At 46.1% G+C, this 242,950-nt stretch overlaps 6 protein-coding genes across 11 annotated transcripts; 3 read left to right on the forward strand and 3 right to left on the reverse strand.

Moving 5' to 3' along the window:
• Positions 1-77,841: 77,841 nt before the first annotated feature.
• On the reverse strand, positions 77,842-124,694 carry CHMP4B (charged multivesicular body protein 4B). Its single transcript, XM_017666863.3, has 5 exons — positions 124,319-124,694; positions 82,742-82,919; positions 80,996-81,110; positions 79,873-79,999; positions 77,842-78,700 (listed from the first exon to the last, which is right to left on the reverse strand). The coding sequence occupies exons 1-5, from the start codon at positions 124,506-124,508 to the stop codon at positions 78,636-78,638; spliced, it is 675 nt and encodes a 224-aa protein (XP_017522352.1). The 5' UTR covers positions 124,509-124,694; the 3' UTR covers positions 77,842-78,635.
• A 66-nt stretch (positions 124,695-124,760) lies between these two features.
• Positions 124,761-176,101, reverse strand: ZNF341 (zinc finger protein 341). 3 transcript variants are annotated; one of them, XR_012131382.1, is made up of 16 exons: positions 175,638-176,101; positions 170,991-171,101; positions 169,811-170,007; positions 167,098-167,247; positions 164,190-164,441; positions 160,273-160,468; positions 158,804-158,894; positions 150,160-150,353; positions 148,600-148,790; positions 147,251-147,459; positions 141,708-141,804; positions 140,056-140,188; positions 137,215-137,326; positions 136,885-136,955; positions 133,965-135,065; positions 124,761-124,881 (listed from the first exon to the last, which is right to left on the reverse strand). XR_012131382.1 is itself a non-coding variant. In XM_037012882.2 (15 exons), exons 1-15 carry the CDS (start codon positions 175,774-175,776, stop codon positions 134,539-134,541), a joined length of 2,670 nt encoding a protein of 889 aa, XP_036868777.2. In that variant the 5' UTR covers positions 175,777-176,101; the 3' UTR covers positions 133,797-134,538. The 3 variants fall into 3 exon arrangements, 2 of the variants coding, with proteins under 2 accessions (XP_036868777.2, XP_073092809.1); XM_037012882.2 differs by lacking the exon at positions 124,761-124,881 and having other exon boundaries at positions 133,797-135,065; XM_073236708.1 differs by lacking the exons at positions 124,761-124,881; positions 175,638-176,101 and adding an exon at positions 174,950-175,621 and having other exon boundaries at positions 133,797-135,065.
• A 10,499-nt stretch (positions 176,102-186,600) lies between these two features.
• PXMP4 (peroxisomal membrane protein 4) lies at positions 186,601-207,255 on the forward strand. Of its 3 annotated transcripts, XR_001854079.3 has the most exons (5): positions 186,604-186,851; positions 191,403-191,465; positions 193,931-194,129; positions 198,832-199,453; positions 203,020-207,255. XR_001854079.3 is itself a non-coding variant. In XM_017666861.3 (4 exons), the coding sequence occupies exons 1-4, from the start codon at positions 186,613-186,615 to the stop codon at positions 199,093-199,095; spliced, it is 765 nt and encodes a 254-aa protein (XP_017522350.2). In that variant the 5' UTR covers positions 186,604-186,612; the 3' UTR covers positions 199,096-199,669. The 3 variants fall into 3 exon arrangements, 2 of the variants coding, with proteins under 2 accessions (XP_073092810.1, XP_017522350.2); XM_017666861.3 differs by lacking the exon at positions 203,020-207,255 and having other exon boundaries at positions 198,832-199,669; XM_073236709.1 differs by lacking the exons at positions 193,931-194,129; positions 203,020-207,255 and having other exon boundaries at positions 186,601-186,851; positions 198,832-199,669.
• Positions 207,256-210,539: 3,284 nt separating this feature from the next.
• Positions 210,540-219,718, forward strand: E2F1 (E2F transcription factor 1). Its single transcript, XM_037012959.2, has 7 exons — positions 210,540-210,953; positions 215,533-215,623; positions 215,976-216,195; positions 216,998-217,150; positions 217,837-217,951; positions 218,046-218,268; positions 218,395-219,718. The coding sequence occupies exons 1-7, from the start codon at positions 210,693-210,695 to the stop codon at positions 218,640-218,642; spliced, it is 1,311 nt and encodes a 436-aa protein (XP_036868854.1). The 5' UTR covers positions 210,540-210,692; the 3' UTR covers positions 218,643-219,718.
• Positions 219,719-220,387: 669 nt separating this feature from the next.
• On the forward strand, positions 220,388-237,040 carry NECAB3 (N-terminal EF-hand calcium binding protein 3). Of its 2 annotated transcripts, none has more exons than XM_073236714.1 (14): positions 220,388-220,597; positions 220,905-221,183; positions 223,155-223,179; positions 224,745-224,853; positions 225,848-225,873; positions 226,064-226,161; positions 233,741-233,877; positions 234,168-234,286; positions 234,447-234,526; positions 234,620-234,673; positions 235,140-235,276; positions 235,449-235,526; positions 236,015-236,106; positions 236,202-237,040. In XM_073236714.1, the coding sequence occupies exons 1-14, from the start codon at positions 220,550-220,552 to the stop codon at positions 236,228-236,230; spliced, it is 1,311 nt and encodes a 436-aa protein (XP_073092815.1). In that variant the 5' UTR covers positions 220,388-220,549; the 3' UTR covers positions 236,231-237,040. The 2 variants fall into 2 exon arrangements, with proteins under 2 accessions (XP_073092815.1, XP_073092816.1); XM_073236715.1 differs by having other exon boundaries at positions 220,392-220,597; positions 235,164-235,276.
• ACTL10 (actin like 10) lies at positions 227,283-228,035 on the reverse strand. Its single transcript, XM_017666862.3, is given in 3 exon segments — positions 227,283-227,698; positions 227,700-227,963; positions 227,965-228,035. Coding segments are annotated over 3 exon segments (699 nt in total). The 3' UTR covers positions 227,283-227,334.
• Positions 237,041-242,950: the final 5,910 nt, after the last annotated feature.

Genomic DNA, 242,950 nt, shown 5'->3' on the forward strand with positions numbered 1-242,950 from the left:
CCACGTTTCCATAACTATATCCACTCCCACAGCCCCCAGTACTCCCTTTCTGATGGCCCTCATAGCTGACGACCCCCCCCTACCCAATGAAAGCTCCGGTTCTGCCCTCATACACCCTGTAAATCCCAAAGTTTGGGACATTACAAGCCCCTCCGTGGCCCTATGTCCCCCTGCCTCTATCAAATTATGTGACTCCTCTCAGTATATCTATCAGGCCCAATACCCCCTAACCACTTCAGCCCTCATAGGCCTCCAACCCATCATTCAAGCAGACCCACTCACTCCCCATTTAATACCCCCATATTAGCTGTTAAAAAAACCAACGGATCTTTCCGCCTTGTCCAAGACCTTCGCCTCATCAACATAGCCATTGTCCCTATCCATCCCTTAGTTCCAAATCCATACAGCCTCAGCATCCCACTTCTCAGTCCTAGATCTCAAGGACCCATTTTTCTATCCCTCTAGACCCCTGCTCCCATGATTTTTTCATCTTCACCTGGACGGACCCATACACAAGACATTCTAAACAACTCACTTGGACAGTTTTGCCACAAAGCTTCCGACATAGTCCACATATTTTTAGACAGGTCCTAGCTCAGGACCTCAAACAGTTTAATCATGATCACTCCAAGTCCACCTTATAATACATAGACAATCTTCTACTCTGCAGTCTCTCATGAGAACAGTCTCAACTTGACACTGCCCTCCTACTTAACCTTCTAGCTTCCAGAAGTTACCGAGTATCCCCTGTCAAAGCTCAAATCTCTTCCCCTTCTGTCACTTACCTCAGATTCCTTCTATCTCAACAAAGAAAGTCCATTACCTTAGACAGAAAATAGCTCCTCTCTGACCTGCCCATTCCCAAAACCAAGACAGAAATCCTTTCCTTTCTAAGCCTGGCTAGGTATTTTAGAACGTAGATCCCTAACTTCTCCCTGCTCCCTGTTGGCAAGACCCCTATACGACCTCAGCAAGAGCCCCCCTAAAAAACCATTATCCTCCTCACCCCGACACTCCTTCATTAAGCTCCGTCAAGCCCTTGTAGAAGCCCCAGCTCTCCATCTTCCTGATTTGTCGAAGCCCCTCTCATTATACATTCATGAGAGGTCCAGTCAAGCTCTAAGAGTCCTAGGCCAATATTATGGCCCATCCTTTGCCCCAGTAGCTTATCTCTCCAAGCAATTAGACCCCACAGTTCGGAGATGGGCCCCCTGCCTATGAGCATTAGCCGCTAGACAGCTCTTGCAGAAAGAAGCTCATAAACTGACATTCAGGGCGCCCCTTACCATTCTGTCCCCACATCACCTAAAAGATCTCTTAACCTACAAAAGTTTACAGACTCTCCCTCCCTCCAGACTCCTCACCTTACTGTCCTCTTTCCTCCAAAATCCCATTCACCCCCTTTGCCATCCATACCCGAATCATGACTTTTTCCTCCTTTACTGCTCTCTTGCTTTTTTCCTCATTCCTATTGTCTTCCCCACCACCCCAGCCTCCTTTGTATGGTGATTCAAAGTCAGAGAGACTTACACACAGCATCAAACAAAAGTTACTGCCCTCATTGCCACACCAGACTGCCCTCTGAAAAGCTGCTCTGAGCCTTTATACCTCCACTTTCCTCCCTCCACCGAAGTGTTCACTAGCAGCTACCCTTATTCTCCCTACCTATGCTTCCTCTATGACCAAAAACAAGCCTATTGCAGGCGATGGCCAGACACCTATAAGAGATGTCCCTACTGGTCTTGCGCCATTCACTACACGAGTAACTTCCAGTACCCACAGTATTACTCCTCCAACCATTTCATGAAATATCCCAACGGCTCGTTCTCCTTATCAATCCCAGATCCCTGGGACTCTCGATGGGCCGCCAGAGTCACAGCCTCAGTTTACTATGGGGGTCCTCAACCCCCCACGGTACCCTTCATATCTCTTGAAAGTATGTTCCCTCTCATTCCCAGATCTCTCAAGTTGCATCAGATAGCAGACATTCCGAAAAAGTCATTATCCAAACTCTTGATAGCACCTCTTCATCTTCTTATCCCCACCCCTCTTCCCATTTCTCCTACTCTTCATTACAGCTCATTCAGGACACCACCATCTTTCTCAACCACACCCTTAACACAGCCAATTGTTTCTTGTGCGCATCACTACAGCACCCACTGCTGGCCGCCGTGCCCCTTAATATTTCCAACTACTCCTTCCATGCAGAAAGACAACCCCTCTGCCCCCTGGCAGACATACCCCTATGGGAACCAGAATACGCAGATAATCTCACCATCCACCACTGTGTAAGCCCAACTCCACCCCCCTCCAGCGCACTTCACTGCCTCTCTATCTACACCCCTACCTCCGGCTCTAAGACTTTTACGCAACCAGGACACTTCTTTTAGTGTAATAGCAGTCTTTTCAACTCACTGCCTCTCAACTCCGATACACCCTGCATTCTCGTCACCCTAATCCCACAGTTAATACTTTACAGCATGGCAGAATTCCTTGAGCTCCAACCTCCCTTGCCCTCGCGCACAAAAAGAGCTGCTTTCCTTCCCATCATGGTCAGTAGCTCTTTGATCACCTCAGCCATTGGGGCAGGGTTTTCGGGAGAAGCCTTGGGTCACTCTCTATAGGCAGTTAGAGATCTCAACGCCAAACTTGAGGGAGCCCTGACATCCACTGCCTATTCCCTAGCCTCTCTCCAAAGACAGGTCACTTCGCTAGCTAAAGTCACCCTTCAAAACCGGCGGGCCCTAGATCTGCTTACAGCCGAGAAGGGCGGCACCTGCGTCTTCCTCCAGGAAGAGTGCTGCTATTACATCAACCAATCCGGCATTGTAGAAACTGACATCACCAAACTCACTGACCTTGCCTCCAGCCTCCACTCTGCTTCCAATTCCAACCCATTCTCTTCAATACTAACAAACCCCCTCCTCACCTGGCTCTGGCCCATTGCAGGCCCCATAATAGTCATTCTTCTAGTCTGTCTCTTCTTACCCTGTATAATAAAGTTCATCAAATCCCAAGTCGGAAAAATCTCTAATCAAGCTTTCAACCAGCTTTTACTCAGGAACTACCAGCTTCTGGCCACGGAAGACCCCTCACCCTCACGTGACCTCCTCACCACATGCTGAGATGGACCCCTCTCTCCGCTGGAAACTGTTCCTGGAAACAATGGCCGCAGACGCCTGGCTCCTGACACCCATATCCTCTTGGCACCATTGGAATCAACAGGTCCTCAACCTATGGTTACAGGGAACCTTCATTGATTTCCAACCTGAAGAAGTCCACATCTACTCATCCTTACTGTGGGGAGTCCTATCAACCCTTTCCTCCCAATCCTCAAACCCTCACTCCCTTCTCCGCCCCTGTTCAGCAGGAAGCAGTCAGAGAGAAAGCAACGTCCACAAACCCATAGAGGAGAAAGGGGGGAATGAAGGGTCCCCACCAGTAAGATGGCAAACTTCCGGCTTCTTTTCGGGGTCCTCGGTTCCCGCCAGCGCCACCTGAAGCCCAATCACCTCTCGCCCCCCTCCCAATCCCAGCACCTAGCCAACAGCCACCAGCCCCGTAGAAGTAACACCACAATCACCCTATGCCCCATCCTATATAACCCAGTACCTTTCCCTAATAAAGCAGAACTCTCCGGTGAATTGCTGTTGTGTGTCGCTCCTTTCCTTTCAGTAAGGACTTTAAGACAAGTAGTAGGTGTTTAGGATTGCAGGGGAGACAGAGAGAAAGCTTGGTTCAGAGGTAGGAGAAAGCCTGGATATATGGGATCTCTTTCCATTTGCCTGTGCGCTCACAGAAGTTGTATAAGTCATGGAGAATTTTAGGATCTAAAGAGCCATTTAGGGTCCATTTAGACTGATTGTCCAAGAGATATTGTGGCTACATCTCATTACAGTAGTGAACAGGTTTGAGGTCTGGAGTGAGGTGGAGGGGCTTTAGATGATTGAGTAAGCACCCTAGCGGTGAATCTGTGGGAACAGAGGGGCCAGATCCCATGGTAAGAACAAGACCGTTCAGAAGTCACTGAGGCGTCCCTGAGTGATTGAGAAGGTTGCGGAGAAGACCAGGCACAGTTAGGGGATCGTTGTAAGGTTGAAGGCACTGGGGGAAAGGGGGAGCACATTGGACACTGACGACATGCCAGTCTCTGGCTGCTGCCCCCTCCTAACCTGAAAAATGTGCCTTGGGATAGCCAATCCTCACGCCACTGTAAATCTAAGCTCTGCCTCCCCCTACCTTCTTTAAAAACTCACTGCCTGCCCTGCTGAGTGTGACTTCCCTGGCCTGTGTTTCAGACTGAGGAGTATCACCCAGGAATTGTGCTCAAATAAACTGCCTGACCCTTTGTTGCCTCTTGCTGCCTGCTTATTTCAGCTAGAATTTATCTTACATTTGGTGCCGAAACCGAGGAGGGAGTGTGAGCGTGGGGCCCCGACTGGCCACCGGTGGCCCTGCCCCCTTCTTCCCCGACCCAGGCCCTCAGTCTGTTCTCTGCTGCATGGACTATTTTCCAGTGAGTCCCTCAGTTTCCCCTGGTCTGTTTCCCTTCCTAACTCCGTTTCACCTGGTCCGGCCAAAATCATAGCTATGTCCAGGTTGGGGCATCCAGCCCATCTGCTGTGGGCATCCGGGATACTCGTCCCTGGCCCTGTGGCGGGGAGACGTCCCTCACCCAGGCTTCCAGGACATCTCCCCTGACTTGGTGTGCTTGGGACGCTGGGCGCTCCTCTCAGTAGGATTACTTGGGAAGTGGCACAGACATGGGGAACCAGCCCTTGAAAGCAGAGACTCAGACCCCGCTGCAGTGTCTCATTTCTAATTTGGCTACTCTATATTTGTCCTGGGAAGTTCACAAATAGAAGCTAGTCTTTCTTTGCTCTGAGGCCAGGCCTCAGTATCCCTTGGACAATCAATCTCGCTGGCCCCCTGAGGGAATGTTCGATTTTAGCCTCCTCACCAACTTAACTAATTATTGCCACCGGAGCAGAGAGTAGAGTGAAATCCCATATGTGCAGGCTTTTTGGACCTTGCACTCCTGTCCAGACCTTTATGTTGTGTTCAATGACTCAGGTTCTCCTGTCCCAATCTCCAATTAAAGATTGTCAGCCTCTTACTCTGCTCAGTCCTTCTTCCTTTTCAGATCCGCCAGAAGACCTCAGTCGCCCACCTCCCTCAGCTCGCAATCCCCTCCTCCTCTCTCCACCACCATCTTTAAGTCCTTTGTCTTCACACATGTCACCGCCATCTTAAAGTCCTGCATTCTCAACCATGCCGTTGTCCTGCTCTCCTCTTCCAGTGGCTGCACCACCCCTCCCCCTCTCCTTCCACCTTCACCGCCCTCTTCCCCCACCAGAACACTCTCCTACCACCCTCTGGTTCTAGAAGCCACGACAGGAAGCTGAGGAGAGGGAAGGCAATTGGATATCAGTGACTCAAGTCTTTAAATCGGTTTGTCTGTCTGTGTATATGTTTTTGTGGGGGGGGGGCTGTTGCTGACTGTAGTCATTGTGTCTCAGTTTGTATGTTTGTGTGTCTAGGTGTGTGGATGAAAAATATTTTCCTACCTCTGGATAGTATTAATAAAAATTGATTAAAAAACAAGTGCTTGTGAAAATTAGGCATTCTAAAACTTCCAGAAAATCTGATAAAAAATGTTAAGCATTAGTGCTAATCTGAGTTTGGCTGAAGCGGGCATGTCCTTGTAGTTATCAGCTGCCTAAGTTTACCTAAGGTCATTTAAATTGATGTTATCTGCTAAATATTTTAAGAATAAAATGCTTAAAAGCTTGACTTTGTCTAATATTCAGTAAAGGTTTTGTAAGTAATCTAGCATAGTTGTTACGAAGAGTGAACTAAATAAGTGTAGCAAATAAACATTGTAATAATAATACTGTACTAATGTATAACAGTGTATATATATTCAAACAGCCTGAGAATTTTTGTAGTAACCAAAATTCTTAAAGTTTGCCAAGTTATATAGACACATTTTGTCTCTAATGAGAAATTGTGCTGTAAAGCACATTTCCAAAACTGATAATATACATTCATAGATGTATCAATCTGAAGAATGCTAGCATAACAGTTTACAGTAGCTTATTTTTCAGTGTTCACTTAAAGTTAAAGTAATGGTTTTAAGTTCTAATTAAAACTACTTAATATAATAAGGAAAATATTCTTGTATGCTAAAGATGTGTGTTTTAATAAGAGAAAGTATAAAAAATAGAAATTCGTTTTATTGAGGGCAAAAGAAAGTAATTGTTCTAAAGTACAGCTATTTATTTAAAAGGGGAGAACACTGAATGTAAAGAGAAAGTTGTAGAAAGCTTGTAGAAAAATTGATATAGTCATGCTATGTGAAATTAAAGCAAGTGAGTCTCAGTATCAAGTACACAGCAAAATAAGAATTTTGTTTTCAGTTAAAAAAGACAAAGTTTTCTTAACTATTAGTCTGCTCTTAATATTAAAAGATTACAATAAGTTCTCTAATTGTTTTATCAAAGCAGTTTCTCATGCTTAAAGTCTCAATGAGTTGTTGGAGTATTTAAGAAAATGAGATCTTAATATTAAAAGGACTAAAAGCTAAAGTTTGCTAACAACTGTGTAACCTTCTTTATTTGCCTTTGAGGTATTTTGTTGTCATTCTGGTTAAATAGATAAGTATTGCTTCATAGCAACCTATAATCCTATTTAAGCAACTGCCTTAAAATTTTTAACAGCTTCCCAAAAATCAAATTCAAAAAGGTGCTTTTACCTCGAGTTAACTCTGATATTTTCCAGAGGGCCCCTGGAACATGTCAGAAGAATTTTTTTCTCTTTTAGCCTATTTATCTGATATATAATTACCTGCTTAATTACCTAGAAAGCACTGTCAAAGGGAATGATGCTCAACTTTGTTACTGAATGTTTTATGCTACAGAAATATCCAAATTTCCTTATATCAACTGTCTTACAATAAGCTCTCATCAGATCTTTAACCATTGTCATTTGTAAGTCTTTTGTCATCTATACTCACTGTTTATTACTCCTAAATTAGTAAAAAACTAGATTTCAGCAGAACAGGTATTAGTTACATAGGATTAAGTAAACTAAAGAAGATGATTTTGTGGCTTTTTGTTTCAAATGTTGTTGATAAAGTGTTTTAAGCTTTTTCTCTTAAGCAGACAACAGTTTAGTAAGTGACTGCCTTTATAAGCAGAATTGAAACTTTATCTTTCTACCTGATCCCTCCAGAATTTTAAAACTCTCAGTGACTATTTTTATATTTCATGGCAGTATATTTATTTGCACAAGTTCAATAAGAATCTGCTTTCCTTGTAAGAGGACCAATTAAAAACACTAGTTATGTTACCAAGGCTTTGACTGGAACGTCATATCTGAGAGACACGTGTGTAAACTCAGATATGAACAGACACCTTTAAGAAACTAAGATTGACTTTAGCCAACAAAGCCCCTTAGAAGAACTGTCCTGGTACCTTGCTTACAGAGTTCCCAGCAGCCTTACCAGGTGAGTAAAGAAGGTCACCTCCTGGCAGGTGCAGGAACCTCAGTATGTCTTGGGAACCTCAAGAAGAGAAGAATTCACCCAAATGTACACATACTGCAGGCACAACCTGATGGCAAGTCTGGCTTAGCTTTCAGGCCTCAAGAGGCCTTTAAAAGTTCAATCTGAAATTCCTTACAAAAAGTTCCAGCAACGTATATTTAAAAAAGCCTATGTAATCAATTGCTCTTCTTGCTACACTTATGCAAATAATCAAGCCAACTGTTAATTATTTTCTTAATCTGGCTACTTCTAATAAAAATGAGAGTGATTTTAGAGAAAAGTATTATTTCAATAATGCAGTCTTATCTATACTAAATACTAATACTAGTCATTGAAATGTAAACTCAATCCAGAATTCTAGTTTCCCCATAATACCTGGCTATGATTCTCAATTAGACTCTTCATATTTCTAGTATTCAGCCATGCATTCTTAATCTCATCAAGTTTATTCTTCCAGAATAGAAGCACCAACCTTCTACTTTGATAGTGACCAGTGATAGAAACATAGCTGCACCCTTTACTGCACCCCTTCTCAGCATGAAGCAGCTGGAGCGGTCATCGCCCCTTTTCCCTGGCAGCAGCTAGAGTCTCTATCTGTAGAGAAGAAAATGAGACAGAGACCATAGCTTAGACAGAATAAGGTGAAACCCTCTGGAGAAAGCAAGGCAGGATATTTGCAGTCAGAGCAATGTAACTACACGCTACAAACCCCCCCACCCCCATGATGCCCCTTGTCAGCCAGAAGTAGCCAGATCAAGTCGTCACCCATTATGACCAAAAGGCTGGAATGTAAGGTTGAAGGCACTGGGGGGAGGGGGGAGCACCTCGGATACTGATGACGTGCCAAAGTCCCTGGCTGCTGCCCCCTCCCAACCTGAAAAATGTGCCTTAGGCTAGCCAATCCTTGCACCACTGTAAATCTAAGCTCTGCCTCCCCCTACCTTCTTTAAAAACTTTCTGCTTGCCCTGCTGAGTGTGACTTCCCCAGCCTGTGTTTCAGACTGAGGAATATCACCCGAGAATTGTGCTCAAATAAACTGCCTGGCCCTTTGTTGCCTCTCGTCACCTGCTTATTTCGGCTAGAATTTATCTTACAGTCGTCACCAGCTCTAACTGCGGGATCGAGGTGAAAATGCCGAGGAGGCTCGGTACCTGGTACCAGGAGTTTACGAGTAGAGTAGATACGTAGATAAAGGGAGACCAGGCCTCAGTGGATGAGGATTCTCACCATGGGGAGGCAGAGAGGGGTCGACAATGGGGATCAACCGTGACGCTGAAAGTCGTTGTTGGGGGTGCCCCTGTCCCAGAGGAGCCCTTGGGGGTGCCAGAAACTCAACGGTCACTTCCCAGGTTCCAAAGGGACATTTAAGTAAACCATGAAGGCAAGACTCACCAAATAAAGGCCGATGTTGGGTGAGAAGACAAGTAACTGGGGAAATGGACTGTGAGCCCATGGAGGAGGATCAGGCAGTGAGGGTTCCCAGAGCAGCTCAGGTTCCCGGAGGAAGAGCAAAGTCAATGGGAGAGCCTCATCCGAGTCACGGCACCAATGAAAGGGTATCTCACCGCGACCCTCCTTACCCAGGACGACTCAGGAGACACAGGCCCAAGCAAGAGATTTTATTATCTGAGAGTGGCTGCCCCAGAGGGAGGGGGAGAGAGAGAGAGAGAGAGAGAGAGAGAGAGAGAGAGAGAGAGAGAGAGAGAGAAAGAGCAGGGAGAGCAGGGGGACAGAGAGACAGAGACAAAGAGAGAGGGGGCAGCAGTGTGGTGCAGAGCGTTGTGCCTTTTATTGTGGCAGATCCGCTTGGCCTGTTGCCTTGGGGGAGGGTCAGGATGTTTAGAGATAAGGTGGGGTAAGCCCAGGCAAGCCCAGGAATAATTCTCACCGGCTTATGTGCTTGGGACCATGGGGCAAATGGAGGATAAATGACTATATTCTTACAGACACCCCTCAGGTTTCCTGTGAATCTGCTCAGGCAAGGAACTTGGACTTCCCTGGCTCCTTGTTTAGGAAGGGATTTTGCAGAAACCAGGAGAGTTCTCAGTCCAGGGAACATTCAGTTAGGCTGAGCTCATTCTTGTCTTCTCTCTAAGTCTTCAAGCAAAAGTTCCAAACAGACAAACAACCCTAGCTTATTTATGTCTGTTATTTTTGAGTGTAGGGTATGTGGGGAAGAGACATTTCCCTCTCTGGGCTCAATTTTTCTGTCCCTAAGCATGATGTTGTGATTTAGAATAAGAAATATGCATTTGTTGTCTGGCACTGAGCTCCTAAAACCCTGGGAATTTGCTAAGTGAGGAGAACGACAAAGGTGAAGGAAGCATCTTTTGTTATTCGGAAGAAGCCCCTTCCAACCGCTGCAGAGTTTATGTTAATTTGACTTGGAAAGCCGGGGGAGGATGGGGGCTGGTTGCCCTGGGAACCAACCTGAGAGGACTGGAACTTTCAGCCACACCCCTTGAAGCCAGAGGGGAGAGGAGCTGGAAACTGAGTTCCATAACCAGTGGCCAAATATTTAATCAGCCATGCCCAAGTAATGAAGCCTCCATAAAAACCCAAAAGGATGGGGTTGAACTACCCTCCTGGTTGGTGAATACACAGAGGTGCCGGGAGAGTGGCAGGCTCAGAGAGCATATGCAGCTCTGCATCCTTCCCCAAGTACCTTGCCCTGTGAATCTCTTTCATCTGGATGTTCATTCATATCCTTTAATATCCTTTTTGATAAATCTATAATCTAATAAGTAAACTGATTTCCTGAGTTCTTAAGCAAATTAATTGAACCAGAGGAGGAATCTCCAGTTTATAACCCATCGGTCAGCAGTACAGAAGACAACCGAGGCTTCCAATTGTGTGAAGGTGGGGACAGATTTGTAGGACTGAGCCCTTGTGGGATGGGACACTACCTCCAGGGAGTGCCAGAATGGAGCTAAACTTGTAAGATGCTGAGACAGGGACCGTGGGTGTAGACAGTGTAGGGTGGTGGCTGGGATGTTGCCTGATTCATGAATCATTAAATAAAGCCAATTGGATTTTAAATTCACTCTGTTGAATTTTGTTTCCTAACGATTTTTACCCTCCATGGAGTGCCCACTAGAGTGGGAGGACATGAGGCGATTCTCTTTGTAAAGCAGGAGAGAAGGTGACGAGCACTCGGGGGAGAAATCAGGCAGAACGGGGGCTGCAGTGTCTAAAGGGCGATCAGGCAAGGCTCTGATGAGCGAGAGCATTTGAGGCAGCCTTGAGGGAAGTGAGAAGTGAGCCCGGAGGGGTCTCCGGGCAGCAGATACTGCTTGCGCTCCTCCTCAGGCCCCCCTCCATACAGCTTAGTCCCAGCTGCCCTGTGGCCAGCTCTGCGTGGGCTCTGATTAACGTCATGCCTGGGCCACCTACCTCTTGTCTCCTGTCCTTCAGATTCTCTGTTGACACTGAGGTGGGAGGTGACACGGGACCTGCTGGGTGCCCGGGGTTAACCTACCAGGAAGGATAGAGGTGTTCACCACAGGATGAACACTTGCCCAGTGGAAAGAGAGGCCAACGGATACGTTCTTCCTGTTCCTTTTCCCGGGTGGATTGTCCTGAGTTGCCTTCATTCCTGTGGACTCTGTGAAGATGTTACACTGAGATCAAGGAACCAGCCATGCTTGATACCAAGTAGTGACTTGCTCTGTGGTATACCCTTGTATGGCTCTCCCCTCCTCCCTGGGATTGAACCCGTGAGTAAACACACATAATAACATAAGCATTGCCTCCAGCTCTGCTTTTTGGGGAACTCAAGCTATGGAACTTTTGTCAGTGTTCTAGGCAAAGAAGCACACAAGCCTTGAAGTAGAAGGCAACCTAGATGAGAAGCTGCAAGGGGCCAGGCAGCTAGAGCAGAGGGAGAGGGGGAGTGGCTGGAGATGAGAGGTGGCCATGTGGGTGGTGGCGCTTCAGTGCATCCTCACCTGCTCCTTTCCTCCCAGCCCCAGAGCCCGACGCAGAATAAAGAGGCACCCAGTAGCAAAACCTCAGCTTCCGTGAGGGCCTGGGGTATGGAGGTTTGCACTGGTTATTTGGGGAGAGTAACAATGCCCATGAATCAAATTCTTAATTTGTTATTTTCTGCTTTTTAATTAATACTTAATTATATCAGTTCTAACTAAACCATCACCTTTTTCTTTTAATAGAACATTATAAATAAAGCACAAGTTTTCCTTGCCCACCTCCCACAATCCTGGTCCCTGGCCCCTTCCCACTATTGAATTTGGCAGGTACCTTCTAGAACTTTTAAAAATACACTTACATAGTTTATAGAAAACCATAGAAAATATGTATTGCTTTATAAGTTTTTGGTGAATAATTGGTTTGTTTACTGTGTATATTATCATGGAACTTTTTAAATGCAATAACATGTTTACAAGACGCACCCATGTTGTTACATATAGCTGAGTTCATTCCTTTTAGCTCCTCTACAATGTTCCACTGTAGGAATATACCTTAATTTATGTAACTAGTTTCCTATTGATAGTTAAATCATTTCCAACTTCTTAACATCACAAAGCTGCCAAGAACATTCTTGCCCTGACCTTCACGCACTCCTGTGTATTTTTCACCTTTAGAACCACTCTTCATTCGCCCAGCAATGGAGTGAACACTGAATTGGGAGTCAGCGGACTCGGGGCTTGTTGACTGGCACCTCTGAATCCCAGGCTCTCCAGCCTGGGCTCTGCCCCTGCGCCCTTTCCTCCATGACTCTCACATTAACCACTTCATCTGCCTCATCACTGAGCTCCAGTCTCTGGGTAGGTCTCTCATTCTTCCCGATCCACATCAGCCATAATGTCATCTTCCGACTTAAAATTCTCTGTTTACTGTAGAGCCCAGCCCTGGCGATGGCAGAGCCTGCAGGGGTGAGATAGGGGGCGCCCAGGGGTGGTGGAACAGGCAGTGGCATCGAGAAGGGCCACAGGGACAGCACAGAATGGCAGCGACCTGAGAAAGGCCTGCCTGAGAACTCCCCGCTGCTCAAATACTCCCCTGGGAAGTCTGCCTGGGCAGGACCTCTCCCCTCACCTCTCACGGCATTCACAGTACTGATTCTGCTATTGCACACTTAATTTTAACATGTTATCTTCCTGCTTGTCTCCTCTTTGGCCTGTGAACTTCTTGGAGGCTGGGAGAGTGTCTCTAAATCCTCAGTGGCCAAATAGGGTATGGTTCAAGTAACAGGTATGAGTTAGTGTTTGTTACAAAACCAGTGCGCCTAGGCTTGGTGTTTGATAGGCAGAGCAACAGAGCAGCCCTGGCAGGTGGCCACTATCAGGAGATCCAACACATGAACCAATTAGGGGTCCTGAAGTTGACAAAGTATAGTTTGCATCATCCAAAATGGCAGGGGAAAGCCAGACTCCAGGCCCAGAAGGGTTGGTATCTCAGTTATCTATCACTATTTAATAAGCCACTCCAAATCTTAGTAGCTTAAAACAACAGCTTATTCTTTCTTACCATTGCAAGGGATGGCCAGATGCAGCTGGTCAGTTCTTCCACGGGATGTTTGCTGGGGTCACTCATGCATTCCGCTGGGGTTGTGACATTGAACCTGGCACCTGGAGCTGCCAGAACAGCCCTTTCCTGGAGCCAGTCCCACCCCAATCTGGCTTCTGACACATTCAAAGCATTCAAACCTTGGTCCCGAACAGTCATCCTGACCCAAACAGGACTCAGTTTCCTAGTCTGTTCCCTATCATCCTATCTTCTGTCCATTGAACCATATTTTTTTAGGGTCTGACTTTACTCCTTGGACCTGTGTGATATAATGAATTATAAGAAATACATATTTGGTCATTCAGATAACCAAACGCATATTTCCCAAGTATATTTGGTCTCACCCACAGTCCTGAAATCAGTTCAGAGCCTTAGAGGTGAAAGGGTAGGGCTGGAGGCTGAATCAGCCAATAGCCAATGATTTAGTCAATCATGACTATGCAATGAAGCCCTCACAAAAACCCATGAAAAGAGGTATCTTCCTCTTTTGCATCCTCATTCTCATTTGGACGGGTCTTACATGCTTGGGGAGCCAGAGCACCTCCATGTGCCCCAAGCCACGCCCCAAGGTCCAAGAGGATGTCAACTCCTTTATTTGGGACCTTGCTCTCTGTATCTCTTTATCTGCCTGTTAACTGTGTCCTTTACAGTATCTTTTATTAGATTGGTAAATGTAAGTGTTTTCCTGAGTTCTGTGAGCCACTCTAGCAAATTAATCAAACCCAAGAGGGAGGACATGGGAACTTCTAATCTGTAGCTGGTTGGTCAGAAGCACGGGTAACAGCCTGGGGCTTGCAACCAGCATCTGGAGTCAGGGGTGGAGGGCAGTATTGTAGGTCAGACTGGGGAATCTGGTGCTGTCTCCGGGCAGATAGCATCAGAATTGAGTTCTCAGACAGCCTGCTGGTGTTGTGCATGGGAAGATTCCCCACCCCCAGCTACATGCATTGGAATTGGGTCAGGGACTTGAAAGGAGTTGTACAATTATTGCTGTATGTAGGAAAAAAAACAAGAACCTGACACTCAGCCCCACTAAGAGTAGTGAATTTTTCTGTAAATAGGAGATGTTACGACAGTTATGTTCTCCATCATTATCACTGTAAATATCAGGGTATACTTGACCCAAGGGCTGCACCCTGCTTTTGAGGTTTCCCCATCACCGAGGGCACACCTCATGGGTGACTGTGGCACCCTATGTTGAGAATCCCTCTAGCCCAGAAGCCTATTGCCCCATCCACTCTTTCTCTCTGAGCCCGGACCCTGCTCTCCTGACTATTCCTCCCTCTTTTTCCTACAGGGAATTTGGTACATACCTCCTACATATCCATGCCCACCAAATGCTGTTTTGGGTCTGAGAAGTCTAAGGAATTTCCATAGAAAGTATTAAAGAGCTGGGTGTTTGGATTATAGAAGTGCAGTTTCTGATCACACTCTTATTTTCCTAAAAGATTTCAGACTCCCAGGTCTCACTTTTTAGGATCTGGATCTTAATCTTCCAGTTTGGCATACAGCTCTGCCGGACATAGCAAAATAACATGCACAAGATCATGGGCAAAAGGGAAGAAAGAATAAAAGTTCTAACAAGACTATATTCCTTCACAAAAAGGATCTCATGCCTCCATGGTTAGCTATCCTTCCTAGCATTAGTTACCAAAATTGCTGGGAAAACTCCCCCAGAAAATAAGACTTGGTGCTGAATGCTGGTCACCAGTAGATTCCCTCTACATTTATGGTCAATTTCCCTGTGGGTCTTTGTATTCTTTCCTTCAGAGGCCTTGATTGGGCTCATCCTAATCAACCAGGAAGTTGTGATCACATTTTATCTCAAAAGAAAAGGGCATGCAGCCTCAATTCCTGACCTCCCAGGAAGCTCCTGGCCCATATGCAAATTTGCCCCAATTGTCTCCAGCTTCAGCTCTGCAAACCAAGGGTTTACTTCAAGGGGCATATTTATGAAGCCACAGAATGTCCTTTGTGATGGCACAACTCCCCAGAATAAGAGGAACCAACTCACCTTATAACTGCATAGTTCAGAGGGAAGGTTCTAGAAGAGTCCAAGAGAATATGTTGCACCTGGATAGGGAAGTGGCTAAATTATTTTATGTTCCAGAACACCTAAGATCCCACTTTATGACTACATGGAAAGCCAAGTGGGAGAAACACAGGGCAGTGCTTATGGGTGTAACGGAGTGCAGAGAGCATCAAGTCAGGAAAAAGAACTAATGACACTTAACCTGACTGCCTAGAGCAAGAGCCACCCAGTCTTTTCTTGTGTAAATTACCCGAGGCGTCTGAGAAATGTGCCTACCCTAAGTTAGATAACTAGAAGTGGGCAACAGCCAGGGAACGCCTGGGGATGTAACCAGTGACAAGTCACATAGACATGCTTGGGTAAGCAAGAGATAACAATTGAAGCGGGCAGGCAACTGGCGCGTTCCCTAAAAAGGTTACAATGTTTCCCATTGGTTACAATATAGAGTGTGTTTTAAACCTATTAGTTGTAGAACTGCGCGGGCTTTGATGTAACTGCTGTGAAGATCCTATATAATCAATATCCAAAGTTGCTTCGGGGTCGGCAGCTCGGACTCGGCCTGCGTGTCAGGGGAGGTGCTGTCGACCCCAGCTTGCTGGCTGAATAAAGACTTTGCTTGGATTTTCATCTCCGTGTCCGTGTGTCTTGTTCTCTGGGAAACCCCAGAGTCCTAGACCCTAACATTTGGGGGCTCGTCCAGGATCTGTGCGGCTTCCCTGAGAACAAAGGACGGCTGGAGGCAAGGTCTAATTGTCCGGACGGGGCAGTGTAATTCGAGGGTCGCCCCCTCGTGTCTGCATAAATCCATTATAAAACTGGAGTCGCCATCCTGTGTATGGTCTCGGGTTAGTGACCCCCAGTGAGAGAGTCCGGGTTGGTAGTCCCGGCCCCCGGGTTAGTGACCCTGGGTGAAGTCCAGGTGACTAATCCTGGCCCTAGGGTCTGAGTGACTCGGCCTTAGGAAAGCAAGTCCAATCGGCAGGAACCTGGCGCCCGAGGAGGAAAGGATCGAGCTCATCACCCTGTGGCAGTCTGAGTGGATGCCTTTCGGGAGAATCACGAGAGTTTTTGAGGATTCTGAAAGTGGTGAGGGTGGTGCACACCAGAGTGAAAGAAGGACCGGTCCGAACGAGTGCTATCAGATGTGGTGTGTGTGCTTGGTGTTATCATTGATTGTTTTATTGTGTTTTGGTTTCAGTCTATATTTTTTTTTGCGCTTCTCATTTTAAGTTTCCTTGTTCTAAGGTTCTCCTGCTCTCTCCGTTCCTCCTTTCTGCCACTACATCATTCCCCGCGGGCACGGGTCGGGCAATTAAGAGCCATTAGGGCGCCCACCGCTAGAAGACTCCCATGACAGGATAAGGGGGTCACAGCCGTGAATCCCAGATAAATTCGTGTCCCCCGCAGAAGAAAAACTGTGCAATGACAGGCACCCGTTCACAAGCACATACAACAGTCATCTTGTTTGAAGTGGCATCTTCATCCTTTGCCTTTGTCTCCCTCATATTCTTTTTCTTCTTCTTTTTCACTATGGGTCAGACTCAGGCTACTCCTAAGAGTCTGATCCTTTCCCATTTCCCGGAGGTCAAGGAACAGGCCTTAAATATGAGCCTTGGCATCAAGAAGGGTCAGCTCGACACCTTTTGCTCAGTCGAGTGGCCTTCCTTTGGAGTAGGCTGGCCGACCCAGGGGTCTCTTTCCCTGGACCTTATTGGCAAAGTCAAAACCATTATCTCCCGACCAGACCCTGAGGGCCACCCTGACCAACTCCCCTATATCTTGGTCTGGGAAAATCTAGCCGAGAATCCTCCATCCTGGCTGAGGCCCTTTTTGGTGGGGAAACCTCATACCGACCCACTAAAGACCTCCGTCCTAGTTGCTCAGGAAAAATTAAAGCCCTCTGATCGCAGGGCCAGAAATCCTGTGTGCCCGAGTGAGCCTCCTGTCCTACCCAATAGTTCTCCTCTCTACCCCCTTCTGCCAATTGAGCAGCCACCCCCGTATGTGGAGGAGAGGGGTGAAGCTGCCGGGAGGGTAGAAAACGAGGCTGGGGAACCCAGCGGGAACCAGACGGCCGCAGCTTCCCCAGACTCTTCAGCAGAGGGAGGCAGGAGGCCAGAAAGAGCTTCCCCACACTCCCCCACCCTGGCCCCACACTGGGGGCCAGGTAGAACAGGAGGAATGCAGTTAAGGCCTCGGGGGGCCAGGGAACAAGAAGGGGAGGCTCCCTCCTCCACCTCAGAAGGAGCAGTGCCGGTTCTGCCTGTGCGCGCCATCGGTACAGGCATCGCTCAACAATATCAATACTGGCTCTTTTCATCTAGTGACCTCTATAATTGGAGGACTCAGAACCCTCCCTTCTCAGAGAACCCCAAGTGTCTTATAGGTCTAGTGGAGTCCATTATGTTTACCCATCGTCCCACATGGGACGACTGCCAGCAATTGCTCTGCACTCTCTTCACGACGGAAGAGCGAGAGCGTATCCTCAATGAGGCCAAAATGTCCTCGGAGAGAATGGAAGACCCACTACCCTCCAGCCCATCATCGATGAGGCGTTCCCATTTATGCGCCCGGATTGGGACTTCGGGACTGCAGAAGGTAGGGAGCGTCTCCGGGTCTACCGCCAGACTCTGATGACCAGTCTCCGGGCGGCCGCCAGATGGCCCACTAACCTGGCTAAGGTAAAAACTATTGTTCAGGGGGAAATGGAAAGCCCAGCTGCGTATCTGGAAAGGCTGTTTGATGCTTACAGGCAGTATACCCCCATAAACCCGGAAGCAGAGGAACATAGGTCAGCTGTAGTCCTCTCATTCATCAACCAGGCAGCCCCCGATATCCGGAGAAAACTCCACAAGCGGGAGGACCTGGGGGAGATCTCTATTAGGGAACTGCTGCAGCAGGCGGAGAAGGTCTTCAATGCTAGGGAAACTCCGGAGGATAGAGAAGAAAGGCTGAGGAAAGAGAAATGGGTAATGCAGGAGAAAAATAGGAAGGAAGACAGAGAATTTCAGAAGAGAGAGAACAAGAAGCAGAGGGAGGAGATGGCCAGGATATTCCTGGCTGGGGTGAAGGAGGGCCCTAGGCCACTTCGAGGAACAGGATCTCGCCAATCCTGACTAGGACGAGATCAATGCACCCTGTGTAAGAGATATGGACATTGGAAGAGGGAGTGCCCCCAAAGGAGGGAACAAGGAAGAGGGAACCCTGTTAAGACCCTGCACCTAGGAGAGGAGGATTGACGGGGATGGGGCTTGGCACCCCTCCCGAAGTCCTGGGTAACCCTGTGCGTGGAGGGGACTCCCATTGGGTTCATGGTAGATACTGGGGCACAATATTCAGTTCTTAACCAGGCCCACGGACCCCTGAACCCAGGACGCACAAGTATAGTCCAGGGAGTGACAGGGTCCAAGAAATGTGCCTGGACCACTGGCAGAAAAGTGGACCTAGGAAGGCATCAGGTCTCTCACTCATTTCTGGTCGTACCTGAGAGCCCCGCACCGTTGTTAGGTAGAGACTTACTAACCAAGGTTGGGGCGCGCATTCATTTTGAACCCGAAGGGATAAAAATCATGGACAAAGAAGGGCAGCCCCTACAACCGGCGCATGTGTTAACTCTGTCCCTGGCCGACGAACATCGTCTGTTTCAGGCGGATCAAGAAAAGGGGGGCTGGGGAGAAATGGACTCTTGGTTACAGAGGTTCCCTTCCGCATGGGCTGAGACCGGAGGAATTGGTCTCGCTAAACACCTATCCCCGGTCGTTGTTCAACTCAAAGCTGCGGCTCTACCCATCCGGGTCCGGCAATATCCAATGCCGGAAGAGGCTAGGAAAGGGATAGCACCCCATATCCATAGACTGTTGGAGACAGGAATCCTTAAAACCTGCCAATCTGCATGGAATACGCCCCTGCTTCCAGTGAGGAAGCCTGGCAGTAGAGATTACAGACCAGTGCAGGACTTGCGGAAAGTCAATGAGAGGGTAGAAGACATCCATCCTACAGTGCCCAACCCTTACACCCTACTCAGCCACCTGCCACCCACTCATGTGTGGTATACTACTCTGGACCTGAAAGACGCCTTCTTTAGTATCCCACTCTGTGAAGTTAGTCAGCCTTTGTTTGCCTTTGAGTGGCAAGAGCCAGCGGGGGTGGGGGGGAAGAAAAGGACAGCTTACCTGGACTAGACTACCACAGGGCTTCAAGAACTCTCCCACCTTATTCAATGAAGCCTTAAGCCAGGACCTGGAGCCCTTTCGCAGGAGCCACCCCCGTGTGACACTGCTGCAGTATGTAGATGATCTGTTGCTGGCCACGGAAACCCGTGAAGAGTGCGAAGAAGCCACGGGGAACTTGCTGGCTGAACTGGGCGAACTGGGATATCGAGCCAGCACCAAGAAAGCCCACATCTGTCAGAGGTCAGTAGTCTACTTGGGGTACAATATATCTAATGGGGCCAGGTGGCTAACGCAGGCTATGAAACAAACTATCCTGACTATCCTCGTCCCTTCCTCACCCTGGGGAGTGAGAGAATTTCTTGGCTCAGCTGGGTTTTGCAGGCTCTGGATTCCAGGGTATGCAGAAATAGCCCGACCGCTATATGAAGCGACCAAAGAAGGGCTGGGCTGGCAATGGACTCAGGAACAACAAGAGGCTTTTGACAGACTAAAAGAAGCTCTCCTCTGGGCCCCCGCCCTATCTCTGCCAGACCCAGAAAAACCCTTTATCCTGTTTATAGATGAAAAGAAGGGAGTGGCTAAAGGAGTCCTGGCTCAGCAGCTGGGCCCATGGAAAAGACCTGTGGCCTATTTGTCCAAGCGGCTAGACCCAGTGGCCTCCAGGTGGCCACCTTGTCTGCGTATCCTAGCAGCTATCGCTCTACTAGTAAAGGAGGCAGACAAGCTGACTTTGGCCAGAACCTGAGAGTAACAGCCCCACATACTGTAGAGGGGATCCTCAAGCATCCTCCAGGAAAATGGATGATGAACGCAAGACTCACCCACTACCAAGGGCTCCTACTAGATTCTCCACGAATCACCTTCTCTGACCCGGTAACCCTAAATCCTGCCACCCTTCTGCCAGACCCAGATCTGACGACCCCCATCCATGACTGTAGAGACATCCTTTCTGAAATTATCCAGGTGCGAGCAGACCTGAAAGACACACCGTTACCAAACTGTGAGCTAAATTGGTATACAGATGGGAGCAGCTTTGTGCAGGAGGGGGTCAGGAGAGCAGGGGCAGCAGTAGTAACCCATGAAGGGGAAGTTGTCTGGAGTGCAGCTCTGCCCCCTGGCACCTCAGCACAGAAGGCGGAACTTATTGCTCTCGCTGAGGCCCTGGAAAGAGCAGAAGGCAAGCAGGCCAACATTTACACCGATAGCAGATATGCCTTTGGCACTGTCCATGTCCACGGTGCCATCTACCGAGAAAGAGGATTCCGTTCCGTGGAAGGGAAGGGACTGAGGAATCTGCAAGAAGTCCAAAGACTAGCTGCTGTCGAAAAACCCAAAGCGGTAGCAGTTATACATGTACCGGGCCACCAATCAAAGAAGACACCTGAGGCCATTGGCAACAGCCATGCTGATGCGGAAGCTAAGAGGGCAGCCCTCTCGGACTCCCTTGTACTTGCAGCCCTCGAAATACCCATACCTGAACTGCCCGCCTTGCCACCCAAACCTGAGTATTCCCCCCAGGATCTTGAGTGGATTAAGAAACAAGTCTCGGGGAAAGTGTTTGAAGAGGGAAATTGGAGTAGGGACCAAGAAGGTAGGTTGATCCTGCCAGAAGCATTGGGGCAGTACATGCTTGCTAATCTGCATAAGTCCACCCATCTAGGCTGGAAAAAGCTGCTTAGCCTTTTCCAGTCCACGCAGTTGGTGTTTCCCCACCAGAATGAGGCAGCTCGTCAGATCACGAAAGAATGCAGTAGCTGTGCAATGCTAAGACCAGCCCCAAGAGGGCTGCACCGAGCAGGTACCCGGGAAACGGGGAGAGCTCCAGGGAGGAATTGGGAAATAGACTTCACCAACATAAAACCAGGGAAGTATGGATACAAGTATTTGCTGGTTATGGTAGATACTTTCTCTGGGTGGGTGGAGGCCTTTCCAACCAAGCATGAGACTAGCCAGGTAGTAGCAAAAAGATTAATTGAGGAAATCATCCCCAGATATGGGGTCCCTGAAGCAATAGGTTCCGATAATGGCCCGGCTTTCGTTAGCAAAATCCTGCAAGGACTAGCCCTAGCTTTGGGAGTAGATTGGAAGTTACATTGTGCTTATAACCCACAAAGCTCTGGGCAGGTAGAAAGAATGAATCGGACCCTGAAGGAGACTCTTTCTAAATTGGTATTGGAGACTGGCGGGGACTGGGTGATCCTCCTTCCCTTAGCCATCTTCCGCGCTCGGAACTCCCCCTATGTACATAGTTTAACTCCATTTGAGATAATGTACGGGACCCCTCCACCCATAACCCGGCGAGTGCAGCTTCCCGGTGCAGAGGACCCATCCCCTGACTATTTGAATGTGTTGCAAGCTCTTGCTAAAGTGCAGCAGGAAATCTGGCCCCTGATCAGAGCATATTATGAGGGCTGAAAAATTCCGAGCCCAGAACATGGCATAGTCCCAGGGGATATGGTGTGGGTCAAAAGACACCAAGTGAGGACTCTCGAGCCCAGGTGGAAAGGACCTTACATTGTATTGTTTACTACCCCCACTGCTCTCAAGGTTGATGGTATCGCTCCATGGGTGCACCACACCCACGTTCAGATCCTACCTCGTAACGATCCAAGGAACCGAAAAGAAGAGTGGAAGGTGCAGCAGCATCCTGCCAATCCCCTAAAACTACACTTAAGCCGAAGATGAAAGAGATCCTGCTAATAAGCTCCTTAGTATGGATCTTCACGGGAGCCACATCTGTGGGGATCAGAGGCACCAACCCCCATCAACCAAGGAACCTGACCTGGATGCTGATTGATAGCGACAATGGGGAAGTCATCAACTCCACACAACACAGTGCGCCAATCGGAACCTGGTGGCCTGACCTGTATTTCTGCTTTCGGCAGATCAACCCCGTTTACCAATCCATCCCTCCAAATTTGGCTCGCTCCCATGGGTTTTATGCTTGCCCAGGAACAGGTAAAGGAAGGCACTGTGGGGTGGGGGCATGACTTCTTTTGTGCCAGCTGGACTGTGTAACCTCGAACGATGGGGATTGGAGATGGACAGTTACAAAAATCGATTCTGTCAAATTTACTTATGTCAACAAGGACATCCCTCATCACCAGCCTATGACCCTTTACAAAACCAAGGCTTGTGACAAAACGGACCAGGATTGGGTAAGAGTTCAATTCACCAAGACAGGCAAAAACACTGAGGTATCACGCTGGATAAACGGACTAGCATGGGGAATGGTGTATTATAAATATGGGGGGCATGCCGGCTCGACGCTCATCATTAAATTAACCGTGTCAACTCCCACGGCCGCCATAGGTCCCAACCCGGTTATAAATCCCCAGAAACCTTCAATCCAGGACAAGGGCCTGAGCAAAAAGGATGAGAAAATGCCGACCAGAACGCTTGCTCCAGAGCCCACGAGAGGACCGGGTCCATTGACCTCTAGGTTATGGGCCCAGCACACTCCCTCTGGGTTAGATAATCCCATGTGGGAAATGGTGCAGGCAGTAGTAGAAACTCTTAACCACACCACTTCCTCCCTCACCGATCCCTGTTGGCTATGCTACCCAGGTTCACCCCCCTTCTATGAGGCAATCGGGATAAATGGCTCCTACACTATCAACAACTCCCATCCCACTTACTGGGACTGGAGACCGTGGGGACTTACAATCGCTCAAGTCTCAGTCGTTGGTACGTGTGTAGGCACAGTCCCGACGACCCAGAGCCAGTTATGCTCCTCCTATAATAACACTAAGTGGGAGCAGGGAAAGTGGATTATACCCTCCTCGAGCTGGTGGCCTCGAGCTGCTCAAAGACAGGCCTCACTCCGGCCCTATCCACCTCTGTGTTCAATGCTAACAGTGAGTTTTGTGTGCTAGTGGCCATTCTACCTCGCCTAATGTATCATTCTCATGAATCTCTCCTTTCTTATTGGGAAGAAAGGCTGAGCCCCCCACCGGAGCAAGAGGGAGGTTGTTACCGCCCTGACCATTGGGACCCTCTTCTCCCTAGGGATAGCAGGGGCAGGCACTGGGGTCGCAGCACTTGTGACGCGGGAAAAAGGGCTCACAGCCCTGAGGCTGGCAGTCGACAGGGACCTAGAACAGCTCCGACAGTCAATATCAGACCTGGAGCAATCCCTCACCTCCTTGTCAGAGGTGGTCCTACAGAACCGAAGAGGCCTGGACCTCTTGTTCTTAAAAGAAGGTGGGCTATGCGCAGCCCTAAAAGAAGAATGCTGTTTCTATGTAGATAAGACAGGTGCAGTCAGAGATTCCTTAGCCAAACTAAAAGAAGATCTTGACAGGCGGCGTAAAGAATATGAAAGCAGCAGCAGCGAAGGCTGGTTTGAGTCTTAGTTCAAGCACAAGCCATGGTTTGCTACCCTCCTCTCGGCCGTTGCAGGGCCACTGGTCATCCTGCTGTTTTTGCTTACCATCGGCCCATGTATAATAAACAGGCTGCTTAAGTTTGTGCAGGAGAGGTTTGACACCGTCCAACTCCTGGTCCTTCGCCAAAAATATCAGGCCCTAGACACCGCTGCGGAAGATTCCTTAGTCTGATCAAGAAAAGGGGGGAAATGTAACGGAGTGCAGAGAGCATCAAGTCAGGAAAAAGAACTAATGACACTTAACCTGACTGCCTAGAGCAAGAGCCACCCAGTCTTTTCTTGTGTAAATTACCCGAGGCGTCTGAGAAATGCGCCTACCCTAAGTTAGATAACTAGAAGTGGGCAACAGCCAGGGAACGCCTGGGGATGTAACCAGTGATAAGTCACATAGACATGCTTGGGTAAGCAAGAGATAACAATTGAAGCGGGCAGGCAACTGGCGCGTTCCCTAAAAAGGTTACAATGTTTCCCATTGGTTACAATATAGAGTGTGTTTTAAACCTATTAGTTGTAGAACTGCGCGGGCTTTGATATAACTGCTGTGAAGATCCTATATAATCAATATCCAAAGTTGCTTCGGGGTTGGCAGCTCGGAATCGGCCTGCGTGTCAGGGGAGGTGCTGTCGACCCCAGCTTGCTGGCTGAATAAAGACTTTGCTTGGATTTTCATCTCCGTGTCCGTGTGTCTTGTTCTCTGGGAAACCCCGGAGTCCTAGACCCTAACAATGGGGACCATAACTAGAGCCTCGGGAACACAAGAACCTTTCTTCTCTCTTGGGGTCTGATATTTCTCTCTCCCCTTCCCTTCAGCCACCTTCCCTGCTCCTATTTCTGTATAATGTCCACATGCCACCTAACTTTTTTGAGTTCCCCCAGGAGTGGACCTTGAGGCAAGGATGCAAGTGCAAGTATTTTACTTGGGGGATGCCCCCAGGAAATGCTGGTTGGGGAGAGGAAAGTGAGACAGGGAACAGAAGGAAGGGTGCACAACCAGCCAGTTACCATGTGCAGTGGAATTTCCACCCACCAGAGAGCTCTGGAGATGGTGTAGAACATGGATCAGAGTTAATCATCCTCCACCTGCCGTCAGTCATTGTGGAGGGCTATTCCCTGGGCATTAATCCTCTTGCACTCTGGCTTGTCCTGCATGCAGATAACTGTGCCTTCACCATTAAATAGTCAAATAAAAGCCCTTAGGCCAAAGTGGCAGGTCCCAAGTGTTTTGGGTAAACACTATTCAGGGTGTAGAGCAGGGGCCTCATGGCTATGTAAATTTACATCACTAGTACTTGGCCTTTGTTATGGGCTGAAGTATGTCTTCCCAAAATTTATCTTTTAAAGTCCTAACCCCCAAGTTCCTTAGAAAGTAACAGTATTTCAATAAAGGGTCTTGGAAGAGATGATTAAGGTGAAACCATTAGGGTGGGCTTTAATCAAATTTGACTGATGTCCTTATAAGAAGAATAACTTTGGACACACAGAGAGACCCCAGGGATATGCACACACAGATAAAAGACCATATGAGGACACATTTGCAAGCCAAGCAGAGAGGCCTCAGTAGAAACCAACCCTGCCAGCACCTTAATCTTGGACTTTTAACCTCCAGAACTGTCAGAAATAAATTTCTGTTGTTTAAGCCATTTAGTCTATGGTATTTTGTGATGGCAGCCCTAGCAAACTAATTCACACTTCTCTAGTTCTCTTTCTTCATCCCCAAAGTTTTCTCTGGTTGGTCCAGCTCATCTTTTCTAGCCAGGTCACAAGTCAGAAGTGACTGAGCCATTTTTGGGTCAGGTGTTCATCTCAGTCCAATCAGCTGAAGAGGGGGAAGGAGGGTCACATGACCAGGACTGTGAAGGAGGACAGATCTCTGCAAAAGGAGCATCATGGGGAAAGAATCCCAAATTAATTTGTACCTTGGCCTTCTGGGATGGTCCTAAGCTGAGGTGGCCAGTCATCCATGTGCTTGCTTTAATGTGAGGCATCTCCAAACCACAGTGCCTTTGTCCTAGAGAGAGAGATCACCCAGGGAAGTAAGTCAGCACAACGCTGAGCATAAGACACTGCTTCAGACAACCCCACCCAGCCTGTTGGCCGGCTTCTGACTTGGAGATGTGACCATGAAAGACACAGCCCTGTCCACTGGGGCTGAACTAGAAGCTGAGAGGCACAGCTCACCTTGTCTGGAAACCAGCAGGATTTGAGGCTGACAGTTAATTAGATTAATTAGGAAAGCATGCCCTAAAATGTAATGTTGTTTTCATGAGCTTTTAAAGCCTATCAAAATGTTTGCTGAGCTTTATGGCTGGTAATTAACAACTTTGTAAAAATATACAAAGAAACAAGGAGATGTCAGGGAGCTAATGAATGTGACAGCTGCCAGACACACAGGCCTTTACATCAGTTGGATTCGAATCCCAGTTCAGCTTCAACTCGCTGTGGCTTCAGACAAGTTCCTCACTCTCTCTGGTCTCTTAACCTGTCCAGTGTGAAGGCTGGATGACCTCTAAGCTCTGGACCAGCTACACGTCTTGGCCTCTCCCTTTCTTGTGCCTCAGAGGTCAGTCCTCCAGTAGGCTCCACTGCTCAGAGGGCTTTTCAGTCATCAAGGCCTCAGTGTCCCCACAGTAGGTAGGATTCTAGTATTTCAGGGAGACCCTCAGCATCCCACTCCATGGAAGTGGACATACAAAACTTTTGTGGCCATACGTCAATTCAACATTCTTCAGCGACAAGTTTTTCCTTTGGGGGAGCTCTCACTCCTGGATCTATCTCAGTCCTTGAGCTTTAGACAGAGTTGGTTCCACCCTGGGTGATAGCGGTGGGCCTATGTCTGAGCTCTAGCAATCATAGCATCTCAATTCACACTGACAACAGTGATTTGACCACAGGGACTCATTCCAAACCAATGAGACACAATGGAGAGAGAGGCTTCCAATCCAATTCCACTGGGTGATTGACGCCGTGGGTTGTTGGCAGCCATGTTGGCACATGTGGTATGTGAATGCTAATCCAACAAAGAGCAAGGCTGAGCCAGATGATGGAGAAAGAACAAATTACAGTACTATTCTTTGGGCCCCTGAGTTTGGCCATGTCTTAAATTTACCCTTGGACTTTTCAATTACATGATCCAAAAAGTTTCCTTTATTTGCTTAAGCCATTTTGAGGAGAGTCTTCTATCATTTGCACACAAAAATTCTAACAGTTATATGATGTGTTTGTAGATATAGGGGTGAGGCAGAGAAGCAAAGTCATAAAAACAGGAAAAGAAATAATTTTTAGTGAAAGTACATGCTAGAATTTACACATGCTGTTTCCTGTGTGTAAAATCTCACACGTCCGCTTCTTGCCTTTGAAAATTCCTACTTCTCAAAGCCCATCTTAATGGCTTTTCCTCTTTCTCAGCTCCCAAGGCAGAGTCAGTCAGTCCTTCCCTCTTGCACCTGTAGTGGGTTGATAGGTGACATCCCTCCATATACTTTTAACTCTGGAACTCTCCATAATTGAACTGGGATTGAGACATAGGGCTGCTATTTGTGCCTGGGTCAAATTGTCAGAATGGACAGAGAAAAAAACCTTCAACTGTTGTTGACAAGATTCATTATGTTACCCAATGCTCTCTTTGTAAGAACTCATATGATAAATTCCCAGAAAACATTGGGGTGTCTTGAACAATTGGTTGATTTATTTCTGGAAGATACTGATAGTTATGGAATCTGCTGGACTTCCTTTTTTCTTCTCACAACCAGGGAACCCAAAGCTAAATCAAATGCTCTTGTCAAGGTCACCAGCGACCTTCACATTGCTAAATTCAAAGGTTAGTCCTCAATTCTTGCCTTATTCATCTTAGCAGCAGTACTGGACATAGATGACCACTCTCTCTCCCTTAAAACCCTTCCTTCATTTGACTCCCCAGATCTTTTATTCTCTTGTTGTCCTGTCTCACTGGCCACTTCTCAGTCTTTGTTGATTCTGTTGCGTCTTCCCAACGTCTGTACATAGGAAGGGTCCCAAGGTCTGTTCCTTTGTCATAATCTCATCTCTGTCACACTGACTCCACTGGTGATCTCATCTAGCCTCACTACTTTAAATACCATCTCTCTGATGGTGATGCCCAAATTTATATCTCTCACTTGGGACTTTCTCCTGAATTTCAGATCCATGTGTCTGTCAATTTGACATATCTTAGACATCTGTATTAGTCAGCTTGGGCTGCCATAACTAATACCACAGACTGGGTTGCTTAAGCAACAGACATTTATTTTCTTACAATTCTGGAGGCTAGAAGGCCAAGATCAAGGTGCCAACAGGGCTGGTTTCTGATGAGACTTCTCTTTGTGGCTTGTAGACCATCACCTTCTTGCTGCCTTCTCTCATGGCCTTTCCTCTTTACATGAAAGAGGAGAGGTCTCTGGGTGCCTCTTCCTCTCATAAGGACACCAGTCTATTGGATTAGAGCCCCATCCTCTTGACCTCATTTAACCTTAATCACCGTCTTAAAGTCCCCAACTCCAATACAGTCACACGATGGGGGTTAGGGCTTCAACATATGGATTTTAAGGGGACACAGTTCAATCTGTAACATTTTATCAACAAGCATTTCAAATGAAACACATCCAAGACTAAATTCCTTATCACCTGCCCTACCCTTACCCTTCCTCATCTCAGAAAATGAACACTCCCATCTTTTATTTGCTCAGACCAAAAACCTTAGGGACACCCTTGACTTTTTTTCATATCTCCTTCTAATACATCAGCAAATCCTATCACCCTTACCTTTAAAACATATCGTATACCCAGACACTTCTCACCACCTCATTGCTTCCATTCTATCTAAACTACTGTCATCTCTTGCCTAGATTATCACAGTATTCTCCTAAATGGTTTTCCCACTTTTGCCCTTATTACCCTTCAGTCCATTTTAGTCACAGCCTCCAAACATCTTTCTTTCAAGCCATAGGTCATATGGTGCCTTCCTCTGCTAGCACCATCATGCTTGGAGTAAAAGCCCAAGTACTTCCATGGCCTACGAGGTCCCACATGGTCTACCCTCCTGTTACCTCTTGAACTTTCTCACCCACTAAGTGACTTCCCTTCATGCAAAGATGATGACTAGTGGCCATCGGAGTAGGTAAGGTCATTCAGGATAAGGGAGTTAAGAGAGAAGAGAGGAGAGGAAGGGAGAGGAGGGAAATCAAGGACCCCAAGGAATAGGTTGGGAAAAAAGTGGGCCTGAGAAGAGGCAGCCAAAGGAGTAGGATAGGAGCCTGCAGAGGTGGGTCCTCCAAAGCCCAGGAGAGAGAGGCTCTAGAAGGAACCATCTCTTACAGAGGGCCCTAGGCTGGACATCTCGCCTTTAATTTCCCTTTTGTGTTGTTAAAATTTTTAAACCCTTTTAAATGATGAGCAATTTGTCATAGAAGCAGTTGGTAGCCAAGCTGAGTAAAGAGAATATATATTAGCATCTTTCAACTGGTCATTTTTTCCCCCTTTTCGGCATAAGCAGGCCAGAACCAGTATCCATTATTAATAGATGCATGTTTTATTAAAGGTATAAAGATCAAAGATTTGTAACTTTAATAATCCAGATTCTTATTTTAAATTCTCCAACATTATTATTTATTGATTGGCTGAGGATGTTTCTTTTGTGATCGCCAGTCCACCAATTCCTGGAGGGGAAACAGAAGTGGTGAAACTGGGGGTTCTGGCCTTGACATTGACTCAAGGGCATGCATCAAAACTCCCACGAAATGAGCAACCCCTCTGTGCCAGCCCTGGCCAAACATGATGCATAGGCAGGATGACAGAGGCACTACTCTTCCCTAATTGGGGACATAAAAAATAAGCAATATATGGACAATGCAATATTTTGTGTTTGTTGGGGAAGCATAGTTGAGGGCTAAAGGCTTTTCTCTGGAATTAGGAAGGTTTCAGTCTCAGTGCCACAACTTACTAGCTGTGTGATCTTGGGCATGATACTTTTCCTCTATGAGCCTCAATTTTCTCATCTGTAAAATGGAGACGATATAGGGTTATCATAGAGATTAACTGAGATATTGATGCATATAGTTTGCTTGGCATGGTGCTCAGCACATAGTAAGCTCTAGTTAAAGGGTAGCTAAGGTGCTGGTGGTAGTGATGTTAAAAGTTCCAGGGATATACGCTCTGGGCATTAATTCTTCCTAGAAGAGAGGTTAAGAGAAGTTTTCACCAAGGGGGATACATTTGAGCTGGTTCTTGCAGAAATATTAAAATTTCAAAAGGCTGACTGGCAGAGGGGAAGGCTATTCCAGGCAGAAGAAAACAGCTAAAGAACAGCCAGTTGGTGAGGGAGTGTGATCTGTGTTTGGGGAAAGCTTGGTGGGGCTGGAGAATATGGTAGCTGGAGGAGGCTGGTGGGGGCAGGTATGTTGGCACAGAGCACCTCCATGCCCAGGCAAAAGGGTCCAGTTTTGCTGTAAAGGCTATAAAGAACCTTGAAGTGTTTTTTTTCATTGCGCCAAAACAAGAAAACACATTACATAAAATTTACCATCTTAACCGTTTTTAAGTGTACAGTTCAGTGGTATTAACTATATTCATATTGTTGTGCAAAAGAACTCTAAAACTTTCTCATCTTGCGTAAGCAAAACCATACCTGTCAAATAGCAACTCCATTAGTGCTGCTGCAAACGATGATGGTGGCTGCGGTGGTGGTCGTGGTAGGCAACTCTTCTTGAGGGCTGACTTTCTGCTAGGCACTCTTCTAAGTGCTTCATAAGTATTTGTGCATTAGTGCATTGTATTCGCCTATATACCAACAATTATCCCCAATCCACAGATGAGGAAATTAAGACAAGTCATTTGCCTGAGGTCACAGTGCTAACAGGCAGAACTGGAATTCAAATGCTGGCTGTCTGGCTCCAGACCATTCCCTGTCAAGCACTTAGGGAGCTTGGAGATAGCAGATTCCTGGGTCCAATCCAGATCTGCTGGTTTAGAGCCTCCAATGTGGTCCCAAGCACTAATTGCCACGATGCTCCTGGGGCTAAAGGAAGGGGTTGAATCTGAAAGTAGTGGAACCTGACTCTATCCCACCTTCCCTGAGCACTGATTTTCCTTGGTTCTGGGGGCGAGTGGCTCCTGTGGGGAGAACCTGGAAAGGGTATACAGATCATTCCCACCCCCTCATACATAACCCGTAGGGAGCAGCCTCCAATATTCCAGCTCCCCTAGTGCTCCAGAGAGGGTCTCTGCAGTGTGTAAGGGAGCATAAATGACAAATGATTCTAAGAAAAGACACTTAACCTTGCTAGTAACCCAGGAAGTGGGAAATAAAGCAACAAGATGCCCTGGAAGGTTCTCAAGAGGGGAGGGATGTGGTCACACACCTTCCTAATCAAACTCATCCCTGCTCCACTTGGAACTTGAATGCACCAGAGTACTCTCAAGAGGTAAATTATTCTTTTTTGGGGTAGTGAGGGTGCATACTATCACGACAGTATTAGGGCCACAAATATCTTAGCATTTGGTTATTTTTAAAAAGGGTAGCATACTGTCAAACCAGATACTAAAAACCAGTAATCTTTTAAAAAGTTTTTTATCTAAGGAAGTTCAAAAACACTGCTGTGTGCACCAAGGATGACTCTCAGACACAGCAAGATGAGCAAAAGAAGCCAGTCACAAAAAACCAGATACCCGGTGGTTGCATTTATATGAAATTCAAGAATGGACAAAAAGGGTCTATGGTGACAGAAGTCAAGATAATGGTTATCCACCTTACTATGCTGATGGACAGTGACTGTTGTGGGGTATGTGATAGGGACTTGATGATAGGGGGGAATGTAGTAACCACAATGTTGTTCATGTGAAACCTCAGCATAAGATTATATATCAATGAGACCTTCATAAAATTGAAAAAAAAGATAATGGTTATCTTTGAGGGGTATTGACTGGGAGGGAACCTTCTGGAGGTCTGGAAATATCCTGTCTTGACCCAGGTGGAGGTACACAGAGTGGGTGTACAGAGAGTAAAGATTCACTGGGTTGTGTGTTGATAATGTATGCACTTTATTAGGTACAACTGATACCTTAATACAAATATTTTGAAGAGTTACTGTTTGAAGATTATTCTTTCTTTCTGGTTACCCATGTCTTTTACTAGACAGTTCAGATGGTGACTCAGCACTGAGTGAGTACCTACGGTGTACACAGCCACTAATGTGAATCAAGTGGCAAAGGAAGGTTAGGGCTTCGCTTTCTACCCACAAGCTGCTAGCATATGGCTCTGGACTTAGAACAAGGATCAGAGCTAGAGGGAATACCCAGGGCCAAACGCGCTTGATGCCACTAAGACCCCCATTCTCACATGTACCCCAAAAGATCCAAGGCCTGGGCAGCCTGCTCCATCAGGTGCCTGGACCAATCAGAAGGCTGCCAGATGCAAGAGGCCAGGATGGGCAGGGTCACTTTGAGATGGGAATAGGGGAATTACTAGTCAAGAGATGCCCTGGCCACAGGGACCTGTCTGGATCAAAGATAAGAATGGGTTAGGTCCACCAGGCAAGGGTGAGGCCAGAGCCAGTAGGAAGGAGAGTTAGGAAGGACATCAGGTCAGGTTGGACAGTAGCTCAGAAATAATAGAATTCTCACCTCCTGCTGGAACCCATACCAGAAGGCCTGTCTCATAGTGGAGGCAGACAGCCAGATGAAAGATGTTCAACTAGCCCAGATAGAGACCAGAGATGTCCAATTCCTGCCCAAGGTCACACAGCAAATCAGGGACTGACCTGGGCAAGGGTGAGACCCCACACATTATGTACCCTTTGGACTTCTCCCCACCACCCTAGCAATATCCCAAGATCATTTCTATTTCGCTTCTGAATGTTCCACCTTCTACAAACCCTGTGTGTTTAGCTTAAGAAAAAAAAGACTTACTTCTTGATTCTTCGACAACTTACATCATCTTGAAAGTAGAGGAAAAACCATCCCACACCACCCACTTTTAATACAGATCTTTGTCATATTGGGATGTATGAACAAACCAAAAGAGCGATAATTAGTTCTAAATTCAGGCAAGGTTTATGGAACGTGAACCGTTTGGCTAATTGGCTGGGGTGGTGCTATAAAGTGGTAATTAATTCGTTTTTTTCCTTAAAATGTTTTACTTAATTAAGGGAGATGCTGATTTATGTATATCCATTCCCTGGGGAGGGTTTGTAAGGCAAGAGAAAATTCCAACTGCCTTCTTGCTATGTTTCTCATCGAATTATTTCATTACATTCAGATACACTTTTGCAACACTGATTGTGACAGATCCTGGAGTTATGAGCTCATAAATACTGGGGGGGAGAGCTGGAGACATACACTTAATGGGAAATGTTCTCATTATCAAAAGAATATTTCAAGCTGTGACAATGCAGGCCAAGGAGGGAGAGGGAGTCACTTTTTCTTCAAAGAATAACGGGATGCGGAAACCAGCCCAGCATCTGCAGCTTGGTCTCCTTCTGAGTCAGCAGGGCTCCTGAATCTCAGCTTACAGAGGGTACAAGTCAGGAGGACTGAGAGCTAGGCCTGGATCCACCATATTTGAGCTGACAGTAACTTCAGTTTGTTCCTTCATTTATTCAACAAATATTTGTTGAGCAGCTACTGTGTGCCAGGCATGCTGGGAATATAGGAGTGAACAAGTCAGGCTTGTTTCCTACCTTCATGGAACTTGGAGACTAATGGGAGAAAAATAATATAAACAAATATAGAATAAACAGATGATAAGCATATGCCTACACTACAATTTAGCAATTGGACTCTCAGGCATATACCCAAGGGAAATGAGCACATATTTGCCAAAAGATATGCATAAAAATATTTACAGCAGTGTTATTTAATAGCTCCATATCAGGAACCACCATTGTGTCCATCATCAGAAGAAAGGATAAATAAGTTGTGGTATATTTAACTAATGGAATATTATATAGCAATAGAAAAGATCAAACTGCTGTTGCAAGCATCCACATGCAGGACATGAACCTGACAGACAGTGATGAATGAAAGAACTTGGACAGAAAGTGTGAGATCCATATGATCCCATTCATATAAAGTTCAAAAGCAGGCAAAACAAATCTATGATAAATATGATAGAAATCAGACTAATAGTTACCTTTAGTGGGAAGAGGCAGAAGGAGCTTTCTGGAATGTTGGAAACATTCTGTATCCTGATATGGGAAGTAGCTTTATGTAAACATACATAAAAATTCATTGAGCTGTATACTTAAGATGTGTGCACCTCACCATATGCATATTACACTTCAACTAAAACAAAGTTTTAAAGGAGAGAATGAGATAAGAGAAAAATATTAAATAATAGTTAAAATAATTTCACATATTGATAAACCAGGTAACACAGAGAGTTACTTGAAGGTGGGAGTGGCAGTGTGGGCAATATTAGGTGGAGGAGCCAGAAAAGGGCCTTCTACAGAGGTGGCTTAGATCTGACACTGGAATGTCAGAAGGAGGCTGCCCACATGAAAATCTGAGGAAAGACATTCCAGAGAGGGGAACCAGTAAGGGCAAAGGCCCTGAGGTGGGGCATCTTGGTACATCTCAGGAACAGCATGGGGACCAGAATGGCTGGAGAGGGAGAGCAGTGGGAGAAGAAGCTGGGGGCTGGTCAAGAAGGACCCTATGGGTCATACAAGAGCTGGAATTTTATTCTAGGTGTGATGTGAGCCCTTGGAGGTTTTAAGTAGAGGAATGACATGACCCAGTTGACCTGCTTTTAAAAATCAAGGCCACCCAAAATATATAAAGAGCTCATGCACCTCAACAAACAAAAAGCAAATAATCCAATTAAAAAATGGGCACAGGAGCTGAACAGACATTTCTCCAAAGAAGAAATTCAGATGGCCAACAGACACATGAAAAGATGCTGCACATCGCTTGTCATCAGATAAATGCAAATTAAAACCACAATGAGATATCACCTCACACCAGTAATGATCACCACCATCCAAAAGACAAACAACAACAAAGGTTGGCGAGGTTGTGGAGAAAGGGGAACCCTCCTACACTGCTGGTGGGAATGCAAATTAGTTCAACCATTGTGGAAAGCAGTATGGAGGTTCCTCAAAAAGCTCAAAATAGAAATACCATTTGACCCAGGAATTCCACTTCTAGGAATTTACCCTAAGAATGCAGGAGCCCAGTTTGAAAAAGACAGGTGCACGCCTATGTTTATCGCAGCACTATTTACAATAGCCAAGAAATGGAAGCAACCTAAGTGTCCATCAGTAGATGAATGGATAAAGAAGAGGTGGTACATATACACAATGGAATATTACTCAGCCATAAGAAAGAAACAGATCCTACCATTTGCTACAACATGGATGGAGCTAGAGGGTATTATGCTCAGTGAAATAAGCCAGGTGGAGAAAGACAAGTACCAAATGATTTCACTCATATGTGGAGTATAAGAACAAAGAAAAACTGAAGGAACGAAAAGCGGCAGAATCACAGAACCCAAGAATGGACTAACAGTTACCAAAGGGAAAGGTACCGAAGAGGATGGGTGGGAAGGGAGGGATAAGGGTGGGGAAAAAGAAAGGGGGCATTACAATTAGCATGTATAATGTGGGGGGGGCATAGGGAGGGATGTGCAACACAGAGAAGACAAGTAGTGATTCTACAACATCTTGCTATGCTGATGGACAGTGACTGTAATGGGGTTTGTGGGGGGGTACTTGGTGAAGGGGGGAGTATAGTAACCATAATGTTCTTCATGTAATTGTAGATTAATGATAAAAAACAAAAACCAAGGCCACACACCTATTAGAGTGAGAAAGGAAAAAAACAAAAATGCTGATAATACCAAACTGGGGCATGTCAAGCAACAGGAATGCACACAGTGCTGGTATAGCCACTCTGGAAAACACTTAGCTTCTTACAAAGTTAAACTTACACTTACCAAATGTTTAACTTTCTGGATGTTACACTTCAACTGAAACAAAGTTTTATCCAGAAATCCCTTGGTATTTACCCAAGTGAAATGAAAGTCTACTTAAACCAAAAACCCATATATGCAAACGTTTATATCAGCCTTATTTATAATCTTGAAAAATTGGAAACAATCCCAATGTCCCTCAGTTGAGGAATGATCAACAAACTGTGATATATATCCATACAAAGGACTACTGTTCAGCAATGAGGAGGAACAAATGATTCATACCCACAACAGCTTGGATGAATCTCAAATGCATGGTGTTAAGTAAAAGAAGCCAGACACTAGAGGTTATCTATCCTGTGACCCCGGTTATAAGACATTCTGGAAAAGGCAAAACTATGGTGATGAAGAACACATGCCTGGTTGCCAGAGGTCCAGGGTGAGGGGAAGGCTTGACTGCAGGGGGCAGCATGAGGGAATGGATGAGGATAATGGGACTGACTTGTGTCTTGATTGTTGTGGTGGTTCCTGACTCTGCATTTTTCAAAACTCTTAGAACTCTACACCAAAAAGAAGGAATCTAACTGTATGCAAAATTTTAAATAATTTTTAAAGTAGGAAAATAGATAAAGTGGGCTATACTTTCCTATTGAAACATAAAGACTATCTGAAAAGTTGAAGTTGAATTGATTTAGGGCGTCCAAGGGCAGGAGTCCAGGCCCTCCCAAGCATGAGCTAGGGAAGTGTCACACACTCATACCTAGATTTGCAGCTGGACATTAAATTTTGCTAGAGTCACTGATCCCTTTCATAGGAGGACCATCTTAGAAGCAGACCCAAAGACATGGATTTTCACGGAAGTGGGTTGTTAAGGAAGTGCTCCTCAGAGAAGCTGGATGGAGGGTGCGGAAGGAAGCCAGGAAGGAGAAAAGGGCAAGTGCTGGGAGCCATGCTACTCAAGCTGTGTAGCAAAGCTCAGGCTGGAGGAAGACCCCCACAAATCAGGGGCCTTCGCAGCTGGCTCCCTCTATTACCCACCTTGATTTTGTTATTTTCCATTATACTATTGACTTTGTTTCTATTTGCATTGTTGCCAAAGACTAAGCTAACCTTTGCTAAGCAGCACGGAAAAGATGAGAACATAAACTTCCCAAAAGCTTTTCAGGACAGTGCTCTTGAAGAATAGAACACGCAGGGGCCAAATGGTGATCTTAGCATAAAGTACCCAAACCTGCTGTTAGTCAAACATTGACCACCCCATTTCCACTGAGAATGCCCCCCTTGTTTATGCTAGTGAAACTAGTGATGGAAAGTTTTCTAGAAATCAAGTTATGAGAGAATATTGAATAGAATAACCCTGTTGACACTTAATCATCTCATGTTTTCTTCCCTCTACTACTTCTATAGTTTGTTTTTCTTCTTTCCTAATCACAGCCCTTTACTAGAATATGTGCCTCATACGTGAAATTACCAAGTACCATAATTTTCCAGGAAGTAAAGATACCTCAAAATAAGTGCTGGGCATAGAAGCCATGGAGCATAAATCTGCAAAGAAGTGAAAAACTAACCTTTTCAAAGAATATTACTTCTCTCTCACTTACCAACTTTACATTTCCCTGTATGGCCCTGTAAGATGGCTGGTTAGCCAGAGACGGGTAAGATTCCTCAAGGGAGGAACAACCTAAGACAGGCACAGTTGCAGGGGGGCCATCAGGTGAGAAAAAGGGGGCCAACAGAGGTGAGGCTTAGAACCTCACCCCCCCAGTTTTGAGAGAAATCTTCTACACCTGTGGATGTTTTGTTGCCCTTGTTCAGCTTGGATTAAGACCTGGTCCATAAGCACAAACCTGATCATCTACACCTGCTTTCTTACCGTTCTAAATCATGCTTTCTATCTATATCTTGCATTTACCTACTACATTAACATTTTATTAGATTCACATATAAAGTATAAAAATCAAATGAATAATTATACATCATATTTGACTTGTTTATAGTTTAAGGTTTGTAGTTAAAACAGAAACAGTTTCTATGATATGAATGCCCTTGCATTGTTCACCACGTAAGAACTTGTTTAGTCCCTGCAGTAGTGGGGTCTTGGAGACCTGTGTAGCATATGTCAAGGAGGTTTTGGTATCCACATAGAAGAAAGAGAAATGTAGATAAAAAGGGGAAATTTAGTTTGCTGCCTACTGTGCCCTATAAAGGGGTATAAAGTGAAGATATGAGTTTATGATTTTAGATTGATTATAAATTTATTAAAGCCTCTAAGAAAATTTTTGTGGGAAAGAATCCTAGCTAACTGTGGCACTAGGTGACCTATATTTCACCCTGAGCTGATAGACTCCATAGTCGCTGCTACATACTGCACGCTCCTACAGTCACATGCACTACTTAGAAACTGCATTGCATAGAAACGTACAACACAATAGAGTACATGTTACAAGAAAAGTTTCAGTCAAAGAACAGAAAAACAATCACCTAACGCTTGACCAACCATGAATAGATTAGAAAGTAAAAGAAAAAAAGCTTGCCTATACTTATTAACCAACTGCCTATACTAATTAATCATCAGAATAATAAAAAATAATCATATCCTTGTGCAAAATAGTATAAATAAAGCTGTCATCAACACTTTGTCGACAGACCACCTCCATCTGACTCCGTGTCCTGTCTCTCCATACTCCGACTCTGTCCTGCGCCTTCGGGCACCCCACCCCTAGGCTGGAGCTGGTCTCTGGCAGGCAAACAAGAATGCAACTTCAGGTAGAGTCTCAGCCTCAGACTGCCCCCACCTGGAGCTGAGGAATGTAAGTCATACCTCAGGGTTGGTGCCTGGAGTCACCAGAACTGAGCTTTCATACTCCTGCAGCAGTTGGCCTAAGGCCAAGGGCCATGCTGGGAGAGGAACTCCCAGATAATTCTGCATCCCTGCTTGTGCAGGTGAATGGTTCCAGTAACCCAAGAGCAATCCTCTGAGGAAAGCCTCACATGTGCACTGTCAAAAGAAAAGCACCCAGAAGCTGGAGATGGACATGTAGAAATGGGAAAAGGATGTGAGGGGGTCTGGGTGGGACACCAAGAATGTCCACTTGACAAGCTGTGCAGCTTCCACCAGATATTTGATCTCAAGGCTAAAAAGGGTTAAACTAATAGGATGATGCTGAGATATAGTAGCCAAACAATCTGGGTTCTAATCCTGGACCAAACGAGTTGTGTCACCTTAGGTAAGTTACTTTCTGAGCCTCAGTTTTCTCATCTGTAAAATGGGGATGACAATCTCCTTCTCAGGGTTGTTATAAGAAAGCCTGAAAAGAGTCTAGCTTGGACTTCAATTCTGTTTTTTCAAAAGTTTTTGTTCCTGGTACCGTACTTTCAGAGGAACAAGAAATAAACTTGCTCCGTGGGTAATGAAGCTGGTGAAAGCACCCCAAACCATTTCATGTGTAATTTGGTTTAAAATAAAATTCACTTAGATTCTCCTCTCAAAATGTACACAAAAATAAACTCCAGGTAGACTACAACTAATCAGCAATCAAACATCTAAAACATAAAAGAAAATAGACATCAATATTTATCCAGTGGGGAAAGACTTCCTAAATTCAAAAGCAGTAAGGGAAAAAAATCACAAAGATAAAGACAGATAGATGACTCATGAAAGTTAATCCACCTCTACAGAAACAATTCACAAATGAAACATAAACAACAAACTGCTGTAATATTTGTCCACAGAAACATCCTTAATATATAGAGAGTCCTAACAAATCAACAAGTAAAACAGCAAGCTCCCAAAAGATAAATGGACAAAGAGCACTGACAGTTTACACCAGATGAAATACAAATGGCCAATAAACATGAAATGAAAAATGTTCAGTCCTACTAAAACCTTGGAGATATGAGGAAAATGAAAAATGTCATTTTCATTTTTACCCACCAAGTTAGCAAATATTTAAAATAACAATGTTGGAAAGGGTACAGGTAATGGACACTTTCATACAATGTTTGCGTAAGTAAAAACTGGTTTTTAAAAAATGGATTGCTCTTACAAGTGTCTGCTCAGCAAATTTTTCTGCCTTTGCCTCTGTCTTCCTTTGGGTAACTCGGTCCTAGATGCTACCCCTGGGATTTTTCCGCTGTTATGTGAATGACAGGATAGAGGCAAACATTAAGGTAAGAATTCTTTGTAAAAAATTGAAAACAATCATGAAACCTTAAAAAAGGACATTGCATACATTTTTATAGTCTGGCTATTGGCTTGATTTAATGAGGTCAAAATGTTTCTCAATCTGCATTTATCATTTCATCAAAAATATTAATGTCAAAATGGGGCTATCATCTCTAAAATGACGATAACCCAGTAATTACACTTCTAGGATGTGATTCAAAGTAAATCATTTGATCATTTCAAATACAGTAAAAAGACTTTATATACAAAGTTTATTTTAATCTCAGCTTTGTAATATAATAATAAAAAATTTAAAACAAACCAAATGTCTAACAGTTGGGAATGATTAGTAAATTTCTCATACAGTGGTATATTACACAATCATTAAAAGTAAAAATCACCTTTGCAAACAGTTTAAATCATGGGTGCATCGCTAATCACCAGAGAAATGCAAATTAAAACCACATGAGATACCACCTCACACCGGTTAGGATGGCCACCATCCAAAAGACAAACAACAACAAATGTTGGTGAAGATGTGGAGAAAGGGGAACCCTCCTACACTGCTGGTGGGAATGTAAATTAGTTCAACCATTATGGAAAGCAGTACAGAGGTTCCTCAAAAACTCAAAATAGAAATACCATTTGACCTGGGAATTCCACTCCTAGGAATTTACCCTAAGAATGCAGGAGCCCAGTTTCAAAAAAACATATGCACCCCTATGTTTATTGCAGCACTATTTACAATAGCCAAGAAATGGAAGCAACCTAAGTGTCCATCAGTAGATGAATGGATAAATAAGATGTGGTACATATACACAATGGAATATTATTCAGCCATAAGAAGAAAACAAATCCTACCATTTGCAACAACATGGATGGAGCAAGAGGGTATTATGCTCAGTGAAATAAGCCAGGTGGAGAAAGACAAGTACCAAATGATTTCACTCATATGTGGCGTATAAGAACAAAGAAAAAACTGAAGGAACAAAACAGCAGCAGAATCACAGAACCCAAGAATGGACTAACAGTTACCAAAGGGAAAGGGACTGGGGAGGACGGGTGGGAAGGGAGGGATAAGGGGAAAAAGGGGCATTACGATCAGCACACATAATGTGAGGCTGGGGGGCATGGGGAAAGCAGTATAGCAGAGAGAAGACAAGTGACTCTCTAGCATCTTACTATGCTGATGGACAGTGACTGTAATGGGGTATGTGGTGGGGACTTGATAATGGGGAAAATCTAGTAACCACAATGTTGCTCATGTAATTGTATATTAATGATACCAAATTTAAAAAATCACATGGGGAAATATTCCTGTAATAATGTTAAGTGGGAAAAAAAGGCAGGGCACCAAACTGTATGTTTACTATACACTCAATTATGGGGAAAAATGAGTAGGAAAGACAGAAGTAAAAGTTAATGGTTGCTGTTTCTAAGAGGTGAGATTATGGGTAATTTTTATCTTCTTTCTACTTTGCTATAAATTTCCTAAATTATCCACAGCACAAATGGATTATTTTTCTACTTTAAAAAGAGCACATTTTAAAAAGAGAATTTTAAAAAAGAAATGACATAAATACCTTCTCCTATATGGAACAATTTATCCTGGTGATGCTGGAGACATGGGAGGAGTAGATCACTTCTGGATGTTTCCAGGGGCAGACCCAGGACTGAGGGTGGGAGCCTCGGAGGGAAAGATGATAGCTGAGCATCAGGAAGAACTTCAGTGTGAACAGAGCTGTCCTCTGGTGGTGCGGACTGTCTCAGGAGGGAGGGAGCTCCTTATGGCTAAGAGTACCGGGGCGAAGATCGGATGATTCCTTGTTAATGGTGTCTCATGATGACAATAGCATTGGGTCTATGACAATGGTGTCCTAGAAGAGATTCAAGTGTCTGAAGGAGGATTAGAATAGTTGAATGCTCCAGCCTGAGAAGCTAGAGAAGTGTGAGTAGTAGAATCAATCCATGGGGCAAGGTGATTGAGGAACAGTTTTTGCTTAGAGAGGGAAACTTGGTTAGAGGAGCAGGGTCCTTCCAGACTGGGTGCAGGAATGACCTGGCATGCCCATGGTGTGTTAGGCTTCCAATCCTGGAGTCCCAGCTGGCTAAGGAGGGGCTCTGCATTTTGAGGTATACAGTTCAGTGACATTAAGTACATTCACATTGTTGTGCAACCATCACCACCATCCACCTCCAGACCTTTTTTATCAGGCAAAAGGGAAACTGTACTCATTAAACAATTACTTCCATTCTTTCTTTCTTATAGATCATTTGTACTTTCTCTTAAGAGCTAGTTTCACCAGGCCTGGACATTAGACAGTCCCAGGTTGAAATTCTGGCTGCACCACCTACTAGTTTTGTAGCTTGGTCAAGTCATTTAACCTCCTTAACCTTGATTTTTCTCCTCTGCAAAGGTTGAAAACAAGCAGGGGTGGAAAGCTCCTGGCACAGAAGCTGTATACAGTAGGTGCTTAGTAGTAAGCTGACAGCCTCTTTCTTCTCCCTCTATCTCTGCCCCAAGGCAAAGTTCAGATAGTAAAACATCCACCTGTCTGGCAATTTCTGCTGGAATGACTTCCAACAACATTCTCACCCAGAGCTGAAGTGTCTTGTCAATGGGTTCCAGCCCTGGGCAAGTGCACTATGGATTCAGTGTTACCAAAGAAATGATAGTAAAACGTTCTTGGGGTGAAAGGGTTATAACCAACTTTATTTCCATGGTGGCAGGTCAATCACTAGAATCTCATCCACTCAGAGTGAGTCTGCACGCAGTAAGCTGGTCTCTGCCCCTGGGCTTCTCTGCCTGCACAGCCATCCTCTGGACCTCTCCACCCGCACAGCTGTCCCAGTCTCTGTCTTTGGTGCTGCGACTGCTCCAGTCTCTACTGTGCTGGAGCCCTACAGCTGTGCACCATATCGCACAGGGCACTGGGCAGGGCTCTTAACATAGAGCCAATAACGATGCATTGCCCACATGTGTGTGTAGTGAACTAGCCAACCGGGGCCAGGTGAGAATCCTTGCCACAGGAACTTTCACTTTATTCACATGAAGCCTCTTAATTTTAATGAATTCTAACTGCTAACCTGTTCAGCTTCCCTGTTCCCAGATCCCCAGGCCCTGCTGCTCTTGTGGGCTTTGGGAGCCAGCAAAACCTTGTGCTTAATGAGGCTCCCCAGTCATCCATCACACAAAGCCAGGGCACTGTGATGGAGGAAAACCCAGCAGCCAAGAAGATCCAGGCCAGGATCCCTGAGTTAGGGAAGGGTGAGGGTAGTAAGGCAGATTGTCCAAAAATCCCCATACCTCTCTGAGTTGCAATTACCTCACCTAAATGAAGATAACATTCTGTGTGACAAGGTACCAGTTGCATATCCACTTAGTCTAATAAAACACTGCAGTGTTTTATGAGGGGAAGGAAGGGTACAACTAAAAAATTCACCCCTCTAGCTTCCATTGCAGCCACCATGTCATCTGGTTCTGGACAATGAGGTAAGACAGAAGTCATGGGGGAATTTCAAAAATGCGATGCCTATAAGTGCAGCAAGAGGGTGAGTGCCATATTGTGAGGGTGATAGAGTGGAAAAAACAAAAGTGTCCCAGCCTTCACACCAGCCTAGAACTGCTATCTCTGAACTTCTGTTTGGAAAGAGTTTGGGTTTTAATGCCTCTGTAAAGATGGAAAATAAGGCTCTAGACCCTGTGAGAGACTGGGGGCTGGAACTAGGCTTCCTAAATAAAGCAGAAGTTGGGAATGAACTGTTTCTTCCTTGAATGACAACTGGATAAAAATGTGTAATAACCCCTGATAGCAACCTAGAAATGAATTTCCTACTCAGGATCATGGAAGGAAAAAAGTCATCCAAGATAAATTGAAATTAAAATAAACTCAATAAATGGGTTTGACAGTAGTCTGGACATAGCTGTTACCTAAGAAGATCTAGGTATTCTGACACTGACACCCAGAATATAACACACGAAAGATAAAGAGATGTGAAATATAAAAGAGAAGTTAGAAGTTAAAATGGTGGATGAAATGAAATTGTCCATCATACATCTAATAGGAATACATGGGAAAGACAAATATGAAAATACATAAGAATTTTCCAGAATTGAAGAAAAATTTGAGTCCTCAAGGGTTCAAAGTGAGATAAATAAAAACAAATCCACACTTTATTGCAGTGGACAATATTTAAGAATAAAGAGGAAATCTTAAAGCTACCAGGGGTGGGGAAGACAGATTTCCTCTAAAGAAATAATAATTAAACAATTGAACAAGCAGTCAAGAGCCAGAAAAGAGTAGAACAAAATCTCCAAACCGAGTGCAAAAATGGTTGCCAGCCTAGAATTCTATACTTAACTAAACTGTCATTAATGAGTCAAAAGTAAAGAAACTCACAGACATGAAAGATTAACAGAGTTTGCTACTCACAGGTCCTTAATAAAAGAATTATTAAAGGATGCATTTTAACAAGAATGAAAATGAACTCACAGGGAGAAATGGAATGCAAAATGCAATGATAAGCAAAGCATTTGGTGAAATATGACAGAAAATTTAAATGTTTTTATTGTAAACAGTAATAAAAAATAAAGTTTTATAAATAAGATGGAACTAAAATACTAAACAACAATGACAAAGGAGGTTGGAAGAGGACATTCAGAAGGAAAGCAATGAATTCTGAGTCTTTTTTAAAACCAGTTTTAGATTTTGTTAGAAATCTATGAAGTTAAATACAAGTATGATAGTCAAGTGCAGCCTCTGTAATAATGTTTAGCTTGATCAAAATTAAAGATGGCCACAAAGTCTTTGTCAGTCCCCCCATTGCAAGATGAGTCTATTTTCCTACCTCTTGGCTCTGGGCTGGCCTTACAATCTGTTTTGTCCAAAAGAATATAGAAGTGATGTATAATTTTCAAGTCTGTGCCTTAAAATATCTATAGCTTATGATTTCATCTATTGGAATGTTCCTTCCTGAAATCCAGCCACCACACAGTGTGGATGTTCAAGCAGCTTGAACTGTAGAAAGGCCCAAGTAGAGGAGAACCAAGGCCCCCTACCAGCAGCCCCAACTAATATCCCATTCAACAGCCAGGACAAATTGTCAGTTGTGTTAGCCTAGCTTTTGTGGGCCCTTAAGCTGTCTCAATGGCCCTGTCATGTGAAACAGAAGAATTGATAACAAATTGTTGTTTTAAGCCACTCAGGTGGGATGGTGTGTTATGCTGCAAAAGATACCTGAAACAGAATAAAATATTCATAACTTCCAAATGAACAGATGAAATTAGCTAAATAAAGAAAATGTGATCAATCTAAAAGGAAGCTTTAAAGCAGAGAAGAGAAATTTGTCATAGTCCCATGCAACCTCTCACAGGCCGTTTCTGGAAAAGCCTAGAGGTTTACTATGATTTGGGCCAGACCTCAGCATTCCCAATTCTCAAAAAGGTGAGGCCTGGCTGTGGGGATGGCATTTGAGAAGTGAGAGTGTTTGTGCCCTTTCTCTGCTATTTCATGGGCTCCCAGCTGCTGGCCACAGCGCTGAAAGCAGAGACGCCGAAATCCTCTGACCTAATTAAAAATTAAAATCAAAGAAAGAAAGGAAACTTTTTATTACACTTTCCTAATAGTGGAAAATAGTTTCAGGCATAAAAAAGCATTCAGCTGGCTACTTCCCAGGCGTCAAAAATTAACAGCCACTACATTTTATTCTGAAGAATTAATGGAAAATTTTACGTGGTGGTGTAAAATGTAGGGGACAAGATGAAGGACATGATTCTTCATTGGAGAGCTCACTTGCTCACTTTCAACAAAGACACTGGTTTGGACACTTGCTCTGAGCAAAAGCTGCAGGCTCACAGGAGACCAAGTGGGTTATGCGGGGCCTGGAGAGGCAGATGGGGAACTCAGGTGCAGCCTCAGTGGGGAGGTTACACACCTTTGCAAGCCCGCATTGCACACACATTTGAACCCTGGCTCCTTTAAGCTGGCAGTTTTCCTGTCGTCTTGCCACCACTTCAGTGCTATTCAATCCTCCCTTTCCCCTGAGTGATGGCTGATGGGGCAGTAGGCTCTTCATTCTGCCATGGATTTACTGGGTGGCTTCTCTCCAGGCCTGAGTCTCTCCATCTGTGAAATGGCCACAAGGCCTCTGTGGTCACTCTCGATGATGTAAAATAAAACAAACTTGCTCTTTGTTTTCACCTATAAATATGGGTAAGCTTTGGAGCCAGGCCGAGTTGGCTTTGAGTCCTAGCTTAGTCACTTACTGGCTTCATGGCCTTGGGTGAGTCACCTCTCTGAGACTCAGTCTCCACCTCTGTAAGTTGGGAGGAACAGCACTGTCAGAGGGATTGTGTCACCTAGAGGTCAGCTTGTTCCATCTTCTCTGGCTCCGGGGCCTCCTAGGTAAACTCCCAGCAACACAGGCCCAAGCTCCTCCTGTTTCCACAAAAGATGATCCCTGTGCAGCACGGCAGTGAGCAGCAAGATTTTACCGGAACCTCGATGGGGCTTTCACTCCACGCAAACCACTGAAAAATCCCCTTTGGAGCGAGCACCAGTTTCTCTCTGGGGAGTGGGATGGAGATGGCAGGGGGAGCCAGCACAGGGAGGGTTTTTTAACTAGGTAGTTTAAATATATTTGGGGAAGAGCAGCACATAATTGACTGCTATTTTATGTTTGTTCTTGTTTTTTATTTGAAATGTTTCTGAATCCAAATTTTAAATTTTTGATTTTTTATACTTAAAATAAGTATTTATATTTTTAATAGTATTGACAATTAATTTATCAGAGGAGCAGTAAGGCTGTAGGAAAGCCACACTCCTGGGGTTTCTGTCCAGTTCAGTAGCCTTAGTGGTCCCACCTGACTAGTCACATTCTCCCTCTTTTCAAGCCCAGACCTTTATCTAGACCACAGGTGCTACGGCCTCCTGAACATCTTCCCCAATGTCCCACAGCTGCTCCCCACTCCCACCCTGAAATCCCAGCTGCGTGGGCCAGGAACCTGGGTGCCCTCCTGCCCTCCCCTCCTACTCCAGCATCTAACAGCATTGACCATACCTCTGGAAATTTGCTCAAGTCTGTCCCCTGCTCTCCAGGCCTGATGCCCCCATGCCAGTTCAAGCCCCTGTCCCTGCTTACCTCCTCCCTGGTCATTGCACAACTGAATTGAGCTTTCTAAACACAGTATCTGATCCTGTCCCTCCTACTGTTTCAACCCTCCACTGGCTCAAAGGGCTTCAGGACAACCCCACACTCCTCACCTGGCATCAACACCCTCCAGGGCCCAGCTCCTGGGTCTCTCCAGACTCATCGTTCACTACTCCAAGCCTGGAGCTTTACACTCTGGTAGCAACCAAATTGCACAAGAGCTCTGCATGTCCCGCTATTTCCTGACACCAGGCCTTTGCCCATGCTGTGCCCTTTCCCTGGTTCACTCTTCCCTTTCTCCATTTCTCTACCTTGTGTCCCCATCCCCAACATCCACACCTACCACATCTCTAGACTCTGCACATCACCTCTGTCACACCTTCCAGCCTGGTTTGACCAATTAGCAACTCTGTTCAAAAACATGGAATGAGCACTCAGTGTGGGCTGGGGACATGGCACCGAGTCAGACTGGGTTTCTGCCCTCAGGGAGTACCCAGTTTAGTGAAAAAGGCAGACATAGACACAGAATTAAAATCTCCTGTTTTGATGATGCTGATATGAACGGTGCTTGCAGGTTTGGATTCCTGAAGAAACCCTAACACAGCCAGAGAGACCAAGGAAGGCTTCCTGGGGGAGGCAACCTTTTATCCAAGCCTAGAAGAGAAGGTGTTCAGCCAGCAAAGAAGGAAGGGATGGCACCAGAGGCAGAGAGCACAACATTGTCAAAGGCTGGAGGTGCCCTTCCCAACAGGTGCCTGATCTAGCCTCAAGAAATCTCCTCCCAGTGGTTCCTTTGCTGTAAAACTAGGCTGGGAGTATTTTCAGTTCTTCAGAGCACTGCCTAAAGGAAAGCTCTCTATAAGAATGAGGATTTATTTATTTGGTTGTAAAGTGAAAGCCAGGCTGGAGTTTAGCATAAAAAGGAGAGAAAGTATAACAGACCCTGGCAGATGATGGGACCCTCCAGTCCCAGAGACCCTGAGCCAGCAGCTACCCTCAGCTCAATGCTCCTCCAACAGAGGGTCCTCCTACAAATACACAGTGAGCACCTGCTGTTTATCTGCTGTTCCAAGTCTGGGATACCGGGGCAAATAAGATGATAAAAGGCCTGTGTCAGCCACAGACAGACAAGTCCCAGACAGGGATAGGCCAGAGAGGCTGGTACTGGAGTGGTAGGAACCCTGGGGAAGTTCCCTAGAGGTTCCCTCCAGAGCAGACCCCTGACCCAGCCTGGCAGATGTGGTGGAGAGCAAAAGAGGACAGGTAGAGACAGCTTCTCGGCCAGGAGGAGGAAATAGTGTGTGTAGATTTGTTCCCCGGTTACACTCTGTGGCCCTGAGGTTTGTGGTCTTTGCAGGCCCTGACATGGAACAAGCTCTGTGGCTCGGCCCCTTCCACTGTTCAGCTTCTACCTCTGGCAGCCCACCCCAGACCTCCTATTATCCCTTGAGTCCTTGTCCCAGCAGAAAGCTCCTGCCAGCCTCCTTCTCTGGGGTCCATCTTACCACAGCCTTCTCTGTGCAGCCCCTCCCTGCCAACCTATCTATATCTTGTCCAGGACAGAGAGGCCAGGTGACTGCCTAACTAAACCCCCATTGGGGCATGAGATGCCCATTTACCTTTCTAGTGGACCCCATCTCTGCAAGTGTTCCCTTTGGTGATCTCCTCTCCCCTTCCACAGGGAGGGGACAATAACTTCCTACCCTATCCCTTGGGCTGACAGTTTACAATCTAATAATTTCCTCTTCTCTGTCTCTCACTGATTTTCTGCTTATGAAGACAGAACAAGGATTTGGGGCTGGGACAAGAGAAGGGAGTCAGTTGGGATAACAGAACTTGCTGGACTGTTTGTTATAAGCCCTAAAGGGTATGTCTGGCCCCAATTTTAACTAAACTTTTTAGAATGTGGGGCAATAATGCCTTTGCCTATGGCTTTGGCCTCGGTCATCACTGTTGGGGCAACAGGAAACTATGTTGCATGCCCCACACTGGAATGATGACAAAAATGTTCACTGCACCATTATCTGCAATTGTGAAAAAATGGGAACAACCCCAATGCCTAACAGTAGGGGAGGGCTATAAACTCCACAAGAGCAGGGACATCTGCCTAATTCATTGTTATATCCCCAATGCCTAATGTGGTGCCTGGCACAGAGTAGGTGCTCAGAAAAGGGAAGGGGAAAAGGCAAGGAAAAAAGGAGGAAAGGAAAGAGGGAAGGAAGAGGTGGGGGGAAGAAAGAAGAAACTTGGAAAGGGTCTTTCATAAGCCCAGAAAGCAAACTCTTCTCCCCTTCAGCTTGGTGGAGAAGATAAACTTTCAGGTAGCTGTTACTGTTCATTTTTAAAACTTCCATCAAATGACTCCAAAATTCAATTCCTTCTTGAGTGTTTTTCCTTTTTCATTTTTATCATCCCCTGTCTTTTTAACACTCACTGCCAAATTCCCTGTTTGGAACAGTTGATTGAATTGTAGCTCTGGGGACTTGCAACAGTCATTTTAGACACTTAAAGAGTTCCAATCACGTCACCGCCATGCCAGCCCCACCTCTAGAACCATCTCTTATGAGAGTCAATTATATCTTTACAGCCTAGAATGTCACACTTTGAAACACGGGCTGTAAAAGTAAAAATTCTCTGTGACTAATGTATGTCCAATGAAAATATAAAAATATCTATTTAATGGGAGAACGCTGATTGGAAAAATCCACATGTTGGTCAAGTTCCATGGCTAACATCATAGGGGGCACAGGCCTGAAAAAGCCTGGGGGTTTACCTGTCCAGGGGCCAAACTGTCTAATCCCCCAGGGTTCAGTGAACTCCCTGATCCTCCCGCCACAGGGAGTAGCAACCTAGAGAGGCACTCACATCAGTTGAACACCTCTTGTATGCCAGGCACTGTGCTAGGCACAATGTCATGGAATCCTGAGAACAACTCCTGAGGCAAGATTTATTATCTTCTTTTTGTAGAGGAGGCTTCCTGTGGGGTCTCAAAGGATGAAGAGAAGTTTACTGGGGAAGAGGAGGGACCTGGAAATGAATTACATGAAGAGGGAACAGCAACTTCCAGAAAAAGATGGTGGAGTAGGAAGGCAAGGCAGAAACCTCCTCCCAAAAACACATAAAAGAGGAAAATATAGCAAATACAACTAAACTTGAAAATGACCAGAAGACTGCAGAACTGACCACCTGCACCTAAGGAAGAAGAGAGGACCACACAGGAAAGGGTAAAGTGTCAGAGCCGAGATCAAGCAGGACCCAAGCCCTCCCCCAACCCCAGCCTACAGTTGAGAGAAAGGAACAGAGCGGGGAGGGGGTAGGAGCCCAGGAGTGCTGCACACCTGGCCCTGGAGATTTGCTCTGGGAGCATGAGCCCACATTACACTGGGTTCTGGTATTAGCAGGGCTGGCCATTAGGGACAGGTAGAACACTTTGGGAGACTGAGATTCCAGCCAGTGTGGAGGGCAGGCATGCTCCACCAGTCCTGAGGCCCAAAGCAGAGGTGGCAGTTTGAAAGACTCGCCAGTAGTGGTGGGGTTCCAGAGGGGCAAGGGTTGGAAGGAACTCTCTCTTCAGGAGAAAGGACAGGTGGAGAATACCTCCCCAGCCCTTCCTTAGCCCAACAGATTGGGAACTCTCAGGAGCCCCAGATGCCCCATCCCCCTTGCTGGCAACACAGCCCCAAGGCTCCTCCCTGTACACACTGCTTAGAGCAAATCCACTCAGCCCAGCAGGAGTGTCAAACTATGTTGCATGGCAGACAGTGGGAGACTCTCCCAGCTTCCACAGCTCCATTTCAGCCCAACTGGAGAGGTGCCTGCAGGAGTCATCCCAAGAGCTCCTTCCTCCCTGCATGTGGCCAAGCCCAGGCCTGCACATCCAGCCCACCCACCCCATTGTTCCTGCAGTCCCACCATTGCTGAAGGTGAGCCAGAGGTCAGTCCTGCCCACAGGGAGCTCAGCAGAGACTCCTGAGCTGATCACAAAGGCAGCGGCTGAGCAAACTGCCATCACAGACAGAAAGATGCCCTGCCCACTATACACCAATAGCCGAGGCCCCCACAAAATAGATCCAGGCACTAGAGGGTGCAGAATCTTGAGCTTCTGGGTACCATAGGATGCCATCTTTATAAAGATATTATTCTATAGGCCAGGAAACATAGCAGAATCATTTAATGCAAAAGAAGAAACACAGAAACCCTGACAAAATGAGTAGGCAGAGGAATATGTTCCAAACAAAACTACAGGATGGGACCCAGAATGAGGGCTAAATGAAAATAGAGATCACCAATCTTCTTGATAAAGATTTCAAAATAAAAATCATAAACATTGGTCATGGATTTACAGAAAAGTATTCAAGATCTCCAGGAGAGCTTCAACAGAGATAGAACACCTTAAAAAGAACCACTCAAAGCTGAAGAATACAGTATCCAAAATGAAATATACAATGGAGGGATTTAAGAGTAGATCAGTGCAGGTAGAGGAGATGGTGCATGAAATGGAAATTAGAGAACAGGAAAACTATGTATCTGAGGAACAGAGAGAAAAAAGGATCTCTAGGAATGAAAGAATGATGAGAGTTTGTGACCGATCCAAACGAAACAATATTCACATAATTGTTTATGGTATCAGAAGGGGAAGAGAAAGACAAAGGGATATAAGTCTCATTAAGGAAATAATTGTTGAAAACTTTCCCAATCTGGGGAAGGAAATAGGTACTGAGGTCATGGAAGCACAGAGATCCCCTAACAAATGGAACCCCAGGAAGACAACACCAAGACATAATAATTAAAATGGCAAAGATCAAGGATAAGGAGAGAGTGATGAAAACAGCCAGAGAGAGAAAAAATATTACTTACAGAGGAAATAACATCAGACTATCAATAGACTTCTCAACAGAAACTCTACAGGCCAGAAAGGAGAGGCATGATATATTTAATGTACTGAAATAGAAGACATCCAGCCAAGAATCCACTACCCAGCAAGATTATTATTTAAATTTGAAACAGGTATTAAACAATTTCTAGATAAACAAAAGTTGAAGGAATTCACCACCACTAAGCCAGTGTAACAATATATGTTAAAGGGGCTGCTATAGATGGAAATGTCCATAAAGCTAAATAACTCATCAGTGAAAATAAATCCACAGTTGAAGGCAGTGGACCAACTAATTACCAAGCAAGTACAAAATTAAAACAAAATAAAAGAAGCAAAATCAACTGTACACAAAATCAGTAAAGGGATACATAAAAAGTGCAGATTACGACATCTAATAAGAAAAAAGTGGAGGAGGAACAAGAAGAAGGAAAAAATACCTTTATATTGTGTTTGAAATAGAGTAATCAGCAATTTAAGATAGACTATTGTATAGCAAGGAAGCTATCCTTGAACCTTTGGTAATCACAAAACTAAAGCCTGCAATAAATATACACACACATACACAAAAATGAAAATTTTAAATCAAATTACAACACTAAAGAAAATCATCAATAACAAGAGAAAAGTATAAGAGAGAAAGAAAGGAGCACAGAGGAGCTATAAATAACAGCCAGAAAACAATTAGTAAAATAGCAGTAAATACCTATCTATCAATAATCACCTTAAATATAAATGGACTGAATGCACCAATCAAAAGACATAGAGTAGTAGAATGGATAAATAAACAAGATCCATCTATATGCTGCCTACAGGAGACTCATTTCAGACCCAAAGACATGCACAGACTAAAAGTGAAGGCATGGAAAATGATATTCCATGAAAATAATAGGGAGAAAAGAGCAGGATTAGCAGTACTTATGTCAGACAAAATTGATTTCAAAACAGGGCAAGTATCAAGAGACAAAAAGGACATTACATAATGATGAAGGGGTCAGTCCAACAAGAGAATATAACCATATAAATATCTATGCACCAACATAGGAGCACCCAAATATGTAAAACAAATGCTAACAGAAGTAACAGGGGAAATAAATTGCAACACACATTCATTTTAGGAGACTTTAACATACCACTCATATCAATAGACAGATCAACCAGACAGAAAACAAACAAGGAAACAGAGGCACTGAACAATACATTAGATCAAATGGACTTAACAGATATTTACAGAACACTCTACACAAAAGCAGCAGGATACACATTTTTCTCAAGAGTGCATGGAACATTCTCCAGAATAGATCACATACTAGGTCACAAAAAGAGCCTCAATAAATTTAAAAAGACTGAAATTGTATCAATGCAGCTTCTCAGACCACAGTGGTAAGAAACTAGAAATAAATTACACAAAGAAACAAAAAAGCCTACAAACATATGGAGGCCAAACAACATGCTTTTAAATAATCAATAGATCAATGAACAAACTAAAACAGAAATCAAGCAATACATAGAGAGAAATGAAAACAAAAACACAACAGCCCAAAATCTGTGGGAGGTGGCAAAGGCAATTCTAAGAGGAAAACTGCATAGCAATATAGGCTTATCTCTAGAAGCAAGAACAATCCCAAATAAACAGTCTAAAATCACAATTAAAGAAACTAGAAGAAGAAAAAATGAAGCCCAAAATTAGTAGAAGGAGGGACATAATAAAGATCAGAGCAGGAATAAATAAAATAGAGAAGAAAGAAACAACAGAAAAAAAAATCAATGAAACCAGGAGCTGGTTCTTTGAGAAAATAAACTAGACAGACTTGTCAAGAAAAAAAGAGAATGTACACACATAAACAGAATCAGAAATGAAGAAGAAATAATCACAATGGATACCAAAGAAATACAAATACTTTTAGAGAATACTATGAAAAATTATATGCCAATAAATTGAGCAACCCAGAAGGAATGGACAACTTCCTAGAAAAATACAATCTTCCAAAACTGACCTAGGAAGAGTAAGAAAATCCAAACAGATCGATTACCAGCAATGAAATTGAATTGGTAATCAAAAAATTCCCAACAAATGGGAACCCAGGTCCCAATGGCTTCACAGCTGAAATCTACCAAACATTTAAAGAGTTAATTCCCATCCTTCTTAAAGTACTCCCAAAAGTAGAAGAGGAAGTAATATTTCCAAACTTATACTGTGAGGCCAGATTCACTTAATACCAAAACCAGACAAAGACACAACAAGAAAAGAAAATTACAGACCAGTGTCCCTGATGAACATAGATGTAAAAATCCTCAACAAAACATTAGCAAACTGAATCCAGAAATATATCAAAAAGATCATCCATCAAGACCAAGTGAGATTTATTCCAGGGATGCAAGGATGATACAATATTCATATATCAATATCATATACCACATTAACAAAAAGAAGTATAAAACCCACATGATCATCTCAATAGATGCTGAAAAAGCATTTGACCAAATTCAACATCCATTCATGATAAAGACTCTCAACAAAATGGATATAGGAGGTATGTACCTCAACATAATAAAGACCATATATGACAAACCCATAACCAACACTGTACTTAACAGCAAAAAGTTAAAGCTTTTATTATAAGATTGGGAATAAGACAAGGACATCCACTCTCCCCACTTTTATTCAACATAGTACTGGAGGTCCCAGCCATGGCAATCAGAAAAACAAAGAGATAAAAGGCATCCAAATTGGTAAGGAAGAAGTTAAACTGTCACTATTTGCAGACAACATGATATTATATATAGAAAACCCTAAAGATTCCACCCAAAAACTATTAGGAATAATAACTGAATTCAGCAAAGTTGCAGGATACAAAATCAATACACAGAAATCTGTTGCATTCCCATATACTAACAGTGAACTAGCAGAACGAGAATCAGGAAAACAACTCCATTTACAAATTGCATCAAAAATAATAAAATACCTAGGAATGAACCTAAACAAGGAGGTGAAAGATCTATACTCTGAAAACTACAAGACACTCATGAGAGAAATTAAAGAAGATGCCAATAAATGGAAATCTATCCCATGCTCACAGATAGGAAGAATTAATATTGTCAAAATGGCCATCCTTCCCAAAGCAATTTACAGATTCAATGCAATCCCTGTCAAAATACTGACAGCATTCTTCAATGAACTAGAATAAATAGTTCTAAAATTCATATGGAATCAAAAAAGACCCTGAATAGCCAAAGCAATCGTGAGAAATAACAAAACTGGAGGGATTATGCTTCCTGACTTCAAGCTCTACTACAAAGCTACAGTAATCAAAACTATTTGGTACTGGCATAAAAACAGACCCATAGACCAATGGAACAGAGAGCCAAGATATAAACCCACACATATATGGTCAATTCATATATGACAGAGGAGCCATGAATATACAATAGGGAAAAGATAGACTCTTCAAAAACCAGTGTTGGGATTAACTGGACAGCTACGTGTAAGAGAATGAAACTGGATTATTGTCTAACTCCATACACAAAAGTAAACTGGAAACGGATCAATGACCTGAATGTAAGTCATGAAACCATAAAACTCTTAGAAGAAAACATAGGCAAAAATCTCTTAAATATAAACATGAGCAATTTTTTCCTAGGCACATCTCCTCAGGCAAGGGAAACAAAATAAAAAATGAACAAGTGAGACTTCAGCAAATGAAAAAGCTTCTGTACAGCAAAGGACACCATCAGTAGAACAAAAATGCAACCTATACTATGGGAGAATATATTTGTAAATGACTCATCTGATAAGGGGTTAACACCCAAAATATATGAAGGACTCATATGTCTTAACACCAAAAAATAAATAAAGGAGGACCTGAACACACATTTCTCCAAAGAAGAAATACAAATGGTCAACAGGCATATGAAAGATGCTCCACATCACTAATCATCAGGGAAATGCAAATTTAAATCACAATGACATATCAGCTCACTCCAGTCACAATGGCCACTAACCAGAAGAAAAGAAATAACAAATGCTGGTGAGGGTGTGGAGAAATACAAACCCTTGTGCACTGTTGGTGGGAATGCAAATTGGTGCAGCTGCTGTGGAAAGCAGTATGGAGGTTCCTCAAAAAAATGAAAAATAGAAATACCATTTGACCCAGGAATTCCACTACTAGGAATATACCTGAAGTAAACAAAATCCCTGCTTGAAAAAGATGTACATACCCCTATGTTTATCACTGCACTATTTGCAATAGCCAAGATATGGAAGCAACCTAAGTGTTCATCAAAAGATGAATAGATAAAGAAGAAGTGGTACATATACACTACAGAATATTATTCAGCCATAAAAAGAAAAGAAATCCTGCTATTCGCAACAACATGGATGGATCTAGAGGGTATTATGTTTAGTGAAGTAAACCAAGAGGAGAAAGACAAATACTATATGATTTCACTTATTTGTGGAACATAAAAACAAAGCAAAACAGGAGATTCAAGATGGCAGCGGGAGAGGTGAGACGGAGAATTCCTCCCAAAGCCACAAATACTATGAAAATATAGTTAATTGCTACAACTAACCCTAAAATAGCAACAAGAAAGAAGGATGAACCAGACTGCATGCAGACCTCATGAACAGAGCAGACCTCACTAACACAGGGTAATGTACGAAAGTGTTTATCAGGTGGGACCCAAGCACTTCCTCTACCCCAGCTCACTGGCGAGAGGAAGAGAAATGGAGCAGGTGAGGGGGTGGAAGCCTAGAATTGCTGAAAACTGAGCTCTGGAGGTCTGCTTTGTGAGCAGAAACCTACACAGTGTGGTGCTCTGGACGTTGGGGAGCTTAGACAGGTGGAGTGCTTGAGAGACAGATTGCAGCCATTTGTGGAGAAGGGGATGCACACCCAGTCACTCTGGGACAAAGGAAAGGCAGGAGGTTTGAGAGGCTTCCTAGCAGTGAGAGGGATGCTGAAGGAGCAAGGTTTGCATGGAGATTGCTGCATGGGGAGGGGAGAGTTGGACAAGGTTGTCTGGGTGTGCTCTGCCCAGCTGGTTGGCAACTTTGAGGAGCTTCAGGTGCCCCATATCCCTGGCTGCCTACTCAGCTCCAAGGCCCCCCACTGTGACACAGAGCCTGCTGCGCCTTCCTCCTTGCCTGCCGGCACTGGTTCACAAACAGGCAATCACTGCGCTGGCATCAGGCCAGCCAGAAGAAGGCTCAGCCTACAACAGCTATAGACACAAAGCACAGAGGCTTATGCCTGTGTGCTTGGCCCACTGGCTCTGACACTGTAGACAGGCACTGCAGACGGGAATCAGGAAACAGATCTTTCCTCCCCCCAGGCACCAGCTCTGCTCCCCTACAATCCCCAACCTCACTCTAGGGGCTGAGCAGCTCCAGAGACTGGAGCTTCTGGGCACTAGTGGGCACCACACAGAATTATGAAACATCAAAAGAACATAGTTCAGACCAAACTCTCACAAACTCCAGAAAAAGGGCCTAATGAAACTAAACTCACCAATCTGCCTGAAAGAGAGCTCAAAATAAAAATCATAAACATGCTTATGGAGGTACAGAAAAATATTCAAGAATTCAAGAACGAATTTAAGTCAGAGATTCAATCATTAAGAAATCCCATAACTGAAATAAAACATACAATGGAGGGATTTAAAAGCAGATTAGATGTAGTAGAAGAGATGATAAATGGAATAGAAATTAGAGAAGAGGAATACAAAGAAGCTGAGGCACAGAGAGAAAAAAGAATCTCTAAGAATGAAAGAATATTGAGAGAACTGTGACCAATCCAAACAGAACAGTATTTGCATTATAGGGGTACCAGAAAAATAAGAGAGAGAAAAAGGGATAGAAAGTGTCATTGAGGAGGTAATTGCTGAAAACTTCCCAAATCTGGGGAAGGAAATGGTCTCTCAGGCCATGGAGGTGCACAGATCTCCCAACACAAGGGACCCAAGGAAGATAATATCAAGACATATAATATTTAAAATGGCAAAGATCAAGGGTAAAGACAGACTTTAAAAGCAGCTAGAGAGAGAAAAAAGATCACATACAAAGGAAAACCCATCAGGCTATCATCAGACTTCTCAACAGAAACTTTACAGGCCATAAGGGAGTGACATGATACATTTAATGCAATGAAGCAGAAGGGCCTTGAACCAAGTACTATACCCAGCAAGATTATCATTTAAATTTGAAGGAGGGATTAAACAATTTTCAGATAAGAAAAAGTTGAGAGAATTTACCTCCCACAAACCACCTCTACAGTGCATTTTGGAGGGACTCCTATAGATGGAAGTATTCCTAAGGCTAAACAGATGTCACCCAAGGGATACACAAGGAGCACAGAATATGATTCATAACATACAAAGAATGGAGGAGGAAGAAAAAGAAGGAAAAAAAAAGAAGAACCTTTAGGTTGTGTTTGTAATAGAACACAAAGTGAGTTAAATTAGATTGTTAGATAGTAAGGGAATTACTCTTGAACCTTAGGTAACCATGAATCTAAAGGCTGCAATGGCAATAAGTACACACCTGTTGATAACCACCCTAAATGTAAATGGTCTGAATGCACCAATCAAAAGACATAGAGTCACTGAATGGATTAAAAACAAGACCTGTCTATATGCTGCCTACAAGAGACTCACTTAAAACCCAAAGACATACACAGACTGAAAGTAAAGGGATGGAAAAAGATATTTCATGCAACTAACAGGGAGAAAAAAGCAGGAATTGCAGTACGTGTATCAGACAAAATAGACTTCAAAACAAAGAAAGTCACAAGAGACAAAGAAGGACATTAGTTAATGATAAAGGGGTCAGTCCAACAAGAGGGTATAACTATTATAAATATTTATGCACCCAACATAGGATCACCTACATATGTGAAACAAATAATAACAGAATTAAAGGGGGAAATAGAATACAATGCATTCATTTTAGGAGACCTCATCACACCACTCACTACAAGGGACAGATCAACCAGACAGAAAATAAGTAAAAAGACAGAGGCACTGAACAACATATTAGAAGAGACAGACCTAACAGACAATCTACAGAACACTCTATCCAAAAGCAGCAGGATATACATTCTTCTCAAGTACACATGGAACATTTTCAAAAATAGATCATATACTAGGCCACAAAAAGAACCTCAGTAAATTCAAAAAGATTGAAATTGTACCAACCAGCTTCTCAGAACACAAAGGTATGAAACTAGAAATAAATTACACAAAGAAAATGAAAAAGAGCCCACAAACACATAGAGACTTAATAACATGCTCCTAAATAATCAGTAGATCAATGACCAAATAAAAACAGACATCAAGCAATATATGGAGACAAATGACAACAATGATTCAACAACACAAAATCTGTGGGATGCAGCAAAGGCCATGAGAGGAGGGAAATATATTGCAATACAAGCCTATCTCAAGAAAGAAGAACAATCCCAAATGAACAGTCTAAACTCACAATTAATGAAACTAGAAAAGGAAGAAGAAATGAGGCCCAAAGTCAGTAGAAGGAGGGACATAATAAAGATTAAAGCAGAAGTAAATAAAATTGAGAAGAATAAAAGAATAGAAAGAATTCATGAAAGCAGAAGCTGGTTCTTCAAGAAAATAAATAAAATAGATAAACCCCTAGCCAGACTTATCAAGAAAAAAAGAGAGTCTACACACTTAAACAGAATCAGAAATGATAAAAGAAAAATCAGTATAGACACCACAGAAATACAAAGAATTATGAGAGAATACTATGAAAAATTATATGGTAACAAACTGGATAACCTAGAAGAAATGGACAGCTTTCTAGAAAAATACAACCTTCCAAAGCTGACCCAGAAAGAATCAGAAAATCTGAATAGACCAATTACCAGCAAAGAAATTGAACTGGTAATCAAAAAAACTACCTAGGAACAAAACCACCAGACCATATGGTTTCACTGCTGAATTTTATCAAACATTTAGTGAAGACCTAATACCCATCCTCCTTGAAGTTTTCCAAAAAGTAGAAGAGGAGGTAATACTCCCAAACTCATTCTACAAGGCCAACATCACTCTAATACCAAAACAAGGCAAAGACACCACAAAAAAAGAAAATTACAGACCAATATTCCTGATGAATGTAGATGCAAAAATACTCAACAAAATATTAGCAAACCAAATTCAAAAATACATCAAAAAGATCATCCATCATGATCAAGTGGGATTCATCCCAGGGATGCAAGGATGGTACAACATTGGAAAATCCATTAACATCATCCACTACATCAACAAAAAGAAGGACAAAAACCACTTGATCATCTCCAGAGATGCTGAAAAAGCATTTGACAAAATTCAACATCCATTCATGATAAAAACTCTCAACAAAATGGGTATAGAGGGCAAGTACCTCAACATAATAAAGGCCATATATGACAAACCCACAGCCAACATTATAATTAACTGCAAGAAGCTGAAAGCTATTCCTTTAAGATCGGGAACAAGACAAGGATGCTCACTCTCCCCACTTTTATTCAACATAGTTCTGGAGGTCCTAGCCATGGCAATCAGACAACACAAAGAAATAAAAAGCATCTAGATGGGCAAGGAAGAAGTCAAACTGTCTCTGTTTGCAAATGACATGATATTGTACATAAAACACCATAATGAATCCACTCCAAAACTAGTAGAGCTAATATCTGAATTCAGCAAAGTTGCGAGATACAAAATTGATACACAGAAATCTGTTGCATTCCTATACACTAATGATGAAGTAGCAGAAAGAGAAATCAGGAAAACAATTACATTCACAATTGCATCAAAAAGAATAAAATACCTAGGAATAAACCTAACCAAGGAAGTAAAAGACCTGTACCCTGATAACTATGGGACACTCTTAAAAGAAATTACAGAGAACACTAATAAATGGAAATTCATCCCATGCTCTTCGCTAAGAAGAATTAATATTGTCAAAATGGCCATCATGCCTAAAGCAATCTACACATTCAATGCAATCCCTATCAAAATACCTACAGCATTCTTCAATGAACTAGAGCAAATAGTTCTAAAATTCAAATGAACCAAAAAAGACCCTGAATAACCAAAGCAATCCTGAGAAGGAAGAATAAAGCAGGGAGAATTATGCTCCCTGACTTCAAGCTCTACTACAAAGCCACAGTAATCAAGACAATTTGGTACTGGCACAAGAACAGACCCATAGACCAGTGGAACAGAATAGAGACTCCAGACATAAACCCAAGCGTATATGGTCAATTAATATATGATAAAGGAGCCATGGATATACAATGGGGAAATGACAGCCTCTTCAACAGCTGGTGTTACAAAAACTGGACAGCTACATGTAAGAGAATGAAACTGGATTATTGTCTAACCCCATACACAAAAGTCAACTCAAAATGGATCCAAGATCTGAATGTAGGTCATGAAACCATAGAACTCTTAGATAAAAATATAGGCAAAAATCTCTTGGACATAAACATGAGCAACTTCCTTATGAATATATCTCCCTGGGCAAGGGAAACAAAATAAAAAATGAACAAGTGGGACTATACCAAACTAAAAAGCTATTCTATACAGTGAAGGATACCATCAGTAGAATAAAAAGACTTCCTAGAGTATGGGAGAATATATTCATAAATGACAGATCCGATAAAGGGTTGACATCCAAAATATATAAAGAGCTCACACACCTCAACAAACAAAAAGCAAATAATCCAATTAAAAAATGGGCACAGGATCTGAACAGACAGTTCTCCAAAGAAGAAATTCAGATGGCCAACAGACACATGAAAAGATGCTCCACATCGTTAGTCATCAGGGAAATGCAAATTAAAACCACAATGAGATATCACCTCACACCAGTAAGGATGGCCACCATCCAAAAGACAAACAACAACAAATGTTGGTGAGGTTGTGGAGAAAGGGGAACCCTCCTACACTGCTGGTGGGAAAGTAAACTAGTTCAACCATTGTAGAAAGCAGTATGGATGTTCCTCAAAAAAGTCTAAATAGAAATACCATTTGACCCAGGAATTCCACTCCTAGGAATTTACCCTAAGAATTCAGGAGCCCAGTTTCAAAAAGACATATGCACTCCTTTGTTTATCGCAGCACTATTTACAATAGCCAAGAAATGGAAGCAACCTAAGTGTCCATCAGTAGATGAATGGATATAGAAGATGTGGTACATATACACAATGGAATATTATTCAGCCATAAGAAGAAAACAAATCCTACCATTTGCAACAACGTGGATGGAACAAGAGGGTATTATGTTCAGTGAAATAAGCCAGGTGGAGAAAGACAAGTATCAAATGATTTCACTCATATGTGCAGTATAAGAACAAAGCAAAAACTGAAGGAACAAAAGAGCAACAGACTCACAGAACCCAAGAATGGACTAACAGTTACCAAAGGGAAAGGGAGTGGGGAGGATGGGTGGGAAGGGAGGGATAAGGGGGAAAATGGGGCATTATGATTAGCACACATAATGTAGAGGGGTGGGGATATGGGGAAGGCAGTATATACAGAGAAGACAAGTAATGATTCTATAGCATCTTACTACGTTGATGGACAGTGACTGTAATGGGGTATGTGTGGGGGACTTGATAATAGGGGGTGTCTAGTAACCACAATGTTGTTCAAGTAATTGTACATTAATGATATCAAAAGAAAATTTAAAAATTTAAAAATTAAAAAAAAAAGCAAAACAGAAGGAACAAAATAGCAATAGACTCATAGACACTGAGAAGTGACTAGTGGTTACCAAGGTTGTAGTGGGTATGGGGGGAAGGGGAAAGGGGATAAAGGGGCACAATAATTTGCAATCACAATATAAATTGATCACAGGGACTGCTGAATCACTGTGATGTATGTTTGAAACCAACATAAAATTGTATATTAAGGATACTTTAAATAAATAAATAAATAGAGGGAATAGCATGTGCAAAGGCAAAAGGCAATAGACAGAATAAAAGCAGTTTGGTATTGCCGAAACTTAAAGCGCTAGCAGCGAGAAGGGAAGAACAAGGCTAGAAGAGCAGGTAAAGGTCAAGTCACAGAAGAGCTTTCTGGACCTTGCTGGGTAGGGAAGGGACTAGAAGGCATGAACCAGAAGTTGGGACGTGGAGTTGGGAGGGACGTGTCATGGAGACAATGTTGGCAGGACTGGGTGACTGACTAGATGCCTGTGGAGGCTGAGGGAGGAGAGGACCCAGTGAAAACATCCAGATTCCAGTCTTCAGGGCTGATGGTGGCACTCCCTCTGACCTGGGGACCACAGGAAGCATAGATCAGGGGGAAGACAATAAATTGCCCTGTGGTCATGCTGGGTTCATGGTACTCCCAAGACATGAGCCTAGGATGAGAGAGAGTCTGGCTCAGTAGTGGGTCTGCATCCAGTTCATAAGCACCGTTGTTAGCTTGGTGATGATCCCTAAGGCCCGAGAGCAGAGGCACTCACCTAGGAGAGTGTGGTGGGAGGCTGCAACGAGCAGCCGTGGGCTTCATCTATCCCATACAACTTCAGCTGGCCTGCAAGTGCTTTAAATATCTGTGAGCCAACATTTAAAAATCAAGCATGCTCACCTAATAATACAAATCTCTGGTTTCACTTGGAATATCAGAAAATCTGGCAACATGGGTTAGAAAGCCTTGACAGCAACCATTGCTAAGAAGTAGCTAAGAAGTGGTTGCCTTTCAGATGGACACATGCACTCCTATTCACCACAGTCCCTACTCCTCCCTATTGTTCACAGAACCCAAGGCTAAGTAGGTCTGTTGTCAGTCACCACTGCAGTTGTATTTGATCCCACACAGCTATCAAATAAAGGGTAGTCTCCTAGATTCAGAGTTGCTCTTTTCAAGCAAAATAGGAAAGCATATGCAAAATGAGTCTGTGTTAAAAGCCCAGGCCAGGCCTTCTCTCAAATCCCTGGTCTAAAGAGAAAAAAGGAGAGTGAGGAGATCAGACATGGAGGGTGACACAGGGATAGACTTTTAAGGAGAGGGTGATCAGCAACATCTAAACTGAAGCTGAGTCAGAGAAGGCATGAAGGGCTTGTGACATGTGAGTGCGCACAGGCCACGCATTCATCCATATGCAAAGAGTGCACACAGACACATGCATATAGGCATGTGTGCGTGTACATACACAAGAACATGCATGCAGGCCCAGTTACAGTCATGTGTGTACATGCCTCTGCACACACAGACACTGCACACAGAGAATAATTTAACAAAGGGGTGTATACACATAAGCATGCTTGTGAACACAGACATGCAGGCATGTGGACATACGCACCCAGGCATTGCACAGACACAGGCACACAGGCACATGTGTTCACAGAGCCACTGGAACCTGTGCACCCCCCAGGGATCCATGCTCCCACCTAATGAAGCCCTGCCAATTCTGAACCAGCAGCTCGTAACTAAATAAATATGATAAACAACTCCCCTCCAGATGGCTCTGCACGTACACCCACTCCTCCCGCTCAGAGGGATGGCACATTCTATGCCAATAAATCCTCCTGTTTGAAAACATTTGCCTTCTTAATTGGCCCGTTTACGGGTAAAATATGTTTCTGGGTAGTGCTCTGCCAGGGTGGGATGGTGAGATGCCTGCTCGCCCAGAGCTCAGCCCAGAGACATCGCTCAGGACTGCTGGTACCACAGGAGTCCACTTGACCCACTCACAGAGACAAGACCCAAGGGGGAGGGTCTCAGTACTTTTTCTCCCTGTGCCTCGATTTCCTTTTTTGGGCTCACGTTGATGGAGCTAACTATATGTGACACCGTCTAAGGTCCTTAGAGGAACCCCCTGCCTCTCATTTTCATTTCTCTAGCAGTATGCCTGTGAGGTGTGATGACCATGATAATCCCTGTAGTGGGAAGGCCCCCCCCCAAAATATATCCACATCCACATCCCCAGAACCTTTGAATGTGAACTTTTGAGAAAAAGGGTCTTTGCAGATACAATTAAATTAAGGATTTAAAGATAGTATCAATCTGGATTACCTAGGTGGGCCCTAAATCCAATGGCAAGTGTCCTCATAAAAGACAGAAAAGACATTCACAGTGGGAAGGCAGAGCAGAGATTGGAGGCTGTAAGCCAAGGAATGCCAAGGTTAGCTGGCAAATTTGGTGAGGAGGGATTCTCCCCCAGAGGCCCTGCTGACATACTGATTTTTGGACATCTGGCCTGAACTTTGAGAGAATAAATTTCTATTGTTTTAAGCCACTCTGTTGTAATTTGTTGCAGCAGCCTCAGGAAACTAATACAGCCCTCTCCTCCACGTGCAGAGCAACTGCGCAGAGCTGGGGCGCAAACTCTCATTTGCTCTTTACTCTGCCATCTCGCGGTTCCCAAGGACACCCACAGTAGCAGACCCCAGGAAGGGGCAGGGTCTCACCTGGCAACCAGGCAGGGACTGGAACCCAGCAGTTCCCTCATCAGGAGCAGAGTAGGATGTGCAGCACAGGACAGCCCTGAGGGGAGGCTCTCCCTCAGGATCCCACTCTGGGTACCACTGAGGAAGGACCAGAAAGAGACCCCAAGGGGGTTCCATTCTCCTCCCCTCTGGGGTGGGCCAGGGTGAGCAAACCATGAAGATCCTTTAGAGCTGCTTTCTACTCGGCACTCAGGATCTGCCAAGCATCACAGCCACCTCTCCTTCCGCAGGCCCTCCCCCTACTCAGGGAGGCCCAGTTACAGTCATGTGTGTACATGCCTCTGCACATGTGTACATGTGTCTGTGCAATGCCTGGGTGCGTATGTCCACATGTCCCCTACTCATTTATTCTCCCCAGATCAGGTGGGAGAATGAGACCAGAGAGACAAAGCCACACAAAGGGTTACACAACTGCTCAGCAGCAGAAAGAACCCCCTTGGGGTCTCTTTCTGGTCCTTCCTCAGGATTTGAACTCAGGTCTGTCTACTTCAAATGCCACTTGGCCATGCTGCCTCCTAGGTAAGAGCCAGGGTGCTCCCCAGGGTCAGGGGAAGCAGCCAGGCTACCAGAAGCAGAGGGAGGCCCTGACTCCTTTCCTCTCTCATCCATAAAAAGCCAGTCTGCATTGTAGGTCAGAGTGGGTGGACAATTTGAATCACCCACTGTGTGACCTTGGCCAAGTTATTCCCCCTCTCTGAGCCTCCAGCATTTTCTCAACTGTAAAATGGGAAACATAATAGCCACCTCTAGGGGTTATTGTGAGGACTGATGGAAATAAAACCCAGAAGGCCCTTAGCAACTTGCTGAGCACTCAGTAAGTGCTTAGTAAATGCTGGCTGGGGGTAAAGTGAGCTAGAGGCCAGGGAAAGGTGGTCCATAGCCTCTGGTCACGGAAGGTCCCTTTATGACCCACAGGAGGCCAGGATGACAGCAGAGGAGGCCGAGGTGTGTTCACCATTAGCATTCCTCCCCAAAGGACACTAAGTCTTCTGCTCATGACTCAGCCCTGCTGCTGTTCTGAGAGTCTAGAGGTGGCCAAGAGGGATCTGCATGGCCAGGGATGGGGAGAAAGCAGAGCTGGGGAACGCTGGCAGAGCAAGGTCCCCCACCAACACTCAGCCTACCTTTCCAGCAGTACACAGTAGGCCCTCAGATAGGCGGCATCAGTGATCTCTCCCCTCCTCATGGGAAAATCGTCTGGATATAACCAGTGTGACAGGAGTTCAGAGCCTCGCTGATATGAACAGAGACCAGATAATTAACGTTGACTGCAAGAAGGGTTGGCTAAGGTTAAATGCAGGAATAAAAGAAATGGTGATATTGTCACCACACCTGGTCCACTGAAGTCTCTCACTGTTCTGCAGAGACATGAGCACGTGGGGTCTGATCTGGCAGGAGGGGCAGGAAGGCCCTATATAGTGGGCTCACAAACTTTACAAAAGGAGAAAAACAGTTTTGGGGGTTGGAAAAGGAAATTAGCCTAAGGTGGGGGGTGGCGGCTCACCAAGAGAGCAGAAGGGCAGCAGTTTAGGGTCTGTGCCCCTGGGGGCCCAGCTCCAGGTCAACAACTTAAGTCCCCAGACTGAGACCCACTCGCACCCTCCCAGGTGGAGACCAAGCTCAAGGGGGAGATGCGCTGCCCTCCTTTGCCAGACCCTGAGGTGGGGGCAGGGGCCTCCAGCAGACACCTCCTAGAAGATGAGGGAACAAAGAGCACCCCCAACGCCCCCCCCTACAGCTCCTGGCAGAGTGGACACTCAGTAAATAACGGCCATTATGATGATTGTTGTTGTTATAATGAGCCCATCTCCTGGCTGGCTTGTCCACCTTATCCTACACCCTCTCCTCTCACCTCCCAGGCCCTTGCAAGAGCTGGGACACATCACACATTCCTCCTCCCATCCTGTCAGGGGGTCCCCTGCAGTCTCTCGTGGCGTGGGGAGTCGGGGGAGAGGCGGATTCTAAGCAGACATCATCCCCATCACCGCACACACACACTCCTGCTGCCCAACCCCACCTCCTCCTGCCCCTCTCTCAAGGGGTGCAGGCCTCCAGGAATAGGCCATCTTCCCCTGGCTAATGGGCAGAGTGCGGGGTCTCACTCCTTGGAAGATGGCGCCACCTGCAGGCCCCCGGACGTGATGTGGAATCAGCCCTTAGATGAGGGAAGGGGGTGGGAAAGACCCCGCACTCTTCAGGGGCCTGGGCCAAGCTTCCCCACTGGACACAGCATCACACCGCCTCCTGCTGCCCCCTGATGTGAAAGGAACCGCGGCAGCATTTCCCAAAATGTGTTCTGCGGAAGCCACATTCTCATCGAGAAATTTGGAAAATGCCCTTTGGAGATTCTCCATCCACCTTTGACCCTGAAGTCTGACTGAGTTAACCAAGAACACTGAAGCCATGCGAAAGTTAGTCACTCTAGGCCTCAGTTTCTTCATCAACAGAATGGGGGTGAAGATGTTGCACTAGAAGAGATTATCTTAAAGGTTAGGTGGGATTCTCAGACATTAATGAGAAAGAGAATCAAGTGGAAGCATGTTTGAAATGCAAGCTATGGGCCCCATCCCCAAGAACTTCTGTTCTCTGCAGGAATCTGCATGTTGAATCAGTCCCCAGGACATTCTGATGCAGATGATCTGCCAACCCTAGGAAGAAAAACAACAAAGGAGAGGACTTTCAAGGAGGCTGGAGGTGCCAGATCATGACTGGAACGTGGAAGTTGTGCCTCTCTATCCAGAGGACAATAGAAGCCTTGGAAGTTTTTAAACGGGGAGTGACAGCTCTTTAAAAAGCTCATTTTGGCTCTGGCTACTACAAAGGATTGGTGGGAGTTAGGCAAGGTGGGTGGCAGAGAGACCAGGGAGGTAACTGCTATAGTTGCCAAGGTAAGATTTAATGCTGTCCTGGAGCAGATAGTGGCAATGGAGTGAAAGGAAGGGGGACAGATTTCAGAGGTAAATTGTTTAACTCCTTTGGAATACAGAAAGAAAACACTGAAATTTCTGATTATATTTATCTCTTATTCCAGCCCTTTAAAACCTCAAGGGGTTGTATATGTATTATAGACACAATATACTGGTACAGGGGTACACATATATATCTATAATTTATAAATAGATAAATAGATATATATGTCATATACTTAAAAAAAAATTCTTTGGATAGGGGTTCAGAAACCAGATTAGTTAATACCTGGCACATAAACCAAACATTGTGTTAGCTATCATGGCAGATAGGCATCCAAAGATGGGCCCCATGGTATCTCCTGTCCTCCATGGTCTTTTACAACTAGCCATGCCCTCATCAAGAGGTGGAATCTAATTCCCCTCCCCTTGAAACTGAGTGAGTTTGCAACTCACTTATAACTAGTAAAGTGCAGTGAAGTGACCTCACAGGACTTCCCAGGCTAGGTCATAAAAGTGATGCACCTTCCATGGGACAATCACTTTTAGAGCCCTGAGCTAGGACTACACTGAGGCCCCCATGCTGTGAGGAAGCCCACGCCACATGGAGAGGCCATGTTCTCCTGCTGACAGCCCTAGGGGAGGTCTCGGCCAATAACCGGCATTAACTACCACATACACTGCGTTAACTGAAGAAGTCTCCAGATGATTCCAGCTGTTGAAGTCATCATCAGCCTTCAGGTCTTTGCAGGTGAAGCCCCAGTGACCATGGAACAGAGACAAATGGTCCCCTCTGGAACTTTTCCAAACTTCTAACCACAGAATCTTTGAGCATAATGAAATAGTTGCTTTTCACAACTAAGTTCCAGGGTGGTTTATTATGCAACAGTAGATAAGCAGAACTGCTATCATTATGTACCATAGTATCTTTGTCCATACTTTCTTTGAGGAAACCAAGTGTCCCCCACGAGGCTGCCCAAGCTGAGGAGGGAGAGAAGGAGACAGGTATTATCACTGACATGGTCTAGGGGAATATAGGTAGGGCCTAAGGGGAAGAAAGACAAACCAGCCAGAGAGGGCTCCCAACTTCAAAAGGCCCTTGTGGAAGGAACTAGAAGCCTGACTCCTCTGCTCCATGGTTCTGACCCCACCACTTCGTTCCAGATCACACTAGATGATTCTACATCCTGTTGCCTGTGACCTTTTCACTCTCAGCAGGAAGATTTCTCAAGAGACTTGGCCTCCTCTTTGGACCCTGGCATTTTGATCACGTTCAGAGTTGGCACCTTCTGAGGGAGACAGGAAAACTGTAAACCTGCCCCTCCCCCACCACTACAGCAGGGATGGGCTTGGGGAGGGGACTAGATTCTTGTGGCTTTGCTGCTCCCCACCTCTGTCACCCTGGGCAAGTCACTTTATCCCTCTGAGCCTGGGTTTCCTCAGCTGTAAAACAGAGCAATGTGTGCTCTTGTCCTAAATTAGTTCTTGTGTGGATTAAATGACCCCTTAGTATTTGCTGTTCTTTTAGGGCTGTTGTTATTTGAAAACCAGAAAGTCCAGACAAGTAAAATCACTGTGAGCAGAACACATTTCTGCTCTGAAAAGTGAAATTTCCCTTTGCTTGAGCCCAGAGTTGTTTGATGGGAATTAGGGCTCAGTTTAGCCAGAGCCTTAAGGAAATCTAGCCTGGGATTGGTGCAGAGTTTGGGCGAAGGAAACCAAAGGTCTGTGCTTCTATCCCAGCTCCGCCTGACTCTTCCATTGACTGAACAAGGCCAGAAAGCAGCTTAACAGGAAGGACGGAAGGAAGCTGTTTCTGCAGGGTGTATACCCAGGGCAAACAGGAAGAGACCTAGATGGGGACTCAAGTTCATGTTTTAGCTATGCTAGCACTTGCTTTGGGACTTGGAGCACCTCAGTGCCTCAGTTTCCCCATCTGTAACTCATTTCATAAACTTACTGAAGGCCTACTGATTCTGTATCATTGTCTAGCTCAGGCCCACAAGAAAGCCCAGGGTGGCCTTCAAGCCTTTGTACATGCTGTTGAAAACTATCCTAATTTGCTTTCTTTCACATATTTTCCCTTGCTGAGTCCTCAGCACCCCTCAATCTTGGCTGAACAGTGCTTCCTTCCACAAGCCTTCCTCGGTCGGGAGCCCTCTTCTCAATGGGTTTTGCTACATTGATTACCCAGTCTGTGGGGGCAGCAATAATGAAAAGGAGGGTGATGATGGCCTAACTGTCCCACCAAACCATGCACTTTGTGTAGACAACTTTGGGCCCCAAATGGGGTTGTTGAATGAATGGCCTTCACAGGACAGGAAATCCATTTGCTTCTTTGTGTCACTTATTACCAGTGGTATCCAGAGTTCCCATAAGCTGTGCTTTTTCACATCTGGCAAATAGGGTTCGTAATACCTGTGCTTCCCACCTCTGCCTCACAGAGCTCTAAACTTTGCTGGGTGCTGCTATGGTCCATTACCTCCCAGGTGTATGAGGGGCATAGGGGGTTGAATAGTGCCCCCCCAAATTCATGTCCACCTGGAACCTCCCAATGTGACCTTATTGGGAAACAGGGTCTTTGCAGATGTAATTAATTAAGGTGGGGATGAAGATGAGATCATCTTGGATTATGGTGGGCCCTAAACAAGACAAGCATCCTCATGAGAGACAGAAAAGGACACACACACATGGGGCAGAAGGCCACGTGAGGATGAGGAGGAGACTGGAGTGATGCAGCTAAAAGTCAAGGAATGCCATGAGCTACTGAAGGCGGAAGAGGCAAGGAAGGATCCTCCCCAGGCCCTCTGGAGGGAGTGTGGTCCTGCAGATAGCTCAGTCTTGGACTTCTGACCTCGTGAACTGTGAGAGAATACATTTATGTTTTTTTTAGTTTTTTGTTTGTTTTTTTAATTTTTTAATTTTGATATCATTAATGTACAAATTCTTGAACATTATGGTTACTAGATTCCCTCTATTATCAAGTCCCCCCCACATACCCATTAGAGACACTGTCCATCAGTGTAGTAAGATGTTATAGAATCACTACTTGTCTTCTCCATATATACTGCCTTTCCCGTGTCCCCACCTCTACATTATGTGTCCTAATCGTAATGCTCCATTACCCCCTTATCCCTCCCTTCCCACGCACCCTCCCCAGTCCCTTTCCTCTTGGTAACTGTTAGTCCATTCTTGGGTTCTGTGAGTCTGCTGATGTTTTGTTCCTCCAGTTTTTCTTTGTTCTTATACTCCACAGATGAGTGAAATCATTTGGTACTTGTCTTTCTCTGCCTGGCTTATTTCACTGAGCATAATACCCTCTAGCTCCATCCATGTTGTTGCAAATGGCAGGATTTGTTTTCTTCTTATGGCTGAATAATATTCCATTGTGTATATGTACCACATCTTCTTTATCCATTCACCTACTGATGAACACTTAGGTTGCTTCCATTTCTTTTTTTTTTTTTAATTTTATTTTGGTATCATTAATCTACAATTACATGAAGGACATTATGTTTACTAGGCTCCCCCTTCACCAAGTCACCCCCACATCCCCGTTCACAGTCACTGTCCATCAACATAGTAAGATGCTGTAAAATCACTACTTGTCCTCTGTGTTGTACAGCCCTCCCCGTGCCCCCCCACACACTATACATTATAATCGTAATGCCCCCTTTCTTTTTTCCCCACCCTTATCCCCCCCTTCCCACCCATCCTCCCCAGTCCCTTTCCCTTTAGTAACTGTTAGTCCATTCTTGGGTTCTGTGCTTCTGCTGCTGTTTTGTTCCTTCAGTTTTCTTTTGTTCTTATACTCCACATATGAGTGAAATCATTTGGTACTTGTCTTTCTCTGCCTGGCTTATTTCACTGTGCATAATACCCTCTAGCTCTATCCATGTTGTTGTGAATGGTAGGATTTGTTTTCTTCTTATGGCTGAGTAATATTCCATTGTGTATATGTACCACATCTTCTTTATCCATTCATCTACTGATGGACATTTAGGTTGCTTCTGTATCTTGGCTATTGTAAATAGTGCTGCAATAAACATAGGGGTGCAAATGTCTTTTTCAAACTGGAGTGCTGCATTCTTAGGGTAAATTCCTGGGAGTGGAATTCCTGGGTCAAATGGTATTTCTACTTTTAGTTTTATGAGTAACCTCCATACTGCTTTCCACAATGGTTGAACTAGTTTACTTTCCCACCAGCAGTGTAGGAGGGTTCCCCTTTCTTCACAACCTCACCAAAATTTGCTGTTTGTCTTTTGGATGGTGACCGTCCTAACTGGTGTGAGGTAATATCTCATTGTGGTTTTAATTTGCATTTCCCTGATGATTAGCAATGTGGAGCATCTTTTCATGTGTCTGTTGGCCATCTGAATTTCTTCTTTGGAGAACTGTCTGTTCAGCAGCTCTGCCCATTTTTTAACTGGCTTATTTGCTTTTTCTTTGTTGAGGTGAGTGAGCTCTTTATATAATTTGGATGTCAACCCCTTATCAGATATGTCATTTATGAATATATTCTCCAATACTGTAGGATGTCTTCTTGTTCTACTGATGGTGTCCTTTGCTATACAGAAGCTTTTTAGTTTGATATAGTCCCACTTGTTCATTTTTGCTTTTGTTTCCTTTGCCTGGGGAGACATGTTCATAAAGAAGTTGCTCATGTTTATGTCCAAGAGATTTTTGCCCATGTTTTTTTCTAAGAGTTTTATAGTTTCATGACTTACATTCAGGTCTCAGTTCAAGGCCCTTCTGCTTCATTGCATTAAATATATCATGCCACTCCCTTCTGGCCTGTAAGGTTTCTGTTGAGAAGTCTGATGATAGCCTGATGGATTTTCCTTTGTATGTGATCTTTTTTCTCTCTCTAGCTGCTTTTAAAAGTCTGTCTTTATTCTTGATCTTTGCCATTTTAATTATTATATGTCTTGATGTTGTCTTCCTTGGGTCTCTTGTGTTGGGAGATCTGTGCACCTCCACAGCTTGAGAGACTATCTCCTTCCCCAGACTGGGGAAGTTTTCAGCAATTACCTCCTCAATGACACTTTCTATCCCTTTTTCTCTCTCTTCTTTTTCTGGTACCCCTATAATGCAAATATTGTTCCATTTGGATTGGTCACACAGTTCTCTCAATATTCTTTCATTCTTAGAGATTCTTTTTTCTCTTTGTGCCTCAGCTTCTTTGTATTTCTCTTCTCTAATTTCTATACCATTTACCATCTCTTCTACTACATCTAATCTGCTTTTAAATCCCTCCATTGTATGTTTCATTTCAGGTATGGAATTTAATGATTGAATCTCCAACTTAAATTCATTCCTGAGTTCTTGAATATTTTTCTGTACCTCTATAAGCATGTTTATGATTTTTATTTTGAACTCTCAGGCAGATTGGTGAGTTCAGTTTCATTTGACCCTTTTTCTGGGGTTTGTGAGATTTTGGTCTGAACCATGTTCTTTTGACATTTCATATTTCTGTGTGGTGCCCACTAGTGCCCAGAAACTCCAGTCTCTGGAGCTGCTCAGCCCATTGAATGAGGTTGGGGATCGTAGTGGAGTGGAGCTGGTGCGTGGGGGGAGGAAAGATCTGTTTCCCGTCTGCAGTGCCTGTCTCCAGTATCAGAGCCAGTGGGCCCAGCACACAGGTGTAAGCCTCTGTGCTTTGCATCTCTAGATGTTATATGTGGGGCCTCCCTCTTGCTGGCCTGATGCCAGCACAGTGACTGCAGGTTTGTGAACAGGTGTTGGCAGGCTAGGAGGAAGGTGCAGCAGGCTGCGTGTCACAGTGGGGGACCTCAGAGCTGAGCAGACAGTCAGGGGGATGTGGCACCTGAAGCTCTTCAAAGTTCCCAACCTGCTGGGTAGAGCGTGCCCAGACAACCTTGTCCAGCTCTCCCCTCCCCCGTGCAGCAAGCTCCATGCAAACCAAGCTCCTTCAGCAGCCCTCTTGCTGCCAGGAAGCCTCTCAGAGCACCTGCCTTTCCCTTGTCCCAGAGTGGCCAGGTGTGGATCACCTCCTTCACAAATGGCCAGAATCGGCCTCTCAAGCACTCCATCTGTCTGAGCTCCCCAACATCCAGAGCACCACACAGTGTAGATTTCTGCTCCCAAAGCAGACCTCCAGGGCTGGGTGTTCAGCAGTCCCAGGCTTCCACCCCCTCCCTGCTCCATTTCTCTTCCTCCTGCTGGTGAGCTGGGGTAGAGGAAGGGTTTGGGTCCCACCAGATTTAGGCTTTCATACGTTATCCTGTTTTGTGAGGTCTGCTCTGTTCATGAGGTCTGTGTGCAGTTTGGTTCAGCCTTCTTTCTTATTCTTGTTTTAGGGTTAGTTGTATCAATTAACTACATTTTCATACCACCTGTGGTTTTGGGAGGAATTCTCCATCTGACCTCTCATGCCTCCATCTTGAGTCCCCAAATTTCTGTTGTTTTAAGGCACCTAGTTTGTGATGATTTGTTAAAACAGCCCTAGGAAACTAATAAAGGCAGGCGTGTTATTACCTGCATTTTACAGATGAGAAAACTGAGGCTGAGGCAGGAAATCACCTCCCCAGTCTCTAGGCTGCAGAGGCAGATCAGAAATTGTGTTCTTGGCATCTCACTCTTGGCCTCCTGCTGCAGTGGCCTGCCCACACACCAGCCTTTTATCCAGTCTCGGCTTGAAGGAGGATTTTACTCCACAGTACTGCTGCTTCTAAAAATACCACTCCTGCTTCACTGAGGGAAATGGGAAGTAGCCTAAAAAGCTTTATCTCTACCTCTCCCCTGGTCCCCAAATTATTGCCTGAGCAACTAATGTTCGTTCCTTTTTCTCCTTCCCTCCTTCCCCTTCTTCCTTTCTCCTGTCCTTCTTCCCTTTCTTCCCTGATTCTTAATGACTATGTAGACTGCTTAGCCTCATGCTCAAAATCCCAGTCTAACTCCAACCCCCCTCTCCAGTTCCCTCTCATACCTCTTCCCAAGCAAGTCCTTCCCCACTCACACCCTTCTGAGGCAGCCCCTCACTTCCCTTTCTTCTTGTCACCCCTCAAAAGGTACCCTTTGTCTAGAATGTCCCATTCCTCAAAGACACACGTAAAAAATCCACCCCTTCAAGCCCAAGCTCAAATTCCATCTCCTCCTGGCAGAGCAGTTGAAAACACCTTTCCCTCTGATCACACACATGCATTCATGCAAACATCCTTGAGTACATGATCCAAGCAGCTCTATGGGCCAGGAAATGCAATGACCTCACTGTCTGCTAAGGGATTGGCAATCACTACAACAGTCTGGGGTGGTGGGAAGCAGAGGAGGAAGCAGCAAATCCCTGCAGGACAAGGAACGCCAAGGGACCAGAGCCCATGTGAAGGTTGGGAGGCACACATTCCAGGAGGCAGGGAATTCTGCATAGTAGTATGGGAGAGACATGGGGAAGGTGAAAATGGTGGCCAGGTCATGGAGGCTCCATGTAAGCCATTCTGAGGTCTTGATCCTGTCCACCTAACTCTCCCAAAGTAAAGCCCCAGTCCATCTCCAACCCAAGGAGTTTGTTAAAGTGTAAATTCTTGGATCCCCACCCAGGTCTGAGGATGCGGCCCAGGAGACTGAATTTTTAACAAGCTCCCTAGGTAATGTCAATGCATTTTGTCTTCCAACTGCAGAAAAGGAGAGAGTGGAGGCAGATTGAGGGTTTAAAAGGAACATCTCATGATTCTTTCAAAGAATTGGTAGCACTAATCTCCTGTCTGTTTTTTTTGTGTCTGCCTCCATGGTGGAATGGACACTTGGTGCCACCTACTCAGCAACCATCCCCTCTTCTTCCTTTCTAACAGAAACCCAAACTGGTCTAGTAATTGGCTCAGAGAAGGCAGGCCCTACCCCAAACCTCTCAGGGGAGAATCCTGATTGAACCTCTTTGTCCAATCCCCATTTTCCCAGACTCCTTTGCAGCAAGAAATGGCCATATGACAGTTATGGCCCATGAGACATAGGGATAGTTTGCAGAGTCTTCTGGGAAAGGTTTTGCCTCCTGTTAACATTCACAGAGGTACAAGAAAATCTGAGGCTGATCCTCCTGCTTCTAGACCCCAGGTGTGTGATTAAGGGCTATCTCATGACCTAGAGGCAGCAAGCCCAACAATGAATGACTGATGTGAAAAAGCTGGCAGAGCAGAAGGATGCAAAGAACCTGGTTCTTGAGGACATGGTTGAGCCACTGCCCCAAACGCAGATCCCTCCCCTTACCCCCAGCACTCCCGTCCAACCCAAGACTTCTTGTCCTGGAAATATTAGAATGTAAACACATTCTAACAATTGAGGGCAAGAACTTGGTTTGTTGCATGCACTCCCAGTACCTTTAACACTGCCTGACACACAGTAGGTGCTCAGTAAATATATGTTGTTTTGAATGGATATGTAGATAGCCTTACTATTTACACGAGTCAGTTGAGTCTTCTGTAGCTTGTAGCCAAGGAATCCTGACACAGTAACTTCTTTCCAACTGACTGAGAACCTCCTGAAAGCAGGAAAGGGACTGGACATTACTGAACACTGCATCCCATAGGCCTGGAACAAAGCCCACACCTAGTAGCAAAAAGCAGCTATTCCTCAGAGGAGCCTCAGATCCCACCCTGGACCTGGTTTCTGGGCTGCAAGAGCTGAATAGTCGGATCTGTGAGTTTTCCTCAGCCAGATCTCGGGTGAGAAGCCTGAGGTAGCTGATATGAGGATAGCTTAAAAATGTCCACTCAGGATCTCCCACACTAAATGATACCAGGGGCCACACCAGCTGCAGGCTGAGAAGGTGAAAGCTGGCAGCAAGCATTGCCACTAGATTGTTCCTGAGGTGGAAAGAAAACTGAGAATAGTCAGACCCAACCTCCACACAAGTCATTAATTTTCAAACCACATGGTCAAGTCCCAGTCCTAAGTGTGGCAGCCCTGGGAAGAGGAGAAGTGGGTGAAGAGAAGGGCATGAGCAGCTTCAGAGACAGGACTTCAAGAACAATCTGGTCCCACCCTAAAGTACTCAGTGAGTGATAGCAGTGTTAATTGTGAACTTGGGTTGCTTTTAATCTTGAGGTTTGGAGATGGGCATTGGAGGGAAGATCCTCTCAATTCTGCCAGTATGCACCCAGAATTAAGGATGAACATGTACAGATCCACTTCTCTGAGAGAGAAAGTTCATAGCATTTATCAGATTCTCTAGAGGGTAAAAAACTAAAGTAGAAAGAATAGAAGAGGCCAAGGCCAAAGTGATATGGTGAGTCACTGCAGACCACTTATGTCCTAGGTTCTCAGTCACATCCTGTGGGAAAGGCCATTTTCTTCAGTGAGTCAAGGTACCAGATTGGCTCCATGTACCAGTGCACCAGATGGGCCTAGTCAGTGGGAGAACTAAGTTTTCCAATCAATGGAGGCTCTGTTGTCTTGTTGGCATTGTCCATGGACACTAACAGAGAACTAGGGACAACCCTGGAGCTGCACAAGAACCCACTCACTCCTGAACTATGCCCAGAGGGGCTCCAATCAAGGTGAAGGTCACAAACCCATGGCCTCCAGAACCTAAACACATTTCTAGTAAGATATGATCTGTTATTTGGTTCAAATTGTTGATATACATCATGTTCAAGTCTTCCATGTTTCCATGGACGCCACTGGACACCATGCTCACCCGGAAAGGATCAACTCCCAAAGCAAATGGCAGACTGATTGAACACAACAGCAAAGTATGAAAATTAATTGAGATATTTAATAGACAGTGCAAACCATAATTTCATTTGGATATAAATGTATGCACATGTTTCCAATGAATTATCTATCAGTTATCACAAACAGCAACAAGGACCTTAGAGCTATGTTAGAAAAATGTGTAGCTAGAGTTTAACTCTAATAATCTCACTTGCTCTCAAGAGAACACCATCCATCTCAAATCAGTGTCACAAACTACAAAAGACCAGGGGAGTGGGAGTGAAGGGTGGGTCAGAGTGGTAAACACAGGGGCCAGTGCACAGATGATGGACAAAAATACAGCTCTTGAGGAAACCAAAATCAGGCGTATTATTACAGCTAAGGACAATGAAAAGCCTATGGCTTTTAAAAAACGACTTTTCTGCCAGTACAAGTCTTACAAAGAGATGTGCGACAAGTCAACTGACTTAAAAAGGACAGAGGCTACATTTTCAGATTATTTCAACTGCAAATGGTCGACCCTTTCCACTGAGGTTCAGCAGTGGAGTTAGCATAGTCCAGAAGCTCAATGTTGGATTTGCAAATACAGTTTATTTTACAGAAATTCAACATTATAAACAGCAGGCACCCCCCCTGCCCTCCCCCTCCCCCCGTCCCATTGGGTGCAGACCATGCTATGCAGAGTGAGCAGTGATGCAGCCCTACTGCTTTGGAGGAAGATTCAAGAGTGATGGAATCTGACTACACCACGTCCTGCCTGCCCTGCACACACACACATGGCTGCCTACTGTGCAGGCCACCAGAGTCTGTCTGGGCCCAGCTCACACTGGACCAGTTAAATGGATCCAGCCCAGTTCTCCAATTCCTTCATGTCCTCATCTTCCTCTTCCTTCTTCTTGGCTGTATAAAGACAGAAAAAACTGTTTAGGGGGGCCGGTTGCAGTGCTCCCACCCCATTCTGGTTGCGTGCCAAGGGCTGTGTTACATGGTGTCTACAGCCCTGCCCTCGCAGCCAACCTCATCAGGCTATCAGTAGACTGCTTTCTGTGCCTAAAAGCTGCAACATAAAACTCCAGATAACCAGTCACATGTCCCAGCACTTCCCTCCACCCCATGAGGGCCAGACAAAACAGGGATTCCATATTGACAGCCTGTCAGGATTCAGGCAAGGCCTCAGTTCCAGAGTATCCATAGTTGGGGAGAGGGGGAAGAACCCCAGGTGGGTTGCTGGACAGTGTTTGCCTCCCCTTTGCCAGAACATGCCCCAGCAGCTGACTCAACTCAAGGAGCCTCCTTGATATGTGGGACAGTGAGGTAACTATCGTCTGATCACACTCTGCTCCCTGGGCTCTTTCTCCCAGCCAAATCAAACTGTTTTACCTTTTCTAGAAGTTGTGTGTAGAATACTTCCACCCAAGGGTGAATAATGAAGGAGGGAAGGGGGAAAAGGAACAGGCAGAAGGAAATTAAAGTTTTAAAGAACAATGTTTCTAAAAAAGCCAAAGCTGTTTCCTTCCCACAGTGGCTGCGTCTGAGGTCTCAGGCTTTAGTAAGTGCGCACAGCACAGGATACTAGACAGGGAATAAAACCGCTTCTGTAATTAAATTCTCACACCTTCTCCCAGTGCCTAGAATTTTTTCTTGTTTGGTGACACAGAGAAAATCATTCTGGAATAGTGGTTCTCCACTGGGAGTAATCTTCCCTACCTCCTAGGGGACATATGGCAATATATGGAGACATTTTGGTTGTCAAAACTTGGTGGGGGGCTGTTAATGGCATCTAGTGGGTAGAGGTCCCAGGTGCTACTAAACATCCACAGTGCACAGGACATGCACCCCCACAACTCCCACCCAAAGAATTATTTGACTGTCCATAGTGTGGAGGTTAAAAAACATTGTTTTAGAGAGAAACTAGGAAAGAACAGGTAATAATGTTCCTGGCAGTCACAACAGATCCTACCTGGTTTTCAACCCCAGGCAAACTCAAGACCCAAACTTAGTCCCACCAACCACAAGATCACCCACCACATGGCATCATGGGTGTTTCATGACTCTAGATAAGAAGTACTCACTGGGTTTTGATGGTAGGGATATAGAGGGGACATTTGGTAGAGGGACTGTTTCAGGTCCACTGATTTCCAGCAAATTCTTGTCTAGTTCCTCCTGTTCTAGTTCTTCTAATTCGGCCATGAGTTCATCCTGGTAAAAGGAAACATACCCTGGAAATCCCAGCCTCTGAAGCAGTACCTCTTACCCCATGGCTCAGGGGACACACACACACCTTCTGGGAAGGTCAGAGGGGAGATGAACTCCAAATCCATACTCTGTGACTCAAACATCAACATATTAAACATGCTTTTACTCGTGAACATAACACACTATCAAGAAATTACTGATGTCTATGTCTGGTGTCCTGCAAGAGGCGTGAGCATCTTGAGAAAAAGGATTGTACCTTCTCATTCCTATTTCTTTATCTCAGAAATGGGCACACAGAGTAAAAGTTCAAGAATGTTTGCTGAATTGAAATTAACTTGCCTAGTCCATCGATCTCCAGCTTGAAAGAATGAAAGCCCCAGTGCTGGGAGCCAACAATAAGAGCTACAGGCTGTTTTCTGAGTTACATAGTAGGAATCAGATAGCACACAGAATTAGTTTCAGTGAAGAGTCTGACCTTCAGTGGACTCAAATCTAAGGCAGAATAAAGTACTTAACAGGGCCTCTTACTGTATTTTAAAAACCTAAGAGATTCAAGGTCACAACTGCTACAGCAGAAATTGTAGGTGGTCAAGTTCCAGATGGATTGCTCATGGGTCATATGTAAAAGCTCCTTCATTGACTTTACCTTTATTTTATATTGGAGTTGTCTATTCTGCAAACTTCTCCAGGGTCACCTCAGCTTCCCCAACTCTGAGCCCAGGGACCACCACAGAAAGATGCATGGTAACTACTTGTTTGAACCAATTACTGACCTGAAGCCTGCTGAAGTTAACTCCACCTGAGCTTCTACCCAAAAGAGTGAAAGCATCCCTCAAACTCTAGAATTAGGGAGGGTTAATACCATGCTCTGTGTCCAGGTGTCTGGGAGGTGAGAACCAGTAATCTGCAAACCACGTACCCCTGAGCCTTCAGCAATAAATCAAAGAACAGCCCAGGCATCAACTGTAAAGCCTGTGTAATCTGCAGGAAACCACTCACCTCATCAAACTCTTCTCCAAACCCTACAGGTTTTGAAATAGCTGTTGAAATCTCCTCTGCAAGTTCTTGCTGATCAGCAATATCCTGCATTAACTCATCAACTTTATCGATGTCCCTGTAAACAAAATGACAGTCTATGTATAAGTTCTTTGAGTCAGGAGCAGAAATCCTGCTCCACACAATGTGTTTCCCAACCCCATCCCCTACAACTACTCCCTGTGAGGAATTACTTTCTCTTTATTGTCTTCTTCCTCCCCTTTAAAATAGAGAATCACAGAATCCAGATGTTGGAAGTGTTCTTACACATGACATAGTCCAACACCCTAAGGAAATAAGGCTTAGCAAAGTTAGGTTGCCACAGTCATGGTCTCTCATGCAAGCTGGTAAATGTGTCAGATGAGACCATGGGACTTAAACTGAGGGGCCAGTAGCTCTTCTTCAAGCTCAACAGCAATTCTGCACAGGGGCAGATGAAATCACACATCATAAAATACAGCCATGCCACTTGACAGGCCCTTCCTATCTACTCAAAGCCACGCATGGCTCCTCTACTAGGCTACAAAGGAAAGCCAAACATGTAAAATTATTTTCTATACACTGTCAATCACATAAACATACAATTAATCAGTATAACAGATACACATATACTTCAAAGCATGCACAGCATTTACTAAGATGTGCTCTATGTTAAGCATCCTGGAGAACATAGAAGTGAAGCTGAGATGGACTTCATCCAGGAAGCTCAGTCCAATGTACATCCACCCTTGGATAATTCCTCACTTACTGAAAGGCTACTTTTACTGGAACCCCACATTTCTAGAGCAAGGATTGGCAAACTTTCTCTGTAAAGAGCCAAAAAGTAAATATTTTAGAATTAGTGGGCCATACCTATCGCTGTTGAAAATAGTCAACCCTGTTGTATAGCACAAAAGCAGCCATAAAAAATATGTAAGTTAATGGGTACAACTGTGTTTCAATAAAATTTTATTTACAACAATAGGCGGCAGGCCCACAGGCTGCATTTTGACAACCCGTTCTACAGCATAGCTAGTACCTAAAAGGAAGTAAAAAAGGAACTCCAAGCATCCTCAAATATATGCTGCCAAATCCAATCACTAAAATAGATGCAGAATTTTGCTCATTTGGAGCCTAGTGCTAACCCTGGCCTTTAATTACAACTGCAACAAGTCAGTTATCTAATTCCTTATGTCACTGTATATGAGAAGTAGCTACATAAAGGAAGGACTCTTGAGGTCAAGAACACTGTCAATACGACGGCCAAAGCTCTAGAGCAAGAAGGGAAGCAGAAAATTCCATCAAAAGCTCTAAGAACAGAGAGAAAGTCCTGGGATGTACAATGCTTTTCAGGGCCTCTGACAACATCAGACAGAAGTCATAGGCATTCATTCTAATCCTAGTTCTATCCAAGTTCATAATAAAACCCAGGACAAGTCACCTCTGCTCTCTGGGACAGCTTCCCCATCTTGATAATCAGAGGCATGGGTGAGGACTTTCTGAGGACCTTTCCAGCCTGAAAACTCTAGGCTCATCACAATAACCCTGAATTACTGAGAAAATACTGTTTGACTCCATGAGATCAGCTTCTGAAGGCAGCAGGGTACATAACCCATTTTAGAAGAATTTCCAAAAAGAATACAAATTAGACTCAGGTGTTTGAATGGATAAGTCAAGGCACCTGGGCAGCCTTGCCCAGGTGTCACCCTCCACCAGTGGGTGGTCACGTACATGTTGTCATGGGCAGCCTTCATGGCCTTGGCAGCATAGCCCATGTTCTTGAGCACCTCGGTGTTGGTGTTGGCATTCTCCAGGGCCTCTCGCTGGAACTCAATGGTTGATAATGTGCCATCGATTTGTGCCAGCTGCTTTTCATACCTCTTCTTGCGCTTCAGTGCCTGCAAGGCCGCTGCATGGGGAGAAAACAGGGCTTCAGAGAACTGGGTAATGTTCTAGAGTTCACTTGAGTTTTCTCTCTAATTGTAATGGATGCACCTTAGTTGTTACTTCTACTGTAACAGAGGGTTAACAATCTCTTCTACACGAGCACATTCAATTTCCTAAGAGAATGGTACAAAATTCACATACTTCAAAATGCAGTCAAGGACACAAAAAAAAAGCATGGAGAGACACCTTGACAAAGAATGTGCTTTGAGGTCAAACTACCTTAGGTTCAAACCCCAGCTCACAGACTTAGGTGAGCTACTTAGCTTTCCTAGGTCCATTATGAGAAATAAATGAATAATATATAATATATGTAAAGTAAACACCTAGCAAAACATTAAACAGTAGATGACCAAAACACAGCAGCTCTAATTATTATAAAGCAGTATTAAAGTATCATTTTACGCCAACTAAATTATCAAACTAATAGATGACTATACCAAATACTGGATCAGCTGGGGTTAAATTGCTATCTCACACACAGCAAACAACTACAGATTGTTATAATGCTACTGGAAAGTAACATGACAACACATAGCAACAGCTATAATGACATTCCTGCCCTCACCCAGTAATTTCCTTCTAGAAATGTATTCAACAAAACAAAAACCCCATGTCTGAAGATGGTTACTACAGAATTCTCTATCATAGAAAATATAACACAACTAAAATAAAGACAGAACTACCTGCGAGGGACAAACCTTGAGTCTGACCATTTGGCCAAGTCAATGTAATCACCTATCTCAGCCTCCTGGTGTGCTAAGGCTGTACAGATAGAGACCATCTTGTTTTCAGGGCCAGTCAGAGCAAGCAGTTACACCAAGGAGAATTTGTGGCAGAGTAGGGGCCAAAACCCCATCTCCTGACTTCAAAATCCAGGCTTCCCTCCCTTACTGTCTCAACTCTCCTCTTGATACCAATAAGTATCTTTAGCAACATCTTAGATGAGCAATAAAGCCAGGAAGGAGGCTCAGCACACACTCAAGCAGAAGGAACACATAGGTCAGGGAAGCTGCCCAGCCCTGGCCTTAGCCTGTAGAGTACAAGCTTGACAGACGAACATACACATATATGCACCCGTGAACACATGCTCCCCCATGTCCCTCAGCTCCAGACAAGAGCCACCTCCTGCAGACTGTAGGCCACAGTCAACCACCTCCCCCATCCGGCTGTGGTTTCTCCTTATGTCACGTGGAGAGGTCCTATGCTCTTTCCACTCACGCTCCCTGTTAGCCTAGGATTGCATCCTGAGAACCATTTGCAGAAAGGAAAATGGCCTTGGCCTGCACGTAAGCAGTCCATAGTTCCTCCAAAGCAGCAGATAAAACAACCAAGAAAATTCTTCCAGCCAAAGAACAAATCAGGCTAAGAAGAAACTGCAAAATTTCTGAAGAACAATGAATGTCACTCATTAAAAGCTGAAAAGCCATTCAACTTGCTATCTATCTCCTTGATTCAGGTGTGGCTAGCCAGAGTGGCTCTATGACTACAGGAAATCCAACCTGCAGTCACACCCAGGAGTTTCCAAAAACTTACTGAGCACTTTCACCTTCTACTAGCACCAAGTCATACATGCTACGTTAAGTATCTCACAACAGTAATCCTTTAAGGTACAGATGACTACCTTTTTTAGCACATGAGGAAAATGAGGTTCAGAACCTGAACCTGTAACATGACCTGAACATGTAACTCAGAACTCAGGTCACCAGGTGTAAGTGGCAGAGGGGATTAAGGATTAAGGCATGTGTGGAATTCCAAAGGTCATGCCCGGTCATTCTAACCGTTGTGCTTTTCACTTACTGTAAAAGGCAGGATCCTGCCTTGGAGGGGTAATCCAGTTCAGCAAGGAGTGTCAAGGGAACACAGAAGAGAGAGTGCAAATCCAACCAGGTCATTCCTTTGCTTAGAAGCCCTGAACAGCAACCTCTGCCCAGAGCACAAAGCCTCCACGTGGTTTCATGTGGCCTGCAGTCCTGAAAGAGCCAAGGGACTGGAATTCTCACCACCAGACAGGTTCCAGGAGCCCCTAGCATCAGGTCTGAATCCCTTAGCATTGACCATCATGACAGAGGGAAGACATGCTGGGAGAGTCCTGGTATATAAGCGCTAAATGCCTGGGGCTGCTTCCTCCTAACTACCTTGGTGCTGTGTTGCCAGACACACCCTAATTAGCAAGTGATTCTCAAGCCTTCTCAGGCCAGTGTCCCACAGATGCCCTTTGCCATTTCTACCTCAGCTGTCCCCATGACCCATGCCATTGCCCAGCCTATAACAACTGGTCTACCAGTCAAGATTCAGTGAGGCATTCTGAGCGCTTGCTGCTTGGTAAGCAAGCAAGGTGGCTGTGGGAGTCACATCCACATCTTCATTTAATCTTATTGTACCCAGTGGCAGGGATCCCAGATTTATAACAAGGACACTAGGGATCAGAAAGGTAAAGTGGCTCATCCAAGTCACCCTGTTACGTTGGGGAGGGGAGGGCTCAATCACTGCTCTGTGTAAACCCCCAGGCCTCTGCTCTTCTCACATAGGCTCAGAATGATGGCAAGTGACACTGGCACAGTTCTCAAGAATGAACAGTGAGATGACTCATCTGCCTTGCCTTTCAGTGTTCAGTGTATAGTGCAAACCTTGGCTTTATAGTCAGGTACATTCTGATTTTTTAAACCAAATTTATTATTTCCCTATTTACACCATAGATTCTAAACTTTTCCCCTAATACATTTTCAACTGGAAATGATTCATTGTATGCCAATCTTAAGAACTCTCTGATCTCTACTGTACTTCTAAAATCCTCCAAGCAATGAATGATCCAAATGCCAAATATGCCCGGGAGGTAAACAAGAGTGTCCCCATGAATGAAATAATGTTTATATTATTCATCTTTATAGACCAACTTCTAACACAATGATTGGTACACAGTAAGTGCTTAATATTAAACTGAATCTCCAATTTCGTCTGTTAAGTTTTTCATATATTCTATATATTCTATGCAGGGTTCTTCATGTGGGGTGTACCCGTATTTTATCTCCTGTGTACCTCTGACTCAAAAAAGAAATGATAATGTCTCATTGAAACACCAGCTAAAACAATCATTTGGCAGGATTCTTTCCTCCTGTACAAGCCTGCCTTAGCCATAAGGTATGCCCTCTCTGAGACTAGAAAAAGGTCCTAAGCAAACAGCCTGGCCCTGGAGGGCTCCCGGTCCTGCCTGCAGGGTTCACACAATCTCTTCCCCTCCATGCAGTGAGCTCTCTAGGATGGTGTCTGGCAAGGACACTTTGATTCGCTTACCTCAGTTTAACTACTGTGTGTATTTCTCAACTCCAAGGAAAGGGTATACAGTTAATTTACCTCCCCATACGTGGTTCATGAGTAAAGTAACCTTGAAATTAAACATGGGGGAGTATTTGGGCTGTAAGAATATGTGTAAACAGAAATACAGCACTTGAACCACTCTGTACCTTACAATAAGTGCTAAAGTATAACTTTAGTAAAGTGGTAAAGTTTACACAGTGTAAACACAGTGGTGAAGTATAACTTAGGGCAAACTAAATAAGTAGTGTCACTCTTCATGTATATTGTTACACTTAAATTAAAACATCCTCCATCCCAACCTTATTTCTGACCACAGAAATTTACTTCCATATGTAACTGAAGTCTAAAGGGCCATACCCAATGTTTTACATAAATACATGCCGGCTGTCAAAGTGTCTTGCTTTATCTATACTTCAAATTCCTGGTGGTTGGGTTAAAAAAACATGTACTGTGTTCTCATCACAAGGAAAAAAACTGTAATTATGTGAGGTGATAGATGTTAACTAAACTTACTGTGGTGATCATTTCACAATATACACATATATCAAATCATTATGTTATATACCTAAAACTAATACAAGGTTGTATGTTAATTGTACCTCAATAAAACTGGAAAAAATGCAAAAAAGAAAAGAAAAACAAGTCCTGGGTTAACAAGGAGTTCATCTAAACTAAGTAAATATTCCAAGAAGAGGTGTCCAAAGAAACTTACTTTCTGCCAAAGACCCCCCAGTATCATTCATAAACACAATGACTTCAACAACTGAAATCTAACCCAGGCCAAAAGAAGTTAAAGAGGTTGCTTTCCAATGGAAAAAAAGAAATAGTCCTTCGAATCTCCATATTTAATTATGCCTTTGCTAGTCCCAACAGAGTAATTAGAGCAGCAATTACAGAATCTAATAACCCGCTTTATTGGCCCTGAAAGCTGAAGCAAAAACAACTCCAACCATGTTGAAATAAACATTGGTCTCCAGACAGTTGCTTCATTAGATACTCTCAACAGCTATTTGAGGAGGAAAAATACAGAAGAGATACCCCAGGAGGCAGAAAGACTAGTCAAAAAGACAATTCACCTGGAACTGGAATCTCCTTCTACAAGGCATCTGTTAGTGATGGTACAGAAAGCATTTTCAGAGAACACATAAATTCAGTACAATTAGATAGGACATTCCTTTCTCCTAGACAAAGGCAGAATTGATTCTTTTTGAAGAGTTGCTGAGGGGGGAAAGTTTGGCAGCCTTGATCTGGGGGCATTCAGCAAAGAGGTCATTAGCCCAGGACATCTCAACAGATGCTAAGAAGTCATAACTGTACACTAATGATGAGTACAGAGAGATTCAGGCATTGGGAGGAGGGTCCAGTAATATCCTCTCAAAGAATGATGGTGTACAGAGTCCTTTTGAAAACTCAAGATTCTATAACTAAATTCATCTAGCAGAAGGTACAGGGCTGTGAGGATAGGGGGAGAGTACTGCTTCTTTCCCACTCTCAGCATGAACTACATACATAGCAAACACAAACACACTCCAGAGGACACTTAAACACAAATGTAACACTAAGAATTCTGAAGAACCCTCACAGACTGGTCACATAGGGATTACTGGCAGGCAGGGAGTTGACTGAAGCTGAGGAAGCCCTGCTTTGCCTGCCTCCAGCATTCATTTAGAGGCTCCCTGCTCATCACACTCAATAAACCTCAGATGTTCAGGTACCCTCAAGCCAGCAGAACCATACCTGGCCCTCAAACCACTAGTTGCTTTGCTGAGGTCACCTGTCATCTGTGCTATGTACATGGGCAAGAAAAGACCCAAAGTCAAAACAACAAAGTTAACCACCAATGTCAAAGAAGCCCATCCTCCTGCAGGGACGGTTATTAGTAAGCATCCCAGCACCACATGGCATCACATGTCCCGCCAAACCCTGATCAAGTAAGAGTTACAATTCTGGCATCAAAGCAGAGGAGGCCTGAAGGACTCTCGCAGATACTTAAGTTCAATCTGTCTCATTAAATAACTGAGAAAAAAGAATGCTCAGAAAAGGTGATACACTCTGCCAGGATCTGCAGGGAGTTAGAGGGAGAATCAGGACTAAAAGCCTGGTCTGCAGCCCCAGGCTCTTTCTACCACCTCAACTTTGTTATGTCCAAATTAAATTACTATAAATAAACCAGCAGTTCCACTGCCATAAGGAAAACAGTCTCCTAATGCTCTTTCATCCAATTTCCAAACTCTGCCCTTTGCAAACCCCATTTAAAAGCTCATGCTGACACCTGAAAGAACTGGAAAGCTACCCAATATGCTCTCCTAAGTCCCCAGTTAGAAGAAAAAGAGAGAAGAATGGAAAAGAGGTGCTAGTCTGACTGGTTCCAGATTACTTTCCCCAAATGGGTGCCGTTGATCCTGCCTACAGTTTCAGAAGACAGGGACAGGGCTGGGCTCTCATTTATCTACCTTATGTAAAGGTAACAGGAACAGCATGGAGAAACTAGACATACAAAAAGGCCTCAGAAACCAAAATGCACCTTTTAAGCCCAGAGATAGGCTGTTTTGTGTCCACTGTCAGACAGTGTCCCAGGCTCACCTGCAGAAAAGAGGGCCTCATCCTGCAAAAGCTTGGGATGCTGTCCAACACTGCTCTATTCATTCCCACAGTTTAAGAGTTCAGGCTAGAGGTGCATACAGCAGCCTCCTTCTCTGTGGTATCTTTCCCTATTCTCCTAATTTGCTCTTCGTGGCCTGGAGCTAATACACTCCATTTAGAGATGATAAAATAAGTGTACAGGACTAGGAAAGCAGACTCTGCAACCCTGCTGACTTCACCAGCAAACACACAGGATGTACAGCACTCGTTGCAAGGGAAAATTCTAGAGAGAAAGTCCCTTACCTGTTAAGGGGGCACAAAAATAAAGGAAATACGCCTCCTAATTAGATATTAACAATCTAATAGGATATCAAAATGCTCCAAAATCATTTAAAATTATGTTCTGTAAAAGCAGGTAAAAGCATAAGACACCTTCCAACAAGCTTAGGAGATGCTGGGTCACATCAAGTTACTGTGGTCATTTAGGGAGTCTAGCTGTGCAGTTGCGAGTTTAAGCTCCACTAGCAAGCAAACCCTAAGCGAATGACTTAATCTCACTAATTGTCAGATAATGATAATACCCACCTCACAGAGTTATTGTGAGGATTAAAATGAGATATGTATGTGATGCTCCTGGCACAGGGCCAGACACGCCTGCATGTTCAGTAAATGTTGGTCACTGATATTAACTACAGGACTTCTTCAAAGACCATTTTAACAGAAAAAGAACCCCTACCACCATCACCAACACCCCTGCTAAAAAAAAAAAAACTATTTAAAAACAATCTTGATTACTTTGCCAACACAAGCTTCACCATCTTTGGCCCTGGTTGATGTGTACCAGCACTGCGGCGCAGAGGAAATAGCATAAATCTTGGTGTCAGAATCCTGGTTCTGATCCTGGCCTGGGGTAAGTTATTTCATCTCCTTATCAAATGGGAAATGGAATTGATATCACTACCCCAAAGATGAATGAGAAAGATAATCTCTGGAATACTCAAAAAATGTAAGCATTTTCTCTTGCCCATTTCTTTCCCCTTCTGCCTCTTTCTCCTTGCCTGTGTCTGACATTCTTTTCAGGGATCTCTGTCTTCCTCTGTCATGCTCCTCCCCGTAGCCCAAGAAAGAGTACACAGCTGTGGCACAGTGAAGAAAAATATAATATATAACAGCAGCTAACATTTACAAGGGGCTTCTTGGGTGCCAGGCACCATGACCAGTCCTTTACATGCTCACTGGCTCCTCCCAACAACCTTAGAAGATTAAGTACTGTTATTGCTCCATTTGACAGATCAGAAAATTGAGCCTGAAAGAACTTATCACCTGCCTAAGTCATATGGTTAGGCAGTGGCAGGCCTAGGATCAATGCCAGGTTGCCTATTTTCAAAAGGCGTGCTTTTACTTCTCAGAGGAACACCTACTCTGCACCAAGCTGGCAGCTGACCTGGTTCTGCCCAAGCCTGGGGATCTGAGAGCCTCCTGTTCTCCCCACCCAGCAGAATCCACAAGCTAGCCATCTGGCACCAAGGGCATCCGGAGGCAGCTCAGTCTGCCCAGAAACTCTCCACTAATTGGTAATCCATGAGAGTAGATAGTAAAAGCTTCTAACTGAAGAAAAAAAAATTTTCTACTGGACTTTAAATTGGTTAAAAGTACATGTGATAAAATCCAACTATTTTATCAGCCCCTCTTCATTTAGATGGACAATTCTACATACTTAGGAGTTTGTAGTGAGTCTTTTTTCTCTATTTTAAAGAATAAATGTCTTCTTCCCTCATGCCTGCCCTATGTCTTCCCTAGACCACAAGATCCTCAAGGGTGGAACCTACACTTCTGTGCCCCTAACAGCACTGAGATAGAAGAAGGGAGGGAGCACCCCATAGTGCACAACTCTGCCTTGTGGTTTATTCTGAGACCAGTAGGCTCTGTGACCTTCTATCCTTTCACCCCATAATGGCCTTTAGATCTCTTCCCAAGACATAAAACAACCTTCCCTCTGTATCTGAGAAGACCCAGGGACTACAGCTCAAGAACTCAGCAGAGTTTCTCAAACTTTTATCACTTGCCCACTTTTTTTTTTTCCTGTGTTAACTCCCAGGGGAGTGCCTGGAACTTTAAAACCAAAGGGTTCAGGGCTTAAGTGATAGTGAGTCTGGGACCTCCTCTGTGACTACATCTGGAGGGATGTAACAGAGACCCAGAGTAAGCAGCTGATTGTTCCAGAGTGGGCCAGGAGAAGTGGTCTAGACCATAAGGAGGAAGAGAAAATGGCCAAGGGGAATCAGGCCCACCCACGGAACAGTTCAAAAGGCCTGTGTAACTACCTCCTCCTGTTCCTGAAAGGGCAGCTGATGGATTCCCACTGGTCTGCTGAAGCTGGGTTCAATTCGGGCCAGGAAGAGACAGTATTTCACTTTCCAGACATAGCAGGCATCCAAGGGAGTAGCTCTTGGTGATAACTTAGGGCCAGAGGACAGAACTAGGATCCCAGGAAGGAAAGTGACCTGCCCTTGGTTATTGAGGCCCTAGTCAATAACCTGTACCTGTGCTTTGGGATCTAAGGCAAGGTTCTTCCCTGTATACCAGCCAGGTCACAGAATTTCTTTTAACAGCTATCAGAGGCTGAAACTGAGCACCCATGAAACCCACAGGTATGTTTAGTTGTCCCATATCTTAATATATAAATTCGAATGTTACATATTTCACATAAAAATCCAGGTTTTTGGCTTCCTTTTGATAATGTGGATTATCTGGCAACACTGAGCCCACATTGCTGTCTCGCAACAATTCAGTGGAGTTTACTAGTTGCCATCATTTAAGAAGGGACACATACTCTCTAGTTCACTTCAGTGCCCACACTACCACCATCACACACCTGGCCGCATTACTTATTTACATGCCCTGACTGCCCTGTAACACCTGATATTAAACTTAGATCTGGAAAAAAAAAATGTTAGCAGTACCTGGGACAATCCCTTGCCTTCAGGCAATTAAGGTTATTCCCAGTTTAAAGAGACAACTAAAGTCACAAAGGTTCAACTTGTTTCAGGTGCCCTGTCCCCTGGGACAGTGCTGCTTCCACTATCCTGGGGGAGACCTGTGACTACCCAGAATCTGCAACATGGGTCCTGTGATCCTGGATCTGGCTTCTAGATCTAAATCTGTCATGACCAAAGTACGCCACTGAGCAAGAACCCTCACTTTTTAGGGCTTGAACTCCTTATCAAGGACATAGGATGGATTAGATGCTTCCTCTAAGGTCTTCCTTCAGCTCTAATATATGAACCTATATAGTTCTGAGATTTCCAGAAACTGATTAGGAGAAACACAAAAGGCTTTTTCTGATTGACCCTGTGTGATCTTGAAAATGTAATTTAATATCGATACGCTCTATTTCCTGAGTATTTCACATGATCAAGTCTTTCCTGTCCAATGAAATTAGCAGTAGTTTTTTTAACTGGTTTCACAAACTGAATCAGAAAAATCAGAGACTCCCTCTAGCCTCTGAACTCAGCTGCTCCACCTAGGTGGAGAAAGACAGCACTTAGATCCAACGTTAACCACAAACATCATTCACAAATGTCGTTCAGGGAGATGTGACTACCATTAGAATGTAAACCCAGATGCTCTCATTCTCCATTTCCTTACAGGTTCTGGCATTGCTGACCTCCTCTGAAATTCCTCTCTTCTGCCAGCCTCAAGGCATACCCTTGCCTGGCCTCCCAACCCCCACAATAATTTCTTCTTGAGCTTTTTTCCTGGATCCTTTCCCTCCTCTTCTCAATTCCTAATGGTTGGATGGAGCTCAAACCTTGATCCAGGGTCCTTTCTCTCACACTACCCTGAGCTAAAACCACTTCAGAGGCTTGTATTTTATCCCTTCATTTAATGCTCACAACAGATGAGGAGATTTAAGGCTGGAGAGATCAAGTAACTTGCTAACCTCTCAAGCTTGTGAAAAACAGGCAGAGTCAGAATTCAGTTCCACACTCCTGCTTCTAGGCAAGATAAATTGGAAGTGACTAGATTTATCCTCCCACCTAAGAGAAATGAAATGACCATTTTCAAGCCACTGGACATTGGGCAAAAAATTTTTCTGAGCAATGGGAAATAAACAAGGTGAGCCCTACAATTGCCCAAGTTTACTGCTTTCAGAAACTCCAGGCCTTAGTGCAAGGAGAGATAACCAGGGCAGAGCCTAGCAGACTTCCCTGAGTTGATGAGATAGAGCTGAGAGTCTGGAGAGACCAAATCAGCTAGAGGTCACAGGACAAAGTATGAGAAAGAAGGGAGCTGGCGGGGGAGAACAAACTCTGGAGATCTGCAGAAAGTCCCCCTCAAGCATTCAGGAAAATACTGATGAGTGCAAGTGCGTGAAGAAACTACTTAGGGACAAGGAAAGAACTGCTTGAAAGGACTGGAGAGAACAGTACCAAGTCTTAATATGGGGCTGATTAGAGTGCCTGCTCTTTGGCCATATTGGAAGACCTCACAATTCCCAGGGCTCTGGGTACAGAAGGGTCTTGACTCAGTAGTAGGGAATACCTAGCCCTAAACGAGATAAATATTGCTCTGTGGCCAGCATCATTCTAATACCAAAACCAGGCAAAGACCCCACAAAAAAAGAAAATTACAGACCAATATCCCTGATGAACATAGATGCAAAAATACTCAACAAAATATTAGCAAACCGAATTCAAAAATACATCAAAAAGATCATCCATCATGATCAAGTAGGATTTATGCCAGGGATGCAAGGATGGTACAACATTCAAAAATCCATCAACATCATCCACCACATCAACAAAAAGAAGGACAAAAACCACATGATCATCTCCATAGATGCTGAAAAAGCATTCAACAAAATTCAACATCCATTCATAATAAAAACTCTCAACAAAATGGATACAGAGGGCAAGTACCTCAACATAATAAAGGCCATATATGACACACCCACAGCCAACATCATACTTAATGGCAAGAAGCTGAAAGTTTTTCCTCTAAGATCGGGAATAAGACAAGGATGCCCACTTTCCCCACTTCTATTCAACATACTACTGGAGGTCCTAGCCAAGGCAATCAGACAACACAAAGAAATAAAAGGCATCCAGATTGACAAGGAAGAAGTTAAACTGTCCCTGTTTGCAAATGACATGATATTGAACATAAAAAACCCTAAAGAACCCACTCCAAAACTACTAGAACAAATATCTGAATTCAGCAAAGTTGCAGGATACAAAATTAATAAACAGAAATCTGTGGCATTCCTATACACTAACAATGAACTAACAGAGAGAGAAATCAGGAAAACAATTCCATTCACAATTGCATCAAAAAGAATAAAATACCTAGGAATAAACCTAACCAAGGAAGTGAAAGACCTATACCCTGAAAACTACAAGACACTCCTAAAACAGATTAAAGAAGATACCAATATATGGAAACACATCCTGTGCTCATGGATAGGAGGAATTAACATAATCAAAATGGTCATCCTGCCTAAAGCAATCTATAGATTCAATGCAATTCCTATCAAAATACCAACAGCATTCTTCAATGAACTAGAGAAAATTGTTCTAAAATTCATATGGAACCACAAAAGACCTTGAACAGCCAAAGCAATTCTGAGAAGGAAGAATAAAGCTGGGGCATTATGCTCCCCAACATCAAGCTCTACTACAAAGCCACAGAAATCAAGATAATTTGGTACTGGCACAAGAACAGACCCATAGACAAATGGAACAGACTAGAGAGCCCTGATATAAACCCAACCATATATGGTCAATTAATATATGATAAAGGAGCCATGGATATACAATGAGGAAATGACAGCCTCTTCAACAGCTGGTGTTGGCAGAACTGGACAGCTACATGCAAGAGAATGAAACTGGATTATTGTTTAACCCCATACACAAAAGTAAACTCAAAATGGATCAAAGACTTGAATGTAAGTCATTAAACTGTGAAACTCTTAGAAGACAACAGAAGCAAACATCTCCTGAATATAAGCATGAGCAACTTCTTCCTGAACACATCTCCTCAAGAAAGGGAAACAAAAGCAAAAATCAACTCATTGGACTACATCAAACGAAAAAGTTTCTGTACAGCAAAGGACACCATCAACAGAACAAAAAGGCATCCTACAGTATGGGAGAATATATTTGTAAATGACATATCTGACAAGGGGTTAACATCTAAAATATATAAAGAACTTACACGCCTCAACACCCAAAAAGCAAATAACCCAATTAAAAAATAGGCAGAGGATATGAAGAGACAGTTCTCCAAAGAAGAAATTGAGATGGCCAACAGACACATGAGAAGATGCTCATCATCACTAATCATCAGGGGAATGCAAATTAAAACCATAATGAGATATCACCTCACACCAGTAAGGATGGCCAGCATCGAAAAGACTAAGAACAACAAATGCTGGCGAGGATGCGGAGAAAGGGGAACCCTCCTACACTGCTGGTGGGAATGTAAGCTAGTTCAACCATTGTGGAAAGCAATACGGAGGTTCCTCAAAAAACTAAAAATAGAAAAACCATTTGACCCAGGAATCCCACTCCTTGGAATTTACCCAAAGAATACAACCTCTCATATTCAAAAAGACATATGCACCCCTATGTTTATCACAGCACTTTTTACAACAGCCAAGATATGGAAGCAACCTAAGTGTCTGTCAGTAGATGAATAGATAAAGTAGATGTGGTATATATACACAATGGAATACTATTTATCCATAAGAAAGAAACAAATTCTATCACTTACAACAACATGGATGGAGCTGGAGGACATTATGCTCAGTGAAATAAGCCAGGTGGAGAAAGACAAATGCCAAATGATTTCCCTAATTTGTGGAGTATAACAATGAAGCAAAACTGAAGGAACAAAATAGCAGCAGACTCCCAGACTCCAAGAATGAACTAGTGGTTACCAAATGGGAGGGGTGTGGGAGGGCAGGTGGGAAGGGAGGGAGAAGGGGACTGAGGAGCATTATGTTTAGTACACATGGTGTGAGGGATCACGGGGAGAACAGTGTAGCACAGAGAAGGGACATAGTGGATCTGTGGCATCTTACTACACTGATGGACAGTGACTGCATTGGGGTATGGGTGGGGACTTGATAATATGGGTAAATGTAGTAACCACATTGTTTTTTCATGTGAAACCTTCATAAGGATGTATATCAATCATACCTTAATAAAAAAAGATGAAAAAAAAAAAAAGAATGGATGATACTGACACACACACAAAAATATTGCTCTGTGCCTACCTAACAAATCTTAAAAGCAAGACTCAAAAGGAAAAAATGTTACCAAGGAAATTAACCATGCCCAAACAAAATTTTTTAAATTATTAAAGTATCACTGATATACAATCTTATGATGGTTTAGATATGCAACACAGTGGTTCAACTTTCACCCTTATTATCAAGACCTCACCCCCTCCATTGCAGTCACTGACTATCAGCATAGTAGGATGTTATAGAGTCATTATTTGTACTCTCTGAACTGTACTACGATCCCAGTGACCTAATATATTATGGTTGTGAATTATAGTGCCCCTTAAAACCCTTCTCCCTGCCCCCACCCTTCCCAACCCCTCCCTTTTGGTAACCATTAGTCCCTTCTCAGTGTCTGAGTCTACTGTGTTTTTCGTTCCTTCTGTTTTTTTTTTTATACTCCACAAATGAGTGAAATCATTTGGTATTTGTCTTTCTCTGCTGACTTATATATCACTGAGCATAATACCCTCTAGATCCATCCATGTTGTTGCAAATGACAGGATTTCTTTTCTTTTTATGGCGAATAATATTCCATTGTGTATATGTACCACATCTTCTTTATCCATTCATCTAGTGATGGACATTTAGGTTGCTTCCATATCTTGGCTACTGTATATACCCAAACAAAGTTTAAGAATATTTATAGGAATACAGAAATATCCTATATCCAGCAAGGTAAAATTTACAACATTTGACATCTAATCAAAAGTACCATGCAAAAAAGAGGATGAATACTACCCATAATTTGGAGAGAAATCAATCAATTCCAAGTAACCCAAAATTAACACAAATGTCAGAGTTAGTAAACACTAAAGTTAAGGAGATACATGGAAAAAAATTTTTTAAGAGATCTGAATTGAGCTTGTAGATGTTAAAATTATTATGTGAGATTAACAGCAGATTAGACATTGTAGAAGGAAAGATTTGAAGACATCGCAGTAGAAACTATCCAAAATTAGAGAAAAAAGAATTGAAAAAATGAACAGAGCAACAATGAGCTGTGGGATAACTCCAAGCAGTCTATGTAAATATACTTGGAGTCCCCAAAGGAGAGGGGTAGATGAAAAGGTATTTTAAGAGATAATGGCCAACATTTTCCCAACTTGATAAGAACTTTTTATAAACCCACAAATCCAGCAGCTCAACAAACCTTCAGCATAAAAAACATGAAGAAAACTACACCAAAGCACATCATAATAAAACTGCACAAAACCAATGGTAAAAGAAAACCATAAAAGCAGTCAAGGGCAAAAAAAAATGTACATTACATACAGAGCATAAAGAGAAGAAAGACAGAGATTTCTTGTAGGAAACAATGCTAGCAAGAAGACAGTGAAGCACTATTTTTAAAGTAAGTACCAAAGGAAAAAAAACCTGTCAACCTAGAATTCTAAACCCAGTGAAACCTTTTAAAAACAAAGGTAAAAATGAGTTCTGCACAGTGGTATAGAGGGCATGTCAAAGTGTGGGCAAAGGGTCTGTTTGTTTCTACGCAGAAGATCAAGGCCTAGCTTGGATACCCAGAAAATGAACTAAGATACGATATGAGGAGAAGCTTCCGGCATCAGCACTCTCTGGAGGACTCGTGCCGGGGGATGATCATCAAAAAGCCTCCACAGGGATCCGGACGATGCTGCGGTTGTGGCTGCATCCAGCCCACCGTCTCCTGGACTTGCCATAAGAAGGAGGAGGGAGATGTCTAGGCTGGCATGTGCATACAGTGAGACAACGAATTTGACTGGATCTGTACTGTTGGAACTCAACCAGGAGTTGGGAGGGGTGCAAGTTGTAGCACCCCAAAATCTCATGACTATAGACTATCTATGGTTAAAAGAACATATGGGATGTGAACAGATCCCAGAAATGGGCTGCTTTAATTTGTCTGATGGTTCAAGTACAGTTGGAAAATATCCATCATATCATAGATAAATTTTCACAAATGCCTAGGGTGCCTAAATGGTTTTCTTGGCTTCACTGGAGATGGCTGGTAATTATAGATTTGCTTTGTTTATGTCACCGTATTCCTATTATGTTAATATGTGTGTGCAAATTAGTTAGTAGTTTAAAACCTATACATACTTAAGGTACTATACAAGAAGATATGTCAAAGAAATAATCAATCCTCCCAAGTTTCCTTCATATGCTACATCTATAGCTTTTCTTCTTCCTTCCTAATTACAAACCTTAAATAGAATTCGTGCCTCATATCGAATTTACCGAGTATCATAATTTCTCCAGGTGGTAAAGATACCTCGAGACAAGTGCTGGGTATAGAAGCCACAGGGCATAAATCTGCAAAGAAGTAAAAAGCTAACCTTTGCAAACAATATAGCTTCTCTCTCACTTACCAACTTTACATTTCCCTGTATGGCCCCGGAAGATGACTGGTTAGCCAGAGACGGGTAAGATTCCTCAAGGGAGGAACAACCTAAGACAGGCACAGTCGCAGGGGGGCCATCAGGTGAGAATTTGGGGATCAACAGAGGTGAGGCTCAGAACCTCACCCCCCCTGCTTTGAGAGAAATCTTCTGCATCCGTGGATGTCTTGCTGCCCTTGTCTAGCCTGGATTAATACTTAGTCCATAGGCACACACCTGATCATCTGATCATCTACATTTGCCTTCTTACAGCACTAAACTATGTTTTCTACCTTTATCTTGCATCTACCTACCACTTCAGCATTTTATTAAAAATAAAAATAATAATAATAATAGGAGAAATGTGGGATCAACATATAAATCAAGTACAAAAATCAAATGAATATTCATATTTGACCTGATGGTTTATAGGTCATATTGCATGATCAAAACCGAAAGTTTCTGTGATGAATGCCCTTGTACTGTTCACCATGTAAGAATTTATTCACTCTGTAAGAATTCGTTCACCATGTAAGAACTTGTTCGTTATGCTTCAGAAGATTGGAGACTGACGAGAATTAGGCTTGAGATGGATTAATGATTGTACATTGAGCATTGACCCCCCTATACTGAATTTTATTGTTGTTAACAACCATTTGATCAATAAATATGAGAGATGCCCTCTCAAAAAAAAAAAAACAAAAAAAAAAACAAAGGTAAAATAAAGACTTTGCTGGACAAAGAAAAGATGAAAGAATGCATCACCAGCAGACCCACACTATATTTAAAGAAATCCTTTAGGGAAAAGGAAAATGGTATTAGATAAAAATAGAGCTCTAGAGAGAGGTATGAGGAGCACCAGAAAGGATAAATACATGGGTAAAGATATAAATTTTTAAAATTATTTAAACAAAATAAAAAACTATTTAAACAAACAAAAAAATAATATATGTGGGGTTTTATAACATATGTAAAAACAAAACATATGATGATACTAGGACATAAGCCAGGAGAAGATAATTGAAAAATGAGAGTGTAATTTTTAAGGTTCATATACTACACGAGATGGTAATGTCACTTGAAAGTGGATCACACTAAATTAAAGATGTATATTATAAAACCGTAAAGTAAACATTAAAATAACAAACAGTTATAGCTAGTAAGCCAAATCATAAAATTACTCAATCCAAAAGAAGGTAGAAAAAGAGAAAAAAATGTGACAGATGAGACAAATTTATAGTAAGAGCAGGATGACAGATTTAAACCTAGGGGACTTTCTGCAGATCTCCAGAGTTTGTTCTCCCCTGCCAGCTCTCTTCTTTCTCATACTTTGTTCTGTGACCTGTCCTATGTCCTGGTTTAAATGTACTTTCACATCAAATGTAACTTTCTGAACACCTCAGTAAGAAAGCAGAGATTGTTGGTTGGATAACAAAAGATCCAACTCTATGCTACCCATGAGAAACACAATTCAAAGACAAACAGATTAAAAATAAAAGGATGGTAAAATATATACCATGGTTACACTACTTGAGAGGAAGCTGGAATGGATATTTTAATTAATATATTAGACAAAATAGATTTCAGAGCAAAGAATATTTAGCAGAGACAAAGAAGGTCATCTCATAATGATAAAGGATTCAAATTATCAGGAGGATATATAACTATTGTACATATTTATATACCTGATAAGAGATTTATAATACATGAAGCAAAATGGATAGTAGTGCAAGAAGAGACAAATTCACAATTACAGTCAGATTTCAGTACCCCTCTTCAACAATTGATAGAATGAGTAGACAGAAAATCAGTAAAGGTACAGAAGCTTTGAACAGCACAAGATCAACAAACTTGGTCTGTCATTTTTATAAGACTCCATCACCAACAGCAGAATACAAGTCTGGGCCAGAGATAGTCTCTACAAATTACAAGCAAATACTTATACATTCTCCCAACACACAGATGCATAAATGGTAGCAATTAGGTCACCTTTGAATCCTGTGCTCTTTACAGTTCATAAGAAATTCTGGTCCATAATACAAGTCTCAATACATTTCAGAAGATTCATGTCTTCAATGTTCTCTGACCACAATAAAATTAAATCAGAAATCATAAACAGAAGATCTCTAGAGGTATTTAGAAACTAAGTAATATACTACTAAATAAGCCTTGGGTCAAAAAATAAATAAGATGGGTAATTATTATTTTGAACAAAAATGAAAATACAACATATCAAGATTTATGAGATGCAGCTAAAGCAGTTACTTAAGGAAAAGTTTATAGTACTAAATGCCTATATTTATAAAATATAATTTTGTATATTTTGTAAAGTCAACAAACCTCAGCTTTCACCTTAAGAAAGTAGAAAAAGAACAAATGAAACCTGAAATAGCCAGAAGGAGGAGAATCAGGATCAAAGAAAAAAAAAAAATAGAAAATGGATGTTAACCAGACTTGCTGTGGTGACCATTCTGCAGTATGTATATACATATATCAATATGTTGTGCACCTGAAACTAATTAAATGTTACATGTTAATTATATCTCAATAAAACTAAAATAAATAAAGCAGAAACAACAGAGGCCAATAAAATAAAAACCTGGCTCTTTGAGAGGATCAATAAAATAGAACATCTGGCCAGACTGATCAGGAAAAAAAATTAATAGTATCAGGAATGATAGATGTGACATTACTACAGACTCCACAATATTAAAAGGAAAAGAAGGGAAAATTATGAATAACATCATGCCAATAAATTTGACAACTTTTAGACTGACAAATTCCTTTAACAACCCAAATCCATGCTCCTTCTACTATATCAGGAATTATATCTTGCTTGTCACACTTTGCTTCAGCACTGGGACAAAAAAGATATAGCACCAAGGCTGCAAGAGCTCACAAATCAGCAGAGATACAGACAAAGTGATATGACAACAGAGGTAAGCACAGGAAACTGGAGGCCTGAGGGAGAGGAACCTGACCTTTGGTGTTATCACATATTTTAAAGGATGGTGTGAGATAGCCAAGAGGGACATATCTCAGGCAGGAGCAACAAAGAATCATGAGAGAATGGGGGAGGGAGCAAGATGAAGGCCCAAAAGAGAAACTCAAGAACAGGCTTGTATGTCTGGTTAAGGAGCTGCTGGACTTTACTCGAGGGCTGGAGGGAAGCCACTGAAAGATTCTAAGCAGGACAGGTACATGATCAGATTTGCATCTCAGAAAGATCTTTCTGTCTGTTGTGGGGATAAAGGACTGGTGACCATTGCAATAATCCAGAAGGTTTGGATTTCAAGGGCCTGAATAAGGCCACAGCAGAGGGGCTGACCAGGAGATTAACTTGAGAGATACCAAGAGGTAACACTCCATGGGTCTATATCACCTGTTTGAACATGCAGGGAAAGGAAATGGAGAGGGAATGACTTACAGGTTCCTGGCAGGAGCATCCAGGTGGTTGAGATGCCATTTCTCAGACAGACTGGTGATTAAAAGAAGAAAAGGTAGGGCAAGAAGGGAGAAACCATTCTTATAAGGTCTTTCTGTGGGGCTGTGGGCTTCAAATTTGCGAAATTCAAATTAGTACCTGGAATTTGAATGAACATTCTCTAAATACGTATGATAAAAAGAGAAGTTCAGGGACTTCTGCATGGGTCAAATCTAAACAAATTCTTATAAAACTGTAAAGAGCACCAGATTCAAAGGCAAACTAATTGTCATCATTTATGCATGTGTGTTTCAGGAGAATATATAGGTGTATGTTTGTAATTTGCAGAGACTATCTCTGGGCCTTGTAATTGGTTGCCTCTGGGAGGGGCACTGAACTAAGGCCAGGGGCAGGGAAGACACTTTTAAAATTATGTCCCATTTACACAACTATCAAATCAAAAAAAACAAAAAAGTAACTTACATAAAACAACCAATTTCTTCCCCAACCTCAGACATTTAAAAGCAATTATATTTAAAACAGCGAACATTTGCCAAGAACAATTTAACTAAGCCTGGCACTGGAGCTGTGGTCTGATCCCACCAGTGGAGTGAAGGCAGATTGCCCTCTCCCCCCACCCACTAGGTTCCAGGGTGGATGCTCTTAGCCAGGCTTACTCAGGGTGACCAGGTTCTTGGCTGGCACTAAGGGAAAGCAAAGCCTGCCCTTGGTTTCCATTCCCAGGCTGGGAGGAAATGTTTCTTTTCCAACTTTTTTTCCCCCTTGCTTCCAGCTGAATCCATGCCAACAAGAGCCCCTTTCTGCCTGAGCAAGCATGACAGCACCCTGGCAACTGAGATAACAGAGATCTGGGGGCTGGAATCTTTGTGGAGAAGTGGGGAGGGGGAAAATGCCAGAAGAAAAACACTGAAAGTGAGAAAACCAAACCAGACTTTTGTGCTTTAGAATCAAAGAGACATGATGAGGGGGCTGTAGAGAAAAACACCTTCCTTGCCCATATGACAGCAAAGAACAGAGGGGAGGGCAAGAGGAGCCATGGGAAACTTGTACCCTTCTGGGAAGAAAGTCTTGCCTTGGTCCACAAAAAATGGGGGCACAGAACTTGAGACCTGGAACCCTATTGCATATCTCTATTTTCACACTGCTGTCATTTAATTAGAATGTGAGCCCAGGGAGAAAGAGACTTGCCTCTTATTTAATCTCAGTATCCTCGGTACATAGTAGGTGCTCAGTGAGGGATGGCTGGCTAAACAAACATACTCTTGGAGAATAAAGCCAACATTGTACAAAGGAGGAAACTAAGACCCAGGGAGGTACAGGCAAAGAGTACATGCTCGGCAAACCCCTGGTAGAAGGGTGGACCTAGGACCAGAGCTCAGGTCTCCAGTCCTTCTGCACAATCCCTGCTTAGGCTGGGAAAGAATGGATGAGCGGTCTACCAGGAGGAGGACAGAAGTGCAGGAACAATTGCTTTCCTAAAAACTCACCAACCTCAAACCCCAAGCCTCTGCAAACAGACCCTGCCCCGTAAGCCACAGGATAGAGTAGGCTTGTGATCTAAACTGGGCCACATAAACAGCTCTCTCCCTGAAGTACTGTGATTGGTCTAGTCATGAGTACATGACCCAAGCAGCAAATCAGGTTCCTTCTCTGGAATCTGCTAGGAGATTCAAGAGGAAAGAAATGGTGGTGGAGGGAGATAGCAGCTCTTTCTCTCCCAGGATCCAAAGCTATAAGCCTGAGAAGCCTGCAACGATGGCCTCAGACTCATGGTGAAGTCAGTAAGAATGAGTCAACATGCAAAAGAGAGACCAGCTCCACCCTGCCCTTTCCAACAGTCATTTGCAGTAAGTACCCCTTCTGCAAAGTAAGACAGTATAAGCTGTCATTCTGTCATCTGCAACTAAATCAAACTGGCCAATTCAAGAAATGAGGTACAACTATTACAGGAGAGGAGAGAAGCTGGAGCAAGATTCTCAATCTGGGGTCCAGGTTTCTATTACAACCTGCAAAATTTCACATGCACTGTATATGTAGTTTTCTGTGGAAACAACACTAACTGGAGTTTCAAAAGGGCCCATGATCCCCACATCCCGTCCCAAAGAGTTAAAAATAAGAGCTAGAGAAAAAGGAGACAAACATTTCCAAACCCAGAGCCTCCTGATAGGAGCTATCATGAGTTCTTGATTTATAGGTCTACTTCCTTACCATTTCCATATCCTACCTCTGCTGTCCCCAACTTTGTTCACGCCTTTACCACTACAAGGCTCTGAATAGATCTTCCTGCTGTCAGAAAGATAACAACAGAACCAATATTTCCTTCTAGCTACTCCCTGCCCTCAGCAACTTTTGTGCTTGGTTGTTTACTGTAGGGTGACCATATAACCTGTTTTCCTGGGATGCTTCCAGTTGATACCTGCTGTACCAGAGCAATTATTAACAGCACCCCGTCACTATCATAAGTATTCTGGTTTGGATATATATATAGGTCATCCTACCACCCAGGAATCAGACAAGAACCTCCCTCTTCCCTTTTCTTCCCAGGCACAGATCCTGTCCCATAGTGGGGAGATACATACAGCAAAGGTTCTGAGGATCTCAGGGCAAAAGAAGAGTAGAGCAAAAGGGCATCTCTAGAGGACAGAGGCTTTCTTCTCCTACATGCACCCTGCCCACCCACCTAGGTCAGGGGGATTAGGTGGGAGTTTGGCTAAAGTTTGTTCACTCACACATGCACGCATGCATGCACACACATACACACACACACACACACTTACTTCTCCACCTTTGGGGGAAACTGCCTCTTATTTCTACACTCACACTCCTTGACTGAGGAGCCAGAAGGTTGGCTCTCCCCACCTCCTCACCCATAGCCATTTGTCACTCCACTGCCCTCTCACCCCCAAAATTCTGGCAGAACTGGATCAAGGCTGGAACATGGAAGGCAGCTACAGCCTGTTTCTCCTTAAGGGCTTGAAAAGTCTCTCTGCTCACAGATCCTCAGCCTAAGCCTCAGCTCCTAGCTCTTCAGCACACCGAAGGAAGACCCCTGCCAGCAGCTAAAGCAATAAGGACACAAGAGCAGGAGGACTGTGTCCAGGATAGGCCCCTGTGTGGGGTCAGTTGGGTGTGTGTGCTCTTCAGGGCACAGGGACAGTGTGTGTACTTGTGGGCTAGGCTCTGTAAGCTCAGGAAGAGAGGAAGAAGAAAGAGAGACGTGAGTGGATGGGGATGAGGATTACTCTCCCCCTCCTCTGGGCCCTGTCCCTTCTCCACTTGTCATCCAATGTTCTCTTTAAGCACAGACCTTAACATTCTACTCCCCTGTGTAGAAAAATCTGCACTGGCTTTCATTCTCTGCCAGTTCCTCAGGCTTCCAGTTCTCCCCAAATGCCTTTCTCACTCTTCATCTGTCTAGCTCCCACCGGTCTCATAGGCAGCAGCTTCTCTATCACCCCAGTCTCCCCAGGCCAGGCTAAGATCCTTCTCCTACACACTCCTGCACCACCCCTTGTTGAAGGCTGGCTCAAAGCACTAACACTGTATGTAACTGACATCCCCCTGGACAGTGCAGTGACATTCTGGGGACAGTCCGTGGCATATATGAGGTGTTCAAGCACATATGTCATTTGAATGAATGAGAAAGAAGCAATGACTATGGTCTGGTCAGTCACTGTGGCTCAGCCAGTGGCTTTTAAGGATCCTGGGCTTTAATATTCTTAAAAAACCAAGCATTTACTACCAAACCAGAGGTTTTAAAAGCTGCCAAGGACCTGCCATCATTGTTTCTTCACATTGGAGTTTATGTGAACCAAGTCCGGCTGCTAAAAGAGTTTTAAAACTATCTCAATGGACTAAAACCCCAACAACAGCCTGAGATACTCATAACTTTGGGAGAGAACCCTAATGAAACTTTTATCCTTGCCAGTCTTCACATTTATGAAATCACATGAGCCTCATTGGTCTATCTCCCTGGGTCAATGAGAAGAAATAAGGAATATGTTCCTGGCTCCAACCTCCTGGAATATACTGGACAGTGCAGTGACATTCTGGGGACAGTCCCTGGCATATATGAGGTGTTCAAACCCGAATGTCATTTGAATGAATGAGAAAGAAGCAATGCCTATGGTCTGGTCAGTCACTACTGTTCTCTACTGTACAGGCTCTGGAATCAGACAGGCAGTTCTCTATTGTTCTTTGCAAAACTTTTGAGCAGACATGCTAATAATGGCTGAAAAGACCCCTTCCTTAATCACCCCCCATACTTATGACTATTTTGTGATTCATGTCAAAAATCTCATTGTAATTAATTCCCTAGGGCTGGCCAAATTCTAATGCTGGAATGAAATTAATTTTTTATCCACAACTCCTTGAAGTAACTGGGCCACAATCAGTTAATCCTAAAGTACCATGAGGTGGGAGTCAGGCAGATCTATGTCCATATTCTGGCTCTATGATTACAATCTGGGCAACCTTGGGTGAGCCTTGAACTTTAATTTCCTCATTTATAAGATGGTGATAAGACGAAATAACCCTGGCATGAACTACAATTTCTATCACCTAGGAAAGGCTCAGCAAACATTAACTGAATCAGAATCCATATGAAAAAAAGCCCACTCCAGAAAATACCACAATAGTTATTCCTAAAAGGCCCTTCCCAAGACTTACTAACTTCCCAAGACTGCTCATGGGCAAGTCACTAAACCTCTCTGAGGCTCACTGTCCACAGTGTAAAATAAGGATAATAGCATCTTTATCTCACTGGACACTGTAAGGAAATAAGGCAGCACATATAAGGCACTTGTGTAGCACAGCACCTGACAGCAACGTTCAGTAAGTCTTCATTGCTCTCTCCCCTTCAATATGGCAAAAGAACGGACACTGAGGCCTAGAAAGCTGACGAACTTCCTCAAGACTGTAGTTAGTAAGTGACAGAGCCTGAATTCAAACCCAGTTTGTCTGACTCCAGAGCCTGTACTGTTATTTTTACTCTTATTTTACACATGAAGACACAGATGAGGCCAAATAGCTAATTTTAATGGCAGACATAAAAACTAAAGAACCCTCCTGTTCAATGATTAATCTTGGCCAAAAAAAGTCCAGAGTAAAATCCAGATCAGTTCATGGATTTTCCTATCTGGTCTTCCTGCTGAAGGCTGTAGCTTACAACCATATACGTGACAGTAATAAAAACTGGAAGCTAACTCTAAACTGCACAGAATTACCAGAAACTGAAACACGGAAGGGAAAATAATTTCTATTCCCTTGAAAAATACAAAACAGTGCTAGATTTTAACCTGTTTAGAAGAGATTGTAAAGAAAGGAGTTTCAGAAAGATTTCCTAACAAGGAAAACAATACCTGAGGGTCTCTTGGTCAAAGAGAAAACAAAAAGATAAGAAGGATAAGCACTGAAGATTCTCCAGCCAATTAAAATCCTTAATCCTGGCCACAGTAGCCTCCACACCCCCTTGCTGTGGGGCTCCAAGGGCTTGCCCCTCAGATAATTGTCCCAGTCTCCCCTGCCTTACCACCCTGTTCCTATTCCTTCAGCACTTCGGTTTTCCTGGCTCCAAATGTTGGAAGGAAGCATCCATGCTCCTTCCACTCCATTCAACCTCTGACCCACCAACTCTCTCTCCTAGCCAAGCTCCCTTCTAAATCCTGCAGAGCACTCTTCCACAAAGTCTTTGTATTCCACCAGACACAGACATGATTCTGGTTCCAGCTCCGGTCAAATCAGTGCCTTAGTTTTCTCATCTGTAAAATGGAGGTAGGGAATGGATCCAGAGGATCTAAGTCTCTTATGTTTTCAAGACACAGTAACTCATCAGAACCTGAACAAGGTTCAGCGAGGCTAAGCCATATGCCTTTCTTTCTTTCCCATTTACACATGTACTAAGATGTAGCTCTGTAATATTCAGAGGCCCTAGGTTGTTGCCTCTTCATGCTGACCCTGTCTCAGGCTCTGGTCTTTACTACCTCTGGAGACTCTCTTCAAAGAAAGGGATCACTCTGCATCTACTTTAGACATGGCCATCTTCCCTCCTACCAACCATACAGACATATGCCTTTATTAGCAATTAAAACAGTGAAGGGAGAAAACTTAGAATGTGTGGTATTTTGATCTGAATAATGCTTACATGAGTGTATACACATGTCAAAATTCATCCAGCTGTACACTAAGATTTGTGCACTTTACTATATGTTTCTCAACATAAAAAAGTAATAATAAAAAAAATTTGGGAAAAAAAACCCAACTTGTTTCTTACGCATGAAAAAAGATCAAAAAAGTCCTTCTTGGGTCTCTTCTTACTTAAGATACAGAAAATTCTATGTTTTAAGCTATTTGACCAAAGGGAGCAAAGAAATTCAGACCAAAATTATCTCACACAAGACTTGTGGTTATATAAGTCTTAAGACCCAAAAGAGAAGGGAAACCAGTTCCTTAGAGGCTGGGGGCCAAAGAAAGGGAAGAAGGGCCTCTTGGTTTTTGCCTTCCTCCACTTTGCCCAAGTTCTCTCCTGCCTCCCAGGAGAGAAGGCAAGGTTGAACAAACACCACAGATGTGGATTCTCAGCTGGGCCTGCACCTCTCCAAGTACCCAAGGCCTGAGAATGAAGAGAACTGGCTGAGAAGGGACTGAAAGTCCATAATCTGGCTCCTTTCCTGTATTTATGGACAGTGAGAGCACTGGGGAAAATTCTGCATCTATATAAATACACACATCCTCCCTTCTCTCAGCAAGAGCCAGCCTCTCTCCTCCCAGCTGCTTCTCATAGCCCTTCTTTCTCCCTAGGATCCTAATCATAATCCCTGTCGGGATGTGAGCCCAAGAAGGCCAACAATTACTCGTTTCTGTACTCCCGGCAATCCCTAACACAGCACCCTGCACTACTAGGTGTTGGGGAAACGTATGCTGAATGAGTAACAGAAGGATAATATGAAGACCTCTGAGATTCTTAAAGGAACCAGAGTAAACAAACACTGCTCTCTTCTCAAGTCCTGAGCTGCTATAAAAGCCATCAAGACTGTTGGAGTGCTGGAAATGTTCTGTGTCTTGATCTGGGTGGTGTTACACAGGTACGTACATTCATAAAAAAACATTGACCTGTACACTTAAGACTTGTCTGCTTTACTGTAAGTTAAAGCCTCAATTTAAAAAAATCAAGCAGCACCAGAAATTGGTATTTACATACCAATTCTCTCCTTGTTCTCTTTATAGACTTCCTAATCCTCCATTTAATCCAAACTCATGTAAAATGGGTTAAAAGTAAGAATTATTCTGATCTCTTGCACAGGAGGATCCTGGGAGGCAGAGAAAGACAGCCTGACTACACAGAGTCAGGAATGTAGCAAAAAGACGACTCTGGGGTTTATGATCCTCCAGGCGGTGCCAGCCCACCACACCATGAACAGCTAGTTATAACTCAAAAGAAAACAACCCCGCTAAAATTGCAGCTGTTTGTTCCATCTCCCCTGTCAGGTAGCTTTCTGCATGGCAACTTCCATTTTATTTTCAAAACCATTTTGGCAAGGCTAAGAACATGCTACAACAGCTTCTGCTGAGAGGCAGTTAAGAACCCACTAGAATGAGGAGGTAAGAACATGGGTACTAGTCCCAGGCTTACCTTCATGAGCTGTGTTACTTTTAACAGGTCACCTAACCTCTCTGGGCCTGAGATTTCCATTTATATAGGCAATGAGTTCTAAAGTTACGTGATTTTTCCAGAGCTGTGCAGAAAATAAGAATGTACTATGAAAGTTAATAAAAGAGAGAGAAATGTTTTAATGGGCACTAGTAGGGACTTGAGGATTTAAACACCTTAATTTAGAAACAGGTGGGCAAATGTTTTCCATTACTTCTAAGAGGCTTAGTGGCTCGTGGTGCTCCAGGATTTACACTAAGCATACAAGGTCTTTGCAGAGAAGCCCATTGCTCTCCCCAAAACACCCATCATCATCTTCAATCACCACTCTAAAAAGCAGATTTAATTAAAATGACGCAAGTCAGCCCAGTGCTAAGCAGCTTATTCCTTTTCCCACTCCCCTTACACAGGAGACAAATCCCCGCATCCTGTGTTCCCAAAGGTGGTAGGTGAGGAAGTCAAGCTCTTCCATAAGGAAGCACCTCCGTATGCTTAACTCGTTACTGTTGGGCCACAGCAGAAATCTGTGCCTCTGATTTACCAAAGGCTGGCAGTCTAGTCAGGTCAGACTATTAATCCAAATGAGGCTCGGATACCAAGAGAGAGGCCTTCTGGCATCTGCTACTCTCCTGGATGGAGGCTCAAGGGAGCAGCTAAAAACCATTATTTAGCTCTGGCCTCTGAACTAGGGAATTAAAATGGAAGTATGTCCAGTACCTTCTATAAAACAGTCTGTGGCTGCCCTCAACTTTTACAGTGAGCAGGGATGTACCCAAATTGCTAACAGATAAAATGAATGCTGAGCTGCTCCATCTTTTTACATAGCAAAACTGCTTGGAGCAACATCTGATTCTCTGGAGAGTTACTGTAATATGGCACTTGTTGACTCAGATAATGTTAGAGCAGGAAGGAATCTTAGCATTCATTTAATCCATCCTTCTCATTTTATTGTTGAGAAAAACAAAGGCCCAGCTTGGGAAGACACCTGCCCAAAGACACCAACTGACAGAGTCAGAACTAGACTGTAGTGTCTCTAAGCACTAAGGCCCTGCTTGACCATCCTGGATGATGGAGGGAGCACCTAGGCAACAGGAAAGCTAATAGGAGGCTGGGAGCTCAGGAAGGAGCAGAAGAATGAAGAGTTAATCCTCAGATTTTTGTGTCTAGAAAAGCAGACACCAGGCTGAACTTAAAATGCGTAGCCTCAGAAACAGAGGTCCTTCTTCTCATCGGCCAAAAGAAGTAACAAGTGTGTGCCCTCTCCCTCCTGCCTTTCTCCCTCCCTCCCTCTCCCTCTCCCTCTTATCAAAGATAAACATGAAGGGAAGATTAACTAATCTCAAAGATCACAACTGCCTGCGTGAGACAGCCAGACAACTGGGAGTGAACCGCACAAGATGAGACAGCCATGGAGCTGATTAATAAATGAGGCTTGGTAGAGCTAGTTTAAGTAGGGAAAATCTCCCTGCTTACCTCTGCATGTAATCTGAAATATTCTCAAATGGGGAAAAGTAGCTCTTCTGTGTCTGGATGTGCTGGGCTTCAGATAAAGCAGATGGAGAACCAGGAAGAAGTAAGGAGAGAAAGGGTAGAGACCTATGGTTGTTCAACAACTCCTCTACCGCACCTCATCCCCTCAGACAATACTAGGTAGGAAGCCCACCAATGGGAAACTTCACCAGGGTGCTGCAGGAAGATGGCACTGGTCCCCACAAACTGCTCTAGAGACTTTAAGAGTCCATTCAGGATGTGCCTCACAAAATTCAACCTAACACAGATTTCTCAGCTTGGCATCCAGGGCCTCCTCAGAGGGGCTGCGGCCTACCTTCCCAACTGTCTCTCTGCCTGAGCCACCACCACCACCACTCATCCTCCCCCCATAATTCCCCTACCCATTCCACATATACACACAGCACACACTAATCTTAGGGCCTTGGCTCCCATAATCCCCTCAGCCTGGAATGGCCCTACCCCTTCCTCTGTCCCAAATTCAATTCATCTGTGTCCTATAGAGTTCTTTCACATGAAGTCTTTCATAGTGGGCACTCAAAATGTTGGCCCAACAGGGTAGAACTTAATCTAACTACCTTTCTCCTTTTCACACCACTAACAAACAAACAGCCCCATTCTGGGATGCCAATCATAGTCCCAGCTCCTAAACCTGAGAGAAGCTGGCTCTTTGTCAGGGACCATTTGTGTGGCCTGGCCTCTCTGAACCTTAACTTTGAAATAAGAGCAACAGTTCTTGTCAGAGAAGCTGAGTGCTTCGAGATGAGAGGCTTTGGAAACACATATTCTCAAGTTCAAGGCCATTATTTTAAACTCCCCTTACACCCATGCACCATTTACCATCTAATGCTAGGAACTTACAGCTTGTTTCCAGCCCAATGCCTCTTCTTTCATCACAAATGCCCTAGTGTGTAACTGTTGAGAGAGCTGCACTGAGGACTCTGGGTAGCCTGTTGCTTTTGTATTTCCACAGAGTGTAGAGATTTCCATCTTGAGTATGAAGACAATTCATGGTTTCAAGAAAAGGCTGAAGTTTCAGGCCTGTTGTTCTCTCAAATTTCATGATAAAATGCACCAACTGGTTCCCATCCTATGGGTTTTGAGCCCACAAGGTTTATCGTTACCACTCCAATGCTCTGGGAAAAGTGCCCACCCAGCACTACCTATGCACTAAATGGTAAATGTATCATACAATAACAAAAAATAACTACTACTTGATCATCTACTACCATTCATCATATCAGATAAAGTCCTAAGATAGAGATACAGTGGGTATTCAATAAATATTGGTTAAAGGGAATTATGTGTCTTCTCAATTAATGGGTACTAAAAGTACAACTATTATAGCACATGACCATCACTGATAATTTTTTGGAATTAGAAAAGAGTCCTCCAACCTGGAAAGACCTCTAGGTTGATGAGAGTCCTGGGTAGGTGGGATTCAGGTCTAGGTCCCAATCCTAGCCAGATTCCCAGAAAGCAGAGCCAGGGGGCCCTGAGCTATCTCTAGACCTTGGAGTCCTCAGCATAACAACAAAACGGTAGGACTAAAAATACTCTAGTGGGTCTTTAAGAGCCCTCACCCTTAGGCCAGCCTCTGGAGCTCTAGAGCTGTACCTGTGCAGCTTGACCAGCCTTAGAGCATGTTTTGCAGCCCTAGGAGCTCTTGTCCCCCAGGGGATATTCAGCAGTGTTTGGAGACATTTTTAGTTGTCAAAACTAGGTGGGCGGGAGTGCTGTGGACACCTAGTGAGTAGAGATGAAGGACACTGTACCACCCTGCAATGTACAGGACAGCCCCCACCCCCACCCCCAACAACGATTACCTGGTCTAAAATGTCAATAGTGCCAACGCACAGAAACTGCTCTAGAGGCCACTGAGAACATGAGCTTATTGTGGTTCAAGAAATGAAGACCAGGCTGGAAAATGCACAGTGCTAACACTGGAGCTGGCTGTGAATGAATGAACAGTGAATAAAGTCTCTCAAACCAGTCCAGACACGTATGAACCATCTCCTCGTCATCTCTCTGGCACTAGTACCACTGTGCATAACATGATCCTTTCACTCTAAGGATTCCCAACTTTGTCCTCCTCAACCTGACCCACACCCATTATTGATACATACAAGGTTATTGATACACAGCCTTGCTGAAGCTGGCAAGGGAATCTGAGATCTAGCATTAATCAGAAGAAGCCAGGACAATGGCGTGGTGTAGCAGGAAAGCAAGACTTAGGGCCTAATGAAGAGTTCCAGCCTTGACTCAGATCCAGGGAAACCACTTAATTGCTTTGAGCCTTAGTTTCTTCCTCTGCAAAACGGGGTTCAAATCACAATTTGCCCTACCGATGCTTAAGGCTTCTCTTTCAAAACAAAACCATGTATGTGGAAGTGCTCTGGAAGCCATAAAACCCTGTACAAATGTGCAAAAGTCCCCTGCAGAATAAAGGTGCTCACACTGAGGGAATATTATAAAAATTGATTTTTAATGACAAGAGTTTGTCCATTAAGTTATGGGTACTCAAGGTCATGGAGTCCTAGCCCTATGGGGACACCAAAGATACCAGAACCCACTGTGATGCAGCCCATTCAGGATCCACAAGGCTCCTGGGTCAGTCCAGTGACTCATGCAATCTGATTCTTAGCTTTCGCATCTCTAATGGGCGGCTGGGGTGTGATACCGCTTAATGAATGGGGTTGCTGAAAAGATCAAAAGTGATCAAGTAAAGATCAAACATGATCAAGTTCATAAAGTATGTGGCATTTCACAAAGATGGAGGGAATGTTTTCATTGTCTGGCATTTCCAAAGATTGAGGGAATATTTTCACTGTCTGAAAACTTTTCTCCTGAAAAATATTTTACTTTGAAATATAACATTTTAGAATGAAAATGACTTGTTTGTTCCTATACTGTCCTTTGCTGTTCCTGTTCTATCCTTTACAACCCCAAAATTACCTCTAAAATCTAAGCATGAGGGATGTCTGCAGCTGCCAGCCCTACAGCCGGGTCTGCTAAGAGCAACAAGAAGACTGCCAGGTTAAAATAAACTCTTAGAAAGTTCCCTCCTTGAATGTGGCCACAGGAGCCTATCAGAGCCCACTACAACTCAGCACTCAAATCTTCGAACTCCAGACTTGCCAAGCAATCTGCAACCAGTTACCGTCCTTGTGTAAAATTCTAAAGGGAGAAATGCTCTGGAGAGGTGAAAGCAAATGATATACTTGATGGAGAATTAAGATACCAGCAATCATTTGAGTTTCAAATGTCACTCTCGTCAGTCAACATTTCCAAGTCTGTGAACTATGGGGACACTGAGCTGATTAAACTCCTCATTCTAAAGGAGAGTCTTTCAGGTGGCCTCGTCTGAGTAGCAACTCCTCTTCTAACTTTTGCAGAGAATTAACAGCTGGGCCACACACATGTACAAGTTTCATTTTTGCTTTTACAACTATCAGGTTTATAAAGATAACAAACAAGAAACCTACAGTTCCTGCTTATCTAGATAGTAAAGAACTCACTCCTTAGGTTTATTCCTACTTCCTTTTGTCAGAAGTAAGACCATTTAAAGCAATTTTGTAGTAATTATCAGACAAGCTGTACTTTAAATTTAGTATTCTGAAACTAATTCTTTTATGACTAAACTAAATTAAACATTTATCTGTTCTTATGTTCCCCCCAAAAGGGGCTTCTGACTCAAATAAAGTGCTTTTTGAAGGTACTGAGTAAATTTCCATGTTCCTGGTTTTTCTTTTTCAAAAAATTTTATAGTAAGTCAAAGTTTCAAGCATACATTTTAAGTTCCCTTCTGCTCTAGTATCTATTACTCTCCAAAATAACAATTTAATGAAACAGATTCAAGCAAAACACACAACACACACACAGCTGTTTCAGCTCCCTCCACTACATATTCTGCACTCTGAATTCTGAATATGGTTCTAGAACAGATCACACTGTACCATGATTATATCTGATTACTAGTTTGTCACTCTAGCTAGATTGTGAGCATCTTAGAGGTAATGACCTGCCTTCATCTGCATCTACTCAGTAAACTTAGGTCAGTAACTGGCACATAGCTCAATATATACTTATCAAATGGATTTGTGAATGAAGCAAGTTTTCTAACTACCTTCTTTTATTTTTTTATTGAAGTACAATTGACATACAATATTAATTTCAGATGTACAACATACTGATTTGACATTTGTATTCATTGTGAAAAGGTCACCAAAGTAAATCTAGTTACCATCTGTCACCATACAAAGTTAATACAATATTATTGACTATATTCCCCATGCTGTACATTACATTCCCATGATTTTTTTTTTATAACTTGAAGTTTTATCTCTTGATCCCCTTCACCCATTTCACTGTCCCACCAACGCCCCCACCCCACCCACCGCCTTTAGCAATCACCACTCTCTCTCTGTGTCTATGAGTCTGGGTTTTTTTGGGTTTTTTTTATTCTACTTGTTAAGTGAAAACATGTGGTATTTGTCTTTCTCTGACTTATTTCACTTGGCATAACTACCTAAATGCCCATCTATACTGTCACAAATGGCAAGATTTCATTCTTTTTTATGGCTGGGTAGTTATTCGTTGTATATATACGTATATCACATATTCTTTATGCATTTCTCTACTGATGGACATTTAAGGTTGTTTCCTAACCTGGGCTACTGTAACTAATGCCTCAATCAGCACAGGAGTCCATGTATCTTTTCAAATTAGTGTTTTCATTTTCCTCAGACAGATAACCAGAAGTGGCCCAACGGATCATACAGTTGAGCTTCCAGCTCTGTGAAAAATCTGCCCTGATTGTTCAATAAGAAGGAAGCTTTTCTCAGCAGGTTGTGCCAAACCACAAGCCAACCACCTTGAGCAACCTGGTGGTTGATGTCTACTTTTTTTTTTGAGGGTGAAAAGGAAAAGATAATGCTCTTTGCTGGATTTTTGACCCAATTAGGAAACCCTGCTCAAAAATTCACTATTACCCCAAATCCAGAAAAATGTTATTTTGTAGAATCAACTAAGGCAGGCTGATGATGGAATTCCCTGCACTGATCCTCTTCCACCATCTATACTTCATCATTCCACATAATAACTCCTTCTCCCCTAGTTGAGAACCTCCTTGCATTTTCCAGTTTTACTCTATCCATACACTCCTGAAAGGAACACTTTACTTAGGATAGCTGTAAGACTCCAGTGAGAAAATGTAATGGGCTATTTAGTTGCGGTAAGTTTTTTTCTCTGAGAGAGCACAGATCTATTCAACTGTAGGATCTATAAGGTTCCACCCAGGTGGAGTCAATTCCTCTCTACACAAGCCTAACTATGTAGAAATAATTTTTTTGATCACCATGTTCCCTCACTAGGCAGTGACACATCCTGAGCTGAGGATGGGAACTGCCCCTAACTTACCACTGCGATTGCCAGTGCCCTGACAGCCAGTGGGTCCACATGACTGACAACTTGACTGAATACTTGTCAGTTATCCAAATGACTGGCTTCTTTCATTAAGAAGGCTGTTACCCCATCAGTGAACATGTGCTTCAAGTTCTTTTTCAAGGGGGGAAGGGCAGACTTACACTAAACCTCTTTCTGTGACCTCACCAGGTTTGGAAGGAGTTGAAAGTATATGGGAGTAGGTTAAGGTGGATAAGAGTTCAATCTTTGAGCAGCAAAAGAAGTGAGAAAACTGATCAAGGACAGAGCATCCCTGAGTCTCCAGGAATGAATATTGGCACAGGCAAATGAAAAATGCCTAACATTTTCATTTAATCCCCACAGTAAGTATAGAGAGGTGTCTCTCAAACTTTAATGTGCATAAAAACCACCTGGGGAGCTAATAAAAGTGCAGGTTCTGCTTCAGTAGGTGTGGGTAGGGCCTGAGTATGCATTTCTAACAATTTCCCAAATGTTCCCACGGATCATGCTTTGAGAAGCAAAGATGTGCAGTAAATCTACCCTGTTTTTGTAGTTAAACGAGTTGATGCTCAGATGTATGATGAAACTTGCCCCAGATCACAAAATTAGCAAGTGGCTCTCAGGTCTTCTAATCCCAAACCCAACACCTTTTCCATTATACCATACCACTATAACCTTCTTTGCTAAAAAGCCACAACCACAGAGATGTATAGCTTTCCTGCATTCCTCAAATAAGCCCTCCAGTCAGGTCTGTCCTGTAAGGGAGGAGGTAGAGCTAGAAATACCAGCTTTGGGAGATTCAAGCCAGCCAGATGGTTTTGTTAAGAATTGCTTTTCAAACAAAACAACAAAACTGTCTCAGTGATAAGGTAATTATCAGGGCCATACAGCACACAGAACCAAATTAATTCCTAGGCAAATGGATAGCCCTGCAGGTTCTGGGCTATGGCGCTCAGACCTTGGCTAGAATATTCAGATATTCAACTCTGCCCACTCCACACCTTAAAAGCAATGCTGATAAAACAGGAGGACATCCAGAGATGGGGAACAAGGAAAGAACAGAAACATCAGGCAACAGTCAATGGAACAGAGAAAATCTGTCTTAGTAAAGTATAGGCTTGAAACATAAGCACCACTTCCCCTGATCTGTCCTGCTGAAGGGGTATTCGACCTGTTCTCTGTAGCCCCATGAGGCAGAACTGGCAACCTATTTTCTTCCCAATGGAAGAAACACTGTTCACAATCATCTAGTGTCAGAGCTCCAAAGCCCTCTAACTCCAAATTCCACATTCTTTCCACCAGTCCAAGCTGCTTCTCCATAGACCAATCACCCCAACTTGTACTGGAGGTAGGCACTACAGGAAGGAACATTTTAGTTTCAAGTAAGAAAGGTGATTTTACAGTCAGAGCTGTCAATAGACTATGCTGTAGTATGGGAGGATAGAGCACCTAATACAAATCCTGTCAGCAGAGAGGTTCAATCAGCGGTTAATCACTTGGCAGGAATACTGCAAAGAGAATTTGGGAATTGGATGGGTGGCTAGGTGAGACGAACCTGCCAACCCTCAGATGAATTAATCTCTTCCTGTTAGATTTTCCTCTAACACTTCATTTGCACACTTAACACAGTTTGCCTTTTATCAGTTATTTGTTCATGTATGTGTCTTCCTCACTGAACTGTGAGCCATTACAGGGAGAAAGTAGTGTCTTATCCATCTTTATATCCTCAATGTGCCTAAGACTATACCTGGGAAACCAAGCAAACATTTACATCTCTCCTGTGTGCCAGGCACTCTGCTAGGCCCTCTACATATATCACCTTATTCCACATGCTCAGAAGAACCCAAAGAAGTATTATTATTCCCTTTTTACAGGTGAGGAAATTGAGACTCAGAGAGGATAAGTAACTGCCAAGGTCCTGCTGAGTGGTGAAGCTGGCAGTTGAACTGAGAAAGCTTTTGCCTATACCACCATGCTGCTATCCTCCTAGAAGGAACTCAATAAACATCTGCTGACTTGAGCCAAACACCTTAAAAATAGACCAGCACTACATCCAGCTAGGTCTGTTGTTGTTTCCTGTTGCTATGCTCAAATTTTCCTTCTAAATATAAACATCCATTCCTAAAAATGACCAACCAAAAGTTGTTTTTGAATATCCTCTCTTTCACTTTTTTAAGGACAGTGGCACAGCACAAAACAATTCTGGGCAAGGGAACCAAGTTTTCATAAACCTTTCCTGCCTAAAGGAATTCCTCAAGGCCTTAAGAACTCCGCCCCTCTTCCCAGTGGGCCCTGGCTCCATCTCAGGGCTCTGGACCACTACACAAATCAAGTCCTGGTGTTCTGCCTCAAAGATGTCTGGCTTGCACACACCTTCACAGGTGGTTCTCCAGGACTTCACTCTCCACACTCAAAGCCAACCCAGAACAACTCAAAGTTTCCCTGAGCAAAACAGTCCAGTTCAAAGGTACTCACATTTAGCTAAACTTCCAAACAAAATCTATCTTGAATTTCAGATCACACTCACTGGCAGGCACTTAAAATATTTATTCTCCCTGCCAAATGGGGCAAAAAGAGATTTCGTCATTTGAATCAAAGGCACAAGGATGTTTGGACAGCCAACACATAAGGCCTCTCTGACACTCCATCTGTCTTACGAAGTAAACCAAACCCAATCTGGCCAACCATTTCTTCCAACAAGAAACTTAAGCAACACCAAGGGAAATTCCCACTGCTCAGCTCCCTGGGTGGGTTTCAGGTTTTCCCCTCTGGGGCCTCTGGGCAAGGAATCCTGCTGGCACATGCACCATTAAGATGCTGTCCTTTTCAACCTGATACCTTGATTTTAGAAAACTAAAAGGCCACATTCACTATAAATTTAACTTACTAAGATGTCTTTTCACATGCTAACATTTTAGAGCAACTTTATTAAACAGGAGAGAGCCACCCTGGCTCCAGGAATGAACAGGTAATGAAGACATATTTCCCATGAGTGCCTGGCCTCTCTGCATCCATCAGACATTTTCAGCTGAACCTAAATTAACCTGTAAATGAACTGAGCTGCATCCATAAATTCAATAGAAATGTACCAGTGTAGTATATTTGATATAACCAGTCTCTATTTCCCAATCTCATACAATTCTCTTGTTAAACTAAAATATATCCTTTCTATAAAGTGTTTTCAGCTTTATAAAACAGGAAAAAAGTGGAATCTGAACCACCTACAGTAGATGTTTTAAAACTAGTTACAATGCCTTAAAAAGAATATTTGATATTTGATTATCTCTCTCAGAAAATGAACAGGGGACTGGTTAGAAAGGTACCAAGAAGACTTAAGTTTGGGTGATTTTTGTCAGTTCACCTGAACTGAAATCCTGGTTTCCATCCAGTTCTCAGTGAAAGAACTTTTTCATTTTGACAATCAAACCAAAGAAATCTGACCCACAATAATTTATCAGAAAAGGAAAGAAAAGTATACTTAATATCCATTACGTGTCACACTCTCTCATACATTATCTTAGTGAATCCTCACCATAGTCTTGTGAGATGAGTAATTTTTCTACTTTATAGAAAAGGAAAGTAATGATATTTAAGTCCCTAGGATGGCAGGGACTGTGTCTGGTTTCTCTATATTCCCAGAACTGAGAATGGGGTCTAGGACACAATTTAAAAACAAATACATGACTGGAGTATAACAATGAAGCAAAACTGAAGGAACAAAATAGCAGCAGACTCACAGACCCCAAGAAGGGACTCTCAAAGGGGAGAGGTGGGGGAGGGTGGGAGGGAGGGTGGGAGATGGGGATTGAGGGGTATTATGATTAGTACACATGGTGTGGGGGACGTCACAGGGAAGACAGTGTAGCACAGAGGAGACAAGTAGTGACTGTGGCATCTTACTATACTGATGGGCAGTGACTGCAATGGGGTATGGGGGAGACTCGATAATATGGGTGAATGTAGTAACCACATTGTTTTTCTTGTGAAACCTTCATAAGAATGTATATCAATGATACTTGAATTTAAAAAAAATACATGACTATAGGAAAGGAAAAGAAATTTGGCAAAAAACACAATCCAACTTTTGCTCAAGGCCCTAACTGATGCCACTGCCTAGAACATACCTGCACTCTGCAAATAATCTACTTGAGTTTCAGAGATTTGTTTTGAATGACAATTAATCATCTTTCCAATGTGTACAACACAAAGACAGCACTCATACTTGTCTACATGCTTCACAGGGCAGGGCCTGGTCCCATCCCACTTCTTTTTCCCCCACTCAGCATCACACCTTGCACAAGTAAGTGTTTAATGAGCTGAGCAGTAACATAGGTCATGATGACGCCTGTAGCCATCATGGAAATAAACAGAACATGAGATGCCCACAACCACAAGAAGAACTGGTCTCTGAGTTGAGTTATATCCTCTCTTGAGCCTCATTTTCCTCTCTGTACAATGGGATTAACAGAACATACTTACAGGTTGTTTCCACTGATTTAATAAATACTGAGCATTAACCATATGTCAGGCACTGTGTAAGGTGCTGGGGACACAGGGATGAACATGACCATTACATCCTCAGTGGATGCTGTGAGACTCATAAGAAAAAAGGAGTTTTATAAACTTCAAAGAACTACACAGTTATGAAGCTCCTTTTCTGTGTTTCCCAACTTGGTTAATGGTATCACTATACACCCAGTTGTCCAAGCTGTAAACTTGGGAATTGTCCTCAACTTCTCCTTCTCTACCATCCTGCCCACAATTCCAAAAAATCACCAAGCCTCTTTTGATTCACCTTCAGAAAAGTCTGACATGTATTACTTCTTTTCTAGTTTTCCCTGCTTCTACTCTAGGCCCTTTGTTCTCATCTGAATAATTATGAGTCTCCTTGTATTAATGATAACAGCTAGTACCTATTGATCACTTACCATATGGCAAGCACTGTGCTAAGAGCATTGAATGCATAACATAATCTAACATAATAAGGTAAAAACTAGTACTCTGTCTATAGAGGAGGCATCTGAGGTGCACAGTAACCTACCCAAGGCACAAAGTGTGTAAGTGACAACGCTAAGCTCAAATTCATCTCTGTGAGACTCTATCCTTACCCCTTGTTGGATTCCCACCTCCAGTCCCGTCCTAGGTAGTCCACACTCCTAGGAAGCCTAGCTCCTCCTAGAGTGCTCTTTTGAAAATCCAAACTCGTGTGTCTCTTCTGTCTCAGGTCCAAGTCTGAAGGCTACAGGCCAGTGTGATTTATCTACTTTCCAGCCCCACAGTCTCTCACAGCTCCCCAAATTTCTTACTGAACCATCTCCCATCTCCCTCCTCTGAGGGGCTTCCTTTGCACTTTCCCCTCCAAACAGGAACCTCCTATTGTACAGCCTCTGCAGTCATGAACAAACAGTCAGCACCAACCGGTATGTTTTCCTCCCTCCCTCCCTCCTTCTTCTCTATCCTCTCTCTCTCTCTCTCTCTTACACACACACACACACACACACACACACACACACACACACACACACTGCCAATCCTGAGTCCCTGGAGGGCAGACATAGTATATTTTTATCTCTGATTCTCCAGGCCCCAGCACAGTAGCGAGTCCCTAAGTGACTAAATGAATGGTATGGTGTGGTGTTCACACCTCATAGCACCATCCCAATAAGCAGATAGGACCTTTCCCCCCAGGAAGGGTCAGGTTACAGTAGCTCCTGTCCACTCAGGCAAACTCAGGAAGACAGACTGCTTGTGCACACTAAGTACAACTAACTGAGATTGGTCCTCCAGTCTGCTGGCAGTCAGCCTCTCTCCAAGCCTCTTGAAAGCCAATTCAGTCACCTCTAAAACTACAAAAACCTGACTAGCTCCCAACCAAAAGACCACAGGAGATTTGCACCCTCTTGGATGGGAAGTGAGGGAAGCTGAAACCCTCCTCCACCACCCTGCAATGGGCAGAGCATTCCAAAATGCAGACTGGTTAAAAACAACTACTCTAATTACCATGAACAATACATGGTCCTGACTGAGGCAGAATCTTCGGAGAAAAAAGCTACAGACAGCAAAATCTGACCCTGATCTCCATCTCCAGAGCTGCAATTGGAGTCCAGACCACAAATGGACAACAACTGTCTCCAGTCATCTTCCAGCTCCCACTCTCAGTCCTCAGGGGTCTACTTCCAAAGAGCAGCCAGATGGTGTTTTTAAAACTCTACCAATGATAAGAACACACTCCTGGATAACACCCTTGAAGAGCTTTCCATCACTTGGAATACAACTCAACCTCTACCAGGACGTCCAAGGTCCACTCCCCACCCATTTATTTCATATGATTCTCCTCCTCGATCATTACATTCCAGAGACAGGAAGTCTTCTCTTTCTTAAAATAGGGCAACCTGTGGGCCTTTTCCTAATGCTGTCCTCCCTGCTTTGAAGACCCCTCTAGATTTTTACAGGGCTGATTCCTTCTCCAGGTTCAGTTCAAACTTGATCTTTTCAAAGAGGCCTTCCCTGACCACTCTATCTAACGTGGCATCCCTTCCCACCCCATCACTCCAATATTTTCATCAGTTATTTTCCTGTCTGTTTCTGTATTCTCCCTCTTACGGCAGAAGCTGTGTTTTGGTTAAAAAAAAAAATTTCAGCGTTTTTGACTATCAGCAGATGACCATCCTCAGGATGGGTTGAAAACAACTATGCAGCCCCTACGGTAAATCCACGATCTTTTTTTCAGAGGTAAATTAACTAGGTCAAAGTCACAAACCTAATGACTAACAGACTTCTGAGTTAAATACATGTTTGTGAAGCTCCTAAGCCCCCTCACCTTTGCCACAAACCCACCCCGGAAGCTTGTGGCTCTATGGTTCACTCTCATATTGCCATAAAAAAAGAAAAAGAAAATATATCTAAATTTCTTTATTACTAAAGTATTTTCACATTCACCTCACTTAACAAAAATACAAAGCACTTGCCCAGAAAAGGAAGTAAAATAAGCATCACCCAAGGTTCAATATCCTGCTCTGAAGCCCAGCAGTGATGACTGGGAAGGAGCTGGGACAACCGGAGGAGTGGCGTTCCCACTGTGGTTCAGAGGGATGGGAAGCAGTGAATCACAGGGTGAAGGCCTGTACCACATGAAACTCTGATAAGACCCAGCTATGAGGCAACAACACATATGAATCAGAGCTGAAATGCACTTCAGGCCTCATGGAGCCCAAACCCTGGTGGATGGGGAAAATAAGGCCTTAAGAAGGAAAGCAACTTGCTCAAGTTCACTCAGCAAGCGATCACAGCCAGATTCAGGGAGTCCCCTCAAACCCAGTTCCCTTTTCGCTCCACCAAGGAGGCTTCTCAGGAATTCTGAGTCAGGAGGGTGGGGAGAGGCCAGAAGCAGCTCAGGACTCCAGAGGTGGGACAAGGAAGGGCATAAGTGGGTTGGGGCGGGGGTAAAGGGGAACGAAATGAGCCAAGAGTAAGCAGGCGACAAGATCTGGGAAGGTGGGTGAGGGCAGGCCAGAGGGAGAAGGAAAAGGCGGATGAGAAAGAAGTAGTGAGGGAGAAAGAAACTGAAGTGAAATCAGGATCTGAGTGAGAGCCTGAGGGGTGAGGGCTGGAAAGCAAGTCTCACGGAGGAAGAGTCCAAGGCTCAGGGACACTGAAAGGCATGGAAGGGAGTCTGACGGGGAGAATTCCTGGGTCCAAGGGACCCTGGGGCATGTCTGACGAAGGAGTTCAGGCCGGGGGCGCCTGACGAGTCGCGGCGGACGGGGTGGGGGTGGGCAGGCCGACTCACCGCGCTTGTTTTTGGTGCCGTGCTTCTTAGCGGCCGTCAGTTCCTGCTCAATCTTCTCTTCGAGGAATTCCTGCTTCTTACTTAGCATCTCCTCCGTGTCCCTCAGCCGCTGGATGGCTTCCTGGGGGGTCGGGCCGCCCTTGCCGGCCTTACCCCCTCCCGCCCCGAACAGCTTCCCGAACATCGACATGGTTGCTGTTCGCCGCGCCGGCCTGCGCCGCCCGCTCCCCGCTAGGCTCGGCTCGGCTCCAGCGCCTGCTCTCGGCTCGGCCGCTCCCAGCTGCCGCAGGCCTCTCCGCCGCCTCCGCCCCGCAGCTGGGCCCGGCCGCGCCACTTCCCACAGGCCCCCACGCCCGGCCCGGCCGGCGTCACAGCAACACGCCGCCGACTACAAATCCCGGTGATCAACGAGCTGGTCGTGCCTCGAATGTAACGGAGGGTGGCGCACTGCATGCCGGGATACTATAGTCTTCCGGTTTAAGGCGCTCGACGGCGCGCCTTTTGGGCCTAGCTAGAGTCAAAGCACGAGCTGGCATGCTGGGAAATGTAGTCTCCTTGGAGCCCTTTTTGTAGGGGTAGGACAGGAGGAGAAATAACAGTATTTTCAAAAACAGTAACTAACATTATTATGCACATTCTGTGATCCAGGCATTGGGCAAAGTGCTTTACATGCATTATCACACTGAATTCTCACAAGCCTATGACAGATAATACTGTTGCTATTTTATAAGTAAGTAACCAAAAGCTCAGAGAAATTGAGTGACTAGCTTATGTTTGCTATACTGTTACCTCTACTGGAGTCCTTTCTACTCTTTATTCACCTAACAGATTCTTCAAAGCTTAGTAAAGGCTAACAGCCTTGGCATTGGAGTTAAACTGCAGAGGTTCAAAACCCACCTTAAATACTTACTTAGGCAAATTATTTCCCCTACTCTATGTGCCCCCTTTCCAGTGTAAACTGAAGATGATAATAACAAAACAATATCCAAGTTTATGTGAGACAGGGAATGTAAAGTACTTAGCATAGTACATAAAGTACTAAAACCTAGCACAGTAGGTGCTCAAAAGTTTGTATTTTATTCCTATGTGTTGAGCCATCATTATGCATAATAGTTAAACCAAGAAGAGACACAGAACTTTCAAAAGTAACAGAAGTATTGAGGATTTTGTTGCCCCTGCATTACACAGGTGCAGCTGGTCAGGCATTTCAGTTTTCCCTGAATTTGCCTTCAAGAATCACCTCTTGATTCATTAGCAGTGAGGATGCTCATATAGCCAATACTCCCCCCAAGCTCACTGTTCTAATTTTGCTGCTTCTAGTCTTTTTCACATGTTAATCTTGCATGAAAACTGAGCTTTCTAAGTGAGGGTCTGAAGTACTCTCCAATGAAGAAAAACCTGGCTTCCAAAAGGCCTTTTTTATAGTCCTTTCTGGATCTTTCAAATGTGTGAAGTTGCTTGGAAAAGAGTTTCAAGTAAATGAGAGCTTAACTGAACTTTTTATCTATTATTTCACATACAAGTTTTGTCTCCTCCCCAGACTATGATCTACATGTGGATAAAAACATGTCTTTGGTGGTGATGGTCTTGTAATCTGCCACAATCCCAGCCTGCACATATAGGCAACCATTTCCAGAGGATAGGAGAATTTATTTCACCCAACTTTGCAGGTTAGAGGAAATTTTTCAAGTGTGAGAGACATGCTAGAACTGTCAATGGTTCACAGCAGCATAAATTGTGAAACGTAAGTCATACTTGTGTTTTTGTAATTGAGACATTCAATATTTTTATTTAAAACAAACAAACAAACAAACAAGGAGGCTTCAATCAAGCCTTACCTTAGGGGTACAGCAACCCTTATCATCTAAGCAATTTGTCTCCTCTCCTCTCTTAAGTCATGCAACGAGGTATAAGGTAGCAAGATACTTGTTAGGTTTGAGCCATGACCCAAATAAGTATGAACAGGCAGACACTGAAGACCTCACCACCAACAGTCTAATATCGTTGTGTGTTAAACTAAGGATGATAGCAGAACTCCTCATGTCATAACTTTGGGACCCCAGAAAAACATTTGGGGATGTGATAACAGAACACTCAAGATTCAATCTTGAGTACCAACCTCAATCAACTGGTGTGGGTCACTTGGATTGCTGGGTTGAGAACAAATTCTGAGGCTACATCAGGATTCCTTGTAAAAATGTGCTGAGATAGATTTGTGATGTCTGCCTGGAGTGTAGGATGGGAGTGGTAATGTATGGGAAATGTAGCTGCTATTCTGGCCAGGGATCCAACTGCCTTGTTAGAGATTTTCAGGATAGACTGGCTCAATCCTGGGTTTCCCTGGCCTTCATTTTTCTGGTCTCTTAGGCAAACCCACAGCCCTTTGAAACCATGGCTGACTAGTATTAGCTCATTAAAAACCCAGCCATATATTTGTAACCTTCAAGAAAAGCTGAGTTAATAAAACCTATTATGAGTAATATGTTTTGAATTATGAATACTAAAAGTTATTATGAAACTTGGTCTTACATAATTATACCAGGTCAACAGACATAATTTTGCTGATTTTTAGATTTAAAGTCAAGTAGACTACATCCAACACCCTTCCTGATAAAAAATACTTAACAAAAAAGGAATAGAAGAAAACTGCTCAATCTAATAAAGAGCATGTATGAGAAAATCCACAGATAACATATTTAATGGTGAAAGACTGAAAGCTTTCTCTCTAAGATCAGGAACAAGATAAGGATGCCTACCCTCACCATTTCTCTTCAACATTGTACTGGAAGTTCTAGCCAGGGCCAGTTGAGCAAGGAAATGAAATAAACAACATGCAGATTGAAAAAGAAAACTATTTCTATTTGCATATGATATTATCTTCTACAAAGAAAACCCCAAAGAATTCACAAAAAACTACTAAAACAAAAAAGAGTTCATCAAAGTTGCAGGACAGGAGATTAACATAACAAAAATCAGTTGTACTTCTATACATTAGCAAAGAACAATCTAAAAATGAGATTAAGAAAACAATTCCATTTACAATAACATCAAAAGGAAGAAATTGTTAGGAATGAATTTAATCAAGGAAATACAACTCTTGTACCTGAAAAGTATAATGCTTTTTGAAAGAAATTAAAGACCTAAATAAATGGAAAGATATCGCATGTTCATGGATTGGAAGACATTAATATTAAGGAGGTAATGCTTCCCAAATTTATCTAGATTCAAAACAACCCCTATCAAAATCTAAGAGCTGCCTTTTTTGCAGAAAATGGACAAGTTGATTCTAAAATTCATATGGAATTGCAAGGGTCCCTGAGTAGACAAAACAGAGTTGGAGGATACACACTTCCTGATGTCAAAACCTTCTATAAAGATACAGTCATCAAAATAATGTGTATTGGCATAAGGATAGACACATAGACATATGGATCAATGGAATAGAATTGGGAGTGCAGAAATAAACCCATATGTCTATGGTCAGTTGATTTTCAACAGGGTGCCAAGACCATTCGATGGGGAAACAACTGTCTTTTCAACAAATGGTGCTGGGATAACTGGATATTCAAATACAAAAGAATGCATTTGTGTCCCTACCACAGATCATATATAAAAATTAACTCAAAATGGATCACAGACCAAATGCCAGAGCTAAAACTACAAAACTCTTAGAAGGAAACATTGGTGTAAATCTTTGTGACCTTCAATTAGGCAAGTTTTTAAATGTGACACCAAAAGCCCAAGCAACAAAAGAAAAAAATACATTGGACTTCATCAAAATTACAAACTTTTGTACAGCAAAGAACACTATCAAGAAAGTGAAAAGACAACCTATGAGATGGGAGAAAATAATGGTAAATCCTATATCTGAGAAGGGGGTAATATTTATATTTTTTAAAAACCTCTTACAACTCAAAAACAGAAAGATAAACAACCCAATTAAAAAGCACTGAATTGTACACATTAGTTAAAATGGTGACTTTTTTGTCATGTCAATTTTATCTAAAAAAAACTGTTCAAGTAATGAATAAAATATATGGTTTGGTGCCCATCACACAAACCTAGATTAGAACTGAAATTCTGCCATTCAGTTAAGTGGCAAGTGTGTCACCTGCCTCAATATCCCCACCTATGATAGACACTATCTTCTTCACCAGGCCAATCTGAGGATTCAGTGACAACATAAGTAACAAGCCTGGCACAGAATATGTATCCAATAAATATTTACAAAATAAAGAAACAATAATAATAACAGGAATAATAAATCACTAACATTTATTGCATCCTCACTCAGAGTCAGATGGCTTACATGGAATATTTCACTTAATCATCCAACTTTAGTCCTATGAGGTAGGTACAGATCACAGCTGAGGAAACAAGCTTAGAGAGGTTAAATGTCTTGCCCAAAGTCACACCATTATTAAGTGATGTCACTGGCATTTGAAACCCCAGTATATAATAGAAAATCTTATTGAGCATTTTATGCTAAGTAAGACATTTATATCCATTGCCTCATTTAGCTCCCACAACAACTGCATGAAGTGGGCATTGTTATTATACCCATTTAAACATTAGGTACTAGGGAGACAGGGTGAACAGCTTGCCCAAAGTCACATAGATTGTAGGGGCAGAGCTGGGATTCTTACTGGAAAGACAGTCTGTTTGGCCACTATGCTATACTGCCTACATACAAATGAATGAGCACAAACACATAAATAAATGAAATGAGATGGGTGTGAGAGCAGGTATGACCTTCCTGGGGAATAGAGCGAATTTAGCAATAGGGGCATGACAGACCCAGCAGAACCTGAGAGAGGCAAGTGGAGATTGAACCCTGAAGGGATCCCTGCCCTTGAGCTAATGGGGAATGGGTTACAGAGCCACTCCATACCCATCCATCTGAGCAGGTGCAGGCTATGCACCACGCACTGTGCCCTAAAGGGCCAAATGTTTCCTTCTCAGTGAGGCTTTCCAGGCCACCCCATATAATGCTACAACCTGCCTGCCACCCCACACCCCAAAACCTCTACTCATTTGTATTTTTTCTTTTTTCTACAGTATTCATCACCTTCTAACATAATGTAATTTGCTCATTTACGTGGTTGTTTATCTTCTGTTTCTTCCACAGGGGATCCCTGCAGATCATTATGGGTTTGGTTTACGATATATTGTCAATGTCTAGAACTATGCCTGACAAATATTAGGTATTAGATAAATACTTGTCAAATGAACAGACTGAAATAGCAGTGAGCTGGAGGACAGAATTGGGTCTGGGCTCAGCCTTGCCTTGATGAGACCTTGGATAAGACCCTTCTCTGGGCCTCAGTTTATTCTCTGTGCTTCTACAAAGGACCCAAGGCCCTGAAGTTCTGCCTGATCACACACCAGCCACCCTTGGCAGCAGGAGGTTTCCCCCAACCCTGAGGTGAAATCTGCTGATGTCCCTGACCACCACCCTTCAGGTCCTGAGACTCCCTGGCGGTCACGTGGTGGCAGCCTTGGGAGCTGGAAGGACCTGCAGCTACCACATCCACTCCTTCCTCCCCAGGGGAGACAAACCAGTCCAACTGGTTCTCCTGGGTTCTCCTATCAACTGGGACTTCCAAACCACCGCCTCTGTCATTTGTCCTAGGTATTCTCAGCTCCCTCTTAAAACAAAGGAAAGTGTCCTTTATATCAGACATTAAGTTCCAGGGCTTTGGGTTAGCTGTTTCTCAGCCTACACGGCAGATTCTTACTAGAGGAAACACCACTGGCCTCTATGGAATGGGAGGAGGGGCTGGGTAGAGTGAATCTTATTCTCTCAAAGTGCTGCTGCTGTTCGTTCATTCAACAAATATTGATCAAACAATTACTGGGCAGTTCAAGGCACTGCAGATATGTCAGTGAACAAAACAAAAGTCCCTGTCTTTGTGGACCTTTTGTTTCTAATGAGTCAAACAGATAATAAAAAAATGATTAATATAAAAAAAGTGAAGCAGGGTAAGGGGACTAGAGTGTGATGGGGGTGGAGTGGCGGTTATTTTAGACAGATTTGGCCAGAGAAGGTCTCTCTGAGGAAACTACTTTTAAACAAAGGTGAATAGAGGGAGGGACACAGCCATATGAAAATCTGGGGAAAGAGCATTCTAGACAGAAGGAATGGCGATGGAAGATTAGCAAGAGGGGAGTTGTGGCTGAAGTGGTTGGTGTGAGGGAAGAAGAGTGGTAAGAGACAAGGGCCGCATCCTGGGGAACCCTGCTATCTACAGGGAAAAGTTTAGATTTCATTCTGGGAGAGATAGGAAGCCACCAAACCAGAAGGTTTTAAACAGAAAAGTAACATAATCTAATTCAGGGTCTAGAAAGATCCTTGGGGCCACTGTCAAGAGAAGGTTGATACAGTCATCCATGCAAGTGGTTGGCAGTCTGGATGGGGTAGTGGTGGCCAAGGAGATGTACGATGGTTCGAGCCTTAGAGAAGTAGATTCAAATAAAACCCCAGCCCATCAGAGCTGTGAGATCTTAAGACAAAGCAGGAACTTTGGAGTCGGTCCTGGGTGTGAAGCCCAGCTCCACACATTCTGGCTGTGAGTCCTTGGGCAGGTTGCTATACCTCTCTGGGCCTTGGTTTCCCACTTGTAAACTGGGCATGACAAGAGAGCCTTCTCCCACAGGGTGACATGTAAATAAAGCACAGAGCACAGGAGTTGGCACTTAGTAGACAGTCCGTAAGTTAGCCATGACTCAACTCTCTACCTTTATTGATAGAGAAACTGAGGTCAGTTAGCTTAGAGGCAGACAGAGGACTGGAAGTGGGAGGGAGAAAAGGAAGCAGGAGTTACAGGGTTCCTCAAAGCATATACCCATTGAGTCCGGACAGTGAGATGGATGAACAGAGTGGGCTGGGAACATGAAAAATCATGTGACTCTCACTGGCCATCTTGTTTTCCCATCTTTGAGAGACATGGGAAATTAGAATTATTTCCCTACTCTAAGATAAATCAATACAAGTACAGTAAATAGCAACTGACATTCAGCTACAATGCCAGGGAGACAGTAGGGAAGAAAGGGGCCTATGGGCATTGGGAAGGCATGTGCCCACTGAAAGGGGCTCCCTAGCTCAGCCCCACATGACTGCTGCCCTCCTGTGACGAATACCCTAATTTTCAATAGAAGTCAAAAATCCAGATTTTTATTTGAAATCTCCCAATTTTCTTTTATTTCCTAAGTGCTTCTAGAGTCTAAGAACACAGTGAATCTTTATATACTGACGTTGGTATTATTTCACCCTTTCCAATCCGTTTACCATTTCTTTCCTTTTCAAGCCTTATTGCTTTGGTTGGGCCTCCGAGATAATGTTAAAGTCATGATGGCAGCATCCTTGGCTGTTCCTGACACAGAGGAAATGCATCTCACTTTTTACCATTGCAGTTAGGTTTTTAATTTCACTGTTTTAAAAATGTTGGCTCATTTTTCAAAAGTTGTGAGCTAAACAAATTTTATCAGTAGGCTGGATTCAACATGAACTGCCAATTTGTGATCTCTGCTTTACCATGATTCTCTCTCTGAATTTTGACAACCACATCATGGAGTATTATTCTCCCCATTTGACACATGAAGACATTGAGGTTCAGAGAAGTGAAGTGGCTTGGCACAGTCGCACAGCTGGGAAGGGGCAGAGCCAGGATTCAAACCTAGTTCTGCCTGATGCCAAAATCCGTGGGACCCTGGATACTCAGAACAGCCCTTCTTTACACTACACTCCGTCTAGCTCTTTGAGGGGCTCTGTGGTCCTGGAGTAGCTCTACTGTCAATTCTGAATGGCCCATGACCAAAGGTCTTGCCCTCTCTGGGCCTCAGTTTCCCCAGCTGCCAACCTAGGAACAATATTGTCCCAGCCTCCTCCCCTGCAGTCCAACTCTGAATCTATTAAATATTAGACTTGATCCTCATAAGGCCCTTGTTCTGTGCCCTGGCTCTGCCACTTACAGCTGCATAACTGGGCTGCTTAATTTTGCTGTGCCTGTTGCCCCATCTCAGATGTAAAATGGGATTAAAAGCAGCACCTACCTCAAAGTGTTTAGTAGCATATGCCAGATATGGCATAAATGCTGGTAAATGTTAATCCCCATGATTATTGGTAAATGTGCATGAATATGACAGGAAGAGGCAGAAATTTAACTTAAATAGTTGTATTAATATGGAGATGTGGTTTTTATCATTTCCATTAATGGCACAATTTTTTTAAATGTTTAATGCCTCTTGTGGGTCCTCCATTATGTAGAGAATAAGGTCCATATTCCTTAACCCAGCATCCAAGGACCTCTCTGGTTTGACATCAACCCCTATTTCCATAGAGCAAAGTAGCCAACAGCACATGAGGCAGGCCACCCCAGCCTGAACCCCAGCTCTGTGATTTACTAGCTGTGTGAGCTTAGGCAAGGAACTTTGTCTCTCTGTGCTCCCATTTCCTCATCTATAAAATAAGGAATTCTTCCCAATGGGCTGAGGTGATAGCACATAAAATGCTTAGCACAGGGCCCATCATGTGGAAGCCTGAAGCATATGAGTGATTTATCATGATCTACCCACCCCCATCTCTGGTCACTGTGTACCATTCACTGGCCCTGAAATAATGTCCTTATACTGTCACACCTGAGTCTTTGCTGGTGCCTTGCTCTCCCTGGTATATCATCACCTATTTATCCATCCATCAAAGCACTATGTGTCATGGCCCAGCTAAAATGTCACCTCTTCCAAATAGATTTCCTATCCCCACCCAGTCCCTCTGGCCTTTGGGAGGGCTGGGTTCACTCACAGACCTCATCCCCCAAGCTGGACACTGTTGCCTCATTTGTCCCTCGCATGTCATCATACCTTCCCAAGATTGTGGGAAAGTCAGAATTGCTCTGTGCTCCAGCCCTGGGCCCCAGCACTGACGTCAGAGGGACATACCATTGTCCAACTCAGTCATCAAGCTCTGCCATGTCCTGCCCTGTCCCTTCTTGGGCCCCAGTTTCCTCTCCTGCAACTGATACAGTGCGACCCAGCAGGGTGGTTGTGAAGAGAAATGAGGAAACACTGGTCAAGGCCTCTTTTCTCCTTCCTGATGAGCCTGGTTGACTTTCCCTCTAGATTTTTTGGGGAGCTGGTGGGGGACACGTTGGGGGTCAGGGTATCTACAGGCCTCCAGAGGACTGCTTAAGACAGATCTCAGGCTCTGGTAGGAGTTTCTTATTCCCACGGGTTTGGGGTGAGCTCCAGGATCCTGCATGTCCAAAAGCAACTATAAACTCTTTCCCTGGGTGTTTCCATGGGCCATGTTCTGAAATAACCATTCTGAGAGCACCAAACCTCTCCATGGCTAATGGGACAGCACAGCTGTGTGCCAGGTGCCATGGGACGCCTAAGCCCCCAAAACTTTGGAGGGGGGCGTGCTGCCACCTAGGGGCAAAGAAGGAAACTCAAGTTTTAGGCCCGAGCCACTGGACACACATTTGATAAAAACATTTATTGAGCACTTTCTAAGTGCAGAGCACTATGCCCAGTCCTTTGCACATTTCATCATAGTGGATTCCCATGACATCCCTATGAGGTGGAACTGTCATATAAGTCCCATTGTACAGATGAGAAACACAGGGCTCAGAGAGCTGAAGTGACTTACCCAAGGTCCCAAGGTCCCACAGCAAGTGAGTGGCAGGGCTTGGACTTCAAGCCAGAACTGGCTGACAGCTGCACTCTAACCACGACAGTTGAGTACCTCCTAAACACCTCCATCACGGAGTTATTGCGTGGAGCTGTATGTGAAAAGGTCCAGTAGAGAAGGAAGGGCTCTGACCATGTCAGGCCTCCCAGAAAGCAGCTTGACTAGAGGCCACTCCAGGGCAGCCAATAGAAGAGGTGGGCAGACCACCCTGTCCTCTCTTAGCCCAATCACCAGCCCAGATTAGCCAGACTCTGGGCTGCTCAGGCTCAGCCATCTCTCTTGCCATCACCCCCACCTAGAAGCCATAGGCAGCCTTGCCTCAAATTCCAGAATGCTCCGGGGCTTTCCAGCAGGATAGGGGACACAGCAGGGTAGCCATGGGCAGGGGTTTATAAATGACATTCTAAAAGGAGTTCAGTCAATGGCTCACTTCCATTGGGAAGGATCTCCAGTCTGGCCCCAGAGGCCCCAGAGGCCCCAGACCCAAAGGCGAGCATCAGGCCAGGCTTTGGGAGAAAACACCAAAAGTCCCTCACTCCGAGGCCTGGATGTAGACAGGCACAGCAAGCATGGCACATGGGCCCTCGGCCCCTGCCTGCAGCTCTGCCAGTGCCAGGTTGGAGCCCAGCCCCTCGGCATGTGCAGGTACCACCAGCTCAGGCTCCCCACCCACAGTGCCCCCCACTACGATCGACAGCACAGCATCTGGCTCTGGGAAGGGCGGCTTGCCTGGGGTGGCCCCGGGCCCCGGCCCAGGCCCTGTGTCCTTCAGCTCCTCCAGCCCCAGCGGGTCAGGCAAGGCAGTCCCCACCTTGTGCCCACCACTGCTGCTGCGTGGGGCTGCCCTCTTCCGGGGAGGCCGCCGGGCTTGCAGGTCCTTATCCTTTTGGGGGCTGAGGCGGCAGTGGTGATCCTTGAGGTACTTATGCCGGGAAAAGCCCTTGGCGCAGCCTGCACAGCGGAATTTGTAGTTACCCGTGTGGGCGCGCTGGTGCTCGGCAAGGTGTGCGCGGCGGCTGAAGGACTTGCTGCACAGGCCACACTTGTGGAGCTTCATGCCTGGGAAGCGAGGGGAGGTCGTGAAAGATACCCAGACCCTTCCCCCTGCAACAGTGCCTCTGCACATGGAATAAAACCCAGTCTCTGGCTTGGGGACACTGCAAGGAGCTGTATGCGAAAAGGTCCTGGAGAGAAGGAAGGGCAAGCATCTGTGGGATGTGGGCCCTGCTCTCTCTAGTCTCATGTCCCACCTTCTCCTAGCCACCTGCTCTGTGCCAGCCATACTCGCTCTCCTCAAGGGCACCAAGTTGACTCCTGCCTCTGGGCCTTTGCACTTGCTGTTGCCCTCTGTCTCAAACAGCCTGCTCATCCCCCTAACCTTGCTAACTTTACCAGGTTATCATCATCTCTCCTCTCGAGCTGCCTGACTCACACTGGCCCCATCAGCTCATTTCCTAAAAGGCAGCTAAAGATGTCTTCATAAAACACACAAAGGATCATGACATTTCCTGATCTAAACCTTCCAGTGATTCCCTAAGTTTACCACAAAGCACCAAGCAGTCCGACCACCTGCTTCACCTCTCAAACCCATCCCCTCCATACTCCTACTTGTTCTCTGAGCTCCAGGCCTCCCACCCACCTTTCCTTGTCTCAAATACCCCGTCTCTTTCCTGCCTCAAGGCTTTGCTCTTTGCCGCTCCTTCACCGTGGAAGCCATTTCCTGGCTCTTCTCATCCCTCAGGACTCAGCTCTCACGTCACCTCATCCAGAAGGCCATCTGTGATAGCCACCCCACTTCTTTCTCTGTTCCATCACTGTGTTTATTTCCATCTTTGCACTCAGCATACTTCACTTTAGCATACTTATTTTTTTACTATTCATTTTTTATCTCTGCCACTAAATGCTAAGCTTCCCCAGGAGGGCAAGATAGAGCTCTGCCTGATTCCCACAGTGCCTGACACATAGTAGGTTCTCAATAGATACTCACTAAATGAATCGCTAGTGCCTCCATGTCCACCATGAAGTCAACTCCAGTCCACACTCAGTCTGGCCTACAGCCTCACCAGACATCCTGGGATAAAGGCCCAGAGGGGGCAGTGACTTGCCTGGGACCCCCTAGCAGGACAGCACTAGTGCCACGAATCAGACCCAGGTCCTCTGTCTCCAAGCCCTCAATCTACTCTCCCAGTTTTCAAACTTTCTTTAGCTACTAAATCTTTCTGTAAACCGGTGATTCTTAACTAGGGGCAATTTTACCTCACAGGGGACTAGGCTTTTCCCCTGGAGACATTTTAGTTGTTGTAACAATGGGGAAGATGCCAGGGATGCTGCTGAACACCGACAGTGCACAGGGCAGCCCCTCTCAACCCAAAATATCAACAGTGCTGAGGTTGAGAAACCATGTTCCAGACCAAATGGGAGGTGGAAAACCAGCCCAGCTGCTCTGGGAAAGCCGTTCTCCCTGGGGCAGCTCCAGGGAGCCCCTGAGAACTGAGAGGTGGTGTAGAGAGCCCTGCTCCACAGCCCAGCTGCCTTGCTCTGTTGAGGGGACCAAGGAAACTGCCTGGTCATATCTTGGACCCAGTCAGAATCTGATCCCCCTCCACACCGGATCCACACCTCTACCACCCTGGGCGCCTCTCTGCTTTACGGTCATCTCCTCAGGTTGGCTTCCCCCTCAGCCTGGGGGACTGTGCATGACTCACCTCTGTAGAGCCTGAGGACCCTAACATAGGCCAGGCTCAGGGTTCACATGAGCAAAAGTCTATAGGCTGGAATGTCCTTGGGGATAATAAGCTTCACGGAATGTGTCTGCTCTTTCTGGAGGGCCTACCCCAGGGAGTTTTAGCTGAATTAGAGCCTTACAGAAGCCACTTACCAGAATGGGAGAGGATATGAGCCTTCAGCTTGTCCGGCCGGTTGAACTCCTTGCTGCAGCCTGTGTGTGCCCTAGGACCCAAACCCCCTGGTCAGGGGAAGCTCACCAAGCTCAGGACCTGCTTGCCAGCCCCACTGCCAGCCCTGAGCATGAGGGACTCTCCCATCCATCCTAAGGGCCAGGCAAGGAAGCAGGGTGGGCAGTAGAGTAAGCCAGAAAGGCCCAGGACAGGATAAAAGGACAGAGGGCCTCCAGCCCTCAGATCTGACATTTTTCTATCCAATTACTGGGTAAATCTGCCCCTTCCCACTCCTGCCAGACTCTACTCACGAGAAGGGGCATTTGTATTTCTTGAATGGCTCATGGATCAACATGTGTCTCTTCAGTTTGTCCTTGCGGTTGAATGCTGACTCACACACTGAGCATTTGTAGGGCTTCTCACCTGCAGAAGGAGACACAGGTGGGGGACCAAGGGTCCTATAAGAGGGAGTCTGAATATGGGGCTCCAGGGTTCCCACTAGTGGGCAGCAGCTCCTCTAGGGAGGCGGCCTGGGAGAAAACAGCCGCTTCCATTCCTCACAACTTCGTTTTACCAAGAAGAGGGGCCTGTTTCAGACAGGACAGTCAGGAGAGGCCTCTCTTATAAGGCAACACATGAGGAGAGACCTGGGGCAGTAGGGGAGCATGCCAGGAAGGAATCTGGGAGTGAGGGTCCCAGGCAGAGGGAAAGGTAGGAGTGCTTGGTGTGCCTGAGAAGCAGTGGGGGCAGAAGTGGAGTCGGGGAGGGAGAATGAGGCAGAAGATGAGGTCAGTGAGGTCAGCTGGCCCAACAGGGAGGGCTTGGGAGGGCAAGGTTTTTACTCAGAGCCAGATGAAAAGCCACCAAGGGGCTGAGCAGAGGATGGACAGGATCTGACTTAAGAAATGTACAGGCTCCCTCTGGCTGTGTGTAGGAACAGACTGAAGAGGGTGAGAATAGAGGCAGGAAGGAGACCAGAACAAGAAACAGGAAGTGGCCATGTACAGGCAATGCTCAGAAAGCAGAACTGCCAATGGACTGGCTGTGGGGTGTGAGAGGAGGTAAGTCAAGGATGAGTCTAAGGTGTGGGCTGAGTGACAGGCGGATGGTCATGGCATCCACTGAAATGGGGTCCACCACAGGAGAGAGGGGAATTTTATACCTTGTCTGATGGAAGCCTTGCAACAAACCATGAGGTTAGTATTAGATGAGACCACAAAGTTCATGGTCTACACTTAGTATTGGGGGAAACTAAGACTCCAGTCAAGCGATGTGGTCCAGAGCCCACCTGAGTTGCCTCACATCATCTGCGGCAGAACCCACAGGTGAGGGGTAGGGGTAAGAGCCACTCTCACCTGACAGGGGTCAGGGGACACAACCTGCCCTTTGGAAAAGGGCTGTTACTGGGCTGTTTTGACTTCCTGCCATTATTTTCTCTGCCGCTGGAACGGACAAAGTACTTTTGAAAATTGCCAACCCAGTGATTAAAGAAATCCCAGTTCTAACAATGTAATGCTCACAGTCACCAAAAAGATTAAGATTTATTTGTGTTTCCTGATTTGGAAAGATCTCCTGGCCATATTGCAAGCAGGGAAAGAAAACTGTAGAACAGCTTAATACAGTCACATTTTTGTTAGGAAAAAACATAATCGCCATACTCCAAAAAAACCCTAGCCATATGTGTTTGTATATACACAGATTATGCAGCGAGAAAGAGGGGGAAGGTATACACCAAACTGTCAGCAGCAATTAGGATCTGAAGGGGGAATTTAACATTGTACTTTCTGTACTTCTACACTGCTTCCATTTTTACAATAAGCATGTATTACTTATGAATAATGAGAATGATTTTTAAAACTATAAAGAAGTAATGAGTTATGTCTGTCAAAATTACCACTGCATATACTTTTGTCTTCTTTTATTATGGCAAAATATACATAACCTAAAATTTACCATTTTAACATCTATAAGTGTACAGTTCTGTGGTATCAGGTACATCACCATTATCCATCTCCAGAATGTCTTCATCTCTGCCAGCTGAAACTCAGTACTGCATATATATTTTAACCAAGCATTTCCACTGCTAGAAATATACACTACAGATATGCTCCCAAAAGCTTGCTAATAGACCCACACAGCACTGTGTGCCCAAACTAACAACTGAAAAATAATTTAAGTGTCTATCCAGAGGGAACTAGTTAAATAAAAGATGATAAATGCACAGGAAACATCTCCAAGGTAACTGATTTAAAAATAAAAGGTGTATATTAGAGTTATAGTATGTGTTCATTTGTGTAAAAGTAAGCAAGTGTCTTCTAAGGATGTAACGTACAACTAGAATGACCCCGACTAGACCACCAACAATGGTTACCTTTGGGGAGGGGAATTAAGAGTAGTTTCCAAAATGCAAATTGCAAGTCACAACCTGTTGGTGGTTATTTTACCAACTTAAACTGAGCAGAATAGAATAGAAAATACTGTTCTGTGAAACTTTTGTTTCAATATATTCTGTATGTTTATATGTGATTCCTTGGTTGTGACATAAAATTTTTTTTTTTACCATAGGTCATATTAAAAAAAAATTGAGTAACATTTGGGTTGTCCATCTGAGATGAGAGGGGGGTTTGTTTTCACTATATATGCTTTTGTATGGTCAAACATTTTCTCCTCAGGTCTTCTCAATCTTTAGATCCTTTTCAATGAAAACAAAATACAACAAAGCCAGAATTTTTTACTAATAAAAAAACATTTTAAAGATTAAAAGAAAAGAAAATGTCAGTGTGTCTCAACTGGAAGACCAAGGAGAGGAGGTTTTGTCCAGGTTTGGGTAGGAATTTTGCAGAGAAGATGGCTCCCCAACCCCCAGGGGCTCCAAATGGTCTCAGGGGGCTGATTCTTAGGGGGCAGAGCCCAGAGTACCCCACCAGCCTCAGCCCCTCCAGAGGCTCACCTCTACTCTACTGTTAGTGGGAACCCACTGTTCACTTAAGAGGGCAGATGTGTAGGGACCAGGACGGAGATGTGGCAGTGGAGGTGAAGAGGGAGACAGGGATGGAGGGGACGGGGAGGAAGGCTAGAGGGGAATGGGAGGAGGAAGAGAGAGGGGCTGGGGAGGGGTCTGGGCAGGAGCTGGTGGGGAGCAGGGTACCCACCTGAATGGATGTGGGCATGCAGTTTGAGGTAATGTTCCCGCCGGAAGAACTTCTTGCACACCTGGCACTTGAACCTCCCCCCACTGCCATGGGTGGGCAGGTGACGCCGCAGGTAGCGTTCACAAGGAAACACCTGGTAGAAGAAAGGAGTTGGCTTCAGGTCTGACTCTTCTGAGCTCAAGGGGCCCCACATTTCTAGCCTTTATGAAAACATCTGCCCACCAACGGTCCAGGCACAGTATCAAGTTCTGCTCTTGGGCCCTCATGGCTCTCACTACTTGCCCATAAGCCCAGTTAAAATGTTGAGCTGCCGCCCAGGCTGTTTTCCCTACACTGAGGGCCTTTCTCTCTTGGCTTAACAAACTTCTATTTATCCTTCAAAACCCAACTCAGGTGTCACTACTTCTGTGAAGCCCTCCCTGACTCCCCAGTGCCCCAGGCAGTGCAAATTCCAGCTTTGAATATCCACCCACATTTTAAAAGTCAGCATTTAACCCACAGAATTACAGCCCTTTCCTGATGTGGGCTCTCCAAGGGGGCAGAGAGGGGCTTTCATTCACTGGCACAGGGCCTGAGTCCAATGACTGACATGCAAAGGAACAAACGAACAAATGACAAATAACTGAAGAAATGAATGGAAAGGTAATAAAATGTCAGAAAACACAGAAGCCACAATCTCCTTTCCCAAGCATAGGAAGGGCATTCATTCATTCACTTGACAGAGAAGTGGTCAAGGGCACAGACCAACTACTGATTGGTCCCACCACTTCCTAGCTACTTGACTTTCCTGGGCCTTGGTTTCCCCATCTGAAAAATGGGGATAGTAATAGTACACTTACCTCCCAGGGCTAAATGGGTCAATTCAGATAGAATGCTCAGAACAGCCCCTGGCATGTGGTCACCGCTCAATTCATGATACCTTTTATTTGGACCACAAATGTCGAAGCCCAAAATTAGACTATATAATTAGAAACATCTACAATGAGGCCAAAGTGCAACCAGGGCTGTCCTGGAAAATCTGCCACATAAGATCGTAAGAAAATGAGTAGAACAAAGAAAGCAGTTAAACACACCACAAGGGGATGCAATCATCAAAATCCAGACTTCAGGAAATTTCATAGGACTGATGGCCCCGTTTCTTCACATTAATTAAAGGAGAAAAAAAAAAAAGGAGCACTGGTGGGGGGAACCTTCAGATTAATAGAAACTTTAGCTCTATCCACCAACTGCAATCAATGGAACTGATTCAAACAAACTTTACAAAAATCATGATTTTTTTGAGACACCGCCTACATATTTGATATTAAGGAACAGCCTTTAGTGAGAATGTCCAGATTCACTGAAAAGAAGAACGAATAATAACAAAGATAATAACACATCAGGAAGCTGGAGGCCACTGTTCAGAGACTGGGCCTGGGACCAGGACAGGCCTCACCCTTCGACAGTCTGGCTTGGCCTGGCCCAGCAGCAGCCCCAGGGTGGCCACATGTGGTGTCTGATGGGTTAGATGGGCCAGACAGGGCTCCTACCACTTGTTGTCTGTGTTGACAAGCCATGCACTGAGGTAGGGAGCAGGGGGGTGAGGGATTTGCTCCACCACCCTTATCCCCATACTGTCACCCAGGGGGAAAAGGGCAGTGGTAGGTACCCACCTTTTGGCAGTGAGGGCAGGGGAAGTTGTGAGTGGCAGTCTGCAGGTGGTGCTCCAGGGCCTCGGGGGTGGAGTATTTGTTGACACACTTGACACACCTAAGTGAGAAGGTGTAGGAGAGGTGAGAGCAGTGTCGGGGGAGCTGGGCTGGTCCAGAAGGTACTACAGAAGGGAGCCAGCGACTCCCCTCCCCCAACACTAGGAGGCAAAATCCAACATTTAATTCATTCTCCAGTCCATCCACCCTTTTCTCTTGCCACTGGCTCTGTCCTAGTCAGCTGCCATGAGCTCTTGCTCTAACACATCCAGTGGCCTCCTCACTGGTCTCTCCACCCAGTCCTGCCACCTGAAGTCCGTTCTCCCCAGGGGTGGCAGAGGGAGCCTGTAAAAATCAGATTGTATCACATCTTTGCTTCAAAGTCCCCACTTTGGCCTCTAAGACCCTAATGGCCTGACCCACTGCCACATCCCAGACTTCATCTTCCACCACTGCTGACCTCACTCACTCTGCTCCAGCCACCCTGCCTCTTTAATGAACCTAGAACACACCAGGCTTGTTCCCACCTCAGTACCTTTGCACTTGCTGTTCCTGCTACCTAGAGCACTTTCCCAAGTCTTCCATTGGGCAGCATCTTCTTATCCTTCACATCTCAGCTCAAATGTCAACTCCTCAGAGAGGCCCTCCTGGACTACCCTGTCAAACTGTCCCCAACATCCATCCCAGCCACTCCCTATAATGTCACCCACTTTTCTTGTCTTCTTAGCACTTATTATCTAGAATCATTTTATTTGCTTACTTGATTATTACCTGTCTTCTCTACCAGCAATTGCAGTCTAGAGGCAGGAACCATATCTGTCCTGTTTACAACCTGCTCTGAGCACCAGTGACAATCTGTTACAGGGAAGAGTCACAGATTAAGGTTGCAGGCCTGGCATCGTCCCACTGCTGACCTTCAGTTCCTCATCCATAAAATGAGGTGGGAATCCTAAACAGACCTGCCCCTAATTCATTCTTAAGACTGCCACAAGAGTTAAAGGACAGAACTGTGCCAAACAGCTCATAAACTGCAAGCCTTATTACCAGTCTTTTCTTAACATCACTAACAAGCCCTCAAAACAGCAGTTTCAAGTCACAAGCAACTCTGAAGAAAAGACCCCATTGTCTCCCCACCACAAAAACATCTGTCAGAAAATGGACCTGTTTATGATGAGATACAGTGAGGAATACTACAGGTGGATCAGCAATTCATGCCCAAAACAGAAACATGGGTCCTGCCATCTGTACACCAGGCCCACCATGGGAAACCCACAGGCTGCACCTGTGGTGGGCCCAAGGGATGCCCCCTCAGACCACACTCTGAACACCACAGGCTAAATGCCTCTAGACAGCAAAAAGGTAAGAGGACGTTGGGTGAGAGCAGAGCTACCAGGACAGCAGAGACCTCGCAGGCTGGTGGGGTCGGGGAGGACAGAATCTGCCCAGCCTTCAGTGCAAGGACACTTAGATTTCTGTGGGAGGTAGTTTAGTGATAACAATTAAAACTGAAACTCCCTGCCAAAAACTCTACCCTAAGTCACCCAAGGTAACATTCCTAGCATCAGGGAAAACCAACAACAATGCCTCCTGATATCATGCACAGAGAAGGACATCACGTCACTCTATAATGTTTCTACCAGGCATGCCAATCCTGGATCTAACCTGAGGTCAAATCAGACAAACCCAAACCAAAGACATTCTATACAATAACTGGCCTATGTTCTTCTAAAATATCGAGGTCATGAAAGACAACCTCAGAATGAAGAACTGTTCCACCTTAAAGGAGACGAAAGATACATAACAACTGAATGCAACATGTGATCCTGAGTCGGATCCAGAAAGAATATTTTTTTCTTTGTCTACAAAGGATATTATTGGAACAATTGCAAATTTTTAAGTAAGGTCCATAGACTAGGTAACAGAATCGTACTGATTTAAATTAAACTAGGTCAAAATAAGTTTCAAAAGAATACTTCCTGAACCTGACTACCCATGGGATGGGGAGGTGGGTCATGGTGGACAGGGAATTCCTTTCCATTCTATGCCCTTTTACAGTTTTAAAATATTGCATTATATGCAGGGAAAAATTATTTTTTGAAGTAGGTAATTAATCTTAAAAAACCCCTTTGATCTTCGAGCCGCAAAAGCACTTCCAGGGACTTATTTACAAACAAGCAAAGATTTATATCCAAAGTTGTTTCCTGTGGCATTGTTCATAATAATGATAAACTGAAAATAACCCAATTATCCCTCCATAAAGTATGGGTTACATAAATTCAGCACATACAATGGAATACCAAGTAGCCATTTACAAGGATGAAGCAGGTCTGTTTATGCTGAAATGCAAAGATGTCCATGCTACAGTTTTAAGCAATAACACCAAGTATATAGAATGATCCTATTAAGGTTCAGTCCTTTTCTTGGAAGTTGTGCAACAGGAATTTTCACCAAATTTGGTAACCATGTTTAGGAGGATCTGTCTCAAATATAGCCTGTGAGGTTTATATCTATACGCATGCTTATTCCAGATACCCACCAAAGGGCCTGTACCAAGAGGTTAACTGGGGCTATCTTTGGGCAGCAGTGTTTTCTGTTTTGGTTTTGTGTGGGTTTTTTTTCAAAAATCCTTTTCTCTTCACACAGATGACTTTAGTAATTAGGAAAAAAAACCCAATAAATATTATTTTTTAAAGGAAAAAATAAATATTTACAATATACATAGTGGCATGCATGAAATTCACTTGAGGGGTTTGGTGAGGCACCCCAGGCAGGCCAAGGCAATCGGGCCCAAAGGGAGCAAAGCAGCCAGACCAATGGGGCCTGGACCCTAAAATTGGGATGAAGCCACCACACCTGCTCAAACATCATCACGAGAGAAATAAGCTCTCACTTCATTTAAGTCACTGTTATTTTGGGTCTCTGTGGCACACAGCCAAACCTATACCTAAATAATACAAATAATAATAATTGAGTATAACATTTATTGAGTACCTACTATGTGCCAGGTATCACATCTGTGCCTTATAGTTGTCTTACTTGATCCTTATAAATAAGACAATAGAGGAGGCACTATTATTATCCCCATTCCACAGAGAAGAACACTCAGGTTCAGAGTGGCCGAACACCTTGCCAAGGCCATCCATCGGGTTTCTGGTCGAGCTGGGATCTGAGCACAGCAGGTAGCTCCAAAGCCCTTGTCATTTACCCATTACCATTCCACCTGCAGGCCAACCAGACGGTGGCCTGCCTTCTCCAAACTTACTTTTGGGTCACCAGCTCCAGTGGTTATGAAGGGTCCATGGCAACTCTAACCCTGAGAAGAGAACCTGACAGAAGTGGTTGACTGCAGGCACAGGGCCTCTGGCACTGGGCTCAACCCTCAGCCTGCAAGCTCCAGACCAGAGCTATGAGGCTTCCAAGGTCCCAGACAAGAGTTTGAATCTCAGCTCTGTGCTGACCCTGCCACTCTGGAGGGCAGGTCACTTATCCTCTCTGAGCCTCAGTGTCCTCATCTTCTAGACAGGAGAACACTACTGCTAGGGCTCAAACTGTGTCCCTCCAAATTTCATGTTGAAGCCTGACCCTCAATGTGATGGCACTTGGAGATGGGGCCTTCGGGAGGCAAGGAGACTTAGATGAGATCATGAGGAATCCACCACAGGTTGACCTCATGATGACATTAGGGCCTTTATAGGAAGAGACCATATATTTGTGGCATTTTATGAACAGCCTGAGCTAATACAACCACCTACCTCCCAGGATGGTAGGGATCAATGTGCCTAAGTCAGAGCTGGCATCCTTTTACTTGGTACCTCACTCGAGAGAGCCATACGACCACAGGAACTCACAGATAATCCACAGCTTAGTAGGGCAAAAGTACAAGAAAATGCCCCCTGAGTACAAATGAGAATTTTTCATCACTACCCAGGAATCTCCACCTCTTGGCTGGTCAAAGCTTCGCCTGGCTTTCCTTCCTCTCTGGACCCGTTTTCCAGTCTCCCCAGGGAAAGTCACTGTACATCCCATTTCTTAAGTCCCAGAGCCCCTACCAGTTTCTCAGAGCTTCTGTGATTTTCTGTGATTTCTACAAGGCCCTTCACACCCTGGCTCCACTTTCTCCCCCCAAGTCCTCCCTAAATATCCTCTCCCACTTCCAGTCTACACAACAATCATTCTAAACCACTTGCTGTTTTCTTTCCTATCTCTACACTTGCGATTCCTTCTCTGGGAATGCATTCTACCCTGCCCACTGTCTACCTGGCAAATTCTCATCATCTTTTAAAACCCAGTTCAGGTAGCATTGCTCCTGGGACACCTTTCCTGCCCTACCTCCCACTGTAGTACTTCTGTACCTTATATATATGTATATATTAGCATTTTATCACAGTATATGGTAAGCATATTTACCTACTTGTCTTTCTAAGAAGCCCAGGCATTCTAAACTCAAGGTCTCTATTTCCTTATTTCTGAACCCCAAAGCCTCACCCAGGAGTTATGGGGGGACCTCATTAACAGAAGTTATCAGCCAAATCCCCACAGGTACAAAGCCATTCCAACATGACAATATTCAGTAATGAACTGGGAGGAGTTCTCAAACACCCCTTGTCACCTCTCAGCAGCATGGATTCCCCAGGCACTGTGTGCTCGGCTGTGTGAGGCAGCTGCCCCCAGACAGCACAGAACAGAGGCACAGCAAAATGACTGCAGGGCAAAAATGTGGGATTTCACAAAGTCATAGAAGTGATATTGGTATCTGCAGGTAACACCAATGACAAAGGAGAGTGGGGAAGGGGCCAGAAGACAGTCGAGGAAGATAAACTTGACAAGGATGATCGTAGGGTTGCTGGCTCCGAAGAGAATGTGAAGATCTAGGAAGTAAAAGTTTGTGGCAAAACTGAGGGAGCTCTCCACCATTTCTGCCAAAGAGACCTTCTTTATGACTGCACAGAAGATCAAAGCAATGTAAAGGACTGTCAGAAAAAATTACCCCAAATAAAATCCACATTTGATTCATTCCTCGGTCATTCTAAGAATTAACATATAGCTTCAACTTTAACCTAAATTTTATAGATTATAAAACAAATGAATCGTATTTTTATGATTTTTGCTTTCAAATAGGTACTTGTTCATTCTTTTCTCATTCTAAGAATCAGTGGGCCATTCTGACTGTAACCTAAATTTTGTAGATTATCAGACAAAATAATAGTTCCATAATTTCTTTGTTCAGAAAAAAAATCAAGTATTTTTTTCCACTATGAAGGAGAAAATACTGGTTTCCCTCTTTTAGGGTTTTCCTTTTTTTTAGGATAACTATCTCCCACACTGAGGAATGATACGAGAGCCAGCTGCATCTTTTCCCCCACCAGTGCCAAGGCTCAGAGAACCCAGTCTGCCAGGCTGGACCCTAGCCGAGACCCTCAGTTTCCCCTTTGAGTGTCTCACTGGTCCCCAATGGTCAGAGCCACAAAGGGCCCTCGGGCTCCCTGCTGGGAGAGGGTGGCACGTACTTGTAGACGGCGCCGTCCTTCTTGGGGCTGTGCTGGGGCAGGAGGCTGTGGGAGTACTGGTGCACACCCAGGTCGTACAGCGATGGCAAGTCCTTGCCGCACAGGTGGCAGCGGTAGCTCAGCTCCTCCTGGTGGCTCTTGATGTGCTCCAGAAAGGCGTCAAGCTTCGGGAACGTCTGGGCGCAGCTTTTGACCACGCACTTGTATACCTTGAGGAAAGATGCAGGGCAGGTGAGGGAAGGCAGGAGCGCTGCCTCAGCTGCCACCCCGTTCTGCGGCACGCACCTCAGCACTGCTGTTGGGCAGTTCTATCCCTGTTCCCCTGCTCCCCTGCTGGTGCAGCCCTGGTTTCATTTTGATTAAAGTTCTCTCTCCTCAGCCAGTCACACGTAGACTCTGTGTGGCCTGGGTAACTCAGTGATAGATGGCTGGGCGCCACAGCCAGGGTACCCAACTCAGCAGGTCTGGGTGGCCTGAAGAGATGCATCCTAACAAGCACCCAGGTGATGCTGAAGGTGCTGGTCGAGGACCTCACTTTGAGAACTTCTGTTTAACAAAGCCTGCTCAGAGTCATCTCACTCTCTGGGGGATGTGATTTGTTTTAAGTATTTACTATTAGATCCAGACTCTAAAAGTTAAATGTTAACTTGCAGAAAATTGATTCAGTGTAAATGATGATTTTTGTCAAGCAGAAAAGGCAACTCCAAAGGCCATGGTTTTTGTGGCTCTGTAAAACATTAACCAGATTTGTATCTAACTTAGCAACCTTATTGCAGTATTCCATTTTTTTCACTGACATAGTTATATACAGATATAAATATCAGCAAGACAGGGAAGAACAGTGGTTGTCAGGGGCTCGGGGAAGGAGGGAGTGACAGCTAATGGGTATGGGGTTTCTTTTTGGGGTGATGAAAATTCTGGAATTAGACAATGGTGACAGCTGTACAACCTTGTGAATATACTAAAAACCACTAAAATGTATTTTGTGAACTTTGTGGTATATGAATTATATATAAAAAAAATACCGTAGTCCCAAATCCCCATAGGCAGGCATTTAGACATCACACCTTCTCAGGGTATTAAGAATTTTTCCTGGGTCTGATTCTTTCATTCTATGACCCTTAAGAGGTAGGCTTCCTCCCTTGGGTTAACACTGTTAATGGCCCAGTAAACTGGCCACACTCAAGGGTGGTGGCGGGGAAGCTTGGCCTACCATGGGTAGTTAAGTGGCAGCTCAGAGCAACTGAGGTCCACTCCTGTCACTTTCTAGGCAGTGTTCAAGACCCTGGCACCAGCCGAGGCTCACAACTAGAGCAGCTGTGGTCCTTAGCTGTGTGCTACCCACCTACCTGCTCGTTCTTATGTTGGGTCATGTGGGACTTGAGCTGGAAGTAGGTGCTGAACTTGCTGGGGCAGAACTGGCACAGGTAGGAGCTATCGATGAGGACTACCTGCTTGGCCTCCAGCTTGTCCCCATGATCCTCACCTGCTGTGGGCAAGGTCTGGGGCTGTGGGGCACTTGGCAGGGTCTGGCCTAACCCTGTAGAGAAAGTAAGGGAAGGAAGTCACTGAGAAGGACAGAGGAAGGGTCAGGACAGAGAGCCACTCCATGCAGGAAGGACTCACAGAGCACCCCCTGCATGCACTGACAACATTCGTCCCACCACATACCGTGGGCTTGGCATTGGGTACTGTACTCAAGACAGCACACACAACCCCCAGATGCTAAAACACTGAATATCAACATCCCAACTGATATACAGCTATGCCTCAATCTCCCCTCCCTGGCCTTCCCCTCAAGCACTCTAGGCCTCTCCCTGTTGTTAAAATCCTGAACACCACTCTTAGCTATACTGATCAGGCCTCCCCAGCTCCTTGTTCTAACTACAATAATTTCTTTAGTTGTCCTTCCCTCACCTTCCCTGAGGACAGGGTCCTCTGACCTCTTCTGCAGAGGCCCAGTGGCCAAGTGTATAGTAGGCCTCCATAAATGGCTGCTAAATAGTTGAACCCTTGGTACTAGGCACTGTAGTTGTTTCAAAAAAAAAATAGAAGAAACAGTTTCTTCTCCAAGAAGTTCACAAGAACCCAGAGGGCACAGATAGAATGTTTAAACTCACAGGAGGGCTAGTTCCAATAGAAAGGTCACATAAAAATGGCCATATGTTGCTGACACAGCAAAACACCCCCTTCATTACCTGGCATGTGGCTGGCATTGCTCACCCATGGGGCTGCACAGAAGAGGCTTAGGCCCCAGCCCTACACTATCCAATATAAACGTGGTAACTGAGAACTCAGAATGTGGCCAGTCCACGTCCAGACCTAGATTTTGAAAAGTTAGTATTAATATTAAAAAAAGAATGTGAAAGATCTCATTAATAATTCATGTTACATGTTAAAATAATAATATATTAGGTTAAATAGCCAGGGTACCCAACTCAGCAGGTCCAATTATGACTAAAATTAATTTCCCTTTTTCTTTACTGTTTTTATGTAGCTATGAGAAAACTTTTAATTGGATATGTTGCTCAAAGTCAAATCTTCAAACCCTATTCAGGAGAGGATAGGAAGATTCAGGAATCTTACAAAGTGTGAAGCGTTTTGGTGAGGTTTCAATTTCTAGTCAACTGATGAGTGCCTAGAGCAATATATTGAAAATAGATTCTGAGGTGGGATCCAGGCTCAGCAAAAAAGAGATCATGAGGTCTCCCATGGGTACCATTAGAGTAATGCCACACACATTGTATATTTGTCATCCCTCCATTCACCCTATGCTCTGTTTTATAGATAATGTAGACTGAAGGCCAGAGAGGTCAAGGAGGTTGCTCAAGGACACACAGCTAACAACAAAACCTGTGAAGCTGCAGGAGGGAGGTGTGGGAACAGTGGCATTCCCCACTTCCACCCACCTGCGCTTTCCTCGTCCTCCTGCCTGCTGGGGTTGAGGGCCATGACCTGTACAGTTACGGAGTTTCGAGAGATGGTGCCCCCACTGCGCCCTGGAGGCCACACCTTGTGAGTCTGCATGTGTTTCTTGACATTAGACTTCTGGGCAAAGGCACGGCCACACGCGATGCACTGGAAGGGCTTCTCCCCAGTGTGGCTGTGGGAAACAAGGCTTGTTAGCTCCCTCACATAGGAACTGGGGTGGCCTCAGCACAGGCACTGCAGCCACTGGGAAGGCCCAGACAAAGCATCCAGAGGCTGCTGGCCACCATCCTGAACCATGAGAAAAAGAGGCCCTCTTGCAGGCAGGCAGGCAGGCAGACCAGAGACAGATAGACTCTGGGCTCTTGGAGTCATTACTGAGCTGCTGAATTGCCCAGCCCTGGAGCTTACCTCCTCTGTGGCTATCTCATACTGTGCAATAAAATATTTCCTGATTATTTAAGCCCATTTAAATAGGAATTCCTGTTATTTGAAGAAGAAAACATTAAAGGAGTCACAGCACAGCATTTCTACAATCAATATTTTCCTTCAATCATCTCACCTCTTTAATGCATTAAACAATTTAAAAATGAAGCTTCCTGTTGTTATTGGAAAATGAGTTGTATTGTATATGGAAAATGAGTTGTCATAAATACAGAGTAACGAAAAACTGCAACAATTTATAAAACAGTATTATGAGAGGAGAGAAGCCAAGATGGCGGCATGAGTAGTTCAGTGGAAATCTCCTCCCAAAAACATATATATACTTTTGAAAATACAACAAATACAACTATTCCTAAAAGAGAGACCAGTGGATACAGTACAACAGCCAGGTTACATCTACATCTGCGAGAACTCAGCATCACACGAAGGGGGTAAGACACAAGCTGCGGCCTGGTGGGACCCAAGCACCCCCTACCCCAGCCCCCCGGCAGGAAGAAAGGAATCAGAGCAGGGAGGGAGTGAAGGCCCAGAACTGCTAAACAACCAGCTCTAGTAATCCACACCAGGAGTGCAGACACATGGTGCATGGTGTGCTGGATATTAGAGAAACGGAAAAGCAAAACCTGTGAGAGGGTCCCTGCAACAGGCTCCCCTGGGAGAAAAGAAAAGCAAGTGCTTTTTGAAAGTCTTAAAGGGACAGGGACCTCACAGCTGGACAAAACCATCTGGGCACACTCAGCCCAGCAGCTGGGAATCCCGGGGAACTCTAGGCAACCTAAACCCGGGTGGCAGCACAGCTCTGAAGCCCCTCACGGTGGTAATGGCAGTGGCTGAGCGGCCTGGGAGCAGCCATACCCCCGGCAGCCACCCAGAATCTCCTCCCAGTGCACAGCTGCCCAGGCCAGACCCAAAGGTTGCCACCAGCAAGCAGCTGCCTGTCAGGGGCACTGCTCTCGCAGGAGAGCACACCTGGTGCACCTGCCACTCCCTGCAGGGCTCTGCACTACTCTGACGGAGACCCCACCCACAGCAGCTTAGGGGATTAACCCAGAGGCTGCACCAGGAGTGCAGGTAACTGACACAGGCAGTGGAGAAGGGCAAGGTGACCAGCAAGCAGGAAAGGACTTTGTTCTCCCAGATGACACACATGCTACATGCCTACAGCTATCTCTATCACCATGAAAGGGCAGAAGGATTTGGGCCAGTCCAGAACAACCCAGACAACCCCCGAGTAAGGGTCTGGGGAGATAGACTTAACCAATCTCCCCGAAAAAGAATTCAAAATAAAGCTCATAACCATGCTGATGGATCTGCAGAGAAATATGCAAGAGTTAAAGGATAAAGTAGGGAGGGAGAATACAGAAATAAAACAATCTCTGGATGAACTGAGAGCAGACTGGATGAGGTGCAAGAGGCCATTAATGGAATAGAAATCAGAGAACAGGAACGCAGAGAAGCTGACACAGAGAGAGATAAAAGGATCCCCAGGAATGAAATAATATTAAGAGAACTATGTGACCAATCCAAATGGAACAATATTCGCATTATAGGGGTACCAGAAGAAGAAGAGAGAGAAAAAGGGATAGGTGTCTTTGAAGAAATAATTGCTGAAAACTTCCCCAAACTGGGGGAGGAAATAGTCTCTCAGACCATGGAGGCCCACAGAACCCAACACAAGGGACCCAAGGAGGACAACACCAAGACATATAATAATTAAAATGGCAAAGATCAAAGACAAGGACAGAGTACTAAAGGCAGCTAAAGAGAGAAAAAAAGTCACCTACAAAGGAAAACCCATCAGGCTGTCATCAGACTTCTCAACAGAAACCTTACAGGCCAGAAGAGAATGGCATGATATATTTAATGCAATGAAACAGAAGGGCATTGAACCAAGAATACTGTATCCAGCACGATTATCATTTAAATATGAAGGAGGGATTAAAGAATTCCCAGACAAGCAAAAGTTGAGGGAATTTGCCTCCCACAAACCACCTCTACAGGGTGTTCTAGAGGGACTGCTCTAGATGGGAGCACTCCTAAGGCTAAATAGATGTCACCAGGGAAAATAAAATCACAGCAAAGAGAGAAGACCAACCAAACACTAACTAAAGGCAAAAAATAAAATCAACTACTCACAAAAGCAGTCAAAGGAAACATAAAAGAACACAGAATAAAACATATAAAGAATGGAGGAGGAGGAAAATAAGAAGGGAGAGAAATAATCATCAGATTGTGCTTATAAGACCTTAATAAGCAAGTTAAGTTAGACAGTCAGATAGTAAAGAAGCTAACCTTGAATGTTTGGTAACCACAAATCTAAAGCCTGCAATGGCAATAAGTACATATCTTTCAGTAATCACCCTAAATATGAATGGACTGAATGCACCAATCAAAAGACAAAGAGTAACAGAATGGATAAAAAAGTAAGACCCACCTATATGCTGCTTACAAGAGACTCACCTCAAACCCAAAGACATAACAGACTAAAAGTCAAGGGATGGAAAAAGATATTTCATGCAAACAATAGGGAGAAATAAACAGTTATAACAGTACTGGTATCAGACAAAATAGACTTCAAAACAAGGAAAGTAACAAGAGATAAAGAAGGACACTACATAATAATAAAGGGATCAGCCCAACAAGAGGATATAACCATTATAAATATATATGCACCCAACACAGGAGCACAAACATGTGAAACAAATACTCACAGAATTAAAGGAGGAAACAGAATGCAATGCACTCGTTCTAGGAAACATCAACACACCACTCACTCCAAAGGACAGATCCATCAGACAGAAAATATGTAAGGACACAAAGGCACTGAACAACAACACACTAGAACAGATGGACTTAACAGACATCTACAGAACTCTACACCCAAAAGAAGCAGGATAAACATTCTTCTCAAGTGCACATGGAACATTCTCCAGAATAGATCACATACTAGGCCACAAAAAGAGCCTCAGTATATTGAAAAAGATTGAAATTCTATGAACCAGCTACTCAGACCACAAAGGCATAAAACTAGAAATAAATTGTACAAAGAAAACAAAAAGTTTCACAAACACATGGAGGCTTAACAACATGTTTCTAAATAATTAATGGATCAATGACCAAATTAAAACAGAGATCAAACAATATATGGAGACAAATAACACCGACAGCATAAAGCCCCAACTACTGTGGGACGCAGCAAAAGCAGTTCTAAGAGGAAAGTACATAGCAATCCAGGCCTATCTAAAGAAGGAAGAACATTCCCAAATGAATAGTCTAAAGTCACAATTATTAAAACTGGAAAAAGAAGAACAAATGAGGCCCAAAATCAGCAGAAGGATGCACATAATAAAGATCAGAGAAGAAATAAATAAAATTGAGAACAATAAAATAACAGAAAAAAATCAATGAAACCAAGAGCTGGTTCTTTGAAAAAATAAACAAAATAGATAAGCCCCTAGCCAGACTTATTAAGAGAAAAAGAGAATCTACACATATCAAGAGAATCAAAAACAAGAAAGGAAAAATCATGATGGACCCCACAGAAATACAAAGAATTATTAGAGAATACTATGATTCTCTAATGCTATATGCTAACAAACTGAAAAACCTAGAAGAAATGGACAACTTCCTAGAAAAATACAACCTTCCAAGATAGACCAAGGAAGAAACAGAAAATCTAAACAGATCAATTACCAGCAAAGAAATTAAATCGGTAATCAAAAAACTACCCAAGAACAAAACCCCTGGACCAGATGGATTCACCGCTGAATTTTAACAGACATATAGAGAAGACATAAAACCCATTCTCTTTAAAGTTTTCCAAAAAATAGAAGAGGAGGGAATACTTCCAAACTCATTCTATGAAGCCAGCATCACTCTAATACCAAAACCAGGCAAAGACCCCACCAAAAAAGAAAATTACACACCAATATCCCTGATGAACATAGATGCAAAAATACTCAACAAAATATTATCAAACCGAATTAAAACATACATCAAGAGGGTCACACACCATGATCAAGTGGGATTCATCTCAGGGATGCAAGGATGGTACAACACTCAAAAATCCATCAATATCATCCACCACATCAACAAAAAGAAGTACAGAAGCCACATGATCATCTCAAAAGATGCTGAAAAAGCATTTCACAAAATTCCACATCCATTCATGATAAAAACTCTCAACAAAATGGGTATACAGGGCAAGTATCTCAACATAATAAAGGCCATATATGACAAACCCACAGCCAACATTATACTGAACAGCAAGAAGCTGAAAGCTTTTCCTCTAAGATAGGGAACAAGACATGGATGCTCACTCTCCACACTGTTATTCAATATAGTACTGGAGGTCCTAGCCACAGCAATCAGACAAAACAAAGAAATACAAGGCATCCAGATAGGTAAAGAGGAAGTCAAACTGTCACTATCTGCAGATGACATGATATTGTACATAAAAAAGCCTAAAGATTCCATTCCAAAACCACTAGAACTAATATCTGAATTCAGCAAAGTTACAGGATACAAAATTAATACACAGAAATCTGTTGCTGTCCTATACACTAATGATGAATTAACAGAAAGAGAAATCAGGAAAATAATTCCATTCACAACTGCATCAAAAAGAATAAAATACCTAGGAATAAACCTAACCAAGGAAGTGAAAGACCTATACACTGAAAACTATAAGACACTCTTAAGACAAATTAAAGAGGACACTAACAAATGGAAACTCATCCCATGCTCTTGGCTAGGGAGAATTAATATTGTCAAAATGGCCATACTGCTTAAAGCAATCTACAGATTCAATGCAATGGCTATCAAAATACCAACAACATTCTTCAACGAACTAGAACAAATAGTTTTAAAATTCATATGGAACCACAAAAGACTCCGAATAGCCAAAGCAATCCTGAGAAGGAAGAATAAAGCAGGGCGTATCTCGCTTCCCAACTTCAAGCTCTACTACAAAGCCACAGTAATTAAGACAATTTGGTACTGGCACAAGAACAGACCCACAGACCAGTGGAACAGAATAGAGAGTCCAGATATTAACCCAAACATATATGGTCAATTAATATATGATATAGGAACCATGGACATACAATGGGGAAATGACAGCCTCTTCAACAGCTGGTGTTGGCAAAACTGGACAGCTACATGTAAGAGAATGAAACTGGATTATTGTCTAACCCCATACACAAAAGTAAATTCGAAATGGATCAAAGACCTGTATGTAAGTCATGAAACCATAAAACTCTTGGAGGAAAACATCGGCAAAAATCTCTTGGACATAAACATGAGTGACTTCTTCATGATCATATCTCCCTGGGCAAGGGAAACAAAAGCAAAAATGAACAAGTGGGACTATATCAAGCTGAAAAGCTTCTGTATAGCAAAGGACACAAACAAAAAGGCAACCTACAGTATGGGAGAATATACTCATAAATGACAGATCCGATAAATGGTTGACATCCAAAATATATAAAAAGCTCATGCACCTCAACAAACAAAAAGCAAATAATCCAATTAAAAAATGAGTAGAGGAGCTGAACAGACAATTCTCCAAAGAAGAAATTCAGATGGCCAACAGACACATGAAAAGATGCTCCACATTGCTAGTCATCAGAGAAATGCAAATTAAAACCACAATGAGATACCACCTCACACCGGTTAGGATGGCCACCATCCAAAAGACAAACAACAACAAATGTTGAAGATGTGGAGAAAGGGGAACCCTCCTACACTGCTGGTGAGAATGTAAGCTAGTTCAACCATTGTGGAAAGCAGTATGGAGGTTCCTCAAAATGCTCAAAATAGAAATACCATTTGACCCAGGAATTCCACTTCTAGGAATTTACCCTAAGAATGCAGCAGCCCAGTTTGAAAAAGACAGATGCACCCCTATGTTTATCGCAGCACTATTTACAATAGCCAAGAAATGGAAGCAACCTAAGTGTCCATCAGTAGATGAATGGATAAAGAAGATGTGGTACATATACACAATGGAATATTATTCAGCCATAAGAAGAAAACAAATCCTACCATTTGCAACAACATGGATGGAGCTAGAGGGTATTATGCTCAGTGAAATAAGCCAAGCGAGAAAGACAAATACCAAATGATTTCACTCATATGTGGAGCATAAGAACAAAGGAAAACTGAAGGAACAAAACAGCAGCAGAATCACAGAAAGAATGGACTCACAGTTACCAAAGGGACTGGGGAGAATGGGAGGGATAAGGGCAGGGAAGAAGAAAGGGGTATTACGATTAGCATGTATAATGTGCGGGGGGGGCACGGGGAGGGCTGTGCAACACAGAGAAGACAAGTAGTGATTCTACAGCATCTTACTACGCTGATAGACTGTGACTGTAATGGGGTTTGTGGGGGGGACTTGGTGAAGGGGGAGCCTAGTAAACATAATGTTCCTCATGTAATTGTAGATTAATGATACAAAAATAAAAAAATTAAAAAGTCCAGCTGTGCCCCCTTACCTGTGGGGATCCATTTCAAAATCCTCAGTGGATGCCTGAAACCATGGATAGTACCTAGCCCTAAATATACTACATTTTTTCCTGTACATACATATCCATTACAAACTCAAATTTAAAAATTGGACACAGTAAGTGATTGACAAGAGATTCTATTAATAAAATAGAACAACTATAAAAATGCAAAAAAAAAAACAAAAACAGCAGAACACAGAACCCAAGAATGGACTAACAGTTACCAAAGGGAAAGGGTCTGGGGAGGATGGGTGGGAAGGGAAGGATAAGGGGCGAGGGGAAAAAAAGGGGGCATTACAATTAGAATGCATAATGTGGGGGGGCACGGGGAGGGCTGTGCAACACAGAGAAGACAAGTAGTGATTCTACAGCATCTTACTACACTGATGGACAGTGACTGTAATGGGGTTTGTGGGGGGGACTTGGTCATGGGGGGAGTCTAGTAAACATAATATTCCTCATGTAATTGTAGATTAATTATACTAAAGAAAAAAAACAGCATTATGAAGATCTGGAGCTACACTGTCCAATAAGGTAAACACAGGCTGTATGGGACCATTTAAATTTAAATTCATTAAGATGCAGATTTTTAATAATTCATACTAGCCACATTTCAAGTGCTTAGTAGGTATATATGGTTACTGGCTTTTCTATAGGTCAGTGCCAATTTGGGCATTTCCAGCATTGCAGAACTTTCTTTTGAACAGCAGTATTGTAAACCACTGGTTCTCAAATGAAATTTGACTTTACCCTTCAGGGACATTTGGCATGTATGGAGACATTCTTGGTTGTCACAGCTGAAGGGTGAGGGGTGCTATTGGCATCTACACATTAGAGGTCTGGGATGCTGCTAAACATTCTATGAGGTGCAGGCCTCCCACACAGAAAAGAACTATGTGATCTGAAATGTCAATAGTACCCAGGATGAGAAAGGAGGTCTAGAGAGAAGCTACTGCCTGCCATGGCTGGAATCTGAGGTTTGCTCTCTCTCTCTCCCTGCTATAAAAAATGAGGAAGTATTTGAGAGTCATTGAAGCCAGACCAGCACCAAATTGAGGCTTTCTCTTTTGACTCTCCAAAAATTTAAAGAAATGGAAAAGAGAATAATTTTCTTACTGTGTCATACAGAACTTTACAACACCACATCCACAAACCACCTAAAATAATCTCGTGTACTAAAGTATCGCACTTATGAGAAACAATGAACATGTCCAACCCTGACTTCACAGATAGAAAACCTGTGGCCCAAAGGGGGACTCTCTGCAAGTTCTTGGGACAAGAGATACCATGATTTGTTCTGCGTAAGCAGAGAGCTCATAGAGTCATATTCGCAGAGCATAACAGACTTAAGGTCAGCTCTTCCTGCAGACGTTAGAACTGAGGCACCCCTCATGGAAAGCCCCTACTAGTTCAAGAACATTTCTCCCCCCACCCTGGACTTTCCCCATTGAACTGGGCAGGCCCCACGGCTTTCACAGATCTCCCCCCCTGCTCCTGAGACAGAAGAGGAAAAACCATCCTGACCTGGCCTGAATGTCTGAGAAACGTGACAGGTCAGACGGGACTTTGGTCACCATCCCAGCTGGGGAGCAGAGAATGGAGCCTTGCTTCCATTGTAGAAAGCCCCAGCCAGTGCCGCCCAGGAGCCCCCTGCCCTACCATGCCTGGGTACCTTCGGATATGCTGCTGCAGGTCAAAGTTCTTAGTGAATGACTTGTCGCAGTATGAGCACTTGAGTTTCTGAGCCTTTGGCTTCCCTGCAGCTGGAAGACAGGGAAGACAGAGTGAGGAGTGGGTGGTGAGGCAGGGGTTACAGCTGAGTGTGACAAGGGCAGCCTCCAGCTACTGTACCTGCTGGGCCCGGGGCCAGAAGCCCAGATCCTGGAAGATCTACACCCGTAGACAGGCAGAAGGAGGAGTACAGGTGAGCCCTCACAGTGCTTGGGGGAGGAAAGCCCAGGCCATGCTCTGGCTGGGAGAACAGGACAAACCCCTCAAAGCTCCCGTCTGTCCTAGGATAAAATCCGAGCTCTCTTCTGTGGCCTGCAGAATTCTGCATCCTCTGCTTCCTGCCAACCTCATCATCATTTCCTACCAGTTGCAGTGGACACCTTGCTAACCTTGAAAGACGTCAAACATGATCTTACCTCAGGGCTTTTGCACCTGCTGTTCCCCCATGCCTGATATATTTATCCCTCAGATATCCACAAGGCTGTTTCCTTCCTATCCCCAGATTGATAGGAAGTATCATTTTGCAGCCTCTCCCCAGTGTTCTCAATCATACACCCTGTTAATCTCCTTCCTAGAGCATCCCATAGATAGTCATCCCATTATCCTTCTCTCTCCCATTAAACTATAATTGAGGGCAAAGGAATCATGGACCAAGATGTTGGATGCTCAGTACCAACAATGAGCCTAATACACAGATACCCAACACAAATTTGTGGAAGGAAAGAAGGTGGAAGTAGTTGACTTGAAAACCCCTGAAAAATTCTTGACCTCTCTACCCTCCTCCCCGCCACCACCACTTTCTCTGACACTGCTCCCTGCCTCACAACTTGGCATCTCCAAAGGAGTGACAGACATTGCTGCTTGCCTGCCTAATATCCATTCTCCCCTTCTTCTTTCTTCACAGATCCTCTACATAATGGGAACATCAATATTTCTGGCTAAAAGAGACATTTCCCAGCTTCCTATGCAGCTAGATATGGTCATATGACTAAGTTTTGACCAGTAAGATGTAAGCAAAAACATCACGTAGAAGTTCTGAAAGCTGGGAGATACCCCTTTTATCCTTCTTACTGCCTAGAATAGGAAATTGATGGCTGGAGCTCCAGCAGCCATCTTAGATGATGAGGCACCCTGATAACAGAAGCCATGCTCCAAGGATGGCAGAGCAGAAAGAATATGGGTGCCTGGTGATCATATAGGCACATGATCTCCTAATTGTCTGCCTCTGGCCTTGTCTATACAGGCAAAAAACAAAATTCTATTATCTGCAAGTCTCTCTTATTTTGGATTTTCCATTACACATGCAACAAAACTTAATCCTAACCATCATAAAAGGGAACACCAGAACTAAGTAGCTTTGTGGACTGGCCGATACTGAGGAAAGATGCTCATGGCAGGCTGCAGGCCCACCTTCTGGGAGTCCACTGGCACCTTTGGCCCGTCGGGTCTTCAGTGTTGGTGGGGAGTCAAAGGTGGCCACCGTGCCCGCAGTGGCACTGGTCATGGGGGGAGCAGGGTTTGGTCCTTTCGGTTTGAATCCTTGTTTGCCAGGGCTGTACACCGGAGGGGTGGGGTATACTGGAGCCTCCACACACTGGTTTGGCACCTAGAAAGACAGCACAGCTGTGGATACAGCACAGGGAAGGGGGAGAAGCTGCCCCAGCCAGGGGCACCCTCAGTGTGACCCTGGCTGATCTCAGCCACTTCCCATCTACATCACCATCCTAACCCCACCACCTGACTCAGTAACTCCTGTCAGTTAAGACCATCTAGAACTCCATGAAACCAGCAGGCTACAAGCAGCTTTGGAGCCTAGCTGTCCAAGTTCAAATCCCAATTCTGCCACTTGTCACCTAAGTGACCTCGGGCAAGTCTTTTAACTTCTCTGTTTCACATCTGTAAAATGGGGCTAAATCAGAGTTCCCCTCTCATTGGGTTCTTGTGAGAATTAAATGAGGTAACATGGAAAGAGCTTAGAACAGTAAATATTTAATAAACATTAGCTGTTATTATTGCCATTCTTACTGTTGTTAGTGGTAGTTACCACAGAACCAAGCCATCAGAAGGGTCTGTGCCCTCACTAGCAACTCTACGTAAAACTGACCCCACCTGACGCCATATGAGTAGGCATGCTCAGGTGAGAAATGCCACTGAAGTCATAAGAAATCATCAAATGAATTCTGAGCCACTCAAACTTAGTTAACACTAAGCTTACATCATGACACTGGGGCATTACGAACAATCACTTACTCATTCATCTAGTCATCATTCATTGGTCAGTCTTCTTAGGCTGGCCTATCCAAAATTTCACTTTCTCTCCTCTGCTTTATTTTCTCCTTAGGCTTATTATTATCTAGTAAAGTCTGTATTTTACTAACGTACCTTGCTTAGTTCCATGAGGGTAGGAACTTGTGTTCTGCTTTTGCTTACTGCTCTATCTCCAGGCCTATGGCAATGCTTGGCACAGAGTGAGGAATCAATTAAATATTTGCTAAAGGAAGTAATTCATTTATGCATGTATTGGGCATCTGATCTGGCACTAGCAGGTACTGTCACCAGATCTTGTCTGTTGGCCTTTGGCACCATTCCTACAACCTTCCATGCTCTCCCCTGAAACACAGGGGTGGGAAGCTTGGAGCCACAGTGCTGGACTCCCCAGCCAACACAGTTCTGACCACAGATTATGTTCTGCCCAAGAGAAGCATGTGCATGAGATTCGGAAGACAGAATGTAGGTAGAACCTGTTCCCTGGCAGCCATGAGAGAGACAGGAGCATTTAAAGTCATGAGTTTTAGAGTTTTATGTTCCCCTCCTGACCACTAGCCCTGAGGACAGCAGGGCAGCCACAATGTCAGCACCAGAATCCTAGTTTCCTCACCTCCGGGTGCAGCAGCCACTTGGCTCCGAGTGAAACTACAACACTGAAACCAGTGGCACAAGCCAACCCTGACATTTGCTCCTCTAGCCCTTCATCAACTTTGGAGGCACCTAACTTCCTGTGTTAAATCCCTTTGCCAGAACTACCTAAAGTCCTTTCTATTTTTCTGACTAATACAGTGCTCAATAAATATTTGCCACATGAATGAATTCACCTATCTTTCAAGCCATTGCTGAGCAATTGTGTGACTGTCACTGGGCCTGCTCTCATTATCTGCAACAGCTCTGCAAGGGGAGCTTCCATCCTAGAGGAGTGGAAACCAAGGTCAGAGGGCCCTATTTCAGATGCCTACTAGAGGGGAGCCACAGGCCAGGTACTCAGCTAGCTGCTAAGGATACAAACCAAAGATGGGCTCTGCCCTCAAAAAGCACCCTCCTCAACATGGAAACCAAACAACAGCAGGTCCCCCTGTACCAGCCCCCTGCCTACCGGGCCACCATTGTCCTCTCAGCATCTCACTGATTTAATTTTTTTTTTTAATTCAACTAAGTCTTTAGGAAAGCTTGCTTTATTTTCCCAGGCTAGGGAAAATCCTCTTGCAGGCTCTCAACATCCCATGGCTAATGGTGGGACTTTCCCCATGGTCTGGTTCTCTTTAGATATAGATGCTACCTGACATGGAATGTCTGTATGGCCAGATTCTAGGGTGAGTCGGAGTTAATGTGACTGCATGTGCCGACAGGCTCTATCTGTCATAACCATGCCCTCTAACACTGATGCCTGGGCAGGTTCTGAACTCTTAGCGTCTTGAGAGTAGACTGCTTGTATCTCAGAGCTCTCCAGGAGGGAATTAGTATGTGCGTATGCAACAATGATCGTATAATGCTTTCAGTTTTTTATCCCTCCCTACCCATGCTCTTTGCAGTGCGACTCTGCAGCTTTTCCAATCAAGAGGTGGTGCCCATTTCCCTACTCCTTACATCTAAGCTGGCCTTGTGATATGCATTTACCAACAAAACTGATACTGTGTCATTTACAAGCCTAAGCCTCAAGAGGCCTTCAGCATTTCTGCTTGGATTACTGTATACTTCCTGGACTGCCATGAGAAAATGCTTGGCTAACCAGGCACATAAAAAGATGCTCCACATCGCTAACCATCAGTGAAATGCAAATTAAAACCACAATGAGACATCACCTCACACCAGTTAGAATGGCCACTATCCAAAAGACAAGAAACAACAAATGCTGGCAAGGGTGCAGAAAAAGGGGAACCCTCCTACACTGCTGGTAGGACTGCAAATTGGTGCAGCTGCTGTGGAAAGCAGTATGGAGATTCCTCAAAAAACTAAAAATAGAAAATAGAAATACCATTTGACCCAGTAATTCCATTCCTAGGAATATACCTGAAGAAAACAAAATCCCTGATTCAAAAAGATACATGCACCCCTATGTTTACTGCCACACTGTTTGCAACAGCCAAGATATGGAAGCAACCTAAGTGTCCATTAATAGATGAATGGATAAAAAAGATGTGATACATATATACAATGGAATAGTATTCAGCCACAAAAGAAAAGAAATTCTGCCATTTCCAACAACTTGGATTGATCTAGAAGGTATTATGCTCAGTGAAATAAGCCAGGAGGAGAAAGACAAAGACCATACGATTTTACTTACTTTTGGAATATAAAAACAAAGCAAAACAGAAGGAACAAAACAGCATTAGACTCATAGACACTGAGAAGTGACTGGTAGTTACCAAAGAGGGGAGTGGACAGAGGCAGGGAGGAGAGGGAGGGGGCCTGTTGAACCACTCTATGTACATTTGATAATAAAATAATTTAATTTAATTTAATTAAAAAAAAGAAAAAGAAAATGCCTGCTAACCTGACAGAGGATGACAGATGTGTGGAGCAGAGCTGGGTCATCCCACTCCAGGCTATACTAAAGGGACCAACAGCCAGCCATCTCCAGACACGTGGGAGAGCCCAGCCAAGATCAGTAGAGTTGCCAAGCTGGTCACCATACATGTGAGAACAATACACACTTTTTGCCATATACCACTGTGGGTTTATGGATAGTTCTTACACAGCCATTGCTAAACAACGTATCTAGATGGTTAAAAAATGTAAGAGACATTCACATAGTTTTTTGTAATCACTTAACAAAAAGGCAGGTATTCTCCGGTATTCTGGGAACACTCTGAGAGCAGCTTGTATTTCTGCTACAACTTCTACTTCAGACCACCTTCTCACTGCTTGCATTTTACATTTATAAGTAAGATAGTTTGATTAAAGTCCTTCTCTCCCATGATGTGGTACACTCCACGATCTCGTTTTGTCCCCCATGGTATCTCCAGCACTGTGTCTGGCACACAGTTGGTGCTCAGGAAAGGTTCAGGTTACCCATGACCAGTTTCTTCCCCTCCACCCACCCCACCTCTACTCACCTCCAGGGGTGGGTAGGGCTGCATTCCCAATGCCTGGATCTCCACCGTTCCACTCCCAGCCAAGGGTGCCGCGGCACTGTACACCTCCACCACGCCATTCCCACCAGGGTTGGGACGCCCAGGGGGGCCCAGGCTCTGGGGTGGAGGTGGGGGGGGTTGTGGGGGTGGGGGTGGGGGCAGTGGGGGAGGGGGTGGGGGAGCGGGCTGAGGCTGGGTGAGGTAGCCGGGCGCAGAATGCATGTTCAGGCTACTCTGAAATCAGAAGAGAATATTAAAACATAGCCCCTTGATACCAGCTGCCTTGTTTATCAGTGAGGAAGGGCATTTGCCTTAGCCAGCCATGTGGAAAGAGCAGCTGCTCAGAAGGCAGCTCAGAGGATGGGGCTGGGAGAAGGCATGGAAACAAAGTCATGGAGAATTCAGAGAAGGCATCAGCCTGTGCTGCTATCTCTTTTCTCTATGGAAGTCAACAAAAACGGCTCAGCTTGTGCAGAAAGCATCATATAGCAGACCTAATGTTGCTGTCTTTAGAAGGGCTTGCTTGTAAGACAGGCTCTTGACTGCAATCCGAGAACCTGCCTTGTGGAAGGATCCCTATGTCAATAAGGTTATTGTGCTCACCTGGGGCACCAACCATACCATACAACGCCACCTCAATTTACAGGCAAACCTTGGAGATATTGCAGGTTCAATTCTAGACCACCACAATAAAGCAAATATCACAAGAAAGCAATTCAAATGAATTTTTTGGTTTCTCAGTGCATATAAAAGTTATGTCCACACTGTACAGTAGCAATGTGCTATAGCATTGTATCAAAAAAAAATGATGCACATACCTTAATTAAAAATACTTCCTTGCCAAAAAATACTAACCATCATCTGAGCTTCCAGCAAATCATAATCACTGATCACAGATCACAACAAATATAATAATAATAATGAAAAAGTTTGAAATATTGCAAGAATGCGACAGAGACACAAGCAAGCAAATACTGCTGGAGAAATCGTGCTGACAGACTTGCTTGATGCAGAGTGGCTACAAACCTTCAATTTTTTTAAAAAAGCAATTATCTGCAAAGTGCAATAAAGTAAAGTGCGATACAACGAGGTCTGCCTGTACAAACAATGTGATTTATGGTGAACACCTCCTTCCCCTCTAGGAGTCGGGAATTTTGGTCATCGTGGCTGGGTGCCTATGTGACCAATCCCCAGGAAAAACCCTGGCCTTTGAGCCTCAGCTGTGCTTCCGTGAGCAGAAAACTGCACACATGTTGCTGGGCTTCACTACTGGACAAAGAAGTGTAGTTTGTGTAGCCTCTCTTCTCTTCCCCGAGAGGGAGAACTTTGGAGACCTGCACCTGGCTTCCTTCAGCCTCCAGTGCATGTGGCTTTTGCCCTTACTGATTCTACTGTGCATCCTTTTGCAGTAATAAGCAACAGCCGTGAGTACGAACGTCCTGAGTCCTAGGCAGCTTTCTAGAGAATTACTGAATGTGTGTGTGGCCATAGACCACTGAAACACAGCCACTGACTTCTAGAAATTTATTCTGCAAAACTAATCAAGCAGGTGAGCAAAGATATCTGTACATGGATGGTTCTCCAGTAGTTTTTACAGCAGCAAAAAATAGCAATGACCTACATGTCCATCCACAGAAGCCTGGTTAAATAGAGGGTAGCCCACCCACATGTTATCTTTTGCAGCTATTAAAATGATAATGCTGATCATCATAAAGGGTGCTCCTCTTAATTTCTGTCCCTTAGGCTCCAGAGTCAAATATGTTTAGGGAAAAATCTGGGGTGACAAAATCAAAAGTATTTCTCTACTACATGAAAAACTCAGGAACAGAGAGAATACCTCCATCACAGGCTGGTTTGACCAGAGGTCCTTTTTTTATTGGGAAATCCTAAGGAGCCAATGTTCTGAGGACCAGTTTGGGAAATACTGATATAGAATCAAAGGCATAGAGAATGACATTAAACAACAGGCAAAGTAAGAGAAGCAAATTTCAAAACAGTGCATATGCCATAACCCACTTATATAGATATGAATATGATAAATGTACTTAGATAAAAAGCTTTTTCTATCTATATTTGCATTCAAAAGTCAGGAAACCCAGACATCAAAATTTGGGTAGTATTTTTTTCTTTGGGTGGCAAGAGTGTGGTGGTTGATTGGTTGGTTGATTAATTTTCCAATCTTTATTCTGAAAGATTTCAAACCTACCAAAGGCTCCAAAAACTAAATACTTACCACCCTTTATACTTCATCTAATTTACCAGTTACCATTTTGCCACATCCACAAGGTGTCTATGTGTGTGTGTGTGCAAACATAAGAGAGTCTGTTACAGACATCGTGATACTTTGCTCCTCAATACTATATTCAGGGGCATCTCCTAAGAACAAGGATATTCACTTAAAACCACAATTTAATCATCACACTCAGGAAACTGAATATGGATATGACATTATTATCTAAAATATTCAAATTCCTCCAAATTCTAATTTCCCCAAGTATCCCAAAAATGTCTTTATAGTTTTTTCCCCTGATCTAAGATTCAACCAAGAAGTCAGTTTCCATGTCTTTTTAGTTTCCAGATTATGAGTACTTAACTTTTTATTCTATTGTGTATTTTCTAATGTTTTCTAATGAATATAGAACATGTGTTAAAAATAAAAACAGGAGTCAAAATAGCCAAACTGTGGCTATGAAACCCCAAAGTCATGTTCTGGGTCCCAAATGAAGTAGCAGCTTCTCCACACAGCAGGGTGGGTCAGGGGAGGCTGACCGTCTCCCTCCAACATGGGACCCAGCTATGGCCAATGCCCCTTCTTTCTATAAGGTTCTGAAGCCACAGGAGTCAACCTGCAGATGTGGATAAGAGCTATAAGAAGCTGCCCCTTCCTTACCTGCACAGGTGGGGGGCCCTGGGGCATGGGCTGGTCCATAGAGGTGAAAGCTGACATGGCAGACATGAGCACATCGTCGCTCACCAAGATGTTCCCCTGCACCAGAGTCTGGATCAGTGGGGATGGGGGCACTGTGATGTACGTGGAGATCTGGACAGTGTGGGAGAGCGAAAGATACGTCTGAGGCTCCAGAAGGAAACAGGAATGATGTGAAAGATCTGGGCTCTGGAGTCCCATAGACCTGGATTCCATTTCTACCTCTGCTCTTCCCTGCTGTGTGACCCTGAGCAAGTCACTCTACCTCTCTAACCCCCATCTCCTCATCTAGGAAATGAGGAGAATAGGTCCTACCTCCTGTAAGGCACATACCCTATGACCCAGCGATAACACTTCCGCTCTCTCTCCGAAGGGAACACTCACACATGTCCACAGGGAGTCCACAAACAAAAGTATTCTGTACAGCCTTATTTCTAATAGTGAAATATTCCTAATAGCCTTATTTCTAATATTCCTAACCTCAGTGTCCATCAGTAGGAGAATTGAGCAAAAAATACAATATAGTCATGGGATAGAATACTATACATAGGGTAAAAGGTATTGCATAAAAAATCAAATTTTATCATAACACGTAGATTATGTATTCTTATTTTTAAAAATACATCTAAAACAATACTACTATACAATTCCTGTGGGTACTTAAATAAATAAGAAAAACTATCTTAAAAGGTGGAAAAGGATATGCATCAACAGTTACTGGGGGCAGGGGAACAGAACAGTGCCAAAGAGGTCTCAATTTGTAACACTCTAACTGTTAAAAGAAGAAAGGAAACATATAGCACTTGTAAACATACACTTAATACAAAAAATAATAATATGCTCTCAGGGTAATAATAATTAGGGATGAAAGGCGGACCTTAGGAGAAAGTGTCAAAGGTGCAGCAAATGCTCCTCTCAGTAGCTGTAAAAGGTATTTTGTTTTGTTTATCTGTTGCTTTTCTTTACTGGCAGGCCCTTGGCGTCTTTCTAGGTCACCTGTCTGTGGGATCTCTGGGGACAGCAGTGACTATGCCCCACAAACCAGGATCCCTCAACCAAGCAAGGACAGCCCAGAGGGGTTAGGCGATGCTCCATGCCATGGCCAAGAAAGGAAGTGTAGATCTCAGCTCACATGCATTTTTACAGTGTCACATGTGTTAAATGGGAAATGTATGACCAAAACTGTGAATGAAAAATGGAAATCACATCCATGTCCAGTCAAGTCACTTAGGCAAGGGGATCTGTGTTGGCCAAAACTGTAAGTTATTTCCTTGCAACAGACTGGAGAAGTTTCCCTCTCTCCTTTTGCTGGAAAAAAAAGAAGGGAGTGGGGAGAGAGAATATTTTCTGCACGTAAAACTCATAATCGCAAGGAGAAAAATGACTGTTAGAAAAATGACTATGTTTGACTGTGTTAGAAGATTGTGGTAGCTCAAGAAGTTTCAGCCTACATGCTCTATGGATCTGGGGTGAATGCTTTTATTCTGATGGCAGGAATGAGGTCTATACAATGGATGAAGATAATGTTTTAAAGGATTAAAGAGATGAAAATTCAACCCCTTGACCTGGCATCCTGAGACATACACAGCCTCCTTTATCAGGATGCTTTACTCCCTCTAAGAGCCCCACACCCAGGGTGTCTTTATTCCAGAACTATGCTCCTGACTGAGGACTCTGGAAGCTTTTCCAGATACCTCCAGCCTGGCCCTCTCCCCTGACCTACAGACTTACTCATCTGTCTGCATCTTCGCCACCTCTACTTGAAGGTCCAGTAGGAATCTCAAATCCAACATGACCAGCTAAACTCCTGACATCGCCCCAAAACCTTCTCCTTGCTGTTTTCCCCACTTCGGTTAATGGCAACTCCACCTCTGGACACCCTTGACTCCTCTTGATCTCAAACCCCACAGAGAATCCATCCACAAGCTCTGTCGGCTCCACCCTTCTCCAATCTCATCCCTGCTCTTTACCTCCACCGCCACCCTGGTCAAGCCACCACCACCCATTGCCTGGATTTGTACATCAGCCCCCTAATGGGTCTCCTGGATTTCTCTCTTGGTTCCCAACACAATCTGTTCTCTGTACAGCAGCCAGAGTGACCTTCTTAAAGTGTAAATCAAACTATATCCTCTGCTCAAAACCATCCAATGGCTCCCAACTCACTCAGAGTGAAAGCCCGTGAGGCCCACACGATCTGCCACAGCCCTCCGGTTGCCTCTCCGGCCTTATTTACTCCTACCCTCCTCCTTACTCACGCAGCCCCAGCTACTCTCACCACCTGACTGCTCCCGGGATAAACCCCGCACACTCCTACCTCTGGGCCTTTGCCCTTGCTGACCCCTCCTCCTGGAATAGTTTTCTTCAAACTAGCCTCATGACTCATTCCCTCACCTCCTTAGGTCTCTGCTCAAATATCACTTCTCCACAGAGCTGTTCCCTGAGCTCCACACACAAAATGGCAAAAGCTCCCATCAGTGCCTGGGCATCCCTTTCTCTCTCTGCACTCATCCTGAAAAAAACATCTGTTTACACATTCGTTTGGGTACCACTTATCTCACCCAGCTCCATGAAGGCAGTGACTCAGTCTGTCTGCCCACTGCTGTGTCCACTCTGTGCCTGATGCACAGGGGACTCTCAAAGAAGACTTGAATAGATGAACAAATGAACAAACGAATACCTGGCGATTGGCAGGAGGCGGGGCCTGCTGGACGGCTGTGGGCGCTGCGGAAGGCGTGTAGATGCTGTTGGTGGCCAGTGAGACTGTGGCCAGGGGCAGGGCATTTCCCTGGCACTGCTCCCGCTTGTGGGTCATAAACGCTGGCAGTGAGTTGAACTGCTTCTTACACTTGCCACAGAGAAAGACATCCTCATCATCTGGGGGTCATACCCACAGAAACAAGAAAAGGCAAGATAAATGAGGGGGCTTCACAGTGAGAAGAGGGACAAGACTTGCAGCTGGACCATGAGAATGGCAGATTTCATGGCATTCTGTGATTTGACATGAATGTGTTGAATATTAATTTTGTGCTTCCTAGGAACTTTCAAAACCACACAGGTACCTGTAGGAATATCCAGCCATGTTCAGAACACCCAGATATCAAAAAATTAAAAATCAAGAAATAGTAAAGTGGGTTCACTTCAAAGTTGAGAAATTCAGAATCTTTATCCAGCCTGAATTTGTTCATCCTCCCCAAATGGGCCACATAATTACACTTCTCTATGACTCTGCATCCCCTGCCCCCTTGCCAAGTTGTTTCTCTCAAAGCACCTCATTCGGCAAGGCTCAGCTTTGATGTCACCTCCTCCAGGAAATGTTCCTAAAGCTAGTCATTTGCCCAAAGGTTAACTCATTTGCCCAAGGTCACAGAGCTATGAACCACGGGAACAAGGTTTCAAACCGGTGGCTATCTCTGTCCCCAGTACTCAAAAATGCTTGCAGAATGAAGAAATGAACACACAGATTTGCACAGGGCTCTAAAAGCAGCTCCTTGCCCTCTCTGTGTCTCAGAGGCCTGATTTGTAAGTTGGAGAGGTCCAGGTCCAATCTGTTCTTTCCAAAGAGGAGAGGCTAAGAAATGATTTCTGGGTCAAAGGCACAGGCACTGCCAAGGACTGGGGCTCCTCTGTGTCATGATCCCCACATTCACTAAGCAATTGAGAAAGAATATCCTCAGAGTTAAGCAGAGAAAGGTACAAGCCTGCAGATGCAAGCTGGGAAAAAAGAGAGAGGTTTCAGCCCCCAGAGGACCTCCTGGGCATAATGGGCAGGTCACTCCCACACCCCTTCTTGAGCCCCACTGGTTTTCCAAGGGGAGCCACTCACCCTTTTTGCTGGTGAACCCTTCCCACATACTCACCCAGTGGCTGGATAGCAGGGGGTGCGCTGACACTCTGGCCTGTCGGATCAGGGACTGCTCCTTGGCCATCCAACAGTGACTGGACAGCCAGGACGGTCTGATTGTCCATCCCTGAGGAAAGCAATGTAGCCTCTTTGGAAGGGGGACGCATCTTCCTGCTCTGACCTCACCCTTACAAGCTCGACCCCCTGCAAGACCTCTGCGGCAAAAATGGCTGCTAGTGCTCTGCTATACATTCTGTCCTACTTTTGCTGTGACAGAACCCAAGATTTCGGGCTGAAAACATGGCCCCAGAGTAATGAGTATACTTTCCAGCTGCTCTTGTGGCTAGGGAATGTCTAAGTTCTAGCCAATGGAATGTAAGGGAAGGTGTTCTGTGGCGGCTTCTAGGAAGTTTTCTTAAATGCTGCCTGGTATGTGCCTTCTTCTTTGCCCCATCCTCTATCCTGATTCCTAAAACAAGAATATGATGGTGGGAACTCTAGCTACCATCCCAGATCATGAAGACATGGGCCATAGCCTAGACGCTACAGGACAAAAAGCTAGAAAGGTCCCAGGCCTCTGAGAACCTTGCAGAACACAGCTACCCTCATAGATCTGGACTGTTTTCCTTTGGACTCCCATATGAAAGAAAGAAACTTCTAGCCTCTTTAAATCAATGCTAGGTTGGGTTTCTCTCTTACTCATGGATGAACCTAATCCTAAGTGATACAGTCCCTCTGGAAATCACATCACCAAGTCTTTCCCAGCCACATCCACAGATTCCACAGATCTGTTTGCACTTGGGCATCCTTACTTCCCTTGTTTTCTGATGTGTATTTGTTATTTCAATTCCTCCATAAACAGCATAATCTGAATCTGTGGTTGGAGGACTCAAGAATATGATTATTTCCATGTTTTCCAATCAGTTGTCACTCTTGAGGTTCACAGTTGTACACTGTCCAGCCATGTCTCAAGCTGGAGAACAGGCCCCCTTACATCTAAATGGCTACTAAGGCACACTGCCTCCCTCCCAAACAACCCAGATGGGGGCTCCTTCTCTCTCTGTCCCTACAGCCAAAGCTCTGCCTCCAACCTCTCAGCTCTCACCTGGACGCCTGCCTAGATTCTAACTGCAATGCAAATTAGAATCATTAGCTCCTGCAGCCAAAGTGAATCCTTCCCAGGTCACAATGTAGGCTGTGTCTCTCCTGAGGCCAGGTGTTCCCTCCATCCCCTCCTGCTCCCTGAGAAACCACTCTCCATGAACCCGCCCCTCCCCCCACACTATGCCTGCAACCACTCCTCCCATCAATAGCTACACATGCTCAGGCCCCTAGAACGCTCTCTCTCAAACCCATGTTCCCATCTTTCCTCCCTTCAACACCAAGCATCCATGAGGGCCATCTACACCCTCTATTTCCTCTGCCAACCTCCCAATTCTCCTCCACCCACTTGGTGGAGCTTAGGCCCTCACTATTCCACCAAAATCACCCAAGACCACCTGGCAGCATGAGACATTCCTTTCTGAAATACTCCCTCTCAAGCCGCAGAATGTTAACCTTCCTGGATCTTTGCCCACCTTTCTGCTTACGCCCTCTCAGCCTCCTTTACATTCCTCTCCTGTCCATCCCCTAAATTTTTCTATTTTAAGGGTTCTTTTTATCTAGACTCTCTTCTTCCTATTATACTCTCCCTGGGCAGGCTCACTCACCCCCAGCCTAGTTCCGCCTGATTTCTGGAGTTCCAGACCTGGGGTTCATGCTTCCAGGGATGAGCATCAGTAAATCATATACCATTTTATGCAAAACTGTGAGTATGTCAGTATTTGTGTGCAAATCTGTTTTTGGCAATTTTATTCATAACAGTAAAAAAAAATGGAAACAACTCAGGTGTTCTTCCATGGGTGAATGATTAAACAAACTGTGGTATGTCCATATTATGCAATACTATAACAAAAAGGATCAAACTACTGAATACACAATTTGGATGAATCTCCAGGGAATTACGATGAAAAAAGCCAATCTCAATTCCATTTATATGACATTCTTGAAATGATAAAACTTTAGAAATGGAAAACAGATTATTGATGGCCCCGCATCAGGAACGGAGGGGAAAAGGGAAGGAGGTGGGTGTGGCTATAAAAGGGCAATATCTTGTAGGGCAGCACTCTGTATGCTGACTGGTTATATTATACTAGAGTTTTGCAAGATGTAATGTTGGGGGAAACTAAGTAGAGGGTACAGGGATCTCCCTACATTATTTCTTACAACTGCATGTGAATCTACAGAGAAAAATATTTTAAAAATTAAAAATTAAAAAAATACTGCCTGTCAAAACTATGGAGACATAAAAATATCATTGTTGCCAGGGAGGATGAATAGGCAAAGCACATAGGATTTTTAGGGCAGTAAAAATACTGATATTATAATGATGGAAATGTCATATATTTGTACAACATCAAAAAAACTCTAAGATACACTGCAGACTCTGGGTGATTATGATGTGTCAATGTAGATATATCCTCGGTAACAGAGGTCCCACTCTGGTGGATGATGCCGACAGTGGTGGAGTCCATGCAAGTGTGGGGTCAGGGGGCACATAGGAAATCTCTGTTCCGTCCCCTCAACTTTGTTGTAAACCTAAAAACTGCTCTAAAAATAGGAAACTTTTTTAAACAATGTTACCTGTCTACGACTGGAATCAATTAAGAGTATCATCCCCTACCCTTAAGCTTGCTCCTCTTCCAGGAATCCTCATCAGCAGTAGGAGATCACCACTGTCCACCCAGCCACAGTCCGTGGGGCACCCTTTGATTCTTCCCTCAACCTACTCCACTCCATCCCTTTTCTAGTCCTTCAGCAAGTCTGGCCTTTTCTGCCTCCAAAATATCTCTCAGATCCACTTTCTTCCATCCCCACAGCCCAGGCAACCATCAGTTCTCAGCCGGACAAACACAGCTGCTTCACTCACCTTCGAGCTCTCCCTCTGGCAGCCAGAGTGAACTTTATAAAACATAAATCAGATTGATTTGCTCCCCTGCTGAAAACCCTTTCTTTGATGCCAAGATCAAGTTCAGAAACCTCTAGCTGCTCACCCACATAAACTTCTGTGACTCTTAGAAGCCCTCTCCCACTGTAAGGTTTTGCAAATGCAGTTCCCACTGCCTGGGTCATCCCCGGTCCCCACAGTTCTGCTGCTCTTCGCTGAACCCGGCACACATCACAGTCCTACAAACTAGTTTTTATTTCTTCATCACTCAGTACACAAACACATTCTTGCAGTAAAAATTCAGAGTTAAGTCCACATAATCTAAAGAGAAAGCAGACATCACCTCATACTACTGGCCATACAGAGAGAATCCCCTGGCCTTCACATCTTGGGTGTCCACATCCGTCACCCAACATAGCACTGAATGCCAGCTGAGGTTTTGTTGATCTTTTCTCTAATTCTGAAATTTCTTTATTTGCTTGTTCTGTAATGTTTATGTGTCCCACACCAGACTCTAAGGCAGGGACTGTCTGGTTCAATTCCTGAAACTGAACCTCTCCAGATGAGGGAAGGGTTATTACCCCTGTTTCATGGTAAAAACTCTCTGAAGAGTTCTCCAAGAAGGGAAGGAACATAGCTGAGATCTCCTGGGGGAGTTGCAGGACCGAGAGCCTCAGCCACATACCACTAGTCCCACCAACTTTCAGTCTGCACTCTAACTTTATGTGTACACTCATCACACCCATCCAAGGACATTCCTGGGTCTGTTTCCCCTGCATCTCCTCTGTACCATGCTCTTTAAGTCATTAAGCCTTGCTCCCTGACTTCCAGCCGGTGCACGTGGAGACCCTCAGTGTTTTGTCTCCCTGCGCCTAAACCCCACTCCCATTCTAGGATCTTGGCAAGCACAGTACAGTCACAGCCCAGTGTTTGCTGGTTTGCCTATGAGAACAGGGTCCTGGCTGGCTTTGCACACAGGTGGCACCTACTGTCCTTCCCATCTGAATTGAAAGACTACATCACAGGACGAGGCACACATCTGGCTGGCGGTCAATGCAAGTTCTTCGCGGTCGGGACACCAGGGGCCAAGCCCTTCCTGCCCCGCAGCCGATCCCGCACCACCGTGCTGCTCCGTCCAGCCCCGCAGGGCCTTCGCATCGTTAGTGCGGCCTCCCTAGCTGCACTGTTTCAGGCCTGGCCGATCCCGGACCTCTCCGGCTGTTCCCGCCAGAAAAACCCCTCCCGCGCCGGCCGAGGCCCTCGCGGCTGGAGCTGTTCCGGTCAGAGACCCCCCCGCCCCGCTGGGATTGTCCCTCCCCGGCTGTTCCGGTCCCGGTGCCTCCCCATGTCCCGGGCCTTGTCTCCCGCGCTGTTCCAGTTCCGGCCCATTGTCCGTCCCCCCGCAACCCGCGGGCCTCGGCTGCCGCTGGTGTTCCGGTCCGATGCCCCAGGCCGCCGCCCGCCACCGAGCCCTATCTCCGCCGCTGTTCCGGACCACCCCCCGCGGCCCCGGCTCCCGCGGCTGTTCCCGCCCGTGCCTATCCCGCCCCACGGCTGTTCCGGTTCCGCACCCTCCGCCCCGCGGCCGCTGCACGCCCTGGGCCCGGCACTGCGAGGACGCGGCGGGAGGGGGCGCAATGCGGAACAGCCGCCTCCCTCGGCCTCGCAGCCGCTCACCCTCCAGGGCCTCGAAGATAGTCTGCGCCATCTTGGAGCCGCTGCGGACACGGGCTCCGAAAGGGGCTACGTGAGCATTGTGGGAGCCGTGGTGGCAGCGACGGGTCGGGGCCGCCAGGGGTCGCGCGGGAGCTGCCATTGAGTTCCTGAGGCAGGCTGGAATAGAGAGCAGGAGGACTGTTCAAATCAGAGTGTATGGGATAACAGGATGCTCAGGGTTCAAAACAACAGGACACTTGCGGACTTGAACATACCAAACAAGGTCTTAAGGGTCTGCCTACCAAGTCAATTTACTCTTAAGAGGAAGCATTTCCTCTTCCCCAGCCAGGCATATGCAACCCAACCCACTGGGTAATCACTCACCTCCGCACCCATGAATAAATAGTACAAGGAGATTCCACCCCATAGCAGACAGATCCCTTGTGAGAGACCCAACTCACATACCCCAGGGCTGCTCACCTCTCCAGCATGCCGACACTCCCTCCTTGAGTGTGTCCCTTGCTTTAATAAACTGCTTGTTTGCACCTGCTTGACCTGCTCCTGAATTCTTTCTCTACCAGAGTCAAGAACCTGCTCTAGACATTGAGGTCTTATCTAGTGTGGGTAAAATGTAACATTTCCAGAATATCTCGCCTGGCTTTGGTGCATTTGCATATCCTCAGGGGTGGAAAGAAGTTCATCTCCAAGTCAGTAAGTTATTACCTGAGTAACGGAGGGGTGTCTGAACCTGAGAGATTAAGGGGAGGAGCTTGCTTGCTTGCTTGCTTCTTCAGGAGCAGGGGAGAGGGATAGTGCTGGACTGTAGTTTGTAAGCAATAAGTGAGTTTTAAACTTTATTTCTCCCTTTGACTGATTTCGGCTTTTAGAGGTATTTTGCCCCGGGATTTCCTTTCCCCGAACTTAAACCTGGCGCTGTCGGCAGGATTCCTCTGAACCCAAAATCTGTCATAATGGGTGCCCCCTTTGGGAAGGCTGCTCCTGTGGATGGTGGGGAGGCCCCAGTGCATGCAGCAGAAGAGAGTGCGGCTTCACTTTGTTATTATCCCCCCAGCTGTGGGACTTCCAATTTGGGAACCCCTAGTGGGGAATTGGTCTAGCGTGTAAAGTACCTCCTAGAGGGGTGGGGCCTTATGGGGAAGGGTGGAAACATGGGAAGCTGCAGAATTAGCCCTCTGTGAGTTGGAATACTGCTTGGAGACTTTAGGGGGTCGTGTAGCAGCTGGCATTGTAGGTTCTCTTTTCATCGAGATAGTGGAAAATGTTATACAGGAGAGAGAGGGACTTAGGTGGGAGAGAGACACACTTCAGCATCGTTTGGAGGAGCTGAGCAATAACCTATGGAATGCTATTAAAGAAGAGAGACAGTTACTGAAAAGACAGGTCACGCTCCTAGAAGACTCCTTAGTGGCAAGAGGGGAGGCAGCAGGAAAAGCCACGGTGCAGGAGGCCATGGGGAGAGGGAGGAAAGGGTAGTGCCCTCAGCTCTGGAAATGGTGGAGGAGCAGCCCCCTCCCCAGATTGTGGGGCACTCCATGCTCCGCCCCTGTACCCAGGATGAGCTGGTGGACATGAGCATCTGGCATAGGCAGAGGCCATCAGAATCTCTGCCTACATGGCTTTTACATCTCTGGGAAATAGGGGTGGAGAACATTGTTATGTTGGGTACTGAGATGAGTAGAATGGCTTCCTGGATGACTCGCCCGTCCCTCCAGCAGCGGTTGCAAAATGCCCGTCACGTCTCAGGGAATCAGACATTCCTGGAATGGCTGACAGCTGCCATCAGGGTAGTTTGGCCTAATCAGGATAATTTACCATATTTTTCCAGTAGTTTGAAAACCTATGCAGAGCTCCAACAGGTACTGTGGGAACTGGGTATAAAAAATATCATCTATAATATGGACCCCCAGGGACCTGATTAGGTGTTCACTATAAGAATAAGAAATCTGGTGCGGCATACAGCTCCCACAGCTCTCTTTGGGTCCCTAGTGAATACTCTTGCCCCCCACCTAGGGCAACCCATAAGTGAGGCTACTTGTACTTTAGCAGATCTGGGGGAGGTTGAAACAATAAAGGCACAGAGGGAAGTATGGGCCATGACTGAAAGGAGAAATGCAAAAGGCCCCGTGAAGGTCTTGAGGACCCAGATGTGGGTTGATCTGATAAAAGCTGGGGTAGTGAAAGAAAAACTCGATGGACAGCCCAGTAGAATGCTGTTAGAACTGTAGCACCAATTAAAGCCAGAGCAGCAGTTCCAGCTGCTGAGGTCCAGGACACAGAAACCAGAGTCAAGGCCTCATGCCCGGCCTGTGTCCCTGCAAAACTTCATGGGAGGCAGTACTCAGGATTCACCTGAGCCCTCACCCCCACAGGAGGTTGATTGGGCATCGTGGTTCAGCTGAGGGGGGTTCAAAAAACCCACCTTGGGGGACATGGTGGGGACCAGAGGCGACATGTAGAATTAGCAATTCATTGGTCCCCTGTGAATGTCCTGGCACTGGTGGACACAGGAGCTGAGTGTTCTCTGATTCATGGCAACCCTGAGTGTTTTCCCAGGACCCCTGCTGTGATAGATGGCTTTGGGAGTAAGGCAGTTAGAGTGAAGAAAGCTCAAATCTCATTGGGAATACGGTGTTTACCCCCAAAGGAGTATACCGTGAACATTTCTCCCATCCCTGAATATATTTTGGGGGTAGATATCCTGCAGGGCCTGTGGTTACAGACCACTGCAGGTGAGTTCAGACTGAGGGTACATGTGGTAAAGGCAGTTCTGAGGGGACATGCTAAGCACCCACCTGTAGCTTTGCCTGTACCTAGGGTGGTGACAAATATTAAGCAATATAAATTGCCTAGGGAGCACAAGGATATTGGAGAAATTCTACAAGAGTTGGAGAAGGTGGGCATCGTAAAGTCCACTCATAGTCCTTTTAATTCCCCAGTGTGGCCAGAGAGAAAGCCGGACGGCTCCTGGTATATGACTCTAGACTACAGGGAATTGAATAAAGTCACACCTCCTTTGCATGCTGCTGTCCCCTCTACAGCAGACATTCTGGACACCATCAGCCATGAGCTGGGAATGTATCATTATGTAATAGATCTTGCTAATGCTTTCTTCTCTATTGACATAGTACAGGAAAGCCAGAAACAGTTTGCCTTCTCATAGTGGCTTGTAGTGGACATTCACTGTCCTTCCGAAGGGATACCTCCACAGTCCCACCATCTGTCATAGGCTTGTAGCCCAGGACTTGGCCACATGGAAGAAACCCTAAACAGTGCAGTTGTATCATACATTAATGACATGCTCACATCTGATTCTCTTTCAGATTTAGAAGGGACAGTTCCTAGATTGTTGCAACATCTATAGGAAAAAGGATGGGCTGTGAACAGCACCAAGGTTCAGGGATCTGGTTTGTCTGTGAAATTCCTGGGGGTTGTCTGGTCAGGTAAAACTAAAGTTGTTCCTGAAGCAGTTATAGGCAAGGTCCAGGCTTTCCCACCCCTACCACCCCTACCACTGTGGCAGTATTATAAGAGTTTTTGGGTCTTTTGAGCTACTAGAGAGTGTTGATCTTGCACTTGGCACAAATTCTGAAGCCCTTATACCGGTTGGTACAAAAGGGCATCAGGTGGGACTGGGATGAGCACAAAAGTGCAGCTGCTTTTACTGCTGCCAAGCAGGCAGTCAAGTCTGTACAGACTTTGAATGTAATGGACTCATCAAGGCCCTGTGAACTAGATGTTCATGTAACCAAAGACGGTTATGGATGGGGTCTTTGGCAGCGGCTTGAACGGACACACCAACCTATTGGATTCTGGTCACAACTATGGAAAAGAGCAGAGGTTCGGTACACCTTGACAGAGAAGCAACTGGCTGCTGTGTACCACGTGTTGCTGGCTATGGAGCCCATTTCTGGAACAGCTCCGACCAAGGTAATAACCACCTATCTCATCATGTGGTGAGTGTGAGACTGGACCCAAAGGCCATGGAGTGGCGTGGCACAGACATCTACACTGGCCAAATGGGGAGCATACTTACAGCAGCGCAGCGCCCTATTAGCCCCTTAAGTGGAGAACTCCAATGCTTATTGGGGCCGGTGACCTGTACCAGTGGAAAGCAGGAAGAACTTGCTTTTGAGCCATTGGTAGCTGAGACTCCTTATCAGGAGGGAAAAGCCCCTATACCTGAAGATGCTTGATACACAGATGGCTTTAGTCGTTGGCAGCCCCCAAAGTGGAAAGTTGTGGCTTTTCATCCTGAGAAAGACAATATGGATGGAGGATGGAGAGTGGAAGAGCAGCCAATGGACTGAGTTCAGGGCAGTATGGCTCATGATCACCCAGGAGCCTTCCCCCATAGTTGTCTGCACTGACAGCTGGGCCAGTCTATCAGGGCTTGACCCTGTGGCTACCAACATGGTATCACACCAACTGGATGGTTGGTCACTGGCCCCTTTGGGGGCAAGAGTTGTGGCATATGACTCTGGCAAGACCTATGAGCCTCTGGTCAGACTAAGACTGTTACTGTATGTCATGTGACTTGCCATTTGCCCTTGGCATCCCCAGGGAATGATGAAGCAGACACATTGGCCCAGGTGCGCTGGTTAGAAGGAAAGCCTGCCTCTGATGTGGCCCAATGGCTACACCAGCATTTGTTGCACACAGGGCAAAAGACAATGTGGGCTGTGGCCTGTAGGTGGGGCTTGCCACTGACCTTTGAAGAAATCAGCAGAGCCCAGAAGGATTGCCTTGTGTGCTCTAAGAGGGACTTACACCAAGTCCCACAGCAACACGGACAATAGTAAGGGGGCCAATACCCCTTGTCAGGTGGCAAATAGACTATATTGGGCGTCTGCCCATATCAGAAGGATATCGGTATGCGGTGACTTGTGTGGACATGGTTACTGGACTATTGGTTGGTTTCCTGCACGTTGTGCAGATCAGCAAACCACCGAGAAGGGCCTGGAGTGTCTTTGCAGCATCTCTTTGCAGCCTATGACTGGCCGCAGGTGACTGAGAGCGATTAAGGCACCTACTTTACTGGACATGATTACAAGAATGGGTGCAGCAATTAGGAATAAAGCGGAAATTTCATGTACCATACACACCTTACACCTAGCCAGCAGGGAGACCTCTCCAGATTGGATTTCCCAACAACACCCTTTTAAGTCTGGGGAGAGGAAATCCCAGAGCAAAATACCTCTAAAAACCGAAATTAGTCAAAGGAAGAAATAAAGTTTAAAATCCATTTATTGCTCACAAACTGCAGTCCCGGGGCATCTCTCTTTCCTGCTCCAGCAGAAGCAAAACTGGCACCCCACCCACTCACTTCCCAGGTACAGATAAGCCCTTCCTTGCTCAGGTAATTACCCATTGATACAGAATGAACTTCTCCCCACCCCTGAGGAATGATGCAAATGCACTAAAGCCATACTTCTTTCCACCTCTGAACACCTATTGATATGCAGATGTACTTAAAGCCAGGCGAGATATTCTGGAAATATTACAGTTTTACCCACAAGCCTTGTCCTGGAAACCCAGCAGTGGCCCCTGAAACCCCCAGCACTCTGGGGCTCCCCAACTCCTCCTCAGTAAACCAGTCACCAGAGCATGTGGACCTGCACCCTTGCTTCACTCGAACCCCCAACTCCACACTGACCCCATCCCCACTGAACACAAGGAACCTCCCAAGTCTGTTATTTGCCCTCATCCCTGCCACACCAGACCTGATCCCAACTCTGACATAGACCCCTTTCCCCATTCCCACTGCACATGAGACCTGCCAGCACTGCAGCTAAGATCTTACCACTGCACACAGTATCCTCCACTTCCACTTCTGCAACAGCAGCGCCCACTCTCACCTAACCCAGACCACCCTACTCTCTCACAAGGACTTCCACCTTACAGGACCCTCGTCCCAACTGTGCACTGATTCCCATCCCTTGTCACCAACTTCTCATCTCTCCTCCTACAGTGAGCCCCATCTCTGCTCTCGGGAGCCACCTGTCTCTCCTCATGTGACCCCCATCTCAGCCTGATCTTAATCCCCCATCATCTCAGAGATTCACCCATTTTAGTTGTTGCTTAAGCCCCGATTTCCACCATTTGGGGATTTCCATTTCCTCTTCACACAGACCTCCATCTCTGCCTGTTGGGGACCCCATTTATGTCCCATAAACCCACAATACTCACCTGAGCAACCCCGAGCCCAGCCTCATAGAAAGACCATCCAGAGATCCTTCTGCCCCTCATTCAGACCCTCCTCCACCCATCCCACACACCCTTCTCTCATCTTCCTTCATGCTCCATCAGCTGCTCATAGAGTTAGGGATGGGGGAGCAGACAGACATTAAATCTTAAAAATTATTTAATTACAAGGTGTGACAGCAGTTTCAAAGAAATACACTTGGACCACAGGAAGATTTGGGAGTGAGTGGAGGGGAATCAAGGAGGTGTAAGATAAAGTTTAGCCAAAATAAGCAGGCGAAGAGAGGCAACAAAGGGCCAGGTAGTTTATTTGAATGCCACTCCCGGGTGATGTTCACAGTCTGAAACACAGGCCAGAGAAGTCACACCCGGTCAGGGAGGTGGGGGCTTATAAGGGATTAGGAGGGGGAGGAGTGGGCGAGCTATCCTAGGGGGCGTGGAGAGGTATGATTGGCTAAAGGTGACATAATAGACAACTAGAAACTTTTTTTCCTTCCAAGAGGGAGGAGGCTGACATTCAGGTCTTAGTTGGCACATCGGAAGGATGGAATTCAGGAAGAGGTGTCCCCTGTCCATATAAGGCACGGAGCTTGGGGTCTGGTCTGTTCTCCCCCTATGGCATCTCTCTGTTTTGTTTGCATGTCCTTGTTTTTCCTTCCTCAAGCCTAACAGGAGGTACAATCCATCATGATTTTCCCCATGAGCATGGCCAAATCTTCGTACAACTGTACTACCATGGATTTAACTCTAAATGTTCTCATTGTTTTTTCTTAAATACCTATTTTAGTCTCAACCAAAGCAATAAAAATAAAAATCACAATTTTCATTTTCTTATATTCACTAAATAAATATATTACTCCTGAAAATAAAAAGTATTCATTCAAAGCTCCTCTGCCCTTGTGGAACACTACCAGCCACTATCCCTGATAGGTTGCCTAACAGACCCTCCACTACAAATCCCCTCAAGGCCCATTTCTACTGGTGAACTCTCCATCTTGCCCTGACTACCACCCCTGTCCCCCCAGCTACTACCCCACTTCCCCTTCCTATTCCCTCTTTCACAGCAAGCCATGAGCAAATGTCTCCCACAAAGAACCCACCCTTCCCCCAGACACCATGCCCCACCTTCTTTCTGGGAAACTTGGAGACCCAGGGCCCACTTCAAGACCTAGACCTCTTTCCCATTGCCTCTCTGGCAGGAGTAAGTCCAGGGTTCCCTCCTGCCTCATACCCTTGATCCAATGGCCTCAGATTCTCATCATCTTTCCCCTGCAAGAGTTTTTCAATATAACTGTTCTCTTTTTTAAAATTCATTCAAGTAATATATTAATATATTCACATTCACTTAATTCATTAGAATATTTTTTGAGTATCTATTGTGTGTTAGACACTGTTCTAGATGCTAGGGACGCAGCCATGAGCAAAATGACAAAAAGTCTTGCCTTCATGGAATCATAGTCCAGCAGGCAAGATGGGCTGTAAATAAGAGAAAAGAGAAATGTTCCCTGATTTAAAATGTTTTTCTTCAGAAGAGGAAGCTACTTTTGACAAGATGGTCAAGGAGGGCCTCTCTGAGGAGGTGGAACTGAGAAATAAGATGGAGTCAGATGGAGAAAAGGGAACAGAAAAGCAGTTTATTAGCTATATAATCTTGGGCAACTGCAAAGGCCCTGAGGCCAAAATGAAAGGAAGCCAAGGATTGTAAAAGATCAACGGAGGATAATAAGGTATGGGCACAACAGGATGAATATGAAGAGATGGACAGGATCACAGGGTTTGGATTTAGTTCTAAGAGCAATAGGAGACACTATAGACAGTAAAACATTGCACCAGCACAGGCTCTAGCAGCTTTTCATGTGTTTCCATATATCCAGGTGCATATGTACATAATTGATTTTTATCTGCTCTTCAAGCTTTTGTACATGCTGTTATCTCTTACCAAAATGTTGTATTCTCAACATTGTTAGAACAATAAAAGCTTGCTTTTTTGCTTACCCTGAGCAGCTTCCCCTGATCTCCCTAGGTAGGCTCCATCCTTCTCTTGCTGTGCAGTATCTCACAGTAACTGAACAACCCTGTCATGTGATATGCTTTGGCTTTTGGAAGTTCCTTTATCTCCCCCCCCACACACCCAATAGGAAGCCATCTGAGCAACTTCATCCATTCTAGTTGAAATTCAGAGCCTGGCAGAGCAGTAACCTGTAAAATGTTGTTGATTGACTAGCTGATGGAACAACTAAATGAGTTTTCAGGGATGTTGCTCCCTACTGCAAACCTTCTACTCCTCACTTCCATCTCTTCCTCCACCAAAATCTTATCAGAGCTATCTATGTCCCATTTCCTTAGGGCCAGCTGGCGGCACTGAACCAATCCAATCACAGCTTAGGGACGTTTGGGTAGGTAATATAGTAATTCCAGGCATGGAGCTGAGCAGGAAGGAGTGAGAGTTTGGGAAACTTCCAGTGTCCTCCTCCAAAATGAATGCTTCAGCACTACAGAAAAGTTAACTTTTCTATGGGGAGAAGAGAAATCATGAGCATCTTAAACCAGAACAGACTCTGAATTGCAAAGGGAAGAAAGTAAAGACATACTGAGCCATAATACCTTATTAGGTTTGTTGGTACTGGTAGGAGGCGCCAAAGCCCAGTGGTAGCTATGGGCTGAATGGTGTCTTCCCAGGATTCACATGTTGACGTCCTAACCCCTGCTACCTCAGAATGTGACTGTATTTGAAGATAGGAACTTTAAGAGGTGATTAAGGTTAAATGAGGTCATATAGGTGGGCCCTTATCCAATATGACTCGTGTTATAGGAAGAGGAAATTTGGACACAGACATATACAGAGGAAAGACCATGTGAAGACACAAGGAGAAGACAGCCACCTACAAGCACTTCAGTGTTTGTCAGAGGATATTTTTTTTTTTTGAGAGGGCATCTCTCATATTTATTGATCAAATGGTTGTTAACAACAATAAGATTCTGCATAGGGGACTCAATGCACAATCATTAATCAACCTCAAGCCTAATTCTCAACAGTCTCCAATCTTCTGAAGCATAAGGAACAAGTTCTTACATGGTGAACAAATTCTTACATATTGAATAAGTTCTTACATGGTGAACAGTGCAAGGGCAGTCATCACAGAAACTTTCGGTTTTGATCATGCATTATGAACTATAAACAATCAGGTGTCAGAGGATATTTTTATATTTTACCTAACATTGCCATTATTTTCAGGGGTAGGATTAACTAAATAAATAAACTATTTATTAATATAATAAATCTTATCAGTGCACCATTATTGAAAAAAGGAAAAAAGAAAATACAGTTTCAGTGATAAAATAGGCCCAATATAATTCCTCCTTCACTGAAACTGACATCATCCTGTGACACTGACCCAGGCAATAATATCATAATAAATGCCATGTGGCGTAAGTACAGGGACACCCTCACAAGTCACAGCCACCATTCTACATGTAGCTGTTGTCCAATGACAACTTCTGTACTGTATGTGATAGCATACATAACTGCCACCCATCAATGCTCTGGGAGATGACAACCCAAAACTATTGCTTTAACAAGTCAATGTTGGACACCCACCATGTGATAAGTGCTGGAGTTACAGCAAAATGCAAGACAGACAAGGTTTCTGCAGTCATGGAACTTACAGTCTGGTAGTAAACAAGGAACAATCAGCAAATTTCGAAGGGTAGAAAGTACAATGAAGAAAATAAAAGAGGTTAATGAGTCAGAGTGGACAGTGCTACTTTAGATGGGATATCTATGGAAGGCTCTCTGAGGAGGTGGCATTTGAGCTGAAACCTGAAGATTGAGAAGAAACCAGCCTTGGGAAGAACTGGAAGTGAGGCACACCAGGTAGGGAAATACCAAGTGCAAAGGCCCTGTGGCAGGAGCGTTCTTGGCATGCTCAAGGGACACCAAGGAGGCCAGCTTGCCTGGAGAGACGTGAATAAAGGGCAAGTGACAGGCCATGTTACAGAGGGAAGCAGGGGCCAGACTATATACAGTCTTCTTTTGTGGGCTGTGGGAGAGAGTTTGGATCTGAAGACTAAATGCAAGCCATTGAGGGTGCCAAGTGGTTTATGCTCTGAGAATATTGCTGTGATAACTATTACTCAGTCAGCAGTGTCCTGTGTAAAGATGAGGCCTGGATCTTTCCAATGACACTATTAACTCCGGGGGTAAAATCCCGGGGCAAAATACCTTTGAAAACAAAATCAGTCAAAGGGAGAAACGAAGTTTATGCAACCCATTTCTTACAAGCAGTCCACTTCTGCTCTCCCGTGTCTCTCGTGACGCAGTATCAGAAGAAAGCCTACCCAACCACTTCAGTCCAGATGTGTCCTAGCTCGGCCCCGTAATTACCTATTGATATGGAGATGGTACTTTTCTCCACCCCCTGGAAAGCCTATTGATATGGAGATGCAACTAAGGCCAGGCGAGAGATTCTGGAAATATTGCAATTTTACCCACAGCCACTGTCTCCAGTCTAGAGTGGGTAGCTCCTCTTTCAAGAAACCTTCCAAACCCACAGGTAAGACACTTCTTCATAAACCCAAAGGAAACGGGCTTTCCGATTGGGTAAATTCGGCTGTACGACTTCTTTAGGGCCAGTCGGGCAAAGCCCACTGCGATTGGTTTCAAGCTTTCCCTTCTCTTCCAATCGGACCGCTATTCGGGAGAGTGCGCGCACCTGGTGACATAATCGCGCCCTCTGATTGGTTCTTACTGTGTGAGTGACTACACACATAGCTTATGGGGGCAACGAAGCGGTCGGTGGCTCAGTCCTGCTCTGCTAGGCGCTGCGGTTATCCGTGCAGTTGCGGGCGCTGCAAGTGCGAGTCGTACTCTGTGGCCGGTACCCAACGCGTCGCCTGCGCTATGTCCGCCCCGCCGCAGCTGCGGGCTCTGCTCCTTGCTGTCAACGCACTGTTACGCAAGCGCCGCTACCACGCTGCTCTGGCCACACTTAAGGGCTTCCGGAACGGGGCAGTGTGAGTGGGGCCTTCGGGCCGGGCCAGGGATGACGGACAGGTCTGGCTGGGGTTGGAGAAGCGGAGAAGCGGGTTTGGGCCGGGCGCCGGCAGCCCTAATGTGTCTCTAGGTCTTGATGTCCACCCTCTGTGCAGTGGGCGCTGGATTTGGGGTTCCAAGCGCCTTTTGAGCCTGGGCCCCCTACTGTGTTTCTGGGTCCTCTGTGCTTTGCAACCTGGTCCTTTTGCCTTTATCACCTCCCATGCTAGCCCTGTATCCCCTCGTTCGGGCCCAGTTCCCTCCCACCCCCGCTGTATTATCCTGGGCCTGTGTGGCTTCAGTGGCCCCATGTGCACAACGAGAAGCTGGCCTCTGGCCTTTAGCAGACCAGCGGTGACCCCTGCCTATGCTTCTCCCATTAAGCTGTCCGCAGATGAGGAGTGCTTCCCACTCCTTATCTGTGTGATTCTAGAGCCGGGTTCCCATTTGGCACAAGGGATTCCTGGTGCATAAGCCTCAGAAGTGACAGTGAGTATAAAAGATACTGAAAATACTTGCTGGGCAAATTGGTTCCACGGTGGTCATCAGACCTGCAGGAGAGGTGGTCTTGGGGTAATTTCGTCTCGCTGGTGCCTGGAGGGAAGGCTGGCCTCCTTTAAATTACAGCTGTCATTTATGGAGAGCCTACTGTACCTGAATGAGGGATGCAGCAAAGAGCAAACCAAGCAAAGATCTATGTCCTGGAGTTGGCATCCTAGTGACAGCATGGCTGGGTGGTGAGCATGTGGACTGCCTCAGTTTGAATCCTGATGCCATCTACCTGTGTGATCTTGAGCAAATAATTTAGCCTCTCTAAGCATCAATTTCTGTGACATGGGAATGTTAGTAGTACTTACACTGTCAGAGGATTGAGTCAATATATGTGAAATGCGTAGCACAGCACCTGATATATATATATATACATACATAAAACTGTTGGCTGGTGGTACTACTATATTCACTGGACATCTGCCTGGCTCTTGCCCTCATGTTTTTCAGGCCTCTGCTTAAGTGTCACCTCCTCACTGAGGCCATCTGTTAAGTCTCCACCTGCTTAATTTTTCTCCAAAGTACTTGTCACCATCCGTCACTAAGTAGTTCACTTATGTAACCTGTTTTTACACACTGTCTCACTAGAAAGTGAGCTTCATGGGGACAGAAGTTTTTATGTACTTTGTTCCTCGGCATGTAAGTAGTACCTGGCCCAGATAATAAATAAATCTTAAATATTTATTGAATGAATAAGTGTGCAAGGTAGGAATTGCCATTGTCTCCATTTTCCACATAAGAAGACTGGCTTAGAGAAGTAAACTCATTACTTAAGGTCACATCACTTGGTCAGGGTCAGAGCCAGGATTCAAACCTAGGATGCCTGACCCTAACACCGGGCTCTTGGCTTCTGTGGGCACCCAGAATCAGGCTCACTGGGTCTGGCCAGATCATATCAGACATGCCTTGGTTTGACCAGACTGGAGCAGATCTGAAATAGCATCAGTTGTCTCATCAGCCCCTTCCAAAGAATTCTCAGGACAAAGCAGAGGTGAATAGGAGTCACACAGGCCCTGGTGCCTATGGGCATTGCCCAATGCTGGCTTTATATACCTGTTCCCACCTCAGTTCTCCCCGTGACCAAGGAACTTCCCAGCCAGGGCAGGCACTTGCTGAGGTCAGGCCCTTGGGTTCAAATGCCAGTTCCTTCATTTCAAAGCTGGGTGCCTTCATCTCTTCTGGCCTCAGTTTCCTCCTCTGTAACATGGAAACAAACTCATTGATAGAAGGGTGCTCCAAGATAGTGATCCCATTGCTGGTTAGTGCTAAGACACCATGCCCATCTCTAAGGACCTGGAGTTCAGTGGGGAGACTGACCATTAAACTATGGTAATGCCAGGTGAGGAGAAATATAAGAGGAGGTGATGGGGACATTTTGAAGGCTGAGTTGGAATTTGCCTAGGGCAGAAGGGCATCCAGACAAAGGGAATGGTTCAAACAAAGGCCTGGAGGTGGAAAAGAATCTGCTATATGTGAAGAGAGGCAGCCCATCTATTTAGGGAGGCAGACTTGAGTGACTGAGACATATGAACTTGGTACAGTTCTAATGCACTTTCATGTTCCACTCCTAAGTACGTCAACGTGCATCTCTAAAAATAAAAGCATTTTCCTATATGGCTAAATTACCATGATTACAATTAATAAATTAATAATAACCTATAGTGTTGACTACTGTTCAGTCACTAGTCAGATTGTCCCAGTTGCACCCCAAATGTCCTCTGTAGTTAGTTTGTCCAGACCAGGATCTTCCGGGACACTACATTGCACCTGTCATATGTTCTTTAAGTCCTTTTAAATCCTGAGCATCCTTTTTTTCAGGACACAAGAGTAAGCCTGTGAACACTAATAACTGGCTCCCCCCTGAGTTTGAGGACTTTGGGAATGGGGCCTGGCAGATGGAAGGAGTTGTGGGCCTGGTTCACTTGTGTCTAGGGTATAAGGAAAAGCCCTTTTAGCCCTTGCCAGCTGGAGGAGGCTGAGGGCCCCTTTGTTCAAGGGAAAGAGACATGACTTTGGAGGAGGCGGGCAGAGAGCTTGCTGGGGCCAGCATGGGGGTGCTGCCCATGGCTGGGCAGGAGAGAAGATAAGTGATTCAGCATGGCCACTGCAACAGTAACACTGGCTTTAACTTAAAATTCTGTATTAATATTTTAAAAATTTGGTAATATATTCACTGAAGGGGACATTTTGAAGGCTGAGTTGGAATTTGCCTAGGGCAGAAGGGCATCCAGACAAAGGGAATGGTTCAAACAAAGGCCTGGAGGTGGAAAAGAATCTGCTATATGTGAAGAGAGGCAGCCCATCTATTTAGGGAGGCAGACTTGAGTGACTGAGACATATGAACTTGGTACAGTTCTAATGCACTTTCATGTTCCACTCCTAAGTACGTCAACGTGCATCTCTAAAAATAAGAGCATTTTCCTATATGGCTAAATTACCATGATTACTGAAGGCATGAGAAATTAGATGCTATAACATCCTGCCCACCTGTCCTTCCATCACCTAGTCCCCCTCCCTGGAAGTGACCCGTGTTCAATCTTAGGTCTCCCTCAGAAATATTGTCTGCATATACAGACAGATACATATATTCTTTCCCCATACCTTTAAAACAAGATTTATTATGAAATAATTTCAGGTTTATCAAAAAATTACCTCCTTTTGACTGTTGAGAGTTGGGCCTGGGGTTGATTAATGATTGTGCATTGAGTCCCCTATACAGAATTTTATTGTTGTTAACAACCATTTGATCAATAAATATGAGAGATGCCCTCTCAAAAAAATAAATAAATAAATAAAATAAAAGCCTTTAAAAAAATTACCTCTTTTTACACAATTTTACACTCTACACTCTTTGTTCCAATAAATCCTGCACCACACAAGAAACTGTCTCCTTCTTCTATGGCTGTGCAGTATTCCACTGAATGGTGTGACCATGTGTATCCAACAGCCCCCTGTGGGCAGACATGGGTTTGCTTCCAGTCTTTTTCTGTTTCAAACAAGCCTGCTGGGAACACGCACAGTCAGTCTTCTGACAGTGATGCGTGGCTCATGACCGTTGTCTCAAGGAACTGCCAAGGACTTTTAGACCCCAGGAATATCAAGGCCTGACAGCTGGAGAACTTGGCAGGGGTAAGGGGTGTCCAATAAAGAACTGCCAGAAGCAACTCTGAAATACTTTTTACTGATGGGAGGAGGAAGGCTCAGAAAAGTAAAGTGATTTACCCAACTCTACACAGCAGACTGTGGCAGTATTGGGCACCAAATACCATTTCCTTCCTACTACCCATTTGAGTATAGTTAAAATAATGAAGATGTTAAAAAAAAAAAAAAAACTCCAGGTGAACATGAAAGTGAATGTGGTATTTTTCGATTGTTCACTTAATGCCCGGTTACTCAAATGAGGAGAGGAAATAAGGATCAGGGAGAAGAGATAATTGTCTTAAAAAGAGGCAATTGTGTAGCATTTAAAATGTTTACTTCAATTATTTTAATTTTAAAAGCAATTATAGGTCATTTTAGAAGTGTGGAGAAGTTAAAAAAACAAATTCCCATATTCTGCAAGCCTAGGGGACATTGCTAATAACATTGTGGTATATTTCCTTCCAGTCTGTTTTTTAATCCACATAAAAGTTTAGTTCAACCAGTATTAGTGTCTTATCCTTTCTTGCTCTATTGTGTATGGATGATGGAGGCCTTTTACACACACTGTCTTCTATCAAAATAAAGCCAGGCCTCTGAGGTCTGACACCCCCTTCCACTGTTGGGCAAACTGAAGCTCAGAGAAGTTAAAAAAACAAGCCTGAGCCCATACTACCAAGGTTTCAAAGCTGGGACTAGAACCTAGATCTAACTTGAAAGCCCCCATTATTTCCACATATAGCATGTTAGGACTAGGGATGGAAATGGGGGACAAGGAGTCACACAGAGCCAGAAGGAAGCTAGTGCAATGATGCTGTATTAACTGTTTTCTTTTGTTTCTTCAGCTATGGAGCCAAAATCCGGGCCCCTCACTCACTCGTCATGACCTTTCTCTTCCGGAGTGGCAGGTACCCACCCTCTCTGCACACTCTCAAACTGGGAGAGAATGTGGTCAGCCCTCAGTGCTAGGACGATTGCAGTAGCTTCCTAGCTGAGTCTAGCCTGTCTCCTAATGTACAACTCTGATCCTATTCCTGCCAAATATCCCCTCTGGCTCCCCTGTCCTCCAGATTTCCAGATGTGTCCTTTAAGACCCTCTGCAGCCTGGTCTCAGCTGCATCCCCATGCTTTTCCCCTATGTCCACCCTAGAGTACCCGTGGCACACAGGACTCTCTGCCATTTCATGCATGGTCCATGTGTGGTTCCACCTCCACACATTTGCTCTTGCAGTAACCCACCTCCAGGAATACCTTTTCCTCTTTCACCCCACCGTTACTTCCTTCCTAGCAACTCATACCAGTTCTGTGAAGATGACTTTCTTGGGAAAACTGTCCATGAGTGATCTCTGTCCCTCACTCAGACTTCTTGAACTTCCTGTATCTCCCATAACTCTCTCATCAAGGTGTATCTCTGAAACCTCCTTGTGGTCTAGTTTTTAATGTATGGAGCCTCACCTGGAGCATACAAAATCATGCACAGACAACCTCCTGGCCAAATCCAGCTTGCAAGAGTTTCTCTTTGTATTTTTTGCTTTATTTATCTATCGGGTATTACACTTTGTTTTCTTATAATTGAACTCATTCATTTATTCAGTAAATATTGAATACCTACTATGTGCCAGACACTATTTTAGCTGCTGGGGATACAGCAGTGAACAAAACAATGATCACTGCCCTCAGAGAGCCTGCCTTGTAGCGGGGTAGCAGGAAATAAATGTTAACAAATAAGGGAAATACATGGTATGTTAGAAGGTGATACAGGCAGTGGGAAAGATGATTAGAGCAGGGAAAAGGGATCAGGAATGCTGGAGGAGGGATAGGCTAAGAATTAAAAAGGAAGGCCTCCGTGATATTCAAGTAAAGGCTTGAAGGAGATGAAAAAGTTAGCCAAGTGGGTTTCAGGGGGAGGAGTGTTACAGGCCAAGGGAACAATCAGTGCAAAGGCCCCGAGGTGGGAACATGCCTAGCAAGTTTGAGGACGCTGGGGCAGAGAGAACAGAGGAAGGTCATGGGTAACCCGGTTTGGACCTGTCCAGCTTTAGGCCATAGAGAGGAGTTTGGCTTTTCTTTCAAGTGAAGTAGGAAATTGTTGTAAGATTTTGTGCACAGATGTGCCACTATTTGACTTACCTTTTAATGATGTGAGAATGAAGAGTTTGCTGTCAGATTAATAACAGATGGGGGCAGGGGGCTAAGGGTAGACGTGGGTGTAAATTAGGAGGCTGTAGCAATAATCCAGGTGAGTAATGCTGGTGACTGACACCATAGTGGTGTCAGTGGTCAGACTCTAGGAACATTTTGAAGACAGGATTATTGCTGGAAAATCCAGCTTTCTTGCCTTAGAATTGGCAGCAGTGGGCCCGTGTTCCTATGGGGTGAGAACCAGCTGACTTCTGACTCACCTGGCAGATTTCCACAAGTTCCAGTAGACCCACTTCAAGGTCCTCATCTTGCCCTGAGGGCACTTGGGTTTACCATACTTGGCGTCCTCTGCCCTCCTATGTTCTTCTCATGGCCTCTAAGTGATTAATCTTAAAGGATAAATTGAGTCCCTGCCCTACTTAAATACTCACTTCTCTGAGGATAAAGCCAAAGCTTAGCATGGCTCCGCTTGTCCCCCACGTCCTTTGCCCACACTTGTCTCCCCAGCCTGGCCTGTTTCTGTTCCTTTCCTCCATGCTCTGTCCCCTGTCAAGATAGGCTGATCCCTCTGTCTGGGATGCCACTCTCCCCACTTGACCTCATTGACCTATCCTTCATATCCGCAGCTCCTGTCGAGGTCAAAGTTTGGCTCTTCCTTCGTGATTATTTATACTTCTGTCTCCCATTAGATCATAAACCTCATGAGGGCAGCGAGCAGATTTGGTTTTGCTCAGAATTGTATCCCCAGATTCAGCACATAGTAGGCACTCCCTCCCTCCTCATTCATTTCTTCACGTGTTCACTACAAAACCATTTATTGAGCACTTACTATGTGCCAGGCCTTGTTCTGGGCCAGATGAACAAGCCAGATGTAGACACCACTGTTGAGTAGCTTCCCTTGGGGTGGAGCAAGGGTTGCGGAGAGATAATAAACAAGCGTGTACATGTCAGGTGGCAAAAGGATCTGTAAAAGAAAGGAAAGGTAGGATAAGGAGACAGGACGCGATGGGCATTCTTTTTTGTAGGGTGGTTAGGGAAGACCTCAGGAGGTGGCATGGAGTCGAGGCTTGAATCCAGTGAGGGAGCAGCCCTGACGACGTGGAGGCTGGAGGCTGGGCTGGAACGAGCTTTGGCCCTAGCCTTCCTTGCCTCCCTTGGTTGCATGCCTGGTGGGTGTATGTCCTTGAAACAGCTGGGCCTGCTCTCATGGTGGCCCCCTGTGTTTGTGCAGTCTCCGGGAGAAGCTGTGGACCATCCTGCGGGCCACGTACATCCACTCTAAGAACCTGGCCTGCTTCGTGTTCACCTACAAGGGGCTCTGCGCTCTGCAGTCCCACATGCAGGGCAAGACCTACCCGATGCACTCATTCCTGGCTGCGTTCATCGGGGGCTTGCTGGTGTTCAGTGATAACAATAACATCAACAGCCAGGTGACAATTGTCCCCCAGGGTGGGGGCTGGGGTGGGGTTGGGTGGGACGTGGTTCAGGTATAGAGTTGGGTGTGGGGATCAAAGATGAGCTCTTGGCTCCCTTACATGTCCAGGGGTCTGTGATTAACCAGTGCCTGTGGGACCCTAGGGGGGTCACTTCCCCCTCAGTTTCCCCATCTGCAAACCAGCCTGCTGAAACTTCATGGCTCCCAGATCAATGTCTGTGCTGCTATCTGTGGTTAAGGTTGCTTTAAAAAAAAAAAAAAAAATTTGTACTTTGAGAAAGCTAAAAAAATTTAAAAATTGCTGTGAAATGAGAAAAAAAAATGACCCTTCTATAATATTTTCATAAAACTAAACATATTACACTCAAAGAATTGTCTCTTACTCTGTAACTTTCCCTTTTTTGGGTTAAAAATTCTGTTTTTATTTTTTTTAATGAAATGGCAGTTGAAATTAAATGCTAGTTGTTTAAAATAAAGTCCTCGGGCAACATGAAAAGTTGGCAGCCCCTCTATTTGCCTCCCTCAAGTTTATTAAATATTTTTAAATTATAACAATAATGTTTTATTTTCATATTTTAAAAAATGCAGACTAAGCACCCCCTATGTGCCTGGCACACTTCTAGATGCTTGGGATACATCATGAAATAGAGAATGAGTTGAGAAGAAAGTTCCCATGTCCCACCAGCTGTCAAGCCACTGTCCAGGGCAGTCATTCTAACTCTGGCCCGTGTAAACCCTTCAGTCCTTCCTGTCTATCCTTCTGTCAGTGCACATATCAAGTTTCCCACTAACAAGGTCACTGCCACACTTTTTTCTTGAAACAATGTGTCTTACAGACCTTTCTTGTCAGTCCTTCATCCTTTTTAACATCAGCAGAGCTCCACCGGGTGGATGGACCAGCCCAACTTCCCCAGTGTCCTCTGCATGGACATTTAGGGTGTCATTAGCCTTGGCCATTATACACATGCTGTAGTCTACATCTTTGTTCAGACATCTTCTTGCACATAGTCCATCAGCATGAAAGTTCCTAAACATGGAATTGTGGAATCTGTGGATAGGGGCATTTTGTATTTTGAGAAAGTTTCCCCAGTTTTGTTTCTTGTTAGAAATTTCATTTAAATGTCTGCAAACTTCTAAAGGCTAGGACTCCTGGTCACACCCATGTCCTTCCCCCGCCCCTCCTTCCCTGACCCTGGCAACAATACTCGGGCTTGCATTTCTAAAATATTGTTATTTCAAAAATGTTATCTAAGTGGAGTCATTACAGTATGTAACCTTTGGAGATTGGCTTTTTTCACTCTGTAATTCACTAGAGATGCATCCAAGTTCTGTGTTTCATTAGTTCATGTCTTTTTATTGCTGTGTGGTATTCCATGGTATGGATGCACCACAGCTGGTTTATACATGCACCTGTTGAAGAACATCTTGGTTGTTTCCAGCTGTCGCCATTAGAAATAACAGCTGCTTAGAGCATTCCTGTACAAGTTGGGTGAATATAAGTTTTCATTTCTCTTGAGTTAATGTCCCCAAGAGTTCAACTGCTGGGTCATATGGTACATGCATGTTTAGTTTTAAAAGGAACTGCCAAACAATTTTCCAGAGTGACTACTCTTTTACATTTCCCTGAGGAATACATAAGTAATCCACTTCTCCACATCCTAGCTAGTATTTGGTTTATCTCATTTTTTATTTTTGCCATTTTGATAGGTGTGCAATGCTATCTCGTGATTTTAATTTGCATGTCCCGGATGGCTGATGATGTTGAACATGCTTACATGTGTTTATTTTCCATCTGTGTTACCTCTTCAGCGAACTACCTGCTCGTGTCTTTTGCCCATTTTATAATTGGATTCTTTTTTGTACTGTTGAATTTTGGCAGTTTTTGTTTAATATAGCCCAGATACTAGTCTTCATCAGATATGTGTTGCAAATACTTTCTCCCAATCTGTATCTTTTCTTTTCAACCTCTTCCTGTGGACTTTTACAACCAAAAAATTTTTAATTTTGATGAGATCAATTTTTTCTTTAAGGATTGCATTTTTTTGTTGTCAAGTTACTTGTTAGTTTTGAACTAAGTACATACATTTTTTTTGGTATCATTAATCTACAATTACATGAGGAACATTATGGTTACTAGACTCCCCCCATCACCAAGTCCCCCCCACATACCCCACTACAGTCACTGTCCATCAGCATAGTAAGATGCCATAGAATCACTACTTGTCTTCTCTGTGCTGTACAACCCTCCCCATGCCCCCCTATATTATACATGCTAATAGTAATGCCCCCCTTTCCCCCCCCCCACCTTATCCCTCTCTTCCCACCCATCCTCCTCAGTCCCTTTCCCTTTGGTAACTGTTAGTCCCTTCTTGGGTTCTGTGAGTCTGCTGCTATTCTGTTCCTTCAGTTTTTTTCTTCATTCTTAAACTCCACAGATGAGTGAAATCATTTGATACTTGTCTTTTTCCACCTGGCTTATTTCACTGAGCATAATACCCTCTAGCTCCATCCATGTTGTTGCAAATGGTAGGATTTGTTTTCTTCTTATGGCTGAATAATATTCCATTGTGTATATGTACCACATCTTCTTTATCCATTCATCTACTGATGGACACTTAGGTTGCTTCCATTTCTTGGCTATTGTAAATAGTGCTGCGATAAACATAGGGGTGCATCTGTCTTTTTCAAACTGGGCTGCTGCATTCTTAGGGTAAATTCCTAGAAGTGGAATTCCTGGGTCAAATGGTATTTCTATTTTGAGCATTTTGAGGAACCTCCATACTGCTTTCCACAATGGTTGAACTAGCTTACATTCCCACCAGCAGTGTAGGAGGGTTCCCCTTTCTCCACATCTTCAACATTTGTTGTTGTTTGTCTTTTGGATGGTGGCCATCCTAACCGGTGTGAGGTGGTATCTCATTGTGGTTTTAATTTGCATTTCTCTGATGACTAGCAATGTGGAGCATCTTTTCATGTGTCTGTTGGCCATCTGAATTTCTTCTTTGGAGAACTGTCTGTTCAGCTCCTCTACTCATTTTTTAATTGGATTATTTGCTTTTTGTTTGTTGAGGTGCGCAAGCTCTTTATATATTTTGGACGTCAACCCTTTATCGGATCTGTCATTTATGAATATATTCTCCCATACTTAGGATGCCTTTTTGTTCTATTGATGGTGTCCTTTGCTGTACAGAAGCTTTTCAGCTTGATATATAGTCCCACTTGTTCATTTTTGCTTTTGTTTCCCTTGCCTGGGGAGATATGTTCATGAAGTTGCTCATGTTTATGTCCAAGAGATTTTTGCCTATGTTTTTTTCTAAGAGTTTTATGGTTTCATGACTTACATTCAGGTCTTTGATCTATTTTGAGTTTACTTTTGTGTATGGGGTTAGACAATAATCCAGTTTCATTCTCTTACATGTAGCTGTCCAGTTTTGCCAACACCAGCTGTTGAAGAGGCTGTCATTTCCCCATTGTATGTCCATGGCTCCTATATCATATATTAATTGACTATGTATGTTTGGGTTAATATCTGGACTCTCTCTTCTGTTCCACTGGTCTGTGGCTCTATTCTTGTGCCAGTACCAAATTGTCTTGATTACTGTGGCTTTGTAGTAGAGTTTGAAGTTGGGAAGCAAGATACACCCTGCTTTATTCTTCCTTCTCAGGATTGCTTTGGCTATTAAGGGTCTTTTGTGGTTCCATATGAATTTTAAAACTATTTGTTCTAGTTCATTGAAGAATGCTGTTGGTATTTTGATAGGGATTGCATTGACTCTGTAGATTGCTTTAGGCAGGATGGCCATTTTGACAATATTAATTCTTCCTAGCCAAGAGCATGGGATGAGTTTCCATTTTTTAGTGTCCTCTTTAATTTATCTTAAGGGTGGCTTGTAGTTTTCAGGGTATAGGTCTTTCACTTCCTTGGTTAGGTTTATTCCTAGGTATTTTATTCTTTTTGATGCAATTGTGAATGGAATTGTTTTCCTGATTTCTCTTTCTGCTAGTTCATTGTTAGTGTGTAGGAAAATAACAGATTTCTGTGTATTAATTTTGTATCATGCAACTTCCAATATTGTATCCTGCTGAATTCCAATATTAGTTCTAATAGTTTTGCAGTGGAGTCTTTAGGGTTTTTTATGTACAATATCATGTCATCTGCAAATAGTGACAGTTTGACTTCTTCTTTACCAATCTGGATGCCTTGTATTTCTTTGTTTTGTCTAATTGCCGTGGCGAGGACCTCCAGTACTATGTTGAATAACAGTGGGGAGAGTGGGCATCCCTGTCTTGTTCCCTATCTTAGAGGAAAAGCTTTCAGCTTCTCACTGTTAAATGTGATGTTAGCTGTGGATTTGTCATATATGGCCTTTATTATGTTGCGGTACTTGCCCTGTATACCCATTTTGTTGAGAGTTTTTATCATGAATGGATGTTGAATTTTGTCGAATGCTTTTTCAGCGTCTTAAGTACATTCATTTTTAAAACGTTTCAAATGAAAAATACTAAATACATAAATAGCAATATTAAAGTGTAGTAATATTTAAGTGCCTACTACATACCACTTCAAATCATTGCACACCAGTTCTAAAAAACACTGATGCAGTCAATACACAGTAGATGGCCCTGGGCCTAGGGGTGGGCAGAAGGTTCCCAGTGGCTATGCCCACCTGTAATCTCCTGTCATTACGTCCTTGCAGGTCAACATGTACATGTTATCACGTGTCATCTTTGCCCTGTGCCGCCTCAGCGTGGAGAAGGGCTACATTCCCAAGCCCAGGTGGCACCCATTTCCGTTGTTCACCGCGGTGGTGTGGGGGCTGGTGCTGTGGCTCTTCGAGTACCACAGCTGGACGCTGCAGCCCTCACTGCGGTCCTCCATGACCTACCTGTATGAAGACAGCAACGTGTGGCATGACATCTCAGACTTCCTCATCTACAACAAGAGCCATGCCTCGAAGTAATGTAGCCCTGAGGTGCTTACAGCAGCTTCTACGGCACGAAGACTCCAGGTGTTCAGCTGCGCCTCAAGATTGACTCCGTCAGTGAATCCTCCCAGAGGATTCTGCCTTCTCAAGATCACGGGTCTCAGACTCCAACTTTTATTACTCCAGGGTCCCCTTTGCCGAAGTAAAAGCACTGATTTTCACATCCCATTAGGTACTCTTGAATGGTAGAACAAGTGGCCGAATCAGACTGAGTCACCCTGGGCACGATCCCAGCTGCGCTGCTGACCTCCATGAGACCAGGGAAGGCCACACACCCCCACCCCAGGCCTTGGGGATCATCAGACTTAGAGGAAGGTCCTGAAGTTGCTTTCTGGTGGGTATGGAACTTTGACTCCTATGGAACAGAGGGCTCCTTGCTGGTGGGTGGTGGGTTACAAATATGCTTTTAAAAAATATTAAATTCCTTGCCTCAGGTGCTCTACTGGACTTGCTCTAGAGTTCCACTGTCCAACAGAAACCCAATGTGAGCTATGTATGTAATTGAAGTTTTCTGCTCACCACATTAAAAAAAAGGTAGCAAGAAGCAGATGAGATTAATCTTAATTATATACTTGAACCCAGCATTTCTAAAGTATTATCATTTCAACATGTAATTAATATAAAAAATTAGTAAGATATTTTACACCCTTTTTCTTGTCATCAAAATCAGGTGTGTGTTTTACACTCAGTTTGGACCACCCATATTTCAAGTGCTCAGTCACCATATGTGGCTAGTGGCTCCCGTGGTGAACAACATAGAACACTTCCATCATTGGGGAAAATTCTAGTGGACAGTGCAAATATAGAGCTAGCAGACATGGGTCTGAGTCCCCACTCCACTGTGTAGCCCTGGGGTGGGTTCTTAACCTCTCAGAGCCTCAGTTTCTTGTAAAATGAGGATAATCATAATACAAGGTGTCCACATTGGACTTATGTAAATACAACTGCCACTACTACTAATTACTTCCACTTAGTGAGCTCCTACTTCCTCCTGGGTGCTTTGCACATACTATTTTTAATCCATACAATGACCTTACAGGTGTGTATTTTTATCTGCATTTCACAGATGTGGAAACTGAGGACCAGAGTGGGGAAGTAACCTGCCCGAGGTAGTATGAAAGCCAAGTCAGAGTTGAACCCAGATCTATATGATTTCAAAGCTCATGTTTTTTTTCAGTGCCTTACCTTAAATTTAGAAACCTAAGCTTTGCTATGCAAATGTTAGCTGGTTATAGGATCTGTTCCAGGGAGGGGCGAAACTCAAATGTCTGGCAAGTGGCATAAATGAAGGTGTTCTGGGTGTTATGCAGCAGGGAGTGATGGTGACATGGTGAACTGGAGACTCGTGCCCATCTTGTTTTTTAAAACTACCATGCTGAAACGAATCAAACAGGTCTCCAGGAAGACTTGGTCCATGGACCACCAATTTGAGACCTTTGGTCTAGTAGGAATACTTCAGTCTCTTTTTATATGTCAGAAGTTGCTAGTAGAAATGTACACGTGAGTCAGTAGAGATCTCATTAAAATGTAGAGTCTCATTAAGAGCATTTGGGGTGTGGCTTGAGAGTCTGCATTGCTCACACACTGCCAGGTATGCTGCTGCTGGTCTGAGCCACACCCTGAGAAACAAGGTCATAGGGGATGAAATAGGGCCAATATGATCCCATGTGACAAACGAGGAAACTGAGTCACAGAGCTGTTAGGTAATTGAGGTGAGATTATATCCTATTCTAACAACAGTGTTCTCAGCCATGATGTTGTACTACAAGCATGGGGAAGATGATCTTGAAGGTCTCTTAATTCAGTCTGTAGAGGCTGAATGAGATTCCAAGATTATGGGGATGGGAGAGAGTGGCCATCAGCAACCAAGTTTTATAACAGATGCTGTGGGTGCCCCACCACATCCCGTCAGGCTTGCTGCCTCAGTGCCCACCAGCTGACTTTTCCAGCTGCCGCCCCTGTGTCTTTCTGCCTGAAGGCTCTCGCCTGCCAGTGGTGCCTGCCCTGCCACCCCACAGCAGGCCTGCAGTGCCAGAGGATCAACACCTCCCAAAGGCAGCCCTCAACCAATGACTGATGAATACCCCACACCCGTAGCCCTCACTCGACTATCCCTGGGAAGGATAACTCTGCAATAACTCTGCCCACACTGGCTCCCAGAGTGCCCCAGCAGGACCAAGCTCCTGCTTGATTACACCACCTTCCCTGTCTCCCTACCAGTGCTTCCCAAGGGGCCACTTCTCATGTAAACCGCTTGCACTCAATCCTTGTCTTGGGGTCCCTGTTGGGGAGACCCAAACTAAAACTGGCCTCTGGTACAGCAGTTTGAGAGGCATTGTAGCATGGTGGTTAGGGACATAGGTTTTAGAGCCAGAATGCCTGGGCTCAGCCCTGTTTTCTTGGGCAAGTGACTTAACCATTTTGTGCCCCTGCTTCCTAATCTATGAAATAGACATTCTAATAGCACACACCTTATAGGGTGGTCTGGGCAATCAAATGATAGGACGCATATAAAGTAAGCACTCAATAAATGTTTGCTGTTATTTCTAATACAGCATCCAAACATAGGAGGAAGTGTGGTCCTAAGAAGGAGTACACCCTGTTTTTAGCCTGTCCTACCCTACCCAAAGCCTTGGCTGCCTGCTTTCCCTACATCCCCTCACTGCTGTTGGGAGTTGGCTGGCTCCACCACCGACTGTCTCTGCTCTCTAAGAATAGGTTTCCCTCACAGATGGCATCTTTCTGCATCCTGCCAGAGCATCTGGTCCTCCAGCTGCTCACTCCAGGGAGGAAGGCAGTGTGGTCCTTGCTGAGGAGCAGAGCTTTGGCTTCCAGCAGACCTGGGAGGGTCCCCACACCGCTCCCTCCTAGCTCAGCCTCCATTTCCTAAGATCTGTGCAGCAGGCATCGCCAAAGGGCCCTTTATAGGCACTCCATAAAAGCCAGGTCCTGAAATACCGCAGCAGCTCAATATGTGTTTGCTAAACATCAGCTACATTCTTATGAAGTCTTCTGACATGCAGGACTGTAAAACATTATTTTTTAATCGATAATACATACACATAGTACAAAACTTAAGTGGTGCAAATGGTGTATAAGGGGGGAAAGTGTGGTTCCCTCCTAAACCCAAGCTCCATTCTCAACTCCCTCCCTTGCCAGGGGCACTCACTGTTAGCACTTTCTAGCTCAGCCTTCTTGAGATACTCTATGGACAGACTCCTGTATTTGTCTTAGGAGAAATTTTTATATTGTACTATCATCTCAACAGCTCTGGCATTTCTTACTTGTCCTCTGCGTGTTTGGTTTCTCTTTGATCAATAATCTGATATGAGACTGAGTCCTTGTTTGGGCTTGTTCCCCACCCCCAAGCCCTCCACTCTGCCCTCCGAATATCTTGAGCAGGTCCTTACTGTGATCAGCATGAAGTGGACCACTCTAGATACCCTGAACCTTAAATAGATGACACCAAACATTCAGCCCACGGAGCTCCAAGTGAAAGGGGAAGGACAAAACAAGTTGATTTGGGGCCCTTCGGCTGTTCCCTCCCAAATTAGAGATGGCTCGGTGAACCCATGTGAGAATGATGATTCACAGGCTGAGACGCCAGGAACTACCTCCCATGATGCTTGCCGCTCCTGCCTTCCACATCGCAGGCCCCAGAAAGGATCCTGGGGATAGCGTTTGTTTCTACATTGTTCTTTTCTCCATGAGTGTGTTTTGGGTTTAAAGAATCGGGTTTTCAACCTGACACCCTCCTAAACCAGAACATTGTGCTTCACTCCACCTTGGGGCAAACCTCATGTCGCTTACCTTCCATGACTTCAGATGGGTTGTTTTCTTTAAATAATTAGAGGATATTTATAAAAGAAACATTTTTCTCCTCCCCTTGTCTTGTTCCAGATTCATAAGGAGAGAGTGTGCCTTGAAGAGCATTTTGAGTGAGAGGATTTTACTTTTGACCAGAAGGTCTCCTACAGGACTCATTCTTGTGAGCTGGAAGGCCCCAGGGGCCCAGTGGAAGACAGTGGGAAAGACAGGCTCTCTTCTGAGTATTTTTTAGGGATGGCTTCCTACTGGGGGGCTCTCTGTAGCAGGTGTCTGTGCGCAAAGTTTGTGTAGATGTCATGATTTCATAAACAAGACAGGCCTAGGCAGAATTGAAAATGTAATTCATGGAGTCTCTGTTGGGAGCTTTGTTCTTACTGTTGTCCTGGCTTCTCCCTTCAGCTTCTCCTCGTGGGCTGGACGTCTGCTGAGAGAAGGAGCAGGGCCAGACCATATAAGCTCTTGTAGGACAGTCCTTTTTAGGGTGTCTTTTTTATGGATGTCATGAACCCCTTTGGCATCTGATGAATTCTGTGGATCCTTCTCAGAATGCTCTTTTTCAAGCTCATAAAACATACATAGGGTTACAAGACACAACAATTATGTTGAATATTGAAATAATTATCAAAATGTCTTTAAAATTCATGATTTTGTAATTATGTTCTTTTTTTAATACATTAAATAACTAGCTCTAGTGGCAGGTCTGAAACCACGCAGTTCCACAGGTACAAGAAGTATAAACAGTATCTCAGGATACCTGCAGCAGCTGCGAGAAGATACGGAAATAGCCATGATTTCTACTGGCAATAAACCCTAGGTGCTACTAATAGGCCTCTGGTTTATTGACTATACTTAGAATTCAAGGAAATGTTACATTTCAGTCAGAAGTTAATGAAAATATAGTGTTGTTTTTTTTCCTGTCCCAAGTTCATGACACTTGGGTTCATGAATCAAAGATTCAGGACTCCTGCTCGAGAGTGACCTTCCACATGGCAGCTGTCATTGTTTACCAAGCACTGAGCATGAGAATAGTAAAAATAATGGCTAATGTTGGCTGAGTCCTTATGAAGTACTAAGTAAGTACCCAGTGATTTTGGAGGCTAGGATTCAGTAGTGAAAGAAGCCAGTTCCTGCCTATCTAGGGCTTTCAATCTAGGCAGGGAAGACTGACAAATGAAATCAAAGATCATTTCAGAGAGCAGTGGGCACTATGAAGTCAACAGTACAGTGCAGTGTAATAGAGTGACTTGGAAGGGGAGAACAGAAGGGTCTGGTTTCCAGGGAATGCTTCTAAGGAGGTGATGTTTGCTCTGAGGCCCACGATGAGGAAGAGCCGTGCAAAGATAGAGAGGAAGGGTGTTCCCGGCATAGGATGTGCAAAGTGTACAGGCCCAGAGGAGGGAACCAGCTGAAGGCCTTCCAGTGCCTGGCAGGAGGCCCATGTGGCTGGAACAGAGTGCAGGGTGGGGGCTCATTAGCACGTTGGAGACGGAGTCTGAGAGGCTGGCTGGGCCCATCAGGCAGGCTTTGTGGGCCAGAGGAAGGAGTTTGGGTTTTCTTTTAAGTGTGACAGGCAGCCTTTGGCAGGTTTAAGCAGGCAGTGATGTGATTTAATTTACACTTTGGAAAAGATCCTTCCAGCTATGTGCAGAGAAGGTAGGGGGCCAGGCTGACAGCAAGGGCCCAGGAAGGAGGCCACGCGGTGGTCCGGCTGAGCAGGGTGGGGCCATGAGGAAGGGAGAAGCCGGCAGATGTGGGATGCAGTTTGGAGAGAAACTTAGTGGGGTTGAGAGAGTCATGTGTAGCAAATGATCCCCATGTTCTCCTTAAGCCTTGCTCCCCGATCTGAGAAACGGGACCTGACCTTGCTCCCTCATTGCCTCTTCTGCCCCCCCACCCCGACAGCCCATCAAGGCCCCTCTGGGGCCAGCCACCCGCCCACAGGGGCCCTGGCATGTGGGCTTCCCAGCTGGCCCCAATTGTTGTTACTCCCCAGGGAGTCATGGGAACACACTCCCCCTGCCCCCTCTACCCCCCTCTTCCCAGACAGGGCCAGGCCCTAACAATGCCCCCTCAGCCCGCCAGTGGCCTGGATACAATGCCCCTGTTTCAGTTGGTTTCCTGGCCTGCTCAGCATATATGTAACTCTGGCCTCCAGCAGGGATGTTGTTGTTAAAAAAAAAAAAAAAAGATCCCTGGCTCCTCCTCTCTGAATATCTTAATATATTATAAAGAGCCTTTCTCTTCCCATACTGAGCCCTCCCTACTCCCCTCCCTCATCTAATTTGCCATGTGCCTGTCAGCCTGGGGCCAATGCAGGTCAGCAGGTGTCTGCGAGAAAACGAGAGAAAAAGCTGCTCACTCCACCATGGCCAACCCCTGTGCTGGGGATGCTGAACAGCAGGACGATAATCTGAGGGCTTATGACATTGCAGGCGCTGTACCTGGCACATGTTGTATATCATATCTCAAACTTGTACGGCACCATGAAAGATGAAGTACAACATGTTTTGAGCCTCTAAGAAAGAAAAGAGCTTTGACTGAAAATGGACATGCCATCGATTGTACCATGCACCTCAATTTTAGAGATGTTAAAGTAGGAAAAAAAAATTTCTTAGTATCAATGGAATTAACCGTCTCATCTACATATTTCATTGCCCTCCAAACATATTTTTCTCCTTGTCTCTCTGCCTACCTGTGCCAGGTGGAGTTTGGGAAGCAGCAAAGATTGCTTCATGAAAACTGCAGCCTAACAAGAACAGTTTTTCTTGTCTTCTTTGGAAAAGTCGAGAGATGTAGGCAAACTGCTTCAGTAATTCATCTTTCATTCATAATAACAGCTGGCATTTATTGAGTACTCTCTATGTGCCAGGTACTGTCTTAAGCCCTAAACTCAGTGTCCCCACAATCCTATCAGGCAGACACTATTATTATCATTATTATTTTTATCCTCATTTTCAGATGAAAAACAGCCCTTCTGCTCTCAGGGCCCCCTACTAACTCGCTGTGGCCATGGTCAGGGCAAGCCCAGCCACCATGCCTGCTTTCCTCCTCTCCCTGGAAGAATAAAGCCCCTCCTGAGTTGTTCGGATGATGCAGAGAAAGGAGTTGCCCTGGGCAAGCAGTAGAGAGGAGGTTCCCAGAGTATGAGCTCCGGGAGTAATGGGGTTTGGAGGAAGGGAGGTTCGGTTATCAACCTGAGACCTATCCACTTACATTACACTCTGGACCCTTTGGCCCACTCCCCACTGAACATATGGACCGACCGAGGACCAGGGACTTGGCCATGGCCGCATGGCCAGACAGCTGTTGGCTGGCACTAAGCCCCATATCTCCTGTTTCACCACGAGTACCCACTTTTCCTACTCTTCCATGTCTCTTTAGTGTAGTTACCTGTAAACCAGAGGGACTACATGGGTACAGGTTGATACCTTAGCAGTAATCATATCACTACTAGTAGTTTATATTTATGGGGTGCTTTACTCTTTCCCTGGCACAGGCATCAGGGGTTGCAAACTCAGATACCTGGAATGGCAGGACAAGTAAGGTCACTGAGTGAGACAAGTCAGGCAGGGGTATGATGGCCTGGCAGGTCAAGGCTCCAGCTAAATGGGGGAGAGCAACTGCTCAGCACCTTGATGGCCTGGCTAGTATTGCCAGACAGGACCATTTTAAAAGAAAGCCAGAAACTTGAATTTTTATATAGCATTTTTCAATTAGAAAAGCCTCAGAATTAATTCATAATGCAGAAAAAATTCTGTGGGTACATTAAGTCACACCTGTGGATCATCTTAAAAACTCTGCTTGTCTTTTTTTTTTTTTTTCATTCCACCCTGAGACCCAGCCTTGCCCCTTGTTCTACAGATGGGGCAAGCACAGTTCTTCAAGAATGAATGACTTACTCAAGGTCATCTAGCCAAGCCACATGGTTGGGGTCTGCCTAGCTCATAGGGCTTTTTCCTATGGTTGACAGCCTCTCAGATGGATAAGAGGCCTGTGTTCACACCCAGCCAGAACTGGCACAGGGACAGAACATCTCGAGGGACAGTAAACTGTCAATGCAACAATTCAGTGTAGCAACAAGGATCATTCAAGACAAACATGATGTTGCAGATAGAAAACAACCTACCTCCCTCTGCTAGAACTCAACAATGGATGTCTCTGTGCCTCTTAATAAAATTAAGTCACCACAGAATCATTTCTCCCAATTATGCACCTATTATAGTGATGGGAAATACATATTTGGAGATTATTTTTTTAAGCTAAGAATGTATGTTTAGCAGTGGGGAGGTATGTGGAATAAATAGCTTTAAATTATTTGTGTCACTTGTCAACTTCTTAACGAGCATATTGTGCAGGTATGTGGAGATAACTGAGACTCTCCCACTGGATTATGAGTTCAGGGTATCAGAGATGGGTCTGTTTTTCTTCCGGCTGTATCCCCAGCACCTAGCATAATGTCTGTTGCATAGTAGGTGCTCAATAAGTATCTGTGGATTGAATGAGTGAGGCCCACAGGAAGTGAATTGACTTGCCCTAGGTCACACAGTTCAAGGTTCCCATTTATATCCACCTGATTTAGAAGCTCACACTATCGCTTCTACACCATTCTGCCTCTTGGAAAGAATGGAGGAAAAGGTGTCTTCAGACCAAGATCATGGGCCCTGGAGCTTCTACCCCTTTGGACTCCTCTAGAATAAGGAGTTGGTAGAGGTGGTGATGGGGTTGAGTATCTCCTAATTAAACCACTATCCACTATAATACCTTTTGCAAATCACACATTATAACCTTGACAGCTCTGAGCCTGCTTCTTGGGGCATTTACAGAGGGTGGTGAGGTATAAAGGGCAGGCCTTGGGTTTTGCAGTAAACAGGCTAAGAACAGGCTAACTTAGCCTCAGTTCCCATCTCAGTTCTTCGTGACCTTGAACCGCAAGTGCCTCTCTCTGAGCTGCCTTCCTGCACCGTGTGAATAGACAAGCTTCACTTACAGGATTATAGGGCTGAAAGGAGACCATCAATGGAAGTGGCTACCCAGTAATTGTGGGTTTTTTGGAAGCCTACCAGCCTGAGGAGAGCTGTTGACATTGAGAACAGCCTTATCAGGATCTACCAGGCTTGAGGCCAAGGGGCCCCATCTTTGAGGCCTTTGCTGCTTTCAAGTGGGTATTAATAGATACAGAAAGCCCTTATCTCTTCCTTGATTTCACTCCGGGAGTTCTGGTCTACACTCCTTTCTGCTGCAGCAGGACGAGAGGAATTGTAGGAAGGAAGGTAACTGCTTCTATGTGGGAGGTTGCGTACTTGAATACTTGGGGGAGGACAGGACTTCAGAGAAGCCCTGGCTTTGACCTCCCCAAGCTGGAATAGTAGCCTTTTCATCTGCTAGGTAAGCTCTTGCACTTAGGGCCTGTTCCCTCATGATAAAATGGGGCAATAATATCAATGTCTATCTTCCTTCTCTAGCAACCAGTATAGTACTTGGCACATGGCAGGTGCTCAATGGGTGTCTATTGAATGACAATTGGGTATGAGAGGGCTTTAAAAAGCGAATGTTTCTGTTACGGAGACCTTTTGGGAAGGTGTGGAGAAGGGAAATGCCATCTGGAATGGGAATGTTGCTGGCTTCTCACACCCACTGTCAGGGTCTTGCTTGGTTATTTTGGATGAGACCTACCATTTTCATACTGGCAGCTTCTCTGGGGAGGAGCTAGGGCACAGGCTGACCCCAGGGCTGGGAATCCAGCGTAGGCCAGAATCTATCACTGGTTGGTTTCACAGGTTCCTGCTCCTGAATGGGCCTCAAGTTCCCTGTGTATACACAGCAAGAGCCTTCCATAGTCTCCACGGCCCCTTCTAGTGCTGACACAGTCTAGGATTTGCCGTGAGTCATTTCACAAACTGCTTAGGAAGCTGGCTGATCTTCAAAACCACCTCATAGTTAATAAAACACTTTCAGATCCCTTATGTTTTTCATCATGGCAACCTGGAAGAGGCCAGGGCAATGTGCCCATTTTACAGATGAGGAAACTGAAGCTGAGAAGTGCCCTCAAGGGACTGTGATTTGAGGCTGCACCACACATTTTGGTTATACAGGTATACCAGTTCTCAAATGTGTACATGCATGAAAATCACCTGGAACTGGGAGGGGGGAGTGTTGCTTGTGAAAATGCAGATTCCTGGGCACTTAGGGATTCTAAATTGGCAAGGCTGGGGTGGGCCCATAGTGAACAGGTGCCTGGGTGATTCTGGAGTCAGGGGCCCAAGGACTGCTCTTGGAGAACCAGGGCCTCCTTGTTGCATTCTAAGAAGCCTTGGCATCAGCCTTGTGTCTTGCATAACCCTTCTCAGCACCTGCTGTGGGCAGGGTCAGTGCTGGGAGGAGGACCTATTGGAGCTCCCAGTCTGGTAGGGCAGGCAGAAGGAGAAACCGAGTGCGTGATCAGTGCTGAGCAGAGGCAGCATTGGGCAATGGAGGAAGCAAGTAACTACAACTCCAGGGGGCTCCCTGGAGGAAGTGATGTTTATACTGGGCCTACGGATTTGATTCTTGCTGTGTCTTAGCTAAAAAAAAAAAAGAAAAAAATTTTTTTTTTTTTTTTTAGTCATCCCCACCAGATGGCAGGGAAATTCATAGAAATTATCAAGTCTTTCACATCTCTGCCCTCAGTGCTGGCACAAGGCCTGGCACAGAGGAGGACAATATTGGCCAAATCAGCTGATCTGAGCAATGAGAAATGGCTGATGGAGAGGTTCCAGGGCCTTCAGATGATGCATTTTCATGCTCAGTTCCCTCATCTCCTCCCTTTGTGAAGTCTAACATAGAGTTACTTTAATGGTGGAAATTCATCATCATGTTGTAAACATACCTCTTTCCCCTCCTCCCCTTTTCACTAGATTTGTGAGCTCAAGGTCTGAACTAAGAGTGGAACACAGAGCAGGGTCACAAAACATTTGTGGAACGACTGAGTGAATGAATGAGTTCAACAGAAGCTGTGCATTGGCTATTAAAGAGATTCCAGCTAAAAGGGGACTTGGCCAGATGTCTCTCCTCATTTTCCTGGCAGCCCCTTTCTGCCTAGGCTCAGGGTGAGACGGGTAGGGGAGCGCAGGATTTTAAAGTGAAAAGCATTGCTGGGGCAAGTTGAAGGGAGATGTGGCTGGCGCTTGGAGGTGGGCCCTGAGAACCCAGAAAAGAAGAGCAGTTTCCAGAGCGCTGGGCTGAAGATGTGGGGACTACAGGTGTGTGACGGCGTCTGGGGGTCACGTGGGGCCTGCTGGCGGTGGGAGCTCCGTCCTAAAGGTTTCCAGAGGAATCAGCAGGATGGGGTGTGTCGGGGCGGGAGCCGGGCCACCACGCCTCGGACAGGGACTATCCCGGCTGGGGGCGGGGAGTGCAAATGAGCCTGGCTCCGCCCCGACAAAGCCTGCGCGCGCCCGGCTGCGCGATTGGCAGCGCCTCCGCCCCGTTCCGCCCTCCACCGCCGGACCGGCGCGCTGCAGCCAATGGACGCCGTCGCCGTAGCCTCCGTCACATCCCGGACAGCCAATGGTGGCAGCGCTCGGCGGCTCGTGGCTCTTTCGCGGCAAAAAGGATTTGGCGCGTAAAAGTGGCCGGGACTTTGCAGGCAGCGGCGGCCGGGGGCGGAGCGGGACCCGGAGCGGGATCAAGCCCTCGCCGCGGCCTGCCGCCATGGGCCCGCGCCGCCGCCGCCGCCTGCCACCCGGGCCGCGCGGCCCGTGAGCGTCATGGCCGTGGCCGGGGGCCCCGCGGGCGGCCCGTGCGCGCCGGCGCTGGAGGCCCTGCTTGGGGCCGGCGCGCTACAGCTGCTCGACTCCTCGCAGATCGTCATCATCTCCACGGCGCAGGACTCTAGCGCCCCGCCGGCCCCTGTCGGTCCCGCGGCGCCCGCTGCCGGCCCCCGCGACCCCGACCTGCTGCTCTTCGCCACGCCGCAGGCGCCCCGGCCCACACCCAGCGCGCCGCGCCCCGCGCTCGGCCGCCCGCCGGTACGGACATCAGGGGCACTGGGCCGAGTGCTCTGTTTGGACCCCCGCGCAGACCCGAGCGGGGCGCAGTTTTTGGCCCGGAGGCAGCGGGGGCGGGGGAGGGGTGTACTGAGGCGCCCGGGCTGGGCGGTGCCGAGCCTGGGTTGGGCCTCCGGGCCCCGCCCCAGGGTGCGGGGTGACCTCGGGCCAGTCCCTATTTGCTCCTCTGTGCTCTGGGCCTCCGCTTCCTCACCGGAGTTGCTGGATGGACAGACTCAGTGATAATAATGGCCCTTATGTATACAGTTGGTGTTGCCTGCATGCCAAATCTCTGGCGGACTTCAAACCAGCTAAAACTCCCAACAGTGCAGGGAGCCCGGTGTTGTCACTGCCCATCTGAACTGAGGCCCAGAGAGGGGAAGTGACTTGCCCCTGGTCACACGGCTACAAGTGGTGGGACTGGGAATTGAACTGAGGCCTTGTGGCTTCAGACCAGAACTGTGGCTGTGTAGTGGGCTCGACTGCTTCGGGAAGTGAAGGGGGGCATCCTGGGGCTACACCATTTGAAGAGCTGTTGAGGGGACCCTCCTTCCTGCCTCGATGCTCAACTGCCAGGTGCAGGCCTGGGCCTCTGGGGACAGGCCTCCTGGCTGGGAGGCCTTCTCTGCAGGGGCAGGGTGGCTGGGCCAGCTGCTGATCCCCTCCCTCTGCCTGTCCTTCCATCTGCCACCCTCCACCCTTCCAGGCCCTGGTTGCCATGGAACCTCATTAATCAGGCAGGCAGACCCCTGGGCCCCCATGGAAGTACTGGGTGGGCTCGGCCTGGGAGCTGGAGAGGAGGCCCCCAGTACCAGGAGAGAGTAAACTTACTAGCACTAAATAAAATGCTCCCGGAGCAGAAAGACTTTCAAGACCAGTTCAGACATGGGGGAGCGCGGCAGAGGAGGTGGCTGAATTACAGGGAGAGAAGGGTGTGGAAGCCTGGAGCTTGGCCCTGTGGGCTTCAGAATGGTGTTGGGGACCAGCTTGGTATAACCCACGGGTGAGGATGGCTTAGCAGGGGGACTTAGAGCAAGTGGGAGAGTACATGGCAAGGAGGTGGAAGGAGATAGAAGCTGCCCAACTGCTTACGGGGGTCTGGGTGGCAGCTGGTCCCTGAGACATCCCGGCAAGGCTCCCCAACCCCCTTGGCCCCATGCCCAGTAATGCCTTCCTTCCGAAAATCACTGAGATGCTAATAATAATAACAATGGCAGCCACCATTGTTTTGCGACTTTTATGTATCAGGCTCTGTGCCAAGCACTTTACCCAATTAAGTCCCATTTAACCCTCAACAATCTTCCCCTTTTATAGGTAGGGAAGCTGAGGCCTAGAGATGCTAGAACCTTCTCAGTCATTCAGCTAGTGAATGGTGGGAACCAGTCCAGATTTCCTGAGTGGTTAACTGTTGGGATGCCTTGCCTCCTGGAGATGCTACTAGAGGTTGAAAGAAGCCTGGGGCCCTTCCTCCTAATAAGTGGGGGATAGGTGGATTTTACCAGGGCTGAGACACGTGGCTTGTCTCCTATGCCCTATTGGCCTGTCCCTGCAGGTGTTAGAACCTGGACAAGTAGTATCTTCCATATAGCTGACAGTAGCTAGGGCTGTAGGTCCTGCCTTCAGGGAGCTGAGCTCTAGGCTCAGAGGGACTGTACCAATGAAATACCCTTCACCTCATCCGCAGTGGTGGCCTGGGCACCCTTAGTGAGACTGAGCATTCCATTCAACAGTTGTTGAGTTCTGTCAATACCTGGGAGGTACTGGACACAGAGGCAAGTAAGGAGCTTCTGCCCTCAGTACATAAGGGTTAGTAGGCTTTTTCTGCTGGTGGGCAGGCCTGGGGGCTAACACCATCCTGGAGCTGAAGTCCAAAAACGTGGGCCCAGCTTTTGCCCTCCAACAGCACCTGACTTGTGCCTGGGGTGGCCACTGGCCACATGAGCTGTGGCCTCCACTGACCTGCACTGGCATTCACTTGTAGCAGTCCTTGAAACAAGCTGTAGGCTCATGTTTCTGCACCAGTGAGCATTTATGGAGCACCTCCAGCATCAAGGCTCTTGCAGTTCAGCCATTCCCCCTGGTCCATCCTGTCCACCTCTACCCTGTCATGGCTGTTAAAAAACACTAAATATAATACACATTTGCTATAAAAAAAAAAAAGAGACCCAAAAGTTGAAGGGGGCAGGATCCCAGCCCCATCCATTTTTCCTTCTGTTTTCCTAAGCCTGTTTTTTTTTAAATTATTAAGGTGATTATGATAGCTTTCTTTCTGAAGTTTTAGAAATTGTTTTTCCTTTATTTCTATGTTCAAACTGTGTTATCCACACTTTATCAATAAGACACTTCCCCACTGTCCTCCCCCATACAGAAGTTCCTCCTGAAATGGACTCTGTAGTAATAGAAAGTGAACCAGAGAAAAAAGGTTTCATGATCTTTTTAATCCAAAAAGGGATCATATAAATGCATTGCTTTATAACAATGTTTTTGTTGTCTTTGAGAAGATTTTGCCTCAGTCCTTGACAACTGTGGTATTCCGGGGGCTGAACGAACCACAGGTTTTGTGGCCCTTCTCCTATGGATGAGTTTTTGAGTTGCTCACATTTCACCAGTGTTCTGTGTGTTTTCACCCTGCCTTTGCAGGTCCCTGTGCCAGGATCTAGGGAGAGGCATTGACCTGCCTTCAGGGTGGGCAGGGGCCTCAGGAACATGGAGAAGTTAAGGGTGCAGTTTGCAGAAGCATGCTAAGGTTCAGGCCCCAGGGGCAAGGCTGGGAAGGGGATACATTCTGGTTGGCATATGGGGCCCTGCCTTCTGGACTAGGCTCTAGCAAGGCAAAATGCATGGATATGGGGGGCTCTGGGCCAGCCCATTAGGGTTCAAATCCAGGCTCCATCTCTCACTGTCTCTGATCTCTGAGGTGCAGGCTCCTTGGGAAATGGAGGTCATCATAGCACTTGTTGCAAGGTCTGATTGGAGGATTTGATGATCGAATGCAGGTGAAAGTGTTACTGGGCAGTGCTCAGTGCACAGGAAGCGTCCAGCACATCAGCTCTTCTATCCCTGGGGCGCCTGCAGGAAGCCATGAGTGTGAGCCGGAGGGAGCAGTCCATCAGCCTGTGGGGAACTTCATTCTGTGAATGTCTGTTAATGCCCAGCCCCAGTGTGTGCCCTTGGTTTTCTGGGTGAGACAAACATATTTGTGGTGAGAGACAGTATGGGGAAAGGCTGAGTTTGAGGTCTTTTAGAGGGAGAAGCTCAGTCTCTGTTGCAGGATCAGAAAGACTTGAATGATGGGTGAGGTGCCTGTCCACAGGTGGAGGAGGAGGTGTGAAGGGTGGTAGGGGGGAAGGTGGGGGCAGTCTTGGGAGGGGACCAGGATGGGCTGAGGCTTGGAGGCACAAGTTTTGAAAAAACATGTCTGAGCAGTTCATGTGAAGGATAAGGGTACTACAGTGGAGGGGGCAGATGGAGGCAGGAGACCAGTGGGGATATGACTGTGGGCTGGACGAGACGGAGTAGTGGCTGTGGTGAGGGATTTCTTGGCAGCTAGATGGGATGATGGCAGTGGCCTGGCTGAAGGAGGTTCTAGTTTGGGAATCCCTGTGGCTGGGGGTGAGGCACCTTTGTCTGGTTTTAGTCGGGGTGCATTTGTGATGCCTGTGAGACTTCCAGTGCAGTCTCCAACCTCCAGTGTGTGTAACTAAAAGGAGTCTCTGGGCAGGAATCCTGGCTCTGCCACTTCTGAGCCGTGTGACCTTGGGCCTCTCTGGGCTTCAGTTGCTTTATCTGTAAAATGGGGCCATTATTGGGCTGCTAGTCCAGAGGATGGAATGAACTAATGAATGCAAAGCACGTGGTGAGCACCCGCTGTTGCCATGTTCACAGGTAGAACCAGAGAGAGGAGGTGACTTGTATCCTCACAGCTTAAAACAACAAGCATTTATTATCACACAGTTTCTGCGGGTAGGAATTCAGGGGAGACTCAGGGTCTCTTCTGAGGTTGCAGCCCAATGTTGACCCTGGCCACAGTCATAAGAAGGCATGACAAAGTTTGGAGCAGCTGCTTTGAAGTTCACCCATGTTGCTTTGGGAGGCCTTGGTTCCTTGCAGCCTGCATGGCATGGCAGCTGGCTCCCGCCAGCATGAGTGATCTAACAGGGCAAGGAGGAAGCTCCGGTGTGTCTGTGCCCAGCTTCAGAAGTGACATGCCAGTACTTCTGCCATGCTCTGTTCATTAGAATCAAGTTGCCAGATATATGATTCTGGGAGGGGAGAACTGGGCTCCATCTTTTGAAGGAGTGTCCAAAAAATGGCACATGGATTTTAAAACCACAGGCCCCCAGGGAGGTGGTGGTGGAGCTGGAACTTGCACTTGGGTCTTCTGCCCTCCAGCTGAGTGTTCTGGCCTATGTGGTAGGATTGTGTTCCCCAGGATTTCCCTCACACATTTGGTATCCTGGTAGAGAAACTGAGGCAGGGGGCGGCCCAGGAGCACCAAGCCCTCAGCCAGGTCTCCTGTGGCCTCACTCTCCTGGGCATCCTCTCATTGTTCTCGCTGCAGGTGAAGCGGAGGCTGGACCTGGAAACTGACCATCAGTACCTGGCCGAGAGCAGCAGGCCAGCCCGGGGTCGAGGCCGCCACCCAAGCAAAGGTGCCTACAGAGCTCAGGCTGAGGCAGGCCCCCGATCCAGTCCAGGTTGGGAGTGTGCTTGCAAACTAAGCTCTGGTCTGTCAGGCCTGGGCCGGAGCCAGAACTCTGGGCGTGCTGAGGGGCAGCTGGAGTGGCTGCCTGGCATGGCTTCCCTAGGTCCTGGGGGATGGGGAGTTCCCCGGCCGGATGAGGAAAACTGTGGTTGGCAGACAACAGCTTCCCTGTTTGGCCTCGCTAAGGAGAAGGAGCCATTTGCCCACACCCATTGCCATCCTCCTACCCTGCATTGCTGAGGAGGCCAGCCTGGCTGGGGGTGGGGGTGGTACTGAGGGACCCTGCCTTGCCTCCCCAGGTGTGAAATCCCCAGGGGAAAAGTCACGCTATGAGACATCACTGAATCTGACCACCAAACGCTTTCTGGAGCTGCTGAGCCGCTCAGCTGATGGCGTTGTTGACCTGAACTGGGCAGCAGAGGTGCTGAAGGTGCAGAAACGGCGCATCTACGACATCACCAATGTCCTCGAGGGCATCCAACTCATTGCCAAGAAGTCTAAGAACCACATCCAGTGGCTGTAGGTACCAACCAAACAGGAGGGTGGGCAGAGGCCTGGGGCCAGGCCAGCCTGAAGGAGCTGATAGCAATACCCACTCTAGCTGCCTTCATCCCCATCTTATAGTTGGGGAAACTGAGGCTTAGAGAGGGGAGGTGGCTACCCTGAGTTAGTAGAAGCAGGAAACCGCACTTACCTTACATCTTTCTTCACCTGCGTAACTGCCATCTGCATCAGGATAAAGATGTCCAGCACCCCGAAAGTTCCTGTGTGCCCCTTCCCATTTGTTGTCCACCCCTTATACCACCAGGTGACCACTATTTTGGCTTCTGTTGACATTGATGAAATTGTCTAACAGCTATTTGATTATTCTTAATTCTTCTCCCAGTTGTCCTGTTCTGCTCAGTTTTTGCCTTTGAGTTTTTGGCAGATCATTCCATTCTGCACCATTTTTTTTTGTTCTTTTCACTTGACAGCGTATCTTAGAAATGCTGCCAAGACTGTACTGATGTATTCTCATCCCTTTACACAACTGTGTAGTATTCCAGGGCACGTCTGTGCCATCATTTACACATCCAGCCACCTATGAGGCATGTGTGGGTGTTTGCACACATTCGAGCCTGACTCTGCACCTGGGCCGGTGTGGCTGGAAGCCCAGCTGTAGTACTCTACTGTTTCCTGGCTGAGGAGCCAGACCCAGAAAGGAGCAAGGTCTCAGCTGGGTCTCACAGAACAGAGGCCGCAGCAGGTTGGGTGCTGAAGGTCAGGGCTCCTGGGCAGAGGGGCCAGAGGGACAAAGCTAACTCCTGTTTTGCCTCCCCAGAGGCAGTCACGCATCAGTGGGGATTGGTGGGCGGCTTGAAGGACTGACCCAGGACCTCCAGCAACTGCAGGAGAGTGAGCGGCAGCTGGACCACCTGATCCATATTTGCACCACACAGCTGAGGCTGCTTTCCGAGGATGCTGACAGTCAGCGATATCCTTGGGCTTGCCTGGAGGATAGCGGTGGAGGGGAGGCCTGGTGGGCGGGACCCCTCTCAAGTGGGACTAGAGAGGCTGTCCTTGGCCCTGAATTCGGGAGGACTTTGGTTTGGGATGCAAGTCCTGGCTCAGCATTTACTCACTGAATGCTGATGGTGAAAGTACCTAACCTTCCTGAGCCTCAGTTCATCTGTAAAAGGACAGATAATCCCAATTCCAAAATTATACAGATTAAGACAAGAAAAGCTAGTACCAGCAATAACAAACATTTATTTACTACAGTGATTCAGGATATAGTTGTAGCTTCACAGTTAGAGGTAAAAGTTTTTATTTGTCTTTCATTCACAAAAACTTTCAAATATGCTGGGCTTTTTTAGTGAATGCCCAAATTATAAATTTTGGTGACAGCCACTAAGTGATATGAAGATCATGGGTCAGAATAAGTTCTGAAATTGCAGGCAGCCATCATTACCTTGGGATTAGATGAGTGGAATGGTCTCATTGTACAAATGTGGAAATGGAGCTTCAGGGAATGAGATAGGCTTGAGCACCAACTATGTGCTGAGCCCAGGAGTTAGGGAGGGAGAGACAGAGTGACTAAGCAGGTGTGGGCTCTGCCTTATGAGATGTCTGGGTGAGCAGCTCCCAGAGGTCAAAGGTAATGTCCTTGACTTCACCAACCCTGGCCTACGTGACCTGCCAGGACCTTCGTAGCATTGCAGACCCTGCAGAGCAGATGGTCATGGTGATCAAGGCCCCTCCTGAGACCCAGCTCCAAGCCGTGGACTCCTCAGAGGTGAGACCTGAGACCCCAGGCTTGACCAGGACAGGCTGGGCTGGGCTTGTGGTCAGCTGAGCCTCCATTTACCCTGCCTGCTGCCTCCACCCAGACCTTTCAGATCTCCCTTAAGAGCAAACAAGGCCCCATCGACGTTTTCCTGTGCCCTGAGGAAAGTGCAGGCGGGGTCAGCCCTGGGAAGACCCCATCCCAGGGGGCAGCTTCTGGGGAGGAGGACAGAGCAGCTGACTCTGCCATCACAGTGCCACCGCCATCATCTCCCCTCTCATCCCCTGCCACGGATCCCAGCCAGTCCCTGCTCAGCCTGGAGCAAGGTGGGTGAAGGGTGGGTAGCTGGGGTGCGGTAGGGCTCCTCTTGCAGGCGGGTGGGCAGACAGGACAGCCCCTTCTGCTCTCTCTGCCCGGTGTCCCTGGCCTATGATGCTGCCCCATCTCCCCAGAACCCCTGCTTTCCCGGACGGGTGGCCTGCGGGTCCCTGTGGATGAGGACCGCCTGTCCCCACTGGTGGCAGCCGACTCGCTCCTGGAGCATGTGCGGGAGGACTTCCCCAGCCTCCTCCCTGAGGAGTTCATCAGCCTGTCCCCGCCCCACGAGGTCCTTGACTACCACTTTGGCCTTGAGGAGGGTGAGGGCATCAGAGACCTCTTCGACTGTGACTTTGGGGACCTCACCCCTCTGGATTTCTGATGGGGCTTAGGGGGACCAGGGCCTCCTGAGATTACCACTCTGTCTCTGCAGTCCTGAAGCCCCCTGCCCCTGGCCATCCTCCTAGCTCAATTGGAAATGTTTAATTTATACCCCTCTCCCCTATCTCCAGAAGCTTCTTGCTCTGGAGTTCAGCTACTGCCAGGAGGCTGAGCAAGCCAGGAAGGGAAGGATTCTTTTTGTGGTGTGTATGTACGTGCATCCAACACCCGACATGTGTGTACACAGCGTGAGTGGTGTGTGAGCATGTATGTGTGCATGTTCCGGGGAATGAAGGTGAACACATCTGTGCGTGCACTGAAAACACGCCCCAGTGTGTCCACGTGTGTGTGCATGAGTCCATGTGTGCGCGTGGTGGGGGCTCTAACTGCACTTTTGATCTCCTTGCTCCAGGGGCCTCATGAGGCCCAGGGTGGCCACCTGCCCCCAGAATCCTGCATGCTGACCAGGCCAGGTGGTGGAGCCTTGGCCTGCTTGTTTGCAGGACAGTGAGAGCACCTCTGTCGTCTTAAAGGTTTTTCTGATTGAAGCTTTAATGGAGTGTTATTTATTTATCAAGGCCTCTTTGGCAAGCATGGGGCACCAGCAAAGGGTAGGAAGGTTGTGGGCCTGATGCCCCAGCTTCCTATACCCCTGAGCGAGGTCAGGGGTCCTTGTGCTGTTCTTTGCCCCACTCTGAAGGAGCTGAGGCCTGAGCGGTTTATTTATTGGGAAAGTGAGGGAGGGAGACAGACAGACTGACTGACTGACTGACTGAAAGCCATGGGTGAATCGACGGGGTGGTCCTTCCGTAGGGGGTCACTGCAGGGCCCCAGCTGCCCCCAGGATGGATGTGAGATGGGAAAGGTGAGTGGGGGAACCTTCACTGTCAGGGTGGGCTGGAGGGGTGGGTGAAGGGCCTGTCTAAGCCCAGACCATGGGGCCTCCTGTGGCATTTGAAGTGCCCCCTCCCACCGACCCTACTTCTTGCTCTGCCCACCCTCCAATCTGCACTTTGATTTGCCTTTCTAACAGCTCTGTTCCCTCCTGCTTTGGTTTTAATAAATATTTTGATGGTGTTTGGGCCAGGTTTTGGGACTATGTACTGGGAGTAAATGGGGTGGGAGAGGTCAACGTGCCCGGAAAAATGCCTGTTCTCTACTTCCCTCCTCCACGTCCCTGCTTGGTTTCTTTTGAGCCTCACAGTCCCAAGAAAGGCAGGCTTCATCACCATTTTTGTCCTAACTTAAAAAATAATCCAATAAAGTCATAAATGAATCCCCTCCTTGCCCCAACCCCAGAGAGGCCACTCTATAGTCAGTTTGCTATGTTCCTTCCAGATGTTTCTGGGCATTTGTAAATGTGCAACAATAATTAAAACCAGTTGAGTCTGTGTCAGGTTCTTTCAGGTTCTCGGTACCTGGGGCTCTCAGGGTGTGCTGCAGGAAATGAACATGGGAAAAAACCAGGGAGGGCTTCTTGGAAGAGGTGGTGCTTGCCCTGAGAGCTGCAAACAGGAGGAAAACATGAACACATCATGCAAAGAGGGTAGTATGGGCAAAGGCCTTGAGGCAGAAGGGAGTAGGGCCAGAGGACCTGGAAGAAACCAGTATGGCTGGAATCCTGAGGTGAGGGCTAGAGTGGAGAGAAGTTAGCTGCTTTTTCATTGGGCTTTGGGGGAACAGGGCCTCACTGGTGAGTCTGAGATAGAAATGATATGTCCTGCCTGCTGTGTGGAGGACGGATTGAAGAGGGAGCCAGAGGGAAGCAGGAAGAGAAGTTTGAGCTGTTTGAAAGGGGAGACCATGGTGACTGGAGGCAGTCCACACTGGCCTGTTTAACAAGCTTTAGGTGGACTTTACGCCAGTCCCTACTTTAAACTCTGTGCAGTGTATCTCCACAACAACTTTATGAAGTGTCCGATCACCCATTTTGTAGAAGAGGATAGAGATACTCAGGTAAAGTTCCACGTGGGCCTTACCCACAAGGTGTCTGTCTTGTGTACCCGCAGTTTGCTTTGTTGACCCTATGATGATGTGAGACCTGCTCTCAGCACTTGCGGCCCTTCCAGCCCCGTTCCTGGCTCTGTAGTACTCCTGAGCTGAGCGTTATTTATTTAGCCAGTTCGCGGTGGAGACGACTCCTTGAGCGGTTTACTCCGCAGTCACCACCCCTCCGGGAGGGTTTGGTAGCAGAAACGGGAAGGGGGACGGCGTTGGGTTCTACATTGTGTGGCTCTTGCTCACGTAGGTTCCCCTTTTCCAGACAGGGCTCAAGAGGGACTCGCACAGCACTCGGTCTCGGGCGGGCGGGGGCGGGGCCGCGGGGGCGGGGCCCTGGGCGTCCGCGCCGGCGCCAATGGGCGGGCGTCCCCTCGCGTCCGAGACGGCAGCACCCAGACCCCGGAGCCGGAGCCGAACGGGTGGCGGCGCCATGGCGTGCGCGGGGCTGCTCACCGTGTGCCTGGTCCGGCCGCCCGCGCCCGAGCCCCCGCGGCCCCCTGCGCCCGCAGCCGGGCCCACCGGACACGCGCTCTTCCAAGACGTGAGTGGGGAGCGGGCCCGGGGCGCTGGCTCTCTGGCCCTGGGGATTGTCGCGGTCTTTCTCGAGGTGGCCCTCCGGGTCCTTCTTATCAATCCCTGGGTCTCACTCGCTCTCCTTGCCCACTTCTTTCTAAATTTGTTTTTCCCTATCTCTGTCAGGGTCTCTCCAGACCCAGGGCCCTCTGCCTCTGGGTCTCCTCCGTCTCTGTCCCTGTCTCTCGGACCCTGCTGTCTCTGTTTCCGTATGTCTCTCTTACCTTTATCTCCCTATCTTTTCGTCCCCTGTCTCTCTCACTTTCTCTGCATCTCTCCTTATTTCTGTTTCAGTGCCACTGCCCCTGCAGCCCCCCAACTCTGAATCCACTTCATCTGTGTGTCTGGTCTTGGGGGGGTGACTGTCAACACTTGATCACTGGAGGAGCCATGATACCCCTCTATGGCAGCCCCAGGCAGGGCTGACCCAGGCAGGGGATCCTAGAGGAGTAAGCAGACCCCTAGTTCCTGACCCACTGCTGACCCCAGAGTCCCTTAGATCTGACCCAAGGCCCGTGGGGGATCCCACAGTTGGTCGGGGCTGCCCACAGTCATCCTCCTTGGTCTGTACACCCCTCCGGTGGGTGGCAGATGGCCCTGCATCCGCCATGGGCAACAGTGCAGAGCAGCCTGGCTGGGCCTCAGTCACTTCCCTGAGCCCCTTCCCCATCTTTCACCCCAGTGCTCAGCCCCTTCCTGGTCGTTTTATGCCTCCCCCTTTCCCAGGGGTCCTTGCCAGTGGGAAAGGCTGAATTTCTACCCCTTCCCCATTGCCCCCAGTGACTCAGCACCCTGCCCACAGTCCTCCTGGCTAGAAGGGACCCGACCTTTCTGTTTCCCAGATAGAAAAACCACGGCCTGAGCAATTCACAGAGGCAGGGGCATGTTAGGGTGTGGCCCCAGGGGTCCTCACTCCCAGCTTAGCACCCCTCCCCTCAGTATTTCCATCACCCCAGCTGGCCACTCTGGACTGCTGTGTGACCCCCCAGCCAGTAGCAGACCTTCTCAGTCAGGCTTCTGGCTAGGGGTCAGCTTCACTGACCCCAAGAAAAGAGCCAGAAGGGAGTGGCATTCAGGACCTGGAGCTGATAGGGGCTATCTGTCCAGGCTTTGGCTTGCCCCTCCTTGCCAGGCCTGCTGGCTTTCCATTTGCTAGACTGCTTTGGGTGACCTGGGGATCTCAGGTTCCCGGGAGAGGCAGGGACCATGTCCTAACTCTGCTCCTCTGCGTCTGTCGCCCTTCATCTCTGCTTCTCTGCCTTTGCTTGCTTTCTGCCACCCTCACTCCTGTGCACGTACACACACAAAAACTCAGGCCTACCCAAGACCCTCACACCAAGTTGGCATCATAGGAAGCCCCAGCCCGGGCAGAGTTAACCCCAGTCTGCTCCCCCATGTGCTAGTGGGAAGACTGAGGCACCCATAAAGAAAGGACTGCTTGTAGCCTGCATGTCAGGGTCTTCAGTAAGCACAAAGGGAAATAGCCCAGAGCCAGCAGAGTCTGGGATGGGCCATGGCCACCGCAGAGTTGGGGGCTCAAGGCTGGGATGGGTGCCCAGGATCCTTGGGCCACATCTTGGCTCACTCCCCACCTCCTCAAGCTGGGACTGTGCTGAGGGCTGATGCATCAGACAGAACTCAGGATGAACTCTGAGTGTTGGTGGGGGGAGCAGGGAACTGGTCTGGGGCACCCCCTGTGAGGCCAGGTCCTGCAGGAGAAGTGAGCAAGTGGTGGGACCTGCTGTGTGCTCTTCCTCTGCCTTCCCTGTTGGAAAAGCTCCTGCAGGGCTGAGCTGGGCAGGGGGTTGGGACTAGGCTGAGCAGGAGGAAAGACGAGGCAGGGGTCGGGCTGACCAGCTGGGGCCCTGTCGAGTTGGGTGGGGACCTCTTGCCTCCCGGGCCCTACTCAAGCTCCCATCTATGCCCTTTTGTCTTCTAGGTTTTCCGCAGAGCAGACAAGAATGGTGCGTGTGGCTTCCCCTGGGTCCTATGGTGGTGGGAAGGGAGGAGAGCATTGGGAAGGCTTGGGGGAAGGTTGGTGATTTGGGGGCACAGTCTAGAATGGAGAAAAATTGTGGGGGGACCCAAATAAGGAGAATCAATCAAAGCATCCTTCCTGGAAGAAGCATTTTGAGTCAAGCTTGGTAGGATAGAGTGGTTTAGCCAGAGGTTGGAGGTGGGAGCTTACTTTAACTTGGTGCCTTGACACAGTGGTGTGTATTTCCCATATATGACCGTGTGTTGTCTTCACAAATGCCAGCTAGGTGGGAATTCTTCAGCCCATTTCACAGACAAAGGAGCAGAGGCCCAGAGAGGTGAAGCAGGTTGCCTGAGGTCATATAGTGTTTAAGTGCTGGACCTTGAATGCAGGTCTGTGATGCTTGGTCCCAGGCTCCCTTTGTGAGGGACTTGAAAGGATGGGGTAATGGAGATGAGGTCCTACTGTAGGGGATTTACTCATAGAGTTTTAGAGGGCTCAGTAACTTTCTGTGACCAACCATCTTGACTAGAAGGCTTGGGCAGAATAAAGCTGGGTCCAGGGAATTAGCTCATCCTGCCTTGGGTCCTGGGCAGTCACACTGGTCTGGGAAAACCTTGAAAGGTAAAGCTGGAGCCCTTAGGGGACCCTGCAAGCAGGTTACTGCTCATAGACAACTTGGGCCCACTGTGCCCTGATTGGCCAGTTAAGGGTCTGAACGGAGGCAGCCAGTCAACCTTGACCTCACTTCCATCTTCAGACCCTTTTGCGTTTCAGCCTCCATGAGACAGGATGGTGTCCTCAGCCCTTGCTGCTTCTCCTTGGGTCTCTTGAATTTGGTAGAGACCGTTTGTCCCAATCTGCCGAGCAGGAAACACGGCCTCATTTGGATCACAGTATTTGGTCTGGCGAGTGCAGACCATCCCCCCAACTCTACTCCCCTGCCCCATTTGCTTAGAGACTTAACAGGCCAAACTCCCAGTGTCTTTGGCCATCCCACTCAGGTCCTCATCCTGTGCTTCGTGTCCCTATGGAGGGGTGGTCATTCCCTCCTAAGCCAGCCCATTGCTTCTTAAAGGGGCTCCAGTTCATAGGAAGAGCTCATCTGCCTCCTTGTGGATTCTTTGTGAAGGGCCTGGTCCAGAGTACCAAGGTTCCCTTCACCTTGTAGCCAGGCCGGCCAGCATGTGGAGCAAAGATTTGGCCCCAGAGTCCTCCAAATGACATCTAGGCCTTGCCATGACCTGGCTGTTTCCCAGGCTGTTCATTTGTATTTTCATTTGGCAAACATTTACTGAGTCCCCACCCAGTGCCAAAAGTACTGCCCTGTACCTTGGGTGCTTGCAAAATGGGCCCTGTTGCCTTTGGTGGGCACTTCTGAGGGCCCCAGCCCTTACGTCTCCAAAAGCCAGGCCCCCACCCAGCTCAGATTCCCGTTCCACCTGGCTGGATGGTTGAGAGATGCTGTGAGGCCTACGGCGGGGCCCAGACCTGGTAGGAAGGGTGCGGCCAGAGGTCAGGGATACCAACTCTGTTCCCTGCCACCCCCAGATGATGGTAAGCTCTCATTTGAGGAATTCCAGAATTACTTTGCTGATGGGGTTCTCAGCCCAAGGGAGCTGCGGGAGCTGTTCAGCGGCATTGATGGGCATCTCACTGAGTGAGTACAAGAAAGGGGGTGGATGAGCTGTGGGTAGGTGTGAGGTCAGGTTGTCCCAACCCCACTGCATCCCTTGCTGCCTTGGTTCTTTATGGAGGATGGGGAGCACAGGGAGAAGGGCACCAGGGCTTGGTGCAAACTTTGCCCATCCACCCACCCCCTCCTTGGCTCCAGCTTTGCCCATCATACTGCTTCCAGCTGGGGCCCCAAAATAGCCAGGTCTGAGTCACCACCCGTGGTTCAGCCCACAGGTGCCCCCCTTCCTGCTCCCTGCAGGGACCAGAGGATGCCTGGGGACAGCTGGACCCCGCCTGCTTCCACCCATTGATGCAGGTGCATAAACACGCACACACCACCCCACACGTGCGCCCACATCCACAGGCCTTAGCACGAGTTTGCATGCTTTCCTCCCCATGCTTTCTCATAAAGTGAACAGATATATAGCTGTCCCTCCTTCTCACCCTCCACCCCCATCTCCTTAGAATAAATTCCAGACTCTGAGTCGGGATAACCTCCCCTATTCTGAAGCTTGAGCTGGACCCTTTGTCTGCAGCGCTACCACTTCCCCACCACCAGACACCACAAATTCCTTGTTATTCAAGGACTAACTTAGGCAGCCCCTCCTCCAGGAAGCCCTCCCCGACTTACCAAGTAATACTCATGCCTTCTGTGGACTTCCCCAGACCTGGCTTCCCCTCCCAGCTCTGACCACTCCTCTCTGGCCTATGTCCACATTTGTCTCCCTGGGTCTCAAATCCCTTTGGGAGGCCAAGAGTGGGTCTAAATTCTTGCCCTCAGAGAGTATTTGATGGGGCCGTAGTGCTCTTGTACCCCCGCTGCTGCCCATTGAGTAACTTAACCCGGGGTGGGTGAAGGCAGAAGCTGCTGCCTTGTCAGGCTGAGCTGGGCCGTGGGGGGGAAGAATTTTGGCGTCAGAGCCCTAGGTTACCAGGCCCAAGTCTTCATGTCTGAAGGATGCCTTCTTTTCCTGCAGCAATTTGGAAACTGAGAAACTGTGTGGTGAGTAGGCCCGTGTCTCCCGGTCCACGTGGGCAGGTGGGTGTGATGAGAGGCCATTGCTGGTCTTCTGTTGGAATGGGTTGGGCTCGGCTGGGCTCAGGATATGAGGACTGGCTGTCCGCTAAGGAATTCCAGGCTGGGTAAATGGGTGGGGATTCCAGGAACCTTTGAGCACCTCCTCTGCCCGCAGACTACTTCTCAGAACACCTGGGTGTGTACCGGCCTGTGCTGGCTGCACTGGAGTCACTGAACTGTGCAGTGCTCACTGCCATGGACACCACTAAGCTGGTGAGTGGAGGGGCAAAATGAGGGCAAGGGGTCCTGTCTGCTGTACTGTGGCTCAGGGCTGTGGAGCTGGAGGTCTGGGTTCAAGTCCTGACTCTCCCATTTTTCTGGCTGTGCACTTTTACCTCTCTGGGCCTCAGTTTCTTCATCTGTAAACTGAGGAGAGTAATGGAGCCTACTGCCATACATTTTTTGTGAAATGAGATTGAAAGCAGAGATTTTTGTTTGTCGTGTTCTCTATTCCCAGCGCCCAGAACTATGTCTGCTATGCAGTAGCCACTTAGTACCGACAGCTGCTGCTGCTACTAGTTTTTTTTTTATTATTGGCCAGACCTAACTGTTGTGGGCTATCAAGTTCAGGACCCAGCAGAGATGGGCTGGGACATGGGGTGTGCTCAGACATGTCCACAGGCCCATACCAGTGTGTAGAGCCTCGGGGGGTGGGCCTGGCCTGGGGACATGCGTGAGTAGGCAGGTGTGTGTGCACCCACATCTGCAAGTGAACACAAGTATAAATGGTGCTCACAGCCAGGGCTCTGGTTACTTGAATGGTGACTTCTTTTGTGTGTTCCTTTTAAGAAATGTCTTCACTGCTCTTTGTCCCATAGTTCTTAATAAGTGGGTGAGGAGGGAACAGTGAGCAGGCCTGGGATTGTGTTTGATCCCACTTTTTACAAAAGGGGAAACTGAGGCCCTCAGTGAGTCAATGATAAGCTAAAGCTACCTAACCAGAGCTCCCTTTCCGGTTGCTTTCACATGGGATTTAGTTTTTCAAAGGGTCACCCCTTGGGGCCTGGCATGGGTTGGGAATCCAAATGGTACATGATGAGGGGTTGGTATGTTTCTGATGATTTCCACATCTGTGGCCTGGACACGAGTGGGGGCATTGCTTTCCTTATGGTTATGGAAACAGGACCCTGGGGGTGACCAGCTGGACTGGCATTCTCTGAATTGGCATTAGTTGGGGAGGATTCAAATTGCAGGTCACAGGCCTAGGGGCCCCCAACCACCTCCTCCTGGCCCACAAAGAGGTAGAGGGTAACTCATCATCACACAAGGACTGTGCCAGCTCCAATCACTTGAGACTTTTATCCGGCACTCAGTGCCTCTGATAGAGCTGAGCCTCTGCCTCTGCAACACCCCCTTGTGGCACCATCTCCTCCAGTCCAGTATGACTCAGTTGAACACTTCATGCAGTAGCCTGGAGCCACACTCCTGGTACATGGCCCAGGTTATCCAGTGGCACTGGAAGGAGTGCAGTGAGGCTACCATGGAGCCACTTGGCCATACTGCTGTGCCACGCCAAGGCTGCAGTGCCCCATAGCCATGCTGCCAGCACTGAGCTTCCAGCTCCATCTCCAGACGCTCAGTAAAGCCAGGGAAAAGTGTGGAGCCACCAGCCAGCACCACGGTGTCCACCAGCCGTGTCCGTAGTGTTGCAGGCACCCTCTGCAGTGCCTGGAAGGCCAGTGTGGGTAGTGCTGGCCCAGCTCGGCCTATCAGACCCGGCTGGAAGATGGGTTCTGGGCAGCGGAAGTGCGCTGCTAGGGCAGACAGAGCACCTGTCTAAGCAGAAACTGGCCGGATGGTGGCGGGCAGGGTTATGGAGGTCACCCTCGAAATCCAGCAATACATAGCAGCAGCGCTTCTTGAGCTGTGTGAGGGTCTTGCGGGGCAGGACTTGCAGTCGTAGATCGGGGCACGCTGCCAGGAGTTGGTCCGTAAGGTAGCGCGACAGGGTACTGCCTGCCACATCCTGCTGGAAGGCGGCCTCGTGCCACCAGTGGTCCGCATAGACGGGCGTGCGCGCCCTCCTCCACGGCCAGCCCGCTGAACGCGCCAGTAGGGCAGAGCGCCAGCAACGCTGTGCTGGCCATGTGGCACGCGGGCACTGCCAGGGCCTCGAACAGCAGCTGGGCCATCCTCTCACGGCCCGCGGGTGGCGCCGACGGTGAGCCGCTCACCAGTACCGGCCACTGCTCTTGGCACACCCGTAAGCGCCCACCAGCAGGCGCTCCCACAGCCCCTCCAGCGCCTCCCAGTCCACCCCCACGCCGTGCTTGATGGGGTGCACCCGCGTCACGCCGACCGCCAGCTCGCAGCTCGGTGCTCCGGGCAGCACGGGTCGGTCCCAGCTGGGCACCAGGCTGGAGCTCTTCAACACCAAGCGCGGCTGTTCCTCGCCCGCGAAGTCTGTCTTTACGAAGCCGGAGCCCTGGTCCATCACCACCGCGATGCGGCCGAGGGCGGGCGGCCGGCGACTCCCCGGCGCCGACACTACCTTCCGCCCTTCGACCGAAGGCTCCGCCCCGGTCTGAGTTCGGTCCCGCCCCGGTCTGAGGCGTTTCATCTCTTGGCTCGGCTCGGGGTAAGTCCCGGCTTTTCTGGGCTTGGTAGGTAGAGCCTTCAATTCTTGGCTCCTCCCTCTGGTCCTGAGGCCCCGCCCTCTGGTCAGAGCCGATGTCTCTGTTCAGTTCTCGGTTCCGCCCGGAGGCTTGAGACCCCGCTTCCGGTTGCAGTGTAGGGCTCCGCTCCCGCTGTGCTCTTCGCCCTCCCCAGGCTCCACTTTGAAAGTCGCCCCCGGGGACCAGGTCCCACCCGCTCTCTGGGGACTCGCCTCTGCTGTGCGGCTCAGCCCTCGCAGGGGCGGATGATGGGAGGGCCAGGCCAAATCCTTTTAGATACTGAGAAGCCCGCAGGAGCAGCAGGGCCCTAAGGATGAAGGGGCCTTGTGGCAGTGTCGTCGGGACATACACCTCCCCAAGGGACCCAGGGGTCCAGCCCAGCCCCTGAACCCCGCGGTCTCCTGATACCACTCCCCTGGGCTTGACCAAAGTTAGTTCCTTGTGTGGAGGTGGGAAGGCTGGTCAGAGAAGAAAGGAAAAGAACGGAGATTGGACTCACTGTGATCTCAGGCCTCTGCTTTCATGAAAACTACCAGGATCCATACTCTCTCCTGGGACAGGGCCGAGGGGCAGTGTTTTTGAGATCCAGGAGTCTGCCCAGCACAACCAATCTGATTCCTTCCCCAAACCACTTCGGATTATCTGTCCAAATGTGTGGCATCTCCCCTCTCAATGCTGAAGAGAAAGCTCTTAATCACAGGTCTGTTAGCCACTCCAAGGACCTCTGTGTGCTTAGCTCTGAGGGGCCCAGGCAGCTCACATAGGGGTCCTACCCTCAGTGGCTTCCACCTATGGACTCTTGTAGGCTTGAGTTTGTGACCCAGTTCTGAAGCTAACTCAGTGTGCACCCCTGAGCAAGTCCTAATCTCTGGGCTGTTCCTCCAAAAGGTAGTAGTAAGCCTCACACACAGGAGAAAGGCTACTTCTTTTCTCTGCAGGGTCTCATTCTCTTTAGGACCATTTTGGTTTCAAGTAGAAGATCCACACAGGTGAGCATGAGATAAATAGGAATTCTATTACATCTTATGAATCCCAAAGGCAAAGGTGAATCAGGGTTCAGAATCGGACTGGAAGCAGGGCCTGACTGCAGGGCTGTGGGGAATCCAGGGTGTGCACTGTCTCTACATTGTGTTTTTTATTCTTCTGAAGAATGTGCTGGTCATGTTCATGTAGAAAACAGTCTTTTACAGCTCCTGAATCACAGTCCTAGGGACGGGGCTGATAGGACCTGCTTAGGCCGATAGGACCAATGGCTAGGAGGTATGGTCACATTAAGGAACATGGTTTATCCTGATTGTAAGCATATGGATGGTAGGAAAGGGTCAGTTCTTACAAACAATGGGGAGATGCTGTGGCTCATGCAACCTCCAGCCTGATGCAGGTGACATGAAGGGGATCTGACTGTGTTGACTCTATGGAGAAAGTGCATCTCCAGCAGAAGCTGGGCCTGTGTCTTTAAAGAGCTGATACCTTGCCTCCAAAGGGGGCATTCTGAGGCTGGCTGCCAGTGGAAGGCAGGCTACAGGTTTGGCAGAGCTGGGGCAGCACTAGGGGCTGGAGCTGGGTTCGGGACCCAGGAGAGTGAGGACAATCTGAGTCTTGCCTACAGAAGGTGTGCCAGGCCTCTCCTGAGTTAGAAGAGTTGAAACTCGAGTTGGAGACCACAGTGGCAGAATGACCAGAGCAAGGGTGAGGGTGGAAGTCACTGGGAAGTGTAGAGGGGAAGGCAGGCTGGGGGGCTGGACCTGTACATGGAAATAAAGAGGTTTGGGCATTTCCCTGTGGGCAGTGGAGAGCCAGTGCCAGTTTATGAACAGGGAGAGTGAACTGCCCTATAGTAGATAAGTGGTCTGGGAGAAGTCTTTGGCTGCAGTGTGGGGAAGGGGATAGGACTGGGTAGGTTGAGAGACAAGTGACTGAGCTGCCCTGGGCATTACCAAGCAGAGTTGGGTAAGAGTGAGGGTTGGAGGCCCATGGACTCAAACCTCCCCAAAGGGTGCTATCCCAGGCGGAATGTGAGTCTTGGGCTGCCCCCTGCTGCCCCGTCCTACCCCCTTGGGACCCTCACAGTTTTTCCCCAGGGTGGTGGCTGTCTTCCTGGAGCCTTCCCCCTGTCCAAGGAGGCCTCGGGAATGTTGAGGGTTCTTGGAGATGCCAGGCATTGCTGGAAACAGGCCCCGCCTCCTAGCGTGGCCAAGCCTCGGTTTGTCCAAACTCACCTCCCTTGGGCCTCCGGACCTGGCAGGGTCTGATCCGGCCTGGAGTTGAGAGGGGAGGGAACCAGCCTCCCTCACCGCGGCAGAGGGCCTCCTCCCCAGCTTGAGGCAGGGGTTCGACGATTGGGTCCCAAAGAAGAAGGCAACAACGGCCTTGGCTGCAGGCCTGGCTGTTGCTCCACCCTCGGTTAGCTCGTTCATCCCTGTCTCACTCAGAGACTCAGTTTCCCCCCACCCGGACGCCTGGGACAGAACTAGCCGGGGTGGGGTTGCTGCGCGCTCTTTATCGGGCCGGTCCCGGGGCGTTGGCAGCGGCGCCTCTTGCGCGGCTGCTCGCCTGCGGGGTTGGCCTCGCTCGCGGCTAGCGCGGCGCGACCTCGGCCCCGTCCCCCGTGGCCCCGGGCCCGCCCACCGCGCGGCTCCCTCTTGGTGCAGCCGGGAGTCCGGCAGCAGCAGCAGCGCCGGGATTGTCCTCATCTCTCGCGCGCGTGCGCCCTCTGGCCGCTCGGCTCAGTTGCCGGCTCCTCGCCGCTTCCGCGCCGCCTCCGGGGAGCCCGGCACTGGGGTGCTCAGCGCGTCCCCGCCCGCCCGCCCGCGCCACGCGGCGGGCTCAGCCGCCGCCTCGGCGAGCTGCTGCCGCTTGTCCAGGGGGAAGAGCAGCACGATCGTGGGCTGGTGCTGGGGCAGGGGCGTGAGGGGAAAGGGCCCGCCGGCCCTGCTCCTGGGGACCCTCACGCACGGTGGTTCTGTCCCCCGGGTTTGCCCCCTCCACGTTTCCGGGACTGCCCAGAGGAACGTGCTCCCCACCCTGTTCCATCGCCCGGGACTCCTGCCCCCTCTGGAAACCCTCACCCACCCGAGGTTGATCTGACACCTTGCTCAGTCCACGTTTATGGGATCCCTGCCCGCCTTCCTGGCCTGGATGCTGGGACCCTCACCCACCTTGGCACTGATCCAGGGCCTCTGCCCACTTGAAGAGGGGAAAAGCATGCGTTGAGGCAGGGGGTGGGGAAGGGGATATAAGGGAACAACCTGTGCCTGTAGCCCCAGTGGTACCAACTAGAGGCGAGTCCCTATGCCAGGCCCTCCCCCCACCTGTTGGGCTCCCAAGCTCAGGTACCTCCTGGTTTCTGGAATCCCTACTCTGTCTCCTGGGCTTTTAGGACCCCATCCCCATTCATGTGGGCCTCTGGACTCAGGAGGGATTTTCTAGCCCCTTCCATGCCTTTTCACAGGCTTTGACCCCCAGCATCCCCTCCTACCCGCCTGCCCAGGTTCCCTGACTCCCACCTGCCCCTTGCCCCTGGCACTCACACTTGCTTCTTTCTCTTTAGGCGGCTGAAGAACTGCTGTCTCCACCCGGCCTTGTCCATGTCGGCTGGCCTCTCCTTTTGGGCCTGCTTGGGTACTTTGGTCCTCCTGTGGGAACTGTTGTTTCCCATGGCAGGGCTGGTCACCTCGGGGGGCCACAGCTCATGCTGCCTCTGCCCTGCCCTCTGTCTGGGGACCTGTCCCCGGCTCTGTCCTGGGGAGGCTACATCGTGACCTCGTGGGTCAGTCATGAGGCTCCAGGCTCAGAACCCACAGGCGAATCTTGGCCCCATTCACTCTGTCTGTGACTTCTTCTGGCCCTGGTTTCTCAGCCCTAAAACTGGGCTAATGATCATAAGTGAGGCAATACTGGAAAGGTGCTTAGTGTGAATAGAGAGGAACTCTGTGGTTTGGGTTTTAATTCTGGCTCTGCTGCTAACTAGTTGTTGATCTTGGCCAAGGTAACCAACTGCTCTAGGCCTCAGTCTTCTCAACTGTAAAATGGGGTCAATCATGGTTCCTGTAAGTTATTAGGAAGATTAAATGAAATTCTGCTTGGATGAGGGCCTGGCACAAAGTTGGTGCTTGTGTCAGCCAGGTTCTGTTACAAGCAACAGCAACTGATCAGTTCTCTTAAGTGCCCCAAAGAGAATTTATTGGAAGGATTTCAGAGAGCTCAGAGGATGGCCAGGAAATATGGAGACCAGGCTTGAAGATAGGACACAAACCATGGCCTGTCTGAGAACGAGAGGACCCAGCCTCCTGTGTCCTGCCTTCCAGCTCATAAGCCTGACCCCATGTAATGGCTGAGCCAAGGCAGGTCCATGGACAGAGATGAAGCTCCTGATGGCTTGTGCCTCTGGGGCCCCTTGGAGGGTGAGCACCTGGGTCACTGCTCCCCAGGACTCCCATCCTGGGCTGTGTCCTTCATAGGAACTAACTCACTGGAGCTTCTCAGCAGCTCAGTGAGATGGCTGTTGTTAACCCTTTTTATAGGTAGGAAACTGAGGTACAGGGAGATGAAGGTAGTTGGGGATTCTGAGCATCGTAAGTGGGCAGCATAGGGCTGTTACACGGTTGGCCTCCTTGTCTCTCTGCCCACCTTGGGAGGGTAGGGAAAGAGAACAGTGCTATAGATTGGATCAGTGCTGGGAGAGAGGGAGAGAGAGAGAGAGAGAGAGTAGGCCGAGCCACCTGGCTTTTATCTGTAGCTCATAAAAGGTGTTCAGTAAATGCTTGTTGCATGGATAAGTGAATGAATGGATGCATGCTTACATACATAGTGAGTTGGGGCCAGCTGGTAAGTATGGGGCCACATCACACCATCATTTTACCTCATGTGTTAAAATTGGCCTTTGAATGCCCTGTAACCTGCCCCAACCCCCACCAGCTTAGCTGTGCCTGGGGCCTGCCTCCCTTGCTGAAGGTGGTAGGCCCAGTAGGGGCCTTGGACCCACAGAAAGGCAGATGCCTCCCTGTAAGTTGGCCTCACAACTCCCAAGAAGGCAGGCTAGGCCCTGCTTCCATTCCCAGCACCCTCCTGCTTAATCCAGATCTGCATGCTCTCTGCTCTTTATGCTGCCACTGTTGCTTTGATAGGCAGTGGGCGGGGGAGCAGGCTCTCCATTCAGAAATATGTGCTGCCCCCAGGAGTATGAGCAGGCCTCCAAGGTGGACCAGTTTGTGACACGCTTCCTATTGCGGGAGACAGTGAGCCAGCTACAAGCCCTGCAGAGCTCGCTGGAGGGGGCATCAGAGACCCTGGAGGCCCAAGCCCGAGGCCCACGGTATGTGAGGGGCCCAGCTGATCTGCGGATCCCATTTGTGAGTGCCCATTGTCTCCACATTCCAAGTCCCTCAGTTTTCTTCTCACTCCGTAGTCTAGCATTCCAGAACCCAAATTCTTTTTCTGGGCAGGGAGGCCAAGAAGGGGTGAGAGGGGGCAGTTGGCTTTGAGGATGGGCCTCAATGGCTCAGGAAGCCTGTCTTGCCACATCCAGACGTGGCCCTGTTCTGGGGCTCCAGCCCTCAGCCCTACAGGTATGGGAGCAGTGGGCTGACCCTCCACTTTCCTTAGGTCCGATGAAGAGAGCATGGAGGTACACAGGAGGCCCCAGGGCAGCCGGAGGGCAGGGCGCAGGGCCCTGCGGAGCATCAGTCAGTCACCTACCTGGTCTCCTGGCTCCTCTGACCCAGGTGGGCCTGTGGCAGGGTGGGAGGGCTGGCTGTGGCGAGTCCAGGGTGGGCACAGCATCGCCCAGTCCCTGCCCCTGCAGTGCCCCTCCGTTCATCCTGAGAAGCCTCCCAAGCTCAGGGGCCCATGCCTGACTTCCCCTCATGGGCCCTCCACCCCCAGGGCAGAGTTCGGAGGCTGAGATGCAGTGGCGGCTCCAGGTCAACCGTCTCCAGGAGCTCATCGACCAGCTTGAGTGCAAGGTGAGCAGCCGGGTGGCCAGTGCCCTGATGGGAAGGACCTTCCTGAAAGCCAGCCACATGCCAAGGGCCTGGTCCACACTCTGTCTCTCACAGGCCCCCAGGCTGGAACCCCTGCATGAAGAGCAGCTCTCCAAGGGGCCTGACTCGGTGAGTCCAGGACAGGGACAGATAACTGGGTGTCAGGTGAGGAGCTGGTGCTCATGAAATGAGGGGGTTCACGGGCCCGGTTGCCCATCCTGCCTCTGCAGTGCACACATGCTCCCTTCCCCAGGCCTGGCAGCCAGGTGCTGGATTCAGGCCCTTGCCCTGTGGCCCTGCAGGAAATGCCCTTTTCTGGGCATCAGTTTCTTTCATCTGCTTTTCTGAAAGCTGATCTGGAGGCTGGAGGGGGCAGTAGGAAGTAGTGGCATGATGCAGGAGGGAGGGACAGCAGCTAGCTAGATTAAGGCAGCAGTCTTGGTGATGGGGAGAGTAGGATGGAGTTGGGGATCCTGGGGCTGGGCTGGAGCAGGAGTCTCACCTCAGGGTAGGTTGGGTCTGGTACAAGTCAAGAAGGGCAGGGTCCTCCTGGAGGCCACAGCTGGTCTGTCACCTGTGCCCTGCCCTACCCTAGCTGACAGAGCTGCCTCTTTGCCAGCACATCCTCATGGCCCAGAGGCAGGTGCAGGTGGCAGAGGAAGCCCTCCAGGACTTCCACCGTGCCCTGTGCTGCTACGTGGACTTCACAGAGGCTCAGAGCCATTGCCTGCAGTGAGTCCCCAGCTGGCTGGTGGGCTGGCCAAGGTCAGGGGTGTGGGTGGTGAGCAGGGAGGAGTGCTGGGGCTGGGCGTCCTGGGCCAGGGCTCCTATTAGACACCCCTGGCTAGGTGGGCAGCAGTAGAGATAGCCTGGGCCTGGCCTGGCCGTCTCTTTGGCCCCACAGTGTGTCTGCTCAGAAGATGCTGGACAATGCTTCCTTCACCGTGTACGAGTTCTGGAAGGATGAGGCCTCCTGGAGAAGGTACGAGTGGTGGTCTAACAGCTAACATTTATTAAGGATGGGCCCTGGAGATAGGTTTGGATTCAAGTCATCCTCTCCTATTCACTGGCTGTGTGACCTCAGGAGAGTTACCTAACCTCTCTGAGCCCTCCTGGCCTTGTTTCCAAAATGGGAATAACAGTTCCACCTTCATATGAGCTAAGTGAGATATGTGAAGAACAGAACACAGTGCCAGGTACTGTGAATATGCACTGTTGCTATTGCAACAAGCCCCTGTGTGTTCCTTCATGTTATCCTCACAGTATTCCAGGACAGTAGCCACTCTTGTCCCCATATCACAGAGGAGAAACAGGCTCAGAGGCAGTATGAGGAAGGGCTGGGATCTGTCACAGAGGAGAAACAGGCTCAGAGGCAGTATGAGGAAGGGCTGGGATCTGAGTCCAGGTGGCAGCACTGGGGTGGGACTGGGGATTAGCTCCAGCCTCAGCACTCTCCACCTGCCTTCCCAGGCATCAGCAGTCTGCCTGCAGTAAGGCCTTCCAGCGCATCCTCATTGACCTCCTGCAGGCTCCGGACACCCTCACTACTGTGTTCTTCCCAGGTGTGCAGCAGCCCCCATCTCCCTGCACAGCCCTGGGATCTGGGGAGGGAAGTGGGCCCCTGATGTCCTCTGACCCTCAGTCTTTGACCTTCCAGCCTCCTGGTGGATTATGAATAATAACTGAGCCTGATCTGCATAAGCCAAGGACCCTGGGGCCCTGCTGGCCTCCTTCAGGGGCTTCTGGACTTGTCAACTGACCACCACAAGTTCACTGACACTCCTAGACCTGGGGCCTGGCTCTCAGAGGCTCCCCAGACCCAGTTGGTGGAGAGCCTCTCAGCCCAGGGGTCAGGGACTGGAGAGCCTCTCAGCCCAGGGGTCAGGGACTGGGCTGCCTGCTTTGTTTCTTTATCGGTGTATTTCATTGTTTGTCTTCAGCGTGAGGCACGCTGGTGCCTGCCTGGCTCAAAGGCCTGGATCCTGGTCCCCTCTGCCTCTGCTTTGTTGTGTGGCCCAGGGCAGATAGATCCCTTCCCTCTCTGGGTGGCCCTGGGCTATCTGGCTGCCTAGGGGCTGCCCTGCTTTCTTCCTACTGTCTTGGGGTCAGGCTTCCGCTCTTCCTCAAGCAGTAGCAGGACCAGGGCTGATGCTCAGGAACCCCTGCCCCGCCCCCTCCTGAACCTGAACCCCTGAAGCCGGACTGGATCCATCTGCAGTGTGGGCAGTAAGGACCTGGGTGCCCCCGTCACCCTCTGAGTTGGCAGGCTCCTGGCTTCCAGCACCCACGGCTGCACCAGAGACCCCTGGAGGATCTTGGGTTGGTTTGTGTGTCATTTGCATGCTCATGCCCACCCATACTCAGGGCACTATGGAAAGCCCTAAGGTGATCTTGTAAAGTAGCAATAATTTGGGCCCAGAGTTGCCTGCTGCCCCCAGATACCTCTGAATCCCAGGCCAGGACCCCAGCACAGAGGCAATAAAGGCAGTGATCCCCTCTGGTGTCGTGTCCTCTCTGTCCCTTAGCAAGAAGGCCAGGCTGTGGTGCCAGTTTGTATGTCTGACCAGAGACTCAGCAGGAAACTTCTTTAGAAACCAACTGAGTCCCCTCTCAAGTGCCTGTGTCTGCAGGTGGTTGGGGCTTAGTCACAGCGGATTCAGGTTTCTTCAGTTTAGGGTCCTCTCACCCCTACAAACCCTGGTTCTGGAGTCTTGCCTGGGAGAGGGCAGTGGGCGTAGTCTCTGCTGTCAACACCTCCAAAGTCTGCGGGTGCTCCAGCTTCATACCCGTGCCGCAGAGCATTTCCAGGAGAGTTAACGGTTGTTAGTCCATCCAGCCACTGGGGGGCGCTCCTTCGGGCCATGTCGGGGAAGGGAGTGGGGGCCAATGGGAGAGGTGATGGATGTGGACATGGGTTCTTTTAAAGGGGAGGTATGTGGCACCCCCAGGGCACAGGATGGCTTCTGGCCTGATCTGGAGGTTGTGGGGTCAGAAGCTTTTCAGCAGAGGAAACATGCTCAGGCTCTGAGCAGGAGGGCTTGCCCCTCTGAACTGAAGGAAGCCAGCAGTGGGCTGAAGCTGGGGTGAGGGGAGCGGGGGCCGAGGTGAAGGTGGGGAGGCAGCAGGGCCTCCAAGGTGCTTCATCCTGAGGAGTCTGTGGTGGGTTTAAGCTGACATCTTACCCGTGTCCTGAAGGCCCAGTGGTGCTAGTTCTTCCTGGGGGCTGAGGCATGGGAGGAAGGCAGCTTGAGTGGATGTCCTGGTCTGGGACTCCTGGCACGTCTTCTCATGACACCCACAGGACTTCAGGCTGGCAGGGGGACACAGCTGCTCCCACCACCTGGCCACCCAGACCAAAGAATCTGCACAGGGGCCCGGTGGCTCTTTGGCCAGCACCATGCCAGGCTGCCCTTATTTCCCAGACTCTTGGGGATTCTGGAACATGCTGCCAGCACCTGAGCCACACAGCCTGAGGTTTAGTGTCCTTGATAGAGAAGCCTATCCAAGAGGAACTAGTCCTGCTTTCTAGTGTTCTGATTCCATTTCCTCCACAGCAAGAGCAAAACCTTAAAACTGAAAGGCTTGTCATCGCCGTCTCTGCAGAGGCCGAAGCCCTCAAGCTGGTATCTTGATGCCTCCTCACATTTGTGCCCTTGCCTGCCTAACCCTGCAATGAAGTTCAGAATGCTAATACTTTTTTTTTTTTTTTAAAGATGAGCTGTGTCCTTCCTTGCTGAAAGCTTGGAGGTGCTGAGGAGGGGAGAGTGGTCAGGCTTGCAGGGTTTGGGATGGCCTCTTAGAGATGGTGACATTTGGTTAGAGCTGTAAGACATCAGTAGGGGGGTCTCCAAACAGATGTGAGGAGTGGGTAAGAGGGTGAACGCTGCAGACAAAAGGAACAGAATCTGGAACTGTGGAGCGTGAGGGATTGGCAGTGAGTTGAGGAGGCCAGGCGAGAGGGAGTTTGTTGTCTTGCACGTAATGGGGAGCCAGGAGGTTGCCAGACAGAACAGCACTGTGGGTGGGTGTGCGGGCTGGACTACACACAGGAGGCTGGAGAGCAAAGTTCTGAGCTCAGGCTGTTGGGGGTACAGGGGAGGCCTTTTCATTGTGTCTTCTTAACTCTTGCATGCCCACCTTCATCTCCATCTTGCCATCCTGCTACCCGCCAGGTCTCCACCACCATCATCTCTGGCCTAGAAGGCCATGGCAGCCTCCTCGTTGGGCTTCCCATCTCCCCTCCACCCCCACTTCACAGACCATTCACTGTAAGGGAACAAATGGGGCTTTTAAAACAATGCCGTGGTGACCATACCCCTCTGGCTAAGCAGCACCATAATGCCTTCAGCATCAAGATCAGGTTTGATTTCTTGGCTTGGCATCCAAGGCCCTTAGCAGTTAGCCCCCATTCCCAGTATGTGCAGCCTCCTCTCCCTGAAACACATACCAGTTGACCTGGGCTACTCAGAACCTCTGTCACCCACCTCTTCGCCTGCCTTGTCCCCTCTTCCACTGCAGAAATGCCGCCTCAGCCTCTGGGTCACCTTTCACAATCTTTGTTCTCAGTGCCCTGCTATTGGTGGCTCTTCAGCTCATTTCAGTGGCTACTGGGAAGCTGCTCTGTGGCAGGTGCTGGGGATGGTAAAATACCCCCTGGCTGATGACAGCACCCAGGTCAAGGGCAGGTGGAGGCCTGAAACTGGGAGGGTCCCAGCTCCTGCTGCCAGCTGCACCCCCACCATCACCTTTCACCCCCTCCCTGCACCTGCCTCCTCACCTTCCTCCCACCTGTGCTGGTGACTCATCTGCACTTATTCAAACCTGTCCCGGGGTCTGGTCCAGTGCCAGGCCAGGTGCTGTAGACACAGCAACCATCTCGGTGGCTGCTGCTGTCCTCCAGCTTTGAGAAACATGCACACCAAGTCCTCTACACAGCCTCTGAGAGATAGGTGGGCAGACCCGAGTCCTACTCATTCCTGGACCTCCCTAGGAGGCACCCAGAGAATTCAGCTGAACTCACGGGGCAGAAAAGCAGCCTCAGCGAAGGGGAAGGTACAAGTTGCTGCGGTTGTACCCTGGCTTGTGGATGGAGGTGGCAGACTAGCAGGTCTAGCTCTGTCCACAGGGGAGCGCCCGCAACCAGGCAACGAAGTGATCCGGAGGGTCTTTTGTGGTTGGTTCGACCAATCTCTTGAGAGGATGGCTGAGGGCATGCAGCCAACTCACAACTGAAATTCCGGCGGTCAGAAACAAGCACAGATGGGTGAGATGAATTTCAATCAATGCATATTTGGTCTTCTGAGATTGTATCATCAGGCCAGTATTTCCCGTTGTAACTGAGAAATACAAGTCAGTAGGCTCCTTGATTCTTTGCTTGGTAAATTAAAAAAAAGGGTTCTCCCCTGACAACCTACCTTCCGGAAGTTACAACTCTTCCCCGTTTTCCATCTCTCTGTCTCTGTATAACAAGGAATCATAGTGACGCTTCACTCATCTTCAGATTCATCTAATCTGTACAATAGTGCACTATGTACTTTAACAATTACTTGTCATTGCCAGAATCCTATTTTCAAACCTCCCTAGTTATTTTTAATCTTCTTGCTTTTCCCAGCACCACCTTCAGAGGCTTCGTATTTTATGTCTGTACCTGATAATAAACCTGAAGTCCCAGGGATCTAAATCGTTTATTGTTCCTGCTTACTCTTGCTCATAGTGGCCCATTTCCTTGGATGCTTAGTAATTGGTTTGGACCATTTATAATTAATTGGTTGATATCCAATGTTGTTTTTTTAGTATTTTGGTATTTTTCTCCAGAGGATTTGCATTTTTGCTTCTGCAAGACACCAGGAGATACTACAAGCCTAGAATCATCTTGATTTCTCAGGCCAGGAAGTCTTTAGCCTCTGGAGTAATGAAAATCTGAACCTCAGCCCCTGGAGAGCACAGACAGGAGTGGTCTTTTTCTTTCCTCCATCAAGGCAGAGAGGGATGTTTGCTGCTCAGTACCCTTTGCAGACAGGCCGATTTTCCCTGCTTACCTTTCCACTGAGGCCAAAGCTGGAGTGACCTGGCTTCTTGGAGAGGTCCCAGTTGTGTGTCTCCATTTTCTACAGGCTCAAAAGTCTGAACACATTCCTCCTAGAGGCAGTTAATCCCTCACTCTCTACTTCTGGGTTTCTTTTGCTCCCAAGCATCACGTTTCCTCTTCTGTATTGGACTACCTCTGTGGGTTCTGTTTACTCTCATTTTTCCCTAGCCCTTCAGGATTTCCTATACTTTCTCATCTGTGACCACAGCAATGCAGCCACATTCTTTAGAATTTACCTGGCAGCTGGGTGAATTATGGTAATGGCAAATTTTTTGCTCTGTCATTTCTAAAGCAAATTTAACAGTATTTTACTGTATAATCACTTGAGTCCCTGGGATCTTTTTTCCCAGAGCTAAGGCAGACTGGATTGCTGACTTGTCTACAAAATGTGCTTTTGTGCTAGGCTGACAGTCACAAGGCTGAGACCCGGTAATTTCCAAGCAGTGGACTGCAGTACCGGGCAGCTACCGAGAAAGAACGACAGTTGACACTACCTGTATAAAAGAGCATACAGCTATGGTCCCACCTTGCCTTCTGGGACCAAGGCCACAGCCCAGCCTTTCTCCCCACCCTGAGATCTAGCAACCAACACCTCCCTTCCCATTTTGGGGGCCTGTGAAACCCGTGGTGCCAACAAACCTCTTCGGCAAGGTTGCTTAGTAGGTCTAGGCCAGAGGTCGGGGGTGGGTATTCAGATGGTAATGTGGCCAGGGCCTTGAGAAGTGAGGTCTCAGGTCCCTGACTGTCAAACTGGACTGAAAGCCTCCGTACACACAGGTCTCCCTACACCCATCTGTCATGTCACAGCTGGTTAAACCACCTCAGAACCATGGAAATACTACCCAGATCTGTTGGAGGCTTGGCAAGCTAGTGGGCTTTCAAAGGAAAGCAGTGTGAACGCATGTTTCAAGGATCCAAGAAATTTTTGGTTTGAGTTTGGAAAACTATCCCAAAGAAATCATGCAAAGGAAGATGTTCACTTCAGTATGCTGGACATGAAAAACCTGAAAGCAATCCAATTGCCCAACAGGAGGTAAAGAAGAAAATTATGGCCTCGATTAAATTATACAACTGTTAGGCAAATAAATGTGAAGGCAATAATGAAGTTATTTATGCTTTAACATCAGGGTAAAAAGGATGTGAAAACATTCACAAGTCTGGGTATATTAAACATTTTAAGGAAATACCTAAGAGTTACTAGAAGAAAATACCTACAAGCCCACTATCCTAATTTTCAAACTTTCTGTGGTTTTCTTAAGAGATCACTTAATGGTGAATAAGGTCATCAAGCCTTGGGAGTGTGTCTCTAAGCTGTTGGGACTTGACTGCAGATGTACTGGGTGGGCAGGTAAAGCCGCAGGCATGAGCAGCTAGCCTTGTTGGGCCTGGGCCCCTCTGCTGTTTTCCAGAGGTCCAGCAGCTGGAATCACGTCCTTATCAGAAAGTACCTCCTGCTTTCATTCTCCTGGGCGCTTGTCAGGCCCCAGCAAGGCCAAGCTGGTAGGAGGAGGAGGGGACACACAAACCTGCCGGCAGGGTGCCTTGCAGTGTCTACACCACCTTCCCTCCCAGTCCCATTCCAGCTTAAGTCAGAAAAGGAATATAGCCTTTTTATTGACTACTTTTAAGTAGAACAAACTAAATACATATTTAACAGTTTTGGTTCATTTATACAGTACATTAAATAAGTTATGCACAGAGTTAAGTAACAAAAGTTCCTATCCGAATAAAATGACAAAGCACAGAAACACCGGACTCTACCGCATCCTGTGGGTGGTTTCACATTCATCATCCGCCTTTAAAAATCACACTTAATTTTCAACTTATTTACAGTATTGGCTTTATGGATGGAGCTTTTGTAGCCTCATCTGGAACCTGGAAAGCCATGAAAGTGGACTGAAGGCCTCTTAGCCAAACAGCACTTTCACCCATTCACCTAATGCCTATTGCTGCTTCTCTCTGCCAACTCCAATGCGGGAAGGCTGTCCCTGCCAGCCAGCCGCACATGCCCTATTTGGTTTAAGCATCAATGAGTGTACACTGGGCAGTCATGAGCCTGACCAGATGAGCTCTGCAGGAGCAGCACCATCTCTGGGGCTGTGGAGGGGAAGTGGGGATGCAAGGCTCATGATGGAAAAGGTCACCCACACCTTCATCTTTGGAAATGAGCATCTCAGTGCACCTGGGCAGAGAGGCAGGTAGTCAACGTTTTGGTTTCACAGAACTATAGACACTGTCGTTCAGAGCCTGCCCGGTGCCCCACCCCTCCCCATTCCAGGCCGGACTCCTCCTCGACAGCGGGCCACCTGGCCTGAGCT

This window comes from Manis javanica, chromosome 5 (genome assembly GCF_040802235.1).
Source record: "Manis javanica isolate MJ-LG chromosome 5, MJ_LKY, whole genome shotgun sequence".
Classification (NCBI taxonomy): domain Eukaryota; kingdom Metazoa; phylum Chordata; class Mammalia; order Pholidota; family Manidae; genus Manis; species Manis javanica.

Bases quoted from the DNA above. Each gene is read 5' to 3' on its own strand.
- ZNF341 (XM_037012882.2), bottom strand. From the start codon at position 175,776: ATGGCAGCTCCCGCGCGACCCCTGGCGGCCCCGACCCGTCGCTGCCAC. The intron at 167,248-169,810 runs GTATTCGTTTGT...CACACTGTCCAG, and splicing joins CGCCTCCTGCCAATCGCCAG to ATCTCCACGTACATCACAGT. The intron at 148,791-150,159 runs GTGGGTGGAAGT...CTTTCTCTACAG, and splicing joins GGAGGACGAGGAAAGCGCAG to GGTTAGGCCAGACCCTGCCA.
- PXMP4 (XM_017666861.3), top strand. From the start codon at position 186,613: ATGGGGGCAACGAAGCGGTCGGTGGCTCAGTCCTGCTCTGCTAGGCGC. The intron at 191,466-193,930 runs GTACCCACCCTC...GTGTTTGTGCAG, and splicing joins TTTCTCTTCCGGAGTGGCAG to TCTCCGGGAGAAGCTGTGGA. The intron at 194,130-198,831 runs GTGACAATTGTC...ACGTCCTTGCAG, and splicing joins ACAATAACATCAACAGCCAG to GTCAACATGTACATGTTATC.
- E2F1 (XM_037012959.2), top strand. From the start codon at position 210,693: ATGGCCGTGGCCGGGGGCCCCGCGGGCGGCCCGTGCGCGCCGGCGCTG. The intron at 210,954-215,532 runs GTACGGACATCA...TTCTCGCTGCAG, and splicing joins CCGCGCTCGGCCGCCCGCCG to GTGAAGCGGAGGCTGGACCT. The intron at 218,269-218,394 runs GTGGGTGAAGGG...CCATCTCCCCAG, and splicing joins CCTGCTCAGCCTGGAGCAAG to AACCCCTGCTTTCCCGGACG.
- CHMP4B (XM_017666863.3), bottom strand. From the start codon at position 124,508: ATGTCGATGTTCGGGAAGCTGTTCGGGGCGGGAGGGGGTAAGGCCGGC. The intron at 81,111-82,741 runs GTACGTGACCAC...TTTTGTTTACAG, and splicing joins AAGGCTGCCCATGACAACAT to GGACATCGATAAAGTTGATG. The intron at 80,000-80,995 runs GTGAGTGGTTTC...TCCTTTTACCAG, and splicing joins TTGGAGAAGAGTTTGATGAG to GATGAACTCATGGCCGAATT.
- NECAB3 (XM_073236714.1), top strand. From the start codon at position 220,550: ATGAAGTGTCCGATCACCCATTTTGTAGAAGAGGATAGAGATACTCAG. The intron at 220,598-220,904 runs GTAAAGTTCCAC...CCCCTTTTCCAG, and splicing joins AAGAGGATAGAGATACTCAG to ACAGGGCTCAAGAGGGACTC. The intron at 236,107-236,201 runs GTGTGCAGCAGC...TTGACCTTCCAG, and splicing joins CACTACTGTGTTCTTCCCAG to CCTCCTGGTGGATTATGAAT.